We start from the raw sequence: 283,638 nt of genomic DNA on the forward strand, positions 1-283,638 counted from the left end.
GGCGCTAGCCGACCTTCTTTATGACTTATAAGCAGATGAATGTCTTTCGGTCTTACAAGATTGTTGAGTGGTATATCCGGAAAGAACCTTTGTAGCTGACTCGGTGTGACATGTTTGTGGACTTCTGCTATGCTGTCGAGTCCATAGCAGACCAGTTGGTGTGACCTAAGGGTGCCTCTAGGCGTTCTGACTCGGATCTTCAAAAGATACCGCCTTGTTCTCACGTGCGTTTTCATTTCCCCTACTCCATGAACAACCAGAGTGATTTCTTCACTTCTTAGGTTAAGACTGCTTGCAGCTCTGTGGGTTATATAGTTGGTGTCAGAAGCCAGGTCAATTAATGTCCCAATCTTTTGCCCAGCATTAGCTGTGACCTCAAGGAGCATCATGATTACTGGCAGCTCTCGAAGCCCACCTTCAAACAGGAGGCTTGGCTTCTCCTTGGTGGTGCTGCATGCCCTAGATGCAGTGTTTGAAAACGCATCCCTGCATTTTCTTGCCAGTTCAGGTGACAGTTTTCTGAGGAACTCCTCCTGATCCTCCGTACATTTCCTGCTGACCTTTCCTCCCTCTGGATCAGATCTGTTTTGCCTCCCTGCTGCACTCCCCTTCCTCACCTCAGCATTAGGGCATAGGTAGTAATGGTGCTCCGCAGCGCGTGCTTCTTTGCAGCCTGGGTTTTTGCACAGATAAGCGGGTTTGCAGTATGACCCATTGTCATGAACCTCGAGACAACTCCAGCATGCGCCTAGTTTCTTAATTGCGGCCTTCTTTTCTGCAAGCTTTAATGTCTTAAATTGCCTGCAGAAGTAGAGTTTCTTTTTATGCTTTCCATCACCGCAGACCACACACCCTTCATCACTACCTGATTTGGTGAATTTGGTTCTGGAATGTTTCAGCTCCACTCTTTCTCGCTTACTTGGCTCTTCCTCTCTCAGATGATCAAGCTGTTCATATATGGTTTCTTGCTCTTTGAGGAATTCCAGAAGACTATCAAATAGTTTTTCTGGGGTGACCGTGTTTCTACTGTCAGCAACATAAATAAGCCACTCCTTTTTGAGTGTTTCCGGAAGTTTACTTTCGATTGACTTTGTCACCAGTGGGTTTTTTATGGCCCCCGTGTCACCAAGGTCAACCAGGTCTTGAAGCGCTTTCTCCACAGCTTGAATTAATTCCACTATTTTTCTTGGCTGGTGGCTCTTAACAGCTGGCATCCTCTGTAACTCCTCCACTATTTCAATAGCAATTGATGTTTGATTGCCGAACCGATTCTCCAAAACACGAAAGATGTCGTCTGCAGTGTTGTAAGTGGTGAGTCGAAGTTCTTTCGTTATTTTCTCATCCACACTATCAAGTAGCTGAAACTTTTTGATCTCTTTCGAACCAGATGGCTCCGCCTGCCCCTGAAGAACCTCCCATTCCTTCTTCCATCTGTGGAAGTCTCGTTTATTTCCAAGAAACTTAGGAAGTGCTGTTGGTTTCAGCTTGATGATTGGCATGGGGCAGCTGGAGGTAACTGGCAATGATGACAGGTGATCGGCATCCTCCTTTATTCTCATTTCCAGAAAGTCAGCTTTTCTGGAAACCAGCCTGGGGACGCCGAGTTCCAGCCTCTGTATGTTGCTTTGAAGATCTCTCCGAATACCTGATGGGATCCAATGCTTCCACTTGCTATACCTCTCCTTTGCCACTCCCACCAATTCTTTCAGGTGGCCAAGAACGAAATCATACACTTCATAATTACCGTCAGGCGTAATGGCAGCAACATGATCACACTCAGCCTCTGCTGCCTGTAGTGCTGTGGACAATTCTGCACTTCCAAAGTTGGCCCAGAGAGCCTCTCTGACTAGGGTTTTTATTTCCTTCAGTTTTAACTCACATTCACTTGCAGTCTTTGCTAAGTCGGCTCTCTGCTGTTCTGTCAGCACAGCTGCTTCACTTGTGTCAGGCTTTGCCTCTAGCTCCGTGATGAAACCGGCCTCTAGATCATCATTGGCCTCCATGACTTTCTCTGCTTCCATTGTCAGTCTATTGAAACTGTCTTTGAGTTCTTCTTCAGTCATATCCTCATGCGTCCTCGTAATGCTATTAACCAGACGAGAGAATGATCTCTTGGCTGTTGCCCTCACTCCTTTGAGTTGTTCAACTGACTTTCCAGCAGCTTGGTCTGCCATTTTTGTGTGCTCAGCTTGAACTGGGGTTTATTTACTAATGGGAATGGCACATGCAACTTGAGGGATTCTCCGAATTTCCTCTTTGCACTAATTATTCCCTTATCCCAGGACTAAAGGTCATTTTTCCCAGATTTGATTTCCCGGTTTTTCACTGTCAAGCTCTCTAAGTTTGTGCAGCTTCCCCGCTTGAAAGGGATTGATGCATCTACCACAGGTGTTTAACTGGGTTTCACTCAATGACCAGGCAGATCTTTTGTTTTCCTTTTCTTTAATCTTCTTTTCGGCCACAGTCAGCCATAGGTGAAAAACCTTTAAATACAAACCAAAAAACCCAAATACAAATTATGTTTGCTATCACACATCTGCAAATATTGTAAACAATCCCAAACACATTTTCTTTTTTTCTTTTTTTTTAAACACATCAATGCAGTGCATAAGCTTTGTAGTACAATATTTGCTTGAGTATTTTTAAATGCTCAAATTACGTAATTCACTAACAATTGTACATACACCTTGAGAAATACTGCTTTCTATTAAAGTGCTAAATTAAATAATCAATCTGCATTAGAACTTGAGCAGTAACAATAGTATTTATAACCAGCTTCTCTTAACCATATGCAAGCATTAACAGTCTTCCATATGCAGACCAACAATAAACAATGGTGCCGCTCGTAAACAGGCAACCAACTCACGGCACAGTGCTAATGCTACGTAAGCTAGCGGCAGCCGCGATTCTTTAGCAACTCGCTTCAAAGTCTTTTACCATAGTCAGCAACCATTCCCTTACCGGCTGCCTCCCTGGCTTTAAAGATACTTCAGTTCCACACAATATTCATGTTGGCGACAACTTATTGAAGGAATTATGCTGGGCTTTTCCCGAAAGTGGCACCTTCCTATTGCTTCCCAGTTCGCCTTTCTTTTTCTTCCCGACAGAAACCCAGACACAAGATTAGTTCCGCCCTCCAGTCTGTCACGTTTACTTTTTCCCTCAGGGCTCTCCACCTCCTACTCGGTTTGACTTGACATGCACCAAGTCTGTCCAGCGTCCTCCCCCGCCACCTGATCCAACTCACCACCAGGTGGTGATCAGTTGACAGCTCAGCCCCTTAAGAAGGAAGACAGGATAAAAGACATGCTGTGTGTAACACACGATACTTTACCACTACTGAATGTAGAGAAAGTTAGGATCTTAGGCTTATGGCCTCTAGGAATCGACTAAGGAGCGAATGACACACAGCTAAAAGAACAGTCAACATTTATTCAAAACAAAACCAAAAACAGTCATTCAACAGTTCACAACAGTTCCAATTGTCCATATTTGTCAGTCTGTGTATTCAGTTTTAGAGTTCAGAGTTCAGTGTTCAGAGTTCTTTTCAGTCTTTTCAGTTCAGGTGTGTGAGTGTGTGTGTATAGTGTTAATGTTAGTAGTACTACCCGGGTAGTGTATTGTTCTGAGATCTCATAAGCTTATCTGTCAAGAAGTAACGCAGTTGTCACTTCTAAGTAGGCTGGAAATCTTTCCTGCATCGCAGCTGGGGATCCGGAATCCTGGCTCGCAACTTTAGACTCCAACAAAAAAACCAACCTGCACAGGGCAGTGAACATATTTTACATGAATATCATATAACAACTTAATCAACACTAGTGACCAAATGTCTCTCACTCTTTGTATATAACGACTTAATGCAATCAATAATAAAATTAATCAAAGAACCTTAAAACAATTTCCACATCATACAAATTTAACTCAAATCTCATATTTTGTGAACAGCAGTCACATCAATCCAATGAATTGAGAGAATGTACATTACTGATGCACGAGGAAAGTGCAAAACGTGGTCGCAGTACTATTTAGCCAAAGACTGCTCATATTTATCATCTCATTACAATAAATAAAACTTACCTACTAGCTTCCAAAGAAATATTTCCGATTGGCTTAAAACATTCACAAGTGAAGAAATAAAAAGATAATACAGCACTTAAAAGGAACACATGAAATTTACATTATACTGAGCTAACGATTAGCTTGCTATGCTAGCGCAGTTAGTCAACTCACCGGAAATGAACAAAAAACACAAAAACAGAGGTACATCAGCATCAACAAAAAGTGTCCGCGTTTCCCAACAAGCGGAAAAGTAAAATCCAATTTGTGTCTTCACACACAATCCTTGTTCAAGAAAAAGGTTAAGGAAAAACTCTGTGAGTAGCTCCGACCAGCATACGTAGCCTTAGCGCTATTCTCCTTCTCTATAGTTCTCAACTCAAGTTCACAAGCACTAAACAATCTCATAGTGCCACCTACTGACATTCTTGGGGAACAGCAGTTCATTTTCATGAGGCAGATTTTAGGTGGGTTACATCCCTCCCCCCCTAAATGGGCATGCATCCCTGCATGACAGCAGTCACTTTAAATGGTTTTTACTCTACCAACACATGGGGAAGGGTTTGAGTCAAGGGCATGTGAAAAAACCTGATCAAGACTGTTTAAAAGAGAATGCATCACTAATGTTAAGGGATTTCCCAAGGTGTTGTAGGTTAGTCTGCTAGGTTCAGTCCTGTTCCTAGTTGACCGCCTGATTTCTCTTGTTTCTGGAGGTTTTTCATCTTTAGCAACTTCTGCCTCCAATCCATATCTATCACTCCCCTCTTTTCCATCCGACAACCCGGTTGTTTCAGTTTGGTACTGCTCCTGAGTTACGTCAATAACCTTTTCCAAAGGTTCAACATCATTTTCTGTAGCTGGATCTATATCAGCACATGAATCATGAACAGATGAATATTCCTCATTAACAATAACACCTGTTTCTTTCATTGGAGGGTCATTTCCAATGTCATTTCCACTAGAACCTTGAAGTGAACCATCGCCCTCATCCAGCTCCACGGGTGCAGAATGAAACTCCTTTACTGCAGGGTTTAGATCAGACTCGTCCCGGTCCACACTTTGTTCTGACACAAACTCAGTTGCTTTGGGGATTTCACTGACAGTAATGAAAGCCGGGTAATTGACTTCTTCGTAAACTACTGGAAAGTCATAATCCACAATGTCATTATCACCCAGATAATGATAGTCTCCTTCAACTTCAGAAAATGGATTCTCTTTGGAGGTGTCGCCTTTGGGTGTCTCTTTCTCTTGGCTTCCATGACTGGGTTCGATTGGCGCTGAGCATGACAGAAACCCACACGGTAACAGTAAGTCTCTATGCAGTGTCCTCTCAGGCCCATCTGACTTGAGTGGAGCAACAACATATACAGGAGAGTCATTGAGCTGTTTTACAACTTTGTAGACCGTCTGACTCCATCTGTCAGCTAGTTTGTGTTTCCCTCGTATTCCAACATTCTTGACAAGAACACGATCTCCAACCTCCAAGGTGGATTCTCTCACTTTTAGATCATATCTTGACTTATTGCGTAGGGCAGCTTTCTCGCTATGTTCCACAGCAAGTTTGTAACTTTCCTGTAGGCTTTCCCTGAGCTTCTTCACATATTCACTGTGAGTTACACTGTCCTGCCTACTCACATTAAGTCCAAAAGCCACATCAATTGGAAGATTTGGCTGTCTCCCAAACATGAGCTGATAGGGTGAATACCCAGTTGTGTCATTTTTTGTGCAATTGTAGGCGTGAGCCAATGGCTGCACATGATCACGCCATTTTAGTTTGTCGTCTTCTTGGAGTGTTCCAAGCATCCCTAGCAGTGTACGGTTAAACCGTTCTACTGGATTACCACGGGGATGATAGGGGGTTGTTCTTGATTTTTTTATGCCTAACATTTGGCATAAGTTTTTGATGACTGCAGATTCAAAATTACGGCCCTGATCACTATGCAACCGCTCTGGTATGCCATAGTGAATGATGAATTTGTCCCACAGGGCCTTGGCAACGGTCTTTTCCTTCTGGTCTGGAGTTGGCACTGCAACAGCAAACTTCGTAAAGTGATCCGTTATCACCAGAATATTCTTTGTTCCTCGGCTATCAGGTTCTAGAGACAAATAGTCCATGCACACCAACTCAAGTGGTCGACTGGTTTTAATATTTACCAGTGGGGCAGATTTCTCAGCTCTAGCCTTGCGGCGGATGCACCTTTCACATGTTCTGATTTTCATTTCAACATCTAGGAACATTCGGGGCCAAAAGAAACGTGTTCTCACAAGGTCAACAGTTCTTTCCAATCCCATGTGACCTACTGCATCATGAAGACTTTCAAGAGCTACTTCCCTGTACTCCTTCGGAAGCACTAGTTGAAAAAGAGTCTGGCCCTGGCTCACTCGTTTCCGGTACAAGACATTATCTATTAGGGACAACTGATCCTGTACTCTTAACATGAGTTGGACTTCCCTTTCCTCCTTTTGCCTAAGACGATAGGAAAGGCGTTTTCCTGTATGGACAAGGTCTATGACTCTGCTTATTATAGGGTCACGCCTTTGTTCTGCAGCCCAATCTTGTTGGGAGAGTTGAGGAAGAGTGCTAGTACCAGTCAGAATGTCGGCTTGAACAAACTCGTCAGGTATCGCACTTGCATCCACTGCCAAACACTCCACTGCAGCAGGTAAGTAGTGGCAGTAGTGGTAAGTAGTGTCAGGAGATATGTGTACTTGGTGCTTCTCGCATACAGCTTTTAGAGCATCCTTTGGAAATGTTGCACTATTTCCCTCTTCCGTAAACTTTGCAATGAATTGCTTTACTCTCTCATCCTCAGCAGTTGTACTGTCATCAGTTTCAACAGAAACATGCGGCCGTCTCGATAATCCATCCGCATCCTGATTTCTTTTTCCGGCTCTGTACTGTATGTTGAAATTGAAATTCGACAAAGCAGCAAGCCATCGATGTCCAGTTGCATCAAGTTTAGCAGATGTTAACACGTAGGTCAGTGGGTTATTGTCAGTCATGACAGTGAAGTCAGCTCCATACAAATAATCAGCAAACTTGTCAGTAACTGCCCACTTCAACGCAAGAAATTCAAGTTTGTGAGTGGGGTACCTTCTTTCACAGTTAGACAGCCCTCTGCTAGCATAGGCAATGACTCTTAACCGACCATCTTCTTCCTGGTATAGGGCTGCACCAAGTCCATGTGAACTGGCATCGGTGTGTAAAACATAGGCTTTTCTGGGGTCAGCAAACCCAAGCACTGGTGCAGATGTCAACTTCTCAATGAGGGTCGTGAAAGCTTCCTCACATGAGGGAGTCCATTTCTCATTAAAAGGACTGTTCAAGTCGCCGTTTGACGGTGATTTGTGGCGTTTCAGCTTCCTGGCAGGGACATAACCAGCTGTCAAATCATTCAATGGCCTAGCAATTTTAGAATAGTCTTTGACAAACCTGCGATAATAGCCAGTGAAGCCTAAAAATGACTTCAGTTCTGACAGGTTTGTGGGTCTGGGCCATGTGGTGAGGGCAGATATTTTATCAGGATCAGTCTTCACTCCCTGTTCTGAGACAATGTGTCCTAAATACCTCACTGACTTTTGGAAAAAGTGACATTTCTCAGGTGAAAGTTTGAGACCAAATTCTTTTAGTCTGTTCAGAACTCGCAGGAGCCTTTCTTCATGTTCCTCCAAAGTATTGGAGAACACTATAAGATCATCAAGAAAGACCAGTACTTCCTTGAGGTTCATGGAGCCCATGCATTTCTCCATAACTCTTTGAAAAGTGCTTGGAGCATTAGTGACTCCTTGGGGCATCCTGTTGAATTCCCAAAACCCCATGGGTGTGACAAAAGCCGTCTTGTGTTTATCCTCTTCTTCCACCTCTACCTGGTAATATCCAGACTTTAAATCCATAACAGAAAACCATTTGGATCCTGACAGAGCTGTAAATGCCTCTTCTATATTGGGCAAGGCATAAGCGTCTTTGATCGTCTGGTTGTTCAACTTTCTGTAATCCACACAAAGGCGGATCTGCCCATTTTTCTTTTTCACAACTACAATTGGTGAAGCAAATGGACTCTCGGACTCTCTAATAATGTTGCTGTTGCACAGCTGCTCCAAATGAAGGCGGACAGCTTCATAATCAGAGGGATGAATGGACCTTGGCCTTTGTTTAAAAGGCGTTGGATCAGAGAGCCGAATCTTATGTCTCACCACTGTGGTGTGACCATAATCAAGTTCACCCCTAGCAAAAACATCAGACACGGAATTCAGCTTCTCGGCGATCCTGTCTTTCCACTCGTTTGACAGGGGTGAGTCACCAAAATCGAACTGGATTTTGTCACTTGGTTGTACTTCGTGGGTGGTGTAACACTGAGCATGTTTCTGCTCTGAACTTCCAGTTCGATTCATACATTCAGACCTCGCAGGAGAAACTGAAAGTGGGACAGATATCGCTGCCAAAGGACGGTGAGCTGGCAGAATGATATCATGCGTTGTCTCATTTTTTAGGAGAATGGGAACTTTGAAGGATGTCTGTCGTGGCTTTGACATTACATAGCTGGAAAATATCAAGCCACCTGGTAGGCTGGACTGGCTGTGGGGTTCGACTAGAAGAGTGGATCCAGGGCCTGCACAGACATTTCTGACACGACCATTTAAGGCTATTTTCTGACCAGCTGGAATTACTAAGTTGGTTTTACATTGTGACTTGACTGTCCCCACAAAACTATCAGTTTTTGTTTTACTTCTGTAGATAGCATGCAAATGTCTAATGAGAGGGGCGTAAGCACAATGCTCAGGAATGGTCATTTGCTCATTGAAGTCCTCATACAAGACGTCAAGGGCATTTGTACCAATGAGGACTGGAATTTCCGAATTTGCTCTGTGATCTGGGACAATTAAAGCTAGAATAGTTACAACTTTGTCCTTCCCCGTGAAACTCTGTGGGAAAGTGATGTCAACTTCAATGTACCCAAGATAAGGGACAATTTGGCCTGCAGCACCTTCAACCTCTAACAGATCATTTAATGGCAAAAGAGGATGAGAAGGTAAGTGGGTCAACTGAAATGATTTTGAAATTGTGGTAACCTGAGACCCTGAATCAATGAGGCAACCATGTGATAGTTCCCCAATCTTAACCTCTGCAAGAGATCTTGATCCAACTAATCTATTTGGAAGGTGATTCGGAATGGATTCAGCATGTTGTTGTTTACTTTGACATCTCTGTTCTGACTTGGGACTATTGTGAATGTTCTTGGTTCCCGTATGTCCCCTTACCGGAACCTGCTCCAGTTTAAAGCTTGACCCTGCTGCTGGGCTTTCCATTCTTCCTGTCTGGCTTTTAGTTCTTTGTACTTTTGATCAACCACAGCCTTGTTTATAGCATTTTCACAGTTCCTGGCTATGTGGCCGTCTTCACCGCACCTAAAACAGAACCAAGCCTTGGGCTCAGCTCTCACTTGGGTTCGTGGTGGAATTTGGTGTACCAGAGTTTCAATTACAGGTACGGGTGGCTCTTGTGTTGTTTCCATTGCTTTAACTTGTCGCTTTCTTTGCTTTTTAGATGGTTTTGTCATCAGTTGCAATTGCAGTTCTGCAACCTGCTTCTTTAGACTCTCAGTTTCAGAGATATAGGCCTGCAATACACTTGCACTTGGGTCAGTGTGATGTGGGAAGTCAGGGACAGAATGCATGTGTGCAATTGGTTTTATCTTGGTAGGCCCAAAATGACGTTGCATCCGGTCCAGCTTAGAAGCCCTTCTGTCCTCTTCAGTCCTCAGCTCTAGCAGAAGCTCTGCAAACTCAGGCGTGGTCTCTTTCTTTAGTTCCAGTTGCAGGACCAAGTTATGGTCCCAGCAACCCCGTTTGAACTGCTTTAGCAAATGTCGACTTGCATCTGCTGGAATCACACCATTCCTGCTTACAGCAGTGTTAAGGAGAGCTTGCAGCCTCTGTAGGTAATCAGAAGCTTTCTCACCTGGATTTTGATTTGTGTTCAGGAACCTTGCAAATATCTCCTCACCATCCTCCACAAGACCATATGCAGAATCTAACAGCCTGACATATTCTCGTGGATGTGCTGAATAACCAAGTTGCTTCACAACATCTGATGCTGGGGGAAGAAGACTCTCTAGTATTTTCCTCCGCTGAATGTCAACTGGAGTGCCATCATTGAACATTAGTTCAACATGTAAACACCACGTTTCAAAATCCACTTCTCCGGGGGGTTTTGGCACACGGCCTGAGAATGAGCGTAACCATTTGGATTGGCCATGTGTAGCGACAGAGTCATTTCTGATTACATGTTCCACTACTATACGCTGTATCTCTGGTGGGTTTGTTACTTCATCTGTCACCACTGGAAGTCTGGTTGGAGTAGTCTTTGGTTTAACAACTCTACAAGTCTGAGATTTAGTTGAATGGGTGACTGGCTGGGATGTAAGGGGCCGTCTGTGGTTGTACTTTAACTTTGCTGTCTTTATCAAGGGTGTAGTACTGTGGTCAGAATAACTGTCAACACTTTCATCACTTGAGTCAGCCAAAACAGGGTCTGGAGTTTGATGGAGTGCTGGCATTTCAATGCGACTAGCCTGCCATTTTACATTCTTGTTGGTCACATTTTCAATCTCAAGGGGAAATTCTGACTCGTTATCCCCCATTGTAATCTCTGACTCAAACTCAGCAATAACAGTTTCCCCACAATCTGGTTGTGCATTTGGGACCCTCAGAATCCTTGTTACCACCCCATACTTCTCTAAGGAAGCAATAATATCAGCATCAGAATCGAAACTAGTAACTCCAGTAATACTGATGGACCGTTTAAAATCCACCCCGTAATTCTGTACCAAATCCATCTCTTTTCAATGTTGTCTTAGTTGAAAGCTTATCACAATAAATCACAATCTCAAAATTAACTATGCTATTGCAGAATGCTGTAATTTCAATATTAGCTGTGTCTTAATCGCTCCTGGCTGGCTCGCCACGAAAAGGTACTATGTAACACACGATACTTTACCACTACTGAATGTAGAGAAAGTTAGGATCTTAGGCTTATGGCCTCTAGGAATCGACTAAGGAGCGAATGACACACAGCTAAAAGAACAGTCAACATTTATTCAAAACAAAACCAAAAACAGTCATTCAACAGTTCACAACAGTTCCAATTGTCCATATTTGTCAGTCTGTGTATTCAGTTTTAGAGTTCAGAGTTCAGTGTTCAGAGTTCTTTTCAGTCTTTTCAGTTCAGGTGTGTGAGTGTGTGTGTATAGTGTTAATGTTAGTAGTACTACCCGGGTAGTGTATTGTTCTGAGATCTCATAAGCTTATCTGTCAAGAAGTAACGCAGTTGTCACTTCTAAGTAGGCTGGAAATCTTTCCTGCATCGCAGCTGGGGATCCGGAATCCTGGCTCGCAACTTTAGACTCCAACAAAAAAACCAACCTGCACAGGGCAGTGAACATATTTTACATGAATATCATATAACAACTTAATCAACACTAGTGACCAAATGTCTCTCACTCTTTGTATATAACGACTTAATGCAATCAATAATAAAATTAATCAAAGAACCTTAAAACAATTTCCACATCATACAAATTTAACTCAAATCTCATATTTTGTGAACAGCAGTCACATCAATCCAATGAATTGAGAGAATGTACATTACTGATGCACGAGGAAAGTGCAAAACGTGGTCGCAGTACTATTTAGCCAAAGACTGCTCATATTTATCATCTCATTACAATAAATAAAACTTACCTACTAGCTTCCAAAGAAATATTTCCGATTGGCTTAAAACATTCACAAGTGAAGAAATAAAAAGATAATACAGCACTTAAAAGGAACACATGAAATTTACATTATACTGAGCTAACGATTAGCTTGCTATGCTAGCGCAGTTAGTCAACTCACCGGAAATGAACAAAAAACACAAAAACAGAGGTACATCAGCATCAACAAAAAGTGTCCGCGTTTCCCAACAAGCGGAAAAGTAAAATCCAATTTGTGTCTTCACACACAATCCTTGTTCAAGAAAAAGGTTAAGGAAAAACTCTGTGAGTAGCTCCGACCAGCATACGTAGCCTTAGCGCTATTCTCCTTCTCTATAGTTCTCAACTCAAGTTCACAAGCACTAAACAATCTCATAGTGCCACCTACTGACATTCTTGGGGAACAGCAGTTCATTTTCATGAGGCAGATTTTAGGTGGGTTACATGTGGAAGAGAGACAGAGGTTAAATTTTTTTTCTCTGGTCCCCTCCCCAATCAGACCAGGAGTGACATGTTTAGCCGCTTGTTCTCCTTAAATTGCTGGCTGTCTGAGTGGTGTCCCAGAAACGATGTGGGCTTCATAGATAATTGGCAAACCTTCTGGAGGAAACCTGGTCTTGTTAGAAGAGACGGCATCCATCCCACTTTGGATGGAGCAGCTCTCATTTCTAGAAATATGGACAAATTTATTAAACCCCCCAAAATATGACTATCCAGAGTTGGGACCAGGAAGCAGAGTTGCAGTCTTACACGCCTCTCTGCAGCTTCTCTCCTCCTGCTACCCCCCCAAAAACCCATCTCCATAGAGACTGTGTCAGCTCCCAAACAGACAAAAAACAAACTAAAAACCAGCAACAAACAACTTAAACATAAACAATTACAAAGAAAGAACAATAAAGTATCCACATCTGAACCAAAGAGTAAAACAGTGAAATGTGGATTATTAAATATTAGGTCTCTCTCCTCCAAGTCTCTGTTAGTACATGACTTAATAATTGATCAACAAATTGATTTACTCTGCCTTACAGAAACCTGGTTGCAGCAGGATGATTATGTTAGTTTAAATGAATCAACACCCCCGAGTCATTCTAACTACCAGAAATCTCGAAGCACAGGCCGAGGGGGCGGTGTGGCAGCAATTTTTCACACCAGCCTATTAATTAATGAAAGACCAAGACAGACTTTTAATTCATTTGAAAGCCTGATGCTTAGCCTCGTCCACCCCAGCTGTAAAACTCAGAAACCAGTCTTACTTGTTATCATCTATCGTCCACCTGGGCCTTACACAGAGTTTCTGTCTAATTTCTCAGACTTTATATCTAATTTAGTTCTGAGCTCAGATAAAATAATTATTGTGGGTGATTTTAACATCCATGTAGATGCTAAAAATGACAGCCTCAACATGGCATTTAATCTGTTATTAGACTCAATTGGTTTCTCTCAAAATGTAAAAGAACCCACCCACCACTTTAATCACACTCTAGATCTTGTTTTAACATATGGCATAGAAACTGAACATTTAACAGTGTTTCCTTAAAAACCCTCTCCTGTCTGATCATTTCCTGATAACATTTACATTTACAATAATTGATTACACAGCGGTGGAGAGTAGACTTTATCAAAGTAGATGTCTTTCTGAAAGCGCTGTAACTAAGTTTAAGAATATAATCCACCCACTGTTATCATCTTCAATGCCCTGTACCAACATAGAGCAGAGCAGCTATCTGAACGCTACTCAAACAGAGGTCGATTATCTTGTTAATAATTTCACCTCCTCACTACGTACGACTCTGGATACTGTAGCTCCTGTGAAAACTAAGGTCTCTAATCAGAAGTACCTGACTCCGTGGTATAATTCTCAAACACGTAGCCTAAAGCAGATGACTCGTAATCTGGAGAGGAAATGGCGTGTCACAAATTTAGAGGATCATCATTTAGCCTGGAGAAATAGTTTGCTGCTTTATAAGAAAGCCCTCCGCAAAGCCAGAACATCTTACTATTCATCACTGATTGAAGAAAATAAGAACAACCCCAGGTTTCTCTTCAGCACTGTAGCCAGGCTGACAAAAAGTCAGAGCTCTTTTGAGCTAACAATCCCTTTAACGTTAACTAGTAATGACTTCATGAACTTCTTCACAAATAAAATTTTTATCATTAGAGAAAAAATTACCAGTAATCATCCCACAGATGTAATATTATCTACAGCTACTCTTAGTACCATTGATGTTAAGTTAGACTCTTTTTCTCTAATTGATCTTTCTGAGTTAACTTCAATAATTACTTCCTCCAAGCCATCAACGTGTCTTTTAGACCCCATTCCTACAAAACTGCTCAAAGAAGTCCTGCCATTAATTAATTCTTCGATCTTAAATATGATCAACCTATCTCTAATAATCGGCTGTGTACCACAGGCATTCAAGCTAGCTGTAGTTAAACCTTTACTCAAAAAGCCATCTCTAGACCCAGCAGTCTTAGCTAATTATAGGCCAATCTCCAACCTTCCTTTCATATCAAAAATCCTTGAAAGAGTAGTTGTCAAACAGCTAACAGATCATCTGCAGAGGAATGGTTTATTTGAAGAGTTTCAGTCAGGTTTCAGAGCTCATCACAGCACAGAAACAGCTTTAGTGAAGGTTACAAATGATCTTCTTATGGCCTCTGACAGTGGACTCATCTCTGTGCTTGTCCTGCTAGACCTCAGTGCAGCATTCGATACTGTCGACCATAATATCCTATTAGAGCGATTAGAACATGCTGTAGATATTACAGGTACTGCACTGCAGTGGTTTGTATCATATCTATCTAATAGACTCCAATTTGTTCATGTAAATGGAGAGTCCTCTTCACACACTGAGGTTAATTATGGAGTTCCACAGGGTTCAGTGCTAGGACCAATTCTGTTTACATTATACATGCTTCCCTTAGGCAGTATCATTAGAAGACATAGCATACATTTTCACTGCTATGCAGATGACACCCAGCTCTACCTGTCCATGAAGCCAGATAACACACACCAATTAGTTAAACTGCAGGAATGTCTTAAAGACATAAAGACCTGGATGGCCGCTAACTTTCTGCTTCTTAATTCAGATAAAACTGAGGTTATTGTACTCGGCCCTGAAAAGCCTAGAAATATGGTATCTAACCAGATTCTTACTCTGGATGGCATTACCTTGGCCTCCAGTAACGCTGTGAGGAACCTTGGAGTCATTTTTGACCAGGACATGTCCTTCAATGCACATATTAAACAAATATGTGAGACTGCATTCTTCCATTTGCGCAACATCTCTAAAATTAGAAATATCCGGTCTCAGAGTGACGCTGAAAAACTAGTTCATGCATTTATTACTTCCAGGCTGGACTACTGTAATTCATTATTATCAGGATGTCCAAAAAACTCACTGAAAAGCCTTCAGCTAATCCAAAATGCTGCAGCAAGAGTACTGACAGGGACTAGAAAGAGAGAGCATATTTCTTCCGTTTTGGCTTCCCTTCATTGGCTTCCTGTTAAATCCAGAATTGAATTCAAAATCCTGCTCCTCACATACAAGGTCTTAAATAATCAGGCCCCATCTTATCTTAATGACCTTGTAGTACCATATCACCCTATTAGAGCACTTCGCTCTCGCTCTGCAGGCCTACTTGTTGTTCCTAGAGTATTTAAAAGTAGAATGGGAGGGAGAGCCTTCAGTTTTCAGGCCCCTCTTCTGTGGAACCAGCTTCCAGTTTGGATTCAGGAGACAGACACTATCTCTACTTTCAAGATTAGGCTTAAAACTTTCCTTTTTGCTAAAGCATATAGCTAGGGCTGGACCAGGTGACCCTGAATCCTCCCTTAGTTATGCTGCAATAGACATAGCCTGCCGGGGGATTCCCATGATGCATTGAGTTTTTCCTTTCCAGTCACCTTTCTCGCTCACTATGTATTAACAGACCTCTCTGCATTGAATCATATTAACCTCTGTCTCTCTTCCACAGCATGTCTTTTATCCTGTCTTCCTTCTCTCACCCCAACCGGTCGCAGCAGATGGCCGCCCCTCCCTGAGCCTGGTTCTGCCGGAGGTTTCTTCCTGTTAAAAGGGAGTTTTTCCTTCCCACTGTTGCCAAAGTGCTTGCTCATAGGGGGTCATATGATTGTTGGGTTTTTCACTGTATCTATGAAGCGCCTTGAGGCGACTTATGTTGTGATTTGGCGCTATATAAATAAAATTGAATTGAATTGAATTGAATAACAGATATGATTCAATGCAGAGAGGTCTGCTCTAATAGGGTGATATGGTACTACAAGGTCATTAAGATAAGATGGGGCCTGATTATTTAAGACCTTGTATGTGAGGAGCAGGATTTAATACCAACATACCTTTGAAAGGTAAAGCATTTTTAATGTATCCATTTATATGCTCCTCAATCTTTGCCCTGACAGTAGGGCTGAAAGTGGGGCACAGAGGGCAGTGAAAGGGTCTTTTATAACACGTGTTGCATTCCTGCAATTCTAACTTGGAGGCAGAATTCCAAATGGATATGTGCATCTAAAACAGAGAGAAAAACAGATAAACACCATATACACATTTAAGTTCAGGTTTTAGCAGAAATAACACGTTACAGTTAGCATGTAAGAGATTTGGGAGAAAATTCTTTATAAAAACATAATTTACAAGACACTTTTATTTGTGACATACATATCTATTTACATATAACAGACAATTTAACAAAAGCTAACTAAAATCTGGGCAATAAAAAAGCAGAACAGAATGGAATAGAGAATATTAGTATTTATAAATGTATAAATCTCTTTGTGACAAACTTTACAATGTTGATGCAGGTGGAATGAGAGACATGAATAAAGCGCAATATGCAGTAAATGGAACAATGTGCATTGATGTCAGATAGTGAAAAGCAGTGAAGTGAATTTGTTCAATAACAAGCAAAAATCAAATACGTCCGAAACTGACCACTAAATCCTAACCAGAGGTGTCAAAAGTACGACAGTTGTTGTAACGCTAACAAAGTGCCAACGTAATCGTAATAAATTAAGGAGTGAGTACACAGAGAGTGTGCTTCAGAGGAAGCTAGTGAAGATCATACTATCAAAAAAGAAGTTATCTAAAAGTTTTTAATTAATTGCTATGCACATATGCTACTCAAACAAACCATTGTGTGTTGGAACAGGAACAGGAAGTGATACTAGTGATGGGCAGATCGATCCAAATATTGATTGTATCGATACCAAGTCGACATTGGCATTAGATCGATACTAGCCTGGTGAGATCGGTTCTTTACTTTAAGTTCCGCTCTTGTTTGCAATGCTGTGCTTTTGGCAAAGACGAAACAGCCAGGTCGCCGGACTTGTCGCTCCTGTGTCTGCGCAGAGCAGGCACACTTTGCTACCCCTCCCACCTCTTGTGCTTAGATGTTGCACTGTCATGTGATGTGACTTAGGCTACGTTCACACTGCAGGCGAAAGCGCATCAAATCCGATTTTTTTGACCCTATGCGACCCATATCCAATCATGGTATGACAGTGTGAACGGCGCAAATCTGATATTTTCAAATCCGATCTGGGTCACTTTCCTATGTGGTACTGAATCCGATACATATCCGATGTTTTAGAAAGCGACTGCTGTTTGAATGGTCAAGCGACTGCTGTTTGAACGGTCATGTCGCATTAAATCCGTCTTTTACATCACTGACACAAGACAAACGCCAATTATCAGCGCCGGAGAAGCGCCCGATAAGACATTGCGAACGCTTCCTGGCCATCCAGTGTAGATGTCAGTGAAACTGTTGGGAAGACAACGTTGGAGAAACGTGAACATTTTATTTGTACTGTGTAATCTGCAGATTCTGACAGAAATCTGCAACTATCCTTTGAAGCACCGCTCCTCTAAAACAGCAATAAGGATAATTATTAGGTTATCTACATTATTATGTAAATAACAAAATAACTTCAAGCAAAAATTGGGAAACGTAAAGTCCGAAGTCTTTATATTAAGGGCCATCAGTCAAACAATATTGTTTGCTCTGGGTCTAAACAAAGCGCGTTGTGTGTGACATCTTTTGCGCATGCAGGCCGCTTTGAGCGTTCACACTAGAGCGTGTTTGCTGTCGCATTTTATTTGTAGTGGGAACAAGCAGACAAAAAAATCTGATTTGATCAAAAAATCGGAATTGAGCATTAACACCTGCAATGTGAACGTAGCCTTAGACATTTTGGGGGTTAAGTTTTTTACATATTATTTATATTTTCACCAGTTTTTTTGTTGAGAATTTTAATTGTAATTTTGCGGTACACATCACCACCACCAACAACAACGCAAGCAGAGCATTGTAGATGCCATGCAGGTGAGGTGCGACATCGCACCCAAAGGCAAAAATACTGTACTGTGTTGTGCTAAAAATACTGCAGTATAAGTTGAAGTACTGATTCTACTTCTTTACTCAAGTAAGAGTGAAAAAGTACTGGTTGAGAAATGTACTCACAGTAAGAAAGTAAAAGCAGCTCTTTGAAGGACATTTCTACCAGCTGTTTTTGTGCAAAGCTAACTGAACCTTCTTCTATATTACTGAAATCTATATGTATGTAATATGTATGTAAGGTAATCTATATTACCATAATCTTTTCTGGATTGTCAAGAGATTTATTCTAAAGACACTTCTTCAGCTGAGAGTCAGAGAGTAGAAACACACATGCTGCAGTTTTTCCTTGCAAGGGCGGTCACAGAGTGCTCACACCAAAGTGGGGGCCCTGTGATGTGCGCGCTCTGTTCTTGCACTTGTCTTTATTTATACACAAGAAGAGTAATACAACAATGAATACATTTGTTTAGTGGAATGTTGATACGTGAGCATGTGCGTATGTGGTTGTGTATGTGTGTGCGTGTGCGGTTTATGGGAAGCAGCTCCTTTTCCTGGTAGGGAGTGAAAACTGCTTGTTCAGCTCTTACTATCGCTGTGGGAAAGAAACTGATAATAACAGAACAAGTCTTATAGTGAACAACAGTCTAAGTCATCAAAAGGTTATTATGCAGTATTCTATCACATGCAAACTTATATCATTAAAAAGCTTATACTGACTACTAAATACAATTTTATATTGACATGGACAATTTTTTTTTAGATGCCCCAAACAATCGAAAAGGGGCTTCATCAGAGAAAATGTCTTTACCCCAGTCCTCAGTAGCCCACTTGCTGTACTGTACTTTTTACAGACTATCAGTCTGTCCCTGATGGGTTTTTGTTTTTTTGTTGTTTTTTTTGGGGGGGGGGGGGGCTTTTTTGCTGCCCTTCTTGAGACCAGGCATCTTCCAAAAGTCTTCGCCTCACTGTGTGTGTAGATGCACTCACACCTGCTGCTGCCATTCCTGAGTAAGCTCTGCACTGGTGGCACTCCGATCCCACAGCTGAGTCGTCTTTAGGAGATGGTCCTGGTGCTTGCTGGACTTTCTTGAGCACCCTGAGACCTTCTTCACAACAATTGAATCTCTTTCCTTGATGAGAAGATAAATGGTTGATTTACATGCAATCTTAGTAGCAACAACATCCCTACCTGTGAAGCCATTTTTATGCAACGCAATGATGGCTGCATATGTTTCTTTGCATGTAACCATGGTTAACAGAAAGAATAATGATTACTAACATCACCCTCTTTTTTTAACACATCCAGTCTGCTTTTCTAACTCAGCCAGCATGAAATAATGATCTCCAGCCTTGTGCTCGTCAACATTCTTACCTGAGTTAACAAGAAGAATATTGGAATGATCTCAGCAGGTTCTTTTATGGCATGAAATGCTGAATGATGAGATGCAGTGGAAATTTATTTTCTGGGATTAAGTTCATTTTCATGGCAAAGAAGGACTTTGCAACTCATCTGATAACTCTTCATAACATTTTGGAGTACATGCAAATTGCTATCATAAAAACTAAAGCAGCAAACTTTATGAAAACCAATACTTGTGTCATTCTCAAAATTTTGGCCAAGACTGTACACTGTTTATGGTGTCTTCATTAGGGCTGGGTATCGTCACTGATTTCTAGAATCGATCCAATTCCGATTCACAAGGTCCCGAATCGATTCGATCCACGATTCGATTTAATTCGATTCGATTCGATTTAAATCTGGGAAATTTTGACAGTCAGAAATATTATAATTCAGATCAGTACATTTACATATTTTTGTATCAATAAAAAGGAAGCTGACACACGCAAGACTTTATCACAGGTGTAAGCTTCACAGCAGATGCCTTTGTGTCAAAGTAGCTGAAGATAAAACACAGAAAAACATGAAGGTGATTTTCCTGGCCTGGGATTTTATAAAAATATTCTGCAGTACATCAAAAACGAAAGAAAACCATTAATCAACATATGAACATTACCTCTGAAGTTACAGCGGTTTTATTAGAGACACGGTTAAGCGTTTTGCATTTTGAATAATTTTAAAAAGTTTAAATTTGTTCAGTATTGAACAGCAGAAATGAGGTTTTCTTTTCGGAAGAATGTAAAAGGGAAAAAAACAGCGGCTGACAGCGCTGTAAACAACAGTAGACTGGTGCGTAACAAGCAAGCGAATAATGAAGAAAGGGAAACTGTTCTTGAAGTACAGAGAGAGAGAGAGAGAGAGAGAGAGAGAGAGCTGTGCATCGCGGTGGAAGCAAAACAGTAAAAGTCAGAGTGAATTCATGACGATGTTTATGTGAATCTTCTTTTGCTGCTGGTTCGGTCAGTATTGTTTGGAGAGAGATCAAACTAACAGCTTTAGAATCGGCTCATAAAGGGCGTGAACACAAAGCGCGGACCCGCCGACAGATCAGAATCAGCAAGCTGTCGGCTTTCAGCCCCGACCGTGTCCGTGCCGTCGGGTGAGAAAGGCAACATCTCACTGATTCTGATCCGTGGGTCGCGCTGTGTGTTTAAGTCTATGTGCAGAATCCGTGTACCTGCTCTCATTTACTGTCTTAACTGTTTGGTGGTTCTTGAAATTTTGTCAGATGTCACCAGAGATTCTGGCATTTCGCGTAAAATAAATTTATATTAAAAAAATCGATTCAGGATTTTAATGAATGGATTTTACGTTATCCAAGCCAGAATCGATTTTAATCGATGAATCGATTATAAAAACCCACCCCTAGTCTTCATATTAGACACTATACAACCATCATCAGCTAAAATTCATAGGAATCTCTGCGAGACAAGGTTGTTGTACAGTGAAATTATTCTGCAGATCATCAGAATGAAAAGTTAGTGACCATGTCTGCATAGCCCCTTCTAGTATGCTTTCATGACATTATTGTGTGTTGGGTAGTGCTCAGGCCTATCGAGACTGAAAAGCGGGACACTGAATGTCACCTAGCTGAATCTTCAACTAATCAGCACCTGGTGGTGAATTGGATCAGGAGGCGGGGGAGCGTGCCGGACTGCTGCAAGGAGCTGCGGCTGCAAGATGGTTGGTGCCTGTCGTGATCAAACTTAAGAAGGATCCTGTCGGCCTAGGATAGCCATCAGGTGGCAGCCTCCAGCTCTCACTGGAGAATTTCACAGCTGAGTGTAGAGCAGGAGGAATGAGAGTCACCACCTCCAAATCTGTGGCCACGATCCTCAGACAGAAAACAGTGGGGTGCCCACTCTGGATGACTTTGGGTATCTCAGGGTCCTGTTCACGAGTGAGCAAAGAGTGGAACAAGAGATCAACAGCTGCAGTGATGCGGACGCTGTATCAGTCTATCGTGGTGGAGAGTCATTCAAGACAGGCTCAGGGTAGAGCTGCTTCTCATCCACATCGAAAGCAGCCAGTTGGTGGTTTCAATTCTTCCTCAGAGGCCTGACTTAACGCTTGGCATAACTGTTGCTGGGTTGTCTAACCTGAGGTCCATTCTGTAGCAAATGCAGAAAAAAAATGTTTTAAGAAAGCAAATAGGTTGGTTTTCTAAAAAATATGATTATTTGCTCACACCAGGTGAGATGAGCCCTTTGTCACAAGTGGAGAGGTCAGTGAAGATGGTCATCTGGAGGTTCAAGGTCATTGCCTCTCCAACCCACATCCACTGCCACTGTACTTAAGGAAACTTGGGACAATGTTAAAGACTTTCTTCAGGCAGTAATGGAAACAAGCCATCCTTAAAAAACTACAACACACCAGCTCAGGTGTCTGAATGCAAAACAAATGTGTTGTTTGAGTTAGAGACTGCACCTGGCTGAACTATAAATATATTTACAGTGGTCCCTTGCTATAATGCGGTTCACCTTTCGCAGCCTTATCTCATAGTGGACAGCAATTTTTTTGTGTGTGCAATTTTTCATGTTTTTTTTTTTTTTGGGGGGGGGGGGTTTTAACAGGGCATTGTGTTGTGCATCCTTTTTTTTTTTGCGATCAGAATTATTGTCTAAAGGCGAAGAACGATGCCCAACGGATTTACTTTACCAAATTGACCATCCCTGCCTTGCTGTAATGGTCCATTTGAGTCACCTTTTATTGTTTATTTTATTTTCACTTGCTGAATACGGGACAGATTTGACTGGGGGAAAGAAGGGGAGAAAGAAAGAGGGAAAGAAAAACAGCTGAGAAGAGGGACGGGGGAGAAGGGCAAAAAACAAAAACCAACAGAATAAGCAGAGGAAGAAAAAATGCATATATCGATCACCTGGATCACCTGTTGAGAAAGAAAAAAGAAAACAAGCAGAAGAAAACGAGAGTAATAGAATAAACAACATCACAATGATAAATGGGAATATGACAGTAAATACTAAATATTAAACATTATTGTGCAGCAAGTAAGATTGACAGCATACAGTGAGGTAGGAGCCAAAAAGGGTGTAGTTTGTGTGTGTGATCACCCGTGTGTACACCTGTGAGCATGGACACGCTTGTTTTTTTAAAAGGTTCCTTCATGTAATGATCTGCTAGAGGCTGTGGGGAGCCACTGCCCCGTCCTCCAGGGCATGAAGCAGGTATGGAGGAGATCAAAACTCCAGACATCCAGAGGCCCCCAGAACACAAGAGACCAAGGAAGACCAACAGAGGGGCAGCCGCGCCACTGTCCCAGAAAGAGCTGAGGAGAGTCCCAGATGAGGGCTCACTCAGCAGCCGCGGAGCAGAAGCCAGGTTGCTGAGTGACGCACCCGTGAGCTCCGCCGGCAGCCAGCTGTGCCTGAGTGACCGAGCCCCAGGCCGAGAGGCCGGGGGCACCCCACCTCCGAAGTGGCCCGAGCGAGCCCCAGGCTCCAGGCCCCGATAAGCGGCCGCCAAGGAGTGAGCCGGTGTGTACCTGGACGCCCATCCCCGGACACAAAGAACCACCAACGCACCGATGTCTGAGGGAGTCCGCCACTGGCAGGGGAAGTGGTGGTAGGGGGAGATAGGCCTCCAAACCTTGGAGGGCCTGAGATGTCCCCAGAGAGGTGGCGTATGATATTGTGAGAGGATTTTTATGAAATCAAGTATAATCAAGTGTGCCTTATAATCGAGTGTTCATATATTTTCACATAACCAAGTTTATTGTTAAAGAGAACATAATGCATTCCTTACTTTAGTGTCTGAGATGTTTGACAAGTATACAAGTATGTATTCTTTAACCCAGTGTGTGTGATGTCAGATAAGTGTGATATACTTCTATGTTTTTATTCTTAGTTTGTGTGCAGAGGTCAGATAAGCTTAGGTAATGTCTGGCCTTTTCCCTTTCGGTTAAAAGAGGAAGTACTATGTAACCCATTTTGCCTTATAAATAAAGCAACCAGCCTGCGCTGAGTGTGTGTGATTTTGCTGAGAGGCACACACCCATGCGCATGTCTTAATACTCTCTGAGTCGGTCTGCAGTGTCTTATTTCTCTTACTTGTGAACAAATGTCTTAACCCCTGACAGATATCCAACCTGACATATAGACACAGACATACAGGCACACACAGACACAAACATCCATTCCCACCCTCATGCTCTCATATGCACTTACTCCACACTCAACCAACGTGGAGACAGACATAAAGAGACGCTGTACACACAATCACACTCCCCAAGCGTACTCTACGAACCAGGTCTAGGTACCCTTGCCCCTGGAGGGGGGAACTGCACCCAGACCCAGGTGGTGTTACCCTTTTCCCTGCGGTGGGGGGAGGCAGACCGCCCCGACTCCGCAGCAGCAGGGAGGCCCCACATTCCAGACCCCAGTCGGACGGCCAACTCCTCCTCCTAGCCCCCCCGCTCCAGCAGGCCGCAGAGAATGGGGGTGAGAGAAGACTCCAAACCTCCCTCCACCCGCTCATTGTAGTGTTGATGCATGTGTGTTCTAAGGTGCATTTAAAACCCAGGAGGGCATGGAGCTACCTGCCAGAGAGCAGCAGGTAAGCGCATAGCCCCTCCTGCTAGCCCTCAATGTCTACGTGTATTTAAAATTGAGAGGTGGGCAACGACGCCAGGGGTGAGGTGTACACCCTGATGGTAATTTGGATTCCGTGTAGCATGCCCACCCCCAAGATCCTATATGTATGTGTAATGAGAGTGTGAGTAATGTGAATGTCTAAGTTGTGGGATAAAATTGAGGCAGAGGCAGCCAGAAGGGGACGGGGGGGGGTTGCCTCCTCTGCACCCTGGTGACATACCCCTACTCCAAAGCCCTGCATGTGTGGGTGGTTGTGGTGGAGCGGGAAGAGGGAGGCTGACGCGTAGGCTTCTTCTAGTGATTTGATGTTTTTTTTCTAATTCCTGAATATTTTTGTTTTCTTTTTATGTGATGAGAAAGAAATTATTTTACCTCTCATCACAGCTTTCCCTGCTTCCCATAGAACAGAAGCTGATGTTTCGGGAGTGTCATTATACAGGGTGGGCCATTTATATGGATACACCGTAATAAAATGGGAATGGTTGGTGATATTAAAGTCCTGTTTGTGGCACATTAGTATATGTGAGGGGGCAAACTCCTCAAGATGGGTGGTGACATTTTCTGTGAGAGATTTCACCGACTCCCTTAGCGTGGCATTTTCAGCAGCAAGCGTTTCCACCTGCTGCTGGCTGTACTCCAGGGATTCTCGCAAGCATTTAAATTCTCGGTGAAGAATCTCCACCAAGGACAGCCTTGCATCGAAACTGGACAATCGCTTGTCGATTGACTCCAGTATGTCGGCAATATCTTTGCCGGCTGGCGATGTTGTGCCGGGGGAATCTGCCGGGCGTTGTCTTTTCGACGACGGCGTCTCAGATTTGGCTGGGGAAGCTGCACACCGGGCCTTCTTCATCACGAGATCCTGAAAGCACTGATCAATATAATCTTGGAGAGTCTCTAAACTCTCCCCGTTGTTCTCCAGGGTGTTGGAGATTATTTAGACAAATATTGTTAGTTATAAGACAATTGATAAGTGTATTTGGTAATACTAAAGCTTAAATGAATTTGTTCAAATCTAAACTACCATTTGCTTTAATTTTCCGCCAAAATCTCCGGCGTCTGATGTCAGTTACAACATGAGTCGCTTACCTTGTCCGTCACTTCCGTCACTTACCTGTCTAGGCCTGTGTTGTGCATCCTGATTGACTGTAGACCATTGTCAATCAATCTCGTGCCGTGTCTCCTGTACAGTACAGAATACATTCAGCTTGTCAAATTTACATAAATCTTCAATCGCTGGCAGTGTGACTCTGAAGTGCTGTACTGTATGTTTGTAAGTTTTCTCCCCAACAAACACAACAATGTCGACGAGACGTTTTGCACCATCAAAGGCAACCGCGGGTGCCTTTGGTTTCATTCTATAAATGCCCCTGACTGGACTTATTTTTCTACAAAGGTTTGAAGTTTGAGGGTGTTTAAACAAGAGAGAAAAGTGTGAAAATGTTCATGCCTATCTGAGAAAAGTGTATAAGCTATATAGTGAGGGGGTTTATAGCCTTAAAACATCTATAATAATTGTTTTTAAAAGATAAAGGCTATTTCGTGGATTTCACCTATCGCGGGTTATTTTTGGAACGCAACTCCCGCGATAAATGAGGGACCACTGTATATCGATTTTATCAGTACTGTAACTACAATACAAAGTTACAAGAAGCCTAAACTTAATTTAGAATAATTAAATCTGAGACTTCGTTTCACTGTAAGATTAAAGTTTTAAATGGTCTAACAAATAAATATTCAGTTTAAAAGTGACAATATTTTTAAAATATAATTAAATAACACAACAACGTGTGTGTTGTTCAGCAGAACAGTATGTCGGCTAATTTACTTTTTTTGATTTTTGAAAATAAAAGTTGGGCTCTTTTTTTAAATGATCTTTGAATCACACATACAGTGTTTATATTAAGTGTTGTATTAGAAATCTCTCAAGTCCAAGGCTGATAAAACAATGTGATTTTGTTTAAAACTAAAAATTTAGTAGAACATGAAATGTTTGTCAGTGGGAAAACATTAATATTGCTCACTCAGAAACATCGAGTTATTCGTAGTACTGTGTACTTGTAATACTTGTGAATAAGTTGTCCTAACGTGGTTATCTTAAGTTGGCTTGACTTAACTTTTCTAATTTATGGGAACTAATTCGATTTTACAGATGATGCTAGTTTCAGATTCCTTCAGACTTTGAAAGCAAAATTCTTCCTTTTAATCAAAAATCTCGTAGAAGCCAGGAGTTCAATCTGTTTTTAGTTTTTCTGTTCGTTATTAATGCCTGTATGGTACCAGCCTCTTTCAGCTCCTCTCAACCATGACGTGACGTCATGTATCTGGAGCGTTTCCGGTGCAGGAAGGCGGGGCCTCGGTGTTCCTCAGGGAGCGAAGAGCAGGTGAGTCGCGCCTGCATACAGCAGCACGTTCTAACTTCCGAGAGCAGGACTCAGGCCTTCAGAATAAAATCCCAGCTAACAGCCGCTTTACAGTTTTCATATTTGTGATTTTTTTTCTGTTTTAATTATTTAGATTTTTCAAATGTTATATTAAAAAAAAGAAGACGGAAAGCTCGTCCAGCTGCCGGGGGTTGATTTCTGCTGTCAGAGGGCCAGCAGAGACTTTTTGCTGGACATAAAAGAAACTAAATCCTGTTTAATTTATTTATTTTAACCAATGGAGCTTATCTTTGGTTATAAATAAATATATTAATCTAACATTTAAGTGTTTTTCAATATTTTTCAGATTTTTGCTTTTTTCATATTTATGAGAAATTACATCTTTTATTGAAAAACACATTTAAATAATTCTGAAGAATTATAACAAAAATCCTTTTTGATAATGATAATTAAACAAGCAGCTGATTATTGATTGATTGTTTGGGATTTCAGAACATTTAAATGATCATCATATCTCTCAGATCAGCTATAAAATAAAACATTTTTTATTGTTTTTGTGAACATTTATAAAATATAATAATATACAAAAATATAAACTGACAAAAAATATTTAATCGAGTGATCAATTTATTCAATCTTAAATTAGATGAAATTCTCCAAACTGAAGAAGCAAAGGTAGTGAAGATGTATGAGTTTAAATACGTGGTGTCAACAGGGCTGGACTGGGACAAAAAAAATCAGCCGGGCATTTTGACTAGAGATCGCCCCCCCCCCCCCCCCCCCCAGGTATTATAGGAAAAGCCATAAAGCCTTTGAATGAAAACAGACGCTGTTGTGACAGTGATGTACACTGTCTTGTTGGTATATGTATGATTTCTATACATTTTACGTCAGATAACAACTTTGGTTGTAAGCTTCAGATAATTAATAAAAGCATGACATTTTAAATGAGAATAAGAACATATTTCTTTGTGCTCCCCTTTCCCTGTTAATGCCCTACCTGGCCCCCCACAGTTACCAGCTGTCAGCTTAAAAAAGGTTCCTGGTGTTATTTGTCTCTCAGAAACAGTTCATAACTTCCCTTCAACTCATTCATGTAACCTAAAAGGTAAACCTGTTTCTCAATCACCTGTTCAACTCTGATGATTCAGTAAGGACATCTCCTGGTTTCATCTTCATGTTTCCCTCTTGCCACATATACAAACATATCATGACCAGCAGCTTTTACAGCTGTGGCTCCAGCAAACATCAGCTGATACTAGAAATTAATATTAAATAAATTCTAACAACAGCTGATCAAGCTTAAACGTGCAGCTGTTGTTTAATGTGACATCCGCTGGTTTCTTCTTTCTGGCGCAAAGTGAGTGATAAACAAACAAGAGAGAAAAGCCGATCAGCTGATCACTGATCAGTTTCATGATTGAAGTAGCAACAGGAGAGGGAGGGGGACAGAATGACAGGAGAAGAGGCAGCTGTGCAGCGTAAAGACAGAATAAATCCAGCTTTGTGTCTTTTTCCATTCTAGCTGAAGTACAGGACAAACTGTGCTCCTTTTCAGTTCAATACGAAACACGTAATGTTTTCTCTCAATGCGGGACGATTCCGTCTTTTTACAGGACGGTTGGCAACTCTACTAACTAACCTTATGAATAAAATAAAGTTCACTATCAGTAACATCATAGCACCCACCCAGCTATATAGAAACTCCACCTAAACCTGGTTTATATCTGACCCAGATAGACTGTACATATACATATACACACACACACACATATATACATATACACACACACACACACACACACACATATACACATATATATACACATATATATATATATACATACACACACACACATATATACATATACACACACACACACATATACACATATATATACACATACACATATATATACACATATATATATATATATACATACACACACACACATATATACATATACACACACAATGTAAATATAATATGGCCAATATTATAGTATTGTCAGATTATTATGATAGATTACTATGAGATATATACCATAATAATCTGACAATACTATAATATTGGCCATATTATATTTACATATTATATTTACATTGCCACAGTGAGTTGACTTTAGTCTCATGAACAGCATTAACTAATTGTTATTTACTAACTAATCTTAAATGACTGTTCAGCACAGAAATGAAGCCCAACAATCATGTGGTCCCGTGGTCTCAGCCTCAGATACTCAACTAATCAAAGTGATGTCATGACAAAAATGAATGACCAACAAAACATTTTTCTCCTTCATTTCTGTCAAACAAAGCTGTATGTAACGTGTCTCGCGGTTACTATCATGGTTGCTAGGCAACCTGAACAGCGCGACGAAGCGTATACCGTCCCATTTCACAAGCCTCTCACTTCCGCACTTCTCGTACTTATAGTACGCACCGTACGTAGTACGCGTAGTGCGCGTACTTCAAGCGTGCAGTCTCTTAATTGGGACACAGCCAGATGCTCTTGAAGACAGGGGTGAAAGGGAAGGTTAAACGATGGAGGGGACCAATGTTCACTCTAAGCTGCGCACGTGCGCAATTGCGCACTGTTGGCACGGTCTCTGCGCAGAGAAAATCTGCGTTGCGCACACAAAATTTTTTTAACCTGAATTGAAATTAAAGTAAATATGTGCCAACACCGCTGTTTTAGCTGGCAAAGCGGCGTGGCTGATGTGGAGTGAAGCCACATTAAGTGTACAACCTTTGGAGATGTGAGCAGGACAGACGGAAGAAGTAACGGAAAAACTGGACTTTATACCAGTTTTTAAATTGTGTTGATAGGCCACGTAAAACCAGAGTTATGATAAAAAATATGCAATGTTTGGTTTTCTGAGCATGTGCAGAGGGCTGGACGGACAGCAAACCCCAAATTGCTCTCCGATGTATTTATCGGAGTGTGAATGTTAGTTAGAAAGAACTTAGAAAATGTGCTTGTGTGAATGCACAAGTTGTGTAAAGCGCTTTGAGTGCTCAGATGAGAAGAAAAGCGCTATATAAGAACCAGTCCATTTACCATGTGTCTAGTCCTTCTGTTCTTGCGGTTTGTTGATGCTCGTCACTGACTCTTGGTTTTCTGAGCTCGGATATTTTATTGTGAAGCTCCCCGGCACCGGAAGCGGGACACAACTCCTCCGCTTGCTCGGGATCTTCCGTCCTGGATTCAGCCATATTCCCAGCGCTCCGCCACACCGGCAGCCGCCTCGAACTCTCCTCAAACCGGCCGTGATCCCGTGACGCTCTCCCCCACTCCCACGGAGAACTCGGACATTCTGACCCCTGCGCAGTCGCCCCCGGAGCCAGCCCCGGTCCGACAAACCGAGCGGCGGACATGGAGCAGCGGCGGCCGACCTGAGAGTCGACGGTCCGCCCGACGTCCTGATCCTGAGAGGAAAGAGCAGATTTACCGGATTAGAGCCGGAGGAGGGCGGACAGAGGCAGGCCCGCAGGCTGCTGACCGACGGTGACCCACGGTGACCGGAGGACTCTCGGCGACGCTCCGAACCCCGCGGCTCAAAATGTCGGGAAGCTTCTCCTGGAGCTAACGGCTAACGGCTAGCAGCTAGGCAGGAAGCGGAGCCTCGGCGGCGGATACACCCGGACTGAGCGACGCGGGCCCGGCGGAGCATCCTGGAGAGTCCGGCGGGGACCGACAGCAGGATGTCGGCGCAGGAGCGGTTGAAGCGACTGGAGGAGCTGCTGCTGGAGCAGCGGGCGGCCGGCTGCCTGAACGTGGAGGCGCTACTAGACCTGCTGCTCTGCTTCTACACAGAGTGCTCCCAGTCCCCGCTCAAGAGGGAGAAGCACGTCACCGACTTCCTGGAGTGGGGTAAGACCCGGGTGGGTGGGGGTCAGGTTCAGCAGACTGGAGCTGGCCTACTGAAGGTCAAAGGTCAATCAAGGAGATCCAGGTGTAGCACGCTTCAGGTAGTTTCAGGTGTACGTGGGGTCGATCCAGGGTGCTTGAGGGGTCAGAGACAGATTCACCTCACAGGTGTCTGAAGGCTCTCTCCCCTGAGCTCAGCTCCAGGTTTGTGGAGCTCCTTGAAAGAGGATTCTGAAGGCTTAAACGGCGTCTCCGGGTCTCTCGTGGTCTGACGTGGTCACATGATATACAATCAATAATCGAGGTGATTAGGTTTAAAGTTGAGTCAGGATGAACACTAGGATAATCCTTGCTTTTTCAGGCTCCGCCTTCCTGCCCTGGTTGTGGGTCCCATGTAGACTGTTAGTGTTTCCATGGTGACTGCATGTGGCTAATATCATTCAGTGATAGTGTAATCGATCAGCTGGTCTTGAATCAGCTTCCAGCTTCTGTGCAGCTGAAACACTCTGGCCCAGTTTGGCCTGGTTCAGCCTGTTCCTGTCCTGGTTTCTGTGACCTGGTTTCAATTTGCAATTCTGCTCTGAGTTGGAGCCGCTGTGAAGGCCAACTGCATGCGCCGATGATGTCAGTGATGAGTAAGACCGATCAGGTCATGGGTGATCAATGACAGACGGTGTTCAGGTGATGTTTACAGGAAGGTTTGATACAAATAAGCAGGAAGCTGATCAGGACAGTCGGTGATGAAGATTATGAAGGCAGTGATCACCTAAACATGATTTCATAACTTGACTGAGGTGTGTTATTGATCTGATACCATCTCCTTTAGATCAGGGTGGGGAACTCTAGGCCTTGAGGGCCAGTGTCCTGCAGGTTTTAGATGTGTCCTTGATCCAACACAGCTGTTTTAAATGGTTAAATTACCTCCTCAACATGTCTTGAAGTTCTCCAGGGGCCTGGTAATGAACTAATCATGTGATTCAGGTGTGTTGACCCAGGGTGATATCTAAAACCTGCAGGACACCGGCCCTCAAGGCCTGGAGTTCCCCACCCATGCTTTAAAGTAATCCATAATTGCTTCAGACAGCATCGCTCACACCTGTCAGTGTCTCTGAGCAATCACAAGGTTCTTAGACTCAGGCCCTCACCTAAGAGGGCGGGGACAGGAGAGGATGCACTCACTTCATTTGTCTTCCATTAATAATGTATGACAAACCACTTTATCGCTAATCAATAACTGGCTTCCATCCGTTATTGATCAGTGACAAAGTTCTCCACCTGCTGCAGAACTAAAACAGGACTAGCAGTCACGGCCACTCTGCAGACATGTCTCCATCAGTCGGACGGCAGCAGACTCGTAGACATGGAAACCGTAATGCCGCCATGACGTGGTGAATTATTCTGTGCTCTTTCTCAGCCCTCAGCCTTTGATGTCACAGCAGTGACATCAGTCAGACCGAAAGTGTTTGCAAACGTTAAGTCAGGGCTCTGAGGAAGAATTGAAACCAGCTCAGCTCCTCTGCTGTGTTTCTATTCTGGTTTCTATGAGAGTAAATGTGAGTGACCCAGATAAATCTGATCTCAGATCAGATGAATAAATGATGAGGAGCTGACAGCATGCAGGGTACTAATGCCTCTAACTCACGACTCGGGTCGTTCTGTTATCAGGACACGTTTAACCAATGTTCCCTCTAAACTGCGCGCATGCGCAATTGCGCACTGCTGGCACGGTCTCTGCGCACAGAAAATCTGTGTTGCGCACAAAAAAAATCTAACCTGAATTGAAATTAAAATAAATACTTTAACAATTCTGTTATGCAGTGTTAGTCAGTAAGTGACTGGCTGCTCCGGTATGGGATTAATCGCATCATAGTCCAGCCAATGATGCGATTCACATTCGTATATACGCAGCTAATCAACGTCGCTGACAGACTATGGCAGCGTTCTTATGTGCCAACACCGGTGTTTTAGCTAGCAAAGCGGCGTGGCTGATGTGGAGTGAAGCCACGATAATGACAACGTGTACAACCATTGGAGATGTGAGCAGGACAGATGGAACAATTGACGGGAAAAATGTGGACTTAATACCAGTTTTTAAATTGTGTTGATAGGTCACGTAAAACCAGAGTTATGATAAAAATATATGCAATGTTTGTTTTTTCCTTAATACGATCATTGTTTATATTTATTGCGGGAAGAAACTGTAAAAACGGCATTTTATAGGGAAAACGCTCGAAAGCGCTCTCCGCCTGTGAGCAAATGTACTATGTGGACCAATCAAAAAATGATATGGCAACATGGCATTTAGTTGTTTAGGAAGAGGGAAGTTTTAGGTGTTGCGGCGGTGTTTTGAGATGTGAGAGATTTGCGACGTTTAGCGCAAATCTTGTGTAGTTAGTGTGTAGTGTAGTCAATAGTTCTGTTGTGTGTGTCAGAACAATGAGGCGACTACTGAGTGTTACAGATGTTACAGGAGTGATACATCTGCTGTTGTCAGGCCTGCAGATATCAGGCTGTTCTCCTCCTTTATCTCATAGTGGACAGAAATAATTTTTTGGAGAGGCACAAATAATTTGTGTGGCATCAAATTTGATGCAGAACACCTGATTGTTCTGTAAATAGTTTTAAATGTTTATTTTAAAAAACGCCTTGGCTGCATTTTTAGGTAAACGCCTGCAAAAAACTTTGTTTGCAAAACTCAGTTACTTTTTTGAAGAAGTAACTATTGAATTAATTGCCAACATTGGTCAAAAAAAAAGAAGTTGTTTTCAAAATTGGAGTTCAAGTTATTTTTACTTTGTGTGTTCGCTCAGACACGTGAAAAATTAGAAGGAATATTGCGTTTAACCTAACGTCAGCAATCAGGGTCAGAGGTCACACAAACCTGGTTATCATCTCGCTGAGTTAACTCAGGGTTTAACCTGCGAGTTCACGTGAAAGGGGCAGAGCTGATAGCATCTGAGCAATTTAAAGGGACATTTCACCTCTCATGTGACTCCTCTTTTACAGAGATGCTGTCAAGTAAAAATCTGTAAAGAACCAAAAAATCTGTGAATAATCTGAGAGGTGAAACTGGTTAATCTGGTCATTTGTGGCACAGAGCAGGAAAATACAAGTTGAATGGCAGTTAATGATTTTGTCTTTGTTTTTAAAGCAACGACTGCACATTCGTGTCTGAAACACAAACGGTAACATTTCCTGTCACACAGACTGATGACTGAGATCAGAGTGGATGAATGTGATTGGTTGAACATTCCTGGTGTCCTGTGTTTGTAGCAGATCAGAGTTAAGTAGAATCAAGTAGAAAAAGATTTAAATATTTGCTGCATCAGCACATGAACGTTCAGTCTGAGCCGCTCTAGGTTCATGCACTGCTCTCAGGAACAAGCTGCACACTGATGCACATAAAAGAATCAGAGGACCGCTTCTGCTTTAAACTCTGAATATAACCTGCTCTTGACCAGGTGAGGGCTTCAGCCTCTGTTACCATTGTGATTTGATCTGGTAAGAAGTCAACAACAGAACATTACCTGTATGAGATTGGGTTAGTGTGGACCTCTGCGTGCGTGTGACATTACCCCAGCTCTTCTGTGTGTTCCAGTGAAGCCATTCACAACCACGGTGAAGGACATGCGGCTGCACAAAGACGACTTCGAGATCCTGAAGGTGATTGGACGAGGAGCTTTTGGAGAGGTAAGACTTCCTGATGACCTGTGACTTGTCAGGCGACTAAAGGTGACGAAAAGGAAACACGATGTATTCATGTGTAGATAGAATAAATACACTCTTACTTTGTAAAGCACCTTAGCACTGGGATTTCCTGTCCTGATTGTGTGTTTGAGACGCCACACTGTGTCGCAGTGGCTTGGAGGAGGCTCCGCCCATCCTCCTCTGCAGTCTGAGGGAAAACGGGAAGGGCTCAGATTCCAGGCAAATACAGGAAGTGAACGGGAAGCTGTTAGGAACACAAACTTGATGGAGGAGGAGACGGCGCGATGACCAATCCCTGAAACAAAACTCAATTTCAGTTAATGTCGCAGGCATTAACTCCACCACCTGTGACATCATCAGAGGCAGGGTAACCGAACAAATACAAGTCATGTCATGTGTTTGTTGTTGGTTTGACAAACAAATGGCAAAAAAACAAGTCAGCAGAGAGAAACTGTGACCCTGTTTCTGTAACCTGATTGGTCGCAAGGCTCCTCGCACTGTAGGCTTGGAGGTCGTCTCCGTCCTAAAACTGGATACAGCCCCGCCCTCCTCTCCTTACCTGAGCCTGTGGCCCAGAAATAATCCAGGGTGGAGATGATAATCCAGGATAATCTGAAGATCATCGTGGACGCTGATGGAGATCTCATATTAAACGTCCTGCAGCACACCACGATGTGATTGTCTGCAGGGCTATTCGATATAACGACATCAGATGACGATATAAAAACGTCTATCGTTTCATTTTACGCTGTCGTTTGTTTCGTGGTGTCGCAAAATAAACTGTTTACGGCAATATTTTTTCAGTGTTTTGTTGGTCACTGTAGTGGCTATATTAATTTCTTAAAGTTCTCTCTTTCTCTTATATTTAATATAACCACACTACGGACGGACAAGCGCCTGTTTTTATGCGTTGTCGTTAGCAACAATGATGGTAAAACCATTGCGTGGCTCCGCTGTCCACTTGTTTATTTTCCACAAACCTTTCACAATAAAGCTCAAGATCCTGTTGAGACTTTTCAAAATAAACTGAATCACGTGAAAGAGTATGCAGAGTATTTACGGATGAGAAGCAAAAAAAGAGCCGTCAGACTCAAACGTTAGAACAGGCTTTTCCCCGCAGCACGCTGTGAAATAAATAATCACAAAGAAAACGGCGGCCGTTACAACTTATGACTAAAAATGTATAGTTTCAGGCATCTGTTAAAACACAACGCCCAGCTGGAAACACTTCACGCAAGTCAAGCTGCCAGAGATTCACAGAATTTACAGAAAATGTTACAGTTTTGTGATTTATATTGTTATCGGGACGATAGATGTATTATATCGGGATATGAGATTTTGGTCATATCGCACAGCCCTAATTGGCTGAAATATTTAAGTTCTGTTTAATGTGAACAGAGACGGGTTGGTGGGGTCTTATTTGTTATGAAGACAAGAAGTTTGACATAATCGTGGTACGAGGGGACAGAGCAATTCAGTTCTTTACAGCATGGATGCAGTTTCCCATGAGACATGCAGTGAAGACGTGCACACATATCAGAACCCACACAGTACTGTGGTATTTGTAGTCCTTTGGTGTTTGAGATCTGCACTAAGCGTCCTCTCTAGGATCTTTTGGGTAATGTGTAAAGCAGAGCGAGTGTCCTCAGCAGCCGCTGTCAGCGTGTGTCTGTTTCTGTGTGTGCGTTCTTCTCATACCAGAGGACAGGTGTGACACTACCACACCTGCCTGCTGCCTCGGGACATAAACACACACCTGTCCTCAGGTATGTCCCGAAGCACCGGGCAGGCATGGTTGTGACACACCTGTCCTCAGGTAAGTCCAGGTGAGCTGTGTGGGTGGGGTTCTATGTCATGTGCTCAGACCAGCTCAGCAAGTGATGTTAAAGATACACACTCGGTCACCATGGAGACCATAGCAGCAACACTGCACAGGTGATACACCTGTGGGAGGCACACAAATTTGACATGGCATCATTCTGGACCCTTGGCGCATAGTGCTGCAGGTGTTTGTGTTTACCTGTGTGTTCATGTTTCTCGCCCCCTCTCTCTCTGTCAGGTTGCCGTGGTGAAGATGAAGCACACGGAGCAAGTTTATGCTATGAAGATCCTCAATAAGTGGGAGATGCTAAAACGAGCAGAGGTGGGCTCCTCTTCATGATCATGTAATGGGCTGTTGTGACCTTAGTGTGCTGTGGGCATGTTATTGACGTGTTGGTATGCTGTGAGTGCAGACGGCATGTTTCCGTGAAGAGCGTGACGTCCTGGTGAAAGGAGACAGTCAGTGGATCACCAACCTGCACTACGCCTTCCAGGATGACAACTATTTGGTGAGTACTAGCTGCTGTCCCCTGTGGGACTGGGACTGGTACTGGTACTATCTTTAACTCCTCTGTGTGTACCTGTACTGCAGTACTTGGTGATGGATTACTACGTGGGTGGTGACCTGCTGACGCTGCTCAGTAAGTTTGAGGATCGACTTCCTGAGGATATGGCCAAGTTCTACGTGGCTGAGATGGTACTCGCCATCCACTCCATCCATCAGCAGCACTACATACACAGGTACTCGGAGTACTGCAAACTGCACTGCCTGTACTTCACACTGTACTCTTAAGTTGTACTGGCCCTACCAAAGGTATGTGCCTCTGTATCCAGGAAGTGTGCTTTTCCTGCTGCAGTGTCCTCTGGGAAATGTAGTTCCTTCCTGCTCAGCTGGTCTTTTCCTTCCTGAGATGGCTGAACTTTAACCTGCTGCTGTTCAGTCTCACACATCTTTATTCACACACAGTGAAACGATGGCGCTTTAAGGTGCATCACGTGATCGGAGTCAGATAAAACATGGACGCACATCCCGTTTGGTACGCCTGGTCATATGTTTTAGAAATGACCATGTGGAGGTTGTCACAGTGAGTGTGTGATTTCAGAGACAGCCCCTCGTCACCGCCAGCTTCAAAACTCAAAATGGTGACAGCAAAAACACTCATCTGAAAAGGACCAATGGGTTCACAGCACAGTAGCGCCACCCATCTTTATACTGTGTGTGGTTAATCAGATCCTGCTGCGGCATCAGCTGACCATGTTACCTGTCTGGGATGAAGGTGACGATGACTAGCTGAATATGTTTTTCGTCTTTCAGAGACATCAAACCCGACAACGTCCTGCTCGACGTCAACGGCCATATTCGCCTCGCAGACTTCGGATCCTGTCTCCGCATGATGGAGGACGGCACGGTAACTGTCACGCTCCCATCGCCTCTTTGAAGCTAACAGTGCTCTCGTTAGTCTAGTTTAAGGTTAACCCTGGTAATCTTAGTGCTGGTCTTAATTCAGGAACTTCAATAGCTTAATTAAGCTTGTTTAGTTCTGTTACTTGAGCTTAAGTTCACCTTTGACCTTTTCTGGATGACCTTTTGTAACCTCGGTCCATCCCAATGTTTCACTATAGGTTCAGTCCTCGGTGGCAGTTGGCACGCCAGACTACATCTCCCCAGAGATCCTGCAGGCGATGGAGGACGGGATGGGCCGCTACGGCCCAGAGTGTGACTGGTGGTCGCTGGGTGTGTGCATGTATGAGATGCTGTATGGCGAGACACCGTTCTACGCTGAGTCGCTGGTTGAAACCTATGGCAAGATCATGAATCATGAGGTCAGAACCATGGACTGTTCTATCTGCCAGAGTATTTGGACTGTCTTTCAGAATAAATAAAGACACTAGCTGTTACAGTAATCAGATTACACTCTGTCAGGGTAATGATACTGTGCTCTGTAATTGGATTACTCTTGTCCTGCCCGTGCTGTGCTGCTGTTTCCAGGTTACAAGTCTGTCTCCAGGCTCTCGTCCCACTTCCTGTTTTGAATCAGAGCTCGTCCCTCAGCGCACGCTCGCCTTTTTGTCCAGTTTCCTGACTCTTCCTCTGAACGTATCCTTGTCTTTTCTTTTGCTGTTTCCAGGAGCGTTTCCAGTTCCCTTCCCATGTGACCGATGTGTCTGAAGATGCCAAGGATCTGATCCAGGGCTTGCTCTGTTCCAGGGATCGTCGCCTTGGACTTAATGGGATCTCTGATTTTAAAAGCCACCCTTTCTTCAACGGCATCGACTGGGACAACATCCGGTCCACCGGGGCCCCCTACATCCCCGAGGTGTCCTCACCCACCGACACCTCAAACTTTGACGTAGATGATGATGTCCTGAAGAACCCGGTGAGGACCGTCTTTCTATCCTCAAGACCGTTTTACATAGGAAGCAGCATGTAGTGGGATCACCACTAGCTGGAGCGAGTTACGTAAATTTTATTCAACCCAGTTGAACTTTGACCGTGGCATGTGGGACTTCTCCCCGCCAGAGTGCTTTCACTGTGCTTTGCAGAGGGCAGTACAGTATGTGCTGCTCCCTGTGTGAAATGGCCTTCCATCAATCTGACTGCTCTGAGACTCCATCAGTCTCAGAGTCACCTGGAGTCACAGGGCAGTCAGACTGAGTCTGGGGCCTAAGAGTCTCTGAGAGTCCCCGAGACTCCAGGTGACTCTGAGACCACAGGTTTTCCAGTGGCCCTTCTTGTCCGCACAGTCCTTCATGCTGACAGGTCTTCTCTCTACAGGACATTGGACCTCCAGTGTCTCACACTGGTTTTACAGGGCAGCACCTCCCCTTCGTTGGCTTCACCTACACCACCGACAGCTGCTTCTCCGACCGCAGCTCTGTCAGCAGGGCGTGGTTGCGTGTCCAGATCGAAACAGATGGTGGAACAGGAGGGGAGGAGGTGGAGGTTTTTGAGAAGAGGATTCGTCGACTGGAGCAGGAGAAACAGGAACTGAACCGCAAACTGCAGGGTAAGGAGGAGGCGGACTCCAGCAGTACTCCCACAGTACACTGCTGGACTCCAGCAGTACTCTGTAGGACTCGATCAGTATTCCTGCAGTACTCGCTGTGACCTCACTGCGTCTGTCCTCCCACAGAGTCGACTCAGGCCCTGCAGGCTCCAGCTCGAGGAGGAACTCTGAGTCGAGACAAAGAGATCAAGAAGCTCAATGAGGAGATTGAACGACTCAAGAAGAAGCTGGCAGGTCAGAGGATGTTTCCGTGGTAACAGACACAGTTGGGGTGGTAGCACCTGATATGGTCTGCAGTCTGCAGGCACGGAGTTCATCAATAAAAGAACTGAATAATGACATCTGAAACTTTATTTCCTGTTAGGTTTGTTTAACAGCGCCACTCGCAGAAAACCTTAAATATTTCAAGTTTCTGTGCTCCGCCCGAGCTCGTGTTTAATGTCATACAGACACATGTTTATTAATACGTTGGAACCAATGAGACAGTACTGCAGAAAAATCAGTTTAAATAAAGTTATTAAAGTAATGTCACACTTTTTATTTATTAAAATAAACCCTGCCCCTGTAATCTCAGACTCTGACAGGCTGGAGCACCAGCTGGAAGAGGCGGTCTCTCTCAGACAGGACTATGAAAGCTCCGCCTCCAAACTGAGGAGCATGGAGAAGCAGGTGAAAAGCCTGCGACAGGAGAAGGATGAGGTTCACAAGGTACGCGGATCTGGCCGCAGGTGGAGCTGTTTTTCAGAATAAAGCCCCTTTTCCATTAGTACCTACTCTGATCAACTCGTTTTCCATTACAATCCAGCACTAACTGATGTGAGTGGTTGTTGTCATAGCAACATGTTTGAGCGTCCCGCGACTTAATTGCTATGCAGAACGCTACAACAAAGGTGGACATCCAAGTGACAACATACCTGTGGCTTTTCGTCAAACTCGTCGGACTGTTTTTGTAGCCATTTCCCTCATTGCCATGGTTTCAAAAATGGCAGTTTTGATTTTTGTGAACAAGATGCTCTTATGATTCATCGAGTGACGCTACCGACCAGCCAATCAGTGGCATGCAGTGTGACGACGTCACATTTTAGTACCTGCTCAAATGGCTTGGAACCCTGGGTGAGCAGGTACTAAAACGGTACCTTACAGAAAACCCTTTAAACTGTGGCAAGTCAATCCGAGTAGTTACTAATGAAAAGGGGCTTAATAGTCATGTATTCCCAAGCTAATAAACCCCACACCCTCTGAGCAGCAGTTGGCTGACGCCCTGGAACGCCTGAGGAGTCAGACGAAGGAGTTGAAGGAGGCGCACTCGCAGAGGAAGCTGGCGCTGCAGGAGTTCTCTGAGTTGTCAGAGAGGATGGCTGAGCTGCGCTCCTCAAAGCAGCGCCTGACCCGCCAGCTCCGTGACAAGGAAGAGGAGATGGAGGCGCTGCTGCAGAAGATGGACGGCACGAGGCAGGAGATCCGTAAGATGGAGAAGAGCCGTAAGGAGGTGAGTGAGGATGGCTGCAGAGCATCAGCAATGACCATTTTGTGATTAAAACCTTAGAGACGAAAGTCTCCTCTGTTAGCATTCACCCTCGTTATGGAGGGTTAGGGAGCGTCTGTCGGGTTTTCAGTTGGTCGCTTTAAGTAATTTGTCAGTGATGATGATTGGGCACATGTCCTGATGACAGGGAGTCAGGAACAGAAGTGTAAGAGGTCTGAAGATGAGCCTGAGAGAGACAGACAAAGCAGGAAAAAGAGGATTTGTTTTTGGTTCACAAGTGAGGTAGAGCCGTCTGGGTATCGCCAACAGTGCAGCATGATACTGTTCTCTTATGTGGTTAGCAGTACAGCTCTACAGATTAAGAGTTTGTTTTCTGACTTTCTAAGTTGAATTCCAGAGTCAAACTGAAAAGAACGGGAGGTGCACCATCAGTCCTGAGGTGCACCTCCTCATGCTCACCAGCAGAGGGAGACAGACTCCTGTAATAAGCAGGAAGCCGTTGGTCAATCAAAGAACACTTTGATGTAAAACGAGAAGGAACCAAGCGTTTAAAGCGCCGTGAGCACATGTCAGAGACAAGACAGGTCTAAAAGGTTTGGTCAGATCATAAGATGAATTACGACGGCTCCTTCATAAAGTGTTCGGGTTCTGGGTTAATGGAGGGACGCTCTCGCTGTCTGAAGGTGTGTTCTGACCACACCTTCTGTTCGCGCTGACTGTTGGAGGCTGTTCCTCTTTTTTCTCTTGAGCAGCAGGAACTGGAAGCTTTGGGGTTTTCAGAAATTATTTCAGGTCATATTAATGTCAGATTCCATAGGCAGCATACATACACAGTTCAGATCAACCCTGAGTGATGGTGCTGTGCTCTGATTGGCCAAACATGTCATATAAAGTGCAGACTTCAGTAAAATGGCAGGAAAGATTCAGTGACGTGGGAAACACCCGAATGAGCTCAAAGGAATTAATCTGCAGAGAGTGAATCAGGGTTACAGGAAAGGAGGCGAATGAATCACTAACCACTGCTAATGACATCACTTCTTGTTAGCAGGGTGTAAAAGTCATATAAACCTAAAAGCTGTGTGACTTCCCTATTCACCAACCATCTGCTGACACTGAGTGGAGGGGGAGGTGATGGTGGGTCGACAGCTGGTTCCACAGCATGCACACCTGTGTTGCAGGTGTGGTTATGAAGAACCTCATGAGGATGATAAGAATTTAATGCAAAAGCAGGAAAATAAGACTCATTTTGAGCAGCACTAGTCCGACATCATCACCCATCAGCTCAGCCTGAGCAGTGATTGATGTCTCTGATATTCAATGTTTATGACGGGACTGTGAGGTGTGGCGTCTTCGTCACTGCAGACACATGTTCATGTTTATGTGCTGTAACGCAGCTCTGCTGTGCACTCCACGTGCACACCATGTTAGGTCCCCCGCAGAGCTTCCATCTCAGTAGGTCTGAGTCTCAGTAAGCTCCACCGACCCGCAAAAAGCCTTTTGTTTGTGTGTTAGCTGGAGGCTCAGCTGGATGAGGCGCAGACAGAGGCATCAAAGGAGAGGAAGCTGAGGGAGCACAGCGAGGTTTACTCCAAACAGCTGGAGGCGGAGCTGCAGAGTCTAAAGGTCAGAGGTCACACACACACACACCCCTTTACACCCATCATGACCACACAATCCCAATTTGAGCCTGGGTTAAGCCAAACCCTGGCTGAACCGGTCCTCACAGTCATGCAGAAGTTGTTCTGATCCTAGTCTCAGCAGGGCCGTGGAGTAGCAGCAGGAGGGGCGGAGTTTCAGCAGGAACTATCCCATCTAAAGGCAGAGCTGGACAAGAAGGTGCTGTTCTACGAGGAGGAGCTCCTGAGGAGGGACTCGGCCCACTCCTCTGAGATAAAAAACCTCTGCAAAGACTTGCAGGAGTCTGAGGGGGCGCAGCTCACCGCCAACAAGGAGTTGCTGCAGCTCCGAGACAAGCTAGACAAGGCCAAGAGGGACAGGTGAGTCCTGAACTGGGTTTACTGGCAGGTACAGGTGAGTCATGGCCAGATCCATGCTGACCCAGTGTGTGTGTGTGCCCTCTCAGGCAAGTCGAGATGGAAGAAGCTCTCACTGCTCTCAAGAAGAAACATGAGCGAGAGAAGAACCTGCTGACAGAAGAAAACCGAAAACTGACGACAGAGACCGACAAGGTGATACTCCTGTAGTACTGTTACTGCACACTTTGTAGTACTAGGAGCACCGCTGTGTAATACTGCTCTCGTTGTGGTTGTGTCCAGCTGTGCTCGTTCGTGGATAACCTGACGGCTCAGAATAGGCAACTAGAAGACGAGCTGCAGGACCTGGCGTCCAAGAAGGAGAGCGTGGCTCACTGGGAGGCTCAGATCGCAGAGATCATCCAGTGGTGAGTCACGTGAGCTGCTTGGACACCGCCGCGGGTTCAGCGACACATTTTTAAGGACATGTGGTACACTGTGTTCAGGGTCAGCGACGAGAAGGATGCTCGAGGTTATCTGCAGGCTCTAGCCACCAAGATGACGGAGGAGCTGGAAACTCTACGCAGCTCCAGCTTGGGAACCAGACCTCTGGTAACACTAACACACACACAAACACACACACACACACGGGACTTCACCTGAAGCGACCTGTTGAAGCCTCCGCCTGTCACAGGTGTGTTCAGACATCACTCAGTCATAGCAGAAATTTTTTTTAAAATTTATGTTACAAATACTCAGAAATGTTTTATCCCTTCAGTTATGTTTTAACTTAGTGGCTTTTATTGTGAAAGAAATCCAGGAATGTCCTCCACCTTCTTCAGACTGTAGTACTGTCTGTATCTGTGTGTTGATTTTGTTTGGGGGGGTTTTTTCCTTTCAAACCTGCTGTCTTAGACGGAATCAGGAGTGGCCACTCCCCCTAAGAAGCCCTGGCCTCCCATTGGTGGAGACAGGAGGGTGAGTGAGCTGGTCACGATTTCCAGCCAGTCAAAAATCACTTTCTGGGCGAGCTTAAAGATGCTTGCATGGCTATTGGCTTGCATGTGTACCATTGATATTAGAACGCAGTGAGGCTTTCCCAGTGCGGGTTCCTGACAGCTGTGACGAAGTCATAGAGTGGATCACACAGAAGCCTGGAGAGGTCAGAGGTCAAGCAGAAGCATAGATGAGGAGGTTACAAAGAGAGTTGGTGTCTACAGTGACCTCTCGAGATGAATCCAGGGTCAGGACAGGGTGAGGGTTCAAGGTCTGGTGGGGACAGAGTGGAGACGAAGCTTTAGTCTAAGGTGGTGTCACAGTCTGTACTTCAGGGAGTAGTTTACTCTGTACTTGAGTCAGTACTCGGTCTACACATTAGTTTTTACTCACTGAGTACCTCGAGTAGGCACCTGGGGGGTCAGGTACTACACTTCAGGTACTCTTCTGTTATCTTTGAAGGTTTAGAGTCATCTGGAATTTAAGCAGTGCATCCTTTAGGGCTTTAAATGGTCAAATCTTGATGTCATATGATAATGTCACATTTTCCAGCAGCTACATCGGTGGTATCACATGTCTGGACATCACCTCACCTGATTGAACACTCATTGGCTGTGTCCCAATTCAGGGTCTGCATGCTTGAAGTACGCGCACTACGCGTACTACGTACGGTGCGTACTATAAGTACGAGAAGTGTGGAAGTGAGAGGCTTGTGAAATGGGACGGTCTAGCCTTCGTTGCGCTGTTCAGGTTGCCTAGCAACCATGATACTAACCGCGAGAAACGTTACAAACGGCATTGTTTGACAGAAGTGAAGGAGAAAATGTTTTGTTGGTCATTCATTTTTGTCATGACATCACTGATTAGTTGAGTATCTGAGGCTGAGACCACAGGACTGTAAAGCATGATTGTTGGGCTTCATTTCTGTGCTGAACAGTCATTTAAGATTAGTTAGTAAATAACAATTAGTTAATGTTGTTCATGAGACTAACATCATCTCACTCTGGCAATATAAATGTAATATGGCCAATATTATAGTATTGTCAGATTATTATGGCGTGTGTGTCGCGCTATGAATTGTGGGATATATAGGACCACGAAGCGTGCACCGGACCACGCTTGATATTTGGGGAAATTGACGGCGCATTTGGAGTATGCATTTGAAGTACACTTCGAATTGGGACAGCCGCCGTCGCGTGGCGGTGACGTAACCGCACTTAAAATGCGTACTTCAAGTGTGCAGACCCTGAATTGGGGGACAGCCTCATTGGCTGCTCTGATCGTCCGACTGCACCATTTCTTGCTTTCTGAGCGTTGATGTACAGTGACAATAAACAGGTGCCTATCCCTCTGATTCCACCCCCTCCAGGACCCCCTGTGGAAGGTGCGCCGCAGTCAGAAGTTGGACATGTCTGCTCGCCTCGAGCTGCAGTCGGCTCTGGACGCTGAAATCAGAGCCAAACAGCTGGTCCAGGAGGAGCTGCGCAAAGTCAAAGCCTCAAACATCAACCTGGAGAGGTCAGAGGTCATACCAAGGCAGACTGTCATCTTATCTGTGTACTGTGTTCACCTATCTGACCCATGTCTCTCTGCCTACAGTAAGCTTAAGGAGACGGAGGAAAGGAGCAAGGAAATGGTGGAGCAGATGGAGACCCTAAAAAAGGAGATGGAGGAGACCCGTTCACGTTCCGACAAAGGTTAGGCAAAACTACTCAGACCATGTGTGTATGATTTTTAGGGTCTGAGAGGACAGGTAGGTTCCAGTGGTGTCTGTGGGCGTGTCTTCACCATATATGTCTGTGCAGGTCTGAAGCTCCCGGACTTCCAGGACCCTATCTTTGAATACTTCAACACGTCTCCTCTAGCTCCAGACCTCACCTTCAGAGTGAGTTACCTGTCTGACTTTCCTACCATTCATAGTAACAAGCCCACACACAGCAGCTCACAGGACAGTGATGCCATTCAGGTGTAGTGCTGACTTACTCAACTTCATCTTGCTTCTTTCTCTTTGTAACTTTGAGATGTCAGCTTGCTCTGCCTCCTTGCTGTATGCTCTCTGGGAAGAAGTAAGTTTACCCTCCCCTCTTCAGACAGTGACCTGCCACCTTCAACCTCGAGTATAGCTGCTAGCTTTGTACTAATGACATCAACAACCACTCGGGTCAAATTAATGCCCTGCACAGCTGATCCGACTGACTATAAAAACCTCCATCCACAGAATAAACTCCGCCGACACACAAAAAAAAGCATCGCTTAGTATCAGTCCTCTTAATCTCATATTACTGCAGTACTACTTCATGTGTCTGCTGTATGAATACTGCAATAGTGCATTTGTAGTTGTCACAGTTCATCTGATCAGGTGTTGATAATCTTTGTGTCACGGTTTTTACCTGCAGCCTTCAGACATAGATGCCACCCCTGCAAAATCAGACACTACGCCCCCATCACCCTCCACAAGCTCCGAACACGAGGTTGGTCACAGATGAGTCTTTGCACAGGTGTCCTGTATGTTATGGTTTGTTTAACTGATTGACCCGTTTGCGTCCACAGGAAATTAAAGCAGTCCCTTCGAGCCCCTCGCCTATCTATCAGAGCACAGCGCTGACCACACCAAAGGTACCCTGAGGTTCTCGCAGGTGTCCTATGACTCCACAGGGCCACTCAGATTGTAGTAATTGTAATAGATTTTTGTGTGTGTGTGTGTGTGTGTGTGTGTTTGTTTCAGCCCAAAGCTCACCAGCTGAGCATCAAGACGTTCTCCAGCCCGCCTCAGTGCACACACTGCACCTCCCTGATGGTGGGACTAATCCGGCAGGGATACGCCTGCGAAGGTACGCAGCGCTAACAGCACCTTTGCTTCTGGTTCAGTCACAGGTGTCTGACTGACTCTCTGTCTCTGCAGTGTGCTCCTTCATCTGTCACGTTTCCTGTAAAGACCACGCCCCTCTTGTCTGCCCGATCCCAGCAGAGCAGGCCAAGAGGCCACAGGGCATTGACGTCCAGAGGGGAATCGGCACTGCATATAAGGGCTATGTCAGGGTGAGTCCATTGACACGGTACTGACGATGTAACTGTGTAGCAGCTCCACATACTCAAGCTAGTTTGTTTCCGTCAGATTCCAAAGCCCAGTGGGGTGAAAAAGGGCTGGCAGCGAGCATTCGCCGTGGTCTCTGACTGTAAACTCTTTCTCTACGACATCCCAGAGGGAAAGTCCACGCAGCCTGGGGTGGCAGCCGGTCTCGTCCTCGACCTCAGGTATTCGGTTTGGTCACCTTCTGTCAGGACATGAAAACACTACTTGAGGTCTTAGAAGAGTCTGCTTGTTTTGACAAAAATCCCTGGACTCTGGAGCAAGTTCCAGCTCTTCTAATTCATCCATCCATCCATCCATCCATTCGCTTCCGCTTATCCTTTTTCAGGGTCGCGGGGGGCGCTGGAGCCTATCCCAGCTGTCATAGGGCGAGAGGCGGGGTACACCCTGGACAGGTCGCCAGTCTGTCGCAGGGCCAACATACAGGGACAGACAACCATTCGCACTCACTTTCATTCGCACATTCACACCTAGTGACAATTTGTTTCTTCTAATTCAATTCAGTTTTATTTATACAGTGCCAAATCACAGCAACGGTCGCCTCATGGTGCTTTATATTATAAGGTAGACCCTACAATAATAAGTGAAAACCCCAACAGTCATATGACCACCTACAGTGGGGCAAAAAAGTATTTAGTCAGCCACCGATTGTGCAAGTTCCCCCACTTAAAATGATGACAGAGGTCAGTAATTTGCACCAGAGGTACACTTCAACTGTGAGAGACAGAATGTGGAAAAAAAAAAAAAAAATCCATGAATCCACATGGTAGGATTTGTAAAGAATTTATTCGTAAATCAGGGTGGAAAATAAGTATTTGGTCAATAACAAAAATACAACTCAATACTTTGTAACATAACCTTTGTTGGCAATAACAGAGGTCAAACGTTTACTATAGGTCTTTACCAGGTTTGCACACACAGTAGCTGGTATTTTGGCCCATTCCTCCATGCAGATCTTCTCGAGAGCAGTGATGTTTTGGGGCTGTCGCCGAGCAACACGGACTTTCAACTCCCGCCACAGATTTTCTATGGGGTTGAGGTCTGGAGACTGGCTAGGCCACTCCAGGACTTTCAAATGCTTCTTACGGAGCCACTCCTTTGTTGCCCGGGCGGTGTGTTTTGGATCATTGTCATGTTGGAAGACCCAGCCTCGTTTCATCTTCAAAGTTCTCACTGATGGAAGGAGGTTTTGGCTCAAAATCTCACGATACATGGCCCCATTCATTCTGTCCTTAACACGGATCAGTCGTCCTGTCCCCTTGGCAGAAAAACAGCCCCATAGCATGATGTTTCCCCCATGCTTCACAGTAGGTATGGTGTTCTTGGGATGCAACTCAGTATTCTTCTTCCTCCAAACACGACGAATTGAGTTTATACCAAAAAGTTCTACTTTGGTTTCATCTGACCACATGACATTCTCCCAATCCTCTGCTATATCATCCATGTGCTCTCTGGCAAACTTCAGACGGGCCTGGACATGCACTGGCTTCAGCAGCGGAACACGTCTGGCACTGCAGGATTTGATTCCCTGCCGTTGTAGTGTGTTACTGATGGTGACCTTTGTTACTTTGGTCCCAGCTCTCTGCAGGTCATTCACCAGGTCCCCCCGTGTGGTTCTGGGATCTTTGCTCACCGTTCTCATGATCATTTTGACCCCACGGGATGAGATCTTGCGTGGAGCCCCAGATTGAGGGAGATTATCAGTGGTCTTGTATATCTTCCATTTTCTGATGATTGCTCCCACAGTTGATTTTTTTCACACCAAGCTGCTTGCCTGTTGTAGATTCACTCTTCCCAGTGTGGTGCAGGTCTACAATACTTTTCCTGGTGTCCTTCGAAAGCTCTTTGGTCTTGGCCATGGCAGAGTTTGGAGTCTGACTGTTTGAGGCTGTGGACAGGTGTCTTTTATACAGATGATGAGTTCAAACAGGTGCCATTCATACAGGTAACGAGTGGGGGACAGAAAAGCTTCTTACAGAAGACGTTACAGGTCTGTGAGAGCCAGAGATTTTCCTTGTTTGAGGTGACCAAATACTTATTTTCCACCCTGATTTATGAATAAATTCTTTACAAATCCTACCATGTGAATTCATGGATTTTTTTTTCATTCTGTCTCTCACAGTTGAAGTGTACCTCTGGTGCAAATTACTGACCTCTGTCATCATTTTAAGTGGGGGAACTTGCACAATCGGTGGCTGACTAAATACTTTTTTGCCCCACTGTATGTACAAGTGGTTGGGCAACAGTGGGAAAGGAAAAACTCCCTTTTAACAGGAAGAAATCCTCTCCCTGCTCCTCCCTGACCGAGGGGAGGAAGACAGGACCAAGACATGCTGTGGAAGAGAGCCAGAAATTAATAGCAAGTATGATTCAGTGCAGAGAGGTCTATTAACACATAGTGAGACAAGAAAAAACACCCAGTGCATCATGGGAATCCCCCAGCAGCCTACACCTATTGCAGCTTAACTAAGGGAGGGTTTAGGGTCACCTGGTCCAGCCCTAACTATAACTTTAGCAAAAAGGAAAATTTGAAGCCTAATCTTAAAAGTACAGATAGTATCTGTCTTCCAAATCCAAACTGGAAGCTGGTTCCACAGAAAAGAGGCCTGAAAACTGAAGACTCCCATTCTACTTTTAAATTATCTAGGAACAGCAAGTATGCTAGAAATGATAAATCCATGAACTAGTTTTTTTGTGTCACTCTTGAGACAGGATATTTCTAATTTTAGAGATATTGCGCAAATGGAAGAAAGCAGTCTGACATTTTTGTTTAATATGTGCATTGAAGGACATGTCCTCAGGGCTCTAGACTAACTTTTTGCCATGGGCGTACCGGTACGCCGAACTTTAAAAAGTTAGGCGTACCAGCACAAAAGTTAGGCGCACACAAATTTTATAATAATTGATATAATATAATGTGTTTTTCTGGATACACTGTGCTTTTTCAGCATTCAAAGATTGTTGACACCCTGTCAGAGCACTGGATATGAATTTCAGAAGCAGAAAGATCAGGCCTTAACTTAACAGAAAAGTCAGCAATAGTTCTTTTCCTATTACAGCTACATCCACTTCTGTCGTGCCTAGGCTGCTCACTAGGGCTGGGTATCATCACTGATTTCTATAATCCATTCGATTCCGGTTTTCAAAGTCCCGATTTGATTCAACTTAGCCTCAGACAGTCAGAAATATTATAATTCTGATCATTTATCAGTACTGACTTCATCAGAATTGTGAACATCACAGCAGATGCCTTTGTGTGAAAGTAACTGAGAATAAAACACAGAAAAACATGAAGGAGATTTTCCTGGTCTGGCTTTTTAGAGCAGATAACCTTAAAAATATTCTACAATGTTCTGCATATAAAGTTTCAATTTCTTCAGTATTGAACAACAGAAAAAATAGGCTTTCTTTTCCGAGGTCATTTAAGTGAAAAAAAGAAAAGAAAAAGACAGCAGCTGACAGCGCTGTAAACAACGGTAGACTGGTGGGTAATAAGTGAATGAATAATACAGAAAACAGAGATTGGAGACGGGAAACTGTTCTTGAAGTACAGAGAGAGAGAGAGCTAGCTGTGCATGAAGTCTGATTTTAATAGTCGTGGAAGCAAAACAGCAAAATTCACGACGACATTGATCAAATGTGAAGCGCAGTTTGCTGCTTCTTTTGCTGCTGGCTCGGTGAATTTTGTTTGGAGAGAGACAAAACCTGCAGCTCAGAATCAGCGCAAAAAGACGTAATCACAGCGCGGACCGGACGCATCAGAACCGCTAAGCTCCGACAGCGTGTCCGTCTACGGGCCGTCGGGTGAGAAAGCCGAGAAAGACAAAGTTGATTCTGATGCGTCGGTCCGTTCTGTGTTTACGTCTTTGTGTGGAATCCGTGTACCTGCTCTCATCTGCTGTTTGGTTGTTGTTGAAATGGTTTTGTGAGCTTTAATCTGAGAATCTGGCTTTTCTGGCAAAACACAGTTATATTTAAAGTCGATTCAGGATTTAATGAATTGATATCGCTTTATTCAAGCTACTCACCTCCCACTTCCACCTGCACTTTCAACTGGACCACGGCCAATCAGAGAGGTCCCGCCCCTGACTATCTCAGGGGCGGGATTACTGGAGGCAAAGGTAATGTCATCCAGAGTAAGAATCTGGTTAGATACCATATTTCTAAGATTTTGATGGCCAAGTACAATAACCTCAATTTTATCTGAATTTAGAAGCAGAAAATTAGAGGTCATCCAGGTCTTTGTCTTTAAGACATTCCTGCAGTTTAACTAATTGGTGTGGATTATCTGGCTTCATGGATAGATAAAGCTCTGTGTCATCTGCATAGCAGTGAAAATGCACTGTGAAACAAGAATATGTTTTTAATTAAATTGGCTACACAAAAACATCACTGTGTTGGAACAGGAAGTGACACCGCAGAGAGCGAACACTTCTGAGAAGGTTCGTGTGGGCATGTTAATCCAGGTCCTGAGACGAAGTCTGAAGAAAGTTTGTGTAGCCCTAAGTGTTAGGACAGCTTGTGAGTCCTGATAAGGTTCATGTAGTTCAGAGACGACTCTGATACCTTTGTGAAGACTGTAATAGAAAGAAAAGATTTAGCTGGTTTAGAGAAGATTTAGGCAGTCGCGTGAAGCTGGCGGGGGGTTTTTTGTGTGTGGAGTTTGTGACAAGTATTATTTTTGTATATGCAATTATCTCTTGCATCTCACTTTTTCAGGGATGAGGATTTGTCCGTTAGTTCGGTTTTGGCTTCCGATGTGATCCACGCAACCAGGAAGGACATCCCCTGCATCTTCAGAGTAGGAGGACCCCATCACTGTTAAAACATTTGGTGTCTGAGCACCAGTGCGTGTCCTGTTCTGATTGTTTTTGTTGTCGTGGTCAGGTGACATCATCGCAGCTGATCTCGCAGCTGTCTTCAGTGTCTCTGCTTGTCCTGGCAGAGAGCGAGGTAGAGAAGAGAAAATGGGTCCGGATCCTGGAAGGTATGCAGAGCATCCTGACCAAGAACCTACTGAAGAGCCAGCAGGTCCACGTCCTGCACGAGGCCTATGATGCCTCACTACCCATCATCAAGACCACGCTGTCCGCCGCTGTACTCGGTCAGTAACGAGTGCTCTGCTGAAAAAGTGTAGGACAGTTGACCATGGTAGGCTGAAATTTTTTCAGGGTCTACTGATGGATTGTGCTGAGTTTCCTGTCGATGTTCAGTCTTATTGATTACTTGATTTGTATCCATTTAATCTCTCTTATTATTTTGTTAATAAGAACTAGAGCTGGGCGATATGAGATTTTTTTCATATCACGATATGTTTTTTTCATTTCAGGCGATAACGATATCTATCACGATATAAGCCAAATAACTATATTTGTAAGATTTAAATGTGCCGTTGCTCACAAGTAAAATGTGAAATAATCAGCAGCTTGTTTTTATTTAAATATTTATTTCCCATAATAAGTTCAACAGGGTAGATGTACTTAAGGAACATGAGACTTTTTCAGATAAATAAAGGCAAATATTGCACACTACACAAAAGGCAGCCGCTAAAGCGTTTAAGTTTCAAAATAGAACAAACGAAACAGACTACTAAATTGTCAATTCCACTTAGAAACAAAATATTAATTCTAAAAACAAATCTTAGTTTGTTTTACAGAAGAACAGACAAAACTGACTAACTTTTGTCAATATCAAATAAACTGAGAACTAAAAGGAAATTCTCAATCTCTCCTTGTTGTATAGCTTAGCTTTTCAAACAGTTTTAACGGTTACTTTAGTCTGACAAAAGCCGAATGACGAATTAGCGCTTCCAGTCAGAGACTGAGGCTACGTCCACACGTACACGGGTATTTTTGAAAACTGAGATTTTTCGTTTTAAAAAATAATCCCGTCCACACATAAAGGCAGAAATGAAGGAAAACGCTGCTATGAACATGCCAAAGCAGCAGGTGGCGCTAGATTCCTAACCGTGCAGAAATATTGGCCAATCAGAAGTCTAGAAGCCTCTGTGGGAAAAAGTAAACAAAGCTGGGGCATAGAAGCAGAACCGAGTCATATGTGTGGACGGACAGTAACTGTGTGTATATGTAAGCATTTAAACACTGCAGAGAGTAGAATTAACAGTATTGTAGAAATTCATTTCACCGAAACAATAACGTGGCGCACAGTGTGACGCATGCACCAGTTTATTGTATTTCCAGACTTGCTTTCGGCACAATTTACAGTGCACGCTACTCTGTTTTTTGTCAGACTTGAAATAGCCGAAATACCTTCACACTACGGAACTTCTATGGCTCTTCCGTTCGACAATCTCTCCGGCGTTGGAACCATCATCTGTTTTCTCTTCGGCCACGCTCGGTTGATTTTTCTAGTCGGCACACTCATTTCCTCCATTACCCGCTGGCTGCTTCCCAAACAAACACACGTGCGGCTTGGCACTTGTGCTGTACGTTACAAGTCACGCGACATGACGCTGCGGCTGTCATTGGTTCGGCTCTGCGCTACTTAATTTGGATTGGCTGACCTTTTTTTTTTTTTTTTTTTTTTTTTAAGAAGACAAGAGCGGCGAGGTCTATCGTGATAGCTTAATTTCTCTATTGAGTAAAAGTTATATCGCGATACATTGTTATCGTTCTATCGCCCAGCTCTAATAAGAACATTTCCCATCTGTGCAGATCGTGAGAGGATCGCCCTGGGAACAGAAGACGGACTGTTTGTGGTTGAAATCACGAGAGACGGTGAGCCCAGTGAACAGACTTTGTCCACGTGACTGATTGTGCTAACCTCCTTTAACTCCTCCCTTTCTTTCTACAGTGATTGTGAGAGCCGCAGACAGTAAGAAGATCTCTCAGATTGAATTGATCCCAAAGGAGAAGATCATTGCGCTCCTCTGCGGTCGCAACCGTCAAGTTCACCTTCACCCCTGGGGGGTGTTGGAGGGAGCGGAGTCCAGCTTCGATGCCAAGCTGGCAGACACCAAAGGCTGCCAGGCTATGGCCGCCGGTGTTCTCCGCCCAGGAGGCCCCCCCTGCCTGCTGGCTGCCATCAAACGTCAGGTCAGTGGTATGGGCTCACCTGGAGGCGACCTGTGGTTCTGCTCCGGTGCCCATCCTAATGCTGCGGTTTCTATGTCCCGCTTCCAGGTTCAGTGCTACGAGATCACTCCGACAAAGCCCCACCACAAGAAGCTGTGGGAGGTGCAGGCCCCAGGTGTGGTTCAGTGGTTGGGGATGCTCAGGGACCGGCTGTGCATCGGTTACCCGTCAGGCTTCGCTCTGCTGGCCTTGCAGGGGGAGTCGTCCCCTATAAGCCTGGTGAGCCCGGCAGACCCATCGCTGGCCTTCCTGGCGCAACAGCAACTGGACGCTCTACATGCACTGGAGGTCGGATCCAGCGATCTGCTGCTGTGCTTCAGCCAGCTCGGTGTCTATGTGGATGGACAGGGACGTCGGTCCCGGACCCAGGAGCTCATGTGGCCCGCCACACCTCTTGCTTTCTGTACGTTGCACGATTCTTGTAATTGTAGAAACGGGTGCAGTGGATAGTCTCTCACCTGTCTCTCTGTGTGACAGGCTCTAACTCATCTCACCTGACGGTCTACAGCGAGTATGGGGTTGATGTCTTTGATATTCACACCACTGAGTGGGTCCAAACCATCTCCCTGCGCAAGGTAACCAATCACAGTTCAGTGAAGGTCAGACCACCCATTCAGAATGCAGTGATGGCTGAAAGACTGTGTGCGCACCTATCTACAGATTCGACCTCTGAATGCTGAAGGAACGTTAAACCTGCTGAGCTCAGAACCTCCTCGTCTGATTTACTTTAGCAACACCTCCTCAGGTAGGAGCACACCTGAATCACGTGGACGCTAACGCTCCCACAGCTGAAGCTAACCTGTGCTTACCTGTCTCTGTACCCATGTCTTTTCAGAGGGCGATCTCACCATCCCGGAGACGTCCGATCACAGCAGGAAGTTGATGGTTCGAACTCGCAGCAAGAGAAAGTTCCTCTTCAAGGTTCCCGAGGAGGAGCGACTCCAGCAGAGGAGGTGATTTTAGTCACTTCTGGTGTTTTCCCATGTTATGTTTACCTGCGTGCTCACTTGTGTGCTGGTGTCGTTGTCTCCTCAGGGAGATGCTGAGGGATCCGGAGCTTCGCTCTAAGATGATTTCTAACCCCACCAACTTTAACCACGTGGCTCACATGGGACCAGGAGACGGCATGCAGGTCCTCATGGACCTTCCTCTGGTAACTCCTCCTGCTCCTCCTTCTGCTGCCGGCATGTTCTCCTCCGTCTCCTCCCCCCACTCCTCTGACTCCTGCCTTCATCACACTGACTCCTCTCTTCTCTCTTCCCCCTGTTTCAACTTCATCCTGCTCCTTCTCATCTTTGTCTGCATCTTGGTGTTCAGGTTGGTGATGTTGCCTCCCTCTCCTCCTCCCCGTCTCCCTCCCCTTCCTCCTCTTCTTCCCGTCACACCCTCATCTCTCCCCCCTCCAACTTTGAGCACGTGTATCACATGACGTCGGCATCGGCTGGCGCCTTCTTGCAGAAAGACGCCTCCTCTTCCTCCTCCCAGCAGAGCCTCCTTCAGCCTTCCTCCTCCTCCTCTCCCTCCACCTCCTCTGTGGGAAGGGTAGGCCAGCTTCTGTCTCCCCCCCTCCACTCAGGCTGCGCCCAGGTCACATGACCTGAATGCAGCAATCACTTGATTGATTTGATGACCTCACACTCGCTCATCAGCTGAATGGTCAGCGATGATGTCATCAGGTCATGCTGTGTACCTCTGCCAGCTGATCGATCAGTCTGAGGATGCCAGAAGGATCAATAAACTCTATTCATCTGTGTGTGTGTGTGTGTGTGTGTGTGTGTGTGTGTGTGTGTGTGTGTGTGTGCCCGCAGAGTGTGCTGCCCTCTTCTCAGGACGACTGCATTAAAGATAAGCCCCGCCCCCTCTCCAGTATCTCACGGCAACAGAGGAGCAAGACGCACATCACACGCACAGCTTCAGGTAAACACATGAGTGTTCATGTCGCTAGTCTCGACACGAACTGTCACTAACTCACCTGTCTCTGTGATTTCATTGGCTTAGATTTTGGGGGAGGCGCTTCGTCCCGCAGCATCTGTGACCCGGAGGAGGTGGACCGAGAGGTACCACACATACACACTCTCTCTCTATCTCTCTATCTATCTCTCTATATCTCTATATCTCTATATATATATATATATATATATATATATATATATATATATAGATAGATAGATAGATAGATAGATAGATAGATAGATATATAGATATACCATCAGTCTTGATCAGTAATCATGCTTGTGTATTGATCCCTCAGCCTGACTCTGACTCCACCAAACACTCGACGCCCTCAAACAGCTCCAACCCCAGCAGCCCCCCCAGCCCCAACTCCCCCCACCGCAGCCAGCTCACCCTCGACGGCCTGGACTCCGAAGCCTGAAGCCCCGCCCCCACCTGAACAAGTCGGGCTGTGGACTGAGAGCTTAGCATTTACTTCCAGGATTTTATTGTGGCGGGGTGTGTTTGCGCTTCCTACTGTTTTTATTTTGTTGGATTTTACCTGCTGGAAGCCCCACCCCTTGGTTTTAACCCCTCCCTGCTGAGAGCTGCTGTGTGACCTTTGACCTTTACTCTGATTGGCTCTATGGGACCAGCGCCTGCTGTTGTCGTGCATGTGTAATGACTTCCTGTTGGCGTGCAAGCTGACACGGGGAGCGGGCGGAGGTCTCGCTCTGACGAAAACACTGAATTAATTTTGTTGAAGTTGCACATCGTCATCACCTTCATCTTTGTTGTCGCTTAGGGTAAAATAATCTTTAATTTGTGTCAGTTATGATCTTTCCTCTGGCCCCGCCCTCTGCTCAGTTGGAGACAGGAGAGGGGGCAGGGTCACACCTGAACACTACTGCTTTGTTTCTTCCAAAATCACATTTAAAGGATCTTTGTAACGATAAACTGTTAGTGGCCAAAAACAATAAACGAACCTGAATTCAGTCTTTGAGTCTGAGTCACACCTGCACAGGTGAGCCCGGCAGGCAACCAATCAGGACAAGCAGAGTCCCTGTCATCCTGATAATAACAAATTACAGTAGTCCAGCCTAGAAGTATTAAATGCATGAACTAGTTTTTCAGCATCACTCTGAGTCAGGATATTTCTAATTGTAGAGATATTGCACAAATGAAGCAAAGCAGTCCGATATATTTGTTTAATATGCACACTGAAGGACATATCCTGGTCTCAAATTACTCCAAGGTTCCTGACGGTGTTACTGGAGCCCAACGTAATACCATCCAGAGTAAGAATCTGGTTAGATATCCCAAAGGGTTGATTCTGTTCATCTGGATGTTTTCAGTCATCATCAGGTGTCTTCTTCAGTCTCACCTGACTGCAGCCATTGTTCAAATCTCTGTGAATGGTACTCATGATCATTGATTGAAGACCATAAACTGACCTCACAGCCCACTGTTCATTCAGTGGTGCTAGTTTCAGTCACTGTGCAAATGTACTCTTTATAAAGCTGGAAACCTACAGTCAGCTGAGACTGAAGAAGTCACCTGATGATGACTGAAAACATCCAGATGAACAGAATCGACCTTTTGGGATTTCCTTACTTGGGCTACGTTCACACTACTCTTAATGCTCAATTCCGATTTTTTGATCAAATCCAATTTTTTATTTTTATTTTTTTTTGTCTGCTTGTTCACACTACAAATAAAATGCAACCGCAAACGCGCTCTAGTGTGAACCCTCAAAGCGGCCCGCATTCGCAAAAGAAGATGTCACACACAACGCGCTCTGTTTAGACCCAGAGCAAACAATATTGTTTGACTGATGGCCCTTAATATAAAGACTTCGGACTTTACGTTTCCCAATTTTTGCTTGAAGTTATTTTGTTATTTACATAATAATGTAAATAACCTAATAATTATCCTTATTGCTGTTTTAGAGAGGAGCGGTGCTTCAAAGGATAGTTGCAGATTTCTGTCAGAATCTGCAGATTATACAGTACAAATAAAATGTTCACATTTCTCCAACGTTGTCTTCCCAACAGTTTCACTAACATGGATGGCCAGGAAGCGTTCGCAATGTCTTATCGGGCGCTTCTCCGGAGCCGATAATTGGCGTCTGTCTTGTGTCAGTGATGTAAAAGACAGATTTAATGCGACCTGACCATTCAAACAGCAGTCGCTTTCTAAAACATCGGATATGTATCGGATTCAGTACCACATGCAAAAGTGACCCAGATTTGATTTGAAAATATCGGATTTGTGCCGTTCACACTGTCATACCATGATCGGATATGGGTCGCATAGGGTCAAAAAAATCGGATTTGATGCGCTTTCGCCTGCAGTGTGAACGTAGCCTTAGATGATCGAGCATCAAGACATCTGGTTAGATACATTATTTCCAAGATTTTCAGGGCTGAGTAAAATAAACTCAGGTTTTTCTGAAGCAGGAGGTCGGAGGTCATCCCACCTTTCCTGTCACTCATTAAAGGTTAATCTGTTTTATTAAAAACAGGACAAAGACAGCTGCTTCTTCTGTGGTGTTTCTGGGGACATCTTGAGGACACCCACTGAAGCCTTTAAGCTTGAAGTTCACTGAAATAAGCTGAGTGCAGTCGAGCTGCGTGTTTAATCCGTCCACGTGTGCTTCCTTCACTTACAAACCTATAAACCTGTCAGCTCGAGAAATGTGCACAGAATGAGCTATGCAGGAAGTGTCTGTGACTTCATAGGAAGTTTTTTTTTTTTTTTTTTTTTTTCCTTACAGTAAAACCCTGAAATTTCTGCAGTAGATGGTGGAAAACTGTAATTTTTTCCGACCATAGGAAAAACTGAACCAAAGCTCCAGGTAAATTGTTGTTATTGAGCACTGTATACTACATGTCTCATTCACACGCATGCATACAAACTAGTGTGTCAATAGATTTAAAAAAAAATAAATTTATTAATCTCACAATTTTCTGTAATTAATAGCAATTATTTGATCAATAGCCTGGCTGCAATTACACTTTTTCAACTTTATATTTAAGCTTGTAACAGACATTTATATCAAAGAGAAATTGAATAGTTTTCTTGTAACACATGTGAAATGCAAGTTTTTTTTTAAAAACCTATATTTTAATAATAATAGGTAAGTATACACTAATATTTGATTGAATATATTTTTATTTTTTATTTTTTTAAGTGCTGGGGGGAAATATACGCACTTAACATGTTTATTGAGCATTTATCTTAACAAAAAACTGTAAACATTTATCCACTCTCTCTCTGTCATTCTTGAGATGAGGAACCAAAGCTATGTAAAACGCATGTTCTCAATGATATTAATAGGTCTGCAGTTTGTTGCAATCTACTTGGCAATTGTGTCAGTCATTATTTCCGAGGTAGACTTACTGAGCCCCCTGATGCTCCGTGAGTGATTTGTCGCAAGCTGGGTGACGCATTAGCCAAAATCTTAGCAGCATGCCCGGCTAACGTATGCTTCACATCAATGTGATATTTTAAGCTCGGTGAAAAGAAAATTCCTTCTTGCACAATGTGCATAATACTTTGCCGGTCAACTCTTGTTATTATTTTAATACTCAAATTTCCCATCAAGAGGGCCAATGTGCATTTATCATCTTCCAAATTGAGTTGATTGGTTCAGCTACCTGTCACTACTAGATCTACTGCCCATTTGCGCATGTGCGAAGGTAACTCTACTTGGACAAACTGCCCGAAATGCATTGACAGAAACATTTCAGGGATTTTGAGTCCTTCTGCACTACAGATCCATTAATAGCGTTAATTTTTTTAAATCACGTTAATCTGTCTGTGACACTCTTTCGAGGATGCCAATGTTCACATTTTGGACAGAGAGGACAGATGGTTTGAAAGAGGAGTGAAAGAAGCCATCTATGTCCACTGTGAGCGACCATCTTTGAACAGAGGCGGTGGTTTACGACAAAAACTCTCTGCCATCTATAATCCAGTTTTGAGATCCCTTCCCAGACGCCTTAACGCCCACTCACATCCTGGGCCATCTGATCTCAGGAATTCGCATGATAAGGTGGGGCCAGGTTTCACAATGAACTCACCCGAAACTCTGGCTGATTGGGACCCACACCCAGTTTCACACCTTGGCTCTGGCGATTAGAGGATCATCAGGGGGTCCTTTTGTCCCTCTGTGGGGGGATACTCTCACTAGGTTTATATCTGGGACTCTCCACCATTTGACCTTAGAACTGAAGAAGCTTCTCGGATGAGAGGTGAAACGTCTTCAAGTAACTTAAAGAAGTCCAGACGCTTTTCTTTGCAAGCTCCTTTGACAATCACGTTAATCGTGATGACTGCTTAATCTGCGTTAACGCATTCATTTTGACAGCACTAATTCAAACACCTGTATGCTTCAGTGCTTTGGAATGCTCATGCTCCGATGGATGTGTCAGAGAGCAACTCAGCTTTAGTATCTCGTCATGGGATCGAGCCACCAAATGTCCAATCAGCTCTAGACAGTGGGCCAACTCTGGCCCCCGGGCCTCATGTTTGACACCTCTGATACAAAATAAAACCAAAGTCATTAAAGGCAAACCTGCACACGTGTGTATGCAGTTCTTTCTTAGAGCGATCAACAAGCAACCTAATGAGTTACCATGGAAACAGAGTTCTCAGGTATGTGTTTACAGACAGGTGATTGGCCTGATTCCGGGGTTTGGACATAACCTGTGATCTGAGTGGAAGCAGGTTCGGGCCAAACTGACTACGTTTAAAGAGTAGCTCTCAGGTATGTGTTTACAGACAGGTGATTGGCCTGATCAACAGGAGCATCAGCCGAAAAGCTCCACCTTCCTGTTAATTCTGACTCTGGTTAATTGCTCCATGGGTGCTGCTGTTCTTATTCAGGTCAGCTTCAATGATTCATTTCCCCTGGGTGCTGTCTGACAGGCTGCTTAAACATTAATGAGGCTGAGCATTTGCCTTCCAGGAGCTCGGCCAATCAAAGCGTCTCAGAGGCAGAAGTGCAACAACAGACCCAATCACAGCAGAGCAGGAATGAGGTCAGACTTCCTGCTGCTCCCTCTACAATGGCGTGATGAACCTGGAGCTCGAGCCTGCCTCTGGCATCACATCTGTTTATTCACGTCACAAAGTTTGAGTTTACTGGACGTTTACAAATAAAAAGCTGAATCACCTGCGGACTGCACGTAGGTGCGTCTCAGGTGAGCCTCACTCTAATAGTCCTTTTTTTTCCCCTCTCAACTCTTGTCTGGCAGGAGCAGCTGCTCGCACACCTGCTGAATTTTCTTGGGACTTCTTCTTTTCTGCAGTCTCGCACTCTCTGCGGCTTCCTGTTTCCACTCAAACGCCTCCATGCACATGCACAGTGTTAACCACAGACGCATGCTGCTCTGAAGCAGTCGACTTCCTGTGTGTTCACCTCTTGATGAACCCTCTCTCGTGCTTTTTGTTGAGTTCTTCATAGAATTATCTTTGTGATCACTGATGTAAGGCACATCCAACTTGCCATCCACTCTCACCTTATCTGTGACCCTGAAAAGTCTCAATGTGACAGAAAATAAAGTTCCTGAATATTAAAACTACAAAATAAACTTCACTGTCACCAGCCATCAGATTAAACAGGAAGTGATTCCATTTTATTTTTAGTTAGTTTGTGGGTGATCGCAGCCAATCAGTGAAGAGGTGATGATGATGAGACGATTCCATCCCATAATTCATAGTAGCACTCCATCAGATTAAAAAAGAAAAAACTATCAGCAACTCAGATTTGTTGATAAATGCCTGACGCACCTGAAGCTTATAATTCTGTTTATCTGAGCTTCTTTTTGGACACAATACTGTTCACTCTCTTAGTTGTCAGAGGTCAGGGTGGGTGGAGCCTTCAGTGGGACTCACAGCTTTCTGTTTTTATTATCTTTATTCATTTCTAATGTGGTTCTGTTAATGTTAATGTGTTTTAATGTTGCGCTCTGTAAACTTTTCCTAGCGTGGACGCTGACATGTGTTCTGTATAAATAAAGTTGTTCTTAAAAAAAACAAAACTGTAATGTCAGCATTTTGTAGTCCGTCTTCTGGGTGTTGTAGTTTTATGCTTCCAGCATTGGGTTATTATTCTCCAGGTTCTCTGATACTCTCGTTATCTGATTGAGGAAATGGAGGTGGTTTAGGTCACGTGATCATACGATGGTTATATGGGGGGGGACAACTAAGCTGTAGTGTTTGCACAATAGTTGAAAAGTGCAATAGACAATTGGCTGCTACATCTCATTAATGAGTATTTTTCACTGCCTATTTATATATTCTGTATTTATATATGTGTATATATGCTATATTTATCCTTATGCTTCTATTCGCATTCTCTTTCCCCCCTTTTTTATATTCTAATTTCTTTACTATGCAAATTTCTGTCTGTGTCCTGCTACTGGAAACTGATCACGGTTACATTTCAGTCAAATTGCTTTAAAAAAGTCCACATGAGTGAAAATGAAAAATTTACATTTTTTAATGATGACAGAAGACATTAGCCATTCACTGAATACAGTTTAAAAACTGTGAGACCAGGTGTGTGATGTAGCTACGGTTCAGAGAAAACAATAATGTGAGGTCACCTGTCTGTCCGGTTGAAGTGCTACAGTAAAAACATTCACACCCTGCAGGTGTGAATGTTTGAGATGCAGTTACATGTTTCTGTGTCTGCGGGAGTGGCCACGCACTAGGTGTTCGGCCATCAGGTACGATGCTGCTGTTTCAGTCTAACACGTGGCAGCAGGGAGGCTGACAGTGTGCAACACAGCAGTGCACACAGAGCACTGCAACATCACAGATCAACGTCTCTCAGGCCTTATTCAAGTCCTCGTGTTTGTGTCACCTTCTTTACTCTAGCTTCTGTCTCTAAAGTTCTTGTTCCAAACATTTCTGTTTTTGTTTTTCTGTGCATGCGTAGCACTCAAAGTCCCCCGGTTCTTGGTCCTGGTCCTCTGCGGTCACCTCAGGACACTGCAGTGTTGGGGAACCGCTACCTCAGGTCCCGGGTGGTTTTCCTGCTGCCAGCCTCTCACTGCCCGTGTTGAGCTCTAAAGAGTTGTTGATCGGCTGGATTTTGTTTTGGCTGGTGTTGGACGGAGTTCTCACCAGCACTCTGCCACAGACCTGTGCAAGTCCTCGCCGTAGATCCTTTCGAATGTTGTTGCTTGACAAGACGTACAGGATTGGGTTGACAGCGCTGTTGATGGTGGACAGGCCCAGCGATATGGTGTAGGGTGTGTACATGGCCTTCTGAAACGAGCAGTTGTCAAGCCACGGGAAGTGGAAGATGATGCCTCGGACCAGTAGGATGATGTGGTATGGGGCAAAGCACACCAGGAACAGAACCACCACACCCACGGCCAACTGCCGGACACGGCGTTTTTGTGCCGACTGCAGCCCTGTGCTGCGCTGCACATTAGCCAGGATGCCGCAGTTGGTGACCACCAGCAACAGCAGCGGGAGCAGGAAGCCGATGACGAAGCGAGCGTAGTAAAACCCTGTCACCATCGCGCTGCTCTGACTCGGCTCGAAGCAGTGATGCGAACCCTCTGTGGCGCCCTCCTTCATGGTGAAGACAGGGGCGTGTCCGATGGCCACCACCAGGATGATAGCGAGAACGACAAAGGCGGCGTGGCGTTGCCGTCGCAGGCCACGGGACTCCAGGCTGTAGACAACGGCGACACAGCGGTCGAAGGAGACACAGCAAAGCAGGAAGATGCTGATGTACATGTTGTTGAAGAAGATGTAGCCCGTCAGCTTGCAGAACGCTGACGACCATGGCCACCTGTGACCGCTGTTCACGTAGATCGCCCACAGCGGCAGCGTCCCCAGGTAGGTAAGGTCACAGACCGACAGGCTGCACAGGTACACGCCCAGCACATTCTTCCTGCGCACCTGCAACCCCGTGAGGAGGACTGTCAACAGGTTGGCGGGCAGACCGACCAGCAGCACGGCGCTGTACAGCAGCACCAGCGGTAGGCGGCCCTCATCATGCGGCAGCGTGCAGTTCAGGTCACTTCGATTGGTCGTCTGGGTCACCATTTCGGTGACTGCCAGCATGATGTCTGCGGGGAGAGACAACCAATCAGAGCCCAGGGCTAATCATCTGCAGAGAGATACAGCCAATCAGAGTCTTTGGCTGTATCTCAAAGACTGATATCAGCATAAATAAAAACGTAACTTAAAGCACAGTGAAAGGAATCACACAAGAAGGTCAGACAGGATCCATGGAGACGGCAGCAGAATCCGACCCAGCTGAGCATGCTCAGCAGCGAGAGCTGCTCTGATCAGTGTCACGCTGAAAAAGCACCTGAAGGTGTCAATCAAACGGCGGTCTGAGAGGAGGTTTTCAGCTGCTGTATGTGGGCTGCACAATTCATATAACACCTGGCACAGCCCTGAATAATGACCTTCAATGGAGAGAGTGGGGATAAAGAACACAGGCCTTTTGGTTTCTGCATGATTTTAACACCAATTGAGGCCAAAAACAGCTCGATCATTAAAAAAAGGTCTGAGCTCTCACATCTCACCCACACTCTTATTCTGAAACTTGATTTATTCATCACTACATACTTGAATGAAAAGAACTTTCCCCTCACAGACGAGCGCAGGCTGAGTGGCTGATCTGTGACAAAGAGTTAAAGCCATACTGGTGAGCGCCGCAAAGCAAGAATAAACCAGGTGATCAGAAATCTGTTAAATGAGATTAAAATAAACTAAACCCTGAAAGAATTTGAGACTGTAAAGTAAATTTCACTTCCCCTTCCTTCTAAAGTCAAAAACCTTCAGTGTCGTAAAGGAGCTTTTAACCATCTAAATTCTGAAAGCTGGATCACCAGCTGCCTGCAGGTAAATTTGGGATTTCTGGACTTGTATCAGGACTGAGCTGTTATCAGGAGGTAATGAATTCACTTTAAGGTGAGCCGACCTGTTCCAGATCCAGGTCTGGGACTATTTATTTATGCTCTCCAGCCTCAAGTATGCAGATTTTCATGATTTGCTCATGTTCATTAAAAAAAGGAAAAGTTCCTCCGAGGTCATGAAATAAAGTCATGTCAATTCATACAAGACATCGTCAGAGGTTGAATCTGTTTCTAGGTGTTCACACGTTGTTTTTTTAAATCTTAAAGGGTTCTTAAAGGGTCTTAAAGGGGTTTTTTGTGCTCGCTGTTTATAAACTCATCAGCGAGTTCATCAGCGACCTGAATCTTTCCTGTGGGCGCAGTCAGACACTGTTAGCTTCCTCTGACCTTTATACCACCTGATCGATTGGTCATCAGGCTGACTGATCACGATTATGAGATGACTTCCTGTCTGAAGTGAGCCTGCACAGGAAACTGCTGCAGGAAACCTTGCCACAATAATGGTTCTCACGTCTGTCATGCTGAAACCTCACCTCATCGGCGCATGGAAACCACGCATCTCTGGGTCTGGCTAGGTAAGCTTTCTTTTTCTGTGGTTTCAATCTGAGCACTCCACAGAGTGCAATGTACTCAGAGAAGACAGTTTACCTGAAATGATCCTCCTCTTCCTCCTCCGGGAATATAATGAGTCTGAAATGTGCAATCAGAATCCATCAATCAGAGGTCTCAGCTGATTCCTCCCCTTTACACACCTGACACAGGAATACATACTTGAAATGGCGATCGATAACTTCACCTCCATACTGATCCCTCATCAGTTCACACATAAAGTCATTGTAACAGTACTTCAAAGGAGAGCTGCAGAAGTACTGTGTACAATGCACTATTAGTACTCTAAGTGCACGGCAAGTTTAAAGTGTACATTAAAGTACTCATTTGTTACTGCAGTAAAAATACACAAGTACTCAGTACTACAGTTATTGTTACATTATTAACCAATCAACTATCTTCTGTTATTACTCTTACACATACTACAAGAAGAGCTGTTTCTTCTTCTGCTGACAGCTCTATGTCACACTGCGTTATCTTTGGCGTGTTTCAGAGTCACTAGAGAAACAGGAACAAAGAGCCCAGGGACAAGGCTGCACTTGAGGTTCAGTGTGAATATTTGATGCTCTTTGTTCTCATCCTCCTCTTCATCACCGACTGACTCACTTTAAACGAATATTTCGATCAGCTGTGTGTCCCGCTGATCGATCGACTGGATTAATAACTCGATCAATAATACTGGTTCTTCATCAGTAACCTCTCTGTACAGTACTATGTATACTGCAGTACTACGTGAACTGAAAGTACACTCAGAATATTTGAAGTACACCAAGTGACTTTAATGCTATTACAGCAGAATGAAGTACTCTGTCTAATAAACCTGGCAGCACTACAGTGTATTTGCAGTAAGTGTATGTCTCTGTACCTGCACGCGCTGCCTGCTGTCCTCAGGTGAAGCTTGCGTCTGTCCTCGTGCTGCTCCTTAACGAAGTGATGCTCAGTGACGTCCCGCAGAGTCACGTGACTCCTAACCGTCTCATCGACACCTCGTTTTCGTCTGTTATCGGAGACCATCGATAAACGCCAGCCTACACGCGTTCAGTCTCCTCAATGACGTGAAACCGCGACCGCGCGCCGCCTGCTGGCAGCACGAGGAGTCTCATAAAATGCACGGGGCTGTAAACACAAACCTGTACAACACGTGTAAAATAAGAAGGAAGCGCCAACATTCAGAGCCAGCGGAGTGAAAAATATCGATGTTTGCCCTGAAAACTCGATAAATATCTGAATGTTTGCTCTTCAAAGCTGCTGTTTATTTCCCTTTAATCTCTCATGTGGTGATGAAAGAAATCGTCATTATATACAAACGAGGAGAGTCAATAATTGATATATAAATGTTTATTGGCTGTTTGTAACAGACAGATGGGTTTTGGGGATGTTTGTGTTTATTTTGCACTTTATGTTTGTGAACAAATAAAAGGTTAAAAAAAATCCATTAAGCAAAATTCAGCTGTTTCTGATGTCTCTTAATTAAAAGTTATGATTTATTTTCTCACACAGTACAGGAATATTTAATACATCAGTCTGCTCTTCATGTTAACAGAAACATGGGATTGATCACAGCTTTTGGATTTTTGTTTTACTTGGGAAACTTTTAGACAAACTTCAAACCCGATCACTTTAGGACAGATCTGTCTATGAGAGGTGGCAACCTGAACATTTGAGAGCACACATACATTCTCGGACAAATATGGCAGCAGCATCCTGCTGTCCTGAAGCATCAATCTGTGTTTTTATTTTATTTGGCGTGATGATGTCAGAATTAATGTCAGAGGTGTGTCCAATTATCTGATGAAACATGAAGAAATAACTCCGTCCACTCTTTCTCACATCAATACAGTCACTTCCTGTTTTCAAAGGAACATCAGAGTCATGACTCTCCCCCTTCCTGGGTATGTAGGCAGAGCTACATCGATTCAGACAGCCACAGATGGGCTGGAAGGACATTCATGTTGCCATGGTGACAGCCATGTTAGTTTTTCCAGCGAATTTGCTGAAAGAAAAGAAATAGTTTAGTCACATGTCAAGTCACATGATATAGTTCACAAAGGAGCCCTCCTCACCGGGTTGCTGAGCAGGTCATCAATCTTCCTCTCCTCCGCTGAGCCCCTCACCACCTTCCCACGGTATCCCAGCAGCAGCTGCCGGTCCTTCATGTCCCGGTATGTCTGATTTGCCCAGAGATACAACATCATCATGACATCATACAAAGTATTGTTCTCTGATTGGTCATTTTTAAAGCAGCAGTGTGGTGGGGCGTGGTCTGTGGTGCCGTGCGGACGCACCTGCACGGCATCTGCAGATCGCACCTGTGGTGTTAAAACACGGGGACTCAAGGGTTGGTTGTTGTGGTGAGAAGTGCTCAATAAAATGGCTCAAAACTATGATCCTTGGACCCGTCGTGCCTTAATTCCACCACAAGCAGCTAAATCAAATTTGGCAGACTCACACTGATGACGATGTCGTGACATTTATGTTTCTGAGCCAAAGTGAGCCTCAACTCTCCGTCGTCCACGAGTGCCACGTAGTCCTGCAGCACCTGACAGTAATCAATAACCAATGATCAAAAATCAATAACAAGCTGATGGCTACGTCTCTCTCTACCTCTGTACCAGGTGTGTTACAGTAGCTCACGTGTGTGGGGGCGGAGTTCTTCTGTAGGATGTCAACAACTCGCTGGAAGCTCAGTGGTGATTTCTTCCTGGTGAACCCGAGCCAATTCCTGCTGGCAAACAGAGCGTCCACGTCCAGCCATGCCTTCAGCTTCGCCCTTGCAGCCAAAGCAGTCACAAAGTACTGCTTTTCTGAGATCTGAGTTCAGAGGTCACAGGTCAGTGAGTCAAACAGATCAAAAGAGGTCAAAAGTCAAAGCAAACCAGTCAGCTCTCACCTTAAAGGTCTGACGGATATTTAACGGACTGCTGAAGGTCCCCTGAAATATAAACACTGTTGCAGGTTACTGCTAACTCAGGCTAACAGGGGCTAACACTAACTCAGGCTAAGAGGGACTAACACTAATTCAGGCTAACAGGAACTAAAACTAACACAGGCTAACAGACTGACCTCTGGCTCAGCGTAGTGGTAGAAGCAGCAGTAGTACAGCGTGGTGATCAGCGGCATGTTGAGGATCAAAGCTTTTCTGGGAAACTTCTGGAAAATTTCCACCTTCCCTCCACGCTCAGCCTGCCGGTCTGTCACCTAGCAACAACAGTGATTAAACTGGATCTAGTCAATCAGAAACCTTCAACCTCATCATGAACTTAATTAACTGGTTACTGACCTCGATGATGATCTGCCTTTCCAATAGAGTGTAGTGATCCTGAACATGGGCCAGGTCCTCAGCAGAAAATGGGAGGCTGAAAACAACGAACAAACAACTGTAAACAACAAACACTAACAGTTACCTGAGTGTAATCAGATTACTGACCTAAGGCAGTTCTTCAGGAAGTCCCGTCTTTTGTTTTCATCTGTGATGCTCAAGTGTTCCTTATACTGAAGCAGCTGTTGCCATGAAAACAGGAAATGGCATCATCATCAGCCCAATGAACGCCAGAAGAATTAATGTTGATTTGTTTATAGCTACAGAGTACTACATACCGCCGCATCCTCAGCTCTGCCCAGTGCTCTGAGGAACAGGAAGAAAGCAAACACATCAAAAGAGTTCTATCTGTACAGGTGTACACCAGATACCTGTGACACACCTGAATGTCTATCTGCCGACCTGAACCTCATCACTCAGTCACAAGAACACCTGCAGCATGTTCAGCATCACGCTTCATACAGACGAGGGCAGTAATCAGCAGGGACAGGTGTACTTGTAGGTGAGAGCAAACCTGTGCAGTTCCAGCAGCAGCCTCTGGTTTTGGGTCTCACTCAGGTAGTGGATGAAGTGTCTGAGAGCTGTCTGCCTGGACTCCAGCTCTCGAAACAAAACCTCTGAGAACAAAAACAGACTCAGTGGGAGAACCAATCAACCAGCAGGACCGGGATCAAGACCACACTCACCTTTACAGAGCGTCCTCTTTAGATAGATTAAAACCTGAAAAATAAACAGAGCATGCTCAGTTGTGTCTGATGGGATGGTTAATAAAGTTTAAATGATGCCGTTATGAATCAGATCAAGTTACAGCCGTGATGACGTTTCCATCATGAGCAGCAATGGCGTGATCGAGCAGCAGCAGTTTGTCCTGCAGTGTGCGGAACCTCTCCAGAGACACAGCCTACAATGCAGTACAAATAATCACAGTACTACTACTATAGAGTACTGACGCTCAGAGTACCACACTGAATTTTTCCAGAGACACGGCCTGCCACACAGTACAAATACTTACAATATTAATACAGAGCAGAAATACTCAGACTTGGGTGAACAGGTGTGTTACCTTTCCTTGCTGAAGTCTCTGAACCGTCTCTTCAGGTGACCAATCACTGACATAATCCTGACATCACAATAACCATATCACCATTAGAAATGACAGCACAGGACAACAGAACTGTAATCACATTACCCCAGAGTAATTAAATTAGCATCCATCCATTCGCTACCGCTTATCCTTTTCAGGGTCGCGGGGGGGGGGGCTGGAGCCTATCCCAGCTGTCATAGGGCGAGAGGCAGGGTACACCCTGGACAGGTCGCCAGTCTGTCGCAGGGTCAACACACAAGGACAGACAACCATTCACCCTCACATTCACTCGCACATTCACACCTAGTGACAATTTGGATTATCCAATTAACCTATCCCCACAAGCTGCATGTCTTTGGACGGTGGGAGGAAGCCGGAGTACCCAGAGGGAAACCATGCAAACACAGGGAGAACATGCAAACTCCACACAGAAAGACCCCGGCCTGATGGTGGAATTGAACTCAGGACCTTCTTGCTTGCGGCAACAGTGCTAACCACCGTGCCACCGTGCTGCCTAATTATTAAATATATATAATTAATTAGCAATGGTGACTAATTTCTTAGTCAACTAAATGAGGGAAACATAATAATAATAATAATAATAATAGTGGATACTTTATTGATCCCCATGGGGAAATTACTTGTTTTTCTCTGCATTTGACCCATTCACTCTGTGAAGCAGTGGGCAGCCCACTAAGCAGGCGCCCGGGGAGCAGTGTGTAGGGACGGTACCTTGCTCAGGGGTACCTCAGGGTAGCCGTTAAGTGGATTCGAACCGCCGACCTTCCGATCATGGGGCGACCACTTTACCTACTGAGCTATCCCTGAGTAAGCCACTGGTCTAAAACTAAGAAATACGGATATGGAGTTAAATTTGAGAACCGTTTAATGTCAACATAAGCCAGAGGTCACTAATAGGTGGACTGGGGTCCTGAGCTGCACCCACAAGCGGTCCCATATGGAACCGGACTTCCAGTAAAAACAGAAGGCAAAAATTTCAAAGCTGATAGGGTGCTTCTGTTTTAACTGGTCCAGCATTTTCTGGTCTTTACGGTAGTGGTTCAGTGGCTGAAGAAATGCACAGACCAGTTGGGTGCAACTTAAGCCACCCCATGTGATACCACTCAGCCAATGAACTCTGTATACTCCAGGCGGTAAATCTGACAGCTGAGACTTAGTTACACATGAAAAGACAGTGAAAAAGAAGAAAGACAGCGATGGAGAAAAAAGAAAAGGAGAAACACAGACAACTGTGTCTGAAAACTCTGAATAAAGAGAGACTGGTGGCACAAAACAATACGAACATGCTGTGCAAAAACAAAAAAGTGTACAGTGACAATAGAGCAACAGATGAATGCTGGGCCTCTGCAGATGCGATCTCCCAGCAGATGTGGACTCAAAAGAGCCATTTGCATAAGCCGACCTTCCACAGGTGTGAGGAAAGTCACCATGTTTGGCTACACACACAAAAGCCAGGCAGTTTTCTCCGTTGTGAACATAATCAACACTAAATATTGTTTCCGACTCATCAGTGAGCTCCTCCTCATGCGTATCAGGATGGCCCTGATTCAAGCCTGGTTTAAAAATTCACTCTGACCGGAAAAGAGGGGGGTGATTAAATACGGAGAGGAATTTTCCACAAAAGGGTTGCAAATGCGTACGACATGACCCAAAAGCATAAACTAAGATTTACAGATGTGTGCAGTGATTTGTGTGTAACGTACGTCAATCCACACAAAAATTGGAAGCAATCTGAGCAAGAGTATAACTATTTTACAAACGCATACATCCAAACCTGAATAAATACTAATCATTTATGCATGATTTAAGTTCAGCTTCATGAATCCAATAATTGTTTTTTCAAAAAATGGTCTGTGCAAACAGTTACACGTCACACCTTTCATCAGTCAGAAAACCTTACAGAGTATAAAAGCGCTATATAAGACTCCGTCCATCTACCATTTACCATGACCTAAAAAGCCAATGGAGATGGTTTGGGATGAGATGGACCGCAGATCAAAGGCAAAAGGGCCAACAAGTGCTCAGCATCTCTGGAAACTCCTTTAAGACTGTTGGAAAGCCATTTCAGGTGACAACCTCATGAAGCTCCTCGAAAGAATGCCAAGACTGTGCAAAGCAGTAAGCAAAGCAAAGGGTGGCTGTTTTGAGGAATCCAAATTATTGAAAACATGTTTTGAGTTCACAAAACATGACCCATGTCTCAGGTGTACACAGCGGCCTCCTCCTGGCAGGATATCCCTGGTCGGACCACCTTACCCAGTTGGTGTCTACCTCGACTGGCTCCTTTAAATGTGGACGAGCATCGACTCTACTCTAAATCCTTCCCAAACAACTGAACTCCTCGCCCTATCGCTAAGGATTGTCTGTGATCTCACTCTTTTGCCTTTAAAAGAACTAGAAATAACAGTGGTGACTAAAATATGAGGCTGATTTTTGGCGTTTCTCACCTGGTGGCAGATGGTTCCATAAGATTAGGACACAACTATTTACCAGCAGTGGGGATTAATTCAAATGTAAAACAACTAGGTTAAATGACTCATATGTCTGGTACCGACTAGTGACAACAGTGAAGATTAGTTGTCCAGTCGACTAGTCGTGCACATCAACTTACATCAGGTTAATGATATTATAATTGAATTACTCATGGGTAATCAGAATACCCAAGAGTAACTGGATTTTGAAGCATAACTGTAATGAGATTAACAGTTATCACAATATTTGAACAGCCATATTACACACCCATAGTAATTAGATTACTAAATATAACACCCTATTTAACCAGGGTAATCTTACCTTGTACTCAGACTTTGGTTTTCGGAGCTCAGGAGCGTAGAGCCTGACAGACGAGTCAGTAAGTGCTAAAAACCCCAAAAAACAAATGTCAGTCTGAGCGAGACATCCAACCACCATACATCCTCTATCATCTGACTATCATTAATGACCATGCAACCACCAAACAACATCCAACCACCATCAGTCAACCAGTATTCACCCAGCCATTATCCAAGCGCCATCAAATCAGCATTCATTATTAATCGAACCATCAACCAATCACTATCCAAACATCATCCATCACCATCTAATCATCACCCACTATTTATACAACCATTATTTGACCTTTAAATACCATCCAATATTCATCCAACCACCAACCAACATCATTGCATATTCATCCAATCACCATTCAACATCATCCCATATTCATCCAATCACCATTCATTTATATACCCTGATATACATGACCCTGACTAGGTGAAATATCGTAAAAGTATAAGAACACCACCTGAGTCATCTGAGGACTCACCGTCACTGAAGGTCTGGAAGTTCCCTACCTTAGGTTTTCCTGCACAGAATCACATGACAACTGCAGTGAATCACATGATCAGGCTTCGGTCTATCTGAGTCATGTGACCGTCCTCACCTTTGAATAGAGAGCTCAGCGAGTATCCTGATTGGCTCCTACTGATCGATGGCGTGTCAGTGCTAATTTTGGGGAAGGCAGGCTCTCTATCTGCCCTCTGACTGGAGGCAGCTGTCTCTTTAACGGACCAGGAAATACCTGTGGACACAAGTATGACAGGTAACCACCCTATAACCAATCAAATCTCAGCATTCTCCAAAGGAGTGACCAATGAGGAGAATGTAGGGGTCTTACTGCCGACTGGCTCGCCACTCCAGCTGACCCTCTCGACATCATCTTCGTCATCGTCTTCCTCCACCAGCCGCCGTATATTGTTTACGGCCTGCCGAGACTCCTTCAACTGTTAGACAACAACACCTAAAAATCACACCTGAGAGCCACATCAAGTCAATGACACACATGCAGGGCTAGAACAATTCACTCTGGCTTCTGGTTCTGGAGGTCTTACCCTGCTTAACTCATCATCTTCATCATCGAAGGTGAACGCTTTAAACTTGGAGCTGTGCCAGTAGTCTTCCTCGTCAACTTTACTCTTAATCATCTGGACATAAAGAGTTAGTGACTCTTTATTTAAATTGTCAACACAGAAAGGAAGGAAGCTATTAGCTGGTAAGACACAGCCTGCATCACATGATGTCATTCTTTTTCTCCTTATTGATCATGTGATGAGATCACAGGTCAGGAAGTGGCGCACAGTGAGAAACACTGTCTCAGCATATGCTAAGCTTTTCATATTTTTCATTTTCAGTGTGTATTATTAGCACTATTATGTTATTGGTCAAAAAAAATCTGTTAAACATTACTCATTACTTTTCATAAAGTACGTTACTTAATTACTCGCTAAAGAAAGTAATTTATTACACTACTTGTTACATTACTTTCTCATTACTCCAGAAATGACCTGAAACAACTGTCACACATTTACTTTTAACAGTATAAACCTGACACAGATCTCTATCCTAATGAGGATACAATTTTTACACATAAACACAAAGTAAAACCAAAAATCGGCCAAAGCACACTGCAGAGTGGTTGCCAGGGTGATTCTACAGTACACACATGGACAGGTAGAAACAGACGCTGCAGCCTGACTGCTCATTACTGTCTTTGTTACATGATGAAGTTCAGGCTCTGGCTGCTGGGTTCGGGTCTGCATACAACTCAGCTTTAACATCACTCTGCGCTCTTGGCTAGCTTTGTGTTAGCATGCTCTCAGTGCAGATGTTATCAGATGTTGTGTTAACAGAATAATGCAGTTGTTTCTTTACTGAATGTAGTTTACTCTTTACCATCGCGCTCTTGTTCTTTTGTGCATTCAAATCTAAAGGCCTGTCCATATCCCCACCCCTCAGCAGCTGTAGACCATGCCACCATTTTTCTCTTCCCACTCAAAAACTGAAATCAGCTTTGACTGTAGCACGAGTGCACAAAGAAAAGCATTTGTCTGATGTTCCTTTCACCTACATATCCTTTAAAGTCCGCTCCAATCACCACGCTAACCGTGTGGGAACACTCTCTACCACTTCACACCTTTTGACTTTTAGCTTCAAAATCATGATCCTTTTTCAGACTCTCCTTACTGCCACAACCCTATTTACATATTCTACCTCGAACATTACCACTACTTTCTTTCTCTTTCCATCTACACCAAGGTACAGCAGAATCCACCTCCACTGCTCCTGGCCTTTGCTGGTCTCTCATAGTATATCTACCCTCTTTCCCTTTCCCATCACAGTCCCAACACTTAGAGTCCTACTCTCACCTACACACTCCTGCCTTTCCTTCTGTCTCGCTGCCTCCTAGTCCTAACATGCCCTCTCAGAAGGACCTGGACTTTAGGAGGATGAGGAATCCTGTGACCCCTGTTTCAATCCAGGGAGTCGATGTGGACTTTGTGGAGGACTATAAATACTTTGGAGTACACACAGACAATAAACTGGACTGGGTTAAAAACACCACTGCACTCTACAGGAAGGGCCAGACGTGTCTCTGAGGTCTTTCAACATCTGTCGGACAATGCTTAGGATGTTCTATGAGTCTGTTGCCGCCAGTGCCATCCCATGCTGTTGGGTTGAGGGTCACAGATGCCAACAGACTAAATAAACTGATCCCCAAGTCCAGTAATATTGTGAGGATGGAGCTGGACTCCCTTAGGGTGGTATCTGAGAGGTGGATGTTGTCCAAGATAAGGACAATGCTGGATAATACCTCCCACCCATTCCATGATGTGCTGGCCAGTCCCAGGACCACGCTCAGTGAGAGACTGCGATTACCCATAAGGCACCACTGAACGACACAGGAAATCATTCCTGCCTGTGGATATCTCCGTACAACTCCTCCATCTAATGCACAATGCAGAAGTTACACCCTTCTGCACATCCTGTACAGTAAAATAACAACGTTTTACAGGACAGAGTAAAATGTCAATCATGTATATGTCATGTCTCTAATATTCTTGATATTTATGAATATATTTGTATACATTAGAGCTATTTCTTATATTTTGTAAACATCCATCCATTCGCTTCCGCTTATCCTTTTCAGGGTCACGGGGGGCGCTGGAGCCTATCCCAGCTATCATAGGGTGAGAGGCGGGGTACACCCTGGACAGGTCGCCAGTCTGTCGCAGGGTCAACACACAAGGACAGACAACCATTCACTCGCACATTCACACCTAGTGGCAATTTGGATTATCCAATTAACCTATCCCCACAAACTGCATGTCTTTGGACGGTGGGAGGAAGCCGGAGTACCCAGAGGGAACCCACGCAGACACGGGGAGAACATGCAAACTCCACACAGAAAGACCCCGGCCTGATGGTGGAATTGAACTCAGGACCTTCTTGCTTGCGGCAACAGTGCTAACCACCGTGCCACCGTGCTGCCTAATTATTAAATATATATAATTAATTAGCAATGGTGACTAATTTCTTAGTCAACTAAATGAGGGAAACATATTAGAGTAAGCCACTGGTCTAAAACTAAGAAATACGGATATGGAGTTAAATTTGAGAACCGTTTAATGTCAACATAAGCCAGAGGTCACTAATAGGCGGACTGGGGTCCTGAGCTGCACCCACAAGCGGTCCCATATGGAACCGGACTTCCAGTAAAAACAGAAGGCAAAAATTTCAAAGCTGATAGGGTGCTTCTGTTTTAACTGGTCCAGCATTTTCTGGTCTTTACGGTAGTGGTTCAGTGGCTGAAGAAATGCACAGACCAGTTGGGTGCAACTTAAGCCACCCCATGTGATACCACTCAGCCAATGAACTCTGTATACTCCAGGCGGTAAATCTGACAGCTGAGACTTAGTTACACATGAAAAGACAGTGAAAAAGAAGAAAGACAGCGATGGAGAAAAAAGAAAAGGAGAAACACAGACAACTGTGTCTGAAAACTCTGAATAAAGAGAGACTGGTGGCACGAAACAATACGAACATGCTGTGCAAAAACACAGAAAGACCCTGGCCTGATGGTGGAACCAAACTCAGGACCTTCTTGCTGTGCGGCAACAGTGCTAACCACCGTGCCACCATGCTGCCCGTTATTATTTTGTAAACATTGTAATATATTATATTATTTAATTTAGTTTAGTCTGTTACTGTTATTGTCTTGGAGCAACTGTAACAACATAATTTCCTTAGGGATTATTAAAGTATTCTGATTCTCCCTCTCCTCTTCCTTCATCTTCAATAGTAGTCAGTAGTAGTAGCCAATAGTAGCCCAGTTTGCACCTGCTGGCCAGCAGAACCCAGTCAGTCATTGTTAACCCGGGCCTGACCGATCCGGTATGGAAATCTGATTTTTTATGGCCTGCATGCCTGATCCGGATGTCCTTCCTGAACCCTCCACATTTACCTAGTCTGGGCCCAGAGGTGGGAAGTAACGAATTACAAATACTTCAGCAGAATCTTCAGGTATCTGTACTTTACTTGAGTATTATTATTATTTATTTATTTTTACAACTTTTTACTTTTATCCCTACATTTTATACAAATATCTGAACTTTCTACTCCTTACATTTTCAAAACGGCTCCTTACTTTAGTTTTAACACATCTGAGGGGAGTAATTATTTTATATCACTGCGAACCTTCATAGTCATCGCCAGGGGTGTCCATGAATTGTGTTTGCGGTACTTCAGCATCTAGCTAGCCCTGCTGAAGAGGAGCGAGCATAAAGGGAGTAACGTTTTTTTAAGTGTCAGGCAGTTTGAAATGCAGCATTTCTATCAGCTCAACAAACATCAGCAAACATATAAAAACTGTTTGTGTGCAGTTTGTCCCACAGTGTGTTACAGCTAAAGGTCCAGCTGCATTTCACAGGGAGAGAAAAAGATAAACAGGTTGGTTTTCTGCACTGTGGTGGATACAGTAAAGGTGCACAGATGCTGTGGTTTCATTTCAGTTAGCTTACATCAAGTGTAGCAGAGATTCATATGAATTTCAGTTGATGATGTTTGTATAGTGTCTAACATAAAGACAACATAAACAGTGTACTGTCAGTGTAGAGGATGAAATCAGCTAGGACAACTCAGGAAACATCGGCTCACATCTTGTTGAATTCAGGTGTATACATCCATAAAGAGCAGCAGATCAGCTGATCACAGCCTGTACATTAAGAAAATCTACTGAAGCTCTCAATAGAAATTATTGTGCGATATGATTCGTTCCCACACCTAACCACTACAATTTCGCGGGGTTGCTGGGAGTTGTAGTGCGCTGCAGTCTGCCGTAGCCCGTGTTGGTTAGCCTGATCCCGGACCCACATCTGCTATGCACGTGTGCGTTTTCTAGTAACGAGCTCGGAAAAAAAAGCGTCTGGATTTCTTTAAGTTGCTTGAAGACATTTCACCTCTTATCCGAGGAGCTTCTTCGGTTCTAGGGTCAAACTGAAGAAGCTTATCAGATGAGAGGTGAAACGTCTTCAAGCAACTTAAAGAAGTCCAGATGCTTTTCTTTCCAAGCTCCTTAGACTACGATGACCTGGATGACTGAGAACCTTTACAGACACGTTTTCTGGTAACAGCTGCAGGTTTGTTATTAGCATGTTAGCATTAGCTAGCTAAATGAAAAATCCGCATATTAGTGTTTTTAGTGACAAACGGTGGGAATGTGACGTCACTCCGCAGGTGTCTAATCTGTAGACATCAAGCACAAACCGCTGGTTGTAAACCTGATAATCGATGAGAATCAATCAGCTGTTTGTTTGTTTTTTGTTACCTTCACCTGCTTCTTCGTCCCTTTCTCTTTGACCGAGGATGCTTCCGGCTGCGCGAAGTTTGCTGGGAGCTGTAGTACGCTGCACCAGGAAGTCCATTTTTGATCTAATCAATAATTCGATTAAAGGAGCAGGAAACCAGACAGATATTCTTTTTAATTTGATTGTCTTAAAACATCACATAAACCAGAGGAGTCGTTCTTCTAAAAATGGATCTGATTGGTCTGTTACATTCAGCATCAGTGATGTGACTGTCAACAGATTGGTTGCAGACATCAGCTGATTTATTTCCACCTGGGAGGCTTTAGGTTATTATCACCTGAGAGCAGCGTGCAGGTATAGCTCTGCTGGTTCTCAATCTGGGAGCAAAGACCCACAGCTGGCCTCAAGGTAACTGTCGGTCCCAGGTCCTCTGTGCTTTTACTTTGACAGTGCTAAGAGGAAGTGGGCGTTTCATTTTTCAGCTGGTGTCAGGCTTAGGGTTTTACCAGTGTGAGCAGCAGTGTCTCATTGGCCCTGTATTGATCAGCGATCGTGATGGCTAAGTGGGGTGAAGGAGATCCTCGATGGATAGTAGAGGAGAGAGCTGACGCCACCAACGTCAACAACTGGCACTGGTCTGTTCATCTTCATCAATGCTACCATCACTGCAGTACTCATTATACTACTATTATTATTACTACTACTTATTTATTGTAATAAATATAAACTGGTCCATGTGGCAGACAGACAGACTGATGAAGGTAGAATTCAGGTAATGCTGTTGCTATAGAAGTTGCTTCAGCTCAGTGATAGAAAACGCGCAAGAAGTTAATTTTTGAGTAATCTTTGGGGCTTCCTGCAGGTAACTGAGGGCACTGGCCTCATTTCCATGGTAACAGCCTGAATGTCATGACTGAGTAAGAAGAGGACATTTCCAGAATGATCTCAGTGTGTATGTGATACTGTAGGATGAGCTATTTTAGACTCTCAGTGTGTGTTATGTGAGCCGCAGCTGGTTCAGCACATGTTTGGAGGTATTTTTGAACTCTGTGATGTCAGAGGTGGGCGTGATTTGGTACCCGCTGACCCTCCTCTCTCCCCTGGTCAGGACAGAGCGAGATGTGTCCTCCTGGTCCTCGGAGTGCCTCCATCAGTTGCTGCTCGGTGTGCAGGTGGAGGGACCTGAGGGTGTCTGCCATCTGACCGAAGTCACTAAGCTGGAGGGAGAAGCTTCCATCAATAACCGCAAAGGGAAGCTCTTCTACTTCTACGAGTGGCAGCTGAGACTCAGCTGGCTGGGTCAGTGATCTCACTGATGATGTCGTCCATCCATTCATCATGGGAGACCATCTCAATTTGGTTCATGTGACTGACTTTAACCTTCACGTAGATGCTGTAGATATGGGGTCTCAAACTCACAACCCAGGGGCTACTTGCTGCCCCGTATATTGACAGTTTGATCCTTGAAGTGACTTTTTTTTTTTGTTAAAATGAGTTATTTAAGAAGCCAAAAATGATTTAATATGAAGGCAATATGAGCAGAGAGTACAAATATGCTGAGGGATTGGCTCTGTTAGTTCAGTGAGAGAGTCAAAAACTAATGTGTACACTTATGTCTGCATATTTGTTAAATATGAACAAAATGATAGTAGAAGTGCTGCCATGTGTCTGGCCAGGTAGAGAGTACTGATGTGTTTATTTGGTGGTTCAATGAAGGGCTTCAGTTAAGAGTGAGAAAAAAAACGTTTTGTCTTGTTATACAATATTTGAAATTTAAAAATACAACACTACATTTTAGAAAATATTTGTGTGTGTTTTCTTATTTGTTTGATTTGTATTACTTGAACACTGAAGTGGCCCTCCAATAAGATGACAGTGCCAGCAGTGGCCCATAGCTCATTTAGGTTTGAGACCCATGCACTAAACCTTTTAGCCAAAGTTCTTCTAGAAGCACGTCGCACAACATGGCAGCTATCATGATGATAACTCTCGGAGCATGTTTGAGCAGTTATTTTGAAATATTATCAGCGTTAACCCTAACTTCAGTGGTCACTGGGGAAAAACTGTAAAGAATCTTCATTGTGAGTGTTGAATAGTCAGGTGTTCATGCTTTACTTTTATTGAGCAACAAATTATTTTTCCTGCTAAATGAAGATCTTCTAAATCAGCAAGACACCATTTCCTCTTTAGCTCACAGGTTATCTGGTTGAAAATGCACATTATTCATTTATACCAGGGAGTCAAGTGCTTTTGATTTCAGTCTTTCTTTTTCAGAATCAGGTAACATTTTAAACAAGATAATCAATCTCTATGGGAGTAGAGTTCAAGCAGTGGCTCTGCATTGTGTTGGCACATGGTATTGAAAAAATATAATACTGAAGAGTTCTTCCCCACTGCTGTGTAAGCCATTATTGTAAACCAGGAGTCTTTGCTGATGATATTAATTATAACTACTAAATCTACTCTTATCCTGAATGAAAGGTTTCATTTTGACTCAGTGTCACCCGCTCTGGCCCTTGGAATACATTTGACTATGACTGCCAGAATCTCTAGCCACGTGTACAGCGGGGATTTTAACATAGGGTTGCTCTTTTTCTGTAGTGCCAACTGTTTTCTGTGTGCAGGGATGTCCTGCAGGGGAGTGAAGTTCAGAGGAACTATTGATGTGTCCAACCTGTCTGACGAGAATGACGAGGATGACCTGGATGTGAGTTTGACTTCTGATTCTGATCACATACCCTGCAACCCAGTGATGACTGCACAGATGAGTGTATTGATAATTATGTTGCTATCCAGATCTGCGTGGCTCTCTGTAAAGACCAGCCCAACACACCTCTCCTGGACCTCATGAAGACCTCCGGCATCCAGGAGGTTCGCAGGGTTCTGGGCAAGTATGTCCAGCGGCTCAAATCAGGTGTGTTACCTAGAAGACATCAGGCAGTTTCTGACCATAAGGAGTTTTTAGAACTGTTCGTGGGTGTCTCCTCTGTGTCTCTTAAGTAGATCGGTCAGTAACTATCAAAGCCTTTTAGGGGTGGGTCTAAACAGGAAAAAGCTAGAAGTAATGTGGAAACTTGAAACCATTAAAGTTCTGTGAAATTCAGCAGTGAGAGGTGGGTGGGTCCAGGCTTGAGATAATAGTTGGAAGTGAATACTAAAGTGTTAAGAATACTGCTGATATGAGGGGGTGAGTTACTGAGACAACCAGAGTCTACAATTAACTCTAGCACCCAGCAATCCTGTCAGAGTCTGGCTGAGGCAGACTGTATGTATTGCGAAAAATAACTCAAATGCAGACCAAAACAGAATGTGAAACGTGACATGGAATAACAAAACCGAGCCGTTTATTAAGGCTGGCAAAGAAGTACAAAACAAAAGACAAAGGTGAAACTAAACAATAAACTAAACTGGGTGAATTAAGATTAAAGCATGAAAAAACCTTCAACATGAAACCTGGCATGGAGACATGGAAAAAAAACCTGGATGCATGACGTGAAAACAGCAGACGACCTGACAAGAAATGACTGAAAACACACAGACTAAGTACACACAGGAGGATAATGAGGGAAGTGGAAACACATGGGGAAACAAGTGAGGATAACGACATCACAGGGGAAACGTAAAGCTAAACACATAGAACACAGGAACACAGAACCTCTTCAAAATAAAATGGGAAAGATAATGAAATGCAGATGTGTCAAGTTCATGTTGTCACAACAAAAGACATGAAGACATGAAACACATAAAGGACAAGGGATACTTAATACAGGGGTTGAAAACTTAAGGGGAAACTAATAAACAAATTACCTTAGAAAACCCAATGAACTTAAACATAAACCATAAACATCCAAATTAACAAAAACTCAAAACGCTGGGTAAAAAGACCCAGGATTGTGACACATCCACTACAAATGCATGTGAGCAAAACACGTTAAATCTAAGTGGAGCTTTAGTACTCTGTTTTGAGCTTCTCCTGGTGGTTGGAACGTTTGTAGTTTCAGCCCTTAGCAAGCCATTACTCTGAGACAGTCCCTAAAACGCTTCATTATGAAATTTACACCTGTAAAGATCAGCCAGGGAGATGACCCATGGGGTAACTGTGACCTCTGATCCCACAGAGTTTGGTCAGGGAATGATTCTTCCCACCACCAACGCACTGAAGCAGCATTCATCTGTGTCGACCAAGAAGAATGAGGTTAAGACCAATAAAACCCAAGTAGGATGCTCCTCCTGTCCTGACTTAGCTCCTGTTCAGCCTCACTGTTGAAGTGCTGACCTTTGATTTTTCTGTGTTGTCCTGCAGATTAGCCCCGCCCCCAAGTGCTCCTCCAGTACCGCCCCCTGTCCCACAGGTGATCGTAACCAAACCTGCAGTTTCGATCTGAAAGAAACATTCCAGACCAACGCTCATGAACTCTACAGGACATTCATCAGCCAAGAGGTACTCGAACAGACTAGGAAGGACCAGACGAAATCAGAACAGACCAAGAAAGACAAGAACACGTTATAAATGACGCCCTATGAAAGACCCTGTTCAATTTATCTAAATGAGTCATGACCAGCCAGCAAGAAAAACTTTGTTTGATTAAAATCAGGTCAAATCTAGGCTAAAAATTGGTGTCAGACTTTTACGAGTTCAGTATGAATCCTAGGCCTGAAACTGACTGAAACCAGACAATGAAAACAGAAATACAATTAACCAGGTGATCAGAACTGGGCCCCGGCATTACCTGAAATTAGGCTGACACTATCCACTCTGCCATAGCCCAGTTACAGACTTAGCACCTGAGTGCCTTCATTGCAATCTTGGGGAACTTCAACCATGTCATCTTGGACCCGCTAATCTTTATGCAGACATTCCAGGCCACAGCACTTGCCTGCCAGTGGCCTGAGGAGGAGTGGGCTTCCAGGCTTCTGCCGCTGCTGTCAGGGGAGGCACAGATGGCGGCCCAGCCTGCCCCCGGCGTCCCGGGGTGTCTTTGAGGATGTTTGCAGGGCAGTATTGGATTGGCTCGGGTTCACCCCGGAGGACTACCGGAGGCGATTTCGGGCTAGTCAGATGTCAGCGGGGGAGCAGCCGTTCACTTGGGCTCGACAGCTGGAGGACACGGCGGCGAGCTGGCTGCGTCCGGGGCCAACACTGGCGGAGGACCAACCTGCCGGCAGGACCGCCGCCGGTACTGCGGGCGGGGGGGGGGGGCCCTCAGAGCGTCAGCTGCTGTTGTCTGCAGCTCAGGGGAGGGGAGGCGAGATCAGCAGGACGGAGAGAGGCATGTCGCATCCCATTTTGGGCACAGTTCCACAGCTTACTGGGGTAATAAACTGGGTGAAATCGCAACCAGTAAATTTGTGTAATGTTTGCCCGGCACTTAGCAGTGACACTGGGTCGACTGATACTGACTCTGGGGGGGAGGAGGTGGCGGGAACCTCTACAGAGGCCCCACTGCCTCCGGTTATGCACCCCACAGAAGATTTTTCCCTAGAGCAGTCTCGGGATGACACCCTACGCTCAGCCTATGACCAGGTGATAGATATTGATGGTCTGCTGGTGCACCCTGAAGCCTCGCGGACTTACACCCATTTCCAGTTACGGAACGATCGGCTTTATCGAGTGAGTCTTGACACTCGCACGAATGAGATCTGCACCCAGTTGTTGGTGCCACAAAGCCGCCGGGAAACATTTTCCAGGCGGCTTATTCAAACCCCATGGCAGGGCATTTAGGATGCAAGAAAACTCTGGAGCGCATAATGGCCTAATTCTATTGGCCGGGTATTTGGGCCGATGTGCGCCGCTGGTGGTGCCCAGAATGCCAGCTGGTTAACCACCCAGCCATTCCAAAGGAATGCGCCCATTACCGCTGATGGAGATGCCGTTTGAGCGCATTGGTATGGATATCTTCGGGCCATTCCACCGGAGTGCACGCGGCTATCGCTTTGTGTTGGTGCTGGTGGTTTATGCAACGTGATACCTGTAAGCAGTACTGCTGCACACCATTTCAAGAGTGTGGCCCAGGCATTGTCTTGCGAGTCGGTATTCCGAAAGAAATGCTGACTGACCAGACCACGTCGTTCATGTCTCGCACTCTGAGGGAGCTATACAAATTACTGGACATTAAATCTATTCGGACCAGTGTCTAATACCCTCAGACTGATGGGCTGGTGGAGCGGCTGAAAAAGACTTTAAAGTCCATGATTCTTAAGTTTATTCACGAGGATGAACGAAATTGGGATCGGTGGCTAGACCCCAGGCCTCCATGGGATTTTCTCCCTTTGAGTTACTGTATGGCAGGTAGCCGCAAGGGGTGCTCGACTTGATTCAAGACAACTGGGAGGAAGGGTCGAGCCCCACAAAGAATAAAATTCAATACGTGCTGGGCCTGAGAGCAAAGCTGCACAGGTTGGGGTGGTTATCACGGGAGAATTTACTCCAGGCCCAGCAACATCAGCAAAGCTTGTACAACAGAGGGGCTAGGCTCAGGCAATTTTCACCAGGAGACAAAGTGCTTGTATTACTACCATTCTCCAGCTCGCCAAGTGACGAGGGCCCTTTGTGGTCACACAGCGAGTGGGGGACGTTGACTATGAGGTTGACCAGTCAGACAGGAGAGGAGCGACGCAAATTTACCACCTCAACCTCCTTAAAGCATGGAGGGAGGCTGAAACCACTGCTCTGTTGAGCCTGGTTAAGGAGAGAGATGAGTGTGGGCCGGAGGTGCCAAATTCCACCATCCCCGCCTCCCTCCATTGTGATGACCACTCACACAGGCCCAGAGAGCAGATGTTGCTGCACTGCAACAGCGCTTTGCTGATGTGTTCTCCCCCTGCCCGGCCGAACGTCTCTCATAGAGCACCATATTGAGACACACCCTGGCGTGACAGTGGGTTCATGGCCCTACAGGCTCCTGGAGCATAAAAGACAAATTGCTGAATTGCAGAATTGAACAATATGCTGAGGCTAAAAAGTAGCCCCATAGTTATATGATATATAAGATATATGCCCATAGTTCTTGTGGTGAAGAAAGATGGGTCTATACGGTTCTGTGTGGACTACCGCAAGGTGAATGAGGTGTCACGTTCGATGTGTACCCAATGCCCCAGGTCGACGATCTCCTGGACTGGTTGGGCACTGCTTGTTTTTTCACGATGCTGGATTTAAACAAGGGCTACTGGCAGATTCCCTTGTCTGCAGAGCAATCTTCCCTCTTAGAGAGAAGTGGTGCTTCAAAGGATAGTTGCAGATTTCTGTCAGAATGTGGAGATAATACAGTACAAATAAAATGTTCACGTTTCTCCAACGTTGTCTTCCCAACAGTTTCACTAACATCTACACTGGATGGCCAGGAAGCGTTCGCGATGTCTTATCGGGCGCATTTCCGGCGCTGATAATTGGCATCTGTCTTGTGTCAGTGACATAAAAGACGGATTTAATGCGGCATGACCATTCAAACAGCAGTCGCTTTCAGATATGTATTGGATTCAGTAGCACATATGAAAGTGACTGTGGAGCAGGGAAATTATTTTACTGCTATTGTTAAATAATTGTCATCAGTACCATTGCATTAATAATATAATCTGGAGTTTATATTGCATTCAGGGGTTGAACAGTGTGTGTCTTTCAGAAAGGCTAAAAGTCACAGGCTGACAGGAAACAGGGTGCAATTGTGGTTAGCACACAGACGCAGACACACACACACTTTTAGTTAGATTCATTTATGGGGGAAAGTTTAATTATGTTTTGCTGATGTTGCAAAGAGCAGTTTGTCGCAGAACTGCTGCTGAGGTGTCAAGATGACAAGCGAGCATCCGGCAGTGACAGGATGCACCTGTTATGAAGATGGAAGACGATGTTCTTTTAAACTGTGTTAAAAGGTCATTGTGGTTTTGATTTGACGTATGTATATATCCTGTCTGTGACGTATGAAGGGGCGTCAGTAATTCAAACCCTGATGCTATAAAAATCTGTGTATGCTCTGATTAAGTCGAGGACTACTGGCTGTCTGCGTACAGAGTGTCTTCCCACGCGTGTATTCATTAAAATCATTGTTTGACCAGAGACCTACTGGACCAAGAGTGGTTTGTACTCTCCCTCCTCAATTTTGAATCTTAACATGACCCAGGTCGGATTTGAAAATATCGGATTTGTGCTGTTCACACTGTCATACCATGATCGGATATGGGTCGCATAGGGTCAAAAAAGTCGGATATGATGCGCTTTCGCGTGCAGTATGAATGTAGCCTTAGATGGTGTTTTCCTTGTAGCTGCGTACAGCAAACATGGGGGAGGGTCTGTGCTGGCGGACGTTGGTTACTGGCCTGGTAGCCTGGCTGCCCCTGGGTGGGTCCGGGACGGGCTTGGAGGCTTGTGGTTCTGGGGGTGCTCCGCCCCTGGGCTGGGGCTCTCTGGCTGGGCCTTGGGTCCTGGTTGTTGTGTTGCCGGGGTGGTGGGCGGGTGCATCAGCCCAACTGTAGGGCTCTCTAAATGGCCTGTATTTATATAGCGCTTTACTAGCCCCTAAGGACCCCAAAGCGCTTTACATATCCAGTCATCCACCCATGCACACACTGGTGATGGCAAGCTACATTGTAGCCACAGCCACAGCCACAGCCCCAGCCCCTCCCTTTCTTCCCTCCCCATCCTCAGCTGCCTCCCTCTTCCCAATCCACCACACACACGCAGGACTTGGGGTGCAGGTGTGTCACCAGGGTGCAGGGGAGGCACTCCCCCTCTGCCCCCTTCTGGCCGCCTGTCCCTCAATTTTAATCCGCAACCTAGACAACCACATTACTCAGGTTTGGGGTCTTCACTCACCCCGCGTTCTGTTAACCATCGGGGCTGGGGGGCTGGGAGGAGGTGCTGGCCGTCGGATTGGGGTCTGGGATGCGGGGCCTCCCTGCTACTGCAGATAAGGAGGCGGTCTGCCTTCCTCTACCCCAGTGAGAAGGGTTACATCTCCTGGGTCCAGGTATGGTTTGCCCCTCTGGGGGCGGGGGTACCCGGACCTGGGATGTAGAGTATGTTTGGGGAGTGTGAATGTGTGTACAGTGCCTATTTGTGTCTGTCTCCACGTCGGGTGAGTGCCGAGTATTTGTTTGTGTATATGGGGGTGGGAATGCATGTTTGTGTCTGCGTACGCCTCTTTGTCTGTGTCTATATGTCAGCTGGGACCTAGACTCCACCTCTCTGGGAACATCTCAGGCTCTCCGAGGTATGGAGGCCTATCTCCCCTCACCACACTCCCTGCCAGTAGCTGATGCCCTCAGACGTTGGTGTGTTGGTGGTTCTTGGTGTCTGGGGCTGGGCGCTCATGTATGTACCAACTCACTCCTGGTGGCCGATTGGCAGGACCTGGCGACTGTGGCCCGGCTGGGCCCCTTCCGGTGGGTGGGGTACCCTCAGGCCTCTGGGCCTGAGGCCCGGTCCTCTCTGGCACAGCTGGCTGCCTGCAGAGTCCGCAGGCACGTCACTGCAACCCCCTCTGGCCTCTGCTCCGTGGCTGCTGGGTGACCTCTCGTTTGGGGCTCTCCTCAGCTCTTCCCAGGAGGGTGGCACAGTTGCCCCCCTGGTGGTCCTCCATGGGTCCTCGTATTCTGGGACCTCTGGATGTCTGGGGCCTGGATCTCCTCCATACCTGCTTCATGCCCTGGGGGACGGTGCTGTGGCTCCCCACACTTCCTAGCAGATCGTTACATGGAGAAACCTTTTGAATTCAAGCATGCCGATCCACACAGGTGTACACACGGGTTTTCACAGACACACACTTCACCTTTCTTGGCTGCTACCTCAAAGCACATTGTGCGCTGTCGGTCTTGCGTACTGCACAATAACATGTCATATTTAGTATCGACTGTTATCTGCTGTTAGCTACTTTATTGTGATTGTGTTGTATTTATTATGTTGTTTTTTGTTTGTTTACTCTTCTGTTTTTTCTTATCCCCATACAGGTGATCCAGGTGTTTTGTTTTGTTTTTTTCTTCCCGCCTTTCTCACCATCTCTTCTCCCCTCTATTTTTCTTTCTCTCCCTCTCTTTCTTTCATCCTTCCTCCTTCTATCCCCCAGTCATGTCTGTCCCGTCTGTAACAACCGAAAATCAAATCAAATAAATACATAAAACTGGACAGTCAGAACCAAGATCGTCTGGTTCTGAGACCAGAAAAACTCGTCACCACTGTCAGTTTCTTTATTGTGAAGGAATGTTTGTCTTATTGTTTGTTTGTATTGAAATACAGGATCAACAAACACACACAATTACATACACACACACAGCTGGTTTTAACGTCAATACAAAAGCGTCTAAAAACCTCAGTAGGAGGATCAATAAAAATGATCACGGATCAATTAAAGGGCAAATAAAAACCGATCAGTAACTCATTCCCTTGACACTGGTTATTGATCTGTGAGATATGGATCAGCTGCCTTGGCTCTGGAGCCTGGATGGAGTTTCTTCAGTTGGGTCAAAAGGTCAGCAAGCGGAGTCAAAAGATCTCCTCCTCATCTGCATCACAACCGTAATCTGGATGACGCAAATCAATAAAATCAATGAAATCAATCAATGTTACTGTAATGATTTTGAGAATAAAAGTCTGGACTAACCTCCCACCAGCTGCAGAGCGCTAACACACTCCTCCTCCTCCTCTTCCTCTTCCTCCTCCATGGGGGATGGAGCAGTTGGGAGGGTGGGGCTTGTTTCTGCTGCAGAGTCAAGGGGTGGGTTGGACTCAGTCTCTGCTGGTGTTTCTGTTTCTGTAACCACTGTGACTGTTCTCTCTACCTGAAAGATTAACATCAGGTAAACCAGGTAAGAGGGAGTAACAGGTACGAGAGGTGAGGAAGGACACACAGGTGAGACATGCAAGGAGGATGCGCACCTGATGAGCTGTTTTCTTCTTCTTTGGTGTGGAGGAAATGAGGTGGCGGAACCTGAAAGAGCAGGAGAGAGAACATCAGGATAGCGTGGAGGACAGGTTGAAGAATATTCATTACTGATGACAGGTTATTGAGAGATCAGATCAGTTGAGATACCTCTTGCCCATAATGCTGGTGTTGGCTGCAAGGTCTTGGTTACTGTCACTGGTCTTCCTGCGCCGGCGGCGGTTGAGTCGTTTTCGTGCTACGGTGGTATCGGGGGTGTGGTCGGGGGACCTGGTCGGACTTCCTGTTCCTCGGTTAAGATCTCTAAGGACATCGTAGTTGATCTTACTGGAGATCTTCTTCTTCTCTAACATTCTCTCAATCGCCTCGCCCGCTGTCAATGCCTCGATCTGGTCCCGCTTCTTAGACTTCTTCTTCTTCTGACAAAATATTCACCACATGGGGTCACAGATTAGGTGGGTGGAGCTTCAGGTGAGGCTCTTGAGTGGATGCTGGTTTCACTCACCTTCTCCTTGTAGGTGCCCTCCTCCTTCTCTTTGTTTATCCGCTCCTGTTTCTCTGGAAACACAAAAACAAATCAATCAGAATCAGTAATCAATAACACCCATCAATGATTGCTGATGAGCACCTTTCTGCTCCTTCAGGTATTCGGCGTTCTGCTTCATCCACAGCTCCGTCTTCACCTGAACCTCCTTCTCATTTAGGATGTACTGTATCACACAGAACAGGCCAATCAGAAAAGAGCACGTGCAGTTGGGTCCTTTCACAGTAAAAGTTGCTCAGGTATCTTTGTACCTGTAGAACTGTGAACTGACCTTATCGATCTCTTGATCATCAATACCTTCCAGGTCCAGCTCCTCGCTCTGTGGGTGGTCACCTGAAGGTAAACGCAGAGCTTGATTTCTAACTGCCCTATGATCTAATGGTGATGTCACCATTCTGTTACAGTCGTTATCCTCACCGAGATCTTTCTCGCCACTCTCTGATGTGTCCGAGGTCTGGAAAGTCTGCTGGAGGCTCAGGCTGGCGGCGCTTGGCAGTTTTCCCAGAATGGAGGTCAGAGAGGCAGCCTGACGGTGTGGTCCCATCGACTCCTTCTCTGGCTCTGCCACCGGATCTCCCTTCATGCCACGTACCTCCTCCTCCTGGATCACCTGACACAGGAAGTCCTCAGTCAGGTGGTGGGTGGCCGCTTGTAATTCCACATCTTCGCTCTCAACCTCCTCGGGCTCTGATGGCATTGACAAAACCTCGCCGTTGTCCTCGGGGTCTGAAAACAGAAAAGGTGGGAGCAGCTGAGTGACTGTGTGGGCATGGTGAGACAGTCAGGTAACCCAAAGAACTGACCAACTTCTTTGGTGTAAGCGGCGTAGATTCCTCTGAGTTTGGGCCGACTCTTCTCCAGCTCGGTTTCAATCTCGTCTTTGTAGCAGCTGATCTCTCCTGATGATGACAGGAAATGCACTGTGATTCAAAGATTCAATACGTAACCCCCTCTCATCTGAGGCAGCCCACCCAGGTAAAAAAGACAAACTGACCTTCGACCTCATCCAGTTTCTTAGCCAGCTCCTGCTCTAACTGCAAGAAACCAGGAAGCACAGAGTGGTTAGCTAATTGGACACCTAGCTGCTGCAGCCAATCAGAGACAAAGATGTACCTGCTGCATTTTGGCTTTGTGCTGTGCAGCAGTGAATGAGGGGGGGTCGCACTCCTGCTCCAGATCTACTCTCATGAACTCATCAATGGTCAGCTGACTGGTGGGCGTGTCCTCAAACTCAGTTAACCTGCAGGGAGGGAAAGGCGCTGAGATCTGCTTCCTGTTTTGGTGGGGGTCAGGTGTATTCAGGTATTTGTGGGGCTCACCTCTTCCTCAGTGTGGTCTGGCAGACCTTCACCACGCCAATCACGTCCTTCACTGAACGCCGAAACTTATGCATCCGAGCTGCTACCAGGAGTGCTGAGGAGGAGGAAGAGAAGGAGTGTTAATGTCTGCTTCATGCACATTGCCGCTGACGTTTGTTGCTATAGTGACAAATTCCAGGTTGCACCTGCTCCACAGAGTCCAGAGGGTCGGCGTCCTGTGTGCATCCAGTCCCTCTTCATCCTCTGTACAAGACGAAGAGCCGTCATGGAAACCTCATGAGTCTTCGCCCCAAACTCCAACATGTGCGCAAAGCGAGGAATGTACAGACAGGGGTCTGAGGAGGGGAAGGAGTGCTTCAATGTTAATAAACGTGGCCACACAGGGTCAAAGTTCATCAGCAGGCAAAAGATCGCTTTTTTGTTGTGGCATCAGCAGAGATTTATAAACAGTATTCAAACTTAAGTTCAACTTAAGTTAAAGGCCTTGTGTCCAGCTCCGCCCACTACATTTACTGTTGACTGTTAAATCCAGAACTGAATCAGCTTTCTGGGATTTCTTTACCTGAATGATTGAATCCGCATCAGGGCTCTGTAAGTTAGCTGTGAGTTACACTGATCACACATCATATCAGAGACTGCAGAAACTATGTGGGAGATTCCCCTCATGACTGCAAACCCTCAATAATCACCAAGGATACTGAAATTACACCGCACGTGAGGTGTGTTCACACTATCCCAGTGTTCAGCATCCACTGAGCCGCTTCTGCACTCAGAAGCTGCATTTCCGTGTGTGTGTGTGTGTGTGTGTGTGTGTGTGTGAGTGAGAGAGACTGCTTGTTAACACGCTTAGTATTTTTTTTTCTTCATAACAGTGGCTTGGACACAGACATCACCACACACTGTACGTAGCAAACATAAACATACGGACACACTTCCGTGTTTGGTGTTCATGAAAACATTTGCGGTTGCTCGATGGCTGCGTTCTTTTCCCGCGCTCTGCTGCCCTCTTGCAGTGCGGAGCGGTGGTGAAGGCGGTACTACGGTGTAAGATGGCGGCCGGAGGCAGGCTGCAGCGATCTGCTCGTTTTTAACGTTTACAGCGGAAGGACGCGGGGACGGCAGACGTCACACAGGTAACCCGCATACCAAAGCTCCATGACACGCGCCACAGGTCCAACGCTGAGAATCTGGTACGTGATCGGTACTCAGAGCTGTGATTAGTGATGATCGATTGTTACCGGACAGAGACCCGATCTCCTGTTCGCTGAAGATAAACAGATGTGGTGGGCGTGGCTTTCTGGGCCACACTGATGTTAATAATAACAGCGGTCTGCTGAATCCACACCTCTGCGGGTTAGATACTGTTTATTAGCTGGATCCATGTTAGTGATCAGAGATCAATGACCGCAGCGCAGACAGGTGAAGCATTACAGACCGCCTTAGTAAACACACCTGGACACCCTCAGATGAATGATATCAGCGATCAGATAATCCAGATTATGATGAGCCTGCAGCTGCTGTCAGTTGTCTGTGCTTTAGGACAAAGGAGACGCTCTGCTGTCAGATAATCTGGATCATAATCTCTGTGGATCATAACATCCCGCTCTCTCTGACCCACAGCAGGCTGCGATGCTGTGACTGCTGACTCTGCCTGCTTTCTGAGGAGGACATGGCAGCCGAGCTGTTCTCCACCAGTCTCCCTCAAGACGAGGAGGTGGAGGTTCTGGAGGTGAAGAAGAGCTTCATTCAGGTGAGCGACCTGCAGCTGACTGCCGAAGACATCTGTGGAGACAGCGGCATTGCCGCCTCACAGCCAAATAACCATGACGGGAACCCGGAGGAAACAGACAGCTGGCAAGCTTCCCACCCCACCCTCAGAGAAAGGTAAAAAAAAAAAAAAAAACCCCAAAAAAAACCCCACCACCAACAACCACAAGCAGTCAGAGAGATAAACAACAACAATAAGAGGACAACAAATTGACTATGCAGACATTGCTTCTTTTTCATCTAAAGGACATTAAAATGTTTGTTGCTAACACAGCCCCAACACAAAGCCCCATCCAATTCAATGTTAATTTTACAGTCCTAAATTACAACAACTGTTGCCTTAAGGTGCTTTATATTGTTTAAGTAAAGTGACTAGATGTTACAATCCCATATCAGGGATTGTAACATCTAGTTTCACAAAAAAGAAAGAGAAAACCCCATTAATCATATGACCCCCTATGAGTAAGTGCTTTGGTGACAGTGGGAAGAAAAAATTCCCTTTTAACAGGAACAAACCTCTAGCAGAACCAGGCTCACAGAGGGGTGACCATCTGCTGGTGGTGGTCAGAGGGCCCGGTGGCGCCAGTGTCCGGCAGCCTCGCCTCTGTCAGTGCGCCCCAGGGTGGCTGTGGCTACAATGTAGCTTGCCATCACCAGTGTGTGAATGTGTGTGTGAATGGGTGGATGACTGGATATGTAAAGCGCTTTGGGGTCCTTAGGGACTAGTAAAGCGCTATATAAATACAGGCCATTTACCATTTTACCATTTGCTGTGAACAGCTGGGGATGAGTGGAGGTCAATGTTATCCAGTTTCATGGATAGATAAAGCTGTGTCATCTGCATAGCAGTGAAAATGTATGCTATGTCTCTTGATGATAACAGAACCCTCATCAATTGTAACCTTCACTAAAGCTGTTTCTGTGCTGCGATGAGCTCTGAAAACTGACTGAAACTCTTCAAATAAGCCATTCCTCTGCAGTTGATGTGTTAGTTCTTTGACAACTACTCTTTCAAGAATTTTTAATATGAAAGGAAGGTTGGGGATTGGCCTATAATTAGCTAACACCGGTGGGTCTAGAAATGGCGTTTTAGGCAACGGTTTAACTACTACCAGCTTGAAGGCCTGTGATACATAGCTGATTAATAGAGATAGGTTGACCATATTTAAGATTGAAGCATTAATTAATGGCAGGACTTCTGAGCAATCTTGCCATTCCTGCATGTCCTCATGTGTTGAAGTTCAGGCTCTGGCTGCTGGGCTGGGGTCTGCATACATTCAGCTTTATCATCATTCTGCATTTTTGGCTATGTTAGCTACTAAGAAATGTGATGTGCTAACCCGAGTCTGTTGTTGTCCTTGTACTTTGCTGTTGTCTGTTGATTATGTTGTGTGGCTGCAGGAACGCTCTGATGTTCAACAATGAGCAGATGGCTGATGTCCACTTCATTGTCGGTTCTTCAGGAGAGACTCAGACAGTGCCTGCTCATAAGGTACAGAACCTGTTCCCACTGACACTTTGATCCAGAGCATACGGTTTGATGCTGTGGTCCAGATTCTAATGGATTCCTCTGTATGGCAGTACGTCCTGGCGGTGGGCAGCTCGGTGTTTGGAGCCATGTTTTATGGAGATCTGGCAGAGGGACAGTCTGTGATCCAGATCCCTGATGTTGAGCCGGCTGCTTTTCTCATCCTCTTAAAGTGAGTCAGAAATCAAGACCAGGCCCACTGTTAGTGAATTAGCAGCAAGCAGAGTCCTGAAAGTAGTCTCCTTCACTCGGATGACCCCCAGCTTTGCATTCTGCCTCATGTGGAGCTACAGCTGCCTTTCTAGTGTGCCTCATTGGGCTAGGATAGAAGGATAAAGGCTAGGATAGCAATGGAATCAGAGAGGCACAGGCTTCACAGAACTACAATCTGAGAAAACGTTGTCTGACAGAAAAAAATTATTACAAAACATAAAAAGTTTTGTTAGTATCCTGAACACTTGACTCCTGAACGTGACTATGAAATCTTTTTCAGTGCAGATCTGAGTACCGCCATTAGTGTTTCGACCAAATTGAAAAGTGTTCTGTGGCAGGATCTGAGGTAGGGTGGAGGTTTGTGGTGGGACGTGCTTAAAGACTGTAGACACCGTGGGCTGGGCAGAAGGAGTTCAGCTCCAGTGATTTTGTTTCTTGAAGCAGGATTTGGTTGAAGGGACAGGAGAGTAAGGCAGGCGTTGTAGTTTATGGTGTAGCTTGAGAAAAGGGACCACAGACCAGATTTCACAATCCATCATGTTGATAACATTGAGGTAACTTCTGTTTCTGCTCCACTGTGGTGGTACACAAACCCACTACAGTCAGCTATGGATGCCGCGTGTTGTACAATTTTTGTCGAAACATGACCTCATCCTACTATTTTCTCTATCTCAGGTACATGTACAGCGATGAGATTGAGTTGGAGGCTGATACCGTGCTCGCCACGCTATATGCTGCTAAGAAGTATATTGTCCCTGCTCTGGCGAGGGCCTGCGTAGCCTTCTTGGAGACGAGCCTTGAGGCAAAGAATGCCTGTGTGCTGCTGTCTCAGAGTCGGCTGTTTGAGGAGCCGGAACTGACGCAGCACTGCTGGGAGGTGATCGACGCTCAAGCCGAACTCGCTCTGCGCTCTGAAGGTTTCTGTGAGATCGACTTGCTCACGCTGGAGATAATCCTGCAGAGAGAAACACTCAACACCCGCGAGATCGTGGTGTTTCAGGCACTGCTGTGCTGGGCGGCGGCAGAGTGTCGGCGGCAGGGCTTGACAGTGAACCCCAGGAATCAACGCACGGTGCTTGGTAAGGCCCTGTACCTGGTCCGATTCCCTTCCATGACACTGCAGGAGTTTGCAGATGGGGCAGCGCAGTCGGATGTGTTGACGCTCAAAGAGGCCCACGACGTCTTTCTGTGGTTCACTGCTACCAACAAACCCAGGCTGGAATTCCCCACTGTGAAGCGGGCGGGGCTACTGCCACAGAGGTGCCACCGCTTCCAATCCTCAGCCTACCGGAGCAACCAGTGGCGCTACAGGGGGCGCTGTGACAGCATCCAGTTTGCCGTGGATCGCAGGATTTTTGTAGCTGGACTTGGTCTGTACGGTTCCAGTGGTGGGAAGGCAGAGTACGTTGTGAGGATTGAATTGAAGAGGCAGGGAACTGTTCTAGCCCAGAATCTCAACAAGTTTCTGTCAGATGGGTCAAGCAGCACCTTCCCGGTGTGGTTCGAGCACCCGGTGCAGGTAGAGCAGGACACCTTCTACACAGTCAGTGCCGTCCTGGACGGAAATGAGCTGAGTTACTTTGGCCAGGAGGGGATGACTGAAGTGCAGTGTGGGAAAGTGACCTTCCAGTTCCAGTGCTCATCAGACAGTACCAATGGCACTGGGGTGCAGGGGGGGCAGATCCCAGAGCTCATCTTCTACTGTTGAACTGGACCCAGGGATTCAGCCAACAGGCAGGAAGTCGGAGCCTGGAGCTCAGATTCAATCAACGGACCTGGCAATTGGAAATTGGCAGCTGATTGAACAATGCCGTGGACCTGAGAGCTGATTGGCTGTCAGGTTTTTAGAAGTGTTTGGTGTATATTAAAGTCTCCTGAATATTTGAGAAAATGAATAAAGGAAGTTGTAGTTTTTCTGCTGCTGCCACTAGATGTGGCTATGTGGTCTCACACTAGGGATGGGTACCGGTGTCATCATGGCACCGGTTCTGACATAAACGGTAGTAACCAGACCGAAAAGCAGCGCACATTTCGGTGCTTTTTTTTCCTGAGCTGTGATACACTTCTAGCCAATCATTTTACGTTTCCGAGGATAGTAGGCGGGGCCAGGTACGTACGTTCTGTTAGAGCAGAGCTACAGATTAAAAATGTCCAAGGCGAAGCGGTCAAAAGTCTGGCTGTACTTCACAGCAAAATATGAAAACTCAGCAGCCTGCAACAAGTGCTTTAAGCTGATACTGTGATACTGTCAAAGGAGGTAACACCAAGAATCCGATTAAACAGCTGGCGACGCATAGCGTTTTTTTTAAAAGCCGAGAAATGCGCCGTATTTGATAGCTTGCTGCGAGACCTCACACCGTGCACGTCGGGTGGGTTGCCAGTTATCGGACCCGGAGCAACATCCCCCAAACACCCGAAGAATAGAGTCCTGGCCCCTAGCCCTGCCAGTGTAGCAGAAATGATGACGGATGATGATGGCAGCAGCAGCCGTTCTTCTCTGCGTGAGTAGCTTGTTGTCCGTGTGTAATTTACGTTGAGTAGGCTAACCACGTTATTACATTAATGCATGTAAGGTGAACTAGCAAACATCATCATAGCTACATGCGGCTGTCTTCTTGTTTGATGGCAGATACTCCCTTCACCCTGGCCAAAAAGGCTAAAATGACCAAAGAAAAAGTGGGAAACAGTTAAACACGAGAGGTTTTTGGACAAAGTTTGTGTTCTCCATTCTTTAAGCACCGGTTCGAGCACCGTTTAAGCACCGGCACCGTTTCAAAAGTACCGATTTGGCACCGGTATCGGATAAAACCTAAACGATACCCATCCCTATCTCACACTGTGGGGGATTTTCAACTTTTTTTGTGCTGTGGATAATGAATTTTACTTGTTGTGTTCAAGGTCACACGTGTAAAACGGAAATAAAAAATTTGAATGCAACAACAAATTATTTCAAGCCTGTATTCAGTAGAAAAGCATTGCAGACAAAAAATATAAAGTTGAAACTGATAAATGTGATTGGTGGTTTTTTTTTTGTTTTTTTTTTTATTTACAGTTTATTTCTGGATGTCAGCACATGTTGCACATGTTTATCACACTTTAAATCATCTGTGAGACTGCATTCTCTGCTTTTCCAGTGTTGTGTGCTTTAAATAAATACAATGAGTAAATAGCTCACCAATGGCGGGAGCATTGATGCAGAGCTCACGAGCCAGCAGCAGGAAGGTCTTTCCCAAGATGTAGACATTTACCTGGACACACAGCATAGAGCTCACACCTTAATGACACCACTGAGATTCCACTGAGAGTAGCTGAGGCTCGGTCTTACCTGCGGCTCGGTCTTACCTGCAGCAGATCGCTGAGGTCCAGCAGCATGTCTGAGGCTTGTATAAGGAAAACCAGGAGATGAAAGGTCAGAATGAAGCCTGTAACCTCTGTGTTTTTATCACGTTTGTGTTTGATTTAAAATTGTAAATCACTGGTTCCAGGTGTTTCTGATCACCTTAAACAGCAGAACATCTGCAGCACATTAGGGTGATGGACATCTGAATGTACCGCTGATGGATCAGTTCCTGTGACAAACCTGCATCCACCTGCAGCTGATGAAAATCTGATGTCTTTCTCCTCATACCGTATTTTCACGACCATAAGACGCACTGTACTAAAAGGCGCAGTCTCAGTTATGTGTGCCATTACTGTATTTAACACACACATAAGGCGCACTGGATCATAGGGCGCATACAAGTACTGTATGCATATTTAAAAATAAAGCGGGAGCAAACCTGAGTTCGGTACCTTACTCACATTTCTGTTACCGGTAATCGTCATCATCAACAACACACAAGCATACAAGTGTGCATATTTAAAAATAAAGCAGGAGCAAAACAAAGTTTGGTACTCACATTTTTATTACCAGTAATCGTCATCATCAACAACATACAAGCATACAAGTGTGCGTATTTAAAAATAAAGCAGGAGCAAAACAAAGTTTGGTACTCACATTTTTATCATCAATCAAACCCATCGAAGTCCTCATCCTCTGTGTCTGAATTGAACAGCTGCGCTAAATCTCCATCAAACATGCCAGGTTCACTTTCTTCACCGTCAGAGTCACTTTCCGTGCCGTGCGGCTCCTCGGAAATGATGCCGGCTTTTGCGAAAGCTCGAACAACAGTGCCAGCAGACATGTTAGCCCAAGCATCTACAATCCATTGGCAAATTGTGGCGTAACTCGCCCGGCGCTGCCTTCCACTCTTGGTGAAACTGTGGTCCCCAACGGTCATCCATCGCTCCCAGGCCGCTCGCAGTCTTACTTTGAACGGGCGGTTCACACCGATGCCCAGCGGTTGGAGTTCCTTTGTCAGGCCTCCCGGAATGACAGCAAGCTCACAGTTCATTTGTTTCACTAGTTTTTTCACATCGGCTGTGAGAGGGGCACGCATAGAGTCACAGATTAAGAGCGATGGTGATGCGTGGAAAAAACCACCTGGTCTCCTTACATACACCTCCCTCAGCCACTCTTTCATCATTTCCTCATCCATCCAGCCCTTTTCATTTGCCTTAATTATGATTCCTGCTGGAAACTTCTCTTTAGGCAAAGTCTTTCGCTTAAAAATCACCATAGGCGGCAGTTTCTGTCCATTAGCATGGCAGCCAAGCACAACAGTAAAAGAAGACTTTTCATACCCCGTTGTGCGTATCGCTACCGTGCTGGTCCCCTTCTTCTCCACAGTGTGACTCACCGGGATGTCAAAAGTGAGCGGGACCTCGTCCATGTTTGTGATGTGGCTGGGCTGGATGTTTTTGTCGCCGATGTGTTTGCTGCGGAAGATGGCCAGCTTTTCCTTATAATCCGCTGGAAGTTGCTGCGCTACCGTAGTCCTGGTCCGGATGGAAAAATGGCACCGTTTCATAAAACGAAAGCACCAAGACGGACCTCCTTGGAAATGTTCAATGTTCATCTCTTCAGCTAGTGAAACTGCTTTTAGCCGAATGGTGACCGTCGAAACGCTTCTCCCGCTCGTTCTTTGCTCGATGATCCACCGCTCGAGTCTTTCCTCCAACTTGGGCCACCTCGCCTTATGTCCGCGGAAACTCAGCTGCGTTTTCTTGACCTGCCGGAGCTTGTTTTCTAGCTTCCTCCATTTGCAAACCATCGATTCGTTAATCTTAAATTCTCTCGCGGCTGCTCGATTTCCATGTTCCTCCGCATAGCTGATGGCCTTCAGTTTAAACTGTGCTTCATAAGCGTGTCTCTTTGCCATTTTCAGGGTTGTTAAAACAACGATGTTCCACATAATGCACATACCTGTCCTTTTATACAGGTATGTGCGATTGTCCGGTATATACGATCAACGCTCACACTTCACCCTTTAGCGTTCTCATGGTGTTCTCTACTACGTCCTCCTTACAACACACAGGGCGCACTGCGCTATAGGGCGCGCCGTACTTTTTGAAGAAAATCTAAGACTTTTAAGTGCGCCTTATGGTCGTGAAAATACGGTAGTTTTAAAAGAGGAGATGAGCTGCACACCTGAGCTACAGGTGAGGAAACCAGTTCAGTGGTTCACCTGGCTGCATGTAAACTGACTGTAGGCCATCGCGGTTTCAGAGTTCAGGTTTGTCTCGGCAGTTTGCACATGCTCAGTGGGTCAGAGTGGTTGCTAGGATACGTGGCGTGCCCTCAGTGCGGCACACAAGGTAGAGGCAGGCAGCGATGACGTGCTCTGTCTTGCGGCCCCGGGTCAGGTGTTTGCTGACGACTAGCTTGAAGAAGTTGAAGGCGGTGTCGAGGCAGTGCTGGTTGAGCTGCAACTGACTGCCCAGCTGCTGGATCTGACGCTTACCTGCACACACACAGGCTCGTTACACCTGTGGCTCACCTGGACACCCTGCCCCCAAACAGTCAAAGGACTCACCGTTCTGAAGTGTCTGGGCTCGCGACTCTTTACCAACGCTGGTGTGGAAACCAGAACCAAGAAGTGGCGCTTTAACGGGACCTGATGGGCAGGCAGAAAGACAGCTGTTCAGAGGACTTTGACTTTTGACACTGTAGTTGCTGCAGAGCATTTTGGGTAAAGACAGGTTAGTGTTAGACACTCATCACAGGCATGAAGTCAAAGTTGAGTGTTCATTCTAGGGTGGAATGATTGTATAGCAAACGTGTTTACTGACTTTAAAAATTCAATTCAATTTTATTTATATAACGCAAAATCACAACAACAGTCGGCTCAAGGCACTTTATATTGTAAGGCAGACCCTACAATAATACATACAGAGAAAAAACCAACAATCATATAACCCCCTATGAGTGAGCACTTTGGTGACAGTGGGAATGAAAAACTCCCTTTCAACAGGAAGAAACCTCCAGCAGAAGCAGGCTCAGGGAGGGGTGGCCATTTGCCATGACCACTTGGGGTGAGAGAAGGAAGACAGGATAAAAGACATGCTATGGAAGAGAGACAGAGATTAATAACAAGTATGCTTCGGTGCAGAAAGGTCTATTAACACATAGTGACTGAAGAATACTCAATGCATCATGGGATGATGGACATCAATTAATTACAACGAGGGGAATGCTCAGGTGGACATGTTTCTGATTCTGGATGAGAAGCTTTGAAACACAGCGACTTGTTTCTCATGTTGTTTTCTTCTAAAACGTGGCACTAATTAAATTACCTGAACTGGTCAGAGAGACGTCCGAAGCCTGCTTGAGCTGTATCTGTGAAACCTGGATGGACTTCAGCAAACTCACATGGTCTCTGAAACTTGCTGATGCTGCGGATTACCAGCCCTTCCTGTTTCACCCTAAACCACCCTAACCTGCCTCTGTTGGCGTCTCACCATCAGCAGACACAAACTGTCCCACGGCGGACGACACGCCTCCGCTTCCCTCCACAAACTGGACCTCGGACACGATGATGTTGTCCTCCAGAACCGAACCACAGCTGGTGCACACGGCGCTGCCACGAGCCTGGTCCACGTCAATATCAGACCCCCCGCAGGTCCTGCACACCCGGGAGCTCATGGTGGAGGTCAGAGGTCAGCAGTCCCTGAGGTGGAGAGACCGGTTAAATATTAAACTTTCACATGACGATGAGTATGAAGGTCAACACAGGAAACAAGTCACTGTCATGTGTAGGATAGCTCCACTGTACACTCACTGATGATGACTCATACAACATTTCAGCCAGTCATATGTCTCCATCTCCTCCTATGTCACACCAACCCTCTGCATGTCCTCCTTCACTACATGGACGACCCTCTACCACTACCTCTGCTTCTCCATGTTCACCTTCCACCTTGTCTCCCTCTCATTCACACTCATGTATTCTATCTTGCTTCTACTCTTTCATACCTCCACCTGCTCCCTAATCTCACCTTAGGTCACAGTATCATCTGCAGACATTATCATCCACAGTGACCCCAGCCTGACCTCATCTTTCAGTGTGTTCATTACTACTGCAAACAAGAAAGAGCTCAGAGCAGATCCCTGATTCACTTTCACCCCCACCTTCATCCACCTGTGACTGCAGACATTAATAATTACAGACAGCAGACAGTGTGTGTGTGTGTCTTAAAGAGGATTCAAAACTCTGTGATTCAAACTTGGGTGACTCTTATTGGTTGCAGCTGTTACCTGTTTACATGTATGAAACAGTCTGATTGGCTCAGCTCAGAACAAATCTGATCAGCAGATCACTTTTAGTTAAAATGACAAGTTTTAAACCTTTTCCTACTTCCCTACACCACCACACATCACATCCTGTTCTCTGTGAATTTGTTGGATACTATTTAACTCCACCTCTTTGGCTTGCCTCCTTATGCAACACATGGAAGAGAACATGGAAGCTGTGAGTTAAGAAGACTCTGCTTAACTTTTGATAGATTGCCGTAAATGGAAAGGGATATTTCCTCACTTGAATGCATGGTTGTGTTACATCAGAGCCCTTTATTGTTAATTTTGAAGAAATTGAAACACTAAGATGGTAAGTTGCTGTTATCCTGATGTTAAAATCAAGATGACTGTTCTCTCTAAGTTGCCTACTGGGCAAACGGGTCAGCCGATCCGATGCAGTCACTATGGGTCTGCACTAGATACTGCATCACCTCGACCAACCTGAGACACACGCCAGATACTGTTCATGGGTTTCAGTTTGGCCTTCAACACCATCATCCCAGACATGTTCCACCAGAAGCTCACCCACCTCCACCTGCCAGTGGATCACCAGCTTCCTGATGCCCAGACCAGCACTGGCCTGTCACCATATCAGCAGCAGGTGAACTCAGACTCCCGCTGAGCTGCTCAATGGCGTTAGCAGGAAAATGTCGGTTTGTGATTTATGTCATAAAAACAAAGGTTGGAGTCCAGTCAGAGTTTTTTTTTTCTCTAACTTTATTTAAATATTTTTAATCAGCATCGGATGCTGCACCTGGAACATGTAAACAAATATAATCGGCTAACCTGAAACACCGGGACCGGGGAGCTCCTCTCCCAGAGATCTGGATCCACTCACCGGGAGAACTTCAGAGTCTGGTCCGTTAGAAACAGTGTTCCGTCCCAGAACACATCCGGTCACCTTATTGGCTGCTAATAACGGTTATTGATCAGTTATTGATCACTGACTGTTTTCAGATTGCAGTTTGTTTTCTTCCTGTGGCGCGCTGGAGTGACGTTACTCAATAGGCACAGGACATGAGTTGGTGACGTGGGTGTGGAAAGGAAAGCATTTGAATCCTAATAATTAAACCCTGAACGAATGTAACTGTTATCACGTCACCAATATGTTATATCATCTGGATTCGACTCAATGAAACAAACCGACTTCTTTTGACCCAGAAATAACCCCGCTCCTCCCCCCAGACTGTGTTGAACGGTACCACCCGGCGCCGCCTGATGACGTTTCTCGTTCGGCGGGTTATTTTCGATGCAGTGGCGCTTTTGATGTAAACAAACACACAGTCGGACGGACGGAGGTCAGCGGGATGAACTGCGACCAACTACTGCTCCACCCGCGGGTCAGCGCTGCCCTGAGGAGAGGTAACAGCACCGAGCTCATCTTATGTTATTAATCTGCAGTTATTCCAACTATTCTGGATTTAACAGGGAGCCACTGAGGGGAAGCCAATATAGGAGAAATATGGTCTCTCTCTATAGTTTTTTTTCTCTCTTTTTAAACCTTTATTTAAAGGTCAGTACAAAGTAGAATTAAAACAGTATTACATTGAAGGTGTTGTACTTAAAGAAATTGTAAACCACAAACAAACAAACGACCATTTTTCAGAACCTACAATACGCATACCGGTACGCTAAGGGGAGAAGTTTAACTGATTAAGCCAAAGAGTAAAGATTGGAGGATCTTTATTTTTTCACATACAACCATAGCCTTTGGGGTTAGTAGAATTCTTAATTGAATTTAGATATTATAAAAGCTCATAGGAGTATACATAAAAGGAGGGATGTCTCCCTAAACATTTGGATTTGTGAATATGAAATTTAACCTTTAAGATTAACAAGTTAATCATATACCTGTTATCAATGTTGAATTGTCTTTAGTTTTTGTGGAACCCAAATAATACGTAGTTTCAGAACAGTGCAAATCCTTTAAATACATGTTCTGAGATAAAAACACATAATCTCTGCCAGAAGTCTTACCAACAACAGTTTGTATTGGAGATGCCAGTGGCCTGTGGTATGAAGGGATATTAGTGTTTATTCTTATAAAGCATACAAACCCCTGAAGGTATAGACCCAAATGCTTTAATATAATTGTCATGATTTATTGCTAAATATCTTTTAGTAAAGATGGCGCTGGAGTGACGGCAGCCTTTCCAAGTAATAGACCTCAATACTTGAAATGTGCAATTCACTTGTATTTTTATTTTTTATTCCTATTTATTCTATTTATCCCCTTCGTATATTTTATTTATATTGTCTCTGTATTTATATATATGTGTGTGTGTGTGTGTGTGTGTGTGTGTGTGTGTGTGTGTGTGTGTATATATATATAATATTCTGTAACTCTGTAACTTCTGTCGGTGCTGTGCTTTTTTGGAAATCGAATTTCCCAGAGGAACCCACCCGAGGGATTAATAAAGTTCTATCTTATCTTATCTTATCTTATCTTAAATTGAAATGTAGACAAAATTCGTCATATGAGAAAAGCATACAATTTGAATCGAATAATTGGTTGACTAAAATAATGTTGTTCCTAAACTAAGAAAAAAGTTTTCTTTATATAGGATATCCTTGTTATTCCAAATATTATAACTGTGTAGACTAATCTCTCTCTCTCTCTAGTCCCTGTCAGTACTCTTGCTACAGCATTTTGAAATAACTGAAGGTATTTTCGGGGAGTTTTTGCTAGATCTTCATAATAATGAACCAGCCTAGAAGTAATAAATGCATAAGCTAGTTTTTCAGCATCACTCTGAGACAGGGTAGCTCTAATTTTAGAGATATTGTGCAAATGGAAGAAAGCAGTCCTACATAATACCTACAGCATCCTCTAATTGTTCTAATAGGATATCATGGTCGACAGTATCGAACACTGCATTGAGGTCTAGCAGGACAAGCAAAGAGATGAGTCCACTGTCAGAGGCCATAAGAAGATCATTTGTAACCTTCACTAAAGCTGTTTCTGTGCTGTGATGAACTCTGAAACCTGACTGAAACTCTTCAAATAAGCTATTCCTCTGCAGATGATCTGTTAGCTGTTTGACAACTACTCTTTCAAGAATGTTTAAGATGAAAGGAAGGTTAGAGGTTGGCCTGTAATTAGCTGAGACAGCTGGCTCTTTTTAAGAATCCATTCAAATTATTACAGATTAGACAGTGAACACCAAAGATTCAGAGATGTGATGAATTGCTTGGACTTCCTTTTTTTGTGGTTGTTTCCATTGTTTCCACGGTAACCACTTGTGCTTCTCCTGCTGCAGTTCAGCTAAAGTCTGTGAAGGATGTGGTTTGTGCTTCTGCTCCAGACCTGCAGAGACTCACCGGTTTGTCCAACTCTGATGTCCAGCAGCTGATCACTGCTGCCGCTGCCGTCTGCAGAAGGCACCCTCCAATCACAGGTCAGGAGAAGAGTCTTACTGGACACACTGTGTGATGTGATATCATGCATTAACCAAGTGTGTGTGTGTGTATGTGTTCAGCACAGCAGCTGCAGCACGGCGTGTCTGGCGCCCAGCTCAGGCTCGGCTGTCCAGTTCTGGACCGCCTTTTGAGGGGCGGTTTGCCTGTGGGGGGCATCACTGAGCTGGCTGGAGAGAGTGGCACCGGCAAGACTCAGGTGGGCCTGCAGCTCAGCCTCTCGGTGCAGTACCCAGCAGAGCACGGAGGGCTGGGAGCAGGTCAGTGAACGCACCATGATTTTGCCAATCAGTAGGTTTGTGATACATTCAGTGAAAAGGTTGTGGCTAAGCAGCTTACAGCAGTTTTGGATAAACACAATATTCTTGACAAATTTCAGTCTGGCTTACGCAGAGCTCATTCTACTGAAACAGCCCTTCTTAGAGTTTCCAGTGACATTTTGATGCAAAACGATGCGGGAAAATGTTCTGTTCTGCTGATGTTGGACCTCACGTTGGCCTTTGATGCAGCTTACCATCACGTTCTGCTTGAAAGGCTGAAATATCAAATCAAATCAAATCACTTTTTATTGTCACATCACATGTGCAGGTACATTGGTACAGCACATGTGAGTGAAATTCTTGTGTGCGAGCTTCACAAGCAACAGAGTTGTGCAAAATACAATAATGTAAACAAGCAAAATACAAGAATGGCTACATCTGAAACTAATAAATATATGTACAATATATAATAGTATATGCATTTCTGGATGTGTATACTAAATATTTTTCTACGTGTGTGTGTGTGTGTGTGTGTGTGTGTGTGTGTGTGTGTGTGTGTGTGTGTACATATTTTACAAATTAAATAGAGTAAACAATAAATAAAATATATAAAATAAAATATACAGAGTGAGACATGTGCAAAACAGTGGCGTTACTGTACAGTATGGAGTGCATAATGTTAAAGTTCCAGTAGTGAAGCTGAGGTGTCTATGAAGTGTTCAGCAGTCTGATGGAAGCAGTCTGAACAGTTTATGGCTGGGGTGACTGGAGTCCTTGATGATCCTCCCCGCTTTCCTCAGGCACTGCTTCCTGTAGATGTCTTGGAGGGAGGGAAGCTCACCTCCAATTATCCAATTATATTGGGTCGGTGTATATGGATCTGCCTTAAAGTGGTTCTCCTCATATCTGTATGAATGATACTTTTCTGTGGCAGTTTCTAAGTACTTCCCTCACCTACGGTGTGCCACAAGATTCTGTATTGGGGCCTTTATTGTTTTTAATACATCTACTTCCTCTCCAGCATATTTTGAGCCCCTTTGAGGACATTTGCTACCACTGCTATGCAAATGACATCCAGTTATACTTTTTGTTTTTAAGCCCCAAGATGTTTGAATCTGAATTCCTCGTACAGTGGGGCAAAAAAGTATTTAGTCAGCCACCGATTGTGGAAGTTCCCCCACTTAAAATGATGACAGAGGTCAGTAATTTGCACCAGAGGTACACTTCAACTGTGAGAGACAGAATGAAAAAAAAAATCCATGAATTCACATGGTAGGATTTGTAAAGAATTTATTCGTAAATTAGGTTGGAAAATAAGTATTTGGTCACCTCAAACAAGGAAAATCTCTGGCTCTCACAGACCTGTAACGTCCTCTGTAAGAAGCTTTTCTGTCCCCCACTCGTTACCTGTATGAATGGCACCTGTTTGAACTCATCATCTGTATAAAAGACACCTGTCCACAGCCTCAAACAGTCAGACTCCAAACTCCGCCATGGCAAAGACCAAAGAGCTTTCGAAGGACACCAGGAAAAGTATTGTAGACCTGCACCACACTGGGAAGAGTGAATCTACAATAGGCAAGCAGCTTGGTGTGAAAAAATCAACTGTGGGAGCAATCATCAGAAAATGGAAGATATACAAGACCACTGATAATCTCCCTCGATCTGGGGCTCCACGCAAGATCTCATCCCGTGGGGTCAAAATGATCATGAGAACGGTGAGCAAAGATCCCAGAACCACACGGGGGGACCTGGTGAATGACCTGCAGAGAGCTGGGACCAAAGTAATAAAGGTCACCATCAGTAACACACTACAACGGCAGGGAATCAAATCCTGCAGTGCCAGACGTGTTCCGCTGCTGAAGCCAGTGCATGTCCAGGCCCGTCTGAAGTTTGCCAGAGAGCACATTGGTTTCATCTGACCACATGACATTCTCCCAATCCTCTGCTGTATCATCAAAGTAGAACTTTTTGGTATAAACTCAACTCGTCGTGTTTGGAGGAAGAAGAATACTGAGTTGCATCCCAAGAACACCATACCTACTGTGAAGCATGGGGGTGGAAACATCATGCTATGGGGCTGTTTTTCTGCCAAGGGGACAGGACGACTGATCCGTGTTAAGGACAGAATGAATGGGGCCATGTATCGTGAGATTTTGAGCCAAAACCTCCTTCCATCAGTGAGAACTTTGAAGATGAAACGAGGCTGGGTCTTCCAACATGACAATGATCCAAAACACACCGCCCGGGCAACAAAGGAGTGGCTCCGTAAGAAGCATTTGAAAGTCCTGGAGTGGCCTAGCCAGTCTCCAGACCTCAACCCCATAGAAAATCTGTGGCGGGAGTTGAAAGTCCGTGTTGCTCGGCGACAGCCCCAAAACATCACTGCTCTCGAGAAGATCTGCATGGAGGAATGGGCCAAAATACCAGCTACTGTGTGTAAAAACCTGGTAAAGACCTATAGTAAATGTTTGACCTCTGTTATTGCCAACAAAGGTTATGTTACAAAGTATTGAGTTGTATTTTTGTTATTGACCAAATATTTATTTTCCACCCTGATTTACGAATAAATTCTTTACAAATCCTACCATGTGGATTCATGGATTTTTTTTTTTTCACATTCTGTCTCTCACAGTTGAAGTGTACCTCTGGTGCAAATTACTGACCTCTGTCATCATTTTAGGTGGGGGAACTTGCACAATCGGTGGCTGACTAAATACTTTTTTGCCCCACTGTATGTGCTCCTGACAGACATGTACCTAAGATAATGAATGCTTTTGGTCCCCTTTCGATATTTGTGAAGTCAGCTATCAGGAACCTTCATTTGCTCCCTGTTAAATCCAGAATTGAATTCAAAATCCTGCTCCTCACATACAAGGTCTTAAATAATCAGGTCCCGTCTTATCTTAATGACCTTATAGGACCATATCACCCCATTAGAGCACTTCGCTCTCGCACTGCAGGCTTACTTGTTGTTCCTAGAGTATTTAAAAGTAGAATGGGTGGGTAAGGCTTCATTTTTCAGGCCCCTCTTCTGTGGAACCAGCTTCCAGTTTGGATTCGGGAGACAGACACTTTCTCTACTTTTAAGATTAGGCTTAAAACATTCCTGTTGGCTAACTATATGTTAGGGCTGGACCAGGTGACCCTGAATCCTCCCTTAGTTATGCTGCAATAGGCATAGGCTGCTGGGGGACTCCCATGATGCATTGAGTTTTTCATTTTCAGTCACCTTCTTCACTCACTATATGTTAATAGACCTCTCTGCATTGAATCATACTTGTTATTAATCTCTGTCTCTCTTCTACAGCATGCCTTTTATCCTGTCTTCCTTCTCTCACCCCAACCGGTCGCAGCAGATGGCCACACGTTCCTGAGGCTGGTTCTGCCGGAGGTTTCTTCCTGTTAAAAGGAAGTTTTTCCTTCCCACTGTCGCCAAAGTGCTTGCTCATAGGGGGTCATTTTATTGCTGTTTTTTTCTGTGTATGTATTATTGTAGGGTCTACCTTACAATCAATGTTCCCTCTAATTTTTCACGTGTCTGAGCGAACACACAAACTCCCTGAGCGATCCCTTGGACCACTGTGAGCGACATCACACGTGTGCACTGTGGTCACGCCAGCGTTTACATTTATGTTAGACTACTTTTAATTAACTGCTTTAGCCCATTTACAATGAAAATGTAAAAAAAAAAAAATCTAGTCATTGACCTGTGTAGTATGTTAACACTATTGGAAGTAAAAAATAACTTGAAGTCCAATTTCGAAAACACAACTTTCTTTTCTTTCTTTGTTTTTTTTTTTTTTGTTTTGTTTTGTTTTTTGTTTTTTTTAAATATATAAAGCTTTGACTTATTATGAGTCTGTGGTCTGGGAGAGAGTCCTGTAACTCTGTCTGCAAAATATAGTACATAATGACCAATGCTGGGCAATTAATTATATAGTTACGTCTTCAAAAAAGTAACTGAGTTATGCAAACAACATTTTTTGCAGCTATTTTTTTTTTTAATGCAGCCAAGGCGTTTTTTAAACTAACATTTCAAACTATTTACAGAACAATCAGCTGTTCTGCATCAAATCTGATGCCACACAAATAATTTGTGCCACTCCAAAAAATAATTTCTGTCCACTATAAGATAAAGGAGAACAACAGCCTGATACGTCTGGGAAGGTTCTCAGTCATCCAGGTCATCGTAGTCAAAGGAGCTTGCAAAGAAAAGCGTCTGGACTTCTTTAAGTTGCTTGAAGACGTTTCACCTCTCATCCGAGAAGCTTCTTCAGTTCTAAGGTCAAATGGTGGAGAGTCCCAGATATAAACCTAGTGGGCGTAACCCCCCACAGAGGGACAAAAGGACCCCCTGATGATCCTCTAATCGCCTGAGCCAAGGTGTGAAACTGGGTGTGGGTCCCAATCAGCCAGAGTTTCGGGTGAGTTCATTGTGAAACCTGGCCCCACCTTATCATGCGAACTCCTGAGATCAGATGGCCCAGGATGTGAGTGGGCGTTAAGGCGTCTGGGAAGGGATCTCAAAACTGGATTATAAATGGCAGAGAGTTGGTGTCGTAAAACCACCGCCTCTGTTCAAAGATGGTCGCTCACAGTGGACATAGATGGCTTCTTTCACTCGTCTTTCAAACCATCTGTCCTCTCTGTCCAAAATGTGAACATTGGCATCCTCGAAAGAGTGACCTTTATCCTTAAGATGCAGATGGACAGCTGAGTCTTGTCCTGTGGAGGTGGCTCTTCTGTGTTGTGCCATGCGCTTGTGAAGTGGCTGTTTGGTCTCTCCAATGTAGAGGTCTGGGCATTCCTCGCTGCACTATACAGCATACACCACATTGTTAAGTCTGTGTTTTGGCATTTTGTCTTTCGGGTGAACCAGTTTTTGTCTGAGCGTGTTGCTGGGTCTGAAATGCACCGGGATGTCATGCTTGGAGAAAACTCTCCTGAGTTTTTCTGATACACCGGCTACATAGGGGATGACAACATTGTTGCGTCTGTCTTTCTTATCCTCCCTCGCTGGTGTCTGGTCTTCTTTTCTGTGCCTCTTTGCTGACTTTAAGAACGCCCATTTAATGATGGTTTGAAAGACGAGTGAAAGAAGCCATCTATGTCCACTGTGAGCGACCATCTTTGAACAGAGGCGGTGGTTTACGACACCAACTCTCTGCCATCTATAATCCAGTTTTGAGATCCCTTCCCAGACGCCTTAACGCCCACTCACATCCTGGGCCATCTGATCTCAGGAATTCGCATGATAAGGTGGGGCCAGGTTTCACAATGAACTCACCCGAAACTCTGGCTGATTGGGACCCACACCCAGTTTCACACCTTGGCTCAGGCGATTAGAGGATCATCAGGGGGTCCTTTTGTCCCTCTGTGGGGGGTTACGCCCACTAGGTTTATATCTGGGACTCTCCACCATTTGACCTTAGAACTGAAGAAGCTTCTCGGATGAGAGGTGAAACGTCTTCAAGTAACTTAAAAGAAGTCCAGACGCTTTTCTTTGCAAGCTCCTTTGACAACAGCCTGATACCTGCAGGGCTGACAACAGGAGATGTATCACTCCTGTAACACCTGTAACATTCAGCAGTCGCCTCATTGTTCTGACACACACAACAAAACTATTGACTACACTACACACTAACTACACAGGATTTGCACTAAACGTCTCAAATCTCTCACATCTCAAAACACCTCCATCACTCCTAAAACTTCCCCCCGTTTCTTAACAACTAAATGCCACATTGCCATATCATTTTTTGATTGGTTGACATGGTACTTTTTTGGACGAATAGGAAAGGGAGAGGGGGGTAGGGTTTGTTTTTGCTCACAGGCAGAGAGTGTTTTCGAGCCTTTTTTTCGTATAAAACGCCGTTTTTACCGTTTCTTCCCGCAGTAAATATAAACAACGATAGTATTCAGGAAGAAAACCAAACATTGCAGATATTTTTATCATAATTATGGTTTTACGTGGCCTATCAACTCAATTTAAAAACTAGTATAAAGTCCACACTTTTTCCGTCAATTGTTCCGTCTGTCCTGCTCACATCTCCAATGGTTGTACACGTTGTCATTAACGTGGCTTCACTCCACATCAGCCACGGCGCTTTGCTAGCTAAAACACCGGTGTCAGCATATAAGAACGCTGCCATAGCCTGTCAACGATGTTGATTAGCTGCGTATGTGCGAATGTGAATCGCATTATTGGCTGGACTATGGGATAAGATGGCATCGTTCTAATCCCATATGGGAGCAGCCAGTCACTTACTGACTAACACTGCAAAACAGAATTGTCAAAGTATTAATTTTAATTTCAATTCAGGTTAGAATTTTTGTGCGCAGAGACCGTGCCTACAGTGCGCAATTGCGCACGTGCGCAGCTTAGAGGGAACATTGTTTACAATATAAATCGCCTTGAGGCGACTGTTGTTGTGATTTGGCGCTATATAAATAAAATTGACCCACCTCTCACTTTGGATGCTCATGTCAAATCTCTGGTTTGGTCTTGGTTTTATCACTTAAGAAACATTGCTAAATTAAGCCCTATTGTATCTCGCACTGAACTGGAGTTGTTATACATGCATTCATTTCATCATGATTAGACTACTGTAATTCACTGTTTACATGTCTAAGCAAAAACTCCTTGGAGCATCTGATGATTGTTCAAAACGCTGCAGCAAGGCTTCCGGCCAGATCATCAAAGTACTCACATGTGACACCGTTGCTAATACAGTTGCACTGCCTCCCCATTAAATTCAGAGTCCATTTTAAGATTCTGGTTCTGACCTTCATGGACAAGCACCAGCTTGCATCATTGAACTTTTAAAGCCCTATGTCCCTAGCAGGTCCCTGAGGTCATGTGATCAAGCCCTACTTGTTATTCAGCATACAAGGCTGAGAACTAAGGGAGACAGAGCTTTTACCACTGTGGCTCCCAGACCATGGAACTCTCTCCTACTGAGCTTAAGATCTGTGGACTCAGTAGTCTCTTTTTAATAACAACTAAAAACACATTTTTAAATTTGCATTTTTGTTAACTTTTGTCTGTTTTTGTTTTATACTTAATCTCTGTGTGAAGCACTTTGTAATCTTTTATCTAGAAAAGTGCTATATAAATAAAAATTTACTTACTTACTTTACCTGTTCAATGACCTGCTGATTTGTAAGTTAATAAATAACCTCTGATATGTCACATTCATTATTTGTGTGTTCGTTGTTGGTTCCAGGTGCGTTGTATGTCTGCACTGAGGACTCATTTCCCATTAAGCGTCTGCACCAGCTGATTGGCGAGCAAGTCTGTCTGCGTTCTGACGTTCCTGCGGACCTTGTAAGCAGTCTTCGCTTCAGCGACCACGTTTACATTGAGCATACCGCGGATCTGGTAAGTCTGATCATGCGACATCTGTTCAGACCCCGTTACAACCCATAACTTCTTGCTCTGTCCTCAGGATTCCCTCCTGGTGTGCCTAACACGCCGTGCCCGCCTCCTACTGACACGCGGTCTGGTGCGACTAATCGTGGTCGACTCAGTGGCAGCGCTGTTCAGGACCGAGTTCCAGGCCGATGATTGGCTAGAGAGGAACAGACAGCTACTCACCTTCTCCTCCATGCTGCATCACCTGAGTCAGGAGTTCAGCACACCTGTGCTCTGCATCAACCAGGTAACACCATCCAGGTAGCACACCAGAGTTCAGTCTCTTATCTCTGACCACTAATCAGTGACAGGTGTTTGTTTTCCAGGTAACAGATGTTTTCAGCCAATCACACAACAGTATGGGGTAAATCAGATATCTTCTTTATGAGCTGATCACATTTTGACCTTTGACCTCAGAACCACTTCAGCATAAATTTCCTCCTACTCAGGCCTTCGCTGTCCACCGTGTCTCCTGCTCTTGGGTTGGCGTGGGCCAATCAGGTGATGGTTCGGCTGATGATGAGCCGTCTCCAAGGAACGGTCGTCCGTGGTGACCAGAGCAGTGCTCTCCGCAGGTTGGAGGTGGTGTTTGCGCCTCACCTGGCACGTGACGGACAAAACGCTGCCGTGTGGAGGGAGGGGCTCAGAGGAGTTGAGAGCTGGACTTCAAATAGAAAATAAACTTTATTAAACAGCATCAGTAGCATCAGATTATTAAAGAGTGATCACACTGTTTCCTGACTGTTCTGAAGGTTGTGGACACTGATGCATTGACTGGGGGTCAGACAGGTGTGTTAGTGGCCTCATATCTCTTTGATCTGGACAGAATGAGCTGGGAGGTCCAGACTGATACATGATCCTGATTTTGCTGTGCAGGTGGACTCTGGTCTGTTCAGGAGCCTATGATTCGGTTCTGGTTGACCCGCTAAAGTGGATTCAGATTATTTTCAGACTGAACCTTTTCAATTCAATTCAATTTTATTTATATAACGCCAGATCACAACAAAAGTCGCCTCAAGGCGCTTCATAGATACAGAGAAAAACCCAACAATCATATGACCCCCTATGAGCAAGCACTTTGGCGACAGTGGGAAGGAAAAACTCCCTTTTAACAGGAAGAAACCTCCGGCAGAACCAGGCTCAGGGAGGGGCGGGGCCATCTGCTGTGACCGGTTGGGGTGAGAGAAGGAAGACAGGATATAAGACATGCTGTGGAAGAGAGACAGAGGTTAATAACAGATATGATTCAATGCAGAGAGGTCTATTAATACATAGTGAGTGAGAAAGGTGACTGAAAATGAAAAACTCAATGCCTCATGGCAATCCCCCGGCAGCCTACGTCTATTGCAGCATAACTAAGGGAGGATTCAGGGTCACCTGGTCCAGCCCTAACTATATGCTTTAGCAAAAAGGAAAGTTTTAAGCCTAATCTTAAAAGTAGAGAGATAGTGTCTGTCTCCCGAATCCAAACTGGAAGCTGGTTCCACAGAAGAGGGGCCTGAAAACTGAAGGCTCTCCCTCCCATTCTACTTTTAAATACTCTAATGTCATTTGACATGATTTAGTGACTGAACATATTTAACAGGAAGTGTAATCAGATTACAGCAGAAATAGAAGCGGTGTCTGCAGCAGCCTGAAAGTTTTGTCAGCCTGATCGTTAAGCAGGCGTTCACATCAGCTTCCAGCTGTGACTCGTTTATCCCTTTAAATATGTTACTGCTTTGAGGATCCAGTTTTAAATCTTGTTACGTGTCTTGATGGTTTGGTGCTGCATTCCTGCGGCCTGTGAAACAGCTAATCTTGGATGTTTCTTGATCCAATGTTGATTTAGTAACTTTTATGTACTTTTTCAGCTGAGGTTTTTAAATGTGCTATAGAAGTAATCTTTTTACTTGACATGAATGTCCTAAGTAAAAAAAATATGCTTTTTGTTGAGGACCAACAGTGATGCTGTGTACGAGAAACTACTTTCTAAAGAAGCTTGGGTCCTTTAATGTGTGCAGCAGGATGTTGGAGATGTTCTACCAGTCTGTGGCAGCAAGAGCCGTTTACTCTGCTGAAGGGCAGCATCAGTGCAGAGATGCAGCTGAATCAACAAACTAATCCACAAGACTGCAAGCATCATTGGTCAGAATTTGGAAGTGTTTGAGTCGAATCATGGACAGCCCATCACCCCCACAGTAGAGCTCGTCCTCCGTCAGACTGATTCAACCTCACTGTCACTGCTATCATGTGTGAACACGTGTTTCTATTGTAGCCTCATGCAGCTGCTTTTCTTAGATTTGTGATTATTGTTCATATTATTTATTAATGTAATTTTTTCTCCTACACTGTGTTAGCTAAAAGACAAGCACTAAAGCACTTTTCTTTGCTTTTTTAAACATTTGTATCATAGTATAAGGCAGGGGTCGTCCACCTTTCTGATGAGTGCCATCTAAAATTTCCTCAGAAGTCAATGTGCCATATCAACCATTGCATTAGCAATAAATTTAATAACGCTCTATATCAACAGTTACACACTATATAGAACAACTTTATAGATCTATATTTGTTGGCATGTTGGCGTCGCCTCTGTCAGTGCGCCCCAGGGCGGCTGTAGCTACACTGTAGCTTGCCATCACCAGTGTGTGAATGTGTGTGTGTGTGTATAGTGTAAAGCGCTTTGGGGTCCTTAGGAACAAGTAAAGCGCTATACAAATACAGACCATTTACCATTAGTACACTATTGTATTTCCGTGGTGCTGATGCTGCGCTGAGTGGACAGCTCTGAGGCATTTGAAGTGTCGGAATGTGGAAATTTCAACATCGCTTGAAAAAACTGTCAGCTAGCAAGGTCCCTCTCACCGTTAGGCTAGGTGATTTTTGGCCAATTACAAGTTGAATCTGGTAATTGGGTAATTAGCTAAGATGCCGTCATTAAGAAGCAACACAACTAATGTGTCTATGCGAGCTAACTTGCGATGTGCATCGGTGCCCTTTATTTTTAATGCACCTTCTCAGAGTAATTCACTGCGGGTCGTGCCATCAGTTAACCCTTTTCGTGCCAGCTGTGGCAGGCGTGCACAGGGTTGCCGACCCCTGGTATAAGGTCTCAAAGGGATTGTTACTTAATTGATCCAAACATTTCATTCATTTTGTAGTTTGAAAACCAAAACCGTCAGACTATTGCCTCGCACGGATCTTTGTTGCAGCCTATCCTCTAGCTCGGCTAATGTCGCCATCCTTTTACTGCGCCTGCAGTTTCACTGCCATAACAACAGGAAACCAACCCAATCTTTCAACATAAAAGAAGCAAGAGAGTATCCCGGTGTTGTGGCAAAAAGTGGATTGCCTGCCAAAAACTGATTTCCAATGTTTGCGTGTGTTTTTTTATTTTTTATGTGTAATATCGTTACGTTGCTAAAAAGTCTTTGGTGAACAGGTATTACAAAGTGGTTATATATAAAATTAAAAAATTACCTGTTTCTCAAGTATCATTGTGACTGTGTTATTGCACTTACATTATAATCAATCAGCTCCCTTTTGTCCACTTACAATATATTTACAGAACTATTTTTGCATTTGTTGCAATTTCAGCTGTCCTCTTGGTCAGATTACTCTTAAAAGATATTTTTAAAGTCAATATTTTTTTTAAAACTGCAAACATAAAGGATACATAAATCTCACTGCCAAAAACTGATTGCGGCTTCTACCTTGTTACAGGAATGTTGTTTGTTGCTCAAGATGACGTGATATCATTCATGAGGGATACATTTGATATATGTTTCACATATTATACACTAACAAGAAGGCAGTTTTTGGCAGACAATCACCGGTGTGGATGGTACAGCCACATTTAGAAAAATAAAAAGCCATTATTGGTCATTTTAAGAAATAGCAGTGGTAATGTGCAGATTACAGCTGTTGTTTCAGGACAAAGTACCGCTGTGTTAGCGAGGACGTACTTTCCGTTGTAGTAATAAAGGAAACAATTTGTCTTTGGAATCATAAACACAGGGCGGAAATCAGAATGAGGACGATGAAGCAAGCTTCGTCTGATCAGAAGGAAAACACAAATGTAGAAGATAGGATTTGTGCAAAACGAAATGTCTGGTAATGGAGATATGCGAGGTTATCGATGGTTACACCCTCGTGCATGAACGAGGATGGATGATGTATCACTGAGGGACTGATCGCTTTGTTTCACTGACACGAGGAGGGGACAGCAACGTGTTATCTCCACATTCCATATATTGTTCTCATACCCTGTCGTATGATGGTGTTTTGTGATTCACTGAGTGAAAAATTCCACTCTGTCATCTTCTCCAGGTAAGGGGCACAGTCTGTTACCATGGTAACTGACGCTTTCCGGAAGAGAAAAACTTGCGTTTCTAGAACGTGATGAACACCACAAAGTGGGGTGAGATCCTTTATGACCGATCAGCTGATCTTATTGAGTTTAAAAAATAGTTTGGTTTGACGTAATATAAAGTTTCGGCTTTTATTTTGAAATGGGCGTGTCGTACTCTGAGCTGTAGTTTCCGGTGAGGGTCGGAATGGGAGCTGGTCGGTGATGCACATCGCGTGAAGCTTCAGATCGAAAATCAGAGATTGAACATCAGCTGCAGGTCAGACCCAGCGTGTTTGTTTCCTGTCGGTTGTTTGCTGTTGTTTACAGCGGTAGACTCGATCATCAGTAAGATTTGTGATTGATTTTCTTCCTGTTGTCAGCTAATCAGCGATCGATCAGTGATCGAGAATTAATTCACATTAAAAGTCTGATCAGGAAATGGAAACAAAAACAAATGACGTCACGAGATGTTAAGGGCGTGGCCCTATGGACCGATGACGTGGTCGATCACCTGTTCATGTGATTATTGTGATGTCGTGTTTACCTCACAGGTAAGGCCCCGGGCCCTATTTCAGGAAGCCGGTTTAGTGCAAACTCTGAGTAAGTATACCCTGAGTTAACGAAAACTCTGGGTTTTCGGTTTCACAAAGCGAGTTTAGATTAATTCTGAGTGAGTTACTATGACGACACACTCCGTGAAGCTGACCTGCCCCCTAGCAGGTTTACTTCAACTAACCCTGACGTTCTCCGCCTCTTTGTCAGAAACCTGACTGCAGGAAGTGTCAGACATGGCCTGCCCTTTCCTTGAAGAGCCAGTAGATGTTGAAGCCCAAATTCTCCGCAGAGCTCTCCGCCGGGAGAGAGTGATTAGAGCGCGTTTGGACATTTTATCATTTCCTGATGATTTCCTGTGTGAACGTTACCGTTTTTCAGCACAATCTATAATTTATTTGAATAACATCCTCAGGCCTAATATTGCTCATGTGACACATCGCGGACATTCTCTCAGTTCTGTACATATTATTTGTATTGCACTTCGTTTTTTTGCAAACGGGAGCTTTCTGTATAATATTGGTGACGCTGAGCACGTTTCCAAGGCTACCGTCTGTCGGGCAGTCAGGAATGTTACAGTTGCACTGAAACGTCTCCTGTACTCGTTTGTGGTGTTCCCCGGTCATAGACCCACAAGATTTATCAAAGAAGGATTCCACAAAATTGCAGGTATCAGGATGAACAAAACTTAATTCATGATGTGGTGATACTTGAACTACTACTTAAATTTTACATTTATTCTCACGGTTCCCAGGCGTGATTGGCTGTATAGATGGCACTCACATTCCAATCAGGAGCAATGTGAACAGGAAGTCTTTCCACAGCATTAATGTACAGGTACATGGTTCCCTGTAGCATTTCAAACTAACAAATTATGTCATTATAGTAATGGATGCTAATTTGTGTTCTCTGCACTGTGAAGATCATATGTGATGCTGCCAACATTATCACAAATGTGGAAGCCAACTGCTCAGCCTCTGTGAGTGGTGGTGGTGGAGGACCCCCACCTGTTTTTCGGGCCTCCGCTTTTTTTCTAGTGGCTATAATGGGTCACATTTGAGCATACAGAGTAAGCAAATATGTACTTGTAATGTGCTCAGATAATTTCAATAAGTGCTTACAGAAAGAAAATTAGCCTCTAACTGCAATTGATTTACATAGGACAAACAGACCAAGCACTATGGCTCATAATACAATTACACCTTACCTGTTTGGACTATATTTTTATATTTCATTTTTACTTGCTGCCAGGAACGTTTGGGGCCTGTTGGGTTGCACCTGTGCTCACATCACATCACAAAATAAAATGTATAAAATAAAAAATAAAATAAAATGTAATAAAATAACGTGTTAAATGGGTGTAAATCCCTAGATCAATGTTTAAATTAACACTCACGCATTGACTCTGTCGGCTATACTTTGCCATGCATGCTCCCTTTCTTTTGCAGCTGAGGCTGTGTTACTTTTTTTCCGCAAAATTTGCATGTTATCGGCATATGCTGCCATCAGAATTTCGGCCTCAAGCGCTGTAAGATACATTGACCGCGCCTTCTTTCCCTCCGTCTCCATGGTGACTCGCTTAATCTGTGCTCCACTGATCAGGGCTTTATGTATCCTCGTGCGCTCGCTTAATTTGGGGTTAAAGCAACTCTGCGTTGATTGAACTAATTGTTATCAGCCTTTCTGAAACCGAATATTCCGAGTTGGACAGTTCAGGGTTACTCAACCCTGAGTATCGTTTTTAACTCTGAGTTTTCTAAACCTGCTTTCTGAAATAGGGCCCAGGGGTCCGTTCTTCGTACCTCGCTAAGTAAGTTAGCTGGATTTGATTGTTGACGATTTCGCGTGACCTTGGATCGTTCGGTTCTCCGAAGCTCATCCGGGACTTGCTGTCATAGCAACAGATCCGTAAGCGTAAACCTGCTTGGGAGCAGGCTTACTTTATGTAAACTGGATTAGATCGCGGCCACTCAGGTATGTCCGCTTCATTTATACGAAAGCAACAGCGATATTTTACCACTGTTTGTCCATAAATAAATATTATCAATGTAACTAAAGATAATGCAGCACTTGATTCTTTTATTGATTTCATACAGATACATACAGGTCATTTCCTTAAAAAAGGGAAATGTACTATTAATCATTCTATTTCATGTATTTGATTATTTCAGATGTAATTCATATTTTAGAGTTGTAATTGTAAGTTACTTCATGTAAGCAAGATGAGAGACCACGGCTATAAAAGCGAAGGTGGATTTGGGAAGTCTGTCGCAGCCACCCATTGCGGAAGGTGCAAGATTGATAAGGAGAGTTTTCAGAATTCAGCGTATATTGCGGGATAGACAGGATCCTTTAGCTCAGCGCGACAGTGTGCTCATAGAGAGATATCGATTTTCCCGTGAGGGTATTATTTACTTAACCAACTGGTTGACGAGGGGGTGCAGGACCACCACCTGTCTTTTTTTGCTCTGCCCTTTTCCTGGTTGCTGTTATAAACAAACAAACAGATTATTTCAGGGTCTCTTTTCAAGAGACTAAAAGCAATATAAGTGATAAATATTACCATGCTGTAGAATATTCTTATATTTCACTTTTACTTGTTCCCATGTTCTAGTGGGTCCTGTTGTGGCTCTAATGTGATAGAGGATATAATGTAATATAATATAATATGATATAATGTAATATAATATAATAAATGTACCCTACCGCCTACTGGTGTTGGCCAGAGGGGCCGATGGCGCGATATGGCAGCCTGGCTTCTGTCAGTCTGCCCCAGGGCAGCTGTGGCTACAACCGTAGCTGCCTCCACCAGTGTGTGAATGTGAGGGGGAATGAATAGTGGCATTGTAAAGCGCTTTGGGTGCCTTGAAAAGCGCTATATAAATCCAATCCATTATTATTATTATTATTAAATTACTTACGAGTTTAATTTGTCAGCAACTTTCTGCCAGCCTTGCTTTTGCAGCCTTTGCAGTGTTCCCTTGCATTTTAATTAAACTCTGAAACTCCTGAAATCCCTCAATCAAGAGTTCTTGCTCTGCTGCCGAAAAATACTGAGCGCGCTCCTTCGACATTTTCGCTGACCAATCAAAGGGTTGCCAATCAATGTTTCTACTATCGATGCGTAGCCCCTGTTAAGCCACCCAGTGATCTCACATTACTTCATCCAGCTATACTAATCGTCAACAACAGGTGTGTTCGGAGAACCGGGATAGCGAGGTCAAAGTAGGCGCGATGATTTGATCTTGGATGTAGTAAGCGAGGTACGAAGAACGGACCCCAGGTATACAGTGGGGCAAAAAAGTATTTAGTCAGCCACCGATTGTGCAAGTTCCCCCACCTAAAATGATGACAGAGGTCAGTAATTTGCACCAGAGGTACACTTCAACTGTGAGAGACAGAATGTGAAAAAAAATCCATGAATCCACATGGTAGGATTTGTAAAGAATTTATTCGTAAATCAGGGTGGAAAATAAGTATTTGGTCAATAACAAAAATACAACTCAATACTTTGTAACATAACCTTTGTTGGCAATAACAGAGGTCAAATGTTTACTATAGGTCTTTACCAGGTTTTTACACACAGTAGCTGGTATTTTGGCCCATTCCTCCATGCAGATCTTCTCGAGAGCAGTGATGTTTTGGGGCTGTCGCCGAGCAACACGGACTTTCAACTCCCGCCACAGATTTTCTATGGGGTTGAGGTCTGGAGACTGGCTAGGCCACTCCAGGACTTTCAAATGCTTCTTACGGAGCCACTCCTTTGTTGCCCGGGCGGTGTGTTTTGGATCATTGTCATGTTGGAAGACCCAGCCTCGTTTCATCTTCAAAGTTCTCACTGATGGAAGGAGGTTTTGGCTCAAAATCTCACGATACATGGCCCCATTCATTCTGTCCTTAACACGGATCAGTCGTCCTGTCCCCTTGGCAGAAAAACAGCCCCATAGCATGATGTTTCCACCCCAATGCTTCACAGTAGGTATGGTGTTCTTGGGATGCAACTCAGTATTCTTCTTCCTCCAAACACGACGAGTTGAGTTTATACCAAAAAGTTCTACTTTGGTTTCATCTGACCACATGACATTCTCCCAATCCTCTGCTGTATCATCCATGTGCTCTCTGGCAAACTTCAGACGGGCCTGGACATGCACTGGCTTCAGCAGCGGAACACGTCTGGCACTGCGGGATTTGATTCCCTGCCGTTGTAGTGTGTTACTGATGGTGACCTTTGTTACTTTGGTCCCAGCTCTCTGCAGGTCATTCACCAGGTCCCCCCGTGTGGTTCTGGGATCTTTGCTCACCGTTCTCATGATCATTTTGACCCCACGGGATGAGATCTTGCGTGGAGCCCCAGATCGAGGGAGATTATCAGTGGTCTTGTATGTCTTCCATTTTCTGATGATTGCTCCCACAGTTGATTTTTTCACACCAAGCTGCTTGCCTATTGTAGATTCACTCTTCCCAGTGTGGTGCAGGTCTACAATACTTTTCCTGGTGTCCTTCGAAAGCTCTTTGGTCTTGGCCATGGCGGAGTTTGGAGTCTGACTGTTTGAGGCTGTGGACAGGTGTCTTTTATACAGATGATGAGTTCAAACAGGTACCATTCATACAGGTAACGAGTGGGGGACAGAAAAGCTTCTTACAGAAGACGTTACAGGTCTGTGAGAGCCAGAGATTTTCCTTGTTTGAGGTGACCAAATACTTATTTTCCACCCTAATTTACGAATAAATTCTTTACAAATCCTACCATGTGGATTCATGGATTTTTTTTTCACATTCTGTCTCTCACAGTTGAAGTGTACCTCTGGTGCAAATTACTGACCTCTGTCATCATTTTAAGTGGGGGAACTTGCACAATCGGTGGCTGACTAAATACTTTTTTGCCCCACTGTACAGCACAGGTTCAGGCTTTGTTTATCTAACACGCAGGACGCCATGACTCACCCGGGCCCCATCTCATTGGTCAGCATTGTCCTCGTACTCCTGCTAAGCCCCGCCTCCTCAGAGACCAGTGCTCTGCAGGACCTGATCAGCAGGAACGCGGACTTTGGCGCCCGTCTGTACCGAGTACTCGCCGCCCGCACTGACGAGAACGTCCTACTGTGTCCGTTCACTTTGTCTGCTGCTCTGACAGTGCTGCTGAGTGCCACCAACGGACAGACCCGCGAGCAGTTGCAGGCGGGACTTACGCTGACCAGGCTGGACGCTCAGACACTCCCAGGTGGGTTTAAGGTCAAGGGTCACCAGATTCTGGTTGTGGTTCAGGTTCTAAGTGGTGCTCCTGTGCTCAGATGTGTTTCAGACTCTGAGGAACGCCATTCCGACAGTCTCTCTGCAGCAGGGTGCGGCCATCTTCCCCTCTCAGAGTGTCCAAGTGGCCTCGTCCTACCTGAACCTGGTTCAGACCAAGCTCGGAGGCACAGTTCAGGGTGTGGACTACACAAATGCTTATGAAGCCATCAACACCATCAACCAGTGGGCGCTGGAGCAGACTGTAGACCAGGTCCAGGATTTCATTTCCGAAGTGGACCATCAGACCCAGCTGCTGCTCGCCGCCGTTACAGCCTACAGAGGTATGTATCATCTGCCAGAGGGCAGGACTTAGAGTGTTGAAGCAGTCCTGCGAGGCTCCACAACTCCACCTCCTCAGTCTTTGAACTAAGGTGTGACAGCTCTTTTGATTGTCCTGTGTTCTTGATCCACGCTCTGCCGGTATGCCGATAGCATGGAGTCCGCATCAACATGCTTAAAATCTCCACACCAATTAAAGTGTCAGGACGTTAATACCGTAGGTCACTAACAGTCCTGTGCATGACTCCTCTGCTGGACGTCAGAAGAACTGCAGCTTGTCTCAATAATATGTTCAAATAAAGTTTCTGTGTGTTTCAGCAAGCTTCACTCCGCCCTTTAATGCGTCGTCCACTCAGGACGAGCGGTTCTATGTGGATAGCTATCATGTCGTCATGGTTCCGATGATGTTTAGGGCCGATAAGTACTTGCTGGCGTACGATGCTGCGGTGAAGGCTGGCGTGCTGAAGCTGCCGATGACAGACGGTGCAGCCATGTTGGCCGTGCTTCCCGATGAAGGTGTGGACGTCACCGCCGTGGAGGAGGAAGTTACGGCTGATAAGATCCAGGCCTGGATCCGCCAGCTGAAGAAGACGTGAGGCCCTCTTCCTTTCCTTTCCTTTCCTTTCCTTTCCTTTCCTTTCCTTTCCTTCCTTCCTTCCTTCCTTCCTTCCTTCCTTCCTCCCTCCCTCCTATACTGTTCTTCCTCCCACTGGCTTCTTAATTAAAACCAGGAAATAAATGTTCTTCTTTTGTAAATAGGAAATTGGAGGTACAGTTTCCTCGCTTTTCATTGGACCGTTCATACTCACTTAAGGATGCACTGCAGACTCTTGACATCACCCAGGTGTTTCAGGATGACGCTGACCTCAGCAACATGGGTGGAGCTGAAGGGTCCAAACTTAAACAGGTGAGTGTCTGCCACATTAAGAGCTGTTTGGATATGAGGCATCTCCACCTGGAGGGGGTTGTGATGTCATCACAACCACCTGGAGGGGGGTTGTGATGACATCAAAGGGCAGAGTTCAGAATAAATTCTCTTTATGGTTAAACCTGTAATTCCAGGTGTTGGAGCTATTTATTCTTTATTTTTATTATTTTTGAAATTTGTTAAAGCTTGTTGTTGGTTTACTCATATTTTCGGGTTGTTTGCTAGTTTAATTTGTAGGTTAATACTTCTTTTTCTTTTTTTGTTGTTATTGTTTATCTTGTTAAGTCAGGTAGGAAGAACTCTAGGACCATTTTCTGTAAGTAAAAGGACTGGTATAGGACCAGCATGCACTGGGGTGGGCCTATGGTTTTTACCAGTTTTTCCTTCCCACTGTTGCCAAAGTGGCATCATATGACTGTTGGATTTTTCTCTGTATGTATTATTGTAGGGTCTACATTACAATATAAAGCACCTTGAGGCAACCGTTGCTGAGATTTGGCGCTGTATAAATAAAAAAACAAAAAAACAAAAAACAAGAGCCTGGAGCATCTAACATCCAGCCAAAAGGGGTAAAAAGTTGCCGGTCAATCACTTTTTATGTGATCACAAGCGTCCCCTGGGTCATCATCCTTTCTGAAACATAGGACTGAGCCCTGAACTGTGGTCAGAGGTCAGGAAGCCCTTTTCACCACCAAATTTCATAAAGGACTAGAAACCTTTTTGCCCTCAGTTATCTCCTTCAAGTTGCCATTACAGAGAATACAGGTTTAAGTCATTTCAGTGTTCGCTTCACTTTTCAGACCCAGACATTACGTCCATATTTTAGAGTGTCCATGGTCACAGAGATTTGATCACCTGATGATGACATCTGTGTTGATTTATTCAGGAAAGGTTTAAATCAGGGGTGTCGAACTCCAGGCCTCGCGTGCCGGTGTCCTGCAGGTTTTGAATCGCACCCTGGGTTAACACACCTGAATCAAATGATTAGTTCATTACCAGGCCTCTGGAGAACTTCGAGAAATGCTGAGGAGTCATTTAGCCCTTTAAATCAGCTGTGTTGGATCAAGGACACATCTAAAACCTCCAGGACACCGGCACTCGAGGCCTGGAGGTGCCTAACCCTGGTTTAAATAATCGAGATTCTGCTGTGGTTTCTTCTCCACTCAGGTGTATCATACGTCCGTCATCTCCGTTGAAGAGAGCAGCAGTGACACCAGCGCCGGAAATGCAGTGTTCTCCTCACCTCCTCCTCGACTGACATTCAACAGACCCTTCATCTTCATCATCTACCATCAAAGCACCAGTGGCCTGATGTTCATTGGCCGAGTCAACGACCCCACCTGCAAATAAATGGGCCCAAACACCAACCCAAGCCTCCCCGGCGGCAAACAGTCACCCCCCCCCCGTCCCATCTTCTAATGATGTCCTGTGACAAATATTAGCTAGATATATAACAGCGATTTACATTATTAATTCTGTTAGCGTCCCATTAGCGGCTTGTCTGTAACATTCTCTCTGACATCTGACTGTAACATCTTTATCATTATCAATAAGAGCACAGTCACACTAGGAAAAACAATGGTTGGAGATCACGGTGTGACCGTATGCAGTCACCTTGTGATCTCTGTGAAGCTTTGAGATGGTCACTTTGAAGACAGAAAGTAGTTATTAGAGGAACCACTCCTACTCAGCTGCTGTCTTCAGGCCAACATTGGTGGATTAAGATGTGATAAAGGGTTGATCAATTAGTAAGAAGATTTTCATATTTTGGAGTTCTGTATCCACAGTAAGAAAGCGTTGCTATGAGGGCATCTCTAAAGAATTACTAGGTAAATGGTTCTAGAGCTGCTTTAATGGACCCATAAAGAAGAACAGACACACTCCTGAATGAAAGAATCAACACCCGTGGTCCATGGTGATGTGATACAGAGTTGAGTCATTTTCATTTTATTCCCTCAGACTCTGAAAGATTGCCTTTGATCTCAGTGAATGGAGCAAGACTCCTTCCCAAGTTCACAGTTGAGGCAGGAATGCAGAAGAAAAATCCTTCATCAAAGCGGTCTGTTTTCTTAAGAATCTACTGAGTATAAATTTTTATCACTTCTTTCTTTAAACTGGCCGCATTTTCTGTTGTTGCAGTTTGACACATACATGGCACAGCTGGATTTAGTTCTTGTGTGGTAAACATTTGTCTTGTATTTGGAGAATGCGTAAGTCTTTGCACGCATTAATTGAACCCATTTAACATATTGTGACGTTCAAACATTAATATGGCCACATTAATAGCTGCATGTTGGCAGAGATACATTTTGCATTATGGCCTATTGAGGGAAGTAAAAGAAGGAAATATGAATGTAGCTCTGTGTGTGCGCACACGTTTTTGTTGTGTACTGATCTCTGTGAAGAATAAAGACTTTTAAAGCCACTCTGCTCTAAAAGGCAATAGGACCTTGCATCCACAGTGTGTTGGGATTCTCCTTCTTCCTCTCCTTGATGCTCCATCAAGTTCAGTTTTGCTCAGTTTAAGTCAAATCCCAGTATTTGTCTTGATGCATGCTCAATCATCTAGTTAAGGAAATCCCCAAAAAGTTGATTCTGTTCATCTGGACGTTTTCAGTGGGAGAAACGTTTCGTCATCATAAGGTGACTTCTTCAGTCTCAGCTGACTGCAGGTTTCCAACCTTATAAACAGTACATTTGCACAATAACTGAAACTAGCCCACTGAATTTCTCTCTGTGAATGGTACTCATGGCTATTGATCAATAGTGGTTGACCAATGGTCATGACAAGTTGCATATAATTGATCAAGGAACTGATCTGGTTTTAGTCATTGTGCAAATGTACTGTTAGGTTTTGTATTGTTGATTGTCATTTATGCTTAGAAATATCTACTTATATATGCTTAGAGTTTTATAATTAGTTGTAGATTGGTAGAGGTTTGATCCTTGATAGTCTGCAAACTTTGTGTGCATTAGAGAGCACTCTGGGAGCATGGGAGAGGTCGTACCTTGTCTTATTGTTTTATGGTAGGATAAACGTATCTATACCTGTTTTAGGCTAAGTGCCTTTTGTTTAGATGAACTGCTGGACTTCCAGACCAGCAGGTTTAGGGAAGTCATTTATGGGGTCACACTCTGACCCCACACACACACACACTTACACAACACACAGGTAACGTACTCTTTGTTTGTATGTAGACGTCATATGTTAAATATGTTAATGAACCTATGTATATTCATGTAACCTCAATAAAAGAGCAGTGTTACGGGGGAGTGGACGAGAGCAACTGGGGTCAAGCGAAGGAACGGCGTTTGTCCGGTTCTCTCCCGTGCACGAGAAACATGAAGAACTTTGCCTACTTCGTGTCTTGCTTGCTGTGTAATTATATTGTCTTCAACGTTCCAGCGAATAGGTTTGTAGCTTGAACCTATCATGTACTGTTTATAAGGTTGGAAACCTGCAGTGACTTGAGACTGAAGAAGTCACCTGATGATGACAAAACGTTTCTCACTGAAAACGTCCAGACGAACAGAATCAACTTTTTCAGAAGTCCCAGTATCACTGTGGAGCAGGGATATGTTAGGGTTAACGCTCAAAGTGAGTACTGAGTAAAGTGCGACAGGACAGAGCCAAAGTTTTAAGGCTGAGTAATTTATCCATGTTGGCAATCTGTCTGTGTTTATAAGTTAGATGATTGAGTGATAGGTTGCCGGATTACTTACAATCAGCCCCAGACGTGAAAAGAATTCAGTGCAGTCATTGGCTGATTTCTCCTGGTCACATGAAGGTTACTCTCCTGTTTTTTCCTCTAGTGTGACTGAGGCCATAGTTTCACAGAGAATATAGATAATATTCATCAGTAATTTCAGTAAGTTAGCTCTGATATTTTATTTTTGTTTGTTTTAACTGTTGTTTTTTTTAAATTCTTTTCCACTTTTGAAACTTCTATGTGAAACTCTGATGTAGACCTCTCCATCAGCTGCACATTGTGTTTACAGCTGATTAGCATGTTGTGTATCCTGTGCTGTTGCATTTATATTAAACCTATTTAACGTGAATCCTCCGCAGTACTGATGTGTTCATAGGTGCTCACCTGTGGAAGAAGTATTCTCAACCTCCGCTGATGTACAAATATCAAGTAAAAGTACTGCATTACATGTAGGGTTTTTCAGTCCTGGTTTGTTCACCGTGACTGGTGATTGATTATGTATGACTTTGTTAGATAACCAGTAAGGAAACGTGTTAATGCTGCAGGTGGAGTGGGATTGATATTCACTTTTTTCTGATCTTTGGATCATATGAACTTTTATTGAAATGACACTATGAGAGAAGCTCAGAGAAAAAAGTCACAGGACAGCAGCTGAAAACTTTTACCCAGGGGTGTCAAACTTAAATGAGCTGTGTGCCACTCCTGGCACTGTCGTCTCATTGGAGGGCCACTTTAATGTTCAAGTAGTACAAAACAAACAAACAAGAAAACACCCACAAATATTTCCTAATATGTAGTGTTTGTTTGTTTGGTTTTTAAAAAAAATTCAAATATTGTATATTGACAAGACAATTTTTTTCTCTCTCTCTTAACTAATGGAAGCCTTTCATTGAATGACCAAATAAACATGTTGGTCCTCTCTTTCTGGCTAGACATGTGGCAGCACTTCTGCTATCATTTTGTTCATATTTAACAGAATAAAAATGCAGTGTACACATTAGTTTTTGACTCTCACTGAACTAACACAGCCAATCCCTCAGCATGTTTGTACTCTGGTCACATTGCCTTGCTGTCCATTTTTGGCTTTTTAAAGAACTTGTTTTAACATTGCACTCAACAACAAACAAATCCTCCCTAACAAAAAAAGTAACTTCACAGATCAAACTGCATTATATTTCTTCACATTAACATAGGGAGCCCCCCCCCCCCCCCCCCCCCCGGGCCACGAGTTTGAGACCCCTGCTTTAACCAATAAGAACACAGCAACAATTTGTGGGTGGACTCTTTTACTGAATCAATCAGGTGGCAGGATGAGATCATCAGTCTACACAGTTCTCAATAGATACAGGTAGAATCAGACTCCCCTGTCTCTGATGAGGTCCTGATGTATTCTGGGTAATGTCCTGAAGCTGAATGGAAACTCTTTTCTGAATGCTGACTGGCTAATGGCCTAGTGGAGGTATGATGATGTCATCATCTTCAGTCTCGTCCCGATTGGACGCTGAAAGAGTTCGACTTCCTGTTTCTGCAAAATATGAGAAAATGAAACCAGATCAGACTTCTTACTCAGTAGCCCTGAGATCAGCTGATCAAAGGTCAATCAATAATCAATAACTTTATTGCTTTGCGTTCATCTGTATGGGCAAAGAAAACCGCCATCATGGTGGTTAGAAAATAAAAGGTGGGGCCTCCTAAGGAGCTGAATTCTGGATCATGGTGAAGGATTTATGTTTAAACTTTAAACAGGAGTGTAATGGGAAAAGATAATAAAGTGTAGATAAAAAATAAACTGTGGATCAAACAGTTTACGATGTGGTTCTTATCTCATGGTAATTCTGTGGTGTCCACAGATGGCTGTTTCTGTCCTCTAATAGATTGACTACTGAAAACTTTGGACAGTCACCGAAGTTTAAACCATTGTTTAATATTTGCAAAGATTTAAACATCAGTAGAAATTTGCCCTTACATTAACTGTCCTTACATTAACTGTATGGAGGAAGAAATAAATAACAGAGCTCTCTGAAAGTTATCCTCAATGATCCTCAAAACTGTTTGGTCCCAAAGCACCTGAACTCACTTTTTCTAATTCCATGTTGTGGAACAGGACCCAGGTTTATGCTAGAACAAAGAACTTACATGGATAGCTTCCTGGACTGGCCTTCCTTCATGCCGCACCCCCGATCCATTGTTTTACTGCGCTGATCCAAGGTACTGGTCCTGTGGTCTCTCTGCTCTAGAGTACTGGTCCTGTGGTCTCGCTGATCCAAGGTACTGGTTCTGTGGTCTCTCTGGTCCAATGTACTGGTTCTGTGATCCATTATATTGTTCCTGTGATCCATGTTAACTGTCCTGTAGTCAAGTGTATTAGGCCTGTGGTCTCTCTGCTCTAGATTACTGGTCCTGTGGTCTCTCTGGTCCAGCGTACTGGCCCTGTCCAGGAGACTAGTGGTGTTGCTACGGATCAGGACTGGCATGGAGGAGGCAGACTGGGCTCCCATGCTGAAGTGAGCTGTCCTTAAAGAGTCATCTGTAAGAGACATGAAAACAGTAAAGACACTCATATAGAGACTGACTTTGAAGTCGATCAGGCCTGAGTGTCAGTAAGCTACCTTTACTGGTCAACATGGAGGCCTTCCCAGATGCAGATCCACTGCTCAGCTCTTTGACCTTCCTGAAACACACAATTGATAAATCAACTAGAATATAATGGACTTCTGGAACCTGACGCCAACACACACCCATTCTCAAACCGATGGATGCATCAGAGTCAGGTTGGATTTTGGTGTCTTTACAGAAGATACATAAACATTACTGTTTTGAAAATGTGAAGCTGGGTGTGCTAGCTAGCAAAGTGTGGAGTAAGGTCTTTCTCAGAGCTTGTTTAGAGTTAAAAAAAAAAGTTTCTAATTAAAAGAGCTAATTTTATACAAACCAACCTAAAAAATTTCCAACACACACAAACACGCTAACAAGATACATGTTCATCTGTGGATTAATCAGTGCCATAGAATTATAAGTCTTTACAGTCCAAATTAATGAAAATACAGTCCAAATCAAAAGTTTAAGACCACTTAAAAATGGCATAAAATCGCATTTTGCATTGTTGGATCTTAACAAGGTTCTAAGTAGAGCTTTAACATGCAACAAGAAGAAATGGGAGTGAGACAAAACATTCTTTGAACATGCAATTTATTGAAAACAACGCCTAAACTGAAACAGGCTGTTACAGCTGATCAAAAGTTTAAGACCACACCTGCAAAGAACCCCGTAAACCCCCCAAAACAGAAATCAAATTCCAAACATGAACTCAGTAATGAGTAGCTTCACCGTTATTGCTGTTCATTTCAAATATTCGTATTCGTTGCGGCATGCTTGATGCAAGAGTTTCCATGAGGTGTCTGGGACCATTCTCCAAGGGGTGAAGACGGCCACATGAAGGGCATCTACTGTCTGGAACTGTTTTCCATTTTTGTTAAGTACCCTTACCATCCGTCCTGAAAGGTTCTCAATTGGATTTAGATCAGGGGAACACACATGATAGATGTTATTTTACTGGAAGAAGTACCTTGTCCTGTGGACATTGTGTACTATAGCATTGTCTTGTTGAAAAATACCGATTGTTAGTACACAGACGAGTGTTCTCAGTCATGAAGGATGCTCTCTGCAACATCTGGACATAGCCAATGGCCGTTTGACGCTCCTGCACCTCCTGAAGCTCCATTGTTCCACTGAAGGAAAAAGCACCCCAGACCATTATGGTGCCCCCTCCACTGTGGCATGTAGAAAACATCGCAGGTGAGATCTGCTTGTCATGCCAGTAATGTTGGACACCATCAGGACCATCAAGGTTAAATTTTTTCTCATCAGAGAATAAAACTTTCTTCCACCTTTCAATGTCCCATGTTTGGTGCTCTCTTGCAAAGTCCAAATGGTCAGTTCTGTAGCGTTCAAGGAGACGAGGCCTTTGAAGACATTTTTTGTTTTTGAAGCCCATTAGTCTCAGATGTCATCTGATGATTATGGGGCTGCAGTCGGCACCAGTAACGCCTTAATTTGGGTCAAGGATCTTCCAGTGTCTTGACGGACAGCCAATTGGATCCTCCAGCTCAGTGCTAGTGAAATTTATTTGGATTTTCCACTTGACTCTTCCGCTCCATAAATCTCAGGATCATTTAAGAAATTCCAAATGACCGTCTTACTGCATCCCACCTCAGCAGTGATGGCGAGCAGCAAGAGACCCTGCTTATGCAGTTCAACAACATGACCACGTTCAAAAAGGGAAAGTTTCTTTGCCTTTGCCATCAGAATGTCATGACAGTGTGACCTCCTGACAGAAAATGACAATGAATCCACATTTTTGGCCTTTTAAAGGCATGTGGTCCTAAACTTTTGATCAGCTGTAAAACAGCCCATTTCAGTTTAAGCATTGTTCTCAATAAATTTAATGCTCAAAAAATTGTTTTGTCTCACTCCCATTTCTTCTTGTTGCATGTTGAAGCTCTACATGGAACCTTGTTAAGCTCCAGCCATACATAATATGAGTTTTTGCCATTTTTCAAGTGGTTTTAAACGTTTGATCAGGATTGTATGAAGCAGGGACCCTGACATTACACACAGGATACTGAGATGGTGCCTACTGCTACCCCTGATAAGGTACCTGTTGAATATCATTTAGATAAGAAGGTATCGGGTCCGCGAGATCTTCAACGCACACCTCCGGCAGAGCTTCAACAGCATTCCAAGGGAGACTGGGGACATTGAGTCCGAATGGACCATGTTCAGCGTCTCCATTGCCGAAGCTGCTGCATTGAGCTGCGGCCGCAAGGTGGTTGGTGACTGCTGTGGTGGTGATCCCCGAACCAAATGGTGGACACCAGAGGTGAAGGTATCGACAGGCCAAGCGGAATGCGGCACGGGCAGTGGCTGAAGCAAAAATTCGGGTGTGGGAGGAGTTCGGAGAGGCCATGGAAAAAGACTTTCGGACTGCCTTGAAGAGATTCTGGCAAACCGTCAGGCGTCTCAGGAGGGGAAAGCGGTGCTCTACCTGCACTGTGTATAGTGCTGGCGGAGCGCTGCTGACATCGACTGAGAAATTTGTCAGGCGGTGGAAGGAATTGGGATTGGGGCTGCGGCTGCAGTGATGCGGACACTGCACCCGCCCGTCGTGGTGAAGAGGGAGCTGAGTGTAAATGCGAAGCTCTCAATTTACCGGTCGATCTACGTCCCTACCCTCACCTATGGCCACGAGCTGTAACTGAAAGAACAAGATCGCGAATACAAGCGGCAGAAGTGAGCTTCCTCCGAAGGGTGGATGGCCTCCCTTAGAAATAGGATGAGAAGTTCGGCCATCCGGGAGGGGTTCAGAGTAGAGCAGCTGCTGCTCCACATCGAAAGGAGCCAGCTGAGGTGGTTCGGGCATTCGACAAGGATGCCTCCTGGGCGCCTCTTGGGTGAGGTGTTCCGGGCATGTCCCACCGGGAGGAGGCCCCGGGGCAGACCCAGGACATGCTGGAGAGATTATATCTCTCGGCTGGCCTGGGAACGCCTTGGTGTTCCCCCGGATAAGCTGGAGGAGGTGGCTGGGGAGAGGGAGGTCTGGGCCTCTCTGCTTAGGCTGCTGCCCCCGTGACCCGGCCTCGGATAAAGCGGATGAAGATGGATGGATGGATGGTATTGGGTCTTTAAGATAAGATGGAGCATGATTATTCAAGACTTTTATGTGTTAAGTAAGGATTTTAAGCTTGATTCTGGAAGCCAGTGAAGGGAAGCCAATACAGGAGAAATATGCTCTCTCTTTCTAGTCCCTATCAGTACTCTTGCATTTGGATTAACTGAAGGCTTTTCATGGAATTTTTAGGACATCCTGATAATAATGAATTACAGTAGTCCAGCCTTGAAGTAAGTAAATATTTCAAATTTTAGAAATATTACACAAATGGAAGAAAGCAGTCCTAAATATTTGTTTAATATGTAAATTGAAGGACATATCCTGGTTAAAAATAACTCCAAGGTCCTCACAGTGTTACTGGAGGCCAAGGTAATGCCATCCATTGTGTATCTGTTGCCATAAGGATAATGTTTATATAATTTTTTGTCAATGTCATAGCTGTAATTGCAAGTGGAATCTGTTACTTTTTTTTTCATTTAGTTGAAATGGTGCTGATTTTATTTTGAAGGTCAAGCTTGCCTAAACAATTATTGCACTGCTCGTGTGTGAGAGTGGGTATAAGCTACCGGTAAGCAAGTAGGAAGCAGGAGCGTGCAATGTGCTGGGTAAAAGCTTTAACTAAAAAAGTGGACAATTGTAAAGAAACTTCAGAAGAATGGCAACCAGTTCATTTTGCGACATGCAGCCAACGAGGCATTATTAGCATGATCTTTTTTTTACTGTAATAAATGTTATTTTACATGTGGTCTTATTTTGTATTAATGGTCTTTACTTTGTCAATATTATATATAATATTCACAGTTGGTCACAGATGAGATCTTTGTATAGCAGAATTCAAACCTCAGGCTAGACTCAGAATGACCTTTGTATCAGCCTTGTTAATACAGAGACACACATTTTTTCTGTGCTGCAGAAGGTTTACATGTATGTAATTAAGGGTGAGGGTGGAGGAAGTTGATGTTCTTACAGAGATCTGTCTGAGGTCACAGGTTTAGATGTTGTCGGCTGACTGGTGAGGGACCGACTCCGTGACAGCTTTGCCTTTCTCATCTCTTTACCTGCACAGAGAGGAGATCATCATCACCGTCATCACCATCATTAACATCATCATCATCGTCTCACCATAGGAGGATGAGGCGCCTGCAGATGAGGACACAGACATGGACTTGGTGGCAGATAGACTGGTCTTGCTGTCTCTTCCTGTCAAAGAAACATGGTTTACAGACTGAACTGCAGGTCTAAATTTCTGCTGAGACTGCCCCCCCCAGCTCACTTTTTCTCTCCGGGTGTTTGTCAGAGTTCAGTTTTCCTTCATTCTGCTGCCTCTCCAGCTGTTCCTGACAACACAAAGACATTTTTATAACAAAGCAAGGCAGCTCAGGCTGTAGTCTAGTAGCAGGTCTCAGACTCACCATCTCCAGCAACAGCGTCTCCTCCTTCTCCTTCTTCTGGTCCAACAAGTCCCTCTCCTGCCTCTTATGAAACTGTCCACAGACACAAGACATGAAGGAGGTTAGAGGTCAGTAGTAAACCTGTATTCTCATTTCAGCTCCATGTTAAAGCAACTTCTTACAGGTTCTGAGAGGTCTAGTTTGTCCAGTTCCAAGACTGTCTGGAAAAGACGATGGAAACATTGATCACCTTCATCAACAACACAGTCAGAATCTGAAGTCTGCAGACCTGAATATCTGGAATAGTCTGGACTCTGGTAGGCGTTACCTTGCGAATCATGGCCACCACATCTTTGTCTTTCTCTTTGCAAAGCAGCTTCTGGACGCAGAAGTCAAGTTTCTGTAGCAGCTGTTTGTCAGCTGGCAGACGAAGCGAAGAACGCAACCTGGGCAGCAACTGGCACAGCTTGTACCTGAGAGCCAGAAAGGTGTGTTTAGTAGGATGTCGGACAGATTTGCCAATGTCTCATTGGACGAAATGAGTATGATGTACCTGACATTGGCAACTGGGTCATGGACTAGCTCCAGTGCTGGAATCAGGAAATGTTTGTTGAAGTATTTTCTGGAGAAAATCTCTGTGGCAGTTTCACAAACATCTAGGAACCTCAGACGATGCCAGTAGCTGCGTCCCTGAGCCAGATCTGAGATTATCAGATTGTCAGCATTTACATGTTAGCTGCATTCCTATTGATGTTCTGCTGTTCAAATATCAGAGTAAAAGTGCCAGAAGAACCAGAAATGTTCTGACCTTGTATGAGTCGCCCCATCATCTCCTGACGCTGCTCCTGTTTGCGGTTGTAGCGCAGGAATGTGCAGAATGTGCGAGCTGCCGCCTTCTGTACCGGCAACACTTTCTGCAACCAAAACAGCAGCGTTATTGTCACAGGTTCACCTGTGGGATACTATGGGATATTGTATGTAGCATGCTGTGACGTGGTGTGGCATGTGGCAGTGCTCACATTGGTGGTGAGGATAATGAAGATGCGAGGTGAGAAGCTCTGGTGTAGCAGCTCTCCAGGAAGCAGTCTTGCCAGGCAGCTATAACGTTGTAGCAGCTTCTCGTGAAGCCGCCAACGTAAGGAACGTCCAATCTTCTGTTCAGCTAACAGTAGTCCTGCCATCAGATCTGGGAACTTGATTAAAGGAAGCAATGAGAGATAAACTAAAGTGAAAATGAAAATTTTTATTTTCTCACCTTATTGTCCAACGTCTGGTTCTCTCCTCGTGACAGAACTGCCTCCAAAGTTTCTTCTACATGAGTCATCAGAGCATCCAGCACCTCAAGAGAAAATCCAACATAACACTTTATTCAAATAAAACCTGATGTATGATTTTCTAAACTGTGACATCACAGAAAGTTATTGGCATTTGGCCCTAAATCCTGATTGATGAAACAGTGATAGTGGGCATTGCCGCTCACCTCCAGTGCATCATCCTGAAGCAGACACAGAAGTTCTTTGTGGACCAGCTGGACTTTTGAACCAAGCAACTTGACCACCTGACAGCAAGGTGGGAAAGGAAGCAGTCAATCAGAGTGAGGCAATCATTTAGCAATTTTATTTGATCATTTATGTCTTTCTTTCTCAGCCAAAAGGCCCAATCCCTGAGGATAGACCATCTGGAATCAGGCCTGGATCTCACCTGGTGGAAACTGGCTGCTGCGCTGCGCCGGACACAGACCTCTGGGTCACTACAAAGACTAGAGAAAGAAGGGTACAGCTCCGATAGGAAATGAGCTGTGTCTGCAAAAACCACCATAGCCTGCATGGAGAGAAGAGGAAGTGACCCCACCACCTAAAGAGCTGACGAACTGTGAGTGTTTGTCTGTGGGTTTGTGTGCACATGTGTACCGGCAGGTTGTAGCAGCAGTTGCAGCGGATAAGCGTGGATTCGTTGTTGCTATCAGTCTGGTTTCCATCAGTCTGCAGTCCAGTGGTACACATCTCCTTAAATGTCTGCAGTAAATGACTCTTCTGCTCATCTAACAGTGAGCCTGAAACACGATCATCAAACAGTATGATCCACAGAAGTGATCTAAAACAGAGTGTTTCAGATCACTTCTGTGGATCACAACAGACTGCTCTTTTCAAGCACTCCTTCCAGGTTCCTGTCCCTCAGCAGGCAGTGTTCAGATATTCTGCAGTGCTGGTGTTCTATAGGGGCAAGGCTTTCACACCGGGTGTCACGGTCTGGCTGGGGCAGACTGTATGTGTTGCAGAGGAGGACTCAAACGCAGACCAAAACGTGGTGTGGATTAACAAAACAAGCCGTTTATTGAGGTTAGCAACGAGGGTACAAAATAATAGGGCATCGGTGAAAACTAAACAATAACCTAAACTGGGTGAACTAATAACAAAACATGAAAAACCTTAACCATAGTGAACTGACATGGGTACCTGGAGATGAGACATGGATGAGCAGACGACCTGACAATGGCATGAAGAAAACAAAAGGCTTAAATACAGACATGAGGTGATCAGGGGAAGTGGCGACACATGGGGGAAAACAGCTGACAGACATAAACCTAATGACAGGACCAGGAGAGGAAAGCTAAATACAATAAACAAAGAACACATGACATTGTCAGAATAAAACAGGAAATACTAAAACATGACAACACAACTTAACAGACCTAATATGTGATGAATAAATACAAAACCCCAAAACATAGAAAACCCAGGAACAATAACTGCCTAAACTAAAGGCAGATAGGAAATAACACAAACTAAATCACATAACAAAATGAGACAAATACAAACATGAACTCAGAGCGCTGGGTCAGAGACCCAGCCTGTGACAGAGCCCCCCCCCTCAAGGGCGGATTCCAGACGCCCAAAACCTCGAAAAACAAAACCAAAAACAACCCACCAAGGGCGGGCGGTGGGGTCCAGGACGGAGGGCCAGAAACAAGGCCAAAAAAACCAAAATGTCCATCAAAATCACAGGAGCACAGGGAACAGTTCATGACTCCTCAGGGGGCCGACCCGGAGGGTGACGGTCCAGAAAATCATAGTTCATGTGATCAGGGGGCCGGCCCGGAGGCCGACGGCACAGAAGTCCATGGTCGAACAGTTCCGGGGGCCGTCCGTGCGGACGGCAATGGTGGCGACATGGAAACCGTTCAGGGGGCCGACCGTGCGGACGGCAACGGCGTAGAAACAGTTCAGGTGGCCGACCGTGTGGACGGCAACGGCGTAGAAACAGTTCAGGTGGCCGACCTCGACGGCGGTGACGTCCAGCAGGTGGCCGAAGATTCCCAGGTGCAGAGCGAGGCTTGGGCGGCGGCATAACAGCCGTAGGACCAGGCGACGCTGAAGCAGAAGCCGAGGAAGACTCGGATGAGGCCGAACCAGGCGAGGCAGAAGCTGAGGCCGGACCAGGTGAGGCAGAAGCAGGAGCAGAGGCCGAAGCCGGACCAGGCGTAGATGAAGACTCTGACGAAGCCGGACCAGGCGTAGATGAAGACTCTGACAAAGCCGCACCAGGCGAAGATGAAGACTCTGACGAAGCCGCACCAGGCGAAGATGAAGACTCTGACGAAGCCGCACCAGGCGAAGACGAAGGCTCTGATGAAGCCGCAGCAGGCGAAGCACAGGCTGGAGCTGCAGCAGGCGAAGCACAGGCTGGAGCTGCAGCAGGCGAAGCACAGGCTGGAGCTGCAGCAGGCGAAACAGAAGCAGAATCTGAAGGTGGCTGGACGGGCTCCTCGGGCCCCCCAGCTGACGTGGCTTGAGGCTGGACGGGCTCCTCGGGCCCTCCAGCTGACGTGGCTTGAGGCTGGACGGGCTCCTCGGGCCCTCCAGCTGACGTGGCTTGAGGCTGGTGCGGTTCTCCTGAACCCCCAGCTGACGTGGCATGAGGCTGGTGCGGTTCTGCTGAACCCCCAGCTGACGAGGCATGAGGCTGGACGGGCTCCTCGGGCCCTCCAGCTGACGAGGCATGAGGCTGGACGGGCTCCTTGGGCCCTCCAGCAGACGAGGCATGAGGCTGGACGGGCTCCTCGGGCCCTCCAGCAGACGAGGCATGAGGCTGGACAGGCTCCTCGGGCCCTCCAGCTGACGTGGCATGAGGCTGGATGGGCTCCTCGGGCCCTCCAGCTGACGAGGCATGAGGCTGGATGGGCTCCTCGGGCCCTCCAGCAGACGAAACTTGAAGCCGGCTGGGTTCACCCGAACCCCCAGCAGACGAAACTTGAAGCTGGCTGGGTTCTCCTGAACCTCCAGCAGACGAAGCATGAAGCTGGCTGGGTTCTCCTGAACCTCCAGCAAACGAAGCATGAAGCTGGCTGGATTCTCCTGAACCCCCAGCAGACGAAGAATGAAGCTGGCTGGGTTCTCCTGAACCTCCAGCAAACGAAGCATGAAGCTGGCTGGGTTCACCTGAACCTCCAGCAAACGAGGCATGAAGCTGGGTGGATTCTCCTGAACCTCCAACAGACGAAGCATGACCAGCAGGTGTAGAGACCACCGGCTGGACAGAAGGCTGAGCAGGTGATGGAGCGAATGACTGAGCTGAACAATGGGGAGCTGGCTGAGCTGCACAGTGGGCTAAGGGCTGAGCTAACGGAAACACAGGAAAATGAACTATTGACTGGGCTGCTAACAGAGCTAATGACTGAGCTATAGACTGAAAAGCATGCAGTAGTGATGGTGGTGTTGGTTGCGGACTGAATTCTCCTGAGCCTTCAGTAGAAACAGGAACGGGTGCAGGCACCTGCTGGACACTAGCCACTCCCACCCGAGGAGTAGGTACGGGTGCGGAGACGGGCTGTATCCTGGCTGACCTCACCCTGGGGACCGGCATGGGTGCAGGGGTGGACTGGTTCACAGCCCCCCTCACCCCGGAAGCCGGGACAGGCACCGGCAACGGCTGGGCAACTGCCCTTCCCACCCGAGGAGCTGGTACGGGTGCAGAAATGGACAGAGCCTCAGCTGGCCTGGAAACCAGAGCAGGGACCAGCTGGGCCTCAGACTCCCTCACCCGAGGAACTGGTACGGGTGCAGGGGTACGCTGGGCCCGAGCTGCCCTGGCAGCAGAAACACGAACAGGCAAAGGAGCAGGCTCAGAAAAAACAGTCTTAGAAACGGCAGGCTTAGGGTTAATATGTATTGGGTCGACAAAAACAGACCTAGCAAAAATGAATCCGCCGTCCACTTCATGTTTAGCAGTCTTAGTATTAGCAGTCCTTGGGTTAACGGTCTTAGAGTGAGCTGACTTGGGGATGATTGAACCAGACTTAACAAAACCTGAACTGAGTGTTGTAGACCTGGTAGAAGTGTTAACAGTTTTTCCTTTAACCGCATGTGCAGACTTAAGCGAGCGGGAATTGTCTTTCATCCCTCCCTGCGTAGAGGGAGTAAAACAAAACGGATCCTCCCAGTCCACGTCGTCATCCATAAGGGAAATTCCCCATGGATCGGAAGTGAGCCGATTGTTGTTAAGGTCAGACGGGACGTGAGAATAAAAGTCATTTTCACTCACCACCGTGAGCTGCTCAGCGATGTCCGGTTTATGGCGGCGTGCGCGCCGCTTCCTGCGAACAGAGGAAGCTGGCGGAGCGAGCGACTGAGCCCCTGGTGCACAGAATGGTGACACCGAGGCTGGAGCGTGAGCGCCTGAAGCCACACGGAGGACTCCCACCTGAAGCGAGCGAGGCTTAGATGCAGGCAGCGCAACAGGCGGGGACTTTCGGCAGCTCTTGGGACCTCCGAGAGCTAGCCGAGTCCCGTGGAAAATGCGCTCGTAGTCGGGGGTACGCCACGGCTTCCAGCGGAGCTCCTCCTCCAGCTGGGCGAAGGCTGCCTCCCGACGCTCGTAAAGCTCGCGGTCTGCTGAGTCCATAGTGGTCAGGTCGTACTGTCACGGTCTGGCTGGGGCAGACCGTATGTGTTACAGAGGAGGACTCAAACGCAGACCAAAACGTGGTGTGGATTAACAAAACAAGCCGTTTATTGAGGTTAGCAACGAGGGTACAAAATAATAGGGCATCGGTGAAAACTAAACAATAACCTAAACTGGGTGAACTAATAACAAAACATGAAAAACCTTAACCATAGTGAACTGACATGGGTACCTGGAGATGAGACATGGATGAGCAGACGACCTGACAATGGCATGAAGAAAACAAAAGGCTTAAATACAGACATGAGGTGATCAGGGGAAGTGGCGACACATGGGGGAAAACAGCTGACAGACATAAACCTAATGACAGGACCAGGAGAGGAAAGCTAAATACAATAAACAAAGAACACATGACATTGTCAGAATAAAACAGGAAATACTAAAACATGACAACACAACTTAACAGACCTAATATGTGATGAATAAATACAAAACCCCAAAACATAGAAAACCCAGGAACAATAACTGCCTAAACTAAAGGCAGATAGGAAATAACACAAACTAAATCACATAACAAAATGAGACAAATACAAACATGAACTCAGAGCGCTGGGTCAGAGACCCAGCCTGTGACACCGGGTAACTTTAGAAGTGTAGAGCTCACTGAACTCCCAGACTTGCTGCTATTTGCAGCCTTTCACCTGATATGTCTTAACCTCCTAAGACCCAAACTCTTCCACCGCATGCGTTTTTAATTTCTCTTTGATATTTAGGTTGATTGGGACTTGATGAATGTAAAAACAAAGAATTACCAGATTTTTTTTTTTACCTAATTTTTGTTTCTAAGAAAAATGAGAGCCACATATGAGGATATTCATTTAAAATTTCCATAGAACAGTAGCAGTATAATGTCCTCGTAAGTGGATATCAGGCCCTTGTAGAGCAAAATTGAGTATTTTGGTCTAAATAACCCAAAATGTGATGTCCATATATGTGGACACCAAAAAAAATTAATTTAAACAAATGACTTTTGTTTCTACTGGTCCTACCTGCCAATTCATTGCAGAGCTTCCCAAACCGGAATGACAAAGATGCCATAATTGCTTCATCCTCCTGCAGCGAGGCCTCACACACCGCCATCACCAAAGGAATGACAACGTGGAGTTGGTCATCTGAGAAGAAGAATTTTTAAACCAGCTGTTTACAAATACACACTGAATAGACTAAAATACTGGGCCACCTATGCATACCGCATGAAATCTGACTTACCGCTGTCCATCATCTCCATTAGGTTGATGATTGTGTCAAAGGCAGCAAGGCGGACACTGCTGTCCTCATCTCCAGCAAGTTCCACTAGATCAGGAAGAAGCTCTGTCCTGGTGTCATCCACCCTGAAAGAAAAACAGCACATATGTTTGGTAGGTGTTGGGTTTTGTTTGATTTTTGGTTGCTTGGTTACTGTCTGGCTAGTGGTTGGTTAGTGGTGAGATTTCATCTGGTCGGTGCAGGGCTTTTGATTGGTCAGTGTTGTGTTTTACCCAATGATTGTTTATTCAGTATTTGCTTGCAATTACCCAGTGGCTCTCGCAATGCTCTCCAGCTGACGGCACATACAGGCTCGGACTTCAAATTCCGGGTCCTGACATAAAGAACGAGCCAAAGGCAGCAGCTCCTTCTTTACACTGATGCACAGAAACAGAGTTAGTATTAGACCAAATGAGAGAACTCTTTGTATTATAATACTACAGAGTACTACTTGCTGCAGCTCACATGTAGGAATCAAATTTGCAGGCAACTTTTCCTAAAATGCGACAGCTAGCCAGCCGAGCCTGAGGAGCGTGAGACAGCTGAGACTGATGTAGTAGGGGGTTCAGCACCTGTGGAGACACGCATTTCATTGACCATATAAATCTGGTAAATAATCAGTTCAAGTCAATTCTTTTGCAATTAAGCCTAATCTTAAAAGTAGAGATAGTGTCTGTCTCCCTCCTATTCTACTTTTAAATATTGTATGAACAACAAGTAAGCCTGCAGTGCGAGAGCGAAGGGTTATAATGGGGTAATATGGTACTATAAAGTCATTAAGATAATAATAATAATAATGGATACTTTATTGATCCCCATGGGGAAATTACTTGTTTTTCTCTGCATTTGACCCATTCACTCAGTGAAGCAGTGGGCAGCCCACTAAGCAGGTGCCCGGGGAGCAGTGTGTAGGGACGGTACCTTGCTCAGGGGTACGTCAGGGTAGCCGTTAAGTGGATTCGAACCGCCGACCTTCCGATCATGGGGCGACCACTTTACCTACTGAGCTATCCCTGCCCCAAAAGATAAGATGGGGCCTGATTGTTTAAGACGTTGTATGTGAGGAGCAGGATTTTAATTTCTGGATTTAACAGGGAGCTAATGAAGGGAAGCCAAAATAGGAGAAATATGCTCTCTCTTTTTAGTCCTTGTAAGTACTCTTACTGCAGCATTTTGGATTAACTGATTAGCCAGCATTAACTGACCTCTTGTTTGATGGTTTCTTTGGGCAGAGCGTTGATAGCTAATAGCAGAGTTTCCAGCCAGGCGTTGCTCACCACTGTCAATGAAGATGGCAAAATCAGTAACAAACAAGGCAACTTTGATGTCAGAATGTCAGATATACAGATGTTTTATACCTGTATGTTGGCAGTATAAAAATGATGTCATTATTTATAAGCCATGGAATATTCTTAAAATCTGGAGCAAGCAAAAGTTGCTTTTATTGAATATTGTCTTTGGGGTGTGAGGTTAGAGCTTATCCCAGCTGTCATACGTACACCGTAGACTGGAAAGGTCCATCAAAGAATAACACCACAATTATAGCACTTACACAAAAATCGCAACCACACACCTTCTCATCAGGACCTACAGATCTCTACAGGGAGAAAGGACCTGGACACATTTGAAACTGTTATCAATGAAAGGAGCCCAGCAAACCAGGGTTTCTTTTTTTCTTGTTGTCACGTCTGAAGTTCAGGTTTTTACCTGTGTCTCTGTGGTTCAGGTGCAACAAGACAATCTTTAGGATGGAGTAAGTGTGGGTGTGGATCAGTATGATGTCATCTTGAAGGATAGTTAAAAATGACGCCGCTGCAGCCAGCTGGATTTCAGCTCCAGCTCCGTTCAGAACCTCCTGGGTCACACAGACAGGACAGGTTACCTGTAAGACACACCTGTACATTGCACCTGTCATTTTGTGGCCATACTCTGATGTCCTTGAAGTACAGTGTGACAGAGGTAACTTACCCGAACTTTTGGTACCACTCTACGAAATGTTTCAGCTGGATTCTGTCGGACGAGACTCGAGAGGTTACTGATGACACTGACCCTCTGCACCTCCTGACCAACACTGAAGAGCCGAGGGGAGACAGCGGGGATGCAGAGTTGACATAGAAGGGGAGACGGAGGGAAGAGAGAGGGGAGGAAAGAGGGGAGATAGAATGAGTAGTCAGAATGTTTCCAGGTCAGAAAGGTGTGGATTGGTCTATGGTAGCTGCTTTGCACTGTTCAGTTTCATCTTCTACTGCTGTTACTACTGCTGAAACACAACAAACTACTGCTCTTTATTTGATGTTGTTTATTATATTGTTTATTATATTGCTCTCTTTTTTTTGCTTGTTTTCTCTTTTTTCTTTCTCAACATGTGATCTAGGTGATTGATATATGTATTTTTTGTCTGTTTGTTTTGTTGGTTTTTGTTTTTTTGCCCTTTATCACCGTTCCTCTTCCCTGCTGTTTTTCTTTCCCTACCTCTCTTTCTTTCTCCCTTTTCTTTCCCCTGTCCCATGTGTAGCAAGTGAAAATAGAATAAAATAAACAATTGTGGTGGACCACTGGAGGGCTCCACTCACACCCAGTTCTCAGGAAGTGTTGTTGCTGTGTTTTGGAGGGAAAAGTATTCAGTTGTGTGGTGATGAGTAATAAACTAGCAGTGTTAATCGAGAGCTCTCGTGTCATCTGTGTTTACCTCCACAATGGTAACCCCTGACTCGAACATGGTGCAGTCCGATGGTGGCACCGACTCCGCTCTGGATGCATCAGCAGCCGCCAGCCCTCTGCCTACGGCTGCAGCTGCGTTTGCTGTGGCGCTCAAGCTGCCAGACTTTTGGCTTCACGATCCCCCGTCGTGGTTCGTGCAGGTGGAGGCTCAGTTTGCTCTTCGTGGCATCTCGGCTGATATCACCATGTGGTGGCCTCTCTCAACCCACTAGCCACTCGTCGTGCGTTGACTCTATTCCGGGACCCACCCACCCGAGGGAAGTATGCCGCCCTTAAGGAGTTGCTTCTTCGGCGCAATGCCCTCTCCAACGCAGAGCGAGCCGAGAAGCTCCTCTGCCTCTCAGGCCTGGGTGGCGGTACGGCTCTCGAACTGATGGAGCACATGCTATCCTTTCTCGGACCGGACGACGGGGGATTCCTCTTCGCCCACATCTTCCTCCGACAGCTGCCGGCTGCCGTGAGAGCCGGCCTCGCCAACTCTCCGCTTCTGGGCACAAAGGATTATCGCTCACTGGCTGAGGACGTGGATCATATTCTCCTGGCTACCCGCACTTTCCACGATCACGACCTAGTTCCAGCCTCACCGGCGGCGCCTTCCACTTCCCCGTTGACCTGCCCCGACGTATCCGATCCTTCGCTGACGGCAAAGATCGCGGCACAGCAACACCACGGACGGGACCTCTGTTTCTACCATCAGCGTTTTGGCGCCAGGGCGCGCTGCTCTCTGCTGCCTTGTGCTTTTCTGACCCTGGGACACGGGCCCCGCCAGCGCGCTGTAGCGGCCGCCACTGCTAGCGACAAAGAAAAACTGCTCTTCATAGAAGACTCGCGCTCTGGGAGACGTTTCCTAGTGGACTCCGGCTCCCAGAAGAGCCTCCTTCCCCCGTCCGGAGGCGACAGTTTAGCAGCAGGCTGCGGACTGCAGCTTATTGCAGCTAATGGCTCTCCCATCGCAACGTTCAGGGAAAGGTTCGTGACTGTTTGTTTTCATGGTCAGGATTTCCAATGGACCTTTGTTGTTGCCACTAGCTCTGTACCTATTTTGGGCGCCGATTTTCTTTGTGCCCACGGACTGCTGGTCGATGTCACTAACAGACGCTTAATTGATGCCCTGTCTTTTTCTTCAATACCCCGTTTCACTCGCACCATCGAGCCCCTGAATCGGGCTAATTTTGTGACTTCAGGGAATGTTTTTCAGCGTTTGCTCTTGGAGTTCCCTTCACTGACTGTTCCTAATTTCTCGAACACGGCAACGAAGCACAGGGTTGAACATTATATTCCGACGGTCGGTACCCCGGTGTTCGCACGCGCGCGCCGCCTCGACCCTGCGAAACTCTCCGTCGCTCGGGAAGAGTTTGCCGCAATGGAGCGCCTCGGCATAGTGCAGCTGTCGAATAGTGCCTGGGCTTCTCCGCTACACATGGTGCCCAAGTCAGACGGTCGGTGGCGGCCGTGTGGGGATTTTCGCCGTTTGAATAATGTTACAGAGAACGACCGTTACCCCATTCCCCACATCCAGGATTTTTCCGGCCACCTCGTATCGTCAAGGTACACGAAGACGAAAGGCAGCCCGCGCAAGACAGTCTGGGCGGCGCCTTTCAGGCCGAATGGTATGCGCGAAAAATTCAAACAGGCCGAAAGGGGTAATAACGGCAGTTTTGGGGACGTCTTCGGTGCGCACGGGAACCCGCTGATACCCCCGCACCAAGTCAATTTTAGAAAAAATCGAGGTGCCTTGATTTTTTCTAAAATTGACTTCAGCGGTTGATGGACTCTGTCTTGCGCGGGCTGCCTTTCGACTTCGTGTACCTTGACGATATATTGGTGGCCAGCTGTTCTGAGAGTCAGCACGCGTCCCATCTGCATCAGGTTTTCCAGCGCTTGGCGGCACACGGCCTGATCGTCAACTTCTCCAAGTGCCAGTTTGGCTTGCCGGTTCTGGATTTCTTGGGCCACCGCATTTCCGCTGATGGTGTGGTTCCGTTGCCAGACAAGGTCCGGGCCGTTTCGGCTTTTCCGCGTCCCGCGTCCGTTAAAGCGCTGCAGGAGTTCTTGGGGATGGTCAATTTGTACAACCGCAGAGCTGCGCACCTGCTGCAGCCTCTCTATGCTGCCTTGAAAAAGGTAAGGTAAAACAGGTAAGGACCCAATTGATTGGCTCACTGAACGCATCCAGGCATTTTCTGGGGCCAAGGCCGCGCTGGCAAACGCCGCCCTGCTGGCCCACCCGTTTCCGTCGGCGGAGATTGCGTTGACCTCCGACGTGTCGGACGTGGCGGTGGGCGCAGTGTTAGAACAGCGGGTCTCCGGTGCCTGGCCACTGCTCGCTTTTTTTAGTCGCACGCTTAGAAACAGTGAGCGCAAATATAGCGTTTTTGACAAGGAGTTGCTGGCCCTGCACCTCGCAACGCGGCATTTTCGTTTTTTCTTAAGGGTCGGAGCTTCACCGTGTACGTTGATCATAAACCCTTGACATTCGCGATGTCCAAGGTCTCTGATCCGTGGAGCGGGCGCCAGCAGCGCCAGTTGGCAGCCATTTCCGAGTTCACAACTGACATTCAGCACGTGGCTAGTAAGTCCAACTGCGTGGCTGACTGTCTATCCCGCGTGCTGGTTTCTCCCGTTTATGTTGGCATAGACATTGAGGCTATGGCCGCTGACCAACAGGCCGACCCGGACATCCTTGCCCTTCGGTCTGCGCAAACGGGCCTTGTACTGGAGGACAGACCCGTGTGGAACGGTGGGCCTAGCCTGTTTTGTGATGTTTCCACCAGCCGTCCACGCCCTGTAGTTCCCCTTTCGTGGCGTCGTTGCATTTTCGACTCCGTACACACCCTCTCTCATCCAGGCGTCCGGGCCTCGGTCAAGCTGGTCAGCTCTAGGTTCGTTTGGCCGGGCCTTCGTAAATCGGTGAAAGACTGGGCAGCCGCGTGCATCCCATGCCAACGTGCTAAGATCCATAGGCACATAGGCGCCCCTCGAATCCTTCCGCGTTCCAGGGAGGCGTTTTGATCATGTGCATGTGGATCTGGTTGGTCCTCTGCTGCAGTCACAAGGTTTCACGCACCTTTTAACTGTAGTGGACTGCACAACCAAGTGCCTCTGGCGTCTACTACAGCAGCAGTAGTGGCCAAGGCATTTTTGTCAACGTGGGTTTCGCGTTTCGTTCCCCCGCCGACATCACCTCAGACAGGGGCCCCCAGTTCGTTGGTCTGCCATGGCTGACGACCTGGGGGTCAAGGTCCACCAAACCACTGCGTACCACCCACAGGCCAACGGGATATGCAAACGTTTCCACCGGTCGCTTAAGGCCGCTTCTCTCACAGATGGCAACTGGGTTGACCACCTTCCATGGGTTTTACTGGGGTTGCCCTGCGCGGTTAAAGAAGATCTCAGGGCTTCCTCGGCTGAACTTGTCCTCGGTCAGCCCCTCCGGGTCCCTGGGGAATTCTTGCCCGAGAGCCCACCCCCGTGCTTCGCTCCCTATGTGCTGTCTCAGCCGTTCTGGACGTTTAATTAAAGCAAGGGTTCTGGACTAGGGGATGACCCTACTGGGTGTTCGGGGGGGGGGGGGGGGGGGGGGGGCATGTGTGGTGGACCACTGGAAGGGCTCCACTCACACCCAGTTCTCAGGAAGTGTTGTTGCTGTGTTTTGGAGGGGAAAGTATTCAGTTGTGTGGTGATGAGTAATAAATGAGCAGTGTTAATCGAGAGCTCTCGTGTCGTCTGTGTTTACCTCCACACAATAAAAGCAAAGGTGAATCAAATAGACCAAGGCCGGGATGGTCCATTTGATAAAGTAAATCCATTGGGCATCTTTCTTTGCCTTTAGACAATAATTCTGATGGCAAAAGAACCAAACGGGACGGGGGGGGGGGGCAGTGAAGGCAAGCACTACGAACATATTACTTGTGATCTCATGAGGCTTGTTTGTGTCTCGTTTTTAAAAAAATATATTTTTGTTGTTTTGCTTCTGTTTCTTTACTTAATATTTATTTGAGAATAATAAAAAATATTGTTGATTTAAAAAATAACAAGCAAACAAACGAAGACGACCTGAACAGGGCAGGTTTATGGGTTCAGATCTGCTCCAGACTCCAGTCGGAGTCCTGTAGGCTCAAGTCCTGTTTATGAATGAGTTCAGTGAACTAATTTAAACCCTCTGGGATTGGACTGCTGATTACTTCCATTGTTCAATTAGCTCCACAGTTTACTGGGTCACAGCAAAGGAGGACGGGTGGAGGACAATGCTTTCAGCTCCACCCAAGGCATCCAGAAATCCACATAACTACAAAAGCTTTTGTATTTGTTCTTTACTGTAAACATAGCTGAACTTATTTTAGTCTCATTGTAACCTATTTAACTTAGAGAAAAAGAAACTCTGTGGCAGGTTAAAAAGGATTATGGTTATAGTCTCAGCTTGAACTCTGCTCCAGTTTCTTCATTTCCCCACAGGAATGAACAGATCTGCACCTGGAGCTGTCTGACAAACCTGGGGCACTAGGTGGGGTTTCAGTTTGAAGTGCTGTTGACCTGCGCATAAACCTTTGCTGAGACTCACCTGAGGAGGTAGACAGCTCTCTCAATGTCATTTAGGTCTTCATCCACAGTCAGCTGATCAATCTCTTCTGCAGTCTGATGGGAAAAACAAAAATACAAAGTCAGCTGATCAGAGTTACCTGTTTGATATGATTGTGCTGTCCTTAGGTGAGCTTTAATGACAGTTGACCCAACACAGACCCTAATCATATATGAGACCATCAGAGGTAAATATGACATTAAAAATCTCTAAAACTGCATTCAGCTTATGAAGCATAGTCTTTGTAAGATCTTTGTGTCTGCAGTCTCTGGTGGTCTTTCCTGGCAACCTCTGTGGTGGATATGCAAATGTGAATTAAGCTTTCTGTGACTCCAGGAAAATGTTTGTCTTGAGGTTGAGCTTAGACTGACTGACTTCTAAATTCTTCTAAATTCTGTTCCTTGGGACTGCTTGTTTTGGTTTTTGAGGCATTTCCCCACTCAAAAAACACCAGAATTTTTGGAGTGGGGAAAACACCAAACAAGGTGATCATTATAATGATCACCTTGTTTTCATGCAGTTGCAGCACATTGGAAACAGTTGTGTTTGGACATGGATTGGGATCATTTTTTGAGAACATTGAGTGATAGGATGTAAAAGCAAAAAAATAATGCATTAAAATGACCATGCGCAAACTTGCAGGAAACGAGCACAAGAGCAGTTTATGGGAGGAAAGAATTTGATTGGAGAATTAGGGTCTTAAGGTCACTGCCTCGGTGAGAGTGATTATGAGTACGAGAGGATCCCAGAATCAGGTCTGAGCAACAGTTAGGAATTCAGAGGTCAGTTAAGGGCTATATATATGTGAGGGAGGAGGGGGTAGTATTTGTTAACAGTCTGAATGGCCCAGTGGAAGAAGCTGTTTGAGAGGTGCTTGTATGCACAATAAATTTCTGTTGCAGAGATGTGGGGGTCTGATTTATTTGACTAAACAAGGGGGCCCAAGCTCCCATAAAGTAGGGCGAAATATTTTTTCTCTGAAAAAATATGATTCATGCCATAGAATAACTATTACTACAAAGGTCCCACAGGGTAGTAACAATAAATAACGTTAACTGCATGTTAGCACAGTAAGTACTAATACAGTAAAATTATTTCTCTGTAAAGTACACATTTTGCATTAAAATGTTTGTTGTCATCATATGATAACATGACAAGATGTGAGAAGTTAATGATAAGTCTGTGATATTGCCTGCCACACAGACTAAAGCTAATCAGACCTCTGTCAGACCTTTGTCAAAGATCATAGCCAGAGCCTTTTAAGGACCTGGGTATTAATACCTGTGGTAACTACAACTAAAAAACAAAAAAACACAAAAAAACCCCACCTGTGCTTAGAGCAACCCATAAAGAATGAGAAACAGCAACTCCAACTCTGACCCTATGATTGTCAGCTGGAAAAAACAATGGAGTGCCCACTCCGGGTCAGGGATGAGTTCAAGTATCTCGGGATCTTGTTTATGTATAACTGTATAGATCAGTGTTTCCCAACCACTGTGCTGTGGCACATAGGTGTGGCGTGAGAAATGATTAGGTGTGCTGTGGAAGATTATCTGGACCTCTACTAAATGGTTGAGATGCCACTTAATGGTTTACGTATTTGTCATGCAAACACAAGTACAGTAGAATTTACAGTTGAAGAAAAATCAAATAAAGTGCCAAATTATAATTAAATTAATAACAAAAACTATCCCGGGCATTGGATACAGATTATTTCAAGTAGCATGCCAGCAAACATTGCTGGTTTTCATTCCATCAAAGGAAAGTATTATATCAAAAAACAAAATATATATTTTTTAAATCTGCAACTATGAAAAAGTGCAAAACACTCACATTCAGGCCATTTCTGATTGAATGCTACTGTGCAAAATCATTTTTGCTTTGCAAAAAATAAAAATAAAACAAAAACAGTGCAAATCTGGTTTGTTGACTTGGTTCAGACACAGCCAGGTGGAACCTTTTGAGAGCCATTGGTTTCTGGTTCTGTAGGGCACAGGAACTCGTGTAGACCAGGAATTCAAGTCAACGATGTATCCGAACAGCAGAATATGCCATCTCCTTAACTTGTAACTTATAACTTATAACTTGTCTTATACAGGTGTAATAGCATATCAGAAAACTCAGTTCCTCCCATATGCTAATTATATGTAAGGATGAGTGATGGGCATGCAATGGTGATCTTTGCGTTGGAGTTTTTGCTCCACCTTTTGACAGATGAAAGAGGCATGAACCCACAGGCATTGTTTAGAGGGTTGACACATTTGTTGTCGAACCATTTTACTGCAATCAGACCTTCTTCAGATCTGTAACCACAGGCCCTTCTTCATTAGGTTTTGGTCTGCCATCAGGGGAGCTCCACCAGTGCAGTTTGGCCATACAGTACCTGATACCCAAGGAGGTGTGCAAGTTCTGGACCAAGCTGAAACTTGTGAAGAGCTGAGGTTCTATTTATCAGTTTGCATAGTGTTTTTTACAACTTTGACTTCTAGAGGTAGCTTCTGTTCCTCTTCACTGAGGGCAACATATGCAAAGGGGACAGAACGTGGACGGAAGAAGTGTGGGGTGACATCACTCTTCACATGAATACCAGCTTTCCAAACTTGAGAAGCTGGAGAAGTACCAAGGGTTCAGCGAAGAGCTCAAGAAGATGTGGAGGGTGAAGGTAACAGTGGTCCAAGCGGTAATCAGAGCACTAGGTGTAGTGACTCCCAAGCTAGACAAGTGGCTCCAGAGATCCCAGGAACAACATTTGAGATCTCTTTCCAGAAGAGCGCAGTGCTAGTAACAGCTAAGATACTGCGCAGGACCCTCAATCTCCCAGGCCTCTGGTAGAGGACCCGAGATTGGAGGATAGACCGACTGCAGGGGTGAGAGGGGAATTTTGTTTTTTTGTTTTTTTTTTAAAGTTCCCATCTCGTCCTGTCAGCTTGAGGGTCCACCACTTCTATGTCTGGTTGGTTAGCCATCACCAACTTGTCTGTCTATCTGGAAGTCTGTCAGGATTTTAGCTCGGTCATTCTCGACCAGATGGCCAGTAATGCGTTACAAGTAACATGTTACTGTAATCCAATTACTTTTTCAAGTAACGAGAAATGTAAGGGATTAGCATTGCAAAAAAGTAATTATATAACTGTTACCTTCCCGTAAGCATACTGTGTTACTAAAGTGTTGTGATTTTGTTTGTGAGAGTGTCTCATGACAATGATGTAAGCACGTGCGGTGCACGTGGCAGCAACAGACGTGTGTCGATCAACAATGGATAATATGGAGTGTGGGAGAGAGTACAACCATGCAGCGTTTAAAGGGTGGATGTACTGAAATTACTTTAAGTTTTAGTCCGTAAAAAGTGACAAAAACATTAGCGTCCGCTGTACACTCTGCGTGGGAAGAAAACTTCTTTCGACAGCGAAAAATTTAACTTCAAATCTCAAGCACCTAGCAAGCCGCCACGGGAGTGTGAAATTCACTGAGAAATCTCTAAATCCTCCCACTGACACGACACTGACAAACCTCCATCGGCCCCACTCCTGCTAAATGGGTGAAAATGCATTTAAGAGCAACAGGACTTAGTGCCACTGAATCTTTGATTTTATTTATTTTTTGCTGTGTTTTACTTGAATCTATTTGAAAGAGCGAGTGTTAACACAAAACATTATTTTATTTTATATGCTGGAATATGCTGCCCCAAGTGGAGGAGTTCAAGTATCTCGGGGTCTTGTTCGCGAGTGATGGGAGAAGGGAGCCGGAGATCAACAGACGGATTGGGGCTGCAGCTGCAGTAATGCAGCCGCTGCCTTTTTTGTTTGTTTGTTTTATGAACTTGCCAATTCCTGAGCATTGCTGTAATTCTGCAGTAAAGCTATTCCACAGTTTTACTCCATAAATAGTTACGCAAAAAGTTTTAACATTTGACCGTGCTTTAAGGATCTTCAGATTCAACTTACCGCTTAGTTCATAGTCTCCTTCTCTGTCATAGAACATCCTCTGTATATTTCCTGGTAACATATTGTATCTAGCTTTATACATAATTTTTGCCGTTTTGTATTTTATAAGATCCATAAACTTCAATATTTTTAATTTCAAAAACATGGTGTTAATATGGTCTCTATATCCAGCTTTACTAATCATCCTGATTGCTTTTTTTAAAATTTTACATATTGGTTGAAGTGAAGTTTTATATGTGTTTCCCCAAATTTCCGCACAGTATTCCAAATATGGCAATATAAGTGAACAGTAAAGTACCCGGAGTGATTTGGAAGGCAAACAATATTTAACTTTACTCAGTATGGAGACACTTCTTGACAGTTTAGCTTGTAAATACTTTATATTAGGTTTCCAGCAGATTTTGTTATCTATTATCACACCCAGAAATTTGACATTATTTACTAATAACTTTGCTTCGGCATCTTTTTTATAATTTCCGAATAACATAAATGTCGTTTTTTCCAAATTTAATGATAACTTATTTCTATCAAACCATGTTTTCAGTTTAATCATTTCTTGTGTGACAATTTCCAAAAGCTGCTGTAAGTTCTCTCCAGCACAAAAAATATTTGTATCATCTGCAAATAGAATAAACTGTAATATATCTGATGTTCTACATATATCGTTGATATAGAGGATAAACAGCTTTGGTCCCAATACTGACCCCTGCAGCACTCCACAAACAATGTCCATACACTCTGATTGATGTTCCCCAATTTTCACAAATTGCTTCCTGTCTCTCAAATAACTCTTTACCCACTCTAACACCACTCCTCTAATGCCATAATACTCCAATTTATCGAGTAATATTTCATGATTAATTGTATCAAAAGCTTTTTTTAGGTCGATGAATATACTAGCTATACATTGTCTTTTATCTATATTGTTAGTGATATTTTCGATCAATTCTATTAATGCCAATGATGTTGATCTATTTGATCTGAAACCATACTGACTATCCGTTATTATTTTGTGTTTGTCTATAAATTTGTCGAGTCTATTAATAAAAAATTTTTCCAGTATTTTTGAAAATTGAGAAAGTAGAGAGACAGGCCTATAATTTGTGAATTGGTGTTTATCTCCATTTTTGAACAATGGTGTTACTTTAGCTATTTTCATTTGTGTCGGGAATGTACCAGTTTGTATGGACAAATTGCAGATATGTGTTAAGGGTTTGGAAATGCCCTCTATCACTTTTTTGACTATTTCCATATCTATGTCATCAGAGTCTGTAGAGTTTTTTGTTTGTAATTTCCCAACAATATCAATGATTTCCTTTTCTTCTACTGCCGTTAAGAACATTGAATGAGGATTGCGATCAATGAATCTGGTTTCTTTCTCTACCGAATCTGTCATATCAGGAATTGTTTCAGCCAAGTCTGGCCCAACACTTACAAAGAATTTGTTGAAATCATTTACCACATCGCTCATATTATTAATGTTTCTATCATTATTAGTGAAATACGAAGGATAGTCTGACTGTCCAGAGCCCTTTTTAATGATGGTATTTAATGTTTTCCAAATCCCTTTAGTATTATTTTTATTCATAATCAATAATTTCTCATAGTATTCCTTTTTACATGACCTCAAAATACTCGTTAATTTATTTTTATATTTCTTATATTTATTTTCAGCTTCTATACTTCGGTTCATTATAAATTCTCTGTATAAGGTATTTTTCTTCTTACATGCATTTTGCAATCATTTTGTATGGGCATTCTGCATATTTTTGTTTTTTACTATATTTCCTTACTGGGCAACGACTATTATATAACATTTTAAATTTTCCTAAAAAAATCTCATAAGCTTTATCAATATTTTTTTCCCTATACAGCGTCTCCCATTCTTGCTTGAGCAAATCATTTTTAAATGCATTTATTGACTCTTCTGTTCTCATTCGTTTGTATTTTACTATATTTTCCTGTGTAACCTTCCTATAATTTTTATTATACACTATAAAAACAGGTAGGTGATCACTGATATCATTTATTAAAAGACCACTTATGGATCTATTTTCTATTTCATTTGTAAATATATTGTCTATTAAGGTTGCCGATTGTGCTGTGATCCTGCTGGGTTTAGTGATCATTGGACAAAGTCCCAAGCTATACATTGTATTAATAAACTCCTCTGTCATTTTCTGTTTGCTTGGATTTAATAGATCTATGTTAAAATCCCCACAAATGAAGATGACTTTTTGGTTTGTCCTAGTGAATATTTTATCTACCCACTCCTTAAAAATTTCAGTATTTGAACCTGGTGTTCTATATATACAGCTTACAATGACATTTTTCTCTTTTCCCATACTAATTTCTATTGTTACACACTCTAATATATTATCTACCGCCATCGACATTTTTTCTACCATCTTGTATTTTAAATTTTTGTCCACAAACAAGGCCACACCACCGCCATTCTTATTCTTTCTATTTATAAGATTTAATTCATATCCATCTATTACAAAGTCCCCACCTTTCTCTTTATTAATCCATGTCTCAGATACTGCAATCACACTGAATGGATGTGTAAATTTGCTTAAATATTCTCTTATTTTATGAAAATTTGCATATAAACTTCTACTGTTAAAGTGAATTATAGATATTTTACCGTCCACCTTGACAGTTTTGTTGAATTGATCATCATTATGATAATAGCAGGTATTTTTGATGTTAAAAAAGTTCAGTTCTGGATCAATGTCCTGCTCTGTGAAATGTGTTTTGTATTCCTTGTTTGCTGGTGAATTTATCTCCTGATTAGCAATCCTTTGTGATAACAATGTATAGATCCCAGATAATGAGTTACTTGATTGTTCCATCCTTAAATGTGTTACGCTTTTAGCTCGTTGTTGTCTTCTATTACTTGCTTGGATGACTGTAGATTGTTAGCCCAGCTCCTTGTCTTTGTAGTTATATTACTTGTTAATGTTTTCCAGATCCTGCATGCATTTGATGACCAACACTTTAGCTTCCTCCGGTGTGCCGTTAAGCTTAATAAATATTTTACAGTTTGTAGTCCAGGTATTCTGAATTTTTCCCAGTTTCTTTAAGTGTCGTGCTTTCTTCGCCATGTCAGCGTTGGATTTTGTTAGATGGTCATTCATGTAGACATTCGATCCTTTTAGTTTCCTCCCCTGCTTCAGCAGTGCATTCTTGTGTTTCCTGTTTACAAATCTCATGATGATAGCTGGTTTATCACTAGCCTTTGAGGGTGTGGTGATGTATTGCATCTCTGTGTAGTTCTTGAGCCGCAGCATGGCACACAAGAAGGCATTAAGGCATATTTATAATTGAGCTATTTGTAAATATTAGAGCTATTTCTTATATTATGTAAACTTTGGATTATGTAGTATTATTTACTGTCTGTTATTGTTATTGTCTTGGATCAACTGTAACCCACACAATTTCCTTATGGATTATTAAAGTATTCTGATTTAAAAGGGTCGCTAACATGGCCTAGAAAATCACTGAAGGACCTCTGTAGCATCCGCTGTCTCAAAAAGGCACGCAACATCTTGCAGGACTGCACAAACACAGGACACCAGGTGTTTAAGCTTCTGCCCTCTGGCAGTTATCTTGTGTATATGGTATTTATTTATTTGCTTGTCTCCATCATCACTGTTCCCACCTGACCTGAAGTAAACATGACTCCTAAAGCCTGTAATACAACAAAGGACATTACTAATGATTACTAATGATCACTGATTATACAAAACCTTACATACACTTTGATCTGTTCATATAGATCAGGGTGAGGAACTCCAGGCCTGAAAGGCCGGTGAACCTGCAGGTTTTAGATCTCACCCTGGGTCAGCACACCTGAATGAAATGATTAGTTCATTACAAGGCCTCTTCAAGACATGTTGAGGGGGTTATTAGCCATTTAATCGACTGTGTTGGATCAAGGACACATCTAAAACCTACAGCACACCAGCCCTTGAGGCCTGGAGTTTCCCCACCCCTGGTATAGATCATAATCTTGAGCTCACACAGCGTTCTGCATTCATGCAGCAACAACTCAACAGGAAGTAGTTTTATTCCAGCTGTGTGATGTTCAGATATCAGCTGTGAGTTTAACAGCTATAAAAACTATAAATATATCAACGGGTTATGGATGAAAGCACATCATTTCCCTAGGGATTAATAAAATATTCTGACCCTGAAATGGAAAATGCAGTTATGATGAATGTTCTCATGATCTGCTTCACTTTGTTTAATATGTTGCCTGTTTTCATGAACGATCAGATGCTATGAATTAAGATTTGGCGTTTTCTGCTCCCTTTCCTAAAGGATGTTCCAGTGTCTCCTCTGCTAAAGGAAGCAATAAAGGAAGCACTGAAGCTCCTTTCCTTAGTGTTTGGAAAAATGGAGCAGCTCTTGTTATGGGCGCAACACAGATACTTCCGGGTCACGTCTGTCAATGAGGAACTGTCCTGAGCATTCACACGTGCAGGAAGGTCGTAAGAGGACACGGAGAGGCTCACCTGAAGTCTGACTGACCACTGTCAACCATAACAACACATACACATGCACACAGTGCAAGTGTGTTTGTCGTCATCACATCAGCTTTCTCCCGTAAGAACACCCAAGCTCCGCCTCCTCTCTCAATGTCATCATGGTGAAACCCCGCCCACACAGCTACAGGTGTAAGAATCAGGCAGCGCGTTTATCTTTTCAGTTACTGATCAGTCATGAATAGCGACTGTCTTAAATTAGATCAGAGACAGCTTCACTCTGTTTCTCATGATTACTGGTTAATCGATCAGTTATTGGCCATTTTTCTCGATGCACCTCAGACCTGTCTGTCTCTCTGCAGACAGACAGGCGGACAAACTGCGTCATGCTGCGGGTCTCCCTTCTGCTTCCTCCACTGAAGCTGCTGATCTTCCTCCCACTAACTCACCCTCCTCCTCATTACTTTACGTTTCTCTCTCTCACACACACACACCCACCTTCAGGCTCCTGCGGATCGGCCTCTCGATGAAGGCGAGTTCCTGCAGCTCCTCCAGCGGGCCGCACAGCACGCCGGCCGGGCTCAGGGCCATCCTGCCGGGTAACATCTGGCTGTTAGAGGGGGGGCAGTCGTATCAGCTCCGACCATCCCTGTTGAGGGGGCGGGGGTTGCGGGGCTGTCACTAACCGTTTCCAAGGAGATCCCGGCTCGAGCTGAACGTCACTCCAGACTCCGTTCAAAAGTCTGACAAAGTCTCACGAACGCGCTCATTTGCACACGATGCAGCTATCAGAGATCCCAAACAAAACCCGTCCACACACTCACGGCACGATCTGCGGTTCGGCGCTCACAGAACTGCGATTCCTCCAGAAAAATCCCCCGTAACATCCCAAACTGTCACACCGTTACCGGGATGTGTCACACGTTTCCAAGCAGATCCAGTGCAGCGCAGAGAAGCCAGCCAGACTGCGTGTAAAAAGCTCCAGTTAACTCTTTTATTCCCCGAGGACTCTTCATTCACACCACACTCAGTCCAAAAGTCCGCACACGGAATTTATTCGGAGTAAATCCAAAGACTGAATGCAGGAAACCGCACAAACCGGGCGCGGGATGAATCAGATGGACCTCCTCTCCGGTTCGTCGCATATCTCCAAATATTCTGACAAAGTCCAGATCTTCTCCACCTGCTTCAGCTCCTCAGGGCTGCGGTGGGAGCGTCACGCAGAACTGCGGCTGCGCTCCTCCGTGCTCCTTTGAGTCCGTCATCCTCGACAGTGCACAACCGAACCGAATCGCCCACTCTACGTTCAGTGCTGGTCTGTCATACGCAGACCGGTACCGGACAGCGTCAAAGTTCACAGACGGTATCAGACTGATTTTCACACCAAAGGACGAAGAGGAGGAGGCTTCATCACCGTGAGTGACCCGTGAGCAGCAGAGCGGGCTGAGCGAACCTAAACGGAGTCATGAGGATGCAAGCCCGACCTGAACCGGGACCGAGAGATGAGCTGCAGGGCGTTAAGCTGGAGGCGCAGTGCAGCAGCTGATCCGTCTCCATGGAAACGACTGTCCGTGCTAATTCATAAAGTCCAGAACGTGTCTTCGATCTAGAACCCGCTCTCATTCTGAGCTGTCCCATCACCTGTAAACGCACCTGAAAGTTCAATAATCATCAAATAAAACTATCCACGTCACGTGCTTAAAATCCGCATTGATTTGTTTTATTTTGCAGGGTCAGGGTCACTTCCTGCATTCAGGGTTTTCTTCTTTTTTTTCTGAAATGTTTCTTTTTCCACGTGAACATGAAGCTCACAGCTTATGTGATGAATGCCTCACCTGTTAAGCTCTGAGATTGTTTCCTGTGTTCAATCATCATTTTAGAGCAGGTAATCACAGGTTAGCCCTGTTGGCCCTTTGTTAGATGCCTGGAGTTTCTGAATGACATGTAGTTGGGACAGAGCAGGCAGGTAAGCCACTTAAGTTACACTATCATACCGAGACAAAAAACACATAATGCAAAAAGATGGGGACAGGTGAGACCAGACAGACAGGAGGAGAAGGAGGAGGAGGAGAAGAAGAACAGGGGCTGACCTTCAGCTGCAGTCTCAGTGTCAGAGTTGGCTGACAGTCCGGCTCATGAAAGCTCAGAGTTGATCAGACCCTCAGACTCTGAACCAGAACCTTCTGCTGCACACCAGAGAGTGCTGCTTCCTGATTGGATGGTTTCACAGGTAGTACCCAGTCAACAGTTTGTTTTATTTTATTTTTATATGTTTGAATTTGTGGAACTTCCAACCACACTTGAATCCACTTGAATGTTGTTTTGTTTTTATCATCCAATTTGATTGTAATCAAACACTCAGTTCTGTGTTTACCAATTTTTTTCTTTAATGATTCTGATTTTGAATTAATTTAGGTTACATTTGTGTGTTTGAAATCATTGAATTTAAATGTGTGAGATGGGTTAGTAGTTGAGTCTTTGAAATTTTATCAGGCTGCTGTTGACTGACCGGGTTTAAACGATTGATACACAAATCAGTTAGTAGTTGTCTGGGCTGTTGTGAGTCTGGTTATGTGCATCGATCCTGTTTCCATCTGTGTTGTTGGTGAAGGCTGTTTTTCGGGTGCAGGACAGAAGATATTGCTGACAGCAGCTCTCGCAGTGTTTGAATTTTTGTCTTCAGCTTGGAGGAAACAAACACCGCTGACCCGCAGTCTTGACATCATTCAGCAGCAGCTGAGGCCAAAACGCCATCATCTTGGATGACCCGCTGCTGTTCACACGCTGCTGGCATTAACGAGAAACACAGAGAGCAAACCGTTTCCTGTTCCCCTGTCTGACATGGCAGTCTCTGAGCAGAACCTGGATGACTACAGTATCTACAGTCACCTGGCAGACGAGGAGCTGCTGCAGATCGCTGTTGAGAGAAGCTTGTCTGATAAACAGGCTTCATCATCATCATCATCCAAACAAACCCTAACCCAAAGGGGTGCAGACAGTTCCTGCACCTGAACCTGCCCCCCACATCCAAAATTGTATAAACCCTCCCACAGCCCTGTCACAGTTTCAATTCAATTCAATTCGATTCAGTTTTATTTATATAGCGCCAAATCACAACATAAGTCGCCTCAAGGCGCTTCATAGATACAGAGAAAAACCCAACAATCATATGACCCCCTATGAGCAAGCACAGTGGGAAGGAAAAACTCCCTTTTAACAGGAAGAAACCTCCGGCAGAACCAGGCTCAGGGAGGGGCGGCCATCTCCTGCGACCGGTTGGGGTGAGAGAAGGAAGACAGGATAAAAGACATGCTGTGGACATGCTCTACAAGGTCTACAAGAGGTGAGTCAGTTTGCAATGAAATAGAGCTCAGAGGATGGAAACATCCACAAACATCAGAAAGCAGCAAGAGATCAATAGACGTTTCAGAGTGAGTGTCAGACAGTCTGGAGATGGTTGCAGGGTGTGTGTGTTGGGTGGGTGGGTGGGGGGTGGGGTTGTTTCTGACTTGCTCTGTGCTTGTGACTCTGTCGTTCTACTCATGTTCTGTGTTTGTTCTGACTATCTGTTGGTTCTGTTATGGTGGTTTTAACTCTGTGTTATTCCAGTGCAGCGGCTCTGTGTTGGATCTGACTCTGGCTCCAAGTCTGTGGTTCTGAAGGTTTGTGTGTTTCCTCAGAGAGGTCAGTTCATTACAGTCCATCATCATGAATGGGGATGCAGAGGCTCTGATGGAATTGGTCCAGAGGCGGTTAAGCAGCCTTATGGAGCCAAATGATAAAGGCTGGATCGCTCTTCGTGAAGCTGCTTATTATGGACAGCTGCAGTGCATTAGGATCCTGGTCAGAGGTCAGGACACCTACTGCTTTCTGCTTCTCATTAAGCCTCTAACAACGCCTCTTACCTGATTCAGCCGTTAAATGTGATGTTAATCACCAATAAAGCTTTACTTTGTGTTTTGGTTGATTTGTCATTTTTGTCTGTGAAGGTTCTCAGTCATCCAGGTCATCGTAGTCAAAGGAGCTTGCAAAGAAAAGTGTCTGGACTTCTTTACGTTGCTTGAAGACGTTTCACCTCTCATCCGAGAAGCTTCTTCAGTTCTAAGGTCAAATGGTGGAGAGTCCCAGATATAAACCTAGTGGGAGTAACCCCCCACAGAGGGACAAAAGGACCCCCTGATGATCCTCTAATCGCCTGAGCCAAGGTGTGAAACTGGGTGTGGGTCCCAATCAGCCAGAGTTTCGGGTGTGTTCACTGTGAAACCTGGCCCCACCTTATCATGCGAATTCCTGAGATCAGATGGCCCAGGATGTGAGTGGGCGTTAAGGCGTCTGGGAAGGGATCTCAAAACTGGATTATAGATGGCAGAGAGTTGGTGTCGTAAACCCCCGCCTCTGTTCAAAGATGGTTGCTCACAGTGGACATAGATGGCTTCTTTCACTCCTCTTTCAAACCATCTGTCCTCTCTGTCCAAAATGTGAACATTGGCATCCTCGAAAGAGTGTCCTTTATCCTTAAGATGCAGATGGACTGCTGAGTCTTTTCCTGTGGAGGTGGCTCTTCTGTGTTGTGCCATGCGCTTGTGAAGTGGCTGTTGGGTCTCTCCAATGTAGAGGTCTGAGCATTCCTCGCTGCACTGTACAGCATACACCACATTGTTAAGTTTGTGTTTTGGCGTTTTGTCTTTCGGGTGAACCAGTTTCTGTCTGAGCGTGTTGCTGGGTCTGAAATGCACCGGGATGTCATGCTTGGAGAAAACTCTCCTGAGTTTCTCTGATACACCGGCTACATAGGGGATGACAATGTTGTTGCGTCTGTCCTTCTTATCCTCCCTCGCTGGTGTCTGGTCTTCTTTTCTGTGCCTCTTTGCTGACTTTAAGAACGCCCATTTAGGATAGCCGCACGTTTTGAGTGCTTCCTTTACATGTGTGTGTTCCTTCTTTTTTCCTTCAGGCTTAGAGGGAACATGTTCTGCCTGGTGGTGTAGGGTCCTAATTACTCCAAGTTTGTGTTCCAAAGGGTGATGGGAGTCAAAGAGGAGGTACTGGTCCGTGTGTGTGGGTTTCCGGTAAACTTCGATGTTGAGTTTGCCGTTCTCTTCAATGTGCACAGCGCAGTCCAGGAAAGGCAAACAGTTATCCTTTGTGTCTTCCCTGGTGAACTTGATGTTTTTATCCACAGCGTTAATGTGCGCAGTGAAGGATTCCACTTCTTGTGTCTTGATTTTGACCCAGGTGTCATCCACATATCTGTACCAGTGGCTGGGTACTCTTCCTTTGAAAGAGCCAAGAGCCTTCCTTTCCACTTCCTCCATGTAAAGGTTGGCTACAATAGGTGACACGGGGGAGCCCCTTCGTGTACTTGAAATATGTAGTGGTGAGGCAGAGGTCTAACAGTGTGCAGATCTGATCGGGTGTGAAGTTGGTCCTGTCCTCCAAGGAGCTGTCTTCTTGTAGTCGTTTTCTGACAGTCTCCACGGCCTCCGTGGTGGGTATGCAAGTGAAGAGAGAGACTACATCAAAGGACACCATGGTTTCATCTGGATCCAGGGTAAGTTTCTGGACCTTGTCGGTGAAGTCGGTGGAGTTCTTGATGTGGTGTGGGGTGTTCCCCACGAGAGGAGCAAGGATGGTAGCAAGGTGTTTAGCAATGTTATAAGTGGCTGAGTTTATGCTACTGACTATGGGTCTGAGTGGGACAGCTTCCTTGTGGATTTTAGGAAGTCCATAGATGCAGGGTATGGCATCCCCTGGGTAAAGGCGGTGATATGTAAGGCGGTCAATAATTTTGTCCTTTTCAAAGTCTTGAAGGCAAGCTATAACTTTCTTTTTGTAGCTGCTTGTGGGGTCTCGCTTTAGGGCTTTGTAGGTATTGTTGTCACTGAGGAGAGTAGTGATCTTTGTATGGTAATCTGTAGTGTTTAGGACCACGGTGCATCTTCCCTTATCAGCTGGTAAAACAGTGATGTTGTGGTCTTTGCTCAGGGAAGCGACGACCTTCTTTTCCTGTATTGTGAGGTTGGATGGAGGGACTGGAGAGCGTGGCTGAGACTTTCATCCTGATTTGCTCTGCTTCTGTCTGTGATAATTTGTTAATCCGTATGGCAGATTCTGTGGCTGTGATGAGGTCCAATATGGGCAACTGTTGTGGAGAAATGGCAAAATTGAGTCCTTTGGCTAATACTCTCTTTTCAGGTTCAGTGAGAATCCTGTCTGAAAAGTTCTTAACCCATTTCTCCTGACTGACTTCAGGTGTGTTTTCTTCTCTGGGTTGTGTAGGTTCAGACTGAGGAGTGTGTGTTTTTGAAAGCAAGGTGTGAAATTTCCTGCGTTGTCTTTCTTTTCCTTTACAGTGTTGGGCCTGCTGAGCCTTGTCCACAAACTTGTAAACCTCTTCTAAGATTGGAGAGGGTAGAAGGATTTCCAGTTCCTGCAGGGTCTGGCTGATCTTGATCTGGAGGGCATTTTTGTTTCACATTTAAAAAAACAAAAAACCTTCTGCTCGAACCTTGAGCTACGGTTGGGCAAACCCTCCAGTTTTATGTCTGTAACATGACATCTGACTTCAAATGTTTCTTCTTCAGATTTTCAGCTTCATTCACCTGCTTATGTTTTTATGTCCACACTGTTCATTCATGATGGAAAAATGTGCTGATATGCAACACAATGTTAGGCTTCTTTATTAATTTACTGTAAGGGTGACATGATCATAACCTTCTGGGAAATCCAGATTTTTGTTTCCTGTACATGGACCCTTTGTACAGGTCCATGCACATGTAGTTAAAATAGTTAACTTGTTACAAGACGAGATAAACATTCCTTTATAGCTCTCCTGAAACACCAAGTGCTGGCTATGTCCTCTAGAGAGGGTAAGGGACAACTGATGATATTTTGTGCTGTCTTAATGACTCTCTGCAGGTTCTTCTTGTTCGCTACCAAGCAATTAACATACGAAACTGTGATTCAGTAGGTGAGGACACTCTCTGTGGTGCTGTGGTAAAAAGCTACCATTAGGTTCTTATCCAGATGGTTTTTCCTCAGCGTCCTAAGGAAGTGGAGTCTTTGTTGCAGTTTGTCAGCCAGGATTCCAGGAATGATCGTATTGACTGATGATGGTACTCAAGGTGGCAGAGCTCTTTTTAAAAAAAATAACTCAGCCCTTATGTAAATACTAGGCCTCTTAGGTGAGTATGTTTATCCAATCAGTTTTCAGGAATCCCTACCAGCTTAACATTCTTACTTAAATATGGTCACTTTTTACTTAAAGAAAAAAAACAAACCCTGCGAACCAATAAGTGAGGTCAGAGATGACATGCCTGGTCAATGGTTTTTCACCACATTCACCCAGTGATCAGTCAATGTGAGATCTGACCTCTAAACCACAAGACAGACTCTTCAGGAGAGGTCATGTGGAGGTCAGTGATGCTTCAGCTTCACGTGTGATAATAGGACAGGATGCTTACATTAAAACATTTGACTAAACTTGCTAAGAAATTAAAGACATCTGTAGACCTTGTTACTGAGAGCAGGTCATAACCGAAGGAAGTCTTGTAGAACAGACTGCTAAAAGAAGTAATACCATTAGTTAATGATTCAGTCTTGAATATGATCAACCTCTCTCTTATAATTTCCTATGTACCACAGGCCTTCAAGCCGGTAGTAAATAAACCATTACTTTAAAAGGCATCATTTGACCCTTTAAGTAAGGCCAATCTCTAACCTTCCTTTCATTCCAAAAATTCTTGAACGAGAAGTTGTCAAACAGCTAACAGGTCATCTGCAAAGGAATGGCTTATTCGAAGAGTTTCAGAGCCCATCACAGTACAGAAACAGCTTTAGTGAAGGTTCCAAATGACCTTCTTATGGCCTCTGACAATGGACTCATCTCTGTGCTTGTCCTGCTAGACCTCAATGCAGTGTTCGATACTGTCGACCATAATATCCTATTAGAGCGATTAGAGCATGATGTAGGTATTACAGGTGCTGCAATGCAGTGATTTGTATCATATCTATCTAATAGACTCTAATTTGTTCATGTAAATGGAGAGTCCTCTTCCACAGAGTTCCACAGGGTGCTAGGACCAATTCTGTTTACATTATGCTTCCCTTAGGCAGTATCATCAGAAGGCATAGCATACATTTTCGCTGCTATGCAGATCACACCCAACTCTACCTATCTGTGAAGCCAAAGAACACACACCAAATGGTTAAACTTCAGAAATAGAATAGAATAGCCCTATATTGTCATTGTACATGTACAACAAAAATGTGGGTTACTCATACCATGCCTCAGATTTGTGAGATGATTGGACAGAGCCTGAGAGTGGGGGGATAGGGCTTGTTTACAGTTGGAATGGCCCAGAGGAAGAAGCTGTTAGTGTTAGTTAGTGTCTGGAGGTGTGGGACCTCCATGGTTGGCAGAGGGCAGCCAGTGATTTTTTTGGGTGGTGTTAATTACCCTCTGTGCAGCCTTCCTGTTTTCAGTTGTGGCCCCTGTGTACCAATCACACAAGCAGTAGGAAAGCATGCTCTCCACTGAGGAGCTGTAGAAGACCAGCAGCAGCTTTTGGTCCAGGTTAGTCTTCCCCAGGACACGGATCAAGTGTACCTGCTGAAGACTAAAGACTCTGGTCTGCTTCCCCCAACTTCCTTACTACACCCCCACAAATTGTCTTACAGTATGGGTGTCAGACTTGTTAAAATCCAGTGGCACCAAGGCATTATACAATAAAATAATGTGATAATGTGAACTTCTCACCCTATTTCTAAGGGAGAGGCCAGCCACCCTTCGGAGGAAGCTCATTTCCATCGCTTGTATCTGCGATCTCGTTCTTTTGGTCACTACCCACTGCTTGTGGACATAGGTGAGTGTATGGACGTAGATCGACCAGTAAACTTAGAGCTTAGCTTATACACTCAGCTCCCTCTTCACCACGACGGACTGGTGCAGCGTCCGCATCACTGCGGCCGCAGCACCAATCCGTCTGTTGATCTCCGGCTCCCTTCTCCCATCACTCGCGAACAAGACCCCGAGATACTTGAACTCCTCCACTTGGGGAAGGTACTCATCCCCGACCCAGAGTGGGCACTCCACCCTTTTCCGGCTGAGAACCATGGCCTCAGATTTGGAGGTGCTGATCCTCATTCCCGCTGCTTCATACTCGGCTGCGAACCATTCCAGTGTGAGCTGGAGGCCATCACCTGATCAGGCCAACAGAACCACATCATCTGCGAAAAGCAGAGATGAGATTCTGAGGCCACCAAAGTGAAAGCCCTCCGCCACTTGGCTGCACCTAGAAATCCTGTCCATAAAAATTATGAACAGAACCGGAGACAAAGGGCAGCCCTGGCGGAGCCCATCACCCACCGGAAACGAGTCCGACTTATTGCCGGCAATGCAAACCAAGCGGTTCGCACTGGATAGGGATCGAATGGCCCGTAGCAATGGGCCAGACACCCCATACTCCCCCAGCACCTCCCACAGGACACCCCGAGGGACACGGTCGAATGCCTTTTCCAAGTCCACAAAACACATGTAGACTGGTTGTGCAAACTCCTATGCACCCTCAAGTATCGTTGAGAGGATGAAGAGCTGGTCCAGTATTCCGCGACCAGGACGAAAACAGCATTGCTCCTCCTGTATCTGAGGTTCGACTAGCGGACAAACTCTCCTTTCCAGCACCCTGGCATAGACTTTCCCAGGGAGGCTGAGGAGTGTGATCCCCCTGTAGTTGGAACACACCCTCCGGTCCCCTTTCTTAAAGATGGGGACCACCACCCCGGTCTGCCAGTCCAGGGGTACTGCCCCTGATCTCCACGCAACATTGTAGAGGTGTGTCAACCAGGACAGCCCTACAATGTCCAGAACCTTCAGGAACTCGGGGCGGAACTCATGCACACCAGGGGCTCTGCCACCAAGGAGTTGTTTAACTGGCTCAGTAACCTCGCCCCTGGTGTTTATACACCTCTCTGTATTTAATCATGAATTATTATTATTAATCTCTGGCTCTTTTCCACAGCATGTATTCTACTCTGACTTCCTCACCTCACCTTCCTCCTCGGAAGTCAGTTGGATTAAGGAGGTCTATACACAGTGTAGGTAGAGCACAGCTTTCCCCTCCTGAGACGCCTGACTGTTTGCCAGAATCTCTTCGAGGCAGTCCAAAATTCTTCCCAGCACACCCTCACTACGCGTTTAGGTGCACTGGGTCTGTCCAGCTTCTTCCACTGCCACCTGATCCAACTCACCACCAGATGGTGATCAGTTGACAGCTCTCTCTCTTTACCCGAGTGTCCAGAACATATGGTCGCAGGTCTGGTGATACGATTACAAAATCAATCATCGACCTGCGGCCTAGAGCGTCCTGGTGCCACGTGCACTTATGGACACTCTTATGTTCGAACAAGGTGTTCGTTATGGCCAAACTGTGATTTGCACAGAAGTCCAATAACAAAACACAGCTCAGATTCACATCAGGGAGGCCGTTCCTCCCAATCATGCCCCTCCAGGTCTCACTGTCGTTACCCACGTGAGCATTGAAATCTCCCAGTGGGATAACAGAGTCTCCAGGTGGAGCACCTTCCAGCACCCCACCCAGGGACTCTAAGAAGGCTGGGTACTCTGAACTGCTACTCGGCGCATAAGCGTAGATGACAGTCAGGACCCGTTCCCCGACCCTAAAGCGCAGGGAACAAACCCTCTCATCCACCGGGGAGAACACCAACATACCAGCAGCAAGCCGAGGGCATATTAGAATACCCACCCCAGCCCGCCGCCTCTCACCAGGGGCAACTCCAGACTAAGACAGAGTCCAGCCCCTCTCCAGGACACTGGTTCCAGAGCCCAAGCCATACGTAGAGGTGAGCCCGACTATATCTAGCCGGTACCTCTTAACCTCACGCACTAACTCAGGCTCCTTCCCCACCAGGTAACCCTATCCCGGGCAGGGTAAACTATTCCCTCAATGTTTTTTCTCATAAGGGTGTCCTGTTTCTAAATTCAGATAAAAGTGAGGTTATTGCACTCAGTCCTAAAAATCTTAGAAATATGGTATCTAACCAAAGTCTTAGTCTGGATGGCATTATCTTGGCCTCCAGTAACACTGTGAGGAGCCTTGGAGTCATTTATGACCAGGATATGTCCTTCAATGCACATATTAAACAAATATGTAGGACTGCTTTATTCGATATGTGCAATATCTCTAAAATTGGAAATATCCTGTCTCAGAGAAACGCTGAAAAACTAGTTCATGCATTTATTACTTCTAGGCTGGACTACTGCAATTCATTATTATCATGATGTCTTAAAAACTCCCTGAAAAGCCTTCAGTTAATCCAACATCCTGTCAGGGATTGATGAGAGAGCAGATTTCTCCTATATTGGCTTCCCTTCATTAGCTCCCTGTTAAATCCAGAATTTAAAATCCTCCTCCTCACACACAAGGTCTTGAATAATCATGCCCAATCTAATCTTAACGACCTTGTAGTACCATTTCACCCCAATAGAGCACTTCACTTTCGCACTGCAGGCTTACTTGTTCTTCCTATAGTATTTAAAAGTAGAATGGGAGGCAGAGCCTTCAGTTTTCAGGCCCCCCTTCAGTGGAACCAGCTTCCAGTTTGGATTCAGAAGACAGACACTATCTCTATTGTTAAGATTAGGCTTCAAACTTTCCTTTTTGCTCAATGATATAGTTAGGGCTGGATCAGGTGACCCTAAATCCTCCCTTAGTTACTCTTCAATAGGTATCGGTTGCTGGACGCTTCCCATGATGCATTGAGTTTTTCTTCTTCACTTACCCTTTTCCCCCCTTACTGTGTTTATACACCTCTCTGTATTTAATCATGAATTATTATTAATCTCCTGCTCTTTTCCACAGCATGTATTCTACTCTGTCTTCCTCACCTCACCCCAGTCATTCAGCAGATGGCTCCACCCCCCTGAGCCTTGTTCTACCTTCTTCCTGTTAAAAGGAAGTTTTTTCCTTTCCACTGTTGCCAAGTGCTTGCTCATCAGGGGTCTTCTGATTGTTGGGGTTTTCTCTGTATGTATTATTGTAGGGCCTTTACCTTACAATATGAAATGCCTTAGATGACTGTTGTGACTTAGTTCAATATAAATAAAATTCAATTCAATTGAATATGAGGCACACGACTCTCTGTACAAATGAATAGGATCTTATTTTTTATGGTTTCCACTTTCTGTGATGTGATTTCGTTTGCGTTTGCTGCATGTTCTCTGCATGTTTAGAATGATAGGACATGTCTGACTTTAGGTCAGAAGGGACTTCAGCAGATGGATGAGCAAACACACTCAGTATGCTTGTTTACTCAAAGGAGGGTTTAAAAAAAAAAAAACAATGCAGAGGGGTTCTATGAAGCACAGTCTGACATTTTACCTTTCTCTGCACTAAGCTGCACCTGACTCAGTGAACAGGGGTACCTTAAAGCATGGTACCGCTCTGATGCTGGCCAGTCAGCGAGGCAATGTTTCCAGTGTCGAGTTTCTTCTGAAGCATGGAGCTGACCTAAACATCACCAACAAGGCCCAGGAGACACCGCTGTTTGCAGATGAATTGTGACATCACAGTGACATAATACAGAAAGTGCTTTAGTGAAGGTGTCATAAGTACTACCTTCAGAGGTTTGAATAATATATATTTAAGGAGCTTGGAAAGAAAAACGACTTGATTTCTTTATGTTTCTTTAAGACATTTGATAGGTTTGTAGCTTGAACCCATCCGCTGGAACGTTGAAGGCAATATAATTACACTGCAAAGCAAGACACAAGTAGGCAAGCTTCTTCATGTTTCTCGTGCACGGGAGAGAACCGGATAGGCACCGTTCCTTCGCTTGACCCCAGTTGCTCTCGTCCGTTCTCCCGTACCACTGTTCTTTTATTGAGGTTACATGAATATGCATAAGTTCATTAACATATGACGTCTACATACACACAAAGAGTACCTTGCCTGTGTGTGTGTGTGTGTGTGTGTGTGTGTGTGTGTGTGTGTGTGTGTGTGTGTGTGTGTGTGTGTGTGTGTGTGTGGCCTGCTGATCAAAGGGTCAAACATCCTTGGTCAGGAAGAGGGTAGCCTCCCCCTCACCCTGGATGGTTCATCCTAGATAACACGGTGAGGAAGTCCTGCAGTTCATCTAAACAAAGAGCACTTAGACTAGAACAGATGCAACTACGTTAATCCTACCATAAAACAATAAGACACGGTATGACCTCTCATGCTCCCAAAGTGCTGTCTAATACACACAAAGTTTGCAGACTATCAAGGATCAAAACCTCTACCAATCTACAACTAATCACAAAACTCTAAGCATATATAAGTAAATATTTCTAAGCATAAATGACAATCAACAATACAAATCTAACATTTCCCCCCTTTTTGACCTTTATGCTTGAAAAGTTCCCAGGTATGAATACCTCATGTCTGACAGTTTCAATGCAAACATTTTTATACTCAGCATATGTCAAATCACCCTAAATTACTGTAATGATACACAGTTTAACAAATGTATTAGCAGTTATCCCATTCCTCATTGATCTCATCTCATGGCAAACTGCATCCCACAAACAAACAAAGAAATTGTTAATTTAATAGTGAAAATAAGAAGATAACATTTTCAAAAACATCTCAGCTTGGTGGTGCTTCCTCCGGGTGTGCACATCACATGTCTCTCTGCAGAGTGGTTTAAGCTCTGCAAAGCGTCATGAATGTCTCTTCCAGTTGTTTCCATCACTGTCCATAGGACCAGAGTCCAAATGTATGTAGAATAGACATTCAAACATACCAGTTGGTTTTGTTGTTCGTCAACATGGGTCTCAGCTATTTCCAAGCTGCAGACCTCTCAGCACTCTAGTTTTATGGCCTCCACCAACCCCCATCACCTCATTCAAGCCTTCGTCCTGTGAGGGGGATATTTGACTATATATATATAGATATATGACTCCTTAATTGTCCACGCTCATGGGTACACCACTTGCATAGGTTTAATATTTGTAAATAAAACGGCTAATCACACAAATCACTGCAACAATAATAAAAAACATTGTTTAATGTTAATCCTTGGACCCCTCCTCTTGACGCATGGACACACCCATGCGTCAACTCACCAAACCTGGATTCCTGTCTTAAAGAAAAAGATTAGCTAGATCATATCCCAGGCAACATCAGGGCATCTCCTCCCCTGGAGCAGCACCACCCTGGACCTATAATCCTGCAATAAAAATGTTAGTGTGTTTTGCATATTAAGTTTGCTTAACACCTGGTTCTCCCAGGAGCCTGCATACACACCATCATGGCCTGGAAAGCAAAATCTGGAAGTAAAATCAAACTTCATACCTGTAAACAATTGTATCATAAGAACAAGAAGCATTCAACATCAGCAAGACAAGTGTCATGTGCAGGTTTTCTCAAATCAGTAAACTACAATTATTTTCATAAGTCGCCTCAGACATGGATCATCCCATGTACTCAGGCAACATTAATGTAATCGGTGACTGCTCTTAAGCAAAGTCACTCCACTTATATATTACTATGGGCTCAAAAGTGGCCAGCTAATGAGCCCATATCAAACTATCCCAGAAACACTGTATCTCTTATTTGTTTTTCTCATGTCACTTGTCCGCTTCTGCCGAATCCTCTACACGCAGTCATAGAAAAACAAACATTAGCAACACAGTGACCATTGGTGGTCAGACGCAGGTCGACAGGTTCCAGAGGTGCCATAAAAAGACCATAAAGTTAGCCATCTATAGCTGTGGAAAGAAGTAACACCAGTTCTCAACACAGGAAATTTCACACATGTTATTCACATTATCAAAGTAGCCATCACATTTTCCCATCAACACAATGCAACAGCATCACCACTCATAACCTGTAAACACAGTTTTCCTCACACATAAACCCAGAAATCCTGTAGTAGGAAAAAACATCAACCAGTTGTCCTGGTATAAATCGCATCATCAATCCACATGAAGAACTGGCATGCTGTAAGAAAAGAAAATGCAAATATTAGCGCTTGCGCAGGCGTATGCATACTTTGTCACAGTTATCTCTGTGAGCAACACAAGCCTATGAATAACACACCTGATAAATGCACAGACACAGAAAATGGCATTTAAAAGGTTAAATCATCATGCAACCTTGAGTGTTGCTGTCATCTTTCTGCTCCTGTAAAAGGAAACACATGGGTTCATCTGCACCTTTGTCAGGTGGGGGTTAACTTCACACAATCATGTTCAGTCAGTCAGTTATTTTAAAATTCTCACTCATTCACTCAGTGGTTCCCTCTTTTGCTAATTGTGGAAATTATCATCGCATTCGTTTCCATGCTCAGCAAAACGACGTTATTTCAAAAAGAAAAATAATTTAGACTGGATTTCCTCGTTGAATCCTTTTTGGGGGGGACTCTCATTTCCTAATTGTCCCAAATAAGTGGCTTTCTCCTGAGCCCATTTTAAATGTGGAGAAACTCACTTGCAACAATTTTCTTGACGACGTGTAACGCTTTTAATTCCCGACTTGCAGATCTGCTCAAAGAAAAGAAATTCACAAGCAAAAATCAGTGCTTGTTCAAAAATGAAAAATAAAAAATAACAGAGATTATCAAACCAAACTTTCAGTGCACTGTGAAAGTATCAAAATAAAAAGGCCTTGTTAAGTCATGACACAAACTCCTCATCAACTTCACAACAGGAGAAGAATTATCAGCTAGATTCACTCCAAACCAAACTGCACAACACACAACATAACCCTAATGTCATATTAGCTATGAGTTTAATCACCAGGTCTGTGCTCTTCACTCATTCAAGCCACAGATCTATTTTATTCAATTTTTCCTTTTTCCCTTCATCATAAAACATGTGACATGCTGTCATGCACTTCACAAAAGACGTTTGTTCTGACGTATTCAGAGTTGTGTATCTAAATACAGGATTCACTCGCACATCAAAACAGGAAACTCAGTGTTTTAGAGTCTCCACTCTAACAAACTCCAACACATCCCATTCACTCGTGCTAGAATTCAGTCACCTTTCATTAATCTAAAAACCAATCAAATAATTTGCATATCGGCTATTAACCCACTAAGTTGACAGGACAACAGAAATGCATGTTCAAAATAGTATCACAAAAGACAATTTCCCTCATACAGTAAATTACTTGTGCTGCTCAATCAAGCAGGAAGCTTCTCCCAATTTACTATATCAACAAATAAATTTATTGTCTGATCTCTGGTTGGTCAAACCAGGATCTTTTTTCCCCACAAAAGTTAAACTGTTGTCCTGCAACCTAGAGAGTCAATTTTTTGCATTGGATAAATTCAGCATTTGATAACAAGTGTCTGCTAAATTGACACTATTTTAACACTGATGAAAGATAACAAGCTAATTTTCATTGCATGGGTGTTTGTGTTATTAGGCAGGTCTAATGCATGTCTGTGGAGCTGCATATCCAGCAGAGCATGTTCTTACAGCTGCCTTTCCTACACACTTCTCTGCTATTATTTAATCATTTCTTAACTAATGTGCTGTGAGTCCACTGGTCTTTGCATCACATGGGGTGACTTGGACAAGATGATAAACAGACTCACGCTTAAGATGTTGTCTAATCTTCATAAGCTCTCTTGTGTTTGTGTTAGTAGGGTTAATGCATGTTCTGCTTGTGTGTTGTGATTCTGTATATATTTCTATTTTCGCAGTGTTTCAGACTCCTTCACAATTTTCCAACTTAAGCAGTCAGTTTTGTTTTCCCCAGGTTTGCTAACCCAAATTTTGATTTCCCACATTTAATAACAAAATTTGTGTTCTCACCACTCTCACTATTGTCCTCTGCCACTTCAATAGTCCAATAGCAGGCAGTTTCTCCTTCAGCTTTGTCCTGTCCCTCCTCTGATGCGGTTGACTTTGTGCTAGTGGCTGAAGTGCTGCCGCTGCCTTCTTGGGCGACTTCTTAGCAGCTGCTGCCGGTTTCTTGGCTTTGGCCGCGGCGGGCTTCTTGGCTTTGCTCTCAGTAGCCTTGTTCATCTTGAAGGATCCGGAGGCCCCGGTGCCCTTGGTCTGCACCAGAGTGCCCTTTGCCACCAGGCTCTTGATGGCGGTCTTGACACGGGCCTTGTTCTTGTCCACATCGTAGCCTCCGGCAGCCAGAGCCTTCTTGAGAGCGGCCATGGACAGGCCGTTGCGCTCCTTGGAAGCGGCCACGGCTTTCACAATCAGCTCGCCCACGCTGAGGCCGACCTTCTTGGGCTTGGAAGTCATTGTCTTCTTCTTCTTGGCCTGAACCTCTGCACAGGGCGCAGGGCGTGTTTATGATGGAGCCTTTCCCACCACAGCACTGGCACGTTGAACGCATCATGAAGGGTCCATTTCTTTCATGTCGCTAGCCAGCATGCTAGCCGCATGTGGCTTGCCCGAGTCACTCAGTCCTTTCTGAGCATTTCAACATGCTGCCACCGCCATCTTGCTCGCCCCTCCGTGGAATTCATCCAATCAGACAGGAAGATGGGTTTGCTTTCTTCTGCTGCTGCTGTTTATCCACATTGCTGCTGCTTTGCTGGGACTTTTTGTGCTCAGGACTTGCTGCTGTCTCTTTATCATGTTATTGCTTTGGAGCTGCATTCCTTATCTTCAGGGAGGAGTGAGCTCGCTTGTGAGGTTGAGAAACACATGGCACTGTAAATAAGTTAGCCAGAAACTTGGCCTGCATGTTTCCAATGATGTTAAAGTATAACTTTCTTCCGACTGCTGCATGTGGAAAATTGATTCAGGTCTGCTTTTCACCTGAAAGTGACAAACTAAGACATGTTCATTATTATCATCACTGCTTAATCAACACACATCTCTCTCTCTGTTTTTGTGAACAATCCTTTCTTAAAAGCAAAAAATAAAATCGTGGTTGTTTTTGGCTGATCAACACAAAACCTTTTCCCTATGATTTATTTTTCATCTACAATATAAATTCTTCCTCTTTTTCATCTGCATAAATAAATCACATGGCTGATGATACCATGGTGATCCATAAATATAATCACCAGTTTATTCAATTATTTTTAACCCAACAAAACAAATAAGATAAGATAAGATAAGATAAGATAACCTTTATTAGTCCCACACGTGGGAAATTTGTTTTGTCACAGCAGGAAGTGGACAGTGCAAAAGTTATGAGGCAAAAATTAGAATACAATAAGAATAAATACAGTACACAACTGTACAGAATAGAATAAAATACTATATACAGTAGAATACAATAAAATAAATATACAATAAGATAAAAATAGAATACAAATACAAATACTATATACAACTGAGTAAAAATACAACGATGACAGAAAGGATTATTGCACTTAGTATTATTGCATATGTATGGATGTGTGTGCTTGATCAGTTAAAGTCTTTATTATGGAGTCTGACAGCAGTGGGGAGGAAAGACCTGCGAAATCTCTCCGTCCCACACCGTGGGTGCCGCAGTCTCCCACTGAAGGAGCTGCTCAGTGCTGTCACAGTCTGCTGCATGGGGTGGGAGATGTTGTCCAACAGGGATGACAGCTTAGCCGCCGTTCTCCTGTCACTCACCACCTCCACTGGGTCCAGAGGGCATCCTAGAACAGAGCTGGCCCTTCGGATCACCCTGTTCAGTCTCTTCCTGTCCCCAGCAGAGATGCTGCCGCCCCAGCAGACCACACCATAAAAGACAGCAGAAGCCACAACAGAGTCATAGAAGGTCTTCAGGAGTGGGCCCTCCACTCCAAACGACCTGAGTCTCCGCAGCAGGTACAGCCTGCTCTGCCCTTTCCTGTAGAGGGCGTCTGAGTTATGAGTCCAGTCCAGTCTATTGTTCAGATGAACACCAAGGTACCTGTAGCTGTCCACAGCCTCAATGTCCATACCTTGGATGTTCAGTGGTTGCAGTGGAGAATGCTTGTGCCTGCGGAAGTCTACCACCAGTTCCTTGGTTTTACTGGCGTTGATCTGGAGGTAGTTCAGCTGGCACCAGTCCACAAAGTCTTGGGTCAGACCTCTGTACTCCTTGTCGTCCCCATCAGTGATGAGGCCGACTATTGCAGAGTCATCAGAGAACTTCTGCAGGAAGCACTGGGTGGAATTGTGGGAGAAGTCTGCAGTGTAGATGGTGAAGAGGAACGGAGCCAGAACCGTTCCCTGTGGGGCCCCCGTACTGCAGACGACCCTGTCCGACACACAGCCCTGAGTCCTCACATACTGTGGTCGGTCGGTGAGGTAGTCCAGGATCCAGGTAGTGAGGTGATGGTCCACTCCAGAGTTCACCAGCTTGTCCTTTAGAACCGAGGGAAGAATGGTGTTGAAGGCACCATAAAGGCAAACAAACAAGGCAAATAAAGGCAAATAAACAAAAACATGATGCTGATGCTACACACACACGAGTCAAGGTGCAGGAAAACTGCTCACGGGAACGCTGCACACTCCAGTTATCACAGTTATCAGAGCTCTGTTCCCCTCTCTTTGAGTAGTTCTCAGACAGCTCTTGATCTGATAATGTGTAGCTTGCTCATCAGCTCAGAAGAAAAAGAAAAAAAAAAAAAAACGCAACGCAACATCACACAGTAGTTGCATGCTCTGCCCACAGCGGCAAAGTCTTACACTTTCATATTCAATACAGCTTCTCCATCATGTACTATTAGATGTTTCATACAGGGTTCAGCATATTAGTTGTCTTCACAGGTGTGCTGTATATCTCAACAATGGCTCATAATAAGTCTTTCACACAGGTCAAGTGCCTATATGCACTTCATTAGTTTAAATATTTATCTATATCACTTCACCTCATATGTCATTTTACAAAATTTGAGCAACCACAAGCTTAATGTAGATTACTTTTAACAACTATCCACCTCAATTAAATCTATGGTCTGGCACACAGGCTGTTGTCGATCAGGGCAAGCTAAAGAGTTAACATTTTGTGTCAGCAAGGGGTGGGGGGAAAGCCATCCACCAGAGCATATCTCAAGTGCTACTGATGTGGGCTGGCCCTGTCCACACACTCCTGGCTGCTTAGGAAACCATGATAACAACAGCAGTCGGTGTCACAGACCACGTGTTCTACTCCGTACACACTCACACAACAACAACAACAACAAATATCCTCACTCACAACCAACAAAAATTAGGCCTATTGTCTCAACGCAGTCTCACACAGTGACCGCATGCTCTGCCGCACACAGTGGCAAAGACTTACAACGCAGTCTCACACAGTGACCGCGTGCTCCTCCGCACACAGTGGCAAAGACTAACAACGCAGTCTCACACAGTGACCGCGTGCTCTGCCGCACACAGTGGCAAAGACTTAAACTTACTTGGCGTTGCTTAGCGTGTAATATCAGCATCGAATCCCGCCGATCGCCATTCATCGAGGAGAAAAGACAGACAGCGAATCCACAGGAACTTCCTGGCTGACGTCAGTCTTTCAGCGTGTCCCTCCTCCCCTCGGTGAATGCGATTCCAGGGCTCCGGCTCTCGAAGGACCAATTTATGATAGGTTTGTAGCTTGAACCCATCCGCTGGAACGTTGAAGGCAATATAATTACACTGCAAAGCAAGACACAAGTAGGCAAGCTTCTTCATGTTTCTCGTGCACGGGAGAGAACCGGACAGGCACCGTTCCTTCGCTTGACCCCAGTTGCTCTCGTCCGTTCTCCCGTACCACTGTTCTTTTATTGAGGTTACATGAATATGCATAAGTTCATTAACATATGACGTCTACATACACACAAAGAGTACCTTGCCTGTGTGTGTGTGTGTGTGTGTGTGTGTGTGTGTGTGTGTGTGTGTGTGGACTGCTGATCAAAGGGTCAAACATCCTTGGTCAGGAAGAGGGTAGCCTCCCCCTCACCCTGGATGGTTCATCCTAGATAACACGGTGAGGAAGTCCTGCAGTTCATCTAAACAAAGAGCACTTAGACTAGAACAGACGCAACTACGTTAATCCTACCATAAAACAATAAGACACGGTATGACCTCTCATGCTCCCAAAGTGCTGTCTAATACACACAAAGTTTGCAGACTATCAAGGATCAAAACCTCTACCAATCTACAACTAATCACAAAACTCTAAGCATATATAAGTAAATATTTCTAAGCATAAATGACAATCAACAATACAAATCTAACACATTTCACCTCTCATCCTAGAAGCTTCTTCAGCTCTAACACCAAATGGTGGAGAATCCCAGGTATTTAAACCCTTGTGGGAGTTGTCCCTCAATAGGGTTAGAACCAACACAGACAAATCATGTCTAAGTGACTCCAGTTTGTTCATGTAAATGGGGAGTCCTCTTTCAACACGTTCTCATCCCAAAGTGTAACATATTACGCCATGTGACAAATTGTCGGTATGTTACACTTCTGGCTACCCAAAACGTCTCTATGTTATGTGTACGGAAATGTCAGGAAACACGAGTACCGTTTGGAATTAATCTACACATGTACATTTCGTTTTACTTTCTCATCATTAATCACTTTGGAAAACACTATCTAATACGATTAAGACTGTGTTTATGTCATGATAGCTGTGTGGCAGGCAGGATGAGGACCCAAAATGCAAACTCACGGACTCAGGGGATAAACTCAAAATCACAGCTTTAATGCTGGAAGGCAGATCACAAGAAATACAAAACCTAAACCGGGAACAATAACTAACACTTGCAGAGAGACACAGGGAAATCCACGCAGCTAAGAGGGAGACTACAACACAGAACTGAGGGAGACGCAGACGCGGAACAGAAAACAAAAAGGAAAGCACAGCTCAGTTCAGGGGGCCGGCTGTGCACAAGGCAACGGCGACGACGTGGAAACAGTTCAGGGGGCCGGCCGTGCGCAAGGCAACGGCGACGACGTGGAAACAGTCCAGGGGGCCGGCCGTGCGCAAGGCAACGGCGGCGACGAAGGAGACGACGGAGCAGTTCAGGAGGCCGGCCGCGCGGAAGGCAGCGGCGGCGGCGGCGAAGGGGACTGAGCAGTTCAGGAGGCCAGCCGCGCGGAAGGCAGCGGCGGCGGCGAAGGAGATGACGGAGCAGTTCAGGAGGCCGGCCGCGCGGAAGGCAGCGGCGGCTCTCCAGTGTTAGGCGTGCTGGCCATGGCCCGGTGGCCACAGGACCAGACGAGGCAGGACCAGACGAGGCACAAGCTGAAGCTGGACCAGGAGGAGCAGAAGCCAAAGTCGAAGCTGGGCCAGACGAGGACGAAGACTCTGAGGCTGGGCCAGACGAGGACGAAGACTCTGAGGCTGGGCCAGGCGAAGATGAGGCTGAAGCCGGAGTCGAAGCTGGACCAGGCGACGGTGAAGCAGGAGCTGAGACTGAGGCCGGACCAGGCGAAGCACAGGCTGGAGCTGGACCAGGTGTGGCAGAGGCGGAGGCTGGACCAGACGGCGACGTGGACGGAGACACGGAGGCCGCAGCTAGCGTGGATGAAGACACGTCCACTGCAAACGAGGACGAGGCTGCTGGGGGAGCAGCTGGTGGCTGAACGGGCCCCTCGGAGAGGTTCCCCTGAACCCCCAGCGGAGACGAGGAGCGGCTGGAGAGGTTCCCCTGAACCCCCAGCGGAGATGAGGAGGTGCTGGCCGGGCTGAGCAGAGCCGCCAGCGGAGACGAGGTGCTGGAGAGGTTCCCTTGAACCCTCAGCGGAGATGAGGAGCTGCTGGAGGGGTCCTCCTGAACCACCAGCGGAGACGAGGTGCTGGAGAGGTTCTCCTGAACCCCCAGCGGGAACAGAAGCAGAGCCAGCAGGTGCAGAGATTTCTGCCTGAGGGGACGCTAACTGTAGCTGCACAGGGCACGCAGTCGGCTTGGGATGCAACCGCTGGGGCTGTGCAGGACAAACAGTCCGTCCAAGCTTTGTTAGCACAACGCTGTCCTCAACTGGCTGAGTGAGCTCACAAGAGCCTCCAGCAGAGGATGGCGGTGACTGAACGAGTTGCTGAACTACTAACTGAGCTAGTAACAGAGTTAATGACTGAGCTGATAATGGAGCTGATAACTGTGCTAGAGACTGAACTGGTGACAAAATAAGAAACTGTGCTAATAACTGAGCTACTGACTGCGTTATGGACAGAAATGCCAGTTGTAGTGGTAGTTGCGCTTGTGGTTGAGCAGGTGTCTGACTCTTAGCTGCTCTCCTTCTGGGAACAGGAACAGGTGCTAGGCCTGGCCGAACACTAGTCATCCCCACCCGAGTAACAGATACGGGTGCAGGGACGAGCTGGGCTCTGGCTGCCTTTACCCTGGGGGCCGGTGTAGGTGCAGGAGCTAGCTGGACCTCTGTCGCTCCCACCCGAGTAACTGAGACGGGTGCAGTAGTCGGCAGGGTCACGGCTGACCTCACCCGGGGAACCGGAACAGGCACAGGCGACGGCTGGGTGTCCATCAACCCCACCTGAGGAGCAGGTACGGGTGCCGGGATGAACGGAGCCTCTGCCAGGCTGGGGATAGAAGCAGGGACCGGCTGGACCTCAGCCACCCTCTCCCGAGGAACTGATATGGGAGCAAGGGAAAGCTGGGCCCGCGCTGCCCTGGTTACAGGAACTGGAGTTTGAGAGCAGAGTTCAGGAGCAGCAACAGACACTGGGAAAACCAAGTTATTGACGCCAAACTCAGTTTTAGGAGATCTAGGTTTAAAGCAAGCAGGTCCTAGGAAATCCACTGCTATAACACTCTCCAGGTTAGCGCTAGCAGTCCTGGAGGAGGTTAGCTCAGGGACAGTCACCGAAGCAGTTTCAAAACAGACAACATCAACAACTGTCTCTTGAGGAACGGTGTGCTGTCTAACACAGGTCAGAGAAGGAAGAACGCCAGAGACAGTTCTTTTCAGAATCGAGGCTGGAAGGACAAACACAGGTTGAGAAACAAAGTCAATTTTCATATAGTCCATAGGTGAACCAACTCGGCAGGCTGACTCAGATCGAACTGGATGGGGAGCCACACAGTCCAGGGACGAAGTAACACCCACAACAGTTTTCACAGCAACAGGTTCAGAGGAGTAGCGAACAGGATCAAGCATGCGTTGCCGTGGGTCACAAAACTTGACCTGATCAAGCAACTCTTTAACGCTTAACCCTAGTCTTTCAGTTAGCTTAGCAAAGGAAGCGACCATCTTGTTACCGCTCACTCGAGAAACTGAATGATTAAACACTGGTTGTGGACCTGACTGGGCACCACTGGACATGTCAAAAGACAGAACGGGTTGGCACATGAAACAGTTACTAGAAGGAGCATCAGTTACAGAACACTCAGTCTCAGATGGTTTGGCTGATGATGGTGGTGGTGTGTGGCTGAGTTCAGACTGGAAAACCCCAGAGTGTACAGGCTGGTTAAAACAGTTCTGTGGGGCTACAATGCTGGTAGCAGTGTGTGGGTGAGTCTGGTGTAGGATAGCTGTCTAAACAGGGAACTGAATACAAAAATACAAGAGAACTAAGAATACTGGGCCAACACGGCCCAGGACCATGACAGTTTAAGGTTAGAGATAAGGCTATGGTAAGGAATAAGATTTACGGTTGGGGCTGGAATACACGGCTGGAATGTGTATTACCACCGGGAGCATCATTCTATTCCCTGAAGTCACTAAATTAGCCCGATTCCATCCACAATCCGGCGCATATCATAGGTACATGCAAGGGTACCTTTTGCTTTCCTATGGGACACCTCGGGACGTGACAAATCATGGGTATGTTATGCATCGGGAATGAGAACGGTCTGCCTCTTCACACAAGAAGGTTAATAATGGAGTTCTACAAGGTTCTGTGCTAGGTCCAATCCAACATTATATATTATTACAACATATACCCTAAACCCATATACATTCATTGCTATGTACTGTAGATGACACCCAACTTTATCTATCCATGAAGCCAGATAACACACATAAATTGGTTAATACCATATACCGTTATTACCGGTAGTTCCCAACTTTAAGAAGGGGGACCAAAGTGTATGATCCAACTATAGGGCAATCACGCTCCTCAGCCTCCCTCGGAAAATATATGGCAGGGTGCTGTAATAGAGACTTGGTCTGTTAGTTGAACCCAGATACAGGAAAAGCAATGCAGTTTTTGTCCTGGTCATGGAACGCTGGACCAGGTCTATTCTCTGAAGAATATTTTAGGATACATGGGTGTTTGCCCAACTAGTCTACATCTGTGTTATGGAAGCATTTCACTGCTTTCTTTATAGTGGAAGTGATCCAATCAAAAATGATCTCTAAACCTTATATATATTTTAGTTAACTGAAACAACTTTAGATTTAATCTACGATAATCTTAGGGTATTTAGTTTACTAAAACTAAAAGAATTTAGGTTCCCAAATTATGACTGAAACTAAACTAGATTCGAGGTTCGACTAGCGGACAAACGCTCCTTTCCAGCACCCTGGCATAGACTTTCCCAGGGAGGCTGAGGAGTATGATCCCCCTGTAGTTGGAACACACCCTCCGGTCCCCTTTCTTAAAGATGGGGACCACCACCCCGGTCTGCCAGTCCAGGGGTACTGCCCCTGATCTCCACGCAACATTGCAGAGGCGTGTCAACCAGGACAGCCCTACAACGTCCAGAGCCTTCAGGAACTCGGGGCGGACCTCATCAACACCAGGGGCTCTGCCACCAAGGAGTTGTTTAACTGCCTCAGTGACCTCGCCCCCGGAAATTGGTGGGTCATTCCCCTCATCCCCAGACTCTGCTTCCTCCTCGGAAGACGTGTCAGTGGGATTAAGGAGGTCCTCAAAGTATTCCTTCCACCGCCTGACAATTTTCTCAGTCGACGTCAGCAGCGCTCCGCTAGCACTATACACAGTGCAGGTAGAGCACCGCTTTCCCCTCCTGAGACGCCTGACGGTTTGCCAGAATCTCTTCGAGGCAGTCCAAAATTCTTTTTCCATGGCCTCTCCAAACGAGGCTTTTCTTGTACAGTACTCAATCCAGGCAGTGCACAGGTTGGTCAGTCTGATCTTACAGTCTTGGGTGACTGCACTATCTACCAGTAGCTGGTGTTTTGCCCCTCTAGTGTTCCTGGCAATTCTTTTCTGTGCCCTGGACATGTATTGAGCCTTGCGCCTGTTCATTCTGGCCACTATGATGCCTGCCAGGAGCTTCCCTATGGTACTGAGGCAGGTTATTGTCTAGCGGTTGCATGGTACTGGTCTCTTCAGTAGCTCTGAACCATTTCAGGGCCTGGTGATGTCCTCCTCTTCATGTTTGATATCCTTTCTTTCTTAGTCTGCCACTATAATGGTTACTGGATCCTGTTAAGGGAAGCTGCTGTGGTCTGCTCTTAGATCCACTACCCACTGAGCATTGTTGTTATGGTTTGCTGTATTTCTTCGGCATCCATTTCTTTATCAGTTCCAGTCTGGTTTTAGAGCTCGGCATAGCACAGAAACCGCCCTTCTGAGAGTTTTTAATGATTTGCTTTTAACTGTTGACTCTGGTTGTGCTGCTGTCTTAGTAACCCTGGACCTGACAGCAGCCTTCGACACTGTTGATCACAACATACTGCTATCCCGCCTTCAACATTGTGTCGGTTTAAAGGGCACTGTCTTAAAGTTTTTCCAGTCCTATTTGAATAATAGGAGTTTTTCTGTTCACCTTGGTGAACTGTCATCTCCCAGAGCTCCTTTAACCTGTGGCGTACCTCAGGGGTCCATACTAGGCCCCCTGTTGTTTATTCTGTACTTGCTCCCTCTGGGCGATGTGCTCCGTAAACATAATGTGTCCTTCCACATCTTTGCCGATGATATTCAGATCTACCTCCCTCTGAGGTTGAACTGCAATGTTTCTTTGCAGCCGCTACTCTCCTGCTTGTCTGACATTAAGACTTGGATGACTCTTAACTTCTTACACCTTAATGAAAGCAAAACTGAAGTCATTGTGTTTGGGCTTCCTAAAGATCCCAACTTCTCTCTTGACTTTTTGGGACCCCTAACCTCCGATTGCACTTCTTCCATTAAGAGTCTTGGTGTTATTTTTGACAATGCTTTTAAACTTGATAAACAAATCAGCTCTGTAGTTAAGGGATCTTTTTATCATTTGCGGATTTTAGCCAAAGTCAAGTCTTACCTTTGCAGGAACGATCTAGAAAGAGTGGTCCATGCTTTTATTACTTCACGGCTAGACTACTGCAATTCCCTCTATGCTGGCCTAGATCGTTCCTGTCTACATCGCCTTCAACTGGTGCAGAACGCTGCCGCTCGCCTGTTGACCGGTTCAAAAAAAAGAGACCACATCACTCCGGTTCTCTGCTCTCTCCACTGGCTCCCAGTTGCCTTTAGGATTGATTTTAAAATCTTATTGCTGGCTTTTAAGGTTTTAAATGGCACTGCACCTTCTTACCTTCTTACCTGTCAGAACTCCTTAGAACTTATCGCCCCAGGAGATCTTTGAGGTCAGCCGACCTGATGCTTTTAGATGTTCCCAGGTATAAATTAAAGACAAAGGGAGAGAGGGCGTTTGCTGTGGCTGCACCCAGACTGTGGAACAGTTTACCTCCTCACGTCAGACTCTCCAAAAGCCTAGAAACTTTTAAAACCGCTCTTAAAACTCACCTCTTTTCATTGGCTTTTAGAAAGGTTTAATTTATTTGTTTTATATATTTTTATTTTATTTTTATCAGCGAGGTGTTATTACGAAATTGTGTTCTATTGTATTTTTATCTGTATTTACTGTACAGCACTTTGGTCAGCCTTGGTTGTTTTTAAATGTGCTCTATAAATAAACTTGACTTGACTATCACACCTTTTTGCATTTCTTATAGTTAACTTCAATTCAATTCAATTCACTTCAATTCACTTCAGTTCAATTCAATTCAGTTTTATTTATACAGTGCTAAATTGCAACAAAGGCCAACTCTATGTGCTTTATATTTAAAGGTAGACCCTACAATAATACATAAAGAGAAAAACCCAACAATCATATGACCCCCTATGATCAAGCACTTGGAGAGGAAAAACTTCCTTTTAACAGGAGAACCCTGTCCAGGGAGGAGCGGCCATCTGCCACGACTGATTGGGGTGAGACAAGAGAGACAAAGAAAAAGACATGCTGTGGAAGAGAGCCAGAGATTAATAACAAGTATGATTCAGTGCAGCGAGGTCTATTGACACAAAGTGAGTGAAGAAGAAACACCCAGTGCATCATGGGAATCCCCCAGCAGCCTACACCCATTGCATCATAACTAAGGGAGGATTCAGGGTCATCTGATCCAGCAACTACACAGCAAATCACTGGAGTTAAATATTCTGGAGTTAGGCATAAAAGTGCGCAAGAGTTACATTCCGAGAGTTTATTTTTCACCTTATACTACAGTCAGTGTTGGGGAGTACTCTAAAGCGGTGTAATATTTAGGTGTTCATTCACTGGGTGCTAAGGAGTCTAATTCAACACATTGCTGGTGTTGTTTGTCTGTCGACCGTTACAGCGCCTATCTGTGTTTCTTTCTTGGACTCCGACATGTAGGAGGTAAAAATACTTTATTTACTTTGGAATTTTCTGTGAGTGTAGTGATGTTATTTATATATATATATTCAGTTACATGGATGCACAAGTAAAATATAAAGTTAACTAACTAGCACTACATGTGTTTTCTGTATGTTATGCTGATTTGGAGATAGCAGCTAGGCTAATGCTAGTCAAAAGTTAGCTAACTTACTTATCTTACTGTATTTTAAGATACACATTTCACGTTGTCAATGAAAACGTTTATTTCTATTTCTTAATTTTAACACCAACGTTTAATTTAACGTTAGCTAACTACAGTAATATTCTGTTTAGACTCATGGTAATGGCCGTATTTAACCAAAGAGAGGTGCAGCCTGCACTGATGAGATGTTGAGGTACCATTAACATCAGTTAGTTAGTCCTGCTGCACACTGAGACATGCACACAACCCTGTCTCCAGAACTGTAAAGACAAGGACACAGCAAACATGCAGTCACATTGTCTGCTAAACCAGCCTAGCTAAATAGATTTTAAGCAATATTTAGTGTGGACAGGCTAACTCAATGTAAGACAGTGTTCGTTGATTAAGTTATACACAGTTTACATAGAGTTACCATAAACAACCTCTTCTTCTTGTGTTGTGTTTCATAGTAGTAAAGGTATTTTTTTCCGTAGGTGGCCAAGATGTTGATAAAAGTAAAACACAGAGAGACAAAGAAATATGCAAAATTGGAAGAAGTCAGCTTCACAGATTTTGTGAGAGCAGGTAAGTTATGGTTTGTACTAAGTCATTAAAGAAGAAATGATAATGTTGTTATTAACTAAGTGATGATTTTACTTCAGTGCAGCAGAAGTTTCTCATACCAGAAAATGCAGCACTGAAAGTCACGGATGAGCAGGGTATAGAGGTGGATGAGGATATCTTTCCTGAACTTGCAGCAGTCAAAGAGGTGTGTTTTGTCATCTATACAGCTGAAGGTAAGTAAATATATGCTCTGATAGATTTTGAAGGATTTGATTTGTACAGTTACTCTTAAATAAACATTTTTAATTTGTCTAATATCCTGTGGTAACAATCACAAAATGCTGTTTTCATGGCTCAACAGTAAGTTGGATTTATCACATGCATTTCAGACATCCTGGAAACACAATCATCCAAGAAGCTGCGTGACTGCTCAGACCTAACACACTATGTGACACTCACACCTTGTGATATGTAAATTGTATATTACCATAATAAAATACAAAATAACCATCTGTTTTCCTGGGAGAAAGTATAATTTAATCAAACCGTGCAATTTACTGGCCCTGTGTGCATAAATGGTATCTTTGTTGTGTTGTGTTTTTGATTGTATATACCTTGTATTCTAATATTTTTATTTGTCACCCTCAGATTTGACTGTCCTGAAGCAACATGTGGAAGAGCCCTCCTCTCCAAGTCTAACAGATACATTGTCTGTCTCAACCACCAGCAGTCAGAGCAGTGACACAAGTGATGCCGGACTTCAAATGGTTCAGCCTCTATTGGACAGCATACATGAAAGAAATGTAGATACAGTACTTAATTGACTTATACTTGACTCTTTAGTTGCCATTACTTGAAAAAGCTTAAACACGAAGATAAAACAGATTAGAGAAAAATAATTTAATATAGTATTTCATGTAGTTTGCTCTGCAACTGTAGTGTGTAATAAGACTTGCTCTCTCTCTCTCGCTCTCTCTCTGTTTTTGTTATGCATGTTAACCATGAAACGTGTTTCCATGATCAGTGTCCTGCTTTTCAGTTAAATGAAACCATTTTTAAGAAGATACTGGTCCTAGAAAGGGAGAAAGTAAGACATTTCAAATGTTTTGATGCCCAAATGTCATATGGGTGTGATTCACAATTTTATGTTCTGTGAGAGAGTTGCATTACTTAATTTGTTGGCTTGATGGAGACTTTACAGAGTCTTCCTCACGTTAACACTGCATTACAAGAAGTGCTTATTCTGTAGTCATTTTTTTCCTTTAATTCTGTTTTTTTTTTCTTTTCGCCCAATGTTAGGCCTTTCTGACCTCAACTGTTTAGCTGCCAATAATGGTGGATATTATGCTATTACAGTACTGTTACACAGAATGTATGTTAATCCATGCAGCATTCATATTTGAATATGTTATTTTTGATAAATAAAATCCATACATTCATAATAATCACTATTGTGTTTTTGTAGTAATTTGCACCAAAAACCTAAAACTTTTTTCAATTGATGAGTAACACTACAAAAGAGTTAATATCAAACTTAACTCTAGTTATGAGTTAAATTTTACTCTATATGGTAGTAGAAATTTCACTCCGTGAGAGTTTAGTTTTAACTCCTATAAAGAGTTGAAAAATCAACTCCCGGAAAAGAGTTACTCTAACTCTGCACTAGAGTTCATTCGATGGTCACGCATGTACACTCAAATGTAGTTAATCTGAACTCCCTGAGAGTTTATTCCAAGGACCAGAATTTGCTGTGTATATGCTTTTGGAAAAAGGAAAATTTGAAGCCTAATCTTAAACGTAGAGATAGTATCTGTCTCCTTAATCCAAACTGGAAGCTGGTTCCACAGAAGAGGGGCCTGAAAAATGAAGGCTCTGCCTCCTATTCTGCTTTTAAATACTCTAGGAACAAGCCTGCAGTGCGAGAGTGAAGTGCTCTAATGGGGTGATATGGTACTATAAGATAAGATGGGGCCTGATTATTCAAGACCTTGAATGTGAGGGCAGGATTCTGGATTTAACAGGGAGCCAATGAAGAGAAGCCAATATAGGAGAAATCTGCTCTCTCTCTCACCAGTCCCTGTCAGTACTCTTGCTCCGGCATTTTGGATTAACTGAAGGCTTTTCAGCGAGTTTTTAGGACATCCTGATAATAATGAATTACAGTCCAGCCTGGAAGTAATAAATGCATGAACTAGTTTTTCAGCGTCTCTCTGAGACAGGATAATACTAATTTTAGAGATAAAGCAGTCCTACATATTTGTTTAATGCGTGTATTGAAGGACACATCCTGGTCAAAAATGGCTCCAAGGTTCCTCACAGTGTTACTGGAGGCCAAGGTAATGCCATCCAGAGTAAGAATCTGGTTAGATGCCATATTTCTAAGATTTTTAGGGCTGGGTGCAATACCCTCAGTTTTATTTGAATTTAGAAGCAGAAAATTAGAGGCCATCCAGATCTTTCTGTCTTTAAGACATTCCTTAATATCTATAATTATAAATAGCCATAATTAAGAAACTTCATTTATTCAACTTCAGAGTCTCACACTTGAACATCTAAACAAGAAAGGTCATAGTTCCATGTTCTTTACAACTTTGATGTCTTATGATAAAGGTCTGCCATGGTTGGAGGCATGGAGATTGGTCATTTAAAAAAACTTACAAGAAGCTGAATGGAATATGGTTTGTTTAAAGTTTCAAACACAGTCAGTGAATATGAGAATGACGCTATTACAACACAAGTAGTTAATGTGAACTTATGTCACCCCTGACTAGTTGGTCTCCTGATATCCCAGACACATCTCTCATCCCTGATGAAGACTTTTTAGTTGATACGTGTATGTAATTTTTGCTTGTTGTATTACTCCAACAATTTCATAATTTACAATATTTTTTTTATCAAAGATTTTGATCATTCTAATTAACAGAGTGACTCCAAAATCTTTCTCCTTTCATTGACATACTGGAAATGTTTAGAAGAAATAGGCACTCCGTTTTGTTGTCTATTGGCCTCCTCAAAACTGAAGAAATGCTGGAAGACTGTTGTTAGACTATATCTGATATTGTTGGTATGTAGCTATCCTGTGAAGCAAAAATGTGTGCTCTTGTATATACCAATACAATACAACTCGAGTAAACTCTAATTGACTGTGGATTCCTGTAGGCCAGGGGGATGATAGTCTTATCATGGAGAAAAATGCAGGTGCCTTCAGTTCATGTATGAATGAAATAAATGGCCACTGATATTACAATGGAGAAACTGACTTACTATAGTCAAAGGAAAATAGCAGAATTTGAAGACATATGGAATGGAAACCCTTACTTGAGTATCTGAAGTCCCCAAATGCATATTATAATATGGTCTTCTGCACTGTTAAAATAAGAAGGGACGTTTAGCTAGCAAAGAGCTATTAAAAAGGTGAGCGTGGTCACTTCCATTTAGGAGATGCCTTTTGAGTTTAAAGTTGCTAGATAATAATGTAGATTATCTACATGATAATCTACATTATCATGTAGATGCTAAATTCAGGTAATTATTCTATCTGAACTGAGCACTAAGTCAGACAAAAAGTCTGAGAAATCAGAGTAAGGGTCAGGAGGATGATAGACAAATACAAACTAAGCTTTTGTGTTTTATTGTTAGGGTGTACGAGTCTTTTGGTTGAATAATAAGCTTTCTGCACCCTCCTTTATCTTTATTTTCCTTAATGGTTATGGCTCCTTGGTTACTAAAGGAGTTTCTAATTTGGACACTGCCATTCTTGTTCATAGCCTTGTTACTTCTCGGATTGACTACTGCAATTCACTTCTTTTTGGTCTTAATCAAAAATCCATCCATAAGCTTCAACGTGTCCAGAACTCTGCTGCCCGTATTATCACCAGGACCCCTTCTATTCACCACATCACCCCTGTCCTGTAGCAGCTTCATTGGCTTCCAGTCAAATATCGCAGCAATTTTAAAATACTTTTGTATACATTTAAGGCTAGTCATCATCTCTCCCCTCCATATCGCTCTGATTTGGTTCATCAGGGTGTCTTAGATCCTCTTCTTCCATTTCTCTCTCTGTCCCCTTCCCCCATCTTGCCACCATGGGGAGCAGGGCTTTCAACTTCTCTGCTCCTTGACTTTGGAATTCTACACTCAAAACTCAAAATTCTCAAAACTCAAAATGAACTCAAAATTCAAAATTCAAAATAGCTTATAATCTTTTCTATTCTGCTACTTTAATCTCTTTTCTGTTTTATGATTCTGTAAATTGCCTGTTTTTATGCTTGTTTTCTATTTTTCTGCTGTGTACAGTGTCTTTGAGTGTTCTGAAAGTCAAATAAAATTTATATTTAATTTCCTAAGTATTTAGAAAATAAAGAACAGTTTCCAGAGTTCATTTAAAACATCCCTCTGCACTCTCAGTGCAAAGTTTGTTAATCCTTGTTAATCCTCAGTTTGGTTGAAATCTTGATACCATCCTTCTTTCTGTGTTCTGGCTTCAGTACCTCCTCATCCTCTGATGCAGCTTTGCAGACTGAAGATCCGATGCTTGGTTGGAGTCCAACGACTCAAACTGCTTCACACTCTGCCACTTCCTGTCAGACTTATTCGCTTCCTGCAATACGACGTCAAGTGTTCACTCACCCTAGGAGTGTGAAATTAATGTATTAGTGTCATGAAGATGTTGCTTTTTGCCTCACTAAATCATCATGGTAACTGGTACTTAACAGATCATCTGGTTTGGAGCAGGTTACGTTCAGAGTTTGAGTTCATGTGGTAATGCAGAAAATATATAAATGTTCTTCAACCTAATTTGAATCTGCTCCTGAGTCTCTTTCGCACTGCTGGAAACACAGAACGCACAGCAAGAATAGGTGTTCAACCAATCACATTCATTTACTCTGATCTCCTGCCGGGCAGGACATTTTTCCATGGATCCAGATTAAAGTCTCAAAGCTCTAATGTGCAGCCATCAGCTTAGAAATAAATAGCAGTAATGATCACACTCAGACAGAAAATCATTAACTGCAGTTCAAATCTTTATTTTACAGCTCTATGCCACAAATAAGAGCTTAACCAGTTTCTGATTTATTTATTTATTTTTTAGATCTTTATGCTCATTATGGATTTTATCGTCATTATTATCTGATAACATCTCTGTTGGGAGAAGTTGGAATTCAAATGGTCGTTTTGTGCAGGAGAAGAGTCAAATGACCTGCAAAATGTCCCTTGTAATGTGAATGTGTTGAGAACCTCTGACTGGGGTTTTAAGTTTGATTGAAACAGCTAACACAGCCTGGATATGTTGAACTTTACTGCTAGTCATACCCATCTACCAGGTGACTTACCTGGTACATCTGAGACTGTTTAGGACACAGAAATGTGACACTTTCTATTTTTTAAAGACACAAGCATCCTTTGTTAAGCTCCTCTGTATGTGCTGACTCTTAGTGTGTTGAGTTTACTGTGTGCTGCTCTGGAAGATATTCACCTTTGACCATATTCAAAGTTTGAAATCAGAAAGAGTTCAAATAAACTTTTCTTTTTCAACAGTTGTCACAGAATGGTTTCTATTAGAGGGAAACCCCCAACTATCTGATGATATGCTATAAACAGTACTTGGTGACAGTGGAAAGGAAAAACTCCCTTTTAACATAAAAAACCTCAGACTGCCTCAAACTGGTTGGAGGTGAAGAGAAGAGAAAGGGTCATGGAAGGACATCAGAGGACAGCAGAGGTCAGACTGAGCCAGGATTGGTAAACAGCATTCGCGCTGTTTTTTTTTTGGTTTTTTTTGGGGCCTGTCCCGTTTGGCTCTTTTGCCATCAGAATTGTTGTCTAAAGGCAAAGAAAGATGCCCAACGGATTTACTTTACCAAACTGACCATCCCAGCCTTGCCGTAATGGTCCATTTGATTCACCTTTTATTGTTTATTTTATTTTCACTTACTGAATACGGGACAGACTTGACTGGGGGAAAGAAGGGGAGAAAGAAAGAGGGAAAGAGAAACAGCTGAGAAGAGGGACGGGGGAGAAGGGCAAAAGACAAAAACCAACAGAACGGGCAGAGAAAAAAAAATGCATATATCAATCACCTGGATCACCTGCTGAGAAAGAAAAAAGAAAGCAAGCAGAAGAGAACAAAAGTAATAGAATAAACAACATCACAATGATATATGGGAATATGACAGTAAATACTAAATGTTAAACATTATTGTGCAGCACATAAGATCAACAGAACACAGTGTGCTTTGAGGTAGGAGCCAAAAAGGGTGTAGTTTGTGGGTGTGATCACCCGTGTGTACACCTGTGAGCATGGACGCGCTTGTTTTTTGTTTTTTTAAAAGGTTCCTTCATGTAATAATCTGCTAGAGGGTGTGGGGGGGCCACAGCCCCGTCCTCCAGGGCGTGAAGCAGGTGTGGAGGAGATCAAAACTCCAGACATCCAGAGGCCCCCAGAACACAAGAGACCAAGGAAGACCAACAGAGGGGCAGCTGCGCCACTGTCCCGGAAAGAGCTGAGGAGAGTCCCAGATGAGGGCTCACTCAGCAGCCGCGGAGCAGAAGCCAGGGGGAGTTGCAGTGACGCGCCTGTGAGCTCCGCCGGCAGCCAGCTGCGCCTGAGTGACCGAGCCCCAGGCCGACATTCGCGCTGTTAATGTCTGAACGCTTACACGTTGTCTTTGGCCTGATCTTACTTTCCTCAGTAGTAGTAATACGATGGCACCTGTCCAATATGGCGGCCAACCAAACCGGTTTGACAACCGGTTTGACCAGTTTCGTGTGTGTGTGCGCATGCATGTTCAGGTGTGGAAATACCACAGGGGATCAGAGGGGTTATATGAGTTTGTGTTTTTAACGGGGTTTTAATTTAATCAAACCATAGGGTTTTTAATTAAACTATTTTTATCACTTAGGTGTATCGCAACATTCAGTTATGCATGTGTTCTTAAAAGCAATTCTTTGTTTCTTGTTTCATTCTTGGCGGAGTGGAAGCTGTTTTGGTTTCTTTCCAGGGTTGATGCGATCATTTTATTTAAAAGTCGGGATTTCGGAATGTTGAACTAAGAGTGAGACAAAGCCAGCTAGTTTTTTAACACAGTAAATGTCACAAATAGCATTCAGTCCTTTAGAAAATAAATGCTATAAGCAGCCAGTATCGCTCTTTTCAAACTAATCGTCTTTTAAATACACTCATTTTGTGATTCCGGTGTCAACACCTTGCACCGATGCAAGCATTTTATTTATTTAAAAACGGATCAAACGGGCCATTTCTTCTGTAAGGGGTTTCATGGTTTCAGAGTAGTTTTTAACACAACAGATAGTCGCAAATAACATTCAGCAAACGCTACAGTGATACTTCTAAAACGCTGCACACAATGTCGTCTTTTCCCCCAAAGCAACCAGTATCGCTCGTTTCAAACTAATCGTCTTTTAAATACACTCATTTTGTTGACAAAGCCAGCCAGCTAGTTTTTAACACAGTAAATGTTACAAATAGCATTCAGTCCTTTAGAAAATAAATGCTATAAGCAGCCAGTATCGCTCTTTTCAAACTAATCGTCTTTTAAATACACTCATTTTGTGATTCCGGTGTCAACACCTTGCACCGATGCAAGCATTTTATTTATTTAAAAACGGATCAAACGGGCATTTCTTCTGTAAGGGGTTTCATGGTTTCAGAGTAGTTTTTAACACAACAGATAGTCACAAATAACATTCAGCAAACGCTACAGTGATACTTCTAAAACGCTGCACACAATGTCGTCTTTTCACCCAAAGCAGCCAGTATAGCTCTTTTCAAACTAATCGTCTTTAAATACACTCATTTTGTTGACAAAGCCAGCCAGCTAGTTTTTAACACAGTAAATGTTACAAATAGCATTCAGTCCTTTAGAAAATAAATGCTATAAGCAGCCAGTATCGCTCTTTTCAAACTAATCGTCTTTTAAATACACTCATTTTGTGATTCCGGTGTCAACACCTTGCACCGATGCAAGCATTTTATTTATTTAAAAACGGATCAAACGGGCATTTCTTCTGTAAGGGGTTTCATGGTTTCAGAGTAGTTTTTAACACAACAGATAGTCACAAATAACATTCAGCAAACGCTACAGTGATACTTCTAAAACGCTGCACACAATGTCGTCTTTTCCCCCAAAGCAACCAGTATCGCTCTTTTCAAACTAATCGTCTTTTAAATACACTCATTTTGTGATTCCGGTGTCAACACCTTGCACCGATGCAAGCATTTTATTTGTTTAAAAATGGATCAAACGGGCCATTTCTTCTGTAAGGGGTTTCATGGTTTCAGAGTAGTTTTTAACACAACAGATAGTCGCAAATAACATTCAGCCCTTTAGAAAATAAACGCTACAGTGATACTTCTAAAACCAGTCGCCCAGACCCGCTCCAACTTTTCAACAGCTGGCTAATTGTTTGAATTTGTTCAGGATTGTAAAAGCCCACCGCGGGTATCACTAGTTGAGAGTACCATGCGAACAAGGGCCCCGCCTATTGTTTAAAGTATCGGCTCCTTTGTAATTCCTTGAGAAGACAAAAGCCCTGTAGGGTCTCATTTAAATTGATTGGAGACATACCTTTTCTTTTTGGAAACACTCACCCTATATAAAAAACACGTTCAGAGCCCGAAACCCTGAGCCATTTACGCCTCAAGAGTCGCTGCAGAGCACACCATTTTCTTTGCGATCATCAACACTAACATCGTTCTTTATAACATGGCCATCGTAAACGGTAAGTAAAACAAAACCTATTATTGTGTGCTGTTCAAGTATCCATTGTCTGTGATTGTGTCTTTGTGAAAATTAAATAAAAAGACTTGTTAACATCAACATCTTAGTCATTTGTAGTTTGTAAATCATGGAAAGCACATTGCATAAAATATATCATGATCCAGCCCATCCTGCGCGGTTGGCCAGTTTAAATAAGCTACGTATAGCAGCAGGGGAGGCATCAGATGTAACACCTCCACTATCTCAGGTCAAACATTATTTAGAACAAGACGACACTTACACACTCCACAAACCTGCGAGGATCCATTTCCCCAGAAATAGAGTATTGGTGACAGGGGTCGACAAACAGTTTCAAGCCGATCTGGTTGACATGTGTGAATATGTGGCAGATAATGATAATGTGAGATATCTGCTAACATGTATAGATGTATTCTCAAAATACGCATGGGTTAGATGTCTAACAAACAAGACAGGGTGTCACGGGAGTGGAAAGGACTCAGGCGCAGACTGAGGTAGCACAGTTCAACAACACTTTATTAATCACACTGGTGCACTATATACACGTGAAGGGGGGGGAAACACCAGGGTCCCGGGGATCACTTGGCTGGGGAGACACACTTCTTCGCACTCGCTCTGCTCCTCGTCCAAACAGTCTCCACACAAGCAGCTCAGCTCACTCTCCTACTCACGGGGTCCAGGGGTCACAAAAGGGCTGATCCAGGTAAACCTGTTTACACAGACGAGGGTAAGTCGAAGGCAAACACGGGAACAGTAGAATCGCAAGGAAGCCAGGCAATACTAACGAGAGTTACTCAATATTCCAGCGACGAACAGCTCAGAGCCCCAGCCTTAAGAGCCAGAGAACTGCAATCCGCTCGAGATCAGCTGCAGGTGCGTGGGCCAAGGGCAGGAGCCCAATCAGAGCTCCGCCCAGGCAGACAGGTAGGAGAGACAGAGTGAGAGAAAAACAACAAACACTTGTGGCCACACTGGGCTGGCCGGGGAGGCACAGGGACCATGACACAGGGACTGTTGTATCAGCTGCTTTTGAGGATATACTTAGTGAGGGTAGGATCCCTGTGAAACTACAAATAGATGAAGGCAAAGAGTTTTATAATGCAACCTTTAAACAGCTAATGAAGCGATATAATATCAAGCATTTCTCAACAGCTAGCGAGGTTAAATGCAGTATTGTCGAGAGATTCAATCGTAGCTTCAAGGGTAGAATGTGGAAATACTTAACATCAGCCAACTCCCGGAGATATGTAGATGTCATACCAGATCTCACACAAGCATATAACAATGCTTATCACAGATCTATCCAAATGGCTCCGGCAGAGGTGAATAAGCATAATGAGAAGTCGGTCTTTAACGCGCTGTACAAAACGAGACCTCAGAGGGAACTGCGCTTTAAATTTAATATCGGTGACACTGTACGAATATCAAAACTGAGAGGAAAGTTTCGAAAAGGATACGAGCAGACCTACACCGATGAGATTTTCACAGTCAAGGAACGTATAGGGAGACAGCCCCCAGTGTACAGACTAGTGGATCTAGCAGGAGAGGTATTGAAAGGGTCATTTTATGAGCCTGAGATACAACGTGTGGTTGTTGATGAAAACAAAACATTTAAAATTGAAAACATATTGGCTAGAAAAAAAGTGGGTCGGAAAAAGCAGGTGCTAGTGAAATGGCTAGGATGGCCCAACAGCTTTAATTCGTGGATTCCAGAAAAAGACATCGTTGAGGCGTAATTAACTCAGATGACGCAGCTCTACATACATTCATTCAACACTGAGCATAGACTGAGAAAGCATGAATAAAAAGAACAACAATGCAGGCTTCTATGTAAGCCTCTTCTCGAATGCTTCAGCACATGTTTACCCGGGTAATAAGATATCTAATTTTAGAACAAAGCTAGCAAAACCTATTGTTTTGGATCAGCCGTATGAGGTCGCTGTTATAGAGATACAGTACCCACGCATATGGCGGACTTTTCCACAATCAGATTCGGAAGTGGAAATTCAGGACCCAGTCAAAGATGGAACCTTAGCCGTAACCACGATCGAACTGTCTGTGGGCCATTATGCATCTGTGGAACAGATAATAAAAGAATTTAATTTTAAATGTCAGCAGCACCAAGCCACTGGAGACATTAAAATGCAGTACAACGCAGTTAGTAACCATGCCTGTGTTATGGGGCCTAGGGGGACTATTCTCACATTTAAAGGGAGACTGGCGGAAATCCTAGGATTCAAAACAGGAGACCCGTTTGTACTTCATTATAAAAACACATATGCCCCACACCCCGCAGACATATACGGGGGAAAATATAACATCTTTATTTATGCAGATATCGTTGATTACCAGCTTGTGGGTGACGCCCACGCGAGGTTATTAAGAGCTATAAATATTACAGACGATGACCGCCGCTTGCCTATTCTACAATTTGACAGCCCACACTACACACCTGTGTCAAAGACATTAATCGACGACATAGAAATTGATTTGAAAGACGATCGAAATCAACACATACCCTTTTTATATGGCAAAGTGTTTGTCAAGTTACACTTCCGACCGATAACCCAGCATTTTTGAAAAAAAAAAAAAGGATGGCCGTCTACAACACTGATGACTCAAAATATGTAAAATACTACTTATCACAGGCTGGTGGAGAGCTCGGAGGGTATGTTGGGACCAGTACACAATATGGGACAGGTCTGGGTGGGTTGTTCCGTAGCTTGTTTAGATTTGCAGTACCGCTGTTTAAAAAAGGAGTCAGCATAGTCAAACCACACCTAAAAACAGCCGCATCGGGCATAGTGTCTGATGTCATAACCAACATAACCAGACCCTCAACCACTAAGCAGGACGGTAACGGCTTGTATGTGTATACGCCCAAACCATCTAAGACCCCACCCCCAGGGCAGCCGTTGTCTAAAAAGCGTAAAACCACAAAACCTAGCAGGAGAGCCACCAAACGGACACCGTCACGCAGAGTGAAAAGACCCAGAACCAGTCGTTCAAAAACTGCAGCGTTTGACATATTCTAAATGGCACTGTTACACAGTCATTCGGGAGAATGTGTAAAAACAGAGCTCGATCTTTTTACTGTCCCATACACACAGACTAGCATTGAGAAAAGTACATTTATTGAAATCCCACCTGTATCTGCAATCACTGATGGAGGGCCGATCGAGTTTTACATCTCATCGTCGGGTGAAGATTACCTGGATCTAAATGACTCATATATCTACACACGGGTGAGAATCACAAACGCTGATGGCTCAAACCTGGCTAGGGATGCTAATGTAGGATTTATTAATTATCCTGGATGCAGCATATTTAGTCAAGTCGATATTAATTTGGGAGACCGGCTCATTAGTCAATTATCCAATACATATCCATACAGAGGTGTGATAGAATGTCTTATCAATTATAATAAGGACACTTTAGACACACAGTTCAGCACCGGGTTATTCTGTAAGGATACATCATCACACATGAATGACACATCTATAGAAGGAGAGAACCAGGGTCTGGTGACCAGAGGTGGCTACACAGCAAATAGCAGTATTGTTGAATTGATTGCACCAGTACATGCAGACCTGTTTTTTCAAGAAAAACTGTTACTTAATGGAATCGACCTGTCGCTGAAATTTGTGCGCTCTAAAGACGAATTTGCTCTCATGACAGCGGATGCCAATGCATACAGAGTTAAAATTGTCTCAGCCAGTCTCTTTGTCAAGAAAGTTAGTGTATCACCAAGCGTCAGACTTGCACACAGCAAGGCATTGCACCATGGCATTGTCAGGCTTATCCTGCTAAACCATTCCAACCAAATTTCCAGAGAAAACACTATATCAGAGAATTTTACCAGCTGATACAAACCACAGGAAGACATTTAAAGGACAGATCCTTGGCCATAACACGTGACGACTTTGGTAACGGCTACACTTTATTCTGTTTCAATCTGGAAGCTGACGAAGGACATTCAGGGAATGTGTCGTTAATTAAAACTGGGAACGTGAGATTGGAAACCCGTTTCAGAAATCCACTACCCCGTACAGTGAACCTCTTGTGTTATTCTGTATTTGATTCAGTCATTGAAATATCTAACATGAGACAGGTGCTCTTGGACCACTATTGAGACAAAAACGGTCATGAACACTATAGAACTATCAGCCGTGGTCGGCGGCATTATCAATAAAAACACACATTTCCTAGGCGTGTTAGCCTATGATCAGCTAACCACAGAACGGCTTCAAAGACTCCCCGCTATGGGTATTGTAAACACCCACCCTTCTACGATGCCAGGGGAACATTGGCTTGCTGTTTATATTTCGAGAGACAGACGCGGTTATTTTTTTGATAGTTTTGGACACTCGTTAGACAGTTTTCCCCCAGCAATAAAGATGTTTCTTCTAAAAAACTGTTCCACTGTTTTATGTTCAGGAAAACAAGTGCAGAACGACTTCTCCATCACATGTGGTCAACATTGTGTGTTTTTTTTATATCATATGCAAAATGGTGTATCTTATGCCCGCCTGCTTAACATGTATGGGTCTGATTTAATTTGTAATGATGCTATGGTGTGTCGATTTGTCAACAACATACAACCTGTTGCTGTATGCAGTGATTATGTGTGTGTGCAATATGGATACTGATATGTACTAATGAGAATAATAATAAAAACAACATGAGAGCATGATTTAATCGAGTCAATGGTATTTATTATCAAATCTCGTATATATAGATATATAGATTCATAACATACTTTGTTTAAACATAAAAGAAATCAAACATTAACCAGTAATAAAAGACATAAAATATTTAACAGTAATAAAAGAAAATAAAACAAAACAATTTAGCAGCAATAAGTGAAAAAAAAAAAACATAACAGTAGAAAAACACCAAACAGCAAATATTTTTAGCAGAAAAACAATTTCTGCAATAAGAAAAAAAAACCTGAATTCAAAAATCCAACCACTCTACAGGACCCCCCTTTAATTTGTTTTTTTTATTCTTTATTTTTTTTAGTGTACTATGTCGCAGCGGTCCACCGGGGGTGTTCTTTTTTGGTGTGTGTTTTAAAAAACCACGGTCTTCAGACAGTGTGTGATCGGTTTTATACAAGGCGACGGTCTTACGTATGCCTGTGTTAGATATGGCTGATAACGGTATGTTTAAATCTGAGAAAGCTTTTAAAAACTCTGTCCAGCCGATAGGTCTCAAACCCTCAGAAGGTGTGTGTGTGGTTGTGACGGCTTTAATTAGATCATAAATGTGTGAACCAGGGATGGTGTGTTTATCAACAACAATTTCGCCTTTGTCATTGTAAGAGATCAAGTGTGGCGAACGGTTCACCGCTGATAGAATAAGTTCTGCATTCCTCCTACTCCTTTTAGGTATGTGTGTTAAAACATTCTCCGCAACAAGATCCCTCACCCCGGCATCACCATGAACAGGCGATGTGTCCGGTGACTGGGGTTGCACATCCCTGTTAAATTGTTCAGGTAATGATAAAGACAGTACATTCTTTTCACGGGCACCTTGTCTCACAAGGGTAAGGTATCTTTGGAGAATATCGCTGTATTTTTTAGCCTTCTCATACGCATCTATGTCAGAATCTTGTAACACTTGTAACATCTCCTTATCCAACTCGTGCTGAGACTGTTGTCTGATGCTGCCTGTTTGCTGCTGCTGCTGCTGCTGTTGCTTTATTAAGTCCAACTGATGTTGGGGTACCAAAAACATCTTTTGCACATGTTCCATTTTCACCTGTTTGCTATCAGACTGGTTATGAAAGGGATTGCAGCCCCTAATAACGGCAGTAAAAACCCTCCAGATTGGTTGATTGTCTTTCTCTTTTTCAAAGTTTTTATTTTTTTGTCTGCAATCAGTCTGATTATTGTTTTTTTCTTTTTTAGCTGTTTGTACTGCTGATTGGTCAGTGGAATGTTACCATGCAATACATTAAAGGCTATCTCACACAATGCATTGATAAAATCTAAATTTGAATTACTAATAATAACTCTGCGTAGAGTAGGAGGAGCCCTGTATATCATCTCCAACAGAGACAGATTCCTCCGCATGCGTGATGACATCCTTTCACCTCTTTGCTGATTTTTGTTTTGGAATGTAAACAACCAGACGGTCTGATAGTAAATTTGTTCTGAGTCTTAAATAGTCCGGGGTCTTAGCTTTATAGACTATTAAAAGATACCCGTATGTTGTGGATGTGGCATCATTAAACGCTTCTATAAAATATTTAGTATTACCCGGAAACATTTGCCTACCTAAAAGCATAACCTGATATTTATCTCTCGGATTTTTAAACAATATTAGGTAATTAGTGTTCAAGGAAATGGTTCTACTGGATTTTCCTTGAATAAACAAATTCTGAACTAGATATATACAACTCAAATTCCTATGATGCACATACTTTGTAAACACATTTTCTACTTCTAAATTGTTAGCTGCGTCGTTCATTACATCGTCTATAATTAACAAATTGTTCTTTTCTGTAGGCAGAAGGGTGTCATCAGCAAGAGATTCGGGTATACCGTTAACAAAGTTTATGTTTCTTATCTTAAGAAGCTGGTCATATAGTGGCTGCCATCCTTATCCCATAGTGATTCGGGTAATTTGTCAGGGCCTTGGAAGGGTGGCCATATCAGGATACATGTTTTAAAAATGCGCTAAATGTAGGATACATGTTTGAAAAATTATACATGCTTTTAAAAATGTGGTAAATGCAGGTTACATGTTTTAAGAAAGAAAAAATCTGGATGCATGTTTGAAAAAATAAGCAGGGTAGCTGTTTGAAAGATACGGTACAATACGTTTTTTGTTTTTTTGGAAAGAATCAGTCTTTCAGAGAAAACATTAGCAGCCTCCTTTGTAACACTCTGTGACCAACCGTAGCTGCCCGATTTTCACCACGTCCAACCCCACCAGATTGTGGTATGCCTCGGCGATGGCGTCAAAGACTTTCCTTACCGATTTCAGTTCGTGCAAGAGAGTTTCCGCCACCATGCGGACTTTGACGTCGTCCATTTTGATGTTGCGGGCAATCAGCAGATGTTGAATGGAAGGAATGAAGCGAGGGGTGAGGAGTCTTTTTCTGATGCTGTAATAATTTTCAGCGTAAAAGTCATCCACCAACACTTGCAGACACTCATGCTGTCTCTGGCTGGGGTGATCAAACTTGCAGCCGTTGCATTTGTCAGTGAGGTACTTGTTGATTACTAGGTTGACTAGGTGATACACAGCTGTTTTCACGGTATCGATAAATAAAGAAGATGCCCGACCGTCAAGCTCGACGGCTTGCTGCTGCTGCTTCTCCAAGGGGCTATAGTAACCGGGCGTGTCAGGTACTAATGAGCCCTCGTCCGAGGAACTGTCCTCCTCCTCAGTGTGACGCAGGGGTGCAGAGTCCATCCTTCTCGCTGTTTTGAGATTAAAAAAAAAAAGGTTTTTGGAGGAATGAGACGGCGGTCTTGTTTTAAAATAACAGAAGGTGGGGCGTGATCCTGAAGTGGGATGATCTTAAAGGGCGGGTAGGATATGTAGCGTTTGAAATGCAAAACGTCTCCTTATCAGCTGGAAATATTAAAGCCAGAACTTGCAACATGATACTTTTTACTTCATGTACAGGGTTTCCAAAATAAATTTTATTTCAAGTAAACAAACTAATACATTTGATTCAGGTAAAACAGATCATCACATTTATTCTTGTAAAGGGTTTTCTAAAAAGTTTTATTTCATGTAAAGCGTTTCCAAGGCTGTTAGCCGCGTTGCCCTGTATTGAACTTATTTACAGTTTGTCAGTAAAGGGTGACATGCACTTCTGGCCCCTGTGTTGAATGAGCCCATGTTGGGTTTGTGAATTTGACACCTTAAGGTTTTGAAGTTGGGGATACATGCTCCTGGTGAGCACAAGATGTCTGATATCAGCTTGACATCTCAGTTATAAATGGAATTCAAAATGTTTTTGGAAGTATGACTAACGTATAATCTGACTTCTAAGGTACGCACGCAAAGGCCTAGAAGACAAGGGGACAGTTTACTTTGTGCTATAAAAACACAAACCTTAATCTTTGATCCTCCAATTTTATCTTTCTGTTCTGGTTTTAGAGTCTCTGTTTATTGAGTCGTACTTTGGGAATCACCCTGTTGTGAGACAAGGGTACGCTGGGAGAGAATATGGCATTATACAAGCAGAGTGTTTTGGCTGTTTCTGTAGATCTAAGAAATACACCTGTTATTGGTTATTAAAAAGAGTTAGCTGTGGTGCAGGTTTAATTTATAATTGTTGCATGAACTGTTAAAGAATTAAAGACAGCTTTACACCGATAGTGCAGGCATTTTTTTTTTTTTACTTAAGTAAAAGTATAGCTGGTGTCAGAAATACTCAAGTAAAAGTTTGATAATTTATGGGCTCGGAAATGTGCTCAAAGTAAGAAAGTCAAAGTAGTAACCTAGCTGAATATTGCCCTGTAATAAAATAATATTAGTAGGTGAGAGTACAAACTTAGTCTGGTGGTGAACAGGCACAAGAGGGTCAGAGGCACATTTGGCAGCCAGAGCCAGGGTTAGAGTTCAGAGACCCTGAGCCTGGTGGTTGGGCTAGCAACATGGTCTGGTGAAAGAGTCTAACATCCATGCATTACATGGTGTTGCGGCTGATAAAAAACAAAACAAACAAACAAACAAAAAGCCTATAAACTGACCCCTTGTTTAGAGGTGATTGTCAGTTTGCTGGGTTTTTTAGAGACGCTGAGAGTGAGAGAGATCATGTTCTACATTACTTTAAAAGTGATTTTCAGAGCTGTTGATGTATGAAACACTGTCCATAGAAACATGGATCAACTCTGTTTATGGCATTGAGTGTTAAATTGTGACAGTTTCAATAAAGTCTGCAAAATTCTTGCATTTATACTGGGGAGCTAGGAAAAGTTAGACCTTGGTTGTACTATTAAAAATCAGTTTCATAAAAAACCAATTAAACCGATATGAAGAAGAATGTGTTTGTAAAACTAGTGGTAAAGTATGGGAACTATAAGACAGACTGTTTCTGTTATCAAAACAGTTTGTGTTGTTAATCCTGAATGATTCTTGGTCACAACATTTTACTCCACACACATTTGGAAAATCGCATAGTTTGACAATAAATATCCCAGTAAAGACACTTCATTTCTTAAGAAATATGCAGAGGGAGTGATCTTTATCAAAAGTAGAAGTTATATCTTTAGCTAAACCGTTGTACACAAGAGTTTTAAAAATCTATAGTGTGTGAGGTTGTGTAAGTAAGGGTTGGCTTGCCCTTCTCGCCCACGTGTGACAAACCATCTGTTGGATCATGGATTTGATGCCTCAGCATTGTGAAAGTGGGGAAACATACTCCTGGTTGAGCATACGATTTCTGCTTACAACTTAGAATCTCAGTTCTAAATGAAATTAAAAATGTTTTTGTAAGTATGGCTAATGTATACTTTGACTTCTAAGGCATTCACACACACACACACGCACGCACGCACGCACACAAACAACATAAATACAGAGAAGAAGAGGGTGTAGTTTATTACGCATCATAAAAGATATCACTAATCTTTCAACTGTATCTTTCTGTTCTGAGTTTAGAGTCCTTGTTTGTCGTACTTTGGGAGTCATACTGTTGTGATACTGGGAGAAAGGGGTAAGGTGTGAGAGGCAAAACCATCACACACAAAACTTCAAAAATCTAAAGAGTGTGTGGGACTGCTAGCTGTGTCGTTCAGCAATAAACTTATCTACAGTGTGTTAGTAAAGAGTGACTTGTACTTCTGTCCCATTAAACAATGGTTTAAGAAATTTCACTGCAAACTATAAAAGGAATCTGGGTTTAAATAGAACATAGCAGATGTTGTCTAATGTACTACACACTTTGTTTATGAATTTGGTAAACTGTTGCCTTTGTACCTGTGCTTCTTGGTGGTATTGATTGAGTCTAGCTTCAATCAAACATAATTTATCAGCTATTGAAGCTATATGACTCTGTTCAGCAGGCTGAGCGTCTGGAAGCTTCATGTAAGCATCATACGCCGGTGATATTTGAGAGTCTGTTATGCCGCCTTCTTCGAAATCTATGCGTGAATCAATGCTATTTCTGTCACATTCTGGGGTGGTGGGTATATGAACTAGATCAAAATCTGATATACTGTACTCAAAAACATCAGAGAAATCGCGAGGTAGCCACTCACTCGGGGGTGTTGCAGGTTCGCTGATGAAGATCTGTTCTGACTCTCCACTGTTGCACAAAGCTCCAGGTTTTTGTTGTTCTGGGAGGTCGATACTGCTTAAACATTCCAAAAACGTCTGGAATCGTACGGTGTCCTGATCATTATGAGGAGGGGTGCTGTTCTGCAGTCTGTGAAGATAGATAGACATGTGTTAAAACATTTTATACATGTACCCATTTCAAACTGAATAAGCGTGTCTCCCTCTCTATCTCTTTTTATCTAATTTATATATGCCTATGCTTACCTTGTAGTGTGCGTTATTCGGGATGGTCCTGCTTCTCCACACACCCGGTTCTCTGGCGTGGCTCTGTAGGTGTAAAACGGTCAGTTTAGAACATTTGTAATTGTTTAAACCTCTTTTAAATTTTTTTTTCTTTTGAAAAAATAATACACAACTATACATCCCGTTGTATACACACCTGATGTAAGGTTGGGCTCTGTGGTCGCGGTGTCTGAATGTTTTCCTGCTCAGTTTGTTAACCCTGGAACAAACAAAAACGTTATTACATAATTTAAAACAATCGCTAGTTTAAAACATACATACGTTTTAAAATCCAGTAATGCTGTACACACCTTGTGCCTGTTAGAGGACTAGTTCCAGCTGTAAAAGCGCCCGTTTCTAAAGAAAAGGGCCCTGGGCCGTTCTCCCGAACTCCTAAAAATTAAGCTTTTGTTTTAGGGAAAAAAAATAGTTTGAATATCCTATAATATGTTAACATAACACTTTTTAAAAATCCAATAATAGGTTTTGTTTTACTTACCGTTTACGATGGCCATGTTATAAAGAACGATGTTAGTGTTGATCATCGCAAAGAAAATGGTGTGCTCTGCAGCGAATCTTGAGGCGTAAATGGCTCAGGGTTTCGGGCTCTGAGCGTGTTTTTTTTATATAGGGTGGGTGTTTCCAAAAAGAAAAGGTATGTCGCCAATCAATTTAAATGAGACCCTTCAGGGCTTTTGTCTTCTCAAGGAATTACAAAGGAGCCGATACTTCAGACAATAGGCGGGGTCGCCACCCGACTGGTACACCTGCCCCATTTACCTTGTCGAGGAATTACAAAAAGAGCCAATACCGGCAACTTTAAACAATAGGCTGGGCCCTTGTTCGCATGGTACTCTCAACTAGTGATACCCGCGGTGGGCTTTTACAATCCTGAACAAATTCAAACAATTAGCCAGCTGTTGAAAAGTTGGAGCGGGTCTGGGCGACTGGTTTTAGAAGTATCACTGTAGCGTTTATTTTCTAAAGGGCTGAATGTTATTTGTGACTATCTGTTGTGTTAAAAACTACTCTGAAACCATGAAACCCCTTACAGAAGAAATGGCCCGTTTGATCCGTTTTTAAATAAATAAAATGCTTGCATCGGTGCAAGGTGTTGACACCAGAATCACAAAATGAGTGTATTTAAAAGACGATTAGTTTGAAAAGAGCGATACTGGTTGCTTTGGGGGAAAAGACGACATTGTGTGCAGCGTTTTAGAAGTATCACTGTAGCGTTTGCTGAATGTTATTTGCGACTATCTGTTGTGTTAAAAACTACTCTGAAACCATGAAACCCCTTACAGAAGAAATGGCCCGTTTGATCCGTTTTTAAATAAATAAAATGCTTGCATCGGTGCAAGGTGTTGACACCGGAATCACAAAATGAGTGTATTTAAAAGACGATTAGTTTGAAAAGAGCGATACTGGCTGCTTATAGCATTTATTTTCTAAAGGACTGAATGCTATTTGTGACATTTACTGTGTTAAAAAACTAGCTGGCTTTGTCTCACTCTTAGTTCAACATTCCGAAATCCCGACTTTTAAATAAAATGATCGCATCAACCCTGGAAAGAAACCCCAGTAGATGTGTAAAAACTAGTTAAATTAAAACTAGGGGTTTGATTAAATGAAACGCTTGTGAACATGCTGACATCACCCATTCAGAAGAAATTCCCATTTGCGCCATTTATAAAATAAAATGCATGCCTCACTGCAAGCTGAGACATTGTCAGATTTAGAAAATTAGTGTGATTAAAACACTATTACCAACACTTTTGACTAGAGCACACCCTCTTTGTTAAGGCGCACTGTGAACCAAAACAGCTTCCACTCCGCCAAGAATGAAACAAGAAACAAAGAATTGCTTTTAAGAACACATGCATAACTGAATGTTGCGATACACCTAAGTGATAAAAATAGTTTAATTAAAAACCCTATGGTTTGATTAAATTAAAACCCCGTTAAAAACACAAACTCATATAACCCCTCTGATCCCCTGTGGTATTTCCACACCTGAACACGCATGCGCACACACACACACGAAACTGGTCAAATCGGTTTGGTTGGCCGCCATCTTGGACTAGTGCCATCGTATTACTGAACGCGCATGCGCACACGCACGAAACCGGTAAAACCGGTTGTCAAACCGGTTTGGTTGGCCGCCATATTGGACAGGTGCCATCGTATTACTGAACGCGCATGCGCACACGCACACGCACGAAACCGGTCAAACCGGTTGTAAAACCGGTTTGGTTGGCCGCCATCTTGGACAGGTGCCATCGTATTACTGAACGCGCATGCGCACACGCACGAAACCGGTCAAACCGGTTGTCAAACCGGTTTGGTTGGCCGCCATCTTGGACAGGTGCCATCGTATTACTACTCTCAGTAGCTCAGTCTAAAAATAACACAATCGCACATGCGTGCCGTGATAACAATCCATGGATTTGTGTGGAGACTTTTGAATAAACAAAGTTATGACTGAGCTGAAGTTAAAACTCTGGTGTAACTTGAGACAGATCTGGGATTCATTCTGGAAAGTTTTTGGATTTCAGTCATGGCAGCTCTAAAATTTCACTGATATAAACACAAATTTTTTTAAAACGTAAACATTTGCATTAAATATGGTCTAGTAGTGGCTGTAGCACAAGAGATAGAAAAGGCCATGTATTAATTAGAGGGTTGGTGGCTTGATCCCTGGCTGCTCCAGTCTGCAGGTCAGAGTATGGACATGATACTAACCCCAGAGGTTGCAATCTGATGTGTTCAACAGAGCATAAATATTACATAGAAAGCACTGAGGCACAGAAAAACGTACATACTTGTGTTAAATATACACTTGCATATAGAGAATTATTCTTTAACAATCCTTGACAGGTGAAGGTTATGTTTTTCTTGCCTTGTGCAGACCTATTACTATGACACTCCATCGTGAGGATAATGGCAGCTGTTTGTTCTGGTAAGTAATGTTTCTGATTGGTTTCTAACAGTTTTTATTCTTTCACTTGCAGTCCTGGTGGAGATTTATACTTAGTTCTTTTTGGGTCAGGCTTATAGAGTTATTAAATCTTTTTTTAAATGACATTTTTGGCCATTAGGAAAAAAACAGAAATAAAGTTTCACTAAGAATCTTTAGACGCTCCTAAAAACCTCTAGTCCCTGCTGCAATCTGCACTCTAAGGGATCATCTAGGAATAGTGATTTTTTTTTTCCTGAGGTCTGATTGGTCAGTAAGTGGAATTTTCCTGCCATTGAGTCTCTAATTAGGAAAATAAGATGCCCTGGAGCAAGTTAGGTCTGCTACATTGTGATGTACCTTAGTAAATGAAGCAACTTCAAAATCCTGAAAAAAAAAAAAAAGAGTTAAAACTGAAGTTAATCTGTAGCTCTGAGCAGGTCTGGGATTATTTTGGGGGTGATCCAGTTTGTGAAACAGCTCTTCAGCATTTGTTTGTGTGATACAGCTTCATGTGACTCCACCTGCAACATTAGAGCAGTGAAGAGGTGGACCGGTCAACAAGCTCTGATAGCAGCTTCCTAAAATAAAACTTAAGTAACACCCCCACCCCCACGCTGGGGTCAGACTAGATTACAGACAGACAGCTGGAGAACAGACGGAGGAAAGGACGAAGCTGAAACTCAAGGGAAACACTGGATTTCTGACAGTGGTAAACAACTTCAGTGACTGAAGCTGTTAGACTGAAATCTGACATTCAGTTTTTCTGGCTCATTGTTTATCTCAGTTTCCTTCTTTTTGTTTATCTGGCCATCAAGATGGTTGTTATTAATTTTCTCCATTAAGCTGGGCTGTCTGCTTTAGGCTCTGAGTGCACACATTAAAAGGTGCTTTTTGTGGGTAATTCCACTCTTCTCCTGATGAAAATGATCGCTGTGAGTGTGCCACCAACTTCAATCAGAGCTGTTCTCAGATGATGATAAGATCTGTAAAAAACACAAAACTTTAACAGTAAAATAATCTGAGAGATTAATGCTTCACAAACTGGTTAAACTGGTGAACTTGAACTTTGAACTATATTACACTTTCTGCCTCCAAGTGTTACCAGCATGTCTTTAGCAGCTGTTTGTCCAGTATTTGTTGGTAGTGAACATGGGGGCGCTTGAGTTTCCATGCTTTTAAGCTTGCAGGTAAACCTTGTTGTAGTTATTTTTATTTTTTTTTAAATCATCAAACACTGAGTTTGTACAAAGTATGTTCAGAAAGACTTTGCAGCTTCTTTTCGTGATAAAACGATTAAGTTAGAAACAATAAATATCTGATTGGTGTCACTTCCCATTTGTTACAGTGACATCATGGCAGGACCCAGGATCTCTCGCTCCACATCATCTGCTTCCAGTCTGACTTCTGACGATTATTCTCTCTATAGTAATCTGAGTGAAGAAGAGCTGCTGCAGCTTGCAATTGAGCGCAGCCTAACTGACACACATGGCAACACCACCGAATCCAACACCATCAGTGCCAACAACACCATCAGTGCCAGTACCCCCAGCTGTGTCCAGCCTTCTCATTGTCCTGACAAACTGAACCCAGCCATAAACACAAACCAGCCCAGCTACAGAGCTCAAAATTCATTTCAAGCACAGACCACAGCACACTACAGCTCACCAAACCCACCACCTCAAAAGCCTCCTGATCCGTGAGTAGCCTCCATTTTTATTCTTAGTCTCTTCTGACCAAGTATGTGGATAGTTGAATATATTTAGAGCTTCGGATCATTGATGAGTTTGCATGTAGAGTGATTGATTGATTGTTATTGAATGTGTTCTGATTGGATGCAGACCCTGTGTCCTTGTTCTCATTAGCTGCAGGTTCTGTGTCTGTGTCCTGATTGGCTGCAAATCCTGTCTTCGTGTTCTCATTGACTGTAGTTTCCTTGTCTGTAGTTTGATTGGCTGTTGTCTTTGTGACTGTGCTCTGATTGCTTTCTCTTTTTGGAACTGTGTCCTAATTGGCTGCTGTCTCGTCAGGAAGACATTTGATGGGACAATCAGTCTGTTTGTCACGGGTTCTGGGAAGAGGATGGTGGCATATCGCAGACATGATGGCAGTCTGGTCCACATCTGTCCCGAACCTGAAGAGTGAGTTTAGTTCTGCTCCTAACATGTACATCCATTTGACTCACCTCTGAACAAGGTGTTCCAGTTGGCTGATTGGTCTTGTCACTGCAGGGAGGAGGAACCTTTGTTCAAAGCAATCCGTGAAGGTGATGCAAGCAGAGTGAAAGCACTTGCAATGTGCCCAGGAACAAACTTGATGTTGCCGAGTAAACCGGGCTGGCTGGCAGTTCACCAGGCAGCGTGGTTCGGCAAGGAAACCTCTCTGCGCATGCTGCTGTCAGGTAGGTTCACCTATTCAAAATTACAGAGAACAACTGAGCACACCTGCAATACCGTCTTTGGTTTGAGCAGCTCAGCCTGGGATGATCAACAAGAGGACAGAACATGGCGAGACAGCACTGCTGGTTGCCGTCAGTAGAGAGCATCTGGGATGCGTTGAGGTGCTCCTGGGAAGAGGAGCTGATCCTGACATCCCAAACTATGACAAAGAGACACCACTGTACAAAGGTAAAAGAGACAGGACACACATGGAGAAGAGAAACCCCCCCAAAGAAAAACAGAAATGATGATGCAAATGGATGAAAGGGTCCTAACCTTTTTTAAATGTAGGATTTTTATCCCATCTTCATAAGTTTTAATTAGGAGATTAGACTCTCTTTGACATCCAGTAGGAACAGCTTCACCAAGCCACTAAAAACAACCAATTTGACCAGCTCTGCATGAAATTTTAATCTACGTGGACTATATTTTGGAGATTGCCAATTTATAAACATAGACCGAGCAGTCATACCAGCATGAGTCCCAGCTTGAATCAACTGCATCTGATTCTTGTTTGGGTGAAATGTCCCTTTTATGTCTCCAAAAGTTGATTCTGTTCATCTGGACGTAGCGTTTTCAGTGGAAGACCGAAAACACTATGTTCAGATCAACAGAATCAACTTTTGGAGATTTACTTTTGGAGATTTACTTACCTGGATAATTGAGAATGTATCAAGATGTCCCTTTTATGTGTTTTCCAATCTGTAGCCTGTGAGAGGAGCAACCCAGCAATTGTGGCAGTGTTGCTGAACCACGGAGTAGTGGTGAACACTCGCTGCATTCAAGGGTGGACAGCACTACAGGAAGCTGTTAGCCGAAACAACCTGGACATCTGTGAGATGCTCCTGAAGGCCGGTGCCAAACACAGCATCAGCAACATGTATGGCATCACACCACTCTTCACCGCTGCTCAGAGTGGGCAGCTCGCCACGCTGCGTTTTCTGCTCAAACATGGTAAATAACGTGGTTAATGAACTTGTTGCACACTGAACACCTCTGTTGCCACTGAATTAACTCCACCTTTGACCCCACCCCATCTCCCATTTTGCAGGTGCTGACATCAACAGCCAGGCAGCTGATGGCGCGACAGCTCTGTATGAAGCCACTAAAAATGGACATGAACAAGTCGTTGAGCTTCTCATTTCCCAGAATGCTGACGCCAACAAACCAGGAAAGAGGGGACTGCTACCTCTTCATGTTGCCGCCCAGAGAGGAAGTGACACGTAGGTACACTATGAAATGTTTACCGAGTTGTGCAGACTCACTGGAGTTAATTTGGTATTTAATAGTGGCATTGTGTTAAGTGTGGCTACCTTGACTCATCCAGGTATTAGGTATCTGGAGCAATTTTAGGGAGCAACAGCATTAACTTTAAGTGTTCCCAGTGTTTCTAGACCAAAGTAGCGATGGGGTTTCGGCCACAAGTGGCCCAGATGTTCCTGGGCACAAGTGGCATTCTTTCTGGCCATGGTGTTTCTGGTCATAGGGGACCCAGGTTTTTCTGGTGCTAAGTAGCCAAAATGTTTCTGGCCATAAGTGGCGAAGTGTTTCTGATTGTAAGGGCACTAGGTTTTACTGCTTGTACAGGGCCGAGGTGTTTCCGGTTGTAAGTGGATAAAATGTTTCTGGCTGTGAGTTGCCATTGTTGTTCTGACTGTAAATGCCCCAGCTGTTTCTGATCGTAAGTGACCAAGTGTTTCTGTCCGTAAGCGTGACTAAGGTGTATCAGTTTAGGCTAATTGCTAGGTGTTTCCTGTTCCCAGCATAGTCTCCATGTTGATCCCAGCCACCAGTAAGGCCAGAGTCCGGCGGACTGGCATTAGCCCTCTGCACATGGCAGCAGAGCGTAACCGTGATGATGTCCTGGAGACTCTAATCGGGGCAGGGTTCGATGTCAACACCCAACTATCAGAGGAGTGGTCTAGGTTGTACGAGGACCGCCGTAGTACGGCACTCTACTTTGCTGTTATCAACGACAACATCGATGCTGTGCAAATGCTCCTGACTGCTGGCGCTAACCCAAACTTGGATGTGTTCAAGCCTGTGATGGTAGCAGCAAGGCAGGGCTGCATCCAGACCATCACACTGCTTGTAGAACACGGCGCTGAGATCAATGCTACCATCCCCACCCACCCCACTACTTTCCCTGCCGTGTACATGTTCTCAATGAAGTACCTGCCTATGTTCAAGTACCTGCTAGACCATGGAGGCAATGCCCTTTCCTGCTTCAATTGTGTGTATGGCAGTCGTCCTCACCCACCAATCAAAACCAGTCGAACAGAGAGGGATGAACTCCATGATATCGACCAAGCTGTCCCAAGAAGAGCCATTCAGGTGACCTCTATTTTTCCTTTTAATTTTATGTTTATCTGGTAAAATGAAACAAATCCAGGTAAAAATCAAAACAACAAAACCATTACCATAGCTACTCAGGTGGCCTTGTTTGAAACGGGGTATTTAAAAACTTTGTTAATGTGTGTGAAAAGGGGACATTTAAAGACATATCCAGGATAACTTTTTATTATCTAACAGTGATCATTAACATTGTACATAAGCCAGGTTATCTGAATCTAGCTCTGAGTGCATGCAGTTGGGCTGTATGCTTGGGTAATACCTGAAAGTACCTGGCAAAACCTTACTGCCTAATCACAGTACGGCCTTCAGGTGACCTCACGATAAAGTTAAGGTGTAACTAATTGTTTGATACACTCACGGACTGACAGTTCTGTGAGATGATATCCGTCCCCAGTATCTGTCGATGGGCGGGGCCAATTATTGATGTCTTGTTGGATTACGTCGGCCATGTGACTCTTTGCTCCAGACTGATGGAACACCTGGACAGTTACTCTGAATGGACCTGCATAAAGGAGAAAGCGGGTAAATCAAAAAGTGATAATTGATTCTTCTGCAATTTTACTGATTTCAGTGTTAATAGTTATTCTAGTGTGTTTCCAGGCTAACCAGTCTGTTTGTTTCAGCTCCACCGCGCCCACTGCTGCAGCTCTGCAGGCTGCAGATTCTTCACCTGGTTGGTCGCCGTTGGTTGAAGAAGTTGCCACTCCCTGGGGGTCTGATCCGTTTCCTGCAGCATCAGGAGTTGATGTAGATTGACTGATGTTTATAATCTGGATGGTTTGACTGAGAGTTATTGATTAGCTCTGATTTTTATTTTTATTTTTTTTAAGTTGGTACCCTGATGGTGCTGGAGACAGCAGTGGTAATCCACTCTTAATGCTGCACGAACCTTTTTTTTTTTTTAGTTTGGATTTTGAATAAATAAATGCCACAAGTCAAACCCCAGGGGGCACAAAGACTTGGCCTAAACAGCCAAGATGACTCTGAACTGTCTCTGACCGATTTTGAGTGATTCAAAGTCCAGACTCAAAGGTTTTTTTTTTTTTTGGGGGGGGGGGGGGGGGGGGGGGGGGGTTGTGTGTGTGTGTGTGTGTGTGTGTGTGTGTGTGTGTTTGTGTTGTTTGATGTGTTGACATACTGCAAATCAATTTCCCATTGGGGACAATAAAGTTACCACTGAGCACTGAGACTGATCATCTGGGGAGACTCCTGAAGGTCTTCACTAATGACTCCCACCTAAATGGAGACTGAGAGGGTCTTTCTGATCAAGCAATGCAAGGCCTGCATATTTACCCAGGAATCATTTGAGGATCTGAAGGTTTCTTGTTCTGAATAATCTGAAAGAATAGAAATAATTATTTTTTTAATGACAAAAGAAACAAGGAGAAAGACTGTGATCCTCATTTTCAACTCATGACATTGTGGAAGGACAAAAAAAAAATCAACTTGACGGGGAAATGATTAAAAAAAAATACAAAAACAAACATATTCTGATTTGCTCAGGGTTAATATCCCGAAGAAGCAGACAAGATGTCCAAAGCTTTCCTGACTTCACTTTATCTAAACTGCTTTTTGCAAGGTTTGAAATTATTTGTTTAATTTTCTTTAAATGATTCTAGAAGCTTTATTTCCCAAAGTAACTGTTTTTTTTATCATTAATTGTTCATAAATTGATAAAACAAATCTGACTTCACCAAGCATTTTAAAAGGAAGATACATCCATCCATTATTGAGTTGTAGGTTCTTAATCATACTTTTGTCCCTGAATATTTAAATTATTCCACGTTAAACTGGAATCTGGTTTCTTCATTCATTTTCACCTTGTTTGAGTGAATATTCTGAAATATCTTGATAAGCTCATAATTTAGCAGTGCTCTAGTGTAATGTTCAGATGAACAGAATTGCATCATTAGTGTACAGTGAGAGCATTTTCAGTCTGTTACTAGACAGATTTGTGAACTGTTACAAAGATTTGCTGTTAGTCTGAGAAGCAGTGGTGATGGTGAACAGATGTTTTGTCAGCTGTTTTTGATAAATTGTTACTGAGCTGACAGCACAGCAACCTCTCATCTCTGTGTTTAAGTCTCTGTACCTCACTAACAAAGACTGTTGATTAGTTAATTGATTTGACTGTTTACTGATGTTTTGATGTAAATCGATTCTGTTTTATTGTGAAAGGGCCTTAAATCTAGCCTGGAAGAAACAAAATATTACTTTACCAGGAAAACAACCAGCATCATCCTGAATCGACTTCAGTCCCACTCCAGGTGAGCAACTTTAAGGTCCACATTGAAGCAGTCCTAACCCGGTCCCAGCTCCTCATCAGATGCTGCTTCACCTCAAAGTCAACTCTTCCATTACCAGCCAATTTTCACTGCCTGGTGATGGAAGAGGTTACACACATAATGAAAGTAATGGCTGCTATAGGTAAATCAGTGTGAGAGGAAACACCCTATATGAAAGTGTTTGTGTTTTAAATGTTTGGGTCTGTCAGACTGGAAATGAGCTGCTATATTAATAAAGTTTAGGCTGTTTGAAGGCAAAGAAAAACTGTCTTAAAATCCAACTGTGTGAGAGAACAGACTGATCAATATCACAGCTTTATGATTAGGACACTGAAGAACTTGATGGCTTATATTTGATGATTTCATTAAATTAATGAAATTTCATTAAATTATCAGCTGAATTTTATCATCTGAGACTCTCAACTATAAGATTATTCAATGAAGGATCCAAACTGCCACAGAAACAAGTAAAAGTGAACAAAGACAAACGAACATGAAAATGATTAAAATCAGTTTGTATGCAGTTATATTTGATTTCATACTGACTTGTAGTATTAACGCGCTGATGTGTAATGACGCTGTTTAAACAGCAGGCGGCACTGTGTAACACATGACGTAATCCTTTGGCATCAGGTGACTTACCCGGAAGAGAGAGACGAGACTTCACGGGAACAACAGCGTTCAAAACACGATCCTGCAGCTGGATTTTAATTTGAAATATCAGCGCGAAGGAAGGTAAGAAAACATGAGCTAACAGGCAGAGAGGAAGATGGAGGCCGGCAGGAAGCAGCTCAGTGTGTCATCTACAGGGAAGCCGTGCGAGCATCTATGGCAGCAGGAAAGAGGGCCAAAGACACACAGCTATTAGCAGGCGTTAAATCAGATAAAAAATGAATGGAGTCTGGTACAAAGCTCACAGCGCTAAGTTGAAATAAATCAGAACAAAGACGCAGAGCTACATGCTAGCACAGTTTGGATTAGAGAAAAATGAATAGTCTGGTGCAGAAACCACAGCTCTCTGTTAAAGTAAATTAGTGCACGGAGCTACATGTTGGCATACTTTGAATTGGATCGGGGGTGGGGGAACTCCAGTCCTCGAGGGCTCTTGAGGCTGGAGTTCTCCACACCTGGATTAGATGAAAAGTGAATTGACTAAGGTGGGAACCGTGGCTCAGGGGGTTGGGAAGCATATCTGTAACCGGAAGGTTGCCGGTTCGATTCCCGGGCTCTCTGTCCTGGTCGTTGTGTCCTTGGGCAAGACACTTTACCCTACCGCCTACTGGTGTTGGCCAGAGGGGCCGATGGCGCGATATGGCAGCCTGGCTTCTGTCAGTCTGCCCCAGGGCAGCTGTGGCTACAACCGTAGCTTGCCTCCACCAGTGTGTGAATGCGAGAGTGAATGAATAGTGGCATTGTGTGCCTTTGGGTGCCTTGAAAAGCGCTATATAAATCCAATCCATTATTATTATTATTATTATTATTATTATTATTATTATTATTAACTGAACATTAAAACCTGCAGTCTCCAGTGACAAACTGTTTCTTAGATTTAAATCAGATGGAATTGAAATTGACAGGGGCAGAGATTGTTTATCTCAGCACTGATGGAGTAGTTATTTCATTGATCCTAACATTGATTGTTGATTTGCTCTTTTGGATGATGTAATGACCTCTGACCTGTTACTGGATATAAGAGCACTGATGAATGTTGATCTTGTTTTGATTTTTAATCTGTTTCTTCCGCAGTATGGAGGATGATGAACTTCCGTCAGAGGATGGGATGGGTGGGTGTGGCTTTCTACTTGCTGCTCAGCGTCATGGCGGCGTACTACATCTTTGAGGTCCACAGCTTTAGTTTGGAACGTGTGCAGAGAGCAGGTACCAGCCCATCGGCTCCACCTCCTGCTATCACTGTCCATGGATCACTACTTCCTGTGTGGATGTGGGCATTGATCTTCCTGCTGCCATACTTGCAGCTCTTTCTCTTCTTGTTCTCGTGCACAAGGGCGGACCCCCGCGCTGTTGGATACTGTGTGCTTCCTGTCTGTATCGCCCTTCTGTACAGCCGCCGCCATGCCGCCAAATTGGCCAATCACAGGGCAGCAGGATCGCTCATTGACACGTAGGGGACGACCAATCAGAGAGCCTCCCACGTGATGAGGGGTGGGATGACAGCAGGACTAGTTTGTGATGTCATTTCCTGTGTGCCTTTTAAACACTCCTACAAGTTTTGCCCTGATTGCGGCCTGACAGGAAGTTCTGCCGCTCTCAGTACAGACTCACAGCACCCTGTGAAAAAAGCCCCTCCCACCAGTGGCAACCAGTCTTTTTCCCCTCTGTGTTTTTTTTTTTTTTTTTTTTTTTTTTTTTTTTTTTACTGTTGTGACATCAGTAATGTGTTGTGATTTGTTGCTTGGCTGTGAGTCACTTTATTTGCATTAGTTATTTGTTTACTGACAATGCAGTGATGTTGCCATGGTTACCTGATACATTATTTAGGTTAAGGTTAACTGAAAACCTCACAGCCAATCGGTGAGCAGGATTCCTCCGAAATGTGGTACTTTTCTCTATTTAATGAGTCACATGAAACACTGTTTACCTTGACATCTTTATTGTGTCGTCAATTTAAAAAAAGAAAAATCAATGTGAAAGTGTTCTCAGGTGTTTCAGGTTCGTGATCTTTTTGAGGGAGGATGCACTTCACAGTTCTCTTCTTCCTCAGCTTTCTCGTCCTCTTCACTGCTGTCTTCTTCGTCCTCATCTGTGACAGGTGAAACAGACAGGTGATGATTCTACATTGAACCTGGAGCATCAGACACCTGCAGTAACCAGCATCCTGCCAATTCACCAATCAAAGCGCTCAATCCACCAACAATAGGTCTTCAGTGACAATATCACAGTTAGTGATTCTGATTGTTTGATCAGGTGAGACAGGTGCTACAGGTGTTTAGCACTGACATTCATCAGTGCTCATATTTATTTATTTATTTTAAATGAAACCTTTATGAAGTGAAAACAAACATTGACAAAAGGACACAGGCAGAGGTCAGTGCTCAGGTGTGCACTGGTACGATTATGTTTTAAACATTGTTTTTTTGTATTTTTTTTTCTTCTGAGAATAAAACAAACCAGCTGTACGTAGAACCGTGTTTGTGTCATTAATCATCAGCACAAACTCCGGATCAGATTGTGGATGTTCAGGATGAGGTTGTTGTCTAAGCACCACTGTCTGAAGTGTTGGCTCTCCTTTGTAGTGCTAACCAAAATAAGCCAGTGTGAGCTCAGGTTCAATGTTTGTCTCTGAAAATGGCGAGATGCTTCAATTTTTGGAAGTGTCTCGCAGGGCAATTTTTTCCGTGTTAAGGTTGTGCAATTTGCAGTAAACAATGTGCTCAGAATTGTTTAAATACTCTTCTGTTGAAAGTGAAAGGCTTACAAATACATATGCACAAGTCCAAAGATCCTACTGTTCACAACTTTCAATCACAATCTGACTATGAGCATCTTTAATACATACAGCAGATTTTTAACAGAAAGAAGACTTTGCGCTCCGCAGACATCAGTAAATCTGACCCTAAATGTTCCTCCTCCTTTAAAACTCCAGCCTCTGTAATGAAGGATATTTTAACAGTCTGTTCAACAACAGGGTTAGAACACGTTATGAACTAAGATGTGTTTTGTAGTCCTTCTCCAGCACATTGTAGTTTCAACATGGCAAACATCTTACGTCATATCGTTAATGAGAGATGAGTGTAAAGCCATTCCAATTGTATGAAGTTACCAATTCTCAGGGGTCTCTCTTCTCTTTTCTTATCTTAAGTCCTTAGCAATTCTCCTATTTAACCTTCCCTTTATATTGGTAGGCAAAGAGATTTGGAATAGGAGGTATGAGGTACTCAAAATCTCTTGAAGTTCTCCAGAGGGCTGGTAATGAAATAATCATGTGATTCAGGTGTGTTAACCCAGGGTGATGTCGAAAACCTGCAGGGAGTGTTAGGAAGGTTATTTTTAAAATGTATTCCACTACACATTACAGAATACATGGCCGAAAATTAGGGCTGGGTATCGTCACAGATTTCTAGAATTGATTCGATTCCGATTCACAAGGTCTTGAATTGAATCGATCCACGATTTGATTTGAATTGGGGAAATTTTGCATCAGACAATCAGAAATATTATAATTCTTATCACGTATCAGTACATTTCCATATTTTTATATCTATAAAAAGAAAGCTGACACTTGTGAGACTTTATCAAAGGTGTAAGCATCACAGCAGATGCCTTTGTGTCAAAGTAACTGAGGATAAAACACAGAAAAACATGAAGGTGATTTTCCTTGCCTGGGATTTTATAGCAGATGACCTTAACTATTCTGCAGTAGATCAAAAATGAAAGAATACCATTAATTAACCTATGAACATTACCTGATACTGCTGAAGTGAAGCAGAGCAAAGTTACAGAGGTTTTATTAGAGACACAGCTAAGCGTATTGCAATTTTGCATAATTTTTACAAAGTTCAGTAGCCTATTGAACACAGAAATTGGTATTTCTTGTCGGAAGTATGTAAAAGGAAAGAAAACAGCAGCCGACAGTGCATGTTTACATCTTTGTGCAGAATCTGTTTACCTGCCCTCATTTACTGTTTTAGCTGTTTGGTGGTTGTTGAAATTTTGTGAGGTTTAAACTGAGATTCTGGCGTTTCAGGCAAAATTAATGTATATTTAAAAATCGATTCAGGATTTTAATGAATCGATATCACGTTATCCAAGCTACAATCGATTTTAATCGAGAAAGCAATGATCAAAACCCACCCCTACCCAAAATGTATTTTGTAACATAATCTGTTAAATTACTCAATGACAGTAATGTATTCTGAATACTTTGGAATACTTAATATATTGTCATGGGTTTTACAGCTACATGAATGTAGTATTGCTGTGTTACATTACTATTACTGAAGGCTACTTGCTATAGCAATACCAACTAGATTTTTAAATCTTAATATAAAATGAGTAACAGTATGGTGGACATCAGGTAAGGCTGCACTTTTTTGCAGTGATGTTGTATAGAAAACTATTTCTGTATCATTAATATGTTTTCTTTTTGTCTGTTAATAATCATGTGGAATTGCAAATGAATATTTGTAGCTAGCAGGTTGTTAAAGCTATCCATCAAGTCTAAAAAAAGCATGTTAATATGTGGAGATCCTGAAGGCTGCTCCAAAAATGATCAGATTATATTTTAAATATTTATTCAAGTCTCTTCCAAACTCCAGCTGTTTATTTTAAGTTTGAATATTTACTAAAATAAAAATAAAAGCGTTCTAACATCTCACTTGTTTGTTTTTATTCAGGCATACATGTGTACTATGTTTATTCAGGGAGATTAAGCTTGTGTTTTAGTCATGTAGTGTGGTTAACTGTATGAAGCTTATTAGACATTGTGAAACAGATGATATTTAAAAGCAAATTTTGCAAAGTGCTTAAGATAATTAAAAAAAAAAAATTCTTAAAGAAATCTACTACATTGTGTGCAATTTTTTTTATGTCATGTGTAATTTCCATTGCAAATATTACTCAAACTTAAATTAAGAGGGAATGGCAGTAAAAACTCCAGAGCAGTGATGCCATCATGTACATTGCCATACAATGCCATAGAACAATCACGCTGTGTTCTTGGGAAGTTTGGGCTTCCTTGTGAGTCCGGACTCGCGTACCTCAGTACAGTGGTCCCTTGCTATAACTCTGTTCACTTTTCGCGGCCTCGCTGTTTTGAGGCTTTTTTTTGTATGCAATTTTGCATGTTTTTTTTTTTGGGGGGGGGGGGGGGGGGGGGGGGGTTTAACAGCGCATTGTGTTTGTCGAGGAAACATTTTGCAAAGTCACCTGCGTAGCACCCAAAAGGCAGGGGAAGAAACCACTGCACAAAAAGTTGGACTTCTAAAGGAAGGTAGAAGTTGCCGTATTTTTTGGACCATGAGGCGCACCCTCTCCACTGAATTATAAGGCTTATTAAGCGAAACAAAACCGTCAGATAAGTATCTTGATGCATGCTCAATCATCCAGGTAGACGTCAGATAAGTACTTTACTCAACTCATTCTTCTTGCTTCCACTGCCTCCACTTCCATACATTGATTCATTAATGGTGAATTCTCTCGCAGGTGTTCTATTCCCATGTTCTGGACCTGAAAACAGGGCTTGGTCTTTGGTTTCATTCTGTAATACTGGACTTATTTTTCTACGAAGCTTTGAACTTTGAGAGTGTTTAAACAAGAGAGAAAAGTGTGAAAATGTTCACAAAGTGTGTAGTGAGGGGTTTAAAAGCCTTGAGACATGTTGACTGTAGCCATAGCAACTGTGCAAATACTTCCGTGCTACCTCTCCCAAAATGGCAAAAAGAAAGGCAGAAAACAGGAGCTTTCTGAACAGGTGGGAGACAGAATATCTGTTTACTAGGGTAAAATAAATGGTAAATGGCCTGTATTTATATAGCGCTTTACTAGTCCCTAAGGACCCCAAAGCGCTTTACATATCCAGTCATCCACCCATTCACACACACATTCACACACTGGTGATGGCAAGCTACATTGTAGCCACAGCCACCCTGGGGCGCACTGACAGAGGCGAGGCTGCCTGACACTGGCGCCACCGGGCCCTCTGACCACCACCAGTAGGCAACGGGTGAAGTGTCTTGCCCAAGGACACAACGACCGAGACTGTCCAAGCCGGGGCTCGAACCGGCAACCTTCCGATTACAAGGCGACCTCCCAACTCTTGAGCCACGATCGCCCCGTAGGGGTGCAACGATATTCGTATCGATATTGAACCGTTCGATACAGTGCTTTCGGTTCGGTACGCATATGTATCGAACAATACAACATTTGTAATTTATTTTATCAACTTTCCTTCTGACAATGCTGTCTGTGTTGAGCGCTCAGTGAATCTGCGTTCGACTACTCCGCCTAGGCTGCACTGTCGAGCGCAGATCCACTGAGCGCTCAACACAGACAGCATAGTCAGAAGGAAGAGCGCAGGGCAAGCTAGCGAGACAGAAGTTAAGCTCTCCTTGCAACATGGACCTCCCCCACCCTCATTCAGATCTGGCGTTTGGAATTATTTTGGTTTTCATGTGACGTATGACCCTGAAGGTAAGCGAGTCATGGACTAAAGTAAAACAGTATGTTGGATGTGCCATGCAATGCTCAATTACATGGGTGGGAACTAGTGTGTTAGCGCAGTTAGCTCGTTAATGTGTTGGCTGTCTAGCCCCATGCACGGGGCGATCGGCGGTAGCTCGTTAACGGAGATTTGCCGTGTTGTGGCGTTAAGGTCATTTCAACGAGATTAACCTGAAAGCACTAGTGGGAACACAACGAATATGACTGCACATTTACATCCTAGTGCAAAGACAAAAACAGCAAGCATGCTACTAACTTTAGCCGAGTCATTTAGACAGCTGTTAGCACATGATTCTCCTTATGCTGCTGAGAATATAGCCCAGAAGAAGCGGATAGTATAGCTTTTATTTTGGAAAGAGACATTTCTCTGTAATAAACTCTCTTTTCCAAAGATGAGTGATTCCTCAATCAGATACAGGGCTCGCAATATCTCTAGCCCGACGTCCCGGTGCTAGAGATTTTTTTCAGTCGGGCTACCAAAATCTATCTCTGCCCTGCCCGTCGGCCTATTGTAGGAAGGAAAAATATATGTCAATGCTTTTGCATTCTTTCAGAAATGTAGCTGGGTAATTATGTCATTTGCATCGGTGAGCCACTGTCAATATGTGACATTGAAATCGCGTTTGAATTTGCGCTTGTTTTTTTGCTTTCACTTTGCAATCGTGCGAACTGTGTATAGAGAGCGACAGCACTGATCTGTGAGTGATGATCATTTGTGCACCAATTCCTCTGACATCGTCTTATTAATCGTTAGCTTACTATGCAAACATGACAAGTGAAATCTCCCGCAGCAAGCTTAAACATGTGAGAGGTTGATCGCGCAGAGAATCTCTGAGCTTATGTGAGTGCGTGTGTAAAAGCAGCAGGATATATATTTTAGTTCTGCTGAGCCAAATAAGACAGGTCAGAAAAGCTTACCACAAAACGGAGAAGTTATGACAAATCAGACTATAAGGCAAAAAGAAAGTGCAGCTTTATGGTTTCATGGACAAAAGAATTTCTGTGGCTGCAATATGACGAGCTAAATAACCAGGGCTGCACATAAGTGGTCTGCAGGTGCGCATTCGCTGTCAAAATAAAAAACACGCAAAAAGGGTTAGGGTTAAATTTAAAAACTGTACTTTTGAGTTAAAATATATATTTATAATTTTAATAAATGACAAATTAAAAAGGCATGAAAAAAATTTTTGTATCGAAAAAATATCGAACCGTGACACCAAAGTATCGAACCGAACCGTGAATTTTGTGTATCGTTGCACCCCTACTGTTTACCTATGTGAAAGACTGACCTATTTGTCTTGTATGTGGAGCTAATGTGGCTATAACCAAGGAGTACATTAGACGACACTATGAAACGACACACCAAGACAAGAACCTGGACAATGTCCAGGTTCTTGAACCTGGACATGATTCAAAGGCGTCGGAAAACAGAAGAGATGAAAAGAAGTTTTGTTTGAAAACAGACTATGTTCAAAAAAGCCATATCACAAAGTGAGGCTGCTGTAAAGGCTAGTTTTATTGTGGTAGCAGAGATCGCAAAATCAGCCCGGCCCTTCAATGAGGGAGAGTTTGTGAAAAGGCGAATGATCAAAGTTTGTGACCTTGTGTGCCCAGAGAAAAAAGCAAACATTTTCAAATGTGAGCCTGAGCAAAAACACAGTAGCTGATTGCACACGTGAACTTGCCACCAATCTATATAACCAGCTGATGGAGAAGGGAAACCATTTCGTTGCATTCTCTCTCGCTGTGGATGAGAGCAGTGACGCCTCTGATACTGCCCAGCTTTCAGTCTTCATCCGTGGGGTGGACTCAAATCTCTGTGTTATGGAGGAACTTCTAGGATTAAAATCAATGCATTGCACAACCACAGGGAAGGAAATATTTGAAGAGGTTTCCAAATGTGTAACTGAAATTAAGTTGCCATGGGAAAACCTTGTGGGGCTAATGACAGATGGTGCACCAGCGATGTGGAGTCAACGGAGTGGACTGGTGGGCAGGGTACGGGAGAAGATGCGAGCGGAGAACTGTGCAGGTGAGCTAAATGTTTATCACTGCATCTAGTGCTGGGCGATATGACGATATATATCGTTTGGACGATAGAAAAGTGTCTATCGTGCCATTTGTCTTCTATCGTTTCTAACCTAATTTTATAAATTATGACATAAAATATATCATTAACCCTTTAAAACCGGTCGGAGCGGGCATGCTCCGTTTTGCCTAATTATTTTTAAATCCCTGTAGAACTGGAACCATGTAAGCTAGCGCAATAATTATTTTTTTTGCATAGGAAACTGGAGGAGTTGTACTTACATCTCATGCCATCAGCTTGTCCTAGGTCACGGTTTCTTTCCACATATAGCTTTGCAAAAATTGCATAAAAAGCACTTGCAGCAACAAAAACATAATATTCCAGAATCACGCTTTGCCGATCCGATCAGCTATTCATAACACTTCCTATGTTGGAAGTGTTGTTGTTGGTCAGCGTGAACTATTCCTTGTCCGCCATTACCTGCCCGAAACCAGAAGTGACGTCATTTTTGCAGAAAATTTCGTTTTTTACCTTCAGGGCCTTATAAGCCTATGCTGGTGTTTTTAAAAGTTATGTTTGACTTTATGCTTTTCTGTATCATTTCTGGGATGCTTAGAACTCAAATTACACTGTTGGAAATAGTTTATTTTGATGCACATGCTGTTTCTTTGCAGCAAGTTGGGAAAAGAAAAACTATAGCCAGCCGAAGATACAGCAGTCTTTCATACAAGGCTCTTATGAGAAAACGTCCCAGCGCCATAAACAAACCACAGCGAGCCATCTCGCGTTACATTTGTAAAGGCATGGCCCCTGTTTATGTAGTTGAGAAGGACAGCTTTCGTGACCTCGTCAAAGTCCTTGATCCGAGGTACGTTATGCCCAATCGTAAGCACTTCAGGAAAGTTGAGTTGCCTCGCTTATATGACGCATGCCAGACCAAAGTAGAGAAGGATGTTTGCAGTGTTGTGCACTATGCCTTGACGACTGACCTATGGACGAGCGGAGATACGCAGCCCTACATGAGTGTAACCATCCATTTCATTAACAAAGACTCCACCCGCTGCGCTTGCTGTTCACAGACAGCGTACTTTCCAGATGACCACAGGTCAGGTGGTATATCGTTATATATATCGTTATCGTGATATAAAATAATTCATATCGTGATAAATATTTTTTCCATATCACCCAGCACTAACTGCATCAAACATCAAGAATCGCATTGTGGCACAGCCCTAAAGATGGATTATGTTATGACCCCAGTAACACGAGTAGTTAACTTTATGAGAGCCAAAGGTCTGAATCAGCACCAGTTCAAATCTTTTTTTGAGGAGTGTGGTTTGGAATACGCAGATGTGCCGTATCACACAGAGGTGAGATGGTTAAGTCGAGGAAAAGTACTGAACAGGTATTTCGAGCTACGTGAGGAAATATTTCAGTTTCTGGAAAGCAAAGGGCAAGACACCGCTGAGCTCAGGAAGCAAGAGTTTCTGTGTGAGCTGGCCTTTATGTGTGACATCACAAACCATCTCGATGCGCTGAACCTACAGCTTCAGGGACGGGGGCGTATCATCATGTGTACACTGCAGTGAGGGCTTTTAAAACTAAATTGTGCCTGTGGCAGAATCCGATGCTACAAGGAAACCTGGACCATTTTCCCTGCTGCCACACGATGAACATGCAGATCTGCTGTGCTCCCATGTGCACAGTTTGCTGAAAAACTCTGTGTACTCAGTGCTGAGTTTACCCAGCGATTTGCCGACTCTGATGCCCAGAAATGTCAATTTGAACTGCTCAGTAATCCTTTTGCATGCATCAAGATGGTTGCAAACGCACCAACAAACTTCCAAATGGAGCTGATTGAACTTCACACGCTGAAGTCAAAGTATGATCCCTGACACAGTGTCTGACCGATGAACACCTTCACTCGATCCTGATGATTTCCTCAGCTCAGAGCCTGAGCCCAGAAATTGAGGATGTGTCTAAGCCAGATACCTGGCTTAGACACATCAGAGTAGATCAGTGTGCAGCAAACCCAGCTATAATTAACATGTTTTGTGCACATTTTCTTACTACTCCCAGACATGGGCTTGAATGGTTTCACGTTCAATTATACTTTTATTATTTAATTGCTTTTTAAAATTTTTTTTTTTATATTTACTATTAGCCTGTGGAAAAAGTTTACTGTTAAAATTTAATTCAGAAGGCTGCAAATACAATTTTTATTTAAGAAATGAATTCCACTGATGTGGAGTCAAAGGAGTGGACTGGTGGGCAGGGTACGGGAGAAATTTAAGTGGAATTTCGGTTTTACATGTGTGCAATATTAAGTTATATATATGTTTATATAAGTTATATATAGTTTAGTATTAAGCTTTACTTGTTCTACATTGAGTTTTCAGCAAAACTTGTTTGAGTCCATAAGAAAAGATTCATTCTTATATCTGGAGGAAGATTTTTTTTCAATAAATATTAATGTTAGCCCACGACTTTGTTCCAGTTTTGAATTTTGGCCCACTGTGTATTTGAGTTTGACACCCCTGCCTTAAGACATCTATAATAATTGTAAAAAATGAAGTTGGCTACTTCACGGATTTCACCTGTCTCAGGTTATTTTTAGAATGTAACTTTCGCGAAATACGAGGGACCACTGTATCGAGAAACGGCCTAACAGTCTGCAGTGAACTAACCACACCTAACACCAGCTAACAATGTTAGCTCGGTGGAGAGTATCCTTCATTAATAGTAATAAAAATCACACAGCAATAGTACATACTGAAGTTTCGCACATTACATTCTTCTTATGAAGTGGTGTCGGAAATGCATTCCTGCCTGTGGACTGCTGGCTCTGGGTCCATTATGTAAATGACGCCACCAGCATTAACAGGACCCTTACATTACAGCCTCTAATTACGTGTTTTGTTTGGGTTTCCAGCAATTAGAATCAGAGAAACTGCATTAATCCCAGATAGAAATTGAGTAAAAAAAAATTAAAAAAAAACAAAAACAGTACTCGAACGTGGCCCGCTCTCAGCCAAGCAATATATGACTACATTATGGGTAGAACTTTGTGCATATTGAAAGAATGTCTCATCCTAGGAGGTCTGTAACATTCTAGGGTGTTCACCCCCACATATAGGAGCATGAGAGAGGTCGTAGCTTGTCTTATTGTTTTACGGTAGGATTAACGTAGCTATGTCAGTTTTAGTTTAAGTGCCTTCTTTACATATGGATGAACTGTTGGATTTTCCAGACCAGCAGGTTAAGGGAAGTCGTTTATGGGGCCACACTCTGACCCCCCCCCCCCCCCCCCCCCCCCCCACACACACACACACACGTACACCTCCACATTCCAATGTAAGGAACAAATGCTTACTGAAGTATAAATAAAGACCGGGGCAGTTTCTCAGCGCGAGTCTCAGTTCTGGAGGCTGCCCTTGCTAGCAAGAAGTTCTGTGTGTTTCTCTTCTCTGAGTCTTTACTGAAGAAGTGTTTTAGAGTATATTTCTTGACAATGTGTAAAAACAAATGGATTTACGCAGGTATTTTAGTTCTGCTGAGCCAAAAAAGACAGGTCAGGATGAAGAAGGGACAGGCAAAGAAAGGCCTACCACAAAGCGGAAAAGTTACGACAAATCAGACTACGAGGCAAAAAGAAAGCGCAGTTTTTTGGTTTCATGGACAAAAGAATTTCTGTGGCTGGAATATGACAAGGTGAATAACATGATGTTCTGCCGGGTGTGTTGGGACCAGTAATTTTAGGAAAGACCCCATCAGAACCCATGAGAAATTTCTGCATCACAAGAAATGCATTGGTGCTCAGTCTGCAGCATCTTTCCCAGAACAAACACCCATTGCAAAAAACATGCTAAAAATAAACCAAGCACAACAAGAAGTCCTGAAAAAGCTGTTTAGAACTGCGTACTATGTGGTAAAGAGTGAACTACCATTGGCAAAATTTAGCAGTCTTTGCAAACTTCAAATAGCAAATGGCCTAGATCTTGGTTCCACAATGACCATGCTTGCAGAGAGTTTATTGGAGCAGTAGCACAAACTTCAAGAGACTAGAATAAAAAGGAAATTCAAGAAAGCAGGTTCTTATCCATTCTTGCAGATGGCAGTACAGACACTGGTATAATAGAACAGGAGTTGGTTCATGTCAGGTATGTGAGAGATAATAGTGACATAGCTACATACATGATCAAATTTCAGCCAGTCAAGAGTACAAATGCTGCAGGTATTTTAGAGGCTATTGAGAAGCAGTGAACACCATGGGTATCACAGAAGACACGTGGAAAAAGAAAGTAGTGTGTGCAAATGTTGATGGTGCTGCAGTGATGATGGGTGAGAAAACAGGAGTAGCTGGGAGACTGAAACAGAGGATACCCCACATCATAACAATCCACTGTGTGGCACACAAACTAGAGCTAGCTGTGCTGGGTAGCGTGAAAAGCTGTGACTGTCTGGTAAAATTTGAAGTTACACTGAAAACCATCTTAAAGGTGTACTACTATTCCCCAAAGAAGCGAAGAGAGCTGACAGAAATAAGTGAACTGCTAAATGAGAAGCTGCCACATTTCAATGGCCTGAAGAGCACACAGTGGGTTCCAAGCTGGCTGAGATGCCTGAAGGCTGTGGAAAAAAAATTACACTCCCACTGTTGTTCATATGGAGAACATGGCAGAAGGAAGTGATGTCAAAGCCGAGGATGCAGCCAAGGCTAAGGGGGTGGTGCAGAAAATGAAGACTGAGAAATTTGTTTCTGCATTCTGCATTCCTGCATTTCATGTTGGACTACAGTACCATCTTATCCAAGTGCTGTACTGATTTTCAGCATGAAAACCTAACACCCCCCCCCCCCCCCCCCCAAAACAAAAAAAACAAAAACCTAAACATTACACCTAAACAAATCAGTTAGTTGAGAGCACCACATCACGCTTACTCAGCCTGAAAACAAAACCAGGAGAATATCAGAAACCCTTGGACACAAAGTTCACAGCGAACCAGGATGGTAGCATTTGCTACTGTGGAACTCAGCTAACAAAAAGTCAGCGACCTACTAGAAGAGGTGAGGGCACAGACAGAGACACCTTTGGTGCAGAGATTCAGAAGATTATTGACAACACAGTCAAGTACATGGACAACAGATTTAAAAATCTGCGTGGAAAAACCTCTCTCTAGTTTCAAGGTTTTTGACCCTCCCACTCTTCCCTACCCTAGAAAAGAGTTGGCGAATTATGGGGATGAAGAGGTGGATTATCTTGTCACACATTTTGCCTGTTTGCTAGATGCAGAATAGAAAGAGAAAATTCCACAAGAGCAGATGGATCTAAAAATGTGGCTTGCAGAACACCGGGGTAGCAAAGTATATTGCTTGTACAGAGATCTCCTCTCTGAGAATCCAGAACACCTCTCTCATATCTTGTTGCTGTTGAAATTAATGCTGACACTTAGTCCATCAACAGCCATCTGTGAGAGAGGACTTTCTTGCATGAACCGAGTGAAGAAAACACATCTCTACACCCTGAAACACTGAATGACTGCATGCAAGTCTCCATTAATGGGGAAACAGTTGAATCTTTTTGCCCTGACAAGTCGATTCATGTCTGGATGCTTTCTGGAAAAGGTTCAAGACACCTGGATCATCAAGGAAAGGAAAAAAGAAGAAAAAAAAGACAAATGAATTCTGAAGTCTTAATCCAGCTCCAGCTCAAGATGCTATAGATTCCTGACAGTAACATGTTCGGTCCACTGGTAAAACGTAGTTCTATTAACCTGTGCTCGATTGCTCTGGAACAGGTGTTGTGTCAAAAAGTGATCGCCTGCCAAAAACTGATTTCTAATGTTTCCATGTGTTTTTATGTCTTTTTAATTATTTACCAACATACGTAAAGATGACTTCGGTGAACATGGTTTACAAAGGGGTTATATATAAAATTTAAAAATGACCTGTTTTTCAACTATCTTTATAACTCTGTTATTGTACTTACATTATAACCAATCCGGTCCTTTTTGTCCACTTAAAATATATTTACAGAATGATTGTAATATTTGTTGCAATTTCTGCTTTCTTCTTGGCCAGTTTACTCTCACAAAAGACATTTTTAATGTCAACGAGACATTCTTTTAACTGCATAAATAAAATATATACAAAAGTCACTGCCAAAAACTGATTGCAGCTTTAGCAGTTTAAATACGAGCAATCAGTTTTTGGCACAACACCGGAACCAGATGTAAGTCCCAAAAAAACTGAATTTTGGAACTGAAATTGAATTTTAGAAATGAAACTGAATGGTGAGAAGTGAAACTGAAATTATTTGAAAGCTACATTTTTAAAGGATAAAATACAGTTTCAAAGCAAATGAATTCATTTTCTAAATATAAAATTCAATTTCAATTTAGTGACAATCATTTTCAAACCAATATATTAAATTTCAAATTAGGCTAATTCAAATTTAGTTTTAAAAAGCATTTATTCAAGTTACAATTCAGATTCAATCTGAGCAATTCAAATTCGAATTTAACTTATTCAAATTCAGTTTCTGGTGGCACAAAGTTCTACCCACCACTACTACATGCTCACCCAACTAAGCTAAACTTACGCCCGACCACATTAATCACCAAAATTGGGGAAGGAGAGGGGATAGCCTAACATATGAAACAGGAAATGACCGCCGTGTATTCCATTTATTCCAACAAAGCAACTGTATTCTGATTACCACCTATTTAAACTGCAACGGAATACAGTTACTCATATTTTGTATGTTAAATATGTAACCCCGGTACATGTATTTCATTACTCCCGCTTCACGGGGAATTGAAGCCTGGAGTTCCCCACCCCTGCTCTAAGTACTCACGGCATCACTCCGAGTCAGGCTCAGTGCCTTTGATACCCTCTGCTAGATTTGTTTAGCAGGTAATAAAACAGAGGCCTAGAAGCTCGTTCAGCACATCTAGCTATCTTTCTGTTACGCCTGTTCACAGGTAGTTTTTTGTAGCTCACCTTGTGCGCATACTTTTTCACGCTCAACAAGCTCGCTGAGCAGCTGCGACACGTTCTGGTTCAGCTCGGAGATTCCGCGTATCAAAGAGCTAAGGTCTGTTTCTACCTGCACGCTGACCGTCTGCCTCTGCCCATCTCTGAGTCTCAGCTCTGTCCGCAGCGACGCCATCTTCCTCGATGACGTCATCGCGGACATCTACTACTTTCAGGTTCGCTTTATGATTTATTTATCAAAAAATCCTCGTCATGTGGAACTCTGATCTACACACCGGAACTGAGTAATAGTTTACAATAACGGGCTTTAAAGTTTCAGGGGTCAAACTTTGCTGATGAGTCATGTTTGGAATGAAAGCTGCGCTTTAATCAGTTGTAGGAGGACATTCGTTAAACACGTGAACGCGACACAGCGCTTAGCTTATTTTTTATTTTATTTATCAGGTAATTATTATAAACGTTATTAATATTCAGACTCAGTATATAATATTTATATTGTACGAACGTGATCCTATATTTTACGAACGTGATAATTATGTATATTGTAATAACGTGATATTATGTTGTTCAAACGTGAAAAGTATATTGTACAAACATGATAGTATATTGTACAAACAGGAAAAGTATCTTGTTAGAACAATAAACCTTTCACGTTATAACGTGATACACTTGTATTTTTCTTTTGCCTGGGTGGCAGCATACGCTTCCGTACAGTGGAGCTTGACCTGTTTACGAATTTTATTTGTGTTTTTGTTCCGGTGACGTCTCGCCTCACCGTCCCGCCAAATACGATCTGAAGAAGTGAACCGGAAGTTGTCATTGGTTAATGGTAGCTAGCAGCTCGATGACACACATCAGAACATCGGACTTGATTATTTATTCTTGGTGCTTCATCGACTAGTTCACAGTCAAGCGGAGCAATCTGACCCTAGATCGGTGAGTGTTTTTGTTCTCAGAGCGAGCAGCCTTAGCATTAAGCACGCTGCCCGTTCGTATTTACCGAGGATGCGGGCTGGTGCTAACTGGCGCTAACCGTTAACATGCTTATTGATTGTCGCCGGTGTTCCAGATCTACTGGCGTTTAGATCAACTGGCGTTGGTCGAACAGATGTGTGGCAGTCTTGCGTTTCAGGAGCTGCTACCGACAAACCAGCAAAAAAACGCCAAATGTGTCACCTGTGACACTTGTGAGGTTATCTCAAACACACTCCGTCAGTCTTGATGCTGTTGAACAACAAAATGTTTAAAAATGTGGCGAGTTTATCTGGTGATATCCTCATTCGCGACACGATCGCGAAAACAGCAAACAATTAATACCACGCCGATGTTGTTCACAGGACAGCAAGAGTAAACGATCGGGAGACTCTTGTCGTCGTTATCGTTCCCCTCGCACGTTTTATTTCTCCGGTTTCAGCGTTTTTGCTTCACAACTAAAGCGAGCAGTTTACTTTGTGCACTAACATGGAGTCGAGTCAACCAGCGCCACCTCTGGCCAAGTGCCACAGCCTACAGCCAGATCAACCTGTGACACACATCTGCACCACGTTTGATTTCGTTTCTTGCACAACACATTTGTACCTTTCAATTGTGTCTGTTTGTGCGTCATGCAAATAAACCTTTGAAATGAATGAAATGATATCATATATTCCTTATTGGCCTACATTTGTACAAAATTCCAAATTATATACACAAAGTCATAGAAATCACCACTCCAATTGGGCATCATGATTTTGATATTCTCTTTTCCCATAACAATGAAATACACCTTGGACAAATATGACACATCAATATTTCATTAGTGTTGTCACATCACATCATGTAAGCATCGTCTGCCTGTGTCCTTTCCCTGGAAATTAATATTTCCAGCCAATATACGCAATTCATCAACATGGCTGGAGAGTTGGTAGTTATATATAAAGTCAGTGACTCAGGTGTGTCGCTTGGTTTGTCATCTGTTTGTGAGACTGGAGGAGACGTAGAAATCTTTTGTTTTAAATCTTAGTTGGGAAGATTCCTGTTTTAAAACAAGCACTTTTTGTGAGAAATGCAAGAAGTACATCTGCAGAAAGCACACAGTTACATTCTGTCCATCATGTGGACAAAATCGAAAATGTTGAGCATTGAAAAACTGAGAACGTTGGGCAAGTTCAAAATACGTGTTTGTAAGAACGAAAAACCAAATTGTTCCTAAAATAGTTATGTTGTATGTCTGTGTTCTACATGTTTATCTGATGGGAAATAAAGTTTTATTGCAGTTTTTGGATAATTCTGAGTGGATTTACACAGTACGGATCTAAATGACCCGCAATAAAATCAATGTCAATTGTTTGTTCTTCAACATAATACAAGGGTTAATTTCCAAAACTTGCTTATGATCTTCAATTTGTAGCAGATCCACTATCACGCAGCAGCTGGAGCAGTTTCAAATGGAGCTCAGTCCACTACTGCCATAGCCTACTACTAGATTAACTTGTGACACATCTGCACCTGCTGCTATGATCACATTGAGTAGAGGCTGAGTGGCTGCACTAACCCCTGGTACATCCAAATCTACCAACAAACATGTTGAAAGATGCAATGCCAGCAATGTGGATTGTCAACACTGAAAACAATCAGTAAGCAAAGACAACAGGGATCATTTTTTTCTGTTTATTTAGCACCCACAACATTTGTAGTCGCCTTCTGCACAGGGGAAGTCCACACACACTGTGTGGTACCACTTTCCACAGAAGGTGCATTCATTCTGCAAGACTGAATGAGATTGTCAGAGTCATTGTCTGACTGTTTATTACTAATCACCTGCTGTACATTCACAGTAACTGCCATCTCCTTACAAATGTTTATTAGATTGACCACACTTATGCAGACTGTATATCACAACCAACTCTTACATGTTCGTTTGCAGAGGGAAGACACAGGCAGACTATGCTAACGACATGTGATGTTACAACACTGGTGAAATGTTAGTGTGTCATATATTTGTTCACCACATTTTTCTTATGGGCCAAAGTATTGATATCAGGATGGTGATTCTTATGACTATGTGTATGTCATTTGGCATTTTGTACAAATGTAGGCTGATAATAAATACATGATATCATTTCATTAATTTCAAAGGTTTATTTGCATGACGCACAAACAGACACAATTGAAAGGTACAAATGTGCATGACACGAATTCAAACGTGCTGCAGATGTGTGTCACCAGTTGATCTGGCTGTAGGCTGTGGCACTTGGCCAGAGGTGGCGCTGGTTGACTCGACTCCATGTTAGTGCACAAAGTAAACTGCACGCTGTAGTTATGAAGCAAAAACGCTGAATTCGGAGAAATAAACCGTGCCAGGAGAACGATAATGACGACAAGAGTCTCCCGATCGTTTACTCTTGCTGTCCTGTGAACAACATCGGCGTGGTGTTACTTGTTTGCTGTTTTCGCGATCGCGTCGCGCTGCGCCGCGCGTGAGGATATCACCAGGTAAACTCGCCACATTTTTAAACATTTTGTTGTTCAACAGCATCAAGACTGACGGAGTGTGTTTGAGATAACCTCACAAGTGTCACAGGTGACACATTTGGCGTTTTTTTTGCTGGTTTGTCGGTAGCAGCTCCTGAAACGCAAGACTGCCACACATCTGTTCGACCAACGCCAGTTGATCTAAACGCCAGTAGATCTGGAACACCGTACGCTTCGTAGTACGCGCACTTCGCTGACTACGTACAGAGGCAGCAATATAACATAGCTAACATTAACAGTGCAGTGAATCCTGCTTGTGCCGTGACATTCAGGACTGCAAACCAAGCAGCATTCACTGACTTTCAGCTAGTTGTGTTTGTGGATATATTACTGACTGTATATTGATCTGTGTCTAGCCAGTAATTCTTACTGCTCTGCCCCTCACCATGGTGACCTATTTGTGTACCTGAGCAGAGGAGGATGTGTGAGGAACAGACGGTGTCTCTGGTTGATGTTCTGGAGGAAGATGAGGAGCTAGAGGAAGAAGCTTCAGCTGTGCTGGCAGGAAGTGACTCTGACCACTGCTCCTATCCTCAGGTGAGTAAAACGTCTGGCAAAACATCCCCACAGACTGATAAACCTATCTCCACTAAGGTTGGGCATATGTAAAAATTTTCCAGCCGACAATCTTCAGTCCAATAGGTGATATATTTGCGGAGACTTTTTGCTGGGTGGTGCAATATAATCATTCACAGTAGGGCTGCCACAAATGATTATTTTGATAATCAACTAGTCACTGCATTACAGTATACAATATTATTGTCACTGCTACATTTCCGTAACGTATACCAGAAATTATTTCCACTACTAATTAATTACCGTTGGGCTCAAAGGTCCTATTAATAAACTGTTAACAAATGTGTATTTATGAAGACGATTTGTGAGACTGGTAAACTTATGATATGTACGATGGTCTTTCGTTCTACACGGTGCATTTCAAGGTCCTGTACCCATCCTTCGGTAAACTGTACCTGGGCTTGTTGCAGTGACCTGAAGTTACTAAAAACTTCATGAGTGTATGCACTCACTCCAAGAACTGTATAATTATAAATCTGAGCATGGTGAAAGTTGGGCAGCACGCTAACGTCTTTTGTCCACTCTGTGTGCTCATAAGGGTCTAACCCTTTCACTCCTTTGATTTTTTTCCTCGTATCTTTTTTTGACTTTTCATCAAGTCTGTCTTTGTACGGACCGGCATTGTTCTCCTTCGTTTTGTACATACCTTTTTGGGGGCCAAAGAAAAAGCAAGAATGTATTGGAACCGGAGAATGAACGTTTCGCGGTGCTGCAAATGCTTGCATTTGATGCGGTACTTGGATTGTTTTGCCACGAGTTCCCGGCATGCAATGCGCGAAAGTCACGTGGTCTGTCAGCCTCTATAAGTGCTACCTCCGAAGGATGTGGCCCCTGAATTTGGACACAAATACCGGAATTTGGACATACGATACCGAAGACTGCTGCTTCTTCTTCTTCTTTGGCGTTTAATGGCAGCTGGCATCCTTGTAGATGGACTGCTGCCATCTTCTGTCCGTTATTACACTCTTAAATCCTACTACTTATTCCTGCGTCTTTCAGGATATTGCCAAGCTTCAAACGACGCCTCGACTATTAAATAACCTGTAAACATGGTTATAGTTTCTCCTTGTTTCCCTCCCCATCACTGTTTTTTTTTTTTTGTTTGTTTGTTTTTTTATGTAAATAAAGTGTTTGGGGCTTTTTTCTGAACATAGGCTACTTGCCTTTCTTTCTTTCTGTTATGAGTTTCAGTAAATGAATTGTTGCATTTTGGCGCAGCTGGAAGAGGGTGCTGTTAAAAACAGCTATTATTTTTCAGTTAACTGCTTCTCTTAGCTTCAACCAATATTATTAGCAAACTTACTGTGGGAGGACTCGACTTAAGCGGTCAAAGAAGTGCAGGAGATGATGCTGTCCAGTGTAGCAAGTGATTTATTCACCATTTTGTGACCCAAACAATATTTACAAAGAAACAAATAAGAAACTCAACTCTATAATTAACTCAGTTCAAATAAACATAACTGAACTTAAATCAATGGAAATTAAGGTCAAACTGCACACAGCTACACTGACCTGAACCTTTCTTTTGAAACACCTGAGTTCTTCTGCTTAAATACTCCACATAACCAAACAATTTGTCCTCTGGACTATTCCATTCAGTAGGTAGATAAGATCAACATGATTATATTCAAACCTCTACTACTCCTCTTTACTGGCAACATGAACTCAGTGGTGTAATCAATACATATTACAACAATAAATCTATTTCTTCATAAACCCTCTAAAATCAACTTTATTAAATTATAAGAGTTCTTCCCCGTCTGCACTTGGTCTCTTCCTGTGACCTCAGATGAACCCAGAAGGTATAAAGGAGGAATTAAAACTACATTTCCTCCTTTTGTTTCTGGAAGACAGGTAGGTAAGGTAAGTTCTAAACAATACAAATTAACAGTTGAAATAAAGAACATGTTAACTTAACAAACTTGTAGGAATTGATTTAAACCAAGATGTTATATTATATAATCTGTAAAAGTGCAAAACATAAACAAACCCGGGATAGTAGATGTTTGCCTATTGCAGACTATATATGAAATATGGTTAAATCAAAACAATAATGTTGACTAAGAATATAGACAAATGGTCTTCTCACCCACTTTGTCACACTTACTCTTGGGCAAATAAATAAATAAATCTCTCTTGTAAAAATGATCGATGATAGGGTCAGTCTATCATCTACTGCTGATTATGGGTTTGAGGGTAAAGGTTTGATGCATTCTCAATCATCCAGGTAAGTAAATCTCCAAAAGTTGATTCTGTTCATCTGGACGTAGCGTCCAGATGAACAGAATCAACTTTTGAAGAGGGTAAAGGTTAAATAGAATTCAAACATAGCCTGTGTACAGATCTGATTTGAAGTCAGCAGGTACAGTGTAGGTGTTCTGTTTTAGGATCAGATATAAATTAATTAATGAACAATGAAACTGTTCGAAAATTGTTTGCTGCTAACAGAGAAAATTAAAATAAAAAATAGAGTTCCATCTATTATTTATTATCTATTTACTGATGCTCATTAGAAAAACACAAAGACGTTACATAATACGTCCGGAGGCAGCCGACAGGTATCAACAGGCCAAGCGGAATGCGGCTCGGGCAGTGGCTGAAGCAAAAACTCGGGTGTGGGAGGAGTTCGGAGAGGCCATGGAAAAAGACTTTCGGACTGCCTCGAAGAGATTCTGGCAAACCGTCAGACGTCTCAGGAGGGGAAAGCGTTGCTCTACCTGCACTGTGTATAGTGCTGGCGGAGCGCTGCTGACGTCGACTGAGAAAATTGTCAGGCGGTGGAAGGAATACTTTGAGGACCTCCTTAATCCCACTGACACGTCTTCCGAGGAGGAAGCAGAGTCTGGGGATGAGGGGAATGACCCGCCAATTTCCGGGGGCGAGGTCACTGAGGCAGTTAAACAACTCCTTGGTGGCAGAGCCCCTGGTGTTGATGAGGTCCGCCCCGAGTTCCTGAAGGCTCTGGATGTTGTAGGGCTGTCCTGGTTGACACGCCTCTGCAATGTTGCGTGGAGATCAGGGGCAGTACCCCTGGACTGGCAGACCGGGGTGGTGGTCCCCATCTTTAAGAAAGGGGACCGGCGGGTGTGTTCCAACTACAGGGGGATCATACTCCTCAGCCTCCCTGGGAAAGTCTATGCCAGGGTGCTGGAAAGGAGAGTTCGTCCGTTAGTCGAACCTCGGATACAGGAGGAACAATGCGGTTTTCGTCCTGGTCGCGGAACACTGGACCAGCTCTTTATCCTCTCCAGGATACTTGAGGGTGCATGGGAGTTTGCCCAACCAGTCTACATGTGTTTTGTGGACTTGGAGAAGGCATTCAACCGTGTCCCTCGGGGTGTCCTGTGGGAGGTGTTGCGGGAATATGGGGTGTCTGGCCCATTGCTACGGGCCATTCGATCCCTATACAACCGTTGCAAGAGCTTGGTTCGCATTGCCGGCAATAAGTCGGACTCGTTCCCGGTGGGTGATGGGCTTCGCCAGGGCTGCCCTTTGTCTCCGGTTCTGTTCATAATTTTTATGGACAGGATTTCTAGGCGCAGCCAAGTGGCGGAGGGCTTTCGCTTTGGTGGCCTCAGAATCTCATCTCTGATTTTTGCAGATGATGTGGTTCTGTTGGCCTCATCGGGTGAAGGCCTCCAGCTCGCACTGGAATGGTTCGCAGCCGAGTGTGAAGCAGCGGGAATGAGGATCAGCACCTCCAAATCTGAGGCCATGGTTCTCAGCCGGAAAAGGGTGGAGTGCCCACTCTGGGTCGGGGATGAGTTCCTGCCACAAGTGGAGGAGTTCAAGTATCTCGGGGTCTTGTTCGCGAGTGATGGGAGAAGGGAGCCGGAGATCGACAGACGGATTGGGGCTGCAGCTGCAGTAATGCGGACGCTGCACCGGTCCGTCGTGGTGAAGAGGGAGCTGAGTGTAAAAGCGAAGCTCTCAATTTACCGGTCGGTCTACGTCCCTACCCTCATCTAGGGCCACGAGCTGTGGGTAGTGACCGAAAGAACGAGATCGCGGATACAAGCGGCAGAAATGAGCTTCCTCCGAAGGGTGGCTGGCCTCTCCCTTACGGTGTGTTCACACCGAACGCGATGGACGCGAATAAAACGCCCCAAACGCCCCTAATTTGACGCGTGTACATTCGCGTCTCAACGCGTGTCCAAGAAAAATCCATCGCGCGTCAAAATATCATATTTTGACGCGCGTGAACCGGAAATGTGGGAGGAATGTGGGAGGGAGTTGTGCCAGACCGGTATTTTTGCAAGATGGCAGCTATCGAGCTAGCGCTTGAAGAGAGAGTCTCCCTTCTCTATGTACTGTGGAGAGCAGAGTAGCGGCGTAAAGGACATCCTCGCCGTACCTGGGTCCATCAGGTCCTCCAGAGGCATGAGCAGTTTGGTGAGTTTCACCACTTGCTCCAGGAGCTGCGCCTGGATGACGGCCGATTCCAGCGCTATCACCGTCATTCACTCGGCCAGTTTGAGGACCTGCTTTCCCTCGTCGGTCCCAGCATCGCCCGCCTAGACACCAACTACAGGCGCTCAATCCCACCTGCAGAGCGCCTGTCCGTCTGCCTGAGGTTAGTAAAACTATTTAATACGGTAGTCCTTTATTGATATCTGTGCTAATATGCTAATCCATCCAGTTATACACTGCTAACATGGATGTGCTATGCTAACAGTGAATGCTGTCGGTGTTTACTGAAAGCAAACTGTGGTAGAGAGACGACTCTTTATAATATTTCTAGTGATACTCAGAAGGTCTCATCAAGTCCCGATTTAATTCGATTTATGCTGTTATCAGTGTTTGCATGATAGCATGGCTGTGGTGTCACATCAATGTATGCGCTCGGTGTTTGCTGATATCAAACTGTAGCATTAGGACCACTGAGTTAACCTTTGTAGTGATACTCACTCCTTTTTATTTAGACCTGGTTTAATTCTGGGATAGTTGAATATTTGTATATAATCCCTGCAGCTGTCAGACTCTATAGCAGGGGTCACAGCCTTTATTAAAACAGAGTTAGATAAAACTGTGAACAGTTTGGTTCATCTCTAGTTACGTGGTTCTATCTTGATAAGCTGTCTTATCACAGATTAATTTTTCAAAAATATTAATGATTTAAGCAAGGAAAGGGCTAAATGTCAACACACAACTCTTTATTTCTATTAATGTCTTACTTAATTCCTACCTGATTGACATGTTTAGGAATTATGAGTGATTGGCTCACTGTAGTGGCAAAAGTTGCTACCAATCAAATTATGATATGTTAAAGTTAAAACAAAACACAACTGTTTTAGATATTATCTAATATACATTTTGTAATTATCCTTATAATTACAAAAGGTTTTATGTAAGATTCATGTTTTGTGATTTAAATCTGACATCACAAAAGTATTTTGGAATTTGAATAATGTATTTTGTAACTGCAGTACACATAATACTGATTTTGAACAATTTTGTCCAGGTTCCTTGTCACCGGGGACTCCTTCAGGACCATCGCGTTCAGTTTCAGAGTCGGTGTGTCCACGGTGAGCCAGATCACCCCCCAGGCAGCGACGTCCATCTGGGACTGTCTAGTGGACGACTTCATGGCTGTGCCTTCACCTGGAGACTGGCGGTCCATCACAGAGGGATTCCAGGAGCGCTGGAACTTTCCTCTGTGCTGTGCAGCTCTGGATGGGAAGCACATCCAGACAAAGGCACCCCATATATCATATAGGAGACACACACATTGATATACACTAAATATTTATTTCATTTCTTTTTTGTGGTGCCCAAATTTATGCACCTGCTTGATTTTGTTTAAACAATTATTGCACACTTTCTGTAAATCCAGTAAACTTCTTTTCACTTCTCAAATATCACTGTGTGTGTCTCCTGTATGATATTTAACTGACATTTTTTATTGTAACAACCAACGATTTATACAGGAAAATAATGTCTATTAACAAGGTTGCCCAAACTTCTGCATCCCACTGTATCAGTATATTTTGTCATTAGTATAATATGAAATAAATTCTACATGTGTCAAGTCGTGTGCCAACATTTGCTGTGTAGTAGAACTGAGACATTAGTCATTATAAACATTTATTTGAAATAATATTAAAAGTCTCAAACAGAAAAACATTAAACATAAATATATAAAATATAAGAATTTACAGAGAGACAGGAATAAAAAGGACCAGCTGCTCTCCAGAGCAGGAACAAGGCTGAGGAGGAAATGCTCCATTGGAGACTGGTGTGGACTCTTCAGGGACTCCAGGATGGCCAGCTCCACCGCCGATGGACCGTCCTGGGACCCGTCCCTCATCTGCCTCGGAGCCGTCCTCCTCTGTGGGCCTGTAAAACAGCACAAAACACAAAGAAATGAGAAGGCTGCTACTAGATTTTAATTTCAACATTGAAAAAAAAAAAAAAACAATAACAGGATATAATCAGATTGGTTGTAGATATTTAGTAAAGGTGATCACAAGGGAATCCCACCGACTAAAAAGGTATCAGTGCTTGCTGTACATATCTGTGGGTGCAGCAGCAGGAGCTCAGGGACTGGGGATGCTCTGCTGCAGAATCAGTTGGTTCTATCAATACAGTATTAAATGTTAACAGGTTCGATATAATAATCGTAGAGTAGACAGTGGTCCCTCATTTATTGCAGGGGTTCTCAGAATAACTAGCCCCTGGTCACAGTTCTCACAATTGATTCTCAAAGTGCAAACCTTTGTAGATTGCAAAACGTAAAAGTATTATTATGCCGCGGTTTGTCTTCATCTGCCCGCCACTTTCGTGCGCCTTTTTCCCTCACGGTGCAGGTGTCTATTTCCGAATGAGGCTCATAGTTATGGGTGTTTTTGTGCTGTTTTTTCTATTAGGACGCGATGGTTATCAAAACCAAACGTGATAAATTTGGCAAGCGCAGGAGACACGACACGGAGCAGATTTGTCAATCAGGCTGCAGAATGCAATGCTGTACTGTGCAATAAAAAATCAGCGAAAAAGCAAAGCAGTGACGGATGAACAGCGGGACCACTGTGTGCTGTTTATTAATAAACAATAAAATATATTCCTAAATGACAACATGCATAAAAGCAGAACGGTATTTGTACGTCAGTGGGAAAATAGCGGTGGCTTGCTAGCTTTTGTGCGGCTTCCCCGGGTCAGTGAAAACTTTCAAAAGAGAAATGAATGAACTTACCAGGTTGCCCGATCTCTTCACATATCTTCCTCCAAGCTCGGTCCTTTTTATTCCTGTCTCGGTACAGAAAGCAGCTGGTGTTGTACAGCTCCGAGTTGTTTGCTACCGCATTGATTAGCCTTCCCCTCCATTGAAGTATGAAAGGCTTTGGCTGGATCTGCCCCTTTGACCTAGGTAACAGCCACGTCACCAGGCTCCTGATTGGTTGTCGCGGCGCGATTTGACGCTGGAGTTCAGATTTTTCCAACTCGAGCGGTAGACGCGAAACGCGCGTATGCACAAAATGCAACACAAAAACTCACGCGCGTGGTTTTATTCGCGAGTCAAACGCGCCAGACACGCTGCACTGACGCGCGTTTCACGCGTTTTGGCGTTTTCGCGACGCAAATCTGCTTCCGAATTTTCGCGGGACCCGCAATCGCGCGTCATCGCGCCTTTCCATTGACTTTACATGTAAACCTGACGCTCTATTCGCGTCCATCGCGTTCGGTGTGAACACACCGTTAGAGATAGGGTGAGAAGTTCGGCCATCCGGGAGGGGCTCAGAGTAGAGCAGCTGCTGCTCCACATCGAAAGGAGCCAGCTGAGGTGGTTCGGGCATCTGACAAGGATGCCCCCTGGGCGCCTCCTGGGTGAGGTGTTCCAGGCATGTCCCACCGGGAGGAGGCCCCGGGGCAGACCCAGGACACGCTGGAGAGATTATATCTCTCGGCTGGCCTGGGAACGCCTTGGTATTCCCCCGGATAAGCTGGAGGAGGTGGCTGGGGAGAGGGAGGTCTGGGCCTCTTTGCTTAGGCTGCTGCCCCCGCGACCCGGCCCCGGACAAAGCGGATGAAGATGGATGGATGGACGTTACATAATATATAAAAAGCTTAGGAATCTTCTAGCAATAGTGATGCTATTTTCCAGAGATCCAATCGGTCAGTAAGTGGTGATGTCATAGCTGTTAATCTCTAATCTGTAAATTAGCATCTGTAAATACGTAAATTTAAAAAAAAAGAAAAAAGTAAAAGTTGGTTCAACTTAAGAATAAGTGAACCATCTTTATAGTACAGAAGATTCAGGGTTATCTCTGAAGTTACCTGGACTGGAATAAATCCTTCCTTGTAGTGCAGACCTCAGGTGACCATGTGACCAGACATCTCTCTCTCTCTCAGGGCTATGTGAAGCGGCAGGCTCTGTATGCCTGTAACACCTGCACGCCAAAGGGCAGCGAGGCGGCCGGCATCTGTTTGGCGTGCTCCTACAAATGTCACGAAGGTCATGACCTCTTTGAACTGTACACTAAGAGGTGATCAATGCTTTTATTGATAAGTTAGTGACTGACCAGAAACTACTGGTCAGTTTCTGCAGTTATCAGTTCACACGGTGAGGTGGTCAATACAACTGTCTCTTATTCTGGTGCAGGAACTTCCGCTGTGACTGTGGAAACGGGAAGTTCTCGGAGCTGCAGTGTAAACTCCATCCGGTGAGTCCTCGTTGACCTGAGTCACTAGCAGGAGGTACCTCAGAGCACAGACATTTGTGTTTACCTGACAGATCACCATGATAACTGATGCTGATCACTTGGTTGGGAGCGTGTCTGATTCTGTGTGTGTGTGTGTGTGTGTGTGTGTGTTCCAGGACAAAGATGAGGTAAACAGTCTGAATAAATACAGTCAGAATTTCTTTGGAGTTTACTGCACCTGCGGCCGACCGTACCCGGACCCAGAGGATCAGGTAACCTCTCTCACCTGAGAAATCAGACCACTACTGACCCTTATACACAGATCTATAACCCAGTATGAGCACGTTTCAGTGACCTAAGGCTTTTGCACACCAAACGCAAATCCATGTGAATATTTTGCTTGTTGAAAATATTGTTTGGACTCGTACTTTTTTTTTTTTACCCTCTTTTTTTTATGTAAATAAATGGTTCTGACCAATCAGACTATTTGGAAACCACTGCTATTATAGCTGGATCAAACTAGAAGTGTTGCTGTCTGCTCCTGAAATTCAGATAAACCATGCTTCATGTCCACTTCATTTCTTTCATAGTCCATTCTTTTAAAGGGAAAACTTTTCCAAAAAACGCAACACCTTAAGTGTGTACATGTGTCACATGAGAAATTCAAATCCAAAAAATTATTTTTGTCATTTTTTTTTTTCTCAGCGCAGTCGGTTTTAAAGGCCTTTAGAAATTTAGAAATAAAGACGGTTAATGACATAAAGAAGAAGGAAGTGCCTCGGTGGAGAATGAGAGAATAATGTCTGGTGATAAACTTCACCCTGATGATGTCCTTCACAAAACCTTAACCCATCCTCAGACAGTAAAACAAATCAGTACTTTACTGATCTGGGCCTGTTCCAGGAAGCAGGTTCGGCAAACTCTGAGTTTAAAAATACATTCTGAGTTTCATTTTCAGAACTTGATCAGAGTCCATTAACAACTGGCTATGCCGACTCTTGAGTTACGCATGTGTGTGAGTAGAAACAGCCATCATCAATGAATCCCTCAAATGATTCACTATGGTAAAGGATAAATAGAGAGCAGAGCTGCTATTTCAGTCCAGCAGACAAAGGAATTTGAACATGTGTCAGTGCTGACTCATATTTATTTATAAAAACGGGATGGGGAAAAAAGGGTCATTTTAATCAGTTTGGGCAACTCTCATCATATCAGTGGAACAAAGTTGGTTATAAAATATATAATTTTATTATAATGTTCTTGTTCATTAATTTGACCTTAACAACTTGAGGTTTTATTAGATGAGCGTGAATCCTAACTTTACATCTGGTTTTAAATCAAATAATTAAACTGTAATGTGACAGATCACTGATGTACCTGTGAGATTAGTTACCCATGACAATAGACTACAGAGTGGATCTGCCCTCAAGTCTGTTTATGCCCATTTCATTATTTCAGTAATTCCAACAATAATAGTAATGCTAATAAAGAGTTACATTATTTCTGCCATTATTAGATAAAAATGCTTTAAAAATTCTTCAAACGCAAATGAAACTGACTAAAGAGAGGTTCAGGTGCTCCTGGGCTAATCAGATTTTTCAGTCGGCATTCTGGAGAATGTCAACTGAAAAATCTGATTAGCCCAAGTGGCTATATTGATCCGAAGAACAGTCCCATTTAGACATGAGTCCACGGTTAGTGATCAGAATGGTCGATTTGTTCTGGTGATGGGCCATATTCATGCAACCCATGTTACTTTATTGAATTTATATGGTCCTAATTTTGATAGCCCAGCTTTCTTTCAACAAATATTTTATTTATTACCTAGTCTCGCTGATACTCATGTAATTTTAGGAGGCAATTTTAATTGTGTACTTGATAAACACTTGGATAGATCTACTCAAACCTCCCAGTTGTTTAACGCTTCGACTGTTCTGAATAATATGTTGAGTTCTACTAACCTAGTTGATGTTTGGAGACTGTGTAATCCTACTGGTAGAGATTACTCTTATTTTTCACAAGTGCACAAATCGTACTCCAGAATAGATTTTTTTTTTTTTTGCTTGATTCTAAATTGATGTCTAACGTTGTATGCTCAACTTATCACAACATCTTGATCTCCAACCTCTTTAGTCCTGGACTTCTGTGGTACGAAACAACAGGGTAACTGGCGTTTTTACCCGTCAGTCCTGTCTGAGACATCCTTTTGCCAATTTATGACAACTAAAATATCAGAATTCTTGGAAACTAATGATAAACAAGACGTTTCTGATTCGATTTTATGGGAATCCTTTAAAATGGTAATGCGAGGAGAAATTATTTCTTTTGAATCTTCATTAAAAAAAGAACGCCGGAAATGCCTGTTAGAAATAGAAACTGAATTAACACAGTTAGAACAGGACCACAAGGCCTCCTCTTGTCCCTCTTTGTTTCAAGACATCATTAAAAGGAAGTTTGAGTATAACACAATTTTATCTAGTCAAGTAACAGATCAGCTATTTAGGATCAGACAGAAGCATTTAGAGTTTGGAGATAAGCCCCATAAGCTTCTTTCTCGGCAGCTGAGAGGCCTACAGGCCAGTAGGGCTATACACAAAATTAAGTCAAGATCAGGCGAAATTTTAATCAGCCCTAAAGCTATTAATGAGCAATATAGAGAATATTATGAAGATTATGTCGAAATCTTGGGGCAATATTTCTGATTGGTTAGGGAAGCTGGATCTCCCGAAAATGAATGACGCTGCTCGAGAGGCTTTAAACCCAGATATTACTATTGAAGAAGTTTCGAAAGCTATTAAGTCATTCCCCCATGGAAAGTCCCCAGGCCCAGATAGGTTTGGCATTGAATTGTATAAGAAATACTCTGAAAAGGTGGCCCCGCTTTTATTGAGAATGTTTAAGCATTCTTTCCATACTCAAGCATTTCCCCGTACGCTATATAAAGCTAATATTTCGTTGTTATTGAAAGAAGGAAAGGATGAAACAGAATGTTCCTCTTATTGACCTATTGCTTTGTTGAATTTGGATATGAAAATTTTCACTAAAATTTCGTCACTCAAAATAAGCGTCACACTCGCGGAAGCTGGTGTACCCGCCGAAACGCCGTGCATTTACTGAGACTTTCAGCCCCAGATAGGCCAATTATGGATTTTTGGATCCACATTATGTCAGCAGCTCCACCACGAACCATGTTAAAAGCAAACACCGCTCACGCCTCACAGATGACGGCTTACAGTCCTGCGTAAAGCTGAAAGTGACTTCACTGTGCGCAGAGGTTCAGGAGCAGAAGTTCCATTGTAAACATATCACGGCAGACCCGACGATGTTTCCATGAACATGCTTTTCAGCATCTCTTTATTGACCACTTTTCACACACGGTTGCTGTACACATACAGCCGGCTGTAGCTTTTCAGCTCACAGCCCGACAACACAACAGCAAAGAGAGCACAGACTTTAAGGCGGCGAGGCGTGATTGCGGGTGCCGCTCAGGTGCGTCCGACTCGCATGGGAGTCGGGTTTTGGTAATCGATTAAAATCGATTCTGGCTTGGATAACGTGATATCGATTCATTAAAATCCTGAATCGATTTTTAAATATAAATTTATTTTGCCCGAAATGCCAGAATCTCAGGTGAAACCTCACAAAATTTCGACAACCACCAAACAGCTAAAACAGTGGGGGCGGGCCCCACACTTTGGGAAGGTCTGGGTTATACAATTAATTGGCAGAAGAGTGAGTTTGTGGCCTTAACTGCAAACTTGGATGTTGATTTTTTTTTTTTTTTTAAATTTTGCCTTTTAAAATTACAGACAGATTGAAATACTTGGGTGTTATTTTGCCTAAGGATCCTAAATTGATCTTTAAGTTGAATTATCTTGAACAAGTTGAAAAATTGAAACGGGACATTGAGAAATGGAGGGCTCTTCCTATTTCCATGGTAGGTCGCATTAATGTAATCAAAATGGTTTCCCTTCTTAAATTTCTATATTTATTTTTAAACTTACCTGTTTTTTTGAATAAGCAATTTTTTAAAGTGATCGACTCAGTAGTATTACCATTTGTTTGGAGCTTTAAAACTGACAGGATATCAAAAGTTTATCTATGTAAGTCTAAACTTAAGGGTGGATTTGGTCTGCCACTGTTTCAGTTTTATTATTGGGCTGCAAATGCTAGAACTCTTGCTAGACAGGAAGGGTACAAAAAGGTCATGTCTGCCGATACCCCCCCTGGGTGGTCATAGAGAGTGGTGGGGTTGAGAATGGTTTCCTCCCTGCACTTCTTTTTTCGTCCTCTAATCCGTGAACCAAGGTCAATAATTTTATAGTTTCGAACTGCGTTAAAATCTTTAGTCGGATCAAAAAAGGTTGTGCTCTACCAGACACTTCGACCCATACTCCAATATATTGTATATATTTCCACCCTCATGTTTAGATGCCTCTTTTGAGGTCTGGACACAGAAAGCTATTGTTACTCTCAAAGACGTATATATTGACAGGCAGTTTTTGTCGTTGCAGCGTAATCTTTTGCCTTATTTGTGTGTTTTTTGCCCTTGCTGTTGTGCTGTTTGTTGTTGGTTTTTTTTGTTTTTGTTTTTTTGTGTGTGTGTCTTTTGTGTCTTTTTTTCCCCTCTTATATCAAAAAATCTCAATAAACATACTTAAAAAAAAACAAAAAAAAAACCTCTTCAAATTACAATTGCTGTGTAAGCAATTGTAATTTGAAGAGTTTTTTTTTTTTTTGTGGAACATTAAAGCCGAACATTGATCTCATATCAGTCTTTACTGATAGATGACACATTTTCATCTTAAAGGCAAACATATTAGAAATCTTTTAACTTTTACGTATTTTGGATATTTCAGGGTAGTTTTCAGCAACCTATTTTTATTCCCTGGCTTTTAACTCTGTGGGTAACTGACATTTTTATTTTATTTTTATTTTTTATTTTTTTTATTTTTTATTTATTTATTTATTTTTTAATTGTTTTTTTAAACTTTATTGCTATGTCTGATTTTATTACTATGTGCATATTAGTATTGTACAGCACTTTGGTCTACCAGGTGTGTTTTTAAAGTGCTATATAAATAAATAAATGATGATGATGATGATGAATATGGCTCATAAATGCAAAATAGGATGAATCCAGGTGGGATGAGCTGGGAAATGACCGGAGCCAGTCTGGGACTGAATCTAAAATGTGATCCGGTTGATGTGTGCCTGGGTTGACCCGCTCAGCCTGATTTAAAAGACAACACATCCTCACTAATGCTGTCTGATATTAAATGACTGAACCACAATCAGTGAACACATTTCAACGTAAAGCGTAATCAGATTACAATCAGACTCTCTGCAGTCTACATTTTAAATGTTACTTAAAACACATTTGGTTCAGTTTCAGTCTTAAAATCATTTCAGCCTCAACATGAATATTTGAGTGAAGTTATCTGCAAGATCCAAATGTGACACATTTTTTCCATCAGTATGATTGATTATAATAAGACAAACAATTGGTCATTGATCAGTGTGTAACATACTAGGGCTGGGTATCGTCACTGATTTCTAGAATCGATTCAATTCCGATTCACAAGGTCCCGAATCGATTCGGTCCACGATTCGATTTAATTCGATTCGAATCTGGGAAATTTTGACAGTCAGAAATATTATAATTCAGATCAGTACATTTACATATTTTTGTATCTATTAAAAGGAAGCTGACACACGCAAGACTTTATCAAAGGTGTGAGCATCACAGCAGAGGCCTTTGTGTCAAAGTAGCTGAAGATAAAACACAGAAAAACATGAAGGTGATTTTCCTGGCCTGGGATTTTATAAAAATAATCTGCAGTACATCACAAACGAAAGAAAACCATTAATCAACACATGAACATTACCTCTGAAGTTACAGCGGTTTTATTAGAGACACGGCTAAGCGTTTTGCATTTTGCTTAATTTTAAAAAGTTTAAATTTGTTCAATATTGAACGGCAGAAATTAGGTTTACTTTTCGGAAGTAAGTAAAAGGGGGAAAAAAAACGTCTGCCGACAGCGCTGTAAACAACGGTAGACTTGTGCGTAACAAGCAAGCGAATAATGCAGAAGAGAGAGAGAGAGAGAGAGCTGTGCATGAAGTGTGATTTTTATCCTGAAAAGTCAGCAGAAGTCAGAGGGAATTCATGACGATGTTTATGTGAAGCGTAGTTTGGATCTTCTTTTGCTGCTGGTTCGGTCAATATTGTTTGGAGAGAGATAAAACTAAGAGCCATATGATCAGCGCAAAAAGGGCATAAACACACAGCGCGGACCCGCGGATCAGAATCAGCGAGCTGTCGGCTTTCAGCCCCGACCATCAGGTGAGAAAGGCGACATCTCACTGATTCTGATCCGCGGGTCCACGCTGTGTGTTTACGTCTTTGTGCAGAAGCCGTGTACCTGCTCTCATTTTACTGTCTTAGCTGTTTGGTGGTTGTTGAAATTTTGTGATCTTTCACCTGGGATTCTGGCATTTCGGGCAAAATAAATTAATATTAAAAAAATCGATTCAGGATTTTAATGAATCAATTTTACGTTATCCAAGCCAGAATCGATTTTAATAAAAACCCACCCCTATAACATACCATAAATATTTACATAGCAAAGGAACTGGGATTCTGACAGCATCACTATCCACAAAGTCAAGTTGGAGGCTATAGATCAGCAGTCCCCAACCTTTTTTGTGCTGCCACGGACCGGTTTATTCCCGACAATGTTTTCATGGACCGGCCTTTAAGGTGTCGCGGATAAATACAACAAAATAAAACTAGTACCGGTACTGAAAAAAAGGAGGTTTATTCATAACACACGTGAAAAGACCCAGGAAAACCGAGTAAACGATAAAAACGATAACAAAATAACGCTGAAAACCAATTAAAAACCCTGAAAACTATACATTTCACACCTGGGCCTCAACTCTCGCGGCCCGGTACCAAACGACTCACGGACCGGTACCGGTCCGAGGCCCGGGGGTTGGGGACCGCTGCTATAGATTTTATTCTGAGCTGATAATAAATCTGTTAATGTTCATCTTTAGTACACAAATGTGGTTACAGATTTTGCAAGAACATGAACGAAAAACGTGAAGTTAACGTAAGTTAATTTCTTTTTGCACTTTGACAGCTTTTACTATCTGTAAGGAAATGACTCAGTGTCAGTCAGCTGGTTTAGGTGCAGCAAGAAGGGAGGAGTTGGAACTCAGAGTTTGTTGAAGAAAACCTGCTAGCGAGTGGGTTTAGTTCACTGTTATCACGGTAACTGACTCAGAGTTAACGTCGATGCTTTGTCTGGAACAAAAAAATCAGAGTTTCTCTTATCTTGGGATTAACAAACTCAGATATGTTAGCTAAACCTGCTTCTCGGAATAGTTCCCTGCGCTGGCAGGTATTCTTGTAAACAACTAAACTACTCCTGTTAATGTCTCACCTGATGGTTTTAGCTCCTCCTGTGCTGGTTTCGCTTTACTTAAGCTGTTTGTGTCTGCAGGTGGAGGATGAGATGATTCAGTGTGTGGTGTGTGAGGACTGGCTGCACGGCCGGGTGAGTCATCAGTTTACCTGTTCCTGCACTTGTCTGGTGTGCCTCTCCTGACTCTTCTCCAAAAGTTGATTCTGTTCATCTGGTTTCAGTCATTATGCAAATGTATTTGTAGCACTTACGTGGAGTTACATAAAGTACCAATGGATAATTACCAAAGTAATGAGTAATTTGGGCTAGTGTCAGAAGACTGAGAACGACTCTTAGAGCTCTGGTACACGAATGACAGAGAAACCAGACAAACACAGTTGTGTGGCTTTTAAAAATACTTTAGTGATGTTAAGCCTTGTAAAATAAATTTGTAAACAACACAGTATCACAACAGGTTTTAACAGAATGTCAAGTATAAAAATTTTTCCCCGAAGTAGCAAAAATCTACAATCCTACAATCCTACAATCTACAATCCTCTACTTGTTACAGTAGAGGATTGTAGTCCATCAATGTGAAAATGAGTGTGCGTGTATATGTATATCGTCTCCTAGGATCTTGGGTTGGCTCGCCATCCAGTGAACACTGGAACACTCTGGGTTCTGGAATCGCTGACCTGGTCTTTGGATTCGTCCCATATAAAAACCTGACCTATAAACAATGGCCAAATATATGTCACGTGCCCTTTAAGGATAACTTTCACAAATTAAACTAAAGTAGTGTCACAGTGCAGTAACAACTATTCAGATCAGCTATCATCAATTCAATCATCATCAGTTCAGTCACGTTGTACAACATTAAAATATCAAAGTTCAAAGTTCAAAGTATCAATATCCAAAATTTCACAGTATCAAGGTTCAATTATTTGTAACCTGCAGTAACATTAAAGATTATCTACAAGGTTTTAAACATTCAGGAATTATAGTCACCATATAATTCACTTTCATTGTAAACATTAATTACATCCATCAAAAAAACTCACTGTACATATATATCCAATCACAAATAAATAAGTATATTACCCCTTTTAAGAAATGGAATAATATGCAAATGCTTATCAGAAATTGAACAAAGTGCAAATAATCACTTTCAATAACACGTAAACACAAGGGCTCAGTCCACAAATAGGAGTACTAAAATAGACGTGCTTAATCCCGCTTGTACCATAGGCCTACTAGTACAGGTGGAAATACACTAAAAATTACCTCCAAGTGTTCAATACTGAGTATTGTAAAACAACCGATTGACATCAAAATTTAAACAGGAAGTAGGATAAAGTCTGCTTACAATTATCTCTCATAAAGTTATTTTTAGCTGCTTTAACCATTTACAGCTTTTCACATGTTAATGACTTAGTTAATGATCTAACTAGCATAACAACAGTGCGTTTCAGAGACATGCAACAACTGTACCCACACTCCGCACATCACGTGTCTGATTAGCCACATTTAGCTTACCGCCGTCGAGTGGATGCTCAGCGTTTATGTGAAGCCACAGCTCAGTAAACCTTCCGGTTTCGCTCTGCCCTTGACGACAACAAGTGCAAATACATAATTTGTGAAAAATATCAGTTTAGATGGTATTTTTTTTTAACTCGTTAGAGGTTAATTTCTCCAGCTTACCGATAACAAAAGTTTTAGTCCGTCTGCTCTGTTCGGCTGTAGAAGCAAGAGACTGAAAACTTGGGAGCTGGTACTAAGGAGGGATAAGAGCTGCCTAGAGCTTCACCGATTGGGTGACATGCGAGGAGTGGAGTAAAACAATAGGCTCTCATCAGAGCTCATCAATCCTCTGAAAAAACTTAACCCTTGTTTGACCAGAGCATATCATATATAATCTGCGTCCCTTCTACGTTTAAATAAATATTTTGATCTCATTTCACTTTCATTAACAGGGACAGTAAGAACAGAACAATGAACATTAAATGTTTTAATTTTTCTTCTCTTTTTGTTTGAGATGATTTTAGGAACTGGGTTACATATTGTTTATAAGATTGGGGAAAACTGCAGTCAACTGAGACTGAAGAAGTCACTTGGATGAGTGACAAAACGTTTCTCCCACAAAACGCTACGTCCAGATGAACAGAATTTACTTTTGGAGATTTACTTTCCTGGATGATTGAGAATGCATCAAGATCTCCTGACTCTTGTACCTGTATATTGTTGCAGCACCTGGGCTGTGTGGTTCCAGACTGCGTGGAGCTTCAGGAGATGATCTGCGAGTCCTGTATGAAAACACACTCGTTTCTCTGGACCTACGCTTCGCACCTAGCAGGTAAAGCGTCCTGTTATCTTACAGTACTAACCTGGCACAAACATACTGTCATACACATGTTGTGCACTTCCTGTGTGTCTATGTTTGTGTGTGTGATGCACTTCCTGTTTTAGTACCGGGTGGAGCAGCGGAGGTGAAGGAGGAAACGGCAAAAGAGCCCACCATTCCCATCAAAGAAGAAGAGGTGAGGGGGTCACAGCAGTTTGCATCACACTCACTGATCAGGGTTGATTAATCAATAATCCAAAATCTGGCAGGTTGATGATGCCATTGAGCCTAGCTGCAAGCGGAGCCATGAGGAAGTTGAGCCGAGGTGCAGACTGAAGGAGCTGCAGGTAATTGGTCAGAAAAGAGTCCAATCAGGAGCTGTGTTCTGGCCTTCACCGTGGCGTTCCAAACTCTGCTCCTGCAGAATTTGCCAGGTACTGTGTCTGTGTTTAGTGTGTCTGAGCATGCTCTGATTGATATATAATGAGATTTTACTGAAGAGATTTATTTATTAATTTCCCCCAGGGATCAATAAAGTATTCTGATTCTGATTATTTATTTATTTTATTTTATTTTTTTTTTACTCGCCTGGCGGACCGACCTGTGTGCTTAGCTGCGCCTGCTTGAAGCTGGTCTGTCCTTCCTGTTGGACGAGTCAGACACAGTCCTCGCCTACGAAAACAAAGGAAAGAACAGTGAGCAGAGACGACAGGAAGACGACCCTCTGATGTCAGCGCTCGACAACCTGAACCACGTGCAGCAGCTCGAGATCATCCATGGTACTGATACTACTACTACTACTACTTATGATTGTAATATTACACACGCGAAGTTGTAATAATTTGGTAAAAAAAAAGAAGTGTGAGAAACTGAGTCCAGTCATTCAGGACCAATAAGTTTGAGTGATGATTTGCTGTGTGACTTTCTTATTCTCTCACATCACTGAGGAGAAAGTTTGGTCCACACTTGTTTACAGTATTACTTCAGTTCATTTAGTTTTGCAGCATTCATTTATGCACAGCTCTCTAAATGTCCCACCACAGTCTCAGTCAGGCAGCACCTTGATACATTTCTTTTTCGGTCGTTCTGTTTGAGCTTTGCTGCTGTGCTTGGCGGGACAATTGTGCCGGTGTCTGTGGCTCGCCATCTGCCCCTGTCAGCTCTACTTGTGGGTTTTCTTTTCTTTCTTCTTCTTCTTCTTTTTTTTTTTTTTTTTTTGCCTGTCCTGTTCGGCACTGTAGCAATCGCAATTAATGCCTGAAGGCCAAGAAAAATGCCCAATGGATATACTGTATTTTTTCCAAGTAGATCATTATTGGTCCACTTTATTCATCTTTGTTATTGTTTTTTATTTATTTATTTTTTGTTTAACTTTTAAGTCATTGTTGGGTCTGTGTTTCCACAAGCCCCGCTAATTCTAGAGACTTATTCATCATGAAGAAAACAAGACAGTCTTGTTGTTCGATTATTTGCGCAAGGGAGGCCTCGTTTGTGTCCACCACGCGAATGACCCCGACTCTGACCTCCTCCTGCTGCCTTTTTATTGAGAGACAGTTCACACAAAACACGTCATAGGAAAGCAACGCCCACTTGGTTCTAAGACAAGGCATTGTTTGTATATGTGTGAACTTCTGTATCTAGGTAAGTGTGTGTGTGTGTGTGTGTGTGTGTGTGTGTGTGTGTGTGTGTGTGTGTGTGTGAGAGAGACCTCCTGCTGACCAAAGGGTCATAAACGCAGAAAGCTTACATCAAAAAGAAGCAGATCTTCCAGATAGGATGTATCTGCAATAAAACATTACAGCCCCCCACCCAGAACCTTGAGAATCTGGGGGGAAGGACAGTGGAATCCTTTTCATCAGAGTTGGCAAGCATAGAAATGACAACATTTAACAATTCACTCTAATAGTTATTACAAATGGAACAGACTTGACTGGAGGATAGGAAAGGGAAAGACGTAGACCAGAGAAGTTAATGAAAAACAGAGGGAAAGAGGGAGTGAGAAAAGATATTAAAAAGTCCACTGAATCACCTACTGGAAGAAAAAAAAAACAAGCAGAAGGAGAACAACACAGTAGGGAGACTACAGCAACAACCTAGATAAGTAAAAGTAAATAATAAATATTGAATGTTCTTGAGCAGGACACAAGCCTGACAACGCACGGTATGCTTTGAGACAGCAGCCAAGGAAGATATAGTGTGTATCTGTGCACGCCTGTGAGCACGAGCATGCTTGTATTCAAAAGGTTTCCCCATGTAACTATCTGATGAAGCAAGCACGGAGGAGATCCGGGCGCCAGAGCAGTCTGAGCCCCGGACCCAGAGGCCCGAGGCCCGAGGGCACCCAAATTTCCGGAAGGGGCCCGACCGATCAATGGGTGCCAGGCCTCTGCCAAGCAACCACCAGAAGTGAGTCAGTGCATACCTGAGTGCCCAGCCCCGAACATCGAGAAACACCAATGCACCGATGGTTGAGGGTATCTGAGATGTTCCCAGAGAGGTGAAGTCTAATGGTGTGTTCACACCGAACACGATAGACGCGAGCGAAAACGCCCCAAACGCCCCTAATTTGACACGTGCACATTCGCGTGTCCAAGAAAACTCCATCGTGCCTCAGAAATGCATATTTTGACGTGCGTGAACCGGAAATGTAGGAGGAATGTGGGAAGAAGTTGTGCCAGACCGGTATCTTTGCTAGATGGCAGCTGTCGAGCTAGTGTTTGAAGAGAGAGTCTCCCTTCTCTATTTACTGTGGAGAGCAGAGCAGCGGCGTTAAGGACGTCCTCGCCGTACCTGGGTTCATCAGTGCTTCCTGTACATCTGATGCTACAATTACATACCTGTGGGTGCAGCAGCAGGAGCTCAGGGACTGGGAGCCCGGAGAAGCAACAGGGGATGCTCTGCTGCAGAATCAGTTGGTTCTATCAAGACGGTATTAAATGTTAACAGGTTGAAAACAATAGTCATATTGTCAGAGAAAGTATATATAGTGGTCCCTCATTTATTGCAGCAGGGGTTCTCAGAATAACTAGCCCCCCCCAGGTCAGCGGCTTCCCCACTGACCTGGGGAAGCCGCACAAAAGCGGCTTCCCCAGGTCAGTGAAAACTTTCAAAAGAGAAATGAATGAACTTACCAGGTTGCCCGATCTCTTCACATATCTTCCTCCACTTTATACACTGTTTTCCCCACACACATGAACATTAGTCACAGTTCTCACAAGTTGATTCTCAAAGTGCAAACCTTTGTAGATTGCAAAACGTAAAAGTATTATTATGCCGTGTTTTGTCTTCATCTGCCCGCCACTTTCGTGCGCCTTTTTCCCTCGCGGTGCAGGTGTCTATTTCTGAATGAGGGTCATAGTTATGGGTGTTTTTGTGCTGTTTTTTCTATTGAACGTGATGGTTATCAAAACCAAACGTGATAAATTTGGCAAGCGCAGGAGACACAGCACAGAAGTGATTTGTCAATCAGGCTACATAATGCAATGCTTCACTCCAATAAAAAAAAATCAGCAAAAAAGCAAAGCAGTGACGGATGAACAGCGGGACCACTGTGTGCTGTTTATTAATAAACAATAAAATATATTCCTATATGACAAGATGCATAAAAGCAGAACGGTATTTGTACGTCAGTGGGAAAATAGCGGTGGCTTGCTAGCTTTTGTGCGGCTTCCCCAGGTCAGTGAAAACTTTCAAAAGAGAAATGAATGAACTTACCAGGTTGCCCGATCTCTTCACATATCTTCCTCCAAGCTCGGTCCTTTTTATTCCTGTCTCGGTACAGAAAGCAGCTGGTGTCGTACAGCTCCGGGTTGTTTGCTACGGCGTTGATTAGCCTTCCCTCCATTGAAGAATGAAGGGCTCTGACTGGATCTGCCCCTTTGACCTAGGTCACAGCCACGTCACCAGGCTCCTGATTGGTTGTCGTGGCGCGATTTGACGCTGGAGTTCAGATTTTTCCAACTCGAGCGGTAGACACGAAACGCGCGTATGCACAAAATGCAACACAAAAACTCATGCGCTTGGTTTTTTTCGCGAGTCAAACGCGCCAGACGCGCTACACTGACGCGCGTTTCACGCGTTTTGGCGGCGCAAATCTGCTTCTGAATTTTCACGGGACCTACAATCGCGTGTCATCGCGCTTTTCCATTGACTTTACATGTAAACTTGACGCTCTGTTCGCATCTATCGCGTTCGGTGTGAACACACCGTAAGACCCGACCTTCACCGAGAGGTGAAGTCTAAGACATAGACAAACAGGCACACACAGACACAAACATGCATTCCTGCCCTCATGCACACATATACCAATACTCAACACTCGCCCACCATTGAGACAAACAGAAATTAACTTTGTACACACACTCCCCAAACATACTCTATACCCTCAGTTCCAGGTGCCATCACACCCAGAGGGGCAATCTATCCCTAGACCCAGGAGATGTTGCCCTTTGCCCTGGGAAGGAGGCAAACAGACTGCTTAAAGTGTATATATTAGGGCTGTCAGTCGATGAAAATATTTAGTCGCGATTAATCGCGTACTTATCAATGGTTAACTCAAGATTCATCCCAAATTAATCACGGACTTTTAAAAAATTTGTTCTAAAGGAACTTAGAATACTTAGATGCTTTTCATGCTTCTAATACCCTTAACAGTATGGGAGTGAACAAATATACTTGCTTTATGCAAATATGTTTATTTTTATTGCAACAATTCAAAACAATCAAAAGTCCAAAATATTCTTTAGAAAAACCTCAAAGGTACTGAATGCTCAAAAATATGCTGAAAGGAAACTTAAGCATACACTCCCACACAATATAACTGTTTAATTTACCATTAGACAGTTAAGGCTCACAAAACATATTTCCATCTAAGTGTGGGAGACACAGTACACATTAAAAATACAATAAATAAAATGCATATGTAATAATACTTAATACTTACAGTGTCTTTGACTAAAACAGTTTGGCTGTACTTGTTGCTCTCCAGTTGCATTTAGCAGAAGCTGAACAATGCAAGCTTCTTCCTTTTTCAGTTTTCCTAACAAAACATGAACATGGAAACACCACAAAGGAGAAAGGGAAGAAAGAACTAAAAAAATACAGTGCATGGGTTGTCCCTATTACTTTTGTTTCTTTGCACTGAACCAGTTGCTCAAACAGACAAGCATTTTGACATTTTCAGATGACATGCCCAGAAAGTGTGACCCACCTGACCCCAACGCAGGAAACTACACCCACCCATAACCCCTCACATGGTATGGATGTGGCAGGTATTGCCAAGTACTTGCATGCAAGGTATGCCATCTCACTGTGTGCCCCTTCATGCTTGGGCCACCATTTCTGGGGACAGTCCTCTATGTCAACAGTTGGCTCTGCCCAGTATCACTCCACACATTTCTCAATGCAATCCTCTTCTTCATCAGATGAAGACTGAAGCAAGCACGAGAGCTGATCTTTTCTTAGATGGCTCAAATGTTACTGGTTGTTCAAGCTGCGCAGGCCTCTGCCTCTCCCTCAGCAATGCACTGATCAAGCGCCACACCTCAGCCCTGTCAGGTCTGCTCAGACACTTAAGATCCTTAAACCTAGGATCCACATGATGTTAGCTTTTTCCTTGCGCTTCTCCATTTCTGTTTTGAAGGTCACCCTTGAACTTAACCATGTAAGCTGGATCGTCCTCAGAGACCTCCATCACTCGCAACTGGTGACACAAAGCTGGCAACACCACTGAGCAGGAAACAAACTTCTCCCCTCCCTCCATAGAGAAATACACTTCATTAAGAATTTGTTACATTCACTCACATAAGGTTAAAATATTTTACACACACACACACACACACACACACACACACAAACATTCCTATGTCAAAAGTGGTAAGAGGAAATATTAATAAATTACCTGCAGTGTTCCAGCAGTCTCCAGCTTCTTCAGTTGTTGTTGATGGCATTGTGACATTGGTTGCATGTAGTGCCAGTGCATTTCTTCAGTGGTTCTCGATCTCTTAGAACACACTTGATCATTTCCAAGGTTCTGTTCCGTCTTGTTGATACGTCCTGTGTAAGTGACTCTTTCTTATGAAAATTTGCAATTTGCTGTTGTTCGATTCCCCACTGTCTAGCCACCGGCATAAAGTGCTTAGCGCACGTGTCAGCAAAGTGCCTCTCCTCCGTCTTCATAACAGTCACAGCATTCAACTGAAGTTCCCACTCTGGTGAAAAATAATGCGCTGTTACCCCTATGTTTACTTAGAGAAGTCCAATAGTCTCTGGTGAGTGCAACCGTGTTGGTCAGCCCCAAAGCCTCCACGACTTTGGCTTACACAACTTGTATGAAGATGAGAATCTTTGTCCATCTTACAGTGGTGGCTCTCAAAGGGAATTCATACGTGCAGTTGTTGGATGCTATGCTATGTGGAGGATGCTCATCCTCCACAATGTTAATCGACCTGCAAGCTGTAGCCACCCATTTTGCTATGGCTGTTGAAAGTTTGTTGGTTGTAGAATTGTCCAGACGTCTCCTTTGAAAGGTATCCAGCGTGGTCTGCCTTTGGTGAGAGGGAGGAGGGCTCTCTGCGTTAGCTGTGTGCTTGGCTAGCAAGTGGTATTTGAGACTGGACGTAGTACGTCCAGGGAACGGGGGTGCCTAACTCAGTTCAGCCACCACCGTTTCTTGGAAACCAATTAAGGCCAGGGTGCCTGGGCCCATCCAGACCGGGACCCCCACTGTAGTAGCACCATCAACCGCCACAGAGCCCATGGCGGCCCACCTGACCCCAACGCAGGAAACTACACCCACCCCATCATATAATCATCTTCCAGACTACATAAGAAAATAGACACCCAGATTGAGTTCATTCTGCACCTCTGCTAGAGCTCTCCCTCCATCTTCAGAGGGAACTGCTGGAGAGCAGAGACCTCGTGCAAGGATGTAACAACCTCCCCGCCAGCTGAAGTGGCCCCCAGTTCCGTCAATGTACCAGGGCTGGCACGTACCCACCCACAACCCCAGCGTCACCAACCAGAACCCAAGCCCCCGAGGCCTAGCCCGGAAGCGGAGCACCCCAGAACCCTAAGCCTGCCCCGGAATCACACCGCGGCAGCCAAGCTACCAGGCCAGTAACCCTCTTCTGCCAGCACAGACCCTCCCCCAGCTCTGCTGCACGTAGCCACCAGGAAAACACTACCCAAGAGCCACCAGAGCCCCAACAAGGTCATGACCACAGCCCCTGGGTTGAGCCCTCCAGGAAAAATGTCCCTAGGGAGTCCCCAGATGCCCCAAGCACGCACCTACTCCTACATCAACCACAATTGCAAAGGCGGGACAAAACCATGACTGGGATTTCTAATCACTTGAAAGGTTTTTAAGCATACCTGAGAGCAGAAGTTTTGGTCTAAGCCGACTGATAAATCTGCTTTCCACTTTGCAGAAGGGATGTTGATTGATCTATGTTGTGTATTCTAAGGAGCTTGGAAAGAAAAGTGTCAACTTTTGGATTACTTAGAACCTTCACAGATATATTTTGTGTATTTTAGACAGTAATTTGGGTTTAAGATTAAGACATTGTACCACACTTGATTGTGTTTGTAATAACTAGTACCGTATTTTCACGACCATAAGGCGCACTTAAAAGTCTTAGATTTTCTTCAAAAAGTACGGCGCGCCCTATAGCGCAGTGCGCCCTGTGTGTTGTAATGAGGACGTAGTAGAGAACACCATGAGAACGCTAAAGGGTGAAGTGTGGCCGAGTTGGAGGAAAGACTCGAGCGGTGGATCATCGAGCAAAGAACGAGCGGGAGAAGCGTTTCGACGGTCACCATTTGGCTAAAAGCAGTTTCACTTTCACTTTTTATGAAACAGTGCCATTTTTCCATCAGGACCGGGACTACGGTAGCGGAGCAACTTCCAGCGGATTATAATGAAAAGCTGGCCATCTTCCGCTCCTACTACAGCAAACACATCGGCGACAAAAACATCCAGCCCAGCCACATCACTAACATGGACGAGGTCCCGCTCACTTTTGACATCCCGGTGAGTCACACTGTGGAGAAGAAGGGGACCAGCACGGTAGCGATACGCACAACGGGGTATGAAAAGTCGTCTTTTACTGTTGTGCTTGGCTGCCATGCTAATGGACAGAAACTGCCGCCTATGGTGATTTTTAAGCGAAAGACTTTGCCTAAAGAGAAGTTTCCAGCAGGAATCATCATTAAGGCAAATGAAAAGGGCTGGATGGATGAGGAAATGATGAAAGACTGGCTGAGGGAGGTGTATGTAAGGAGACCAGGTGGTTTTTTTCCACGCATCACCATCGCTCTTAATCTGTGACTCTATGCGTGCCCATCTCACAGCCGATGTGAAAAAACTAGTGAAACAAATGAACTGTGAGCTATAATGGTTGTATTGATGTATAGCAACTTGAAATGCTCCCAAAAATGGCACTACAGCATGTAAAAATATAATATAAGCTCTGGCGGACTTGGTTCTATGGTATGGAGCGCCAGGACTGCCATAATGAATTAATTAAATACACCATTAAATAATTAATTAAATGTGTCAATAATTAATTAAAATTGGAATTAATTAATTAAATAAATAGTTGACACATGTAATTAATTAATTATTGACACATTTAATTAATTATTTATGTATTTCACATTTTAATTAATTATTGACACATTTTAATTAATTATTGACACATTTAATTAATTAATTATTGACACAATTAATTATTTATGTATTTCACTTTTTAATTAATTATTGACACATTTAATTAATTATTGACACATTTAATTAATTATTTAATGATATATTTATTTATTTCATTTTGGCAGTCCTGGCGCCTGGCTCTCATCATGAAATAATTTTATCTGTCAGCCTCACCCATCAAACTCAGGGGGCGGGGTTAACGCTGCCCATGCAGCTTCTCTAACATTTGATTGGTTGCCGTGCAAAGTAAGTCAAAACAGGTCGATCCTAGATAATCGATTGCTTGTGTAGACTTGGGGCAGCCAGGTATCGCAGAATGCAGATCAAATCACAGGCAGCAATGGTGGTGGTGTAGTTTTAAAATACCCCGTTTTTCTGTCAAGAGCTACACTTTTAACAGTGTTTTAGCCACGAATGTCGCGACGTATGTCTGGTCAGGTTGTCAACATAGAACATGTTTGCAAAAGTGCTCAGATGTTTTCAGAGATTTCACTAGCTCTGCTAACAATTAGCATTCAGAGTGCATCCAGGGGGTTACGTTAACTGGTTTGTTTACATATTCCACTCTCCGTGTTCCACATGTTGCATTCGCAGATTCTCATTTTCACCGAACGATCGTCTCTTTCCGCCTGGTCTTGTGTCTCTGTGCTTCTGTAACATAAAGAACGAGCTGACATTTTTCTCACGAAACCAGCGATCAGCTCAACAGACCCTCAGTTTACCTGCATGCATCCTCCTCCTCATCTGTCAGCTGTTTAACACCTGCTGCTAATTCAAGAAACACGCCTACGTTACCTGGTGATAGTCAGGTAACGTAGGCGTGATAGTTACCTGGTGATAGCCCAGTTAAACTGTGATAGTCACAGTTTAACTGGGCAGCCGGTGCTCGATATAAAGCAATGTCAGCGCATTTTTCTGCACAAGATGAGTAAATATAGTGTTTTCCCCGAGCGCTGTTTTATTTACAACTGAGCAAATCGGTTTGGCTGAGGTTAAAGTTACGTTTCATAACTGCATAGTTTCACAGACGTTTAATGGTTCACTGGCACATGTGTTAGACTGAACTATCATCTAAATATCATCTGTTTTTTAATAGTTATTCAACTGTATTCTAAGCACCAGCTGTCTGTTAGAATGTGATTTTTTTTTCTCTCTCTGCTGGCAGAGGTATAAAAATGTGCTGGAAAATCTTATGTCAACACTCTCTCTCTTTTTTTTTTTTTTTTTTTTTTTTTTGCTTTTTCGGTCATGTTATGTTTACCTGTCAAAGGCTTGTTACAAACTATGAAACACATCGTGCAGACTTCTGGATGTTAGAAGAAAACTAATACTGCTCATGAAGGAGACTAAAGGCAGGAAGGTGTCCTTTAAAACTAAACATGTTAATAGGACCTCCCTATTTATATCATAGTCTATGATATAGCACGTGTATTTCAGTAATAGCCTGCTGATTTCAGTGTAGTGGTGAACAGTCGCACAGCTCACGTAGGCGTTATCTGTGATTCTCCTTAACTATAATTTATCCAAGTTAACTTCAGTTAACCATTCAGACAGTTCTTTTGCAATGAAAAACATAAACACCCATGCTGCCGGTAGGTTTCCTCAGTGCCAGCTGTTAACATTATAGCTGCTTATGCAGTAACCATGGTAACCACGGACTCTGAGCGGCTGGATCGACGGAGGTCAGACAACAATTTTACATGTATGATCTTAAAACAGGACACAGCCACTATACGTGCTGGCCTCATATAAAATGTGAAGGCAGACTAAATCTATGTTTGACGTTTGTTTATATCTAATCTTCCTTTTCAAACATTTAAACAGCAGCGAGTCTGCAGCTGAGGGAATACAAACTTAACATAACTCAAATTATCGGAACAGGTTTGCTCCTTTCTTGGATTCATTTGGTGATTTATTAAATGTATAACTGTTATTCTAATCTGCTGCTGAGTCTCTTACACTTTTCTTTATGCTGTATATTTTCACGTCTCTGGAATAGTTGGAAGTTAGATAGTCAGCTGGGAAACTTTGTGTTAACTCATGGAGCTGTGGATATGCTGACCTCGCTGCGTGGTGTACAGAGCGAGGTCAGCATGATTAATATTCACAATAAAAATATTAGCCGAACATCATGAAGTCTGTATGTGTTTCATAGTGTCGAACAACCTTTGTACAGTTAAAGCCAGCAGTTACTACATGACAGAATCACCAACGCTATCTCTTTTATGCGTTTATACACAGGTCACGCTGATTACTGAACAAAAACCCAAAGATCAGATGTTAAACAGATTTATTTGCTCTCTCTCCTCCTGTTTTTAATGTTAGTTATAATTCAGAATTGGCGACTGAAACACATAGGACACATAAGAACATCAGGAAATAAAACACCGATAAATATAACCTCAGTAAAAGAAGTCAGCGGGGGTTACTACAGCTGTGTACCGGGGCCTGCGCTTTGTCGGTGGGATTGCTTGCGAGGCGAGCGGGTCTATCCCACGCTTTGCCATGAGACTGGGCAGACATCTCCGAAATCATCGAAGCACTTTTGCAAAGAGGCTGTATCTTGACAAACCGACCAGACACATGAAGATTAAACCACTACATTCTCGGCTAAAAAAAAAAATTAAAACGGTATTTGGTGACACACAAACAGGGTTTTTCAAAGTTCAGTTCTGTTAGCTTCCACATGCCGGTTGTTGTGTGCTAGAAACAATGGCCACCAGGCCAAAGCAATGGTTTTGACTCGATCAGCATTAACCCCGCCCCCTGAGTTTGATGGGTGAGGCTGACAGATAAAATTATTTCATGATGAGAGCCAGGCGCCAGGACTGCCAAAATGAAATAAATAAATATATCATTAAATAATTAATTAAATGTGTCAATAATTAATTAAATGTGTCAATAATTAATTAAAATGTGAAATACATAATTAATTAATTACATGTGTCAATAATTAATTAATTACATGTGTCATAACTATTTATTTAATTAATTCCAATTTTAATTAATTATTGACACATTTAATTAATTATTTAATGGTGTATTTAATTAATTCATTATGGCAGTCCTGGCGCTCCATACTATGGTAGGTCTTAATGGGTTAAATGAGAATAAGAAAGAAACGTATTTCTTTGTGCCCCCCTTTCCCTGTTAATGCCCTACCCCTGCACACTTACCAGCTGTCAGCTACCATTCATAACTTCCGTTCAACTCATTCATGTCACCTAAAAGGTAAACCTGTTTCTCCATCACCTGTTCAACAGTGGTGGTATCGCGCATCGCAGTTTTTTCCCCCCTCAGTACTCTTTTAACGCACACGTGAAATCTTTGCTTTTATGCAGGTGCTCACACTAACTTAACAATTCTGTAAGTGGACTCTGTAAGAAGAATGTTTGAACCTGCAGAAAGTCTATGAACAGATTAAATAGTCCTGATTATTTTTCTTGCAGGATACAATGACATGAAAACTGAGCTGAAGGACTTCCTGCAGAGATTTGCAGCTGAAGGAAAAGTGAGTCTTCCACCTGATAGGTCAAGTGTCTTGTGACTGTTCTGATAGGTTAACTGATATAATTTAACTATTCTATGATAGGTTGTGACATCTGATGACATTCGTCAGTTCTTCGAGCAGCAGAGTCGTAAAAGACGCAGAGTTGATGCCGGAGAGTTCTACTGCACCTGATCCCCCCTGACCTCGCCTCCATCTGCTGATCTTTCATCCCTGATTAAATGGAACCTGTTGTGTGTTTCCTGTTTTAACTTTTCTATAAAATCTGTCTGACATGTTGAACAACCTCTTTGTTTCTCAGTATTGTTTCCTTTTTAAACAATCTAATAAAACAATCTGAACATGGCAACATTTGGAGTTACTTCATGATCAGTCAACTGATTAGTCAATCAATTCTGCCAACTAATCCTCTTATGAATCAGCTGATAGAATGATTGAAAACTGAAAAACAGCTCAGAGACAATAAATACTTAAGAAACAAAGTTTCAGTTAAAGAAAAAAAAGCTAAATGTGTGAATGTGAAAGAGTAAAGAACCAGAAAATATGAAAAACCAAACTACAGAGGCCAAATCAATAACAAAACTATTCAGGTGGGTTTTTAAGCGATCAATAATATTCAGATGTTATTTTTAAAACTTAGTTTATTTTAATGATCTGATTGATGTTATCTAAGATGAGGCTAACGCAGCTGGCGCTGTCATCTCATTGGATGGCCACTTAAACATCCACAAATATTTTGAAAAATGTAGTGTTTTTCTTTATTTTAAAAAGACAAAACTGTGAAAGTAAGCACAATTTTTTTCCCTCACTCTTACTTAACTGAAGCCTTTCATTGAACTACTAATTAAACAAATTGGTACTCTCTGGCCAGGCATGTGGCAGCACTTCTTCTATCATTCTGTTCATATTTAACAAAAATGCTGCCATAAGGGTACACATTAGTTTTTGACTGCTAGTGAAAATGGTTTTCATTACAAATATCTCTAACTGAAAACCACATGCAGGATAATTGGGTTTATCAGCACTATTAACAGTGTAAGAATCACACACCAGTAGAGCTTTGGACACATCCCATTTGAGCCAACAGATTACATTTTCTCTGATATATTTGTTGTCAGGTGCAGTTGCAGCTACAGTTACTGTTGCTATGATGAGAGGAGCTCCGTAGCCTAGAGAGAATCCAATGGCCAGCATAGATGCTTTAGACAACCCCCCAAAGACATTAGTTGTACGGTAGAGCAGCAACAAAGCTGAGGCAAACATCCAGAAAAACAGAGCTAGGTAGAAAAATGGATTAAAAAAAAGGTAGCTGCAGTGCACGCTGGTTTTTTTTTTTTTTTTTTTGAACTTTTGCATCTGAAATGGCCGCTCCAATTATAAACCAAATGTTTGCAATCAGGAGGGACAGTAATGTTGACTATGGCAACATGACGCACGTAAGAGGTTTCAGTCGTTATTTTTCTCCATATGAGTCCTTCAATGATGAGACATATGACCAAGGAAATCATGGACAGGCCAACTCCAATGTAGGTTATAATGTCTAAACAGAGTTTCTTTGGAATGTTTGGTGACATGAGGATGGAGAATGAGGTCAGGTGGTTGCAGTTGCAGGTAACAGTTCTGTTAGAGAATTGTGGATCATTATGGTTGTCATTGTGCAAGATGATTAGATCTTTAGCATGAATGTTCACCTCTGTTTTCTACACAGACGCACACTCACGTTTCACTGATCACATCACATGCTCACAGACACATTCACACACACACACACATCACATGTTCACTGTTGCAGACACACACGACACATGTTTATATGTATTTTATCTATCGCATGATTAATGAGATGTTTGTGTAAACACTGAGTTAATAAAAGAACTGCAAGAGGGGGCCAGAGTTGGAGTCGTCTGAGGTTTGGGTGCAGAGCTCACAGCTCTGAGATTCTGACTGGGCTCCCCTTGCGCAACTTAAAACCAATTGATCTCTGTTCGTCTGGCTTTGTTCACGGGACTAAGTCTCTGAGTCAGCGAGGCCTGCAAGCACAGACCTAACATTTATTTGGTCCTTCGGAGCCGGACTCCAACAAATGGCCTTTCATTGAGGAGGGGGTAGGACATACCGAAGTCTGTGGACAGCCAGGACACTAGGATGCCCGAAGAAAGCCCTGGAATGTGAATTTGTGGCCAGGCCGGTGAGATAGCGTCTGAACTCCCCTTGGTTGGATGGTGATTGACGGGATCCTGAGACCCTCCCCGTGAACGAGAAGCAGCACAACAGTAAGTAAACAGAGCGCCTCTATAACTGTGCGAATGATCGTAGGGTCCGAGATAGAAACGTGTCACCGTGACTGTGTGCGTTTAAGCAGGAGTGCTGGTCGCGCGAGTGCATGCGATAATTGGTGTGTGGATCGATATTGAAATATCGATTCTTCCGATCCCAGTAATTTATGTTCTAGAATCGATTCTCATATTAAAATATCGATATTTTAGTATTTTGGAGTAAATTTGTAGTTTTTCATTAACAGGAACACAATGGAAAGAAACTATATCATTTGGATCGTCTAAATTGGAAGAAACTACTTCCTCTTACGCCTTTCATAGTCATATGCGAAATACGGCTGTATAAATGTGTCGCAGCCCCTGGCCAGTGTTGCCAACTCCTCAGCAAGAAAAATCACTTTTGGCTATTCTAAAAGTCTCTAGAAGTCGCTAAACGACGTCATCGCCTAATTTGCATGAATTTGCAATCCTACAAATCCTACAACATTGTAACCCATGTTGTAGGAGAGAAAAAAAGAAGAAACAAAGTGAGTAAAAAAACGTCCTAAATGCATTTAGAATTTATTTAGAACTTCATATTAAATTTCTTTTAGCGATTATTGTTTTTTTTAATGCCACAATTCCAACCTTACTCCTTTATCTGCGCTTGGACCTGCAAAAGTGACTCGAAATAGGCACTCTGGTGGAGTTACTTTGTGTGTGTGTGTGTGTGTGTGTGTGTGTGTGTGTGTGTGTGTTTAAGTAGTTTTAAACCTTGTGATCCACAAAACAACATAACAGTAAAAGAAGAACTGAACTGATTGCGTTACTGTCAGTGCGGGAGCAGAGGCTTCACTCATACGTGATTCATTTGCAGTTTGGACGCATAGGTGGGAACATCTCCTGCCCTGATAGCAGCTGGGGGTGGACTATCCTCTGCCCGTGAGCGCTTTGGTATGGAACGCCAGGACTGCCATAATGAATTAATTAAATACACCATTAAATAATTAATTAAATGTGTCGATAATTAATTAAAAATTGAATTAATTAATTACTTAAATAAATAGTTATGACACATGTAATTAATTAATTATTGACACATTTAATTAATTATTTATGTATTTCACATTTTAATTAATTATTGACACATTTAATTAATTATTTAATGATATATTTATTTATTTCATTTTGGCAGTCCTGGCTCTTTTGTCCTGGCATTTTGGCAGTCTCATCATGAAACTAGAAAAATTTGCATTTCCTGCGAAAATGCTGTGTGGATGCCTTAACGCCGAAGATGTCTGCTGAAAAAAGCTGAAAAAGTTGAAAAAACAAACAAAAAAATGTTGCCCTGAGCAGGATTCGAACCTGGCACTTCTGGTACTCAAGGCAGGTTCTCATCTCACTGCGCCAAACTCTTTCTCACAAAGAAGAGGTGGAGAGACTGACAATTGTGCTGAAATGAGCAGAAGAGGCTGAGAATTGTGCTGATAAGAGGTGAAAAGGCTGAAAATATTTCAGAAAAGAGGTGAATCAGAAGAATATCTGCTGAAAAGAGGTAAAGAAGCAAAAAGATGAGCTGAAAAGAGGTGTAGAAGCAGAAGTGCTTGCTGAAGATGGCTGTATGTGTAATGACACACTGGAGAGTGTCAAGAAAGCAGAGCGCATGCAAGCAGGGAACATGTGTAGCAACTCTCACAGGATTCGAGCCTCTGCCACCGGGTCTCACGGCAGCTGCCCTACCCTCTGAGCCAAATGAGTTCTGGTCACAAGCAAAGATATGATGAGAGGGAAAATGTGCACTGTGGAGCAGAAGCTCAAATTAGCAGAAAAGAGGTGAAGAGGAAGAACTTTGTTGTGAAATGAGGTAAAGAAACTGAAATTTGTGCTTAAAACAAGTGAAAAAGCTGAACTCTGAAATCCTGCTAAAACAGCAGAAGAGGCGGATATTTTTCAGCTACTCATTGAGCCAAACTGGTTCTCACGTAACTGAAAAAAGGTGGAAAAGCTTAAAATTCTAATGAAAACAGCAGAAGAGGCTGAGATTTGTGCTGATAAGAGGTGAAAATGCTGAACCAATCAGAGGTACTGCTTCTGTCTGCTTCATCAGGCTGTGTACTTGTATGTATTTCTGCCACAGAGAATCTGAGGTCCATATTAGAAAAGCTGGTAAAATCATAAAACTTTTCAGAATTGTAATAAATTATCAATACGAATTACCGGTCTGTGATAGTGTATAAATTTGTAGTTAAAAAAAACATGTTGACCAAGGTGGAATCGAACCCAGGACCTTTGGTCTGAAGAGCCATCAATCACGCCACCTGAAAAGGGGGCGGGGCGCCTTAAAAATCAGGGTGATCAGCAGTCAGAATTTGATCGCGGTGAGCGGTGAAAAACGCCGTTTTTTGGAGTTACAAAACGTCGTGTAACTCAAAAACTAGGTGGGATAGAAGCATAATTCTTGCACTGTTTTAAATGCTGTTGGAGATGCATCAGGACTTTCGATTGGTCTTAGGCGTGGCGATGCTGGAAGGTTGAGCCCTTGTTCAACAGCAGACTGAAGGTGAGCTATGCCAGAAGCTGAGAGGACTGACAGATCAATGGAAACAAAAGGTATTTGCCTTGTGTTTGGTGTGTAAAGTTTGCAGTACTGGGAGGAACACTTTCTTGTGAAGTGAACACTTGGATTTTCAGTCATTGTTTTTTGAATTACTGTGGACACATGGCACTGTGCATCAACACGATGAACACCAGTCTTCAACTGAACAGGGCAGAATATTGAGCTCAGCACCTCTGCCCTCAATGAATAGGCATGTTCAGTGACACCCTTTGAAGCAAGGGATTTCACAAGCTGGAATACTTTGTTCTCCTCTGAACTATTCAACATGTTTTGAGCAGTACGACTGTCACAGTAAGCGCAGCACAGACTTTGACAGAAGGCATCAAAGGCACAGGTGTTCATGACACAGTATTGTCCTTTGCCAAGTTTTACTGCACTGTAAACCCCAACAGTCTACCTGACTTATAAAGTTTGTGGATATAACAATTGAAATTCCTCAAAGTTGAAACAACTTAAAACTTTTGTTCTGTTAACGATTCAAACAGTTATAATTGTACATGGCTTAGAAGTTAAGAGTAAATACTGCTTTCTTAATTATGATTTAATTATGGTTTTTTTCCGAGCTCCGCATGTGTATGTCAACTACGTCATGACGTTTTCTCTCTAACCTGAACGACGTTGACAGAAAATTCTGTTCAATATGGCTGCCCTTCTCGAGCGACTGGAGAGCACATTTGGAGAAACTTGTAAGTAAACCTTCGTTATGTTTATTTTTTCCGTAAAAAAGCAAGTATATGTTGCAGGCAAGAACTTCTATTTCGAATGCGCTGTTGTGTTGAAAAGCACAGACCCAGGTGGTGAATAGTGGTTCGCTGTTGTTCGCGCTCTTTTTCAAACATAGATTATGTCGTCAGTTTTAACCGATTAAAACAGTTTTACTAAGAATTACATAAAAAGACAGGGTCTTAATGATATTTTAACGACCACTTGCCAACGCAAGAAAGTTGCCGTTTTTACAACAGCAGCCTCATTGTTCGGCAGGTTTTTTTTTCTTCTTCTCATTAGCATGATTCAAAACTGACTTAGCTAGCAGTGGCAACTTCGATCTAAAACAATTGAAATATAGCAAGGTTTTGTATATTTAGTGTGCTAATAAGGTTTTCAATATTTTTATTTTTTCCTTCCAAGGCTGAAGACTGAAGACAAAAGGACAGAAGAAAGAAAAAACTTCAGACTGAAATTAATTTCAGGTGGAGACAGTAAACACAGGTGAGTTGAAAGATCTATTGAAGAGTCCTTTCTTCATGGCCATTAAAACATTTTTAGGTTAAAAGACCCGTGTCATGAATCGCTGTGCGGCAGGCAGGAGTTGGACCCAATTCAATTCAATTTTATTTATATAGCGCCAAATCACAACATAAGTCGCCTCAAGGCGCTTCATAGATACAGAGAAAAACCCAACAATCATATGACCCCCTATGAGCAAGCACTTTGGCGACAGTGGGAAGGAAAAACTCCTTTTTAACAGGAAGAAACCTCCGGCAGAACCAGGCTCAGGGAGGGGCGGCCATCTGCTGCGACCGGTTGGGGTGAGAGAAGGAAGACAGGATAAAAGACATGCTGTGGAAGAGAGACAGAGGTTAATAACAGATATAATTCAATGCAGAGAGGTCTGTTAACACATAGTGAGTGAGAAAGGTGACTGGAAAGGAAAAACTCAATGCATCATGGGAATCCTCCGGCAGCCTATGTCTATTGCAGCATAACTAAGGGAGGATTCAGGGTCACCTGGTCCAGCCCTAACTATATGCTTTAGCAAAAAGGAAAGTTTTAAGCCTAATCTTGAAAGTAGAGATAGTGTCTGTCTCCTGAATCCAAACTGGAAGCTGGTTCCACAGAAGAGGGGCCTGAAAACTGAAGGCTCTCCCTCCCATTCTACTTTTAAATACTCTAGGAACAACAAGTAGGCCTGCAGAGCGAGAGCGAAGTGCTCTAATGGGGTGATATGGTACTACAAGGTCATTAAGATAAGATGGGGCCTGATTATTTAAGACCTTGTATGTGAGGAGCAGGATTTTGAATTCAATTCTGGATTTAACAGGAAGCCAATGAAGGGAAGCCAAAACAGGAGAAATATGCTCTCTCTTTCTAGTCCCTGTCAGTACTCTTGCTGCAGCATTTTGGATTAGTTGAAGGCTTTTCAGTGAGTTTTTTGGACATCCTGATAATAATGAATTACAGTAGTCCAGCCTGGAAGTAATAAATGCGTGAACTAGTTTTTCAGCGTCACTCTGAGACAGGATATTTCTAATTTTAGAGATGTTGCGCAAATGGAAGAACGCAGTCTTACATATTTGTTTAATACGTGCGTTGAAGGAGATATCCTGGTCAAAAATTACTCCAAGGTTCCTCACAGCGTTACTGGAGGCCAAGGTAATGCCATCCAGAGTAAGAATCTGGTTAGATACCATATTTCTAAGCTTTTCAGGGCCGAGTACAATAACCTCAGTTTTATCTGAATTAAGAAGCAGAAAGTTAGCGGCCATCCAGGTCTTTATGTCTTTAAGACATTCCTGCAGTTTAAGTAATTGGTGTGTGTTATCTGGCTTCATGGACAGATAGAGCTGGGTGTCATCTGCATAGCAGTGAAAATGTATGCTATGTCTTCTAATGATGCTGCCTAAGGGAAGCATGTATAATGTAAACAGAATTGGTCCCAGCACTGAACCCTGTGGAACTCCATAATTAATCTCAGTGTGTGAAGAGGACTCTCCATTTACATGAACAAACTGGAGTCTATTAGATAGATATGATACAAACCACTGCAGTGCAGTACCTGTAATACCTACAGCATGTTCTAATCGCTCTAATAGGATATTAAATGGTAAAATGGCCTGCATTTGTATAGCGCTTTACTAGTCCCTAAGGACCCCAAAGCACTTTACACTACATTCAGTCATTCACCCATTCACACACACATTCACACACTGGCAATGGCAAGCTACATTGTAGCCACAGCTGCCCTGGGGCGCACTGACAGAGGCGAGGCTGCCGGACACTGGCGCCACCGGGCCCTCTGACCACCACCAGTAGGCAAACATGGGGTTAGTATCTTGCCCAAGGATATTTGGCATGCAGCCAGGAGGCAGCCTGGGATCGAACCACCGACCTTCTGATTAGTGGCTGACCTGCTCTGCCACCTGAGCTACAGCCACCCAGTATCGAATGCTGCACTAAGGTCTAGCAGGACAAGCACAGAGATGAGTCCACTGTCAGTGGCCATAAGAAGATCATTTGTAACCTTCACTAAAGCTGTTTCTGTGCTGTGATGAGCTCTGAAACCTGACTGAAACTCTTCAAATAAACCATTCCTCTGCAGATGATCTGTTAGCTGTTTGACAACTACTCTTTCAAGGATTTTTGATATGAAAGGAAGGTTGGAGATTGGCCTATAATTAGTTTCATCAGTTGTTCAGTTCTTATAAAATGTTGTATAATTGTACCAAATCACTGAGGATACATCCAATGTGTAAATCACAATCAACAATTTTACTGTGATATTCGCTCGTGTTTAGAGAATCTCCATTATCTTTGTTACTGAGTTTCCATTTTTGTAGGGCCAAATTTGTATTAAAAATTAATATTTTCATATGATGTGAAATGACTCAATCATTCCTAATTTTTAGAAGAAACCATTCATTAAGTCCCTTAAGGTGAAGATTTCATATATTGATAATGATAAAATTAACACAAATTAAAGGTTTCACTGATAAACACACAATTTTTCCTTGCTTTGAACCCCATGTTCTATATAGATTACAGCTCTGATCTGGAGAACACTATTTTAAAATACTGTGTAGGGTTTTTGTCAAATGATTAAGAAACAGACTCTCTGTCACAAGAGACAGAAAGGTGTGGGACGAGCTCAGGTAGATAGTGCATATTGTCTCGATCACCATGATCTTCAGCATGGCACCTGCTCCTCTCACAAATATCTGCCACCCACTGCCTTAAGTCGGTGTTTATTTCTGTGCATGGATCCAATCTAATGTCTTCTTCTTCCTTGTCATCAGAAACAGACAGTCTCATCTGCAATTTTTCTTTTCAGATTTGATTTGGACACTTCTGACATAATGGGGTTTCCAAAACTGTCACAGCCTTCTGTCTCACTTAATGCCACAATAGCAATGCTGCGTATTAGGACCTTTGCTTCTTCCAAGGATTGGGACTTGACAAGTTGACAAGTTGATCGCACGTAGAAATCCCTCACCCGATGAGGCTTTTTTCTCAAACAGTCCCACTGGCAAATCATTTTGATTAAGTGTGCCACACCCACTCTAATGAAACATTCAATTCAATTCAATTTTATTTATATAGCGCCAAATCACAACATAAGTCGCCTCAAGGCGCTTCATAGATACAGAGAAAAACCCAACAATCATATGACCCCCTATGAGCAAGCACTTTGGCGACAGTGGGAAGGAAAAACTCCCTTTTAACAGGAAGAAACCTCCGGCAGAACCAGGCTCAGGGAGGGGCGGCCATCTGCTGCGACCGGTTGGGGTGAGAGAAGGAAGACAGGATAAAAGACATGCTGTGGAAGAGAGACAGAGGTTAATAACAGATATAATTCAATGCAGAGAGGTCTGTTAACACATAGTGAGTGAGAAAGGAGACTGGAAAGGAAAAACTCAATGCATCATGGGAATCCCCCGGCAGCCTACGTCTATTGCAGCATAACTAAGGGAGGATTCAGGGTCACCTGGTCCAGCCCTAACTATATGCTTTAGCAAAAAGGAAAGTTTTAAGCCTAATCTTGAAAGTAGAGATAGTGTCCGTCTCCTGAATCCAAACTGGAAGCTGGTTCCACAGAAGAGGGGCCTGAAAACTGAAGGCTTTTATTCAATTCCATTACTGTGGGGGGGCTGGTTGACCTTTTGACCTTTACATTTTCATTAATATCTTTAAAACAGATGCAGCACAAACGACAATTTTTGCAGCACATACCAGCACAAACGTAGCACAGTTGATTGACACCAGTTTTGTTTGATTCCATTAATGTGGGGGGGGGGGGCTGGTTGACCTCTGATGACCTCTACAAATTTTCTTGAATATCTTTAAAATGATAGCGGCACAAACGTAAATTTTTGCAGCACAAACGTAGCACAAATGTTTGACATCAATTTTGTTCGATTCCATTAATGTGGGGGGGCTGGTTGACCTTTTGACCTTTACATTTTCATTAATATCTTTAAAACAGAGGCAGCACAAACCAGCACAAACGTAGCACAGTTGATTGACACCAGTTTTGTTTCATTCCATTAATGTGGGGGGGCTGGTTGACCTTTTGACCTTTACATTTTCATTAATATCTTTAAAACAGAGGCAGCACAAACGACAATTTTAGCAGCACAAACCAGCACAAACGTTTGACATCAATTTTGTTCGATCCCATTAATGTGGGGGGACTGGTTGACCTTTTGACCTTTACATTTTCATTAATATCTTTAAAACAGAGGCAGCACAAACCAGCACAAACGTAGCACAGTTGATTGACACCAGTTTTGTTTGATTCCATTAATGTGGGGGGGCTGGTTGACCTCTGATGACCTCTAGAAATTTGTATGGATTTCTTTAAAATGATAGCAGCACAAACGTAAATTTTTGCAGCACAAACGTAGCACAGTTGATTGACACCAGTTTTGTTTGATTCCATTAATGTGGGGGGGCTGGTTGACCTCTGATGACCTCTACAAATTTTCTTGAATATCTTTAAAATGATAGCAGCACAAACGTAAATTTTTGCAGCACAAACCAGCACAAACATTTGACATCAATTTTGTTCCATTCCATTAATGTGGGGGGCTGGTTGACCTTTTGACCTTTACATTTTCATTAATATCTTTAAAATGAAAGCGGCACAAACGACAATTTTAGCAGCACAAACCAGCACAAACGTTTGACATCAATTTTGTTCGATCCCATTAATGTGGGGGGACTGGTTGACCTTTTGACCTTTACATTTTCATTAATATCTTTAAAACAGAGGCAGCACAAACCAGCACAAACGTAGCACAGTTGATTGACACCAGTTTTGTTTGATTCCATTAATGTGGGGGGCCTGGTTGACCTTTTGACCTTTACATTTTCATTAATATCTTTAAAACAGAGGCAGCACAAACCAGCACAAACGTAGCACAGTTGATTGACACCAGTTTTGTTTGATTCCATTAATGTGGGGGGGCTGGTTGACCTCTGATGACCTCTAGAAATTTGTATGGATTTCTTTAAAATGATAGCAGCACAAACGTAAATTTTTGCAGCACAAACGTAGCACAGTTGATTGACACCAGTTTTGTTTGATTCCATTAATGTGGGGGGGGCTGGTTGACCTCTGATGACCTCTACAAATTTTCTTGAATATCTTTAAAATGATAGCAGCACAAACGTAAATTTTTGCAGCACAAACCAGCACAAACATTTGACATCAATTTTGTTCCATTCCATTAATGTGGGGGGGCTGGTTGACCTTTTGACCTTTACATTTTCATTAATATCTTTAAAATGAAAGCGGCACAAACGACAATTTTAGCAGCACAAACCAGCACAAACGTTTGATACCACTTTTGTTGGATTTGAAGAAGGTGGGGGGGCCAACTTCACTCACATGCTTAATGGCTCAAAACACCTTATCCAATTATAAACTGATACGCACCTACTGGCATGCCCCTTTTAATTTCTTCATAAATGTTATTTAATGTTATTATTACGGCAGCACGGTGGTTAGCACTGTTGCCGCACAGCAAGAAGGTCCTGAGTTCAATTCCACCATCACGCCAGGGTCTTTCTGTGTGGAGTTTGCAGGTTCTCTCGCCATGTTTGCGTGGGTTCTCTCCAGGCTCTCTCCAAAGACATGCAGCTTCTGGTGATAGGTTAATTGGTTAATCCGAATTGCCCATAGGTGTGAATGTGAGTGCGAATGGTTGTCTGTCCCTGTGTGTTGGCCCTGTGACAGACTGGCAACCTGTCCAGGATGTACCCTGCCTCTTGCCCTATGACAGCTGGGATAGATTCCAGCACCCCCTGCGACCCTTAAAAGGATAAGCAAATGGATGGATGGATGGAATTTTATTAATATCTTTAAAATAATAGCACCACAAACAAAATTTTTTGCAGCACAAACCTGTGACATCAACTTTTGTTTGATTTGGGTGATGTGGGGGGGCTGGTTGACCTTTTGACGTTTGCATTTTCATTAATATCTTTAAAACAGAGGCAGCACAAACGACAATTTTAGCAGCACAAACCAGCACAAACACAGCACAGTTGATTGACACCAGTTTTGTTTGATTCCATTAATGTGGGGGGGGCTGGTTGACCTCTGATGACCTCTACAAATTTTCTTGAATATCTTTAAAATGATAGCGGCACAAACGTAAATTTTTGCAGCACAAACGTAGCACAAATGTTTGACATCAATTTTGTTCGATTCCATTAATGTGGGGGGGCTGGTTGACCTTTTGACCTTTACATTTTCATTAATATCTTTAAAACAGAGGCAGCACAAACCAGCACAAACGTAGCACAGTTGATTGACACCAGTTTTGTTTCATTCCATTAATGTGGGGGGGCTGGTTGACCTTTTGACCTTTACATTTTCATTAATATCTTTAAAACAGAGGCAGCACAAACGTAGCACAGTTGATTGACACCAGTTTTGTTTGATTCCATTAATGTGGGGGGGCTGGTTGACCTCTGATGACCTCTAGAAATTTGTATGGATTTCTTTAAAATGATAGCGGCACAAACGTAAATTTTTGCAGCACAAACGTAGCACAGTTGATTGACACCAGTTTTGTTTGATTCCATTAATGTGGGGGGGCTGGTTGACCTCTGATGACCTCTACAAATTTTCTTGAATATCTTTAAAATGATAGCAGCACAAACGACAATTTTTGCAGAACAAACCAGCACAAACGTAGCACAAATGTTTGACATCAATTTTGTTCGATTCCATTAATGTGTGTGTGTGTGTGTGTGTGTGTGTGTGTGTGTGTGTGTTGGGGGGGGGGGGGGGGGGGGCTGGTTGACCTTTACATTTTCATTAATATCTTTAAAACAGAAGCCGCACAAACCAGCACAAACGTAGCACAGTTGATTGACACCCATTTTGTTTGATTTAATTAATGTGGGGGGGCTGGTTGACCTCTGATGACCTCTAGAAATTTTGATTAATATCTTTAAAATGATAGCAGCACAAACGACAATTTTTGCAGCACAAACGTAGCACAAACGTTTGATACCACTTTTGTTGGATTTGAAGAAGGTGGGGGGCCCAACTTCACTCACATATGTCATGTCTACTGAATTCTCATTTTTCATGCCTGTGGAGTTTATTATATGGACGTGGTGACAGTGTAAAGACAGCCTGCTCTTCTGATTTAACTTTTCAAGCATTCACACTAATTAGTGTTTAAACCTCCCATGGTTCTATATCTGGGGATGTGGCTTTGGTTTGCACTGATTGAAGCTTATAGTTGAAATGTGTTTGACGGTAAATGGTCAATAAAGAAGACAGCATTTTGTTTTGTTTTTACACAATGATTTTGTCATGTGCTGTGTGCAGGCAGGAACTGTGGACCCAATGTGCAGACACTTGGAGGTAAAAGTGTAAACTCAAAACAGCTTTAACGCTAAACACAAATATAACAAAAGCAAGAATACCAAAAGAAACTTACACAGGCAGCCAAACAGAACACACAGCATAGGATGAGGGAGATCGCAACAAAGACCAAAGAAAACTCAGGGCTTACATACCCAGAGAGAGCCATCAGGGAATGGGAGACAACAGAGAAACACAGCTGGGACAAATAAGGGTAGCGAGACAAGGGAAGCAAATCCAGATACATTAACATGAGACATGGACTTTCAAAGTAAAACAGGAAACATAACACAGACAACGCGGACTTGACGAGGGGATACAGCAGACAGGGGGAGACAGAACAACTATGTAACACAGAGACAGAAACCAGAAGACAGAACTCTAAGAAACCAAAAGACTAGAAATGATAAATAATGGCAAAATCAAAGTTCAATAATAATGTAAAACTCAAAATTTTGGGTCAACGAACCCAGGCACCCTAACAGATTTATTTTTACAGTTAATTTTTTTCTATTTAATTATTTAGTTACAGTCCACCATACCTCTGATCCCCTGTCAATCCATCCACCTCCTTTTTAATGGTGTATCTGATTCAGGGTCATGAAGGGCTGGAGCAGCTGTCACAGACTGAGCAAGGTACACCCTGTACAGGTCACCAGTCTATGGCAGTGTCCCACTGTGTGTATTTTAAAAAGTACCATATCTTAAAAACCACGGCTGCAGATAGATGGCCTTGGCAACTCTTCACTACATTATGAGGGGGATTTTATTATAGCAAATGACAAAAAAAATGGACCACTCATGATCTATTCAAAATACAATCTAGAGATGTTTTAGTCCCTTAAAGAGAGCTAATTATGTTTATTTCCAGCTCCATACTTTAATTTGTGCACTACAGCAAATTTGTGTGAACCATTGCTGAAAATATGCTTATTTATCCTATACTGAGTCTTGGTGCAGTCCTTCAATTTATCTTCCATTTGAAATATGCCAGTTTAGCTGTCCTCTCTTTGAGCCAACCTTTGTCTTATTGGCTGCTCCTCAGAAGTTTTGAATAGCAGGTGGGTGGTACTTCTGTGCTTGGAGCAGGGATTACTTGTACATATACTGACCTCATTATTTGAAACTTGGCCCATGTTCGATATGAGCATTCACCATTTATATATACACAATATCTGTTGGTGTGTGTGTGTGTGTGTTAGAAAATATGGAAAAGGAATACTAAGTATTGGTCGAGGAGTTTGATTTCCAAACCAAATGCAAATCTTACTTTCATTCAGCAGTCCACCTTTTCTCAAAGCTCAGTTAAAGACACTTTTGACAATGTCATCTGGGTTGTAGCTTTGTTCCTGAAGATGTGCATGTCTTCAGGAATGAAAAGAAAGAAAGAAAGAAAGAAAGAAGTCCAGGAGATCTGAGTAGTTATTATGTCTGATGAAAAGAACAATCGAAAACAACCAAGGCACTTTGTCTTCAGGTATTTGTATTAGGATCAGCACAGATTTCACTCTCTGGCTTTATTTATAGCATAATAAGACATTTTACTTTTAAAAATCAAGGACACCAACAAGGCAGATAGGGCACATGCACTGGGGCCACAAATGTCCCAGGTTTAGTCCGTAATTCAATTCAATTCAATTTTATTTATATAGCGCCAAATCACAACAAAAGTCGCCTCAAGGGGCTTCATAGATACAGAGAAAAACCCAACAATCATATGACCCCCTATGAGCAAGCACTTTGGTGACAGTGGGAAGGAAAAACTCCCTTTTAACAGGAAGAAACCTTCAGCAGAATCAGGCTCAGGGAGGGGCGGGGCCATTTGCTGCGACCGGTTGGGGTGAGAGAAGGAAGACAGGATAAAAGACATGCTGTGGAAGAGAGCCAGAGGTTAATAACAGATATGATTCAATGCAGAGAGGTCTATTAACACAGCGGTCCCTAAGCACCACGGACCGGTTCATGCCCGACAATATTTTTACGGACCGGCCTAGTACCGGTACCGTAAAAAGGAAGATTTATTCATAACACACGTGAAAAGACCCAGGAAAACAGAGTTAACGAAAAAAACGATAACAAAATAACGCTAAAAAAAACGATAAAAATCCTGAAAACCATACATTTCACACCTGAGCCTCAACTCTCAACTCTCGTGGCCCGGTACCAAACGACTCACGGACCGGTACCGAGGCCCGGGGGTTGGGGACCGCTGTATTAATACATAGTGAGTGAGAAAGGTGACTGGAAAGGAAAAACTCAATGCATCATGGGAATCCCCGGCAGCCTACGTCTATCGCAGCATAACTACGGGAGGATTCAGGATCAGTGCCTTAAGTGCTCTAATGGGGTGATATGGTACTACAAGGTCATTAAGATAAGATGGGGCCTGATTATTCAAGACCTTGTATGTGAGGAGCAGGATTTTGAATTCAATTCTGGGTTTGAAGGGAAGCCAAAACAGGAGAAATATGCTCTCTCTTTCTAGTCCCTGTCAGTACTCTTGCTGCAGCATTTTGGATTAGCTGAAGGCTTTTCAGCGAGTTTTTTGGACATC

At 43.6% G+C, this 283,638-nt stretch overlaps 17 protein-coding genes and 1 pseudogene across 45 annotated transcripts; 9 read left to right on the forward strand and 9 right to left on the reverse strand.

Moving 5' to 3' along the window:
* Positions 1-1,665: 1,665 nt before the first annotated feature.
* Positions 1,666-6,223, reverse strand: LOC146558573 (uncharacterized). Of its 2 annotated transcripts, XM_085247862.1 has the most exons (4): positions 4,231-6,223; positions 3,609-3,759; positions 2,962-3,279; positions 1,666-2,483 (listed from the first exon to the last, which is right to left on the reverse strand). In XM_085247862.1, the coding sequence occupies exon 1, from the start codon at positions 6,169-6,171 to the stop codon at positions 4,582-4,584; it is 1,590 nt and encodes a 529-aa protein (XP_085103988.1). In that variant the 5' UTR covers positions 6,172-6,223; the 3' UTR covers positions 1,666-2,483; positions 2,962-3,279; positions 3,609-3,759; positions 4,231-4,581. The 2 variants fall into 2 exon arrangements, with proteins under 2 accessions (XP_085103988.1, XP_085103987.1); XM_085247861.1 differs by lacking the exon at positions 1,666-2,483 and having other exon boundaries at positions 2,567-3,279.
* Positions 6,224-29,726: 23,503 nt separating this feature from the next.
* Positions 29,727-56,529, forward strand: cdc42bpb (CDC42 binding protein kinase beta (DMPK-like)). Of its 3 annotated transcripts, XM_085245798.1 has the most exons (39): positions 29,727-30,428; positions 34,024-34,115; positions 36,193-36,276; positions 36,368-36,463; positions 36,547-36,695; positions 37,270-37,363; positions 37,578-37,778; positions 38,084-38,332; positions 38,731-38,962; positions 39,089-39,196; positions 39,537-39,670; positions 40,209-40,451; positions 41,961-42,071; positions 42,201-42,445; positions 42,532-42,637; positions 42,725-42,849; positions 42,928-43,033; positions 43,337-43,399; positions 44,787-44,935; positions 45,017-45,114; positions 45,223-45,302; positions 45,814-45,888; positions 45,968-46,033; positions 46,143-46,248; positions 46,320-46,456; positions 46,533-46,672; positions 51,228-51,309; positions 51,396-51,612; positions 53,183-53,245; positions 53,322-53,563; positions 53,651-54,005; positions 54,080-54,177; positions 54,263-54,347; positions 54,438-54,555; positions 54,638-54,755; positions 54,920-55,144; positions 55,411-55,519; positions 55,601-55,659; positions 55,854-56,529. In XM_085245798.1, exons 1-39 carry the CDS (start codon positions 30,260-30,262, stop codon positions 55,974-55,976), a joined length of 5,352 nt encoding a protein of 1,783 aa, XP_085101924.1. In that variant the 5' UTR covers positions 29,727-30,259; the 3' UTR covers positions 55,977-56,529. The 3 variants fall into 3 exon arrangements, with proteins under 3 accessions (XP_085101924.1, XP_085101925.1, XP_085101926.1); XM_085245799.1 differs by lacking the exon at positions 43,337-43,399; XM_085245800.1 differs by lacking the exon at positions 54,920-55,144 and having other exon boundaries at positions 29,728-30,428.
* Positions 56,530-62,024: 5,495 nt separating this feature from the next.
* Positions 62,025-66,073, reverse strand: gpr132b (G protein-coupled receptor 132b). Of its 2 annotated transcripts, XM_085247882.1 has the most exons (3): positions 65,903-66,073; positions 65,077-65,118; positions 62,025-63,630 (listed from the first exon to the last, which is right to left on the reverse strand). In XM_085247882.1, the coding sequence occupies exon 3, from the start codon at positions 63,623-63,625 to the stop codon at positions 62,561-62,563; it is 1,065 nt and encodes a 354-aa protein (XP_085104008.1). In that variant the 5' UTR covers positions 63,626-63,630; positions 65,077-65,118; positions 65,903-66,073; the 3' UTR covers positions 62,025-62,560. The 2 variants fall into 2 exon arrangements, with proteins under 2 accessions (XP_085104008.1, XP_085104009.1); XM_085247883.1 differs by lacking the exon at positions 65,903-66,073 and having other exon boundaries at positions 65,077-65,894.
* Positions 66,074-66,360: 287 nt separating this feature from the next.
* On the reverse strand, positions 66,361-78,283 carry vipas39 (VPS33B interacting protein, apical-basolateral polarity regulator, spe-39 homolog). Of its 2 annotated transcripts, XM_085246215.1 has the most exons (19): positions 78,103-78,283; positions 73,331-73,423; positions 73,117-73,222; positions 72,883-73,020; positions 72,766-72,804; positions 72,255-72,319; positions 69,420-69,476; positions 69,165-69,257; positions 69,043-69,076; positions 68,871-68,973; positions 68,635-68,662; positions 68,465-68,538; positions 68,318-68,393; positions 68,101-68,235; positions 67,928-67,969; positions 67,672-67,848; positions 67,487-67,576; positions 67,101-67,205; positions 66,361-67,030 (listed from the first exon to the last, which is right to left on the reverse strand). In XM_085246215.1, the coding sequence occupies exons 2-19, from the start codon at positions 73,421-73,423 to the stop codon at positions 67,010-67,012; spliced, it is 1,476 nt and encodes a 491-aa protein (XP_085102341.1). In that variant the 5' UTR covers positions 78,103-78,283; the 3' UTR covers positions 66,361-67,009. The 2 variants fall into 2 exon arrangements, with proteins under 2 accessions (XP_085102341.1, XP_085102340.1); XM_085246214.1 differs by lacking the exon at positions 78,103-78,283 and having other exon boundaries at positions 73,331-77,723.
* On the forward strand, positions 77,745-88,246 carry LOC146558577 (activator of 90 kDa heat shock protein ATPase homolog 1-like). Of its 3 annotated transcripts, XM_085246223.1 has the most exons (8): positions 77,780-77,914; positions 78,630-78,717; positions 79,191-79,381; positions 80,707-80,789; positions 80,879-80,996; positions 82,201-82,298; positions 82,386-82,523; positions 88,025-88,246. In XM_085246223.1, the coding sequence occupies exons 2-8, from the start codon at positions 78,638-78,640 to the stop codon at positions 88,190-88,192; spliced, it is 876 nt and encodes a 291-aa protein (XP_085102349.1). In that variant the 5' UTR covers positions 77,780-77,914; positions 78,630-78,637; the 3' UTR covers positions 88,193-88,246. The 3 variants fall into 3 exon arrangements, with proteins under 3 accessions (XP_085102351.1, XP_085102350.1, XP_085102349.1); XM_085246225.1 differs by lacking the exon at positions 78,630-78,717 and having other exon boundaries at positions 77,745-77,901; XM_085246224.1 differs by having other exon boundaries at positions 77,773-78,717; positions 82,201-82,277.
* A 1-nt stretch (position 88,247) lies between these two features.
* LOC146558578 (transcription factor IIIB 90 kDa subunit-like) lies at positions 88,248-103,179 on the reverse strand. Of its 5 annotated transcripts, none has more exons than XM_085246210.1 (19): positions 102,838-103,179; positions 101,165-101,373; positions 100,240-100,320; positions 99,994-100,167; positions 97,667-97,698; positions 97,500-97,572; positions 91,002-91,151; positions 90,817-90,910; positions 90,611-90,737; positions 90,492-90,531; positions 90,301-90,396; positions 89,915-90,223; positions 89,769-89,830; positions 89,582-89,663; positions 89,459-89,511; positions 89,104-89,372; positions 88,950-89,001; positions 88,675-88,848; positions 88,248-88,594 (listed from the first exon to the last, which is right to left on the reverse strand). In XM_085246210.1, exons 2-19 carry the CDS (start codon positions 101,346-101,348, stop codon positions 88,544-88,546), a joined length of 2,103 nt encoding a protein of 700 aa, XP_085102336.1. In that variant the 5' UTR covers positions 101,349-101,373; positions 102,838-103,179; the 3' UTR covers positions 88,248-88,543. The 5 variants fall into 5 exon arrangements, with proteins under 5 accessions (XP_085102336.1, XP_085102337.1, XP_085102335.1 ...); XM_085246211.1 differs by having other exon boundaries at positions 89,104-89,369; positions 102,786-103,179; XM_085246209.1 differs by having other exon boundaries at positions 102,786-103,179.
* LOC146558579 (BTB/POZ domain-containing protein 6-B-like) lies at positions 91,820-97,268 on the forward strand. The gene is made up of 5 exons (XM_085246216.1): positions 91,820-91,949; positions 92,437-92,700; positions 93,985-94,075; positions 94,165-94,283; positions 95,000-97,268. Exons 2-5 carry the CDS (start codon positions 92,486-92,488, stop codon positions 96,030-96,032), a joined length of 1,458 nt encoding a protein of 485 aa, XP_085102342.1. The 5' UTR covers positions 91,820-91,949; positions 92,437-92,485; the 3' UTR covers positions 96,033-97,268.
* On the forward strand, positions 100,027-113,804 carry xrcc3 (X-ray repair complementing 3). Of its 6 annotated transcripts, none has more exons than XM_085246218.1 (8): positions 100,027-100,405; positions 103,161-103,361; positions 105,260-105,397; positions 105,479-105,676; positions 112,906-113,060; positions 113,128-113,340; positions 113,405-113,457; positions 113,543-113,804. In XM_085246218.1, exons 2-8 carry the CDS (start codon positions 103,307-103,309, stop codon positions 113,772-113,774), a joined length of 1,044 nt encoding a protein of 347 aa, XP_085102344.1. In that variant the 5' UTR covers positions 100,027-100,405; positions 103,161-103,306; the 3' UTR covers positions 113,775-113,804. The 6 variants fall into 6 exon arrangements, with proteins under 6 accessions (XP_085102344.1, XP_085102343.1, XP_085102345.1 ...); XM_085246217.1 differs by having other exon boundaries at positions 103,185-103,361; XM_085246219.1 differs by lacking the exon at positions 100,027-100,405 and adding an exon at positions 102,460-102,600 and having other exon boundaries at positions 103,185-103,361.
* Positions 113,805-117,578: 3,774 nt separating this feature from the next.
* On the forward strand, positions 117,579-128,533 carry LOC146558581 (protein Z-dependent protease inhibitor-like). 2 transcript variants are annotated; one of them, XM_085248195.1, is made up of 6 exons: positions 117,579-117,700; positions 122,905-123,196; positions 123,267-123,548; positions 123,865-124,138; positions 124,306-124,453; positions 125,642-128,533. In XM_085248195.1, the coding sequence occupies exons 2-6, from the start codon at positions 122,911-122,913 to the stop codon at positions 125,822-125,824; spliced, it is 1,173 nt and encodes a 390-aa protein (XP_085104321.1). In that variant the 5' UTR covers positions 117,579-117,700; positions 122,905-122,910; the 3' UTR covers positions 125,825-128,533. The 2 variants fall into 2 exon arrangements, with proteins under 2 accessions (XP_085104321.1, XP_085104322.1); XM_085248196.1 differs by having other exon boundaries at positions 117,604-117,700; positions 122,872-123,196.
* A 920-nt stretch (positions 128,534-129,453) lies between these two features.
* Positions 129,454-159,859, reverse strand: ppp4r4 (protein phosphatase 4, regulatory subunit 4). 7 transcript variants are annotated; one of them, XM_085248190.1, is made up of 26 exons: positions 158,682-159,859; positions 149,732-149,805; positions 144,418-144,520; positions 144,157-144,331; positions 143,655-143,728; positions 142,915-143,021; positions 142,719-142,826; positions 142,414-142,535; positions 142,194-142,316; positions 137,154-137,296; positions 136,945-137,064; positions 136,724-136,801; positions 136,499-136,582; positions 136,263-136,436; positions 136,052-136,157; positions 135,797-135,944; positions 135,572-135,716; positions 135,426-135,464; positions 135,265-135,336; positions 135,126-135,189; positions 134,975-135,052; positions 134,820-134,910; positions 130,794-130,855; positions 130,453-130,711; positions 130,321-130,422; positions 129,454-129,709 (listed from the first exon to the last, which is right to left on the reverse strand). In XM_085248190.1, the coding sequence occupies exons 1-26, from the start codon at positions 158,787-158,789 to the stop codon at positions 129,664-129,666; spliced, it is 2,805 nt and encodes a 934-aa protein (XP_085104316.1). In that variant the 5' UTR covers positions 158,790-159,859; the 3' UTR covers positions 129,454-129,663. The 7 variants fall into 7 exon arrangements, with proteins under 7 accessions (XP_085104316.1, XP_085104315.1, XP_085104314.1 ...); XM_085248189.1 differs by having other exon boundaries at positions 130,321-130,711; positions 144,157-144,304; XM_085248188.1 differs by having other exon boundaries at positions 130,321-130,711; positions 135,126-135,183.
* LOC146558583 (uncharacterized) lies at positions 137,307-142,186 on the reverse strand. Its single transcript, XM_085248186.1, has one exon. It carries the CDS (start codon positions 141,142-141,144, stop codon positions 138,265-138,267), a length of 2,880 nt encoding a protein of 959 aa, XP_085104312.1. The 5' UTR covers positions 141,145-142,186; the 3' UTR covers positions 137,307-138,264.
* LOC146558584 (uncharacterized) lies at positions 159,380-175,549 on the reverse strand (annotated as a pseudogene).
* A 10,952-nt stretch (positions 175,550-186,501) lies between these two features.
* On the forward strand, positions 186,502-188,844 carry LOC146558585 (uncharacterized). Its single transcript, XM_085246120.1, has 5 exons — positions 186,502-186,674; positions 187,329-187,419; positions 187,497-187,631; positions 187,788-187,864; positions 188,046-188,844. Exons 2-5 carry the CDS (start codon positions 187,338-187,340, stop codon positions 188,220-188,222), a joined length of 471 nt encoding a protein of 156 aa, XP_085102246.1. The 5' UTR covers positions 186,502-186,674; positions 187,329-187,337; the 3' UTR covers positions 188,223-188,844.
* A 7,287-nt stretch (positions 188,845-196,131) lies between these two features.
* On the reverse strand, positions 196,132-211,007 carry LOC146558586 (uncharacterized). The gene is made up of 5 exons (XM_085246117.1): positions 206,993-211,007; positions 206,839-206,901; positions 206,664-206,726; positions 206,381-206,547; positions 196,132-203,587 (listed from the first exon to the last, which is right to left on the reverse strand). The coding sequence occupies exon 5, from the start codon at positions 203,577-203,579 to the stop codon at positions 203,025-203,027; it is 555 nt and encodes a 184-aa protein (XP_085102243.1). The 5' UTR covers positions 203,580-203,587; positions 206,381-206,547; positions 206,664-206,726; positions 206,839-206,901; positions 206,993-211,007; the 3' UTR covers positions 196,132-203,024.
* On the forward strand, positions 210,270-215,478 carry asb2a.1 (ankyrin repeat and SOCS box containing 2a, tandem duplicate 1). 2 transcript variants are annotated; one of them, XM_085246110.1, is made up of 10 exons: positions 210,270-210,349; positions 210,986-211,336; positions 211,668-211,778; positions 211,869-212,038; positions 212,109-212,264; positions 212,784-213,029; positions 213,127-213,298; positions 213,839-214,409; positions 214,799-214,952; positions 215,054-215,478. In XM_085246110.1, exons 2-10 carry the CDS (start codon positions 210,993-210,995, stop codon positions 215,179-215,181), a joined length of 2,052 nt encoding a protein of 683 aa, XP_085102236.1. In that variant the 5' UTR covers positions 210,270-210,349; positions 210,986-210,992; the 3' UTR covers positions 215,182-215,478. The 2 variants fall into 2 exon arrangements, with proteins under 2 accessions (XP_085102236.1, XP_085102237.1); XM_085246111.1 differs by lacking the exon at positions 210,270-210,349 and having other exon boundaries at positions 211,197-211,336; positions 211,672-211,778.
* A 2,991-nt stretch (positions 215,479-218,469) lies between these two features.
* lyset (lysosomal enzyme trafficking factor) lies at positions 218,470-219,859 on the forward strand. Its single transcript, XM_085246118.1, has one exon. The coding sequence runs from the start codon at positions 218,470-218,472 to the stop codon at positions 218,839-218,841; it is 372 nt and encodes a 123-aa protein (XP_085102244.1). The 3' UTR covers positions 218,842-219,859.
* Positions 219,310-233,132, reverse strand: LOC146558589 (uncharacterized). Its single transcript, XM_085246119.1, has 2 exons — positions 232,924-233,132; positions 219,310-219,476 (listed from the first exon to the last, which is right to left on the reverse strand). Exons 1-2 carry the CDS (start codon positions 233,117-233,119, stop codon positions 219,382-219,384), a joined length of 291 nt encoding a protein of 96 aa, XP_085102245.1. The 5' UTR covers positions 233,120-233,132; the 3' UTR covers positions 219,310-219,381.
* On the forward strand, positions 232,994-267,959 carry ubr7 (ubiquitin protein ligase E3 component n-recognin 7). Of its 5 annotated transcripts, none has more exons than XM_085246114.1 (13): positions 232,994-233,132; positions 233,717-233,853; positions 236,787-236,967; positions 245,353-245,486; positions 245,603-245,663; positions 245,819-245,914; positions 253,154-253,207; positions 255,302-255,407; positions 255,521-255,591; positions 255,665-255,829; positions 256,009-256,174; positions 267,552-267,613; positions 267,695-267,959. In XM_085246114.1, exons 3-13 carry the CDS (start codon positions 236,851-236,853, stop codon positions 267,782-267,784), a joined length of 1,122 nt encoding a protein of 373 aa, XP_085102240.1. In that variant the 5' UTR covers positions 232,994-233,132; positions 233,717-233,853; positions 236,787-236,850; the 3' UTR covers positions 267,785-267,959. The 5 variants fall into 5 exon arrangements, with proteins under 5 accessions (XP_085102240.1, XP_085102241.1, XP_085102238.1 ...); XM_085246115.1 differs by having other exon boundaries at positions 236,791-236,967; XM_085246112.1 differs by having other exon boundaries at positions 236,845-236,967.
* Positions 267,960-283,638: the final 15,679 nt, after the last annotated feature.

The sequence above is a fragment of the Mchenga conophoros genome, linkage group LG15 (assembly GCF_057382185.1).
Source record: "Mchenga conophoros isolate Kocher_MC1m ecotype Shallow Benthic linkage group LG15, M_conophoros_male_GT1.1, whole genome shotgun sequence".
Classification (NCBI taxonomy): Eukaryota; Metazoa; Chordata; class Actinopteri; order Cichliformes; family Cichlidae; genus Mchenga; species Mchenga conophoros.

What these genes read in the sequence shown, in the direction of transcription:
- LOC146558573 (XM_085247862.1), bottom strand. Translation starts at nt 6,171, where the DNA reads ATGGACTATTTGTCTCTAGAACCTGATAGCCGAGGAACAAAGAATATT.
- cdc42bpb (XM_085245798.1), top strand. Translation starts at nt 30,260, where the DNA reads ATGTCGGCGCAGGAGCGGTTGAAGCGACTGGAGGAGCTGCTGCTGGAG. An exon ending in GGTCTCGTCCTCGACCTCAG is followed by an intron (nt 46,673 to 51,227) that starts GTATTCGGTTTG and finishes TCACTTTTTCAG; the next exon opens with GGATGAGGATTTGTCCGTTA. An exon ending in CCACCTCCTCTGTGGGAAGG is followed by an intron (nt 55,145 to 55,410) that starts GTAGGCCAGCTT and finishes GTGTGCCCGCAG; the next exon opens with AGTGTGCTGCCCTCTTCTCA.
- gpr132b (XM_085247882.1), bottom strand. Translation starts at nt 63,625, where the DNA reads ATGCTGGCAGTCACCGAAATGGTGACCCAGACGACCAATCGAAGTGAC.
- vipas39 (XM_085246214.1), bottom strand. Translation starts at nt 73,522, where the DNA reads ATGACATCATGTGATGCAGGCTGTGTCTTACCAGCTAATAGCTTCCTT. An exon ending in AAAGGCAGATCATCATCGAG is followed by an intron (nt 68,236 to 68,317) that starts GTCAGTAACCAG and finishes TGTTGTTGCTAG; the next exon opens with GTGACAGACCGGCAGGCTGA. An exon ending in ATGACCTGCTCAGCAACCCG is followed by an intron (nt 67,031 to 67,100) that starts GTGAGGAGGGCT and finishes CTTTTCTTTCAG; the next exon opens with CAAATTCGCTGGAAAAACTA.
- LOC146558577 (XM_085246223.1), top strand. Translation starts at nt 78,638, where the DNA reads ATGGCTAAGTGGGGTGAAGGAGATCCTCGATGGATAGTAGAGGAGAGA. An exon ending in GCTGAGACTCAGCTGGCTGG is followed by an intron (nt 79,382 to 80,706) that starts GTCAGTGATCTC and finishes TTCTGTGTGCAG; the next exon opens with GGATGTCCTGCAGGGGAGTG. An exon ending in TGTCCAGCGGCTCAAATCAG is followed by an intron (nt 80,997 to 82,200) that starts GTGTGTTACCTA and finishes CTGATCCCACAG; the next exon opens with AGTTTGGTCAGGGAATGATT.
- LOC146558579 (XM_085246216.1), top strand. Translation starts at nt 92,486, where the DNA reads ATGGCAGCCGAGCTGTTCTCCACCAGTCTCCCTCAAGACGAGGAGGTG. An exon ending in AGACAGTGCCTGCTCATAAG is followed by an intron (nt 94,076 to 94,164) that starts GTACAGAACCTG and finishes TCTGTATGGCAG; the next exon opens with TACGTCCTGGCGGTGGGCAG. An exon ending in GCTTTTCTCATCCTCTTAAA is followed by an intron (nt 94,284 to 94,999) that starts GTGAGTCAGAAA and finishes TCTCTATCTCAG; the next exon opens with GTACATGTACAGCGATGAGA.
- LOC146558578 (XM_085246210.1), bottom strand. Translation starts at nt 101,348, where the DNA reads ATGAGCTCCCGGGTGTGCAGGACCTGCGGGGGGTCTGATATTGACGTG. An exon ending in GAAACTGGATGAGGTCGAAG is followed by an intron (nt 90,397 to 90,491) that starts GTCAGTTTGTCT and finishes TGTCATCATCAG; the next exon opens with GAGAGATCAGCTGCTACAAA. An exon ending in ATACCTGAAGGAGCAGAAAG is followed by an intron (nt 89,512 to 89,581) that starts GTGCTCATCAGC and finishes TTGTGTTTCCAG; the next exon opens with AGAAACAGGAGCGGATAAAC.
- xrcc3 (XM_085246218.1), top strand. Translation starts at nt 103,307, where the DNA reads ATGAACTGCGACCAACTACTGCTCCACCCGCGGGTCAGCGCTGCCCTG. An exon ending in CAGCGCTGCCCTGAGGAGAG is followed by an intron (nt 103,362 to 105,259) that starts GTAACAGCACCG and finishes CTCCTGCTGCAG; the next exon opens with TTCAGCTAAAGTCTGTGAAG. An exon ending in TTGAGCATACCGCGGATCTG is followed by an intron (nt 113,061 to 113,127) that starts GTAAGTCTGATC and finishes CTCTGTCCTCAG; the next exon opens with GATTCCCTCCTGGTGTGCCT.
- LOC146558581 (XM_085248195.1), top strand. Translation starts at nt 122,911, where the DNA reads ATGACTCACCCGGGCCCCATCTCATTGGTCAGCATTGTCCTCGTACTC. An exon ending in CGCCGTTACAGCCTACAGAG is followed by an intron (nt 123,549 to 123,864) that starts GTATGTATCATC and finishes TGTGTGTTTCAG; the next exon opens with CAAGCTTCACTCCGCCCTTT. An exon ending in ATCCGCCAGCTGAAGAAGAC is followed by an intron (nt 124,139 to 124,305) that starts GTGAGGCCCTCT and finishes TTTTGTAAATAG; the next exon opens with GAAATTGGAGGTACAGTTTC.
- LOC146558583 (XM_085248186.1), bottom strand. Translation starts at nt 141,144, where the DNA reads ATGGACTCAGCAGACCGCGAGCTTTACGAGCGTCGGGAGGCAGCCTTC.
- ppp4r4 (XM_085248187.1), bottom strand. Translation starts at nt 158,789, where the DNA reads ATGTTACCCGGCAGGATGGCCCTGAGCCCGGCCGGCGTGCTGTGCGGC. An exon ending in GAGTGGTACCAAAAGTTCGG is followed by an intron (nt 144,332 to 144,417) that starts GTAAGTTACCTC and finishes TGTGTCTTACAG; the next exon opens with GTAACCTGTCCTGTCTGTGT. An exon ending in GATGGGGCGACTCATACAAG is followed by an intron (nt 135,945 to 136,051) that starts GTCAGAACATTT and finishes TGATAATCTCAG; the next exon opens with ATCTGGCTCAGGGACGCAGC.
- LOC146558585 (XM_085246120.1), top strand. Translation starts at nt 187,338, where the DNA reads ATGTTGATAAAAGTAAAACACAGAGAGACAAAGAAATATGCAAAATTG. An exon ending in TGTCATCTATACAGCTGAAG is followed by an intron (nt 187,632 to 187,787) that starts GTAAGTAAATAT and finishes CATGCATTTCAG; the next exon opens with ACATCCTGGAAACACAATCA. An exon ending in ATGTGACACTCACACCTTGT is followed by an intron (nt 187,865 to 188,045) that starts GATATGTAAATT and finishes TTGTCACCCTCA; the next exon opens with GATTTGACTGTCCTGAAGCA.
- LOC146558586 (XM_085246117.1), bottom strand. Translation starts at nt 203,579, where the DNA reads ATGGACTCTGCACCCCTGCGTCACACTGAGGAGGAGGACAGTTCCTCG.
- asb2a.1 (XM_085246110.1), top strand. Translation starts at nt 210,993, where the DNA reads ATGGCAGGACCCAGGATCTCTCGCTCCACATCATCTGCTTCCAGTCTG. An exon ending in ATCTGTCCCGAACCTGAAGA is followed by an intron (nt 211,779 to 211,868) that starts GTGAGTTTAGTT and finishes TTGTCACTGCAG; the next exon opens with GGAGGAGGAACCTTTGTTCA. An exon ending in TCTGCGCATGCTGCTGTCAG is followed by an intron (nt 212,039 to 212,108) that starts GTAGGTTCACCT and finishes TGGTTTGAGCAG; the next exon opens with CTCAGCCTGGGATGATCAAC.
- lyset (XM_085246118.1), top strand. Translation starts at nt 218,470, where the DNA reads ATGATGAACTTCCGTCAGAGGATGGGATGGGTGGGTGTGGCTTTCTAC.
- LOC146558589 (XM_085246119.1), bottom strand. Translation starts at nt 233,119, where the DNA reads ATGTCCGCGATGACGTCATCGAGGAAGATGGCGTCGCTGCGGACAGAG. An exon ending in TGAAAAAGTATGCGCACAAG is followed by an intron (nt 219,477 to 232,923) that starts GTGAGCTACAAA and finishes CACCTGTCACAG; the next exon opens with ATGAGGACGAAGAAGACAGC.
- ubr7 (XM_085246114.1), top strand. Translation starts at nt 236,851, where the DNA reads ATGTGTGAGGAACAGACGGTGTCTCTGGTTGATGTTCTGGAGGAAGAT. An exon ending in ACCACTGCTCCTATCCTCAG is followed by an intron (nt 236,968 to 245,352) that starts GTGAGTAAAACG and finishes TCTCTCTCTCAG; the next exon opens with GGCTATGTGAAGCGGCAGGC. An exon ending in ACCCGGACCCAGAGGATCAG is followed by an intron (nt 245,915 to 253,153) that starts GTAACCTCTCTC and finishes TTGTGTCTGCAG; the next exon opens with GTGGAGGATGAGATGATTCA.